Source organism: Pelobates fuscus, chromosome 2 (genome assembly GCF_036172605.1).
Source record: "Pelobates fuscus isolate aPelFus1 chromosome 2, aPelFus1.pri, whole genome shotgun sequence".
NCBI lineage: Eukaryota > Metazoa > Chordata > Amphibia > Anura > Pelobatidae > Pelobates > Pelobates fuscus.
In genome coordinates, this window is record NC_086318.1 from 346,535,534 (window position 1) to 346,823,891 (window position 288,358).

The 288,358-nt window shown below is 40.7% G+C and overlaps 1 protein-coding gene across 3 annotated transcripts; it reads right to left on the reverse strand.

Moving 5' to 3' along the window:
* Positions 1-54,693: 54,693 nt before the first annotated feature.
* RGS17 (regulator of G protein signaling 17) lies at positions 54,694-187,388 on the reverse strand. Of its 3 annotated transcripts, none has more exons than XM_063441345.1 (6): positions 187,277-187,363; positions 166,702-166,883; positions 103,258-103,396; positions 84,919-84,996; positions 56,930-57,164; positions 54,694-55,326 (listed from the first exon to the last, which is right to left on the reverse strand). In XM_063441345.1, the coding sequence occupies exons 2-6, from the start codon at positions 166,733-166,735 to the stop codon at positions 55,138-55,140; spliced, it is 675 nt and encodes a 224-aa protein (XP_063297415.1). In that variant the 5' UTR covers positions 166,736-166,883; positions 187,277-187,363; the 3' UTR covers positions 54,694-55,137. The 3 variants fall into 3 exon arrangements, with proteins under 3 accessions (XP_063297415.1, XP_063297414.1, XP_063297417.1); XM_063441344.1 differs by having other exon boundaries at positions 84,919-85,008; XM_063441347.1 differs by lacking the exon at positions 166,702-166,883 and having other exon boundaries at positions 84,919-85,008; positions 187,277-187,388.
* Positions 187,389-288,358: the final 100,970 nt, after the last annotated feature.

The window sequence follows — 288,358 nt, forward strand, 5'->3', positions numbered from 1 at the left end:
GAAACACCTGGACATGCGAACGGGAATTTCATCTATTCATTCATTCATCAGACAGACGAATAAATGAATAGAAAAAATCAGACGAACAAACTAACACTGAGTATCAGTGTTCGTTTGTTCGTTCAGTTTATTACAAGGAGGGAGCTACCGGCGTGCAGAGCTCCCCACCACTTCATAAGCCCCCCAGGTCCCCCCCTCACTCTATGGGGGTCAATATGACCCCCATAATAGCACAAGGGAGATTAAAAGCCTCCCTTGTGCCTGTGGCTGCTCACTGTTAAAAAAAAAAAATGGTAATAGGGGGGGGGACCTACGTCCTCCCCCCTGGCCCCCACCCCTGCGCGGTTGGTGGGGGCCCTAATAAAACAATAAGGGGGGGACCTACTGTCCTCCCTCCGGCCCCCACCCCTGCGCAGTGGGTGGGGGCACTGATAAAACAATAAGGGGGGGGGACCTACTGTCCTCCCCCCAGGCCCCCATCCCTGAGCGGTGGATGGGGGCCCTAATAAAACAATAAGGGGGACCTACTGTCCTCCCCCCCTGGCCCCCACCCCTGAGCGGTGGGTTGGGACCCTAATAAAACAATAAGGGGGGGACCTATTGTCCTCCCCCTGGCCCCCACCCCTGCACGCTGGGTGGGGGCCCTAATAAAACAATAAGAGGGGGAACTTGAACTTTCCCATGCTGTGTAAAATGACACAGAGCACTGTGATTGGATGGTTTGAAATCCATCCAATCACAGTGCTCTGTGTCATTTTACAAGCGTGGGAAAGTTATTTGGAATTTTCCCACGCTTGTAAAATGACACAGAGCACTGTGATTGGATGGCTTGAAAACCATCCAATCACAGTGATCTGTCATTTTACACAGCGTGGGAAAGTTCTGTTGAATTTTCCCACGCTGTGTAAAATGACACAGAGCACTCTGGCTTAAACCAACCAATCAGTGTGTTCTAAGCCTAATTGCACGGCGGGGCAAGGCTTTATAAGCCTTGACCCGCCCTGCGGAGCTCAGTACGCGGCGTGCCCTCCATGGGTGAACATGGATTAATTTTTGTTTGCGCTCGTTTTTTTTTGTTTTTTTTTTTAAAGTGCGACGGGTATGATGGATTTTTATTTGGCCTTTTGGGGGGCTGAAGAAAGAAGAATTTAGAAAAAAGAAGACGTCAAATGGTATTTATTTTTTTTAACAGGTTAGTTATTTTATTCCCCCCTCACTATTTTTAGGGTGAGGGGGGTAGGTAGGGGATAGAATGTTTTGGGTGGGGGGGTGACTAGGGGCTTGGGACCCCTAGTCACCTTGATGGGGGGCGGGGTTCATTTAGGGCCCCCACCCACCGCGCAAGGGTGGGGACCAGGGGGGGAGGACAGTAGGTCCCCCCCTTATTGTTTTATTAGGACCCCCACCCACCGCGCAAGGGTGGGGGCTGGGGGGGAGGACAATAGGTCCCCCCCTTATTGTTTTATCAGGGCCCCCACCCACCACTCAGGGGTGAGGGCCGGGGGGGAGGACAGTAGGTCCCCCCCTAATTGTTTTATTAGGGCCCCCACCCACCGCGCACGGGTGGGGGCCAGGGGGGAGGACAATAGGTCCCCCCTTATTTTTTTATTAGGGCCCTCACCCACCGCGCAGGGGTGGGGGCGAGGGGGGGAGGACAATAGGTCCTCCCCCCTTATTGTTTTATTAGGGCCCCCACCCTCCGCTCAGGGGTGGGGGATGGGGGGAGGACAGTAGGTCCCCCCCTTATTGTTTTATTAGGGCCCCCACCCACCGCTCAGGGGTAGGGGCCGGGGGGGGAGGACAGTAGGTCCCCCCCCTTATTGTTTTATTAGGGCCCCCACCCACCGCGCAGGGGTGGGGCCAGGGGGGAGGACAGTAGGCCCCCCCCCCATCTTTAACCCCCGCGCAGGGGGGGGGTTTATTAGTTTTTTTTTTTGTTTTTTACAGTGAGCAGACACAGGCTGCTCACTGCTTACTAGACATGCCCCTATTCACGGTATAGCGAGTAATGGCATATTATTTACTAATACTAAGTAATTTTTACTTAGTATTAGTAAAATTGGCTGAAAGACCAATTTAGGTCTTTCAGCCTTTTAGTAGATAGCTCCCTATTACCGTGGGAATTAGGGAGTTATCTACTAAGCGGCTGCAAGATGCAGCCGCGGCAATGAATAGGATCGGAGTTTCATTCATTAGAATGAAATTCCGATACGATCAAAGTACCGAATTGCATCCTAACACCAATGGAGAAACAGTGCTCATTCTGTTAGGATGCAATTCGGCAGTTTTGCCGGCGTTCTGTCTAAGTGACAGGACGTTCGGCAATACTGACAGGAAGCATTGTGGGAACAGGGAGGAAAGCTAGGAAAGATTGAGGAAAGGTAAGTTCGGCATGACAGTGCCGCTTTAATTGAGATTTAGGATGACAAGCACGCAACTGGTTAATGTGAACCCACTTTTCAATAAAGTCACCATTCTTAGGAATTTTTATCTTACACGCTACTGGGGAAATTATGTCAATGATGACATATGGCCCTTTCCAAGAAGGTAAAAATGTATTTTCCTTGACTTGATTTCTCGTCAAAGTTATACAGATAGACTTGATCTGTTATCTCCTATTCCTTTTTCGTGGTTTTTAAATCGTAATAGGTCTTAACCCCTGTCGCTGCTTTTTCTAGATTATTTTGGGCAAAGGCAAACGCATGCTGTAAATGCTTGCGCAAATCTTCGATATACTGATGCCTAGTGGCAGCATTGATCAAGTTATGATCCGAAGTACGATATAGTAAATGCTGTGGTAAAACCATCTTTCTTCCTGTCATCAATTCAAAAGGTGACAATTTGCCATTCATTCCAATGGGACAAATTTCGCCACAAGAACGACGATATTCCGAGAACCATTCGGCGAAACGTTCCACAAAGTAATAGCAATCTGATCGGGAACAATCTGCACGTTTTGGTATATTTTTGTCTATGTAGTGTAAAAACTGTGGGAGGAGTTAGGGTGACAAATTTGGCTATAATAATAATATATATGTGAGATAACATTAAGTGGTCTTGCTATGCAAGAACACTTAATAATAATATATATGTGAGATAACATTAAGTGGTCTTGCTATGCAAGAACACTTAATTAACTAGAAAAGCTACAATTTCTGGGGAAATTGTGTAAAGTGTTCTTGCCTCCACCAGTAGTCTACAACTGGAGTGGGCGGAGTAATTGTTATTAAGTGTTCTTGCATAGCAAGACCACTTAATGTTATCTCACATATATATTATTATTATTAAGTCTTCTTGCATAGCAAGACCACTTAATGTTATCTCACATATATATTATTAAGTGTTCTTGCATAGCAAGACCACTTAATGTTATCTCACATATATATTATTCTTATTCTTATTCTTATTATAGCCAAATTTGCCACCCTAACTCCTCCCACAGTTTTTACACTACATAGACAAAAATTTACCAAACCGTGCAGATTGTTCCCGATCGGATTGCTATTACTTTGTGGAACGTTTCGCCGAATGGTTCACGGAATATCGTCGTTCTTGTGGCGAAATTTGTCCCATAGGAATGAATGGCAAAGCTAGAGTGGGAGCTGGCAAAAGCTGAAAAATCAGGACATGATTTCTAAAATGCCACCACTCCCTCATTTTCAGGCCCACCTACACAAATCTTATATCAAAACGTTCAGCTATCCCTGCTGCCACTAAAAATGTCCATAGCTAAGCCATAGTCCTCATAGTGTTCACAATATGACCATTTGTTTGCAACTCACGCCGTCCATTGGCATTCATTGAAACTCCACTCTGCAAAGCTCACATTTGAAGGGCAATTTCTAAACTGCGACTGTACCTTCATTGTTAATATCTTAGAGACATGCTATGCATCAAAATATAGGTCTGGGTCTTGTGATTCTCACAATATAAAGCTCTTCACTGTAGGATTTATAGTTTTTAAAATACGACCGTTTGAAGATGGCAACCGCAAAAATACTCTGACCTGTGCTAGGCTGCAACAGCAAGTGATGTCATAGACAAAGTCTTTTACACCTGCTAATGTTTTTATAACTGTATGTTTTAATAAAACTATGAAGCACTTTGGGCAACAACGTTGCAATTAAATGTGCTATATAAATAACAGTTACTCTGCCCACTCCAGTTGTAGACTACTGGTGGAGGCAAGAACACTTCACACAATTTCCCCAGAACTTTTCTAGTTCTTATTATTCTTATTATAGCCAAATTTGCCACCCTAACTCCTCCCACAGTTTTTACACTACATAGACAAAAATATACCAAAACGTGCAGATTGTTCCCGATCGGATTGCTATTACTTTGTGGAACGTTTCGCCGAATGGTTCTCGGAATATCGTCGTTCTTCTGGCGAAATTTGTCCCATAGGAATGAATGGCAAAGCTAGAGTGGGAGCTGGCAAAAGCTGAAAAATCAGGACATGATTTCTAAACTGCCACCACTCCCTCATTTTCAGGCCCACCTACACAAATCTTATATCAAAACGTTCAGCTATCCCTGCTGCCACTAGAAATGTCCACGGCTAAGCCATAGTCCTGATAGTTTTCGCAATATGACCATTTGTTTGCAACTCACGCCTTCCATTGACATTCATTGAAACTCCACTCTGCAAAGCTCACATTTGAAGGGCAATTTCTAAACTGCGACTGTGCCTTCGTTGTTAATATCTCGGAGACATACTATACATCAAAATGTAGGTCTGGGTCTTGTGATTCTCACAATATAAAGCTCTTCACTGTAGGATTTATAGTTTTTAAAATACGACCGTTTGAAGATGGCAACCGCAAAAAATACTCTGACCTGTGCAAGGCTGCAGCAGCAAGTGATGTCATAGACAGGGCCTTTTGCACCTGCTAATGGTTTGTATAACTGTATGTTTTAATGTAACTGTGAAGCACTTTGGGCAACAACGTTGCAATTAAATGTGCTATATAAATGATAACAGTTACTCCGCCCACTCCAGTTGTAGACTACTGGTGGAGGCAAGAACACTTCACACAATTTCCCCAGAAATTGTAGCTTTTCTAGTTATTATTATTATTAAGTGTTCTTGCTAATACTTTGTGGAACGTTTCGCCGAATGGTTCACGAAATATCGTCATTCTTGTGGCAAAATTTGTCCCATAGGAATGAATGGCAAAGCTAGAGTGGGAGCTGGCAAAAGCTGAAAAATCAGGACATGATTTCTAAACTGCCACCACTCCCTCATTTTCAAGCCCACCTACACAAATCTTATATCAAAACGTTCAGCTATCCCTGCTGCCACTAGAAATGTCCATGGCTAAGCCATAGTCCTGATAGTTTTCACAATATGACCATTTGTTTGCAACTCACGCCTTCCATTGACATTCATTGAAACTTCACTCAAGCCAGCTCAATCTTGAAGGGCAATTTCTAAACTGCGACTGTGCCTTCATTTGTAATACTTCAGAGACATACTATACATCAAAATGTAGGTCTGGGTCTTGTGATTCTCACAATATAAAGCTCTTTGCTGTAGGATTTATAGTTTTTAAAATACGACTGTTTGAAGATGGCAACCGCAAAAATACTCTGACCTGTGCAAGGCTGCAGCAGCAAGTGATGTCATAGACAGGGCCATTTGCACCTGCTAATGTTTTTATAACTGTATGTTTTAATGTAACTGTGAAGCACTTTGGGCAACAACGTTGCAATTAAATGTGCTATATAAATAAATAATAACAGTTACTCCGCCCACTCCAGTTGTAGACTACTGGTGGAGGCAAGAACACTTCACACAATTTCCCCAGAAATTGCAGCTTGTCTAGTTAAGTGTTCTTGCATAGCAAGACCACTTAATGTTATCTCACATATATATTATTATTATTATTAAGTGTTCTTGCATAGCAAGACCACTTAATGTTATCTCACATATATATTATTATTATTATTCTTATTATTCTTATTATAGCCAAATTTGCCACCCTAACTCCTCCCACAGTTTTTACACTACATAGACAAAAATATACCAAAACGTGCAGATTGTTCCCAATCGGATTGCTATTACTTTGTGGAACGTTTTGGCGAATGGTTCACGGAATATCGTCGTTCTTCTGGCGAAATTTGTCCCATAGGAATGAATGGCAAAGCTAGAGTGGGAGCTGTCAAAAGCTGAAAAATCAGGACATGATTTCTAAACTGCCACCACTCCCTCATTTTCAGGCCCACCTACACAAATCTTATATCAAAACGTTCAGCTATCCGCGGTGTCACTAAAAATGTCCACGGCTAAGCCATAGTCCGACTAGTTTTCACAATATGACCATTTGTTGCAACTCATGCCGTCCATTGACATTCATTGAAACTCCACTCTGCAAAGCTCACATTTGAAGGGCAATTTCTAAACTGCGACTGTGCCTTCATTGTTAATATCTCAGAGACATACTATACATCAAAATGTAGGTATGGGTCTTGTGATTCTCACAATATAAAGCTCTTCGCTGTAGAATGTATAGTTTTAAAAATATGACCGTTTGAAGATGGCAACCGCAAAAATACTCTGACCTGTGCCAGGCTGCAGCAGCAAGTGATGTCATAGACAAAGCCTTTTACACCTGCTAGTGTTTTTATAACTGTATGTTTTAATGTAACTGTAAAGCACTTTGGGCAACAACATTGCAATTAAATGTGCTATATAAATAAATAATAACAGTTACTCCGCCCACTCCAGTTGTAGACTACTGGTGGAGGCAAGAACACTTCACAATTTCCCCAGAAATTGTAGCTTTTCTAGTTATTCTTATTATTCTTATTATAGCCAAATTTGCCACCCTAACTCCTCCCACAGTTTTTACACTACATAGACAAAAATATACCAAAACGTGCAGATTGTTCCCGATCGGATTGCTATTACTTTGTGGAACGTTTCGCCGAATGGTTCACGGAATATCGTCGTTCTTGTGGCGAAATTTGTCCCATAGGAATGAATGGCAAAGCTAGAGTGGGAGCTGGCAAAAGATGAAAAATCAGGACATGATTTCTAAACTGCCACCACTTGCTCATTTTCAGGCCCACCTACACAAATCTTATATCAAAACGTTCAGCTATCCCTGCTGCCACTAGAAATGTCCACGGCTAAGCCATAGTCCTGATAGTTTTCACAATATGACCATTTGTTTGCAACTCACGCCGTCCATTGACATTCATTGAAACTCCACTCTGCAAAGATCACATTTGAAGGGCAATTTCTAAACTGCGACTGTGCCTTCATTGTTAATATCTCAGAGACATACTATACATCAAAATGTAGGTCTGGGTCTTGTGATTCTCACAATATAAAGCTCTTCACTGTAGGATTTATAGTTTTTAAAATACGACCGTTTGAAGATGGCAACCGCCAAAATACTCTGACCTGTGCAAGGCTGCAGCAGCAAGTGATGTCATAGACAAAACCTTTTACACCTGCTAATTTTTTATAACTGTATGTTTTAATGTAACTGTGAAGCACTTTGGGCAACAACATTGCAATTAAATGTGCTATATAAATAAATACTAACAGTTACTCCGCCCACTCTAGTTGTAGACTACTGATGGAGGCAAGAACACTTCACACAATTTCCCCAGAAATTGTAGCTTTTCTAGTTCTTATTATTCTTATTATAGCCAAATTTGCCACCCTAACTCCTCCCACAGTTTTTACACTACATAAACAAAAATTTACCAAAACGTGCAGATTGTTCCCGATCGGATTGCTATTACTTTGTGGAACGTTTCGCCGAATGGTTCATGGAATATCTTTGTTCTTGTGGCGAAATTTGTCCCATAGGAATGAATGGCAAAGCTAGAGTGGGAGCTGGCAAAAGCTGAAAAATCAGGACATGATTTCTAAACTGCCACCACTGCCTCATTTTCAGGCCCACCTACACAAATCTTATATCAAAACGTTCAGCTATCCCTGCTGCCACTAAAAATGTCCACGGCTAAGTCATAGTCCTTATAGTTTTCACAATATGACCATTTGTTTGCAACTCACGCAGTCCATTGACATTCATTGAAACTCCACTCTGCAAAGCTCACATTTGAAGGGTAATTTCTAAACTGTGACTGTGCCTTCATTGTTAATATCTCAGAGACATACTATACATCAAAATGTAGGTCTGGGTCTTGTGATTCTCAGAATATAAAGCTCTTCACTGTAGGATTTATAGTTTTTAAAATATGACCGTTTCAAGATGGCAACCGCAAAAATACTCTGACCTGTGCAAGGCTGCAGCAGCAAGTGATGTCATAGACAGGGCCTTTTGCACTTGCTAATGGTTTGTATAACTGTATGTTTTAATGTAACTGTGAAGCACTATGGGCAACAACGTTGCAATTAAATGTGCTATATAAATGATAGCAGTTACTCCGCCCACTCCAGTTGTAGACTACTGGTGGAGGCAAGAACACTTCACGCAATTTCCCCAGAAATTGTATCTTTTCTATTTATTAAGTGTTCTTGCATAGCAAGACCACTTAATGTTATCTCACATATATATTAAGTGTTCTTGCATAGCAAAATTTACCAAAACGTGCAGATTGTTCCCGATCGGATTGCTATTACTTTGTGGAACGTTTCGCCGAATGGTTCACGGAATATCGTCGTTCTTGTGGCGAAATTTGTCCCATAGGAATGAATGGCAAAGCTAGAGTGGGAGCTGGCAAAAGCTGAAAAATCAGGACATGATTTCTAAACTGCCACCACTCCCTCATTTTCAAGCCCACCTACACAAATCGTATATCAAAACGTTCAGCTATCCCTGCTGCCACTAAAAATGTCCACAGCTAAGCCATAGTCCTGATAGTTTTCACAATATGACCATTTGTTTGCAACTCACGAAGTCCATTGACATTCATTGAAACTCCACTCTGCAAAGCTCACATTTGAAGGGCAATTTCTAAACTGCGACTGTGCCTTCATTGTTAATATCTCAGAGACATACTATACATCAAAATGTAGGTCTGGGTCTTGTGATTCTCACAATATAACGCTCTTCACTGTAGGATTTAGAGTTTTTAAAATACGACCGTTTGAAGATGGCAACCGCAAAAATACTCTGACCTGTGCAAGGCTGCAGCAGCAAGTGATGTCATAGACAGGGCCTTTTGCACCTGCTAATGGTTTGTATAACTATATGTTGTAATGTAACTGTGAAGCACTTTGGGCAACAACGTTGTAATTAAATGTGCTATATAAATAAATAATAACAGTTACTCCGCCCACTCCAATTGTAGAGTACTGGTGGAGGCAAGAACACTTCACACAATTTCCCCAGAAATTGTAGCTTTTCTAGTTATTAAGTGTTCTTGCATAGCAAGACCACTTAATGTTATCTCACATATATATTATTATTATTATTCTTATTATAGCCAAATTTGCCACCCTAACTCCTCCCACAGTTTTTACACTACATAGACAAAAATATACCAAAACGTGCAGATTGTTCCCGATCGGATTGCTATTACTTTGTGGAACGTTTCGCCGAATGGTTCACGAAATATCGTCATTCTTGTGGCAAAATTTGTCCCATAGGAATGAATGGCAAAGCTAGAGTGGGAGCTAGCAAAAGCTGAAAAATCAGGACATGATTTCTAAACTGCCACCACTCCCTCATTTTCAAGCCCACCTACACAAATCTTATATCAAAACGTTCAGCTATCCCTGCTGCCACTAGAAATGTCCATGGCTAAGCCATAGTCCTGATAGTTTTCACAATATGACCATTTGTTTGCAACTCACGCCTTCCATTGACATTCATTGAAACTTCACTCAAGCCAGCTCAATCTTGAAGGGCAATTTCTAAACTGCGACTGTGCCTTCATTTGTAATACTTCAGAGACATACTATACATCAAAATGTAGGTCTGGGTCTTGTGATTCTCACAATATAAAGCTCTTTGCTGTAGGATTTATAGTTTTTAAAATACGACTGTTTGAAGATGGCAACCGCAAAAATACTCTGACCTGTGCAAGGCTGCAGCAGCAAGTGATGTCATAGACAGGGCCATTTGCACCTGCTAATGTTTTTATAACTGTATGTTTTAATGTAACTGTGAAGCACTTTGGGCAACAACGTTGCAATTAAATGTGCTATATAAATAAATAATAACAGTTACTCCGCCCACTCCAGTTGTAGACTACTGGTGGAGGCAAGAACACTTCACACAATTTCCCCAGAAATTGCAGCTTTTCTAGTTAAGTGTTCTTGCATAGCAAGACCACTTAATGTTATCAAACATATATATTATTATTATTATTATTATTATTCTTATTATAGCCAAATTTGCCACCCTAACTCCTCCCACAGTTTTTACACTACATAGACAAAAATATACCAAAACGTGCAGATTGTTCCCGATCGGATTGCTATTACTTTGTGGAACATTTCGCCGAATGGTTCACGGAATATCGTCGTTCTTGTGGCGAAATTTGTCCCATAGGAATGAATGGCAAAGCTAGAGTGGGAGCTGGCAAAAGCTGAAAAATCAGGACATGATTTCTAAACTGCCACCACTCCCTCATTTTCAGGCCCACCTACACAAATCTTATATCAAAACGTTCAGCTATCCCTGCTGCCACTAGAAATGTCCACGGCTAAGCCATAGTCCTGATAGTTTTCGCAATATGACCATTTGTTTGCAACTCACGCCTTCCATTGACATTCATTGAAACTCCACTCTGCAAAGCTCACATTTGAAGGGCAATTTCTAAACTGCGACTGTGCCTTCATTGTTAATATCTCAGAGACATACTATACATCAAAATGTAGGTCTGGGTCTTGTGATTCTCACAATATAAAGCTCTTCACTGTAGGATTTATAGTTTTTAAAATACGACCGTTTGAAGATGGCAACTGCAAACTACTCTGACCTGTGCAAGGCTGCAGCAGCAAGTGATGTCATAGACAGGGCCATTTGCACCTGCTAATGTTTTTATAACTGTATGTTTTAATGTTACTGTGAAGCACTTTGGGCAACAACGTTGCAATTTAATGTGCTATATAAATAAATAATAACTAAGTAGACTACTGGTGGAGGCAAGAACACTTCACACAATTTCCCCAGAAATTGTAGCTTTTCTAGTTCTTATTATTCTTATTATAGCCAAATTTGCCACCCTAACTCCTCCCACAGTTTTTACACTACATAGACAAAAATATACCAAAACGTGCAGATTGTTCCCGATCGGATTGCTATTACTTCATGGAACGTTTCGCCGAATGGTTCACGGAATATCTTTGTTCTTGTGGCGAAATTTGTCCCATAGGAATGAATGGCAAAGCTAGAGTGGGAGCTGGCAAAAGCTGAAAAATCAGGACATGATTTCTAAACTGCCACCACTCCCTCATTTTCAGGCCCACCGACACAAATCTTATATCAAAACGTTCAGCTATCCCTGCTGCCACTAAAAATGTCCACAGCTAAGCCATAGTCCTTATAGTTTTCACAATATGACCATTTGTTTGCAACTCACGCAGTCCATTGACATTCATTGAAACTCCACTCTGCAAAGCTCACATTTGAAGGGCAATTTCTAAACTGCGACTGTGCCTTCATTGTTAATATCTCAGAGGCATACAATACATCAAAATGTAGGTCTGGGTCTTGTGATTCTCACAATATAAACATCTTCACTGTGGGATTTATATTTTTTAAAATACGACCGTTTGAAGATGGCAACCGCCAAAATACTCTGACCAGGGCCAGGCTGCAGCAGCAAGTGATGTCATAGACAAAGCCTTTTATACACCTGCTAGAGTTTTTATAAATGTATGGTTTAATGTAACTGTGCAACAAAGTTGCAATTAAATGTGCTATATAAATGATAACAGTTACTCCGCCCTTTCCAGTTGTAGACTACTGGTGGAGGCAAGAACACTTCACACAATTTCCCCAGAAATTGTACCTTTTCTAGTTAAGTGTTCTTGCATAGCAAGACCACTTACTGTTATCTCACATATATATTATTAAGTGTTCTTGCATAGCAAGACCACTTAATGTTATCTCACATATATATTATTATTATTAAGTGTTCTTGCATAGCAAGACCACTTAATGTTATCTCACATATATATTATTATTATTATTCTTATTATTCTTATTATAGCCAAATTTGCCACCCTAACTCCTCCCACAGTTTTTACACTACATAGACAAAAATATACCAAAACGTGCAGATTGTTCCCAATCGGATTGCTATTACTTTGTGGAACGTTTTGGCGAATGGTTCACGGAATATCGTCGTTCTTCTGGCGAAATTTGTCCCATAGGAATGAATGGCAAAGCTAGAGTGGGAGCTGTCAAAAGCTGAAAAATCAGGACATGATTTCTAAACTGCCACCACTCCCTCATTTTCAGGCCCACCTACACAAATCTTATATCAAAACGTTCAGCTATCCGCGGTGTCACTAAAAATGTCCACGGCTAAGCCATAGTCCGACTAGTTTTCACAATATGACCATTTGTTGCAACTCATGCCGTCCATTGACATTCATTGAAACTCCACTCTGCAAAGCTCACATTTGAAGGGCAATTTCTAAACTGCGACTGTGCCTTCATTGTTAATATCTCAGAGACATACTATACATCAAAATGTAGGTATGGGTCTTGTGATTCTCACAATATAAAGCTCTTCGCTGTAGAATGTATAGTTTTTAAAATACGACCGTTTGAAGATGGCAACCGCCAAAATACTCTGACCTGTGCAAGGCTGCAGCAGCAAGTGATGTCATAGACAAAACCTTTTACACCTGCTAATTTTTTATAACTGTATGTTTTAATGTAACTGTGAAGCACTTTGGGCAACAACATTGCAATTAAATGTGCTATATAAATAAATACTAACAGTTACTCCGCCCACTCTAGTTGTAGACTACTGATGGAGGCAAGAACACTTCACACAATTTCCCCAGAAATTGTAGCTTTTCTAGTTATTATTATTATTATTATAGCCAAATTTTCCACCATAACACCTCCCACAGTTTTTACACTACATAAACAAAAATTTACCAAAACGTGCAGATTGTTCCCGATCGGATTGCTATTACTTTGTGGAACGTTTCGCCGAATGGTTCATGGAATATCTTTGTTCTTGTGGCGAAATTTGTCCCATAGGAATGAATGGCAAAGCTAGAGTGGGAGCTGGCAAAAGCTGAAAAATCAGGACATGATTTCTAAACTGCCACCACTGCCTCATTTTCAGGCCCACCTACACAAATCTTATATCAAAACGTTCAGCTATCCCTGCTGCCACTAAAAATGTCCACGGCTAAGTCATAGTCCTTATAGTTTTCACAATATGACCATTTGTTTGCAACTCACGCAGTCCATTGACATTCATTGAAACTCCACTCTGCAAAGCTCACATTTGAAGGGTAATTTCTAAACTGTGACTGTGCCTTCATTGTTAATATCTCAGAGACATACTATACATCAAAATGTAGGTCTGGGTCTTGTGATTCTCAGAATATAAAGCTCTTCACTGTAGGATTTATAGTTTTTAAAATATGACCGTTTCAAGATGGCAACCGCAAAAATACTCTGACCTGTGCAAGGCTGCAGCAGCAAGTGATGTCATAGACAGGGCCTTTTGCACTTGCTAATGGTTTGTATAACTGTATGTTTTAATGTAACTGTGAAGCACTATGGGCAACAACGTTGCAATTAAATGTGCTATATAAATGATAGCAGTTACTCCGCCCACTCCAGTTGTAGACTACTGGTGGAGGCAAGAACACTTCACGCAATTTCCCCAGAAATTGTATCTTTTCTATTTATTAAGTGTTCTTGCATAGCAAGACCACTTAATGTTATCTCACATATATATTAAGTGTTCTTGCATAGCAAGACCACTTACTGTTATCTCACATATATATTATTATTATTATTATAGCCAAATTTGCCACCCTAACTCCTCCCACAGTTTTTACACTACATAGACAAAAATATACCAAAACGTGCAGATTGTTCCCGATCGGATTGCTATTACTTTGTGGAACGTTTCGCCGAATGGTTCACGGAATATCGTCGTTCTTGTGGCGAAATTTGTCCCATAGGAATGAATGGCAAAGCTAGAGTGGAAGCTGGCAAAAGCTGAAAAATCAGGACATGATTTCCAAACTGCCACCACTTCCTCATTTTCAGGCCCACCTACACAAATCTTATATCAAAACGTTCAGCTATCCCTGCTGCCACTAAAAATGTCCACAGCTAAGCCATAGTCCTGATAGTTTTCAAAGTATGACCATTTGTTTGCAACTCACGCCGTCCATTGACATTCATTGAAACTCCACTCTGCAAAGCTTACATTTGAAGGGCAATTTCTAAACTGCGACTGTGCCTTCATTGTTAATATCTCTGAGACATACTATACATCAAAATGTTGGTCTGGGTCTTGTGATTCTCACAATATAAAGCTCTTCACTGTAGGATTTATAGTTTTTAAAATACGACCGTTTGAAGATGGCAACCGCAAAAATACTCTGACCTGTGCCAGGCTGCAGCAGCAAGTGATGTCATAGATAAGGCCTTTTGCACCTGCTAATGTTTTTATAACTGTAAGTTTTAATGTAACTGTGAAGCACTTTGGGCAACAACGTTGCAATTAAATGTGCTATATAAATAAATAATAACAGTTACTCCGCCCACTCCAGTTGTAGACTACTGGTGGAGGCAAGAACACTTCACACAATTTCCCCAGAAATTGTAGCTTTTCTAGTTAAGTGTTCTTGCATAGCAAGACCACTTAATGTTATCTCACATATATATTATTATAGCCAAATTTGCCACCCTAACTCCTCCCACAGTTTTTACACTACATAGACAAAAATATACCAAAACGTGCAGATTGTTCCCGATCGGATTGCTATTACTTTGTGGAACGATTCGGCGAATGGTTCTCGGAATATCGTCGTTCTTGTGGCGAAATTTGTCCCATAGGAATGAATGGCAAAGCTAGAGTGGGAGCTGGCAAAAGCTGAAAAATCAGGACATGATTTCTAAACTGCCACCACTCCCTCATTTTCAGGCCCACCTACACAAATCTTATATCAAAACGTTCAGCTATCCCTGCTGCCACTAAAAATGTCCACAGCTAAGCCATAGTCCTTATAGTTTTCATATGACCATTTGTTGCAACTCACGCAGTCCATTGACATTCATTGAAACTCCACTCTGCAAAGCTGAAGGGCAATTTCTAAACTGCGACTGTGCCTTCATTGTTAATATTTCAGAGACATACTATGCATCAAAATGTAGGTCTTGGTCTTGTAATTCTCACAATATAAAGCTCTTCACTGTAGGATTTATAGTTTTTAAAATACGACCATTTGAAGATGGCAACAGCAAAAATACTCTGACCTGTGCCAGGCTGCAGGTTGCAGGTGGCCTTTTGCACCTGCTAATGTTTTTATAACTGTATGTTTTTTTCAATTTGACAATTTTTATTTTGTCAGCAATCAACGTTCAAAACGGTGGGGGGTACAGAAGAGAAGAAAGGGGGGGGAGGGAGACATAAACAACATTGTTTATACATTTATGTTGCGTTGCTTGCCATATTGAACACCTCTGGAACAATAGGTGTATTGTGTGGCTAGTTACAGTACATCACACTACAGTGCCATCATTTGTTGCGCAGTATTTTAGTTCCAAATATTCGGTGTAGTACAGCAGTGTATTACCCCAGCAACCAACTATAATTTCTCAACTGTCTACATTCTATATGGTGTGTTCGAGGACTTGGGAAGTCGTGCAAGGGACAACCGCTGGAATGTAATTCTCTCCCCTCTCGAGGGCCTTGCCCTCATCTACTTGGTTTCTGCTTCTGAGCGTGGCTTGGGGGGGTACTAAACAAAAAGTTGGTCTGGGAGGATGGGTAGTATATTAATGTTGATTGAATACAGAGGGGAGGGGGGGGAATGGGGTGCAAACTGTGCTTACATCTACGTAGCATTTAATAAAGGGTAAACTGTTCCACTCTGCCCACTCTTCCGGGCCAAGTTCCTTGGAGGGTAGTTCTGTCAGTCAGTCAACCTCCTGTGGCCTAGCGTTCTGTATAGTGGTCTGGGCTCTAAATCTGCACCATGGCCTTATTTGGCCTCTCAGGTACCTCTGCAACCTTAGGTTCCTTTTACCTCAATGTGGGTCACCGGACCGAGATCCGGGACTTTGTGTTAGTCTCTCCGTGTATGCAGCCCACTTAGATTGTGCCTCCTTGACTTTATGGTTTGCTATAATGTATTTGTTGGCCATATTCTCATAGTCCCAGTTCATAGTGATTTGCGTTATTAGATCATGTTTGCTGGGTGCGTGTGATTGCTTCCAATTTCTGGCAATCAACGTTGCTGCTGCTATAAGCACTTGGAATATCAGTAATCTTTCAGGCTTGTGCCATTGGGTGAGATGCATGAACAGTATACCTTGCTCTGGCGTTAAGTGGTACGGCTGGCCTATCGTGTCGGATATTACCTTCTCCACCATTTTCCAGTATGTGGTTATTGTAGGGCAAGTCCACCATATATGGTACATTGTCCCCCTGTCCCCACATCCCCTCCAGCACTCCCCTGCGGTTCCCGGGTAAATTTTAGCTAGTTTGTCTGGGACCATATATCATCTATACATAATTTTCCTCATTGTCTCTAGGTGTGTTGCGCATGTTGTATGCCCTTTATGAGCCTGAAATGCCAGTTTCCAGTCTTGGTCTGTAAGCAGGCATCCCATGTCTGCCTGCCAAGCTTCTCTGAAGTCCTCATGTACGTGTGTGATCTGGGTTGTCAGTAGTGCGTATATTTTGGACATGATTTTCTTGGGTATGCTGTGTGATAAGCAGAGTTGTTCCAGGGAATTAATTTGTGGTGACTCGGAGTTTACGTCTGTCAGGTGAGTGGCAGCGAAGGATTTCAATTGTAGATAAGGGAATATGTGTCTGGCGGATAATGAGAATTTGGTTTGCAGCACCGGGAATGGCAGCAGCACTCCCCCCTCGCAGGCCTGTCTAAGGTGAGTACAACCCCCTCTTTCCCACGGGGTGTGATCGAAGGTTGGGATACCCACCGATATGCTCGCTAATGGTATGTTCCCTATTTTTGGGCCGACCATGCCCATTGTAGCTCTCACCGATTCCCAAGTTTTGATCATCGCCGCCGTAGTCGGCAGCATATCTGCATATGCCGGGCGCATTTTGCGTGGTAGGTGGTACAAATGTCGTAGCCCCTGTCTACATGCCCAGTTTGTTTCTATGTGTACCTCCTGGGGGGGTTCCTCCACCGAGTTGGTTGTCGCTATGGCTACCAACAACGTGGCTCTATGATATGCTTTAATGTTGGGCATCCCCAGCCCCCCGTCCTTAATTGATTTTTGTAGTAGTCCGGTGGCCACTCGTACCTTGCGGTTTGCCCACACAAAGCGTATGATCATCTTTTGAATCGTGGTCAGGTACTGTCCTGGCAGACTAATGGGGATTGTGCGTAGAAGGTATTGGAATTTGGGGAGTATTGACATCTTAATCGCTGCCAGTCTACCCAGCCAAGAGAGATATTTGCCTTCCCATGTATGTAGTGTGTCAGTAAATGATCTGATTAATGTTGCAAAATTTAATTTGAACAGGTGGGGCAAGTGAGGGGGTATAAGAACCCCAAGAAAGGTGATGTGGTCTCTCCTCCAATCAAATGAGAATGTTTCGCTGAGGTGGTTCAGTCGGCAGTGTCGGACACCTATGCCCATGGCCTGGGATTTGGTCACGTTTAATTTATAGTAGGAATTAAGGCCGTACTCTTTAATGTTGTCCATGAGGTTTGGTAGTGAGATTTGTGGCTGTAAAGATATAACTGGTATGTGAGCGCTCCAATTAATTATGCAGATCTACATAAAAATCAAGATGAAAATATCAATAAACTTAAAAATGACCAATCTCGCCGAGATCACCACAATGACCACCATAAACCACAATTGAATGTACTGGGTGAGTCTTATCTGAATCAGAATACTCTACACATATATATAAGAGTATAACAAAATATCATTTATTGTATAGTAAACCAATCATAAAAAATGAAACAACATCTCAAAACGTCCAGTATCAGATGTAAACGTGATGAATAGTAAGGGGCCCCTTATTCATATTCTTGTCAACAAAGGACTGATGTAAAAAATCAGAGATGTGCACATTAGCATAAAAACTATATGTGAACTAAAAAAGTTCAAGCAGTAGGCTCCAGTCCAGTCCGTGAAAAAATATATAAGTGGATAAACGGATAATGCCCAGACGATCAAGCCGTCTTACGGAGTGGGAGCTCAAACACCAGCCAAACACCCTGGTCAAGACTAAGAGGGAAGCGATAGGGATGGCCCCAAAGGTGAAAAATCACATCCAGATATGGAAAACTATGGGGATATCACTTCAGCAACTTACCCTATCCGTCCGACCATCGGGTGAGAAACTGGGAGCACATAAACTCCAAACCGTGAGGGCTGCAGGAAAAAGGCCGTTCTCGCCAGGTCGCTTGCCGAAAATCAATGGCGGGTCGTAAAGGACGAATCGGCTGGGAAGTTCAAATCCGTCGGCGGTGTGGTGAGGTAGCAGACAGCACGTCTACGCGTTTCGTCCTAGCTGGAGGACTTTTTCAAGACCTTGAAACGCGTAGACGTGCTGTCTGCTACCTCACCACACCGCCGACGGATTTGAACTTCCCAGCCGATTCGTCCTTTACGACCCGCCATTGATTTTCGGCAAGCGACCTGGCGAGAACGGCCTTTTTCCTGCAGCCCTCACGGTTTGGAGTTTATGTGCTCCCAGTTTCTCACCCGATGGTCGGACGGATAGGGTAAGTTGCTGAAGTGATATCCCCATAGTTTTCCATATCTGGATGTGATTTTTCACCTTTGGGGCCATCCCTATCGCTTCCCTCTTAGTCTTGACCAGGGTGTTTGGCTGGTGTTTGAGCTCCCTCTCCGTAAGACGGCTTGGTCGTCTGGGCATTATCCGTTTATCCACTTATATATTTTTTCACGGACTGGACTGGAGCCTACTGCTTGAACTTTTTTAGTTCACATATAGTTTTTATGCTAATGTGCACATCTCTGATTTTTTACATCAGTCCTTTGTTGACAAGAATATGAATAAGGGGCCCCTTACTATTCATCACGTTTACATCTGATACTGGACGTTTTGAGATGTTGTTTCATTTTTTATGATTGGTTTACTATACAATAAATGATATTTTGTTATACTCTTATATATATGTGTAGAGTATTCTGATTCAGATAAGACTCACCCAGTACATTCAATTGTGGTTTATGGTGGTCATTGTGGTGATCTCGGCGAGATTGGTCATTTTTAAGTTTATTGATATTTTCATCTTGATTTTTATGTAGATCTGCATAATTAATTGGAGCGCTCACATACCAGTTATATCTTTTCGGTTTCATTTAATAAGTCGCTCCCTTGTATGTGACGCAGCCCTACTGTTATTTCATCCCATTGGGTATATTTATTTCTCACTGTCAGTCCATATTACATTTACATTTTGAGATTTGTGGCTGTGTCAGTGTCAGCAAGACATCGTCCGCAAACAGATTGATTTTGTATTCCCTATCTCCCACCATTACTCCATGTATGGAACTGTTAGCCCTAATTGTCTCCGCAAGTGGCTCTAGAGCCAGTACGTACAGCAGAGGGGAAAGCGGGCACCCCTGCCTTGTCCCGTTAGTGATGTTGAATGGTTCCGATGTAAAGCCCGCCGTAACCACCTGCGCCGATGGCCCACTGTACAAAGCTCCGACCGCTGAGCGGAAGACCTCCGGCATCCCAAACTTGCGGAGAACCGCCTCCAGAAACTTCCAGTTCAGCTGGTCAAAAGCCTTCTCCGCGTCTAACGAGAGTGTAACGCATTCTGTGTGTTGTCTGTGAACGCTATGTATGATGTCTAGGACCTTCCTCGTATTGTCTCCCCCTTGCCTTCCCTTCACGAATCCGACCTGGTCGTTTTTGATTAATTGCGGGAGGATGTCACCCAGCCTGGTGGCGTATATTTTCGCGAAGAGTTTTGTGTCTGTATTGAGTAATGAGATCGGGCGAAAGTTTTGTGGGTGAGTGGGTGGTTTGCCCGGTTTAGGCAGTGTGATGATATGGGCCTTCAAGGCTTCTGAAGGCAGTGATCGCTTTGTGACCGCGTCGTTGAAGGCGTTTGTGAGGTGGGGGGCAAGGATCAATTGAAACTGCTTGTAATAGCAGTTGGCGAACCCATCAGGGCCTGGGCTTTTTCCCGTGGGCAGGGAGTCAATTGCTCTCAAAACCTCTGCCTCCGTGATCAGGGCAGAGAGGCTGTCTTGTTGGGCTTGGGTGAGTGTAGGAAGATTAACTTTGTCTAAGAAGGAGGTTATGTTAGGTTCCCGGGGTTGGGGTGTGTTCGAGTCGTCCTTAAGGTTATATAGCGATTCGTAGTATTTGGCGAAGGTGTTGCTGATGTCTTTGGGTGCCACTATTTTCTGTCCGTTTGTAGATATCAGGTATGCTATTTTTTGTGCCGCCTGTTGTGTCCTCAGCCTTTGTGCTAGCAGTCTACCTGCTTTGTTTCCCTGTGTGTAGTTTTGTGCCTTGAGCTTTTTCAGATGGTATCCTACCTGTTCTAGGGATATCTGGTGTATGAGCCTTGTGAGTCGTGTGATTTGTTCCCTCAGCTGGTGTGTGGGGGTGAGTTGGTTCTGCGTCGTAACTCGCTGGAGGTCTGCTTGATGTGTACGGAGTTGTGTTTGGGATTTCCTTTTTAAAAACGATGCCCGTCTTATCAGCTGTCCCCGTATCACAGGTTTGTGGGCCTGCCACAGGGTACTGCGGCTCGTTTCCGCCCTGTCGTTATCCTGGAAGTAGTGTATTATTTCCTGACTTATTTCTGCGGTAAAAGCGCTATCTCTCAATAGTGTTGCGTTTATGCGCCACGGGCTTCTATGGGTCGGATCATAGAGGTTTTTAAGCGTTAGCTCAACTGGGGCATGGTCGGACCAAGTGATCTGTCCTATCTCGCACTGAGCCACCTGGTCTATCCCCGCTCCTGAAATGAGAAAGCCGTCAATACGGGAATATGTGTTATGAACGGCGGAGTGAAAGGTATATCCCTTTTCCCCTATGTGGGTGGCTCTCCATGCGTCATATAGATGGTAGCTGTGTATGAGCTTTCGTATTGCCCTGCCCTGCTTTCGAAGAGGTGCCGCTCATGTTTTGGCCGGGGCTAGTGTCGTGTCTATTGAGGGGTCGAACACGTGGTTGAAGTCTCCACATATGATTGTTGTTCCTTGTTGTATCGACTGTAGTTTAAGTACAATTTTGTGGAGAAAATTGCGTTGGTTGATGTTGGGGGCGTAGATGTTCGCTATAGTGTAAGGCATATCGTTAAGCGTGCCTATAATGATAACATATCTGCCGTCAGGGTCTATGTGTTGGGAGTGTGGGATGTATGCAAAATTTTTGCTGACCAGTATAGAGGTACCTTTAGTTTTGTTGGCAGAAGTTGCATGGAATTGTAGTGGGTAGTCACGTTGTAGGATGTTGGGGTGCGTGTTAGTTGTGAAGTGCTTCTCTTGGAGGCATAACACATCTACGCCTTTGTGTCTGATCTCTCTGTACAGGAGGTGTCTTTTAACTGGGATGTTAAGTCCCCTAACATTGTACGAATAGATTTTCACGGTGGCATGTAGTCATAGAATTGCGTGTATGCTTGTGCTTGAAGTCTATGTGTGCGGGGGCCCTCTTGTCCCAGTTCCTTCGAACTAAAGGGCTGTCCCCATGTGACCTGTCTGTGTCCTCGCGTGAATGTTGGCCTAAGATGGAAGAGTGGTGGGATCTCTACCCAGGTGATTCCCGGCGGGCGCCCAGCAGAGCGTACTCTAGTAGTGTAAAGCATAAGTAATACAAACATAAATATACGGATGATAACATACAAAGTAACAGAAACAAATAAACCAATATTTACAAACACTTTTGCCGGCTGTCCGGCCGTGCACCAAGTAGTGGTGCTCTGGGGGTGGGAGCGAACAGCTCCCGTCTTGGCTACGGTTCTGCAGCCGCGGCCTATGTGCGTGCTTGTCAGATTATGGTGACCCTGTTTGTGGAGGAGCAACTTATGTGGAAGGTCTGTACTTATACCCGCCCTGAAGATTGTTGCTTGTCACTAGGTCTGGTGTGGTATGCCTAGTTCCCCTATTGTAGGGGCCTGCTGTAAGGCCCCGACCTGCTAAGCCTCACTTGAATGTTTGCGTTGTCAGGCTGTTTCTTGGTGGAGCGTGGGGGGGGGGGGGGGGGGGCGAAGGGAGGCACCCACTGCCACTGCCACAAATAACTTTCTGTGGTCTAGCCCTGGAGTAGGCTCTTACTAGACAATGACGTCCCCCCTCCACCCCTATCTCCCTGCCCCTCCATGGGGGTCCGTGGTGCTTTGTCTTGTCTGTCCCGTTGCCCCTACAGAACCTGGTCCCCACCCCCCCCCGTGTTTAGCGCCCTTTATAAACCTATGCGTGCTTACTGCTTCAATACATTTATAGTATTTTAACAATAGCTAAATAAAACTTCAATGTGTTGTTTGCTATACAAGCCTGAGATCAAGCAGCGGGGTTGTCGTTTCCCTGGCTAAAACATACAGTTATAAAACATTAGCAGGTGCAAACGGCCCTGTCTATGACATCACTTGCTGCTTCAGCCTGGCACAGGTCAGAGTATATTGGCGGTTGCCATCTTCAAACGGTCATATTTTAAAAACTATAAGTCCTACAGCGAAGAGCTTTATATTGTGAGAATCACAAGACCCAGACCTACATTTTGATGCATAGTATGTCTCTGAAGTATTACAAATAAAGGCACAGTCGCAGTTTAGGACATTTTTAGTGGCAGCAGGGATAGCTGAACGTTTTGATATAAGATTTGTGTAGGTGGGCTTAAAAATGAGGGAGTGATGGCAGTTTAGAAATCATGTCCTGATTTTTCAGCTGCCACTCTAGTTTTGAACATTTTGCCATTCATTCCTATGGGACCAATTTCGCCACAAGAACGACGATATTCCGCGAACCATTCGGCGAAACGTTCCACAAAGTAATAGCACACCAATCGGGAACAATCCACACGTTTCGGTATATTACTGTCTATTTAGTGTAAAAACTGTGGGAGGAGTTAGGTTGGTAAATTTGGCTATAATAATAATAATAATAATAATATATATGTGAGATAACATTAAGTGGTCTTGCTATGCAAGAACACGTAATAATAATATATATGTGAGATAACATTAAGTGGTCTTGCTATGCAAGTAATCTCCCTAACTTTGAAATATTTACTTATTTAAGAGTCAAATCATTTGTTTCTAGAAATTTTGATTAGGGGAAAAGTAAAAATGCCATTTATATCAAATGGGAAAACTTAAAAACTTCTATCTAAGTGTTATATGTTGATCTGGACAATGTTTCAAACTACTTTAATAAAATCATTTAAAAATGGGAAACAGCTCAATATCAAAATTGATACCTGTGTTTGGGGTGATACATTTGTCAGAATAAATAAGAATGTTCACAATATATCTCTGATTGAAACTTTTTCTAAAGTATGTAATAGGTGGTACCTTGTACCAACTCAATTAAACTGAATCGACCCTAATGCTTTAAATATATGTTGGAGATGCTTGGAAGCGGTCGGAAGCTATCTGCATATATGGTGGAGCTGCCCCAAAAATCTAGAAATTATTGGATGAGGTTTATAGTACTTTATTAGTGATGTCCCGAACGGTCCGCTGGTGAATAGTTCCTGGCGAACATCGCATGTTCGCGTTCGCCACTGATGGCGAACATATGCAATGTTCGGTCCGCCCCTTATTCGTCATCATTGAGTAAACTTTGACCCTGTACCTCACAGTCAGCAGACACATTCCAGCCAATCAGCAGCAGACCCTCCCTCCCACACCCTCCCACCTCCTAGACAGCATACAATTTAGATTAATTCTGAAGCTGCATTCTTTTTTTTGTATTATTATTTTTTTTTGTGTGTGTTTGTGTTTATTAGACATTATCCTCCATAGCCAGTAACCTGTGTTTATTATACATTATCCCCCATAGCCAGTAACCTGTGTTTATTATACATTATCCCCCCATAGCCAGTAACCTGTGTTTATTATACATTATCCCCCCATAGCCAGTAACCTGTGTTTATTAAACATTATCCCCCATAGCCAGTAACCTGTGTTTATTATCCATTAGCCTCCCATAGCCAGTAACCTGTGTTTATTATACATTATCCTCCCCATAGCCAGTAACCTGTGTTTATTATACATTATCCTCCCATAGCCAGTAACCTGTGTTTATTATACATTATCCTCCCATAGCCAGTAACCTGTGTTTATTATACATTATCCTCCCCATAGCCAGTAACCTGTGCTTATTATACATTATCTCCCCATAGCCAGTAACCTGTGTTTATTATACATTATCCTCCCCATAGCCAGTAACCTGTGTTTATTATACATTATCCCTCCATAGCCAGTAACCTGTGTTTATTATACATTATCCTCCCATAGCCAGTAACCTGTGTTTATTATACATTATCCCTCCATAGCCAGCAACCTGTGTTTATTATACATTATCCCTCCATAGCCAGTAACCTGTGTTTATTATACATTATCCCTCCCATAGCCAGTAACCTGTGTTCATTATACATTATCCCTCCCATAGCCAGTAACCTGTGTTTATTATACATTATCCCCCATAGCCAGTAACCTGTGTTATATAGTTACATAGTTACATAGCTGAAAAGGGACTTGCGTCCATCAAGTTCAGCCTTCCTCACATATGTTTTTTGCTGTTGATCCAAAAGAAGGCAAAAAACCCAGTTTGAAGCACTTCCAATTTTGTAGACTGAGGATTTCCATCTGCCCAATCTTTTAATAATATGCACTGGAGTGTCAGTGTTGAAGGAGAACAACGCTGCCCCTATTCTAAATAAAAGACCCGAGACATGGATACAACCCAATCTTAGGAGTAGTGTTCTGATGTAGAAGATTAATTTAGCCGTAGTCAGAGGGATTCAGTGAGAGTAGTGGTGAAATGTGTGTGGCATGACTGGGTGTGGGTAAGTAAGAGTCAAGTATTGACTAGGTTGGATAAAGTCGTATAGCGGATGGATGAGTAGTTTGGTTCGTTTTAGAGGTTTACAGAGAAAGTATATAGTGATCGTGATTTTTAGCGATATCCAATATTTTTAAGGTGTTCCCAGTGCCACCACTCATATCTGGTGTCACAATAGCTTGCATTTAAAAAAAACAAAAACTTTTTTGACTGTAATATAATAGCAGTCATTTTCCTTCACATGTGTGCGTTTCAGAGCCTGCCAGGGCACAGTGTCACACCAGTGCAACTCATATATGGTGTAACAGTAGTGTACATTAAAAACAAAAATAGAAATTTGACTGTGAAATAATAGCAGTCAGTTTCCTTCACACGTGTGCGTTTCAGGGCCTGCCAGGGCACAGTGTCACACCAGTGCAACTCATATCTGGTGTAACAGTAGTGTACATTTAAAAAAAAATAAATACAGGGGGCTTGTTGTCACCTTTCGGGGACCCTTGGTGTTGTACGTGGCTGGGTGGAGGAAGAGACCTTCAATGACATCAGTGAGGACAAGGAACGGGACATGGCTAGCTTGGTATCCAACCTTGTGCAAATGGGGAGTTTGCGGTTGTGCAAATGGACTGTTTGAGGTTGTTTGCGGTGCGTTAAACGGGGAGTTTGGTCTGTCACTGTGAAGCGGGCGTAACCCTTACACTACATGATCGATACAACATCATACCTGATGTTTTAAAGCACGTTATTCCAAACAATTTAGGAATGTTAGGTGATGTAAGCCCTTTATGAATTAAAACCAGACTCTGCATCAACTATGTAATTTTCCATGGGAGTTTTGCCATGGATCCCCCTCCGGCATGCCACAGTCCAGGTGTTAGTCCCCTTGAAAAAACTTTTCCATCACTATTGTGGCCAGAAAGAGTCCCTGTGGGTTTTAAAATTCGCCTGCCTATTGAAGTCTATGGTGGTTCGCCAGGTTCGCCCGTTCGCGAACATTTGCGGAAGTTCGCCTCCCCTCTGCCTGTGATATGATTACTGAACACAATGGGTAATCTCATTATCACAGGCAGAGGAATACAGTTTTATAAAACATATAACAGGGACCCCAAAACATGCAATAACCCCATATAAAGTATATCCTCAGAACCGGGGGATCTGGGTGAACCACATATCCAAAATTCACCCAGATCCGTTCAGTACTTTGGAAGATACAGTTTAATGCAGATTCCGCAGAACATATACAGATTATAAAAAAAATAATTACTGTATAATGTGTCCCCTGTTGTATAGTTTAAAAGTACGGCACAATGTCTTTGTGCACCAAATACCGGCGAGATGGCACCGTGTAGAAAAGTCACAACAGTTTCTGTGAGTTAAAATGGCCGCCATCCATTGTTCTCACCATGTGCTTCTGATACATGAAATGGTGGCCACCCAGTAACTCCACAGTATGTCCCCAGATGGTTCTTAAAGGGCCAGTAGCAGCATAATACAATACAACATGCCCAAATCAGTTATTTCAAGGGCCAAACCTTCCCGGGCCATAGTCAGAAGACAAGAGGCGGGCAAGCAGCCCCCTCCAAGGGCACGTGGCAAGGTCGGTTTCGCCACACTACCTGTTGGAGACTTGGATACCACTTTGATGTGGAGGTATGCTGTTTGTCATCTGACAAATTGTAAGTGCAACTTGTAATAAGAAATCTATAATGTTAAAAAGTGGAGGGATATAAAACAATAATGAGCCCCTCTCCCACATGCATCAAAGCTTATAAAGGGAAAAAATATACTTATATTCCTCACTGGATAATGCTCCAATTCATATATGGCATGCAAAAGAAAAATGAAAGAAATAATAGTACAGATCTGTATGGATTGCTTGCACTCTTTAAATAGTGCTGATTATCACATACATTCTCTTGATCAGCTGGGTATAAAAAACAATTTATTACCAATATAGAAGAGAGGGTCTGTGCTTATATTGTGGCAAGAAAGGGCATATGAGAGATGTTTGTCATATACGTCCGGAAAACTTCTGCACCTAAGAACTGTAAGGGGACAGGTCTTAGGTTTAATGGATACGTCCTCTATTAATTCCCGAAGCAGATTTCTCATTTCTCATTTCAGATTTGACATTTCTGCCTTTTGCAACAAGGAGTACTTTTCATGCAAAGCCCTGGTTGATTCAGGTGCGGTTGGTAACTTTTGTGCTTGTATGCCTGGATGATATCCTTATTTATTCCCCCGACATCCAAACTCATCATGATCATGTCAAACAAGTTTTACAAACTTTGCTTAAAAATTGTCTTTATTGTAAACTTGAGAAATGCGTATTTGATCAACATGAGGTTCAGTTTTTGGGGTATAACATTTCTGCCTCTGGTTTCCAAATGGATCCTCACAAACTAGAGGCCGTTCTACAATGGCCATTACCCAGTGGGTTAAAAGCCATACAAAGGTTTATTGGTTTCTCTAACTATTACAGGATATTCATCAAAGGTTCTTTTCGGTAATAGCCCCCATCACCAATATGACACGCAAGTGGGCTAATTGTACTATATGGCCTAAAGAAGGTAAAGAGGCTTCTGAGCTTCTTAAACAAATGTTCGCATCTGCTAACATATTAAGACATCCTGACACTAGTAAATCTTTCCTACTTGAGGTTGACACCTCCGAGACAGGGGTTGGGGCTGTTCTTTCTCAGAGAGAGTCAAGATGCCCCTTTGCATCCTTGTGGTTACTTCTCCAGAAAGTTGTCTCCTGCCGAGCGTAACTATGACATTGGTAATAGAGAACTGTTAGCCATCATACTGGCGCTTAAGGAGTGGCGACATCTTTTGGAGGGTTCCAAGGATCCCATTCTGATTATTACTGATCACAAGGACCTGGCATATATTGGGGATGCCAAACAACTGTCTTCTAGACAAGATAGATGGTCATTATTTTTGTCTCACTTTAACTTAATTATAACCTACAGACCCAGTTCTAAGAACGTTAAAGCTGATGCCTTGTCTAGGCAATTTGACGTTGAATCGGATCTAGAACAAGAGACACCCCCTATTATTTCTCTTGAGTGTATTATTGCATCCACTGTCCTTTCTTTATCGTCCCCTTTGCTCCCTGCTATCATGGCGGCTCAGCCCCAGGCACCTTGCAACAAACCTCAAGATAAAATGTTTATTCCATTGCCTGACAGGAAAAAGGTGCTGAAAGTATTCCATGCCAATGTGACCACTGGGCATCTGGGTATTAATAAAACTGTTGAAAGGAGTAGAAAGGGTTAGCGCTTAAAAACAGAACAAAACAAGGCAGCAACTTTAAAAAGGAATCCCTCAAAACCCTTAAGACACAAATAGATAAAATTAAACAAAAAGCTGCGCCAAACAAATAAATAAATAAAATAAAATAAAATAAATAGTCCAAGTGAGAAAAAATCCAAATGGGAATAAAATAAAATAAAATAAGAAAAATTCAGTCTTAACTTGATGTATCTTCTTTAAGATAAATTCCAACAGTGGTATAATCCTTGTAATCCTTCCTCAGGTAGTCCAATAATTTGTGAAGATAAAACAGATATCCAAAATAGTGTAATAAGTTCGCAAAGGGATAAAATATAAAAAAGGAGAATGATATAGCACTAACATTTAGTAGAGCTATGACAAGCTCTAGCGTATAAAGCGTACAGCGGTACAAATCCCCGCTTGTTGGATACAATGCAGTTTTCTTTTTCTTCAGGGGTAAGTGTCCCTCAAAGAGAATATTAAATAAACCAATAGTGTTCTCTATATAAAAGCAATTGGAGAATAAAATAAAAAAAATGGTACTCACAAAGGTGGAGCAGGCTGACTGCTCCTTGGTGACAGCGTAGGTGGAATAATCCCCACCAATGATTTCTTGAAGTCCAGTAGAATAAAATGCCAGGTGAAAGAAATATATATAAAGATTCTTGGCACAAACAAAATAGTGACCAAAGAAGTCTTTAATAAATAGAATATACAATATTATATATATTATATTTAATATTGTATATTCTATTTATTTTATTCATTTATTTGGCGCAGCTTTTTGTTTTATTTTATCTATTAAAAAAACTGTATCTGCTATTTCCAGGTTATTTTGGTGGGAGTCACTCAGGAGGGATATTAAAGATTATGTAGAAGTCTGCTCTGTCTGTACAGTTTCGAAGGTTCCTCATAAACTTCCGTATGGATTGTTCCTATACCCAGTATCCCATGGTCTCATTTATCCTTGGATTTAATTGTTGAACTGTCTAGTTCCAATGGGTATACTACCATCCTCATGGTAGTTGCCATTTTTCAAAAATGGCACACTTCACTCCACTTAAAAAATTGCCATCGTCTCAGGACCTGGTGCACATATTTATACGTGATATTGTCAGGCTACATGGTATTCCTCAAAATATTGTTTCTGACAGGGGTTCCCAATTTGTGTCACGGTTCTGGAGGGCATTCAATAAACAGTTGGGCATTGAATTGTCATTTTCCTCTGCCTACCACCCCAAACTAATGGTACGGCTGAAAGAGCTAACCAATCACTTGAGCTGTATTTACGTTGCTTCGTGAAGAGTACACAGTCTAACTGGGCTGAATTATTTCCCTGGGCCGAACTTGCAAGGAATAACGCTACCCATGACTCATCTGGGCATAGTCCGTTTTTTTGTCAATACGGGTCGTCATCCTGCTGTTCTCCCTGTTGTGTTTTCTGATACGGCTATCCCTACTCTTGATGATCACCTTACCTCTATTTGTGATACCTGGACTAAGGTTCACTCCGTTCTTGAAACTGTGGCTGCTCGCTTTAAGTTTCATGTGGATAAACGGCGGAGTGCCAATCCAGTTTATCAGGTGAGGGAACGGTTATACTCACACGACCTCAGGTTGAAGGTTCCCAGTATGAAGTTTGCACCAAGGTTCCTTTGTCCTTTTGGTGTGGTTAGGAAAATCAACCCTGTTAATCATTCTCTGGCCCTTCCAGCGTCCTTACGTATACCTAATACTTTTCATGTGTCCTTGCTCAAACCGCTTGTTTGCAATTGGTACACAAGTCAGATTGTTCCCCCTCCACCTTTGGCTGTTTCTGGACAGGAGGAGTACGAAGTCTCCTCCATCATTGATTCCAGGTTTTATCGTGGTTCCTTTCTCGGTTGATTGGAGGGGGTATGGGCCTGCTGACCGTTCTTGGGTTTCGGCTTCTGATATCCATGCTGGCTGTTCTTTTCACGCCAAGTTTCCTCTCAAACCTGGTCCTGCCTGCCCCGTGGGCGTTCTTCCGGTGGGGGGTAATGTCACGTATTCATCCACACATAAAAATGTGGTTAATGGCATTTACTGTCCTAACAGGAAAAGTTGTGCCGAGCAACATTACTGTCCTGACAGGAAAAGTTGTGCCGAGCAACATTACTGTCCTGACAGGACAGCATTCAAATCCACAGGAGGGTGCTGAGCAGCAATCATGCACATTTAAACCTGGTAATTGCCTTTGAGGCCAGTTACAGCCAATCAGATCCACAGGAGGGGTATTTAGGCTCAGTTTTCCTCTTGCTCAGTGCCCTTGCGTATGGTTATCCGAGAGTGCGTTCCTGATCTTGATTTTATGGTATTTGATTTTGGCTTTGTTTTGACTTCCCTGATATCTGGTATCCTTGACTTTTGGCTTTCCCTCATCTTTGTGTCGGATTCTGTTTCCCTAACCTCGGCAAGTATTTTGACTATTTTTGGAGATGTTAAATCCGGCCATTCTAAGGTCCGGTTACACGTTATCCTTAGTCCTAGGTGTGACACAGTACTGTGTGCTGGATCAACTTGTTATCCTGACAGTTGCCACTTTTGGTGATTTATACACACTTTTCTCCTTTTGTGTCTCAATGGAACACTTTAACCTAAGGATTTCTGTGTGTCTCAGAGCATATAGTGATTACTTTTCTTTCTTTGTTTCACTCAGTGCCTGAGCCTGTCTCCACATCACCACTACACTCTGTGCCTGTGCCTGTCTCCGCAACACCACTAAACTCTGTGCCTGAGCCTGTCTCCACAAAACCACTACATTCAGTGCCTGAGCAAAAAAACATGATTACCTTCAAACGCACAAGCACTGCTCATAAATGCAACCCTGCAAGGATGGGCACATACAAAAAGATTTTGTGTTCACAAACCAAAGTGCATTCTGTGCAAATCGATAATAATAAACAGAAAACTTCTGTGTACCAGGCGAAGCTTAAAAAAATACCCCAAAGACTTCCTCTTGTCTTACACCATATATGTGTACAAAATAGGGGAGTATCTGCTAAACCAACAGAAAGTAAAATAACATAGCATATAACTGTGTGGATAATGTGCCAAATAGTGCAATCCCAATTGGCCACTCACAATTTCAATGGAGTAAGAATGCATTATATGAAGTTTCCCCTCAAAGGGTTTTGTCTTCTGGATGTTCAGATCACCATATGGGCAAATGTGGGGGAGGGGTGTGTTATAAAGATCACCTCTCATGTTTCTTTGTGTAAAAGGGTTGGGTAATACATTACTTTGGAAATAATGGATAAAGATTAACATATTTTTTTTTTGTTCAGTGACCCATTTAAATATTTAAAATGATATATAAACAGTTATCTGTATCCTTTTTTTCATTTGCTTTTTGTATTTAGAAAAAAACAAATATCGATTCTTCAACCATCTATTTTTTCAAATAAGAATTCTCTTTGTCTGTATGCAGAATACCATTTTCATTTTTCCCTAAGCAACTGAAGTAAAATAATGTGCATATTTTTCAAGCTTTCATCTAAACAATACGAATTTTATAAGACCTCTGCAAGGTGTTCTGCACAAGCATCTATCTGTGAAGCATTCATCATTAGTTTTCCATTTCGATTTCACATTTTCTCTGTACAGCTGTTATTTCTCTTTTCATCAGATATTCTAATTTTATATAGGACAATTCCTTAGTTATATTTTTCAGCTAATTCTATGAAGTTGAGGTGCCTACCCAGACAGATTAGTGAATACACTATAAATTATTAATTTTTTGTTTAAATTTTTTTTCCAGTTCAGTAGTTTTTTTTTTTTAATTCTTTATTTTTATTGTGCTTGAATCAACAATACAGGCTTGTCTAGCCACAACAGCGTCCACAAGCTTAGTTACAACAATTATTAGTGGTATTGTGGCATATCGGGTAGCATCACACATTTTATAATAACATGAGGCATTTAAACATGAGTTAAGTAGCTTATAAGTAAATAACATAGAATATCGGTCCTGCAAGCATATCAGGTGCATGCGGCTAGTCATACATTGGTAAGGCAAATAAGAGGCAGCGCTTGTTATACGGGAACTATGAAGCTGTAAAGAGAGCTACAACCAGTGCGCATGCCATGGATGGCATGGTAGACCTGGCTGTCAGGAGTTAGATGAGACAAATAGCAATATAACATAGGTAGCAGACTAGGCTAAGCAGGTAGGTTAGATAAGGTGGTACATGGATTGCCATTAGTTACTCTAGGTAGGGGAAAACATAGGGTATTATAGACAACTCTGTAGGGGGCAACCCTGTGGTGGCTAGGGGGCAACCAATATTCTGTGTGTTGGCCACTTGCTAAGAGTCATGAGAGTTGGAGTCATAGTTCGACCCAGCGTGTAGAGCTGGCAGGGTATTGTCTCGGGAGACCGGTAAGTCTGTGGAGTTCCTGCCGTCTGGCTGCCGGGTGCTTTAGCCGATTCCTACAGGAGGAGGCATGGTTACCCTTAGGTGTGGCGGTAGTAGGCAGTGGGAAGGGGTGTTGTTGACAGTCCCAGTGGTTCTTAGGTTATTCCATGTACTCTCACCCTTACCAGCCTGGGTCGTGTAGGGGTCCCGTGCTTGATGAGGAGGGGTCCGCCGGCTTGGCGCTGTAAGGTGGAAGTACCGTGATCTCGGGTGGCGGTAGTTCCTCCGCTTACGCGGTCTGTAGGCTTGTGTTTGGGGCCACTTGATCCTCCGTTTGGGAGTAGGTCGCCGCGCCAGAGCTCCACCTGTCGGGTGTGACTCCGGGGCGACTATGGTCGGCTGCTGTTTCTGTGCCTCCACTCTCCTCCAAAACCGCTGGCAGATGTCGTTGAACTTTTCCAGAAATCTGGTTTCCCAGTCTGGGGCGAGTACCCCTGTATCATGCTTCGTGACTGGGTAGTTGGCCGCCATCTTGAGCCGCGTGGGTGCTGCTTCAGCCAGGCTACTCTGTGCAGGGAGTTGAGGTTTGTATCTGCTTGGACCGGGATAACCCCCACCGGTCTGAGGGGAAGAACTGGTGCCCTTCTCGGGAGTCTACGTCAATTGAAGCTGCGGGGGAGCGGCCGCCTCTCCTGCGCTGATCAGGATTGTAGGCCGCAGGGGCCGCGTGGCATGGGTCAGCAAGGAATCAGCCTAGTTTGGTATGAGTCGGTAGCTTATGCCGTCACCTGGCTCCCGGTAGACGGTTTTGTGCTCGTGGGAGCGTATTTCAGTCGGTTGATGGGTAAAAATCACCCTCGGGAGCAGGAGCTGTGGAACCATGCAGCTGCTCTGCTCCGAGGTCAGGCCCCGCCCCCCCCAGTTCAGTAGTTTTTATCTGTTAAGCAAGTCCTATTGTATCATGATCATGATTAGACTGGAAGAAAGAAGATTTCGTCTAAGGCAAAGGAAAGTTTTTTTTTACTGTAAGAACAGGATGTGGAATTCTCTGCCTGAAGAAGTGGTTTTATCAGAGTCCATACAGATGTTCAAACATCTACTAGATGCATACTTGCAAAAACAGAATATTCAAGGATATGATCTTTCAATGTAGGGTAATAACTGCTTGATCCAAGGATAAATCTGACTACCATTTCTGGGGTCAAGAAGGAATTTTTTCCTAGCTTGTTGCTAAATTGTGCTTCAAACTGGGTTTTTTTGCCTTCTTTTGGATTAACAGCAAAAAAACAAAATGTGAGGAAGGCTGAACTTGATGGACGCAAGTCTCTTTTCAGCTATGTAACTATGTAACTATGATAGTATGGACATATCAATTGTTACCTTTTTAGGACCTAAAATTTCAAGTTCTATAAAACTAGTCAACCTTTAAATTTTACTTGCCAGTGCAAGCCTCTCTATATCACACTCTTCAGAGGTACGTTTCTGCTATGTGCCGCATTCAATATTTACCATTTGCCACTATAGTCATTGGACTCTTGGAAGCTCACGCGGTAGTCTAGCCTGTGCTGTTGCCGACTCAAGGCTACGGATTTACACTGGAGATCGATCTGAAAGATCAGAGGGAGCATCTCTGAGTGAGGTCTGAGGTGGAATGCACACCGACCTCACCGGCGACCATGACCCAGGACGGAGTACAACTCCCACATCCCATCCATCTACAGGGTCGGACTATCAGGTTACCCTATATGCTATTGAGCCCATGTTTTTTGCTGCTTGTGTTTTTGCTCACTCTAGTTCTGAGTGTTTTTAGATATTCTGGAATAAAATACTGATAATATATATGTTCCAGATATGTGTGGTGTATGACTGAGCAACAAATAACATATCATACCACCATACCATCAAAAAGTAACCTTGCAGCGTTCTACAACACATTAAAGGTGGAGACTATATTTAAAAGGAGAAAAACTACCACAACAAGAGGACATTGTCTTAAATTAGAGGGGCAAAGGATTAAAAATAATATCAGGAAGTATTACTTTACTGAGAGGGTAGTGGATGCATGTAATAGCCTTCCAGCAGATGTGGTAGATTTTAACACAGTAAATGAGTTTAAGCATGCGTGGGATAGGCATACGGCTATCCTAGCTGTAGCATAAGGCCAGGGACTAATGAAAGTATTCAGAAAATTGTCTAGACTAGATTAGCCAAAAGGTTCTTATCCGCTCGTCACATTCTATGTTTCTATGTTACCTGAAGAACTTTGGCTTTAGGTAGACTTCTGATTTAATTAATAGTATACTGTAACACATTTGTAATACTTGTTCGTAGTTTTATTTTTTAATATATAATGGAAAATATAAAAGTCAAGTTTTCAAGTTCTGTCTCCATATGATGTCTGTATACTTTAGCAAACTCTCTTCAGCCTAGACTTCAGTAAACAGTGAGTCATGGCAAACTGAAAACGGACTTGCAAAATTTATAACAAAATGAAAATGAGTTGTAAAGATTCTATTCACCAAAACCTAATTTGTTAACATATTATACAAATGAAATTAGGTTCACATAGTTGTATGTAGTGTATCAGTGTTCCTCACTTACAGAAGAGTTGTCTTCTTTCTGTATCTTTTGTACATAGAAGGGTTAACACTTTGTATTAGGTGTACGCAATCCCACTGAGAGACAGCTAGTGTCTTCCACTGTGTTTCTGATGTACAAGTACTTGTACAGCCATGAAGTAGCATAACCTTCTCTTGTAACATCAAGCTGTTGGGTGGTGTTATAGAATTGATTAATTTTGCAAACTGTAACGAATTACAGGGACAAGAGAACTAACTGCACCCTGAAATATAAAAGTATCAGAGGTTAGCATTGTGTTTGGAGCTTTCCCTAACCTCTTCTTGTTCAGATTATGTAATTTGTCCATCAGGCTCGTCTGAGACTGAACATTCAATGATAAAACAGTCCACAGTGCAGATTTTTCTTCATCAGGTGCTGATGGGACACAGATATCATATGAAATCGGAGGCTACACTCTATTAATGTGTGCCACTGCCAAAATGAACTATTCAGTTGTGTGGAGCACTCATAGGGGTAAAATAATAGAACTATTTGGTTCTACACTTGATTTAAAGGGAAACTATACAAAATTGTATTCCTAGCACTATAGCTCCCTATAGTGCCCCACTCGCAGCACAGAACCTTTTTGTCACTTACCTGAATCCAGCGTCAATGTTAATAACGACCCAGAAGTCCCTGACAGCCACTGGAGGTGGAGTTAAGCCTGGATAGTAATTATTGCAGTTTCTCAGGGTTAAATGGACAGGGACAGTGCACCTAAACCACTTAAATTAGTTGAAGTGGTCTGAGTGCCTATAGTGTCCCTTTAAGGCAGGAGAAATCACAAGTGTAATTTAATGATACTTACAGTGGCGTCACCGGGGGGTGGAGGGGGTAGGGGCATGCCCCCCCCCCCCCTAGATCAGGCTGTGCCACCCTTTGTGCCCCCCCAACTGGAAATGAAGTTACTGATCGCTGGGCTCCCTCCATGGTACTGAGAGCCAAGCCCCTGAGCAGATGGATCCTGCAGGCAGGAATTCCCCTGGGGGGAGGAGGGAGCAGGAAGCAGGCTGTGCTCACTGTGCACTGCTCTCCTGCTCCCCCAGCAGAAAGGAAGGGGAGACTTCCTGCACCCTGGAGTATGGTTCCTCCTCCACAGCACTAGCACAGGTATTGCCCACATGATTTTGTGTATGTTTGTGTGTTTGTGTATAACGTGTGACTGTAAACTGGTGTGAGTGACATTGTGTGTGTATACTTTAGTAAGATTGTTTGTTAGTGAGAGTGTGAGTGACATTGTGTGTGTATACATTAATAAGAGTGTGTGTTGAGTGTGTCAGTTTGTCAGTGACATTATGTGTGTATACTTAATTATAGTATGTGTTAGTGAGAGTGTGACATTGTGTGTGTATACATTAATAAGAGTGTGTGTTGAGTGTGTCAGTGTGTCAGTGACATTATGTGTGTATACTTAATTACATTATGTGTTAGTGAGAGTGTGACATTGTGTGTGTATAGTAAAAACAAAAGAAAAAGTTACCTGCGCTCTCTCCTTAATCCCTATGTATATTTAGACAAATGGAGGTCATTTAGTTGCTCCAATGGCCATTGGAGGGAATGCCCGCCTGCCAACGTCAAGGCAGTCCCCCATAAAGCGTGTCCTAACACTGACCCTTCAGCCTGCTTCCTTGAGCTTCTGGCAAAGAGATCTCTAATGAGACAGATGGGTATTTTTTTATATACACCCCTATATTATATATTATAGGGGTGTATAGAAAAAATACACCTCTGTCTCAAAAGAGATATCTTTGCCAGAAGCTCAAGGAAGCAGGCTGAAGGGTCAGTGTTAGGACCCGCTTTAGGGGGGTCTGCCTTGACGTTGGCAGGCGGGCATTCCCTCCAATGGCCATTGGAGCAACTAAATAACCTCCATTTGTCTAAATATACATAGGGATTAAGGAGAGAGCTCAGGTAACTTTTTCTTTGGTTTTTACTATATATTGGGGCTGATGTGTACTGTAGTCATTGCTGCCGGCCCAGTAGTGATGGGAGTGAGCGCAGGACTTATCTTTTTGGAATTGTGTGTGTATACTTCAGTAAGATTGTTTGTTAGTGAGAGTGTGAGTGACATTGTGTGTGTATACTTTAGTAAGAGTGTGTGTTATTGAGTGTGTCAGTGACATTGTGTGTATACTTAATAGTGTGTTTTAGTGAGAGTGTGTGACATTGTGTGTATACTTAATAATAGTGTGTGTTATTGAGAGTTTGTGACATTGTGTGTATACGTAATAGTGTGTGTCAGTGACGTTTTTGTATACTTAACAATGTGTGTTAGTGAGAGTGTGTCACTTTGTGTGTATACTTAATAATAGTGTGTATTAATGAGAGTTTGTGACATTGTGTGTATACATAATAGTGTGTGTCAGTGACGTTGTGTGTATACTTAATAATAGTGTGTGTTAGTGAGTGGCATTGTGTATACTTATAATAGTGTGTGTTAGTGACAGTGTGTCAGTGACATTGTGTGTATACTTAATAAGTGTGTTAGTGAGAGTGTGTGACATTGTGTGTATACTTCAGTTAGAGTGTCTGTTAGTGAGAGTGTGTAAGTCACATTGTGCACTTACTGAAGAGTGTGTGAGTGACCATGCAACCAATTGTATTCATAATACATTTTATAGATTATAATGAGATTTTTTTTTACTTACAGTGAACCTGTCAGAGAGTTTTACAATATTTTAATAGGTCTTTGTAAATCTGATTAGAAGACCAGTTTGTGAGGGTACATTTGACAAGAAAAATACTGAGTGCAGGTATCCACGCAGCTGGGGCTCTTTCTTGACCAATGGCAGGAGCTGAGAGTCCACGGATTTCTGATTTGCTTTGCGCTGTTGTGTGACTGCATATTTTTCCTTCTCTGTGTCAAAAATCTTTCCCTCCTGGTGCTTGGGTCTGCGCAGCCTATTCTTCTTGAAGTAAGTATCATTCAGATGCTTTGGAATCTTAACAGTTAAGATATCAACTTTGGTGGAAGTGGCAATTACAAACTTTTGGTGAGCCCTCAGATACACACACTGATGCATACACTCAGATACACCCACTGAAACACAGATACACACACTGAAATACACACACAGATACACATACTGGCACATACACTCATATTACACACACATATTGACATGCACACAAGTCATACTTTATAGAATTGCAGCCACCTTCCTGTTAGCTTACCTTTGTGTCCAGGGGGGTGGCTTGCTGAGAGTGTTGTTGCTGGCTGAGGCTGATGGGAGTGAGAATGCAACAGCAACTCACTCCAGCCCTTTGCTCTGCCTCCATGCTGCTGCCTCCTCCTGGGGCGGCAGCTCTGTGTGAAGCAGGGAGAAAGTGATAGGCTGTCATCACTTCCTCCCTGCCAGCTGATATTACAGGGGCCCGGCTCGTAATGGGCCAGCAAACCACGGGGCCCTTGTTTATTGAGTTATATGGGGGTGTTAGGGGGTGCAAATCATACGCAATATAATGGAAATCATGAATTCCGGTTTATTGTGTATGATCTGCGGGTGCCATGGAGCTACATTCAACATGTGGGAGTCTCCCAGGACTACTGGGAGACTTGGGATGTCTGGTATTAGGCAGTATTTGTGTGTGTGTGTATGGATGTATGTATTAGGCTGTGTGCGTGTATGGGTGTATGTATTAGGCAATATATGTGTATTGATGTGTGTACAGATTGATGTATTAGGCAGTATGTGTGTATGGATGTAGGTATTAGGCAGTATGTGTGTATAGATGTAAGTACTGGGTAGTATGTGTGTATGGATGGAAGTATTAATCAGTGTGCATGCATGGGTGTATGTATTAGGCAGTGTGCGTTTATGGATCTATGTATTAGGCAATATGTGTGTATGTATTGGGTAGTATGTGTGTATGGGTATATGTATTAGGCAGTGTGCATGTATAGGTGTATGTATTAGGCAATATGTGTGTATGGATGTAGGTATTAGGCAGTATGTGTGTATAGATGTATGTATTGGGTAGTATGTGTGTATGGATTGAAGTATTAATCAGTGTGCATGCATGGGTGTATGTATTAGGCAGTGTGCGTTTATGGGTCTATGTATTAGGTAATATGTGTGAAGGAGCAGAGAAAACAGAGAGGAGCAGAACAAGCAGAGAGGAGGCAGCGCAGAGCAAGTAGAGAGGAGCAGAGAGGAGGAGAGCCAGTAGAGAGGAGCGGAGCAGAGCAAGTAGAAGAGAATGGAGCAGATCAGAGAGAAGCAGAGCAAGTAGAGAAAAGCAGCGCAACTCGAGAGTAGCGGAGCAGAGCAAGTAAAGGGGAGCAAAGCAAGAGAGGAGCAAGAGCAGAGCACGCAGAGAGGAGCAAAAGCAGGGCATGCAAATAGAAGCACAGCATGCAGAGAGGAGGCAGAGCAAGCAGAGAGGAGCAGAGCAGAGCAAGTAGAGAGGAGCAGAGCAAGCAGAGAGGAAGCAGAGCAAAGCAAGTAGAGGAGCAGGCAGAGAGGAGCAGGTATTGTGGCCAGCGGCCTGTGCCACATCTAGGTTCTGATAAAAGTGAATTTAATGCAGTGACTACAGTGAGTGCTGTGAGTGTGACAAAAGTGACTTACCCCTGAATGCAGACAGTGAGTGGTATGACAGTGGCACTTACTCCTGAGATTGCAGACAGTGGTGTGACAGTGTCACCTTACTTAACAGAGATTTCAGACAGTTTGCAGTGCGGCCCCAAATAAGGTGTGAAACCATGCCTACCTGAGAGTTCAGTGTGCAGAAGGACTGAGTGAGCGGAGCAGACAGTCCAGACAGTGGCACTATTACTGTGAGTAACGGGAACTTTAATTAAAGCTTTTGAGTAAATGAAATGTATGTACCCAGGATTACATATTGTGAGCATGAGAATGAAACAAGTAATTTTAGTTTGTGTTGGTATAGTATTCACCAACTGTAGGTCAGGGCACAAACTTTAGTGCCAACCATTTTTAGTTGTTCATGGAAGTAGAGCTAAATCTGCTCTTCTTACAGGAAAAGTTCATTTGAGTTAACATTTCAAAATACAACTTTCTGTCACTTTAAAATGCTTAAACTCTTAGTGTAGAGAATACACTAAGTGACCATTTTCTATGTTTGTGAAATATTTATTTAAAAGTGTTAATTCAAATTCCATTTAAATTGCATGTTGTAAATTCTTTTAAAAAACAAAATTAAAAAACAAACAACAAAAAACCTATAGTTTTTTAACCATTCTGGCATCATGAGATATTGTTACCATGGCATATCTAAAGCACATAGACTTTAGCATATTTAACAAGGTGCTAGAAATCTGAATTTTGTTAACTTTTAAATGTTCTCCACGTTTGTGTGTGTGTGTGTGTATGTATATATATATATATATATATATATATATATATATGTATATACACATACACACATACATACGCACACACACACACACATTTTGTAATTGCCCCCCTACTTTTGTCACTGGCCCCCCATGTGCCCCCCTAAATATGAATGCTGGAGACGCCACTGGATACTTATATAAAAAAAAATGACAAACATTTGATAAAAGTGTTTATGAACAGTAATCAAAGTGATTGAGCTTTGGTTTCTCTTCTTGTTCATGATACATGTATATTATTCCAGTGACATGTATGCATCAGTTTCTTATTCTTGAGTTTTTGATATGCACTGTTTGGATAGCTTTTTTTCTTGTATTTGAATGAAACTCCATGGTTTCCATGCATGTATCCCTTATTTAGCACCAACTCAGTAATAATCTCTAAAATAGCAGTCACTATATTTAGTGGTTACTGGCAGTTTCTAAGCTACAAATGGTAACGTTTACCTAATGATAATTAGCAGCTGCCACAAGTTTTACAGGAGTTGCTAAACACTAAGTAGCTCTTGGTTTCTGTGCTAAATGGTAAAACGTACCATCTGTTGCTATCGCTTAAAACTGACACCTGCCCCATTTTGTGTAAAAAGTAACAACACGTTAGCAATTGCAACCTCTCAATACATCTTACATAAAAAAGACATAATTTATATATGTAATTACCCATAAGCACTAAAGCCTATCTATAAGCTTGATACATGCATGTAAGGATGTGATATAACTTAGGGAAACTTACCCAGGTAATCACAGTTGCTTTTAGCTATAAATATTTATCAGATGTTTGTGACCAAATTGGTGTTTTATCCAGAAAATAAAGGGAAACTATGGTGCTGGCATTATAACTCCCTAAGTCATGCCCTCCTAAGTCGTGCCCCACCTTTTTCCGTGGTGCAGATGCATTGCCTCCCTCCTCCCTCACCAACATCACCTGACGGGGGAGACCTAAAGCGCATGTGTGACAATGGCCATGCTCGCATTAGGTTTTCCCCCATAGGAAAGCATGTATAATGCTTTCCTCTCAGGTTTAACATGACGCTGGATGTCCTAATGCATAGCGTGAGGACGTCTAGCTTCAGTTAGGCGACCAAAAGTCGCCTAACGGTCGGAAGTCCCTCTGGTGGCTTTAAATGGCCTGGGACACTGCATCCAGACCGCATTAATGAGCTGAAGTGGTCTGGTTGTCTGTAGTGGTTTAACCCATTCTTATATTTACCTGTCATTTGCGGTATCAATCAATATCAAGAAAATATCTATAGTGGCTTAAAAAATATGTTCGACACTAGCGGGCTAAATCTTAATCTGGCAATTTAGAACAACCGTTTATGACAAAATAAATCAAGAATGCAGTTATGCCATTGATTTAAGCTTCTTGCAGTTACTATTTTAAAAATACCATCATTGAGTATTGAAAGTGTGTTTTCTTTGAGTAAATGTGTGTAACTGTGTCAATGCACACATAGTCTCTAAAACTCAAAACGTGAACAGTTTAAAGAAATATACTTTATTATTTTATAAAAGGTGCAAAACTTTTTAAGCATAACATATTTCCAGGACTCGGTATAATAGGGACTATATATATTTTATGCTTGTTTCACATCTTGAATTTTCAACAGTAGTGACATATTCACTTTTACAGCGCAAACAAATTACATCATTTGTGATAACATGATCAAAAAATTGTGATTAAGCGCTGGCATTAATAGCAGCAAAAATAGGATTGTTGAGATAATGCATATTGCCTTTACATACTTTTAAATACCTTATTCATCTCATTGCTCCTTGTTACATTGCAAAATTATAATGGACTACGTATTCATTCAAATTCCAGATAACCTCCATTGCAATGGTCCAAACTGTATGTGAAAACATAATGCCATGGAATTAGAAATGAAATAACACTTTATTTGGCTTCCAGATGCATTTTATTATATGCGATGAAGGTAGAAGGATTGTATATGCCAAATGCTAAAGTGACACAATTTCCAAGTATTATGCATTGCATTTTAATCCTACATGTTGTATTTGTTTATGTACAGGCTATTATAGAGGAACTGAAATATAGATTATATTGTTTTAAAGGTTTGAACACATGGGCAACATTTAAACTTAATGTAACAAAGAATATCAAAACAGTTTTTTTTTCTGTCTCTTACAGCAAAGACATTACACACATCATATCCCAACAAAGTTGGAACATAGTAAATATTTCACTAGATACCTCCACTTTAAAGTAAGAAAGTGTTCCGGGTGATGTTTGAAGACCAATTCAAGCAATCAAAATATAAATCTTACCATCTGTATAGATCAAGAGAAAAAAAACTTTTCAATGTGCCATATCTTTTTTGTTTGTGACATATAAATCTGACTTGATATGCAAATAAATAGTTCTCTGTTAACCTCATCACTACCAAGTTACTTTTTAAGTAACAACAAATGTATACATTTCTGTTAAGGGAATACCGAGAATATATTTTTATAATTACACACAAGTAAATCTAAATTTCAGGTCAAATTAGTCAAACTTGAAGCATAACTGATAAACTATTTTGGTTTAAAATTTAATTCATTCTGAATAAGCAGCAATCGCACTCTAGTAATTAATTTTGACAACTTAACTCTTTAATTACCAATTTATTTTAAATAAGAAAAAAAATATGCAATTTCGTGTACATAGTACACTCTTTAAATAAGGGGAAACAAGCATGGCTTTTCACTAAAGTATTACTTTCCGGGAATACAAAGGATATTCAAATTGAATGCTAAATTGATGGCATAAACAGTCAAAAACATTCTACAAGTCATCTGTTTTTTCACATATTAGCCATTTTGGCCTAAACTTTGAAATTTCATGTGAAATCAATTTGACGGCGTGAATGACAATGTAATATATAATTTGTTTACTCTTACATCAATATAGTGAAATACAGGTTTTAACGGTTATATGATATCCTTTAAAAGATTCCTTCGGGCACTATAATAATTTAATCTCAATAAAGTTGTTATGGTGCCTGGACTGCCCTGGCACAGTCTTTACTTTAAATGTTACACTGTTTTGAAATAGCTTTATATTGGGAAGATGATGGTATTTTTGAAAATGCAGTTTTCGAAAAATGCATCAAGAAACGAAGATAACACCAAATATACGTTAAAACAAGGGGATTACAATCTGTTATTTCAGGAGGGAGAACATCTCTTTAGTGTGCTCATAGCTCTATTCCTCTCTCTCTGAGTGCTAGAATGCAGCCATACCATTTTACTAACAAATGTTCCTGTAGATTGTGAGCAAAGGAAAGTGGCTGCTCTTTGCAGAGATTCTCAATTTAAACGTGGCCCTGGTTGAGAAATACAATTAATTCTCTGCATGTTGAAAAACAACACTGGAACGAATAGGGAGGTAACTGGGTCTTTAGGGATTACATTTAGTTTTTGCATTGTTTTGCAATGTGACATTAAAGCCATGTATATGTACGTTTTTAAGAGTTAAGAATTCAGTTATTTATTAGTAAATTTGATAGCAAATCTGCAATTGTATTGTACTATTACATACTCATTCGATGAAGGTTCTGATTACATTAGAGCAGGTAAATCTTTAATGTCTTACAGGGACACTCCACTGAATAACATTTTTTTTTTTTTGCTTAAATCTCACAATTTAGCAGATATATCGCCAATGAAAACATGTATGCATTTCATTATGCATTTTTTCATTGGGGGTAAAGCTAAAAAAAATCCTGCAGAAATCTTGAATGCAACCTTTGCAAGCGTTTCACTTCTTCCCAGCCAACTGAAAAGCCTTTGCAAGGCAGGTGCTCTGGGCAATTGCTGCCTCTTGAGTTCAGCTCCACTGAGCTAAACAAACTAGGAAGTAGCAGGACTAGTTGTCTGATTAACATATAGGGGTTGGAACAAGGTTCATTTATAGAAGTGCCAATTTCTACTGAAAAAAGCACTTCCGCAAGATAATGTGCTTTAGGCCTTTACAGTGTTTTTTTTTTTTTTTTTTAATTAATTTTAATTTTGTTAAATGAAGAAAAAGAAAAGTGGTTGCACAAATATTTATCTTCACATTTCGAAAAACAAACAGCAATACTTTTCAATAAAAGCAATTTTATTGATCCTGGAAATGGAAGTGAAACAGAGAAGAAAAAGGAGCAAGGTAGAATTTCTCATTTTGTTTATACTTTTTGATCTCATTCCTATGATTTAGTACTAGATACAAAAGTAACATATATGGCTGCATTACGCATCTGTGTATTTGTACTTCTGTACTGCTTGTCATTTTTATAAGGTCTATAAATTATCATATCCAACTAGTTTTATGAGTGGAGGAGCAATGCTTTGTGCTTTGTTTCTATTGGCAGAAAAAAAGTCCTATTAACCCCTTAAGGACCAAACTTCTGGAATAAAAGGGAATCATGACATGTCACACACGTCATGTGTCCTTAAGGGGTTAAAGGGAAGCTACCGTTAACAAAACAACTTTAGCTTAATGAAGCAGTTTTTGTGAATATATCATGCATCTAAAGTCTCACTGCTCAATTCTCTGCCATTTTGGAGTTAAATCACTTTTGTTTCTGTTTATACAGCGCTAACCACGACTCTCTTTTCTGTGACTGAAATCCTACATGAAAATAATGGTTTAATTTTCAACCAGATTTTTTTTTTATCTCTTGCTCTGTAAATTGAGCTTTCATTACACACAGGAGGCCCCTGCAGGACCTAGCAAACTATTAGCAGAGCAGGAGATAAGACATTCTAAATTAAACATAATTTGAAAAAAAGGAAGTATAAACATTAGATCTCAGTTTACAGGAAGTGTTTATGAAAGATATGGTGACAAGGGCTGCATAAACCAAATGATTTAACTCCTCAATGGCTGTGAATTGAGCAAAGAGACTACAGGGGCATGATCTGTACACCAAAACTGCATAATTACGCTGAAGTTGTTTTGGTGACTATAGTATCCCTTTAACATTAAAATTCAGGTTTATTTCCTGACATTTCCAAAACAGTATGATTCTCATTATAAGTTAATTAGACCTTACGTGATTATTGTCTTAAACAACAAGATCATCAATTCATACACCAACCACACCTTATCAGAAAGAAATGAATACTAAAGCTTGTGAATTGGTGTTGAAATAGACATCAACTGATAGCCCATGTGAACAATCCTTTGCTATTCCTTTTATGTAATTTTCTGAAGCATTTTGTTATGATTTGTATGCTAAATATACCATGTTAAAATTCATTACTAAGTGTTAATTACCCATAGTATCCAAAGGATCAGATGAGTTGGCACAATAACATTTTTCTTATCTATTATGTATTAAGAATATGCACATATATAAAAAGACAAAATATGTTAAATATTTAACCTAGGTTTTGAAAATGTTTTACCAACTTTCCTAACATGGGTGAAAATATGCTTTGTGAAAAAGTCCTTTCATTATGCCACCATAGAAGCTTGTTGCGTTGCATCAATGTAGCATCTTTGGCATACCTGTAATCTAGATAAGTGACTCACATAGTGTTGAGACATAAAATAGCCTTAGTGCACAAGCAATGGCTAGTACCTAGCACCATCTGGGTTTGGGTATCCCATTCTTTTTTGCTGACATAAAATGAGATTGTTGTCCTCAATTTTCAAATGACCTATGTAGATTTCAGCTAGAGAGTACATGATTAGTACCACTTGATTCACACACAAATTAATTTGTTGCAAGTAGTTGACACAATGAATGTGTGCCACTTTACTATTAGAAATGTTATGACATACGGAGGCACAAGGAAGTCCAGATTTTGTATTACTGACCTCATCGCCTCTCTACCAATGTTAAACTAACCTAAGTAGAATTTTGAGTTTCTGTAAATAGCATGTGTGTATAACTTAAAACCAAAATCATATCTCCAGATGAGCCATCAACACACACTTTGTATATAATCATGATTACAAAATGGGAAAAACATATAATGCAACTAGTAAAAAGATTGAGGACAACTGACATCTCATCTAAAAAGGTGCAGTCACACTTATAAACATACAAAGCATGCTATTAAAAGAAACAAGCATCAGACATCTAGTCAAATGGACAGGATATAAGTTTAACCCCATCATCATTTGAATTTCTACTCTTTACAATTTTTTTTTATAAATTACACCTTCTGCTTTATATATCAGAAAATGTATTCCTACTTAGCGTAATTTTCTTTTCCTGGTCATAAGCCATGGCAGCACAGCAATGGGTATCTCCTCACTATCCCTTATTAGACAGAAACCTAAAAACCCTTTCTTACCCTCACACCTTCAGTCTTGTTTCAGCAAAATCCCAGGTGGTATCTGACATATCCATGGCAGTACAACAATGGGCAATACCCAAGCAATAACCAAGGGAGGGAGAAAAATACATGGACTCCAAAATTAACAAATACAAGTATAGAAATAATCAAAGACATAATGCAATTATTAAAAACAATGTATATATATTGCCACTTGCTGAAGACCACTCCTACCATGATAACCAAATTGACCAGCTCTGACATCTAATTGGTCATGTCATGAGGGAGATAACAGAGGTCCAAGAAGCTGCTCTACAAATCAGAACTAAGGAAAACCTAGCTGCGGAAGCCCAAGAGGAATAAAAGAACCGGGAAAAGGAGCCATTAGTCCTTCAGGAACCAAAACTCTGGAGCCCTGATTATATAAAAAAAAAATGGCAACAACAATACATCTACTGATAGCTTACTTAGATGCTGGATGCTTTACCTGCCCCATTAGGGTAAACAAACAGACTTTATGACATAGTAAAATAAAAAGATCTATAAAAGTAGAACCAAAAGAGTTAACCAATGCAAATGTAGAACACCCCACTTCCTTGCCTAAATCAAAAAGAAACAATACAAGGATAGGAGCACATTTTCCTTGCTCAGTTGAAAAATGGAGACCCCATTGAGACAAGATCAGAAAAAGATCTGAGATCCTTAGAAGATAATACTCCAAGCTCTGATATACATCTGTCTGAAGCACTTAATAGAAATGAAGATGTTGAGTAATGCAGACAAAGAATTAAAAGATGAGAGATATGTCTTCACAGATATCTTCAAAGCTTATATTAAAAGCAGATCCTATGGGAAGCAATGGATAAATATTTAGAATTACAATAATAATTTAGTAATGTTGATATAAAAGTTCCACTTAATGTATAGAGGGTTGAAAGGGCTGAGATATATACTGTCAAAGAATTTAAACTCAGGCATAGAAAAGTCCAGATTGTAGGAATACCAGTGTGTCCTAAGTAGAAGGATAATGATTATCCACCTGATAAGGAAGAGACAAAGAAGAAAAAAAAAATAGAAGTGAAACACAACCTGGCTTAAAAAGAGTTATCTCTGGAGATAGCACATCTGGATGAAGAACTGGTCGTTGGTAGAGAAGGGCTGAAATTCTCTGCAGATCCCATGTAATTCTATGCCTAGATTAAGGAGAATAGGATGTAAAATTATTAGGATTATGGGCACATCTTCTTGGCCTTCCAGGACAGGAAACAGAAAAGAAGTGCTGGAAATGCATAATTCATAATAATCCCCATATGCATTATACGGCATCTCTATCATGTGGATCAAAATTCTAGAAAAGAACTTGTAGAGATATTTGTTGCTGTAAGTTGCCATAGATCCACACACTATCAATGCTATCATTTACCCCTATCATCTGGAAGGCTTCATCTGATAGGTAACATTTTTAGGTGCACTATCAGTGGACTAAGGGAATCTGTCATGGTGTACAATTATCTTGAATAGCTAACAGACTTGAAGGTTCTGTGGAGCCTATGTCACCCGTTTTATATGAAATTCATCATATTGTGAATCCAAGTGTTCCCTTGTTTATAAAATACATCAAACTGCAGCATAGATTACATGTACCTTCACCAGAGTGAAAAGATTGATGCTGAAAATGCTTCAAAGCTCCAAAGATGGCTAGTAGATCTAGGAAATTGCAAGATATTGGGCTGAGGAAACAGAGGCATATTGCTTGTGCACAATAGATATGAAGATGCAATCCTTAATCCAAATGACTGTAATATGCAGCAGAAGCAGACCAAGGAATCTCTCCCAGTGAAAAAAAATTCAGATTTCTTAGTAAGCACTATATCAGGACTATATTACAATGGATGTAATTCTGATTTGCTGTAGAAGAATACCTGAACTGGAGAAGGAAATGCCTTGAAATAACCTCATACTCCATTGTGCCCATATACCAGCCTTATGTTAGAAGACATGGATGCCAGGAGACACATCATTATTTTAAGGAAACCTAGACAACCGAAATTCTCCGAAATTATCTGCCTTTGCCTTCGGTCCTGAGAAAGTCAAACTACCTTTTTCAGTACTTAAAAGTGGCTCCCAGATAAGACATGGACTGGGAGGTGAGACATAACACCAATTGATTTTCAAGCCATGAGGAAGTAGAAACTAATACAAAGTAGTTAATGGTTAACAGAAAGCTCTCTCTGTCAGGATAAAGATGATGCCCTGGTAAAGGTAGATTGCTATACTATTATTTCCTTAATTGTGCTAAAAGGATCGACCGAACTTTGAAAAAGTTACCGTGGAAAAGTACTGAGACCTAAAGGATTTGTGAACTGAAAATGTATTTTCTCCACAACAAATCGCATGTGAAAAGGTACCTGGAAATAAGCTTTCTGCAAGACTATAAACATCCTCCATTGACCTGGATAAGCCACTTCCCAATGGACCACAGAACTTCCTTATTAATTAGTGTATACTCGAATATCTATAGAGCCTGTAAAATATCAAACAAGGCTACCATATTCCTGAAGCTTTCTCTATAAAAAGAGATGGGAATATATTCTGAATGGAACTTAGACAACAATGCCTTTTCATGAAGGGGTAAAAATAATGCTTGAAAAATGACTTTCATTTAGAAGAGACTAATTTTTGAATAGGCTCGTTGACCACTGCCTAAGCCAAAAAAACCTTCAAGTAGAAAGATAGGGACATGTTTCTATCTTGGGCATAAGTCATATCAACTGAAACCTCTGCGGTAAAGACAACTGCAACCTCAATACATCAAATTCTTGATGATGGAGGATCTGCTACTGCTCTCTCTGGTATCTTGCTACAACTTTTCTATCCATGATAAATATTCTGAAAAACAGAGGTTGTTGTCCCTGTAAGATGAAAGTTGTTAAATTTTGTTAAAAAAAAAAAAAAAAAAACATACTCCAGCAATTTTCACAGGTAAAGTGGTATGTTGGCTAAGCTTACCACTGAAGTATTCAGTTAGGGGCAGAATCCAAAATGAATATAAAAAAGTCTTAAATGATAAAGACTTGAAATTCTCCTTTGTGTTGAGAGCTTTTCCTCAGTCTTAGAGCATCTCTCTGGAATACGGTCTTTAATAGTGTTATGAACACTATTATCAGAGAAGTTGAAGGCTCCTTCTGTACAAAGAACTAAAAACGCTGACCTGTAGCAGAGATTAAATGATCCACACAAACAGGATCAAGAGAATCAGTGGTAGACTAAAAGTTCAAAATCTGAAAAAGAAACCAGTTCCCCGAATGCATCTTCTCATAGATCTTTATGATCTTGAGGACATACAAGTGGATCAGACTATCTTGGCCTCTGCAAACTTGCTGGTCTTCTTGATGCACTGAGAAACCACTTTCTAGAAATAACACATTATGTCTGAAGAATGGGAATAGGGGCCTGCTGCTCTCAAACAGACTGCGCAGAGATGCTTTCTTTCCAAGGCTCTCTTAACACATGAGCAGTTAGATCCTTCACAAAGTATCTCCTTAGAGATTTCCCTGTAGATGAATCAGATGATCTCTCCCATAGAGCTGTCATAATAGGGAATAATAAATACTTATGACTCTTATAGTGTGACTTTTTATTTAAAGCAGATTAATATAATTGATATCTGCACTCTTGATAATAAAACATTTAAGAATAAACTCAGCAGCCGTAAAAGGGTCCAAAATAAAAAAAAGAGAGTAAAAGGGAAATATGCCTTTAAATGCACTATACCTTTACACCTACAACTGACCAAGCCACCAGAAAAAAAAGAAAAAAAACTGCCACAAAATAGAACAAAACCCTTACCAAAACACATCAAAAAGCTTAAACTTTCCATTAGAAGGGGGAAATGTAATTTTGGTGCTTAATTAGTGTGCTAGTATGTTATAGATGACATCATCCTGCTTGGTGGGGAAAAACAAAACTGCATATACACGCAGCGGGACATTCGCACATGCGCAATATGGCACAACGCTCTCGTCCAGTCAGTGTCACGAATGCTGGCAACATGCCGGCTTTTGAAGCTCAGGGACACTTGGGGAAGCAGAAAATGCAGCAAAAATGCTGTTAATCTACCCAGAAACCCCAGGATGACCAGTGAAATAATAAATACTCCTATAAAGGTGTAAAAGAAAACAAAATAAATAAAAAATGCATTTTAAAATCACAAAGAAAAGTTGCCTGTAGTAGGAGGATGCCTGCAAAGATGAATGTTAAACATGTGTCACCTCTACTTAACTACAAGCCTGTCCTTGAGCACATAATTCAGTTAACTAACGCTCATTGTTTCTTCAGACAAATTGAGACTATAATATGCACTCTATCAACCTTTTACTATCGCCTAAATATGTGCAGTATTCTATCCTGATTCTTTATATATCATTACAAATTGTGCTGTTATATTAATGCCATTTTTATGTTTTGCTCTGTTGATATGATTGTGCCCGCACTTGCTGTCATGGCATCACAAGCTCTTCTGTTATTTTATGCACAGTAAAAATAAAGAATACTTTTTTTTTTTTTTTAAAGGGGGAATCTTTGCACAGGGCCGTGTTCTGAATCATCCCAAGGAAGAGAGGCTGAATTCCCGTGGGGCAGCGTGTAACAACCCTTAGGTAAGTAAAAAAGAAACATTTGAAATAATTAGAAAATAACAGTTTGTCCTATAGAATTTTACAGGAAAAGAAACGAGTGGGTATTTATACCTTTTGTATTTATTAGTTTCCTATATAATTAGGGATAGGGAGGAACAACCCATTGCTGTTATACATATGCGCTAGCAAGCTTGACATTTGCCGTGCACATATTAAGTATATGTCCACATAGTAAGACAGTGTTATACAATTTAAAAGTTTGCCAGTTATAGAAAATATACGACTTACACATTTTAATCTTTTCATAACATAAGGAACTCATTAATCTTCACCAACTGGAATTAGTTATCAAATACCAACCTGCACTGATCTAAAACACTAGCTAATTTTTGATGTTTAATGTCAACGTGAGACCAGCGTCAAAACACATGAGGTTATGTATAAAGAATAATTCTTAAATGTAACAATCAGTAAGAACACTCCTTTGGTTTCTCTGGTGACTGCTCCACACTTCGAGTTTTGCCCCATAAATGCTTTTTCTACATAGCCCTAAAAGTTCTAAAAATACTTTTCTCAGTAGATTTACGGTTTTATTAAGTTTGACTGCACCTTTAACAAATCTATTAAACGGAAACTACTTGACACTTTAGCCAAAGTTTACCAAGGTCTGATATACAGCTATGTAACACATGTGCATATTAAAATGAGTGAAGAAAAATCTACTACAAGCACAATCCATGCAGTTTTATTTTTTTCTGGCAGTAGCAATACTTACTGCTGCTTAATAAATATCATTGTCATGCATTCAAAGCTTTTAAAGTTCACTGGGAAAGTTATAGAAAGGATCAAGAACATGACAAATCATTAATAAAATTGTTATGTTTGTCAAAAAGAAAGGGAAATTCAAACCAAGAGCCAAACCCCTGTCTTTTGTTTTGGGACATAGGATTTAGGTTTACATTTCCATTAAAGTTGGAATTGTAGACTTGTGAAAATCTTCGCAATGTCCCTACATCAGAGGAGGGCTTTCCAAAATCTCAGAACTTTTCTCATGCAATAGAAGATCTGTTTTTCAAAGTATAACAGAGCAAACAAATGCTTCTGTACAACAGCTTATAAGTGATCAAGGACTAGCCGTAGATCTCTACTTCATGTCCATACAGATTCATCTCCAACGTGTACTGTGTTATTGCGCTTTAAGCACCATAACATCCAAAATGACACAAAAATAGAAAGACACAATACAATTTAAAGTAGGACAACACATCCTACTACATTTTAGTATTTCTCGGTATTCAAACCACAAAATGGAAATATCACTAGGAAAGATATTTTCTTTATTTAAGATTTTTTTTTCTAAAAACAAAATAAAAAAGTCATTTTTTTGCTACGCACAATATTTTTTTTTCTGATAAACATTACACTGTTACTCATACATCAGTATGTATGACCAGTTTGAACAGAGTAATGTTTTAGCACAGTAACATATTCAGTGAAAAGAATATTTTATGAAATTATTGTAATAAATATTCTTGAAGTTTATCTACAACTTTATAAATAATAATTTCTTAAAAGTGTTGAATATTACAGAATATTCAACAATATCAGTGTAAACAGAATCTGTTTTCTATTCAGAACTTTTTTTTATATATTTTTTTTAAATTCTATTCTGTCAAACACTAAACACAAGTAAAATATTTGCATAGGGAGCAGAGAATAGCCCTTAAAATCCATGTATCCTGAATTCTGTACAAATTACAAATGTATAACATCTTATAACACATGTTTTCATATATGTAAAATCATGCAAAAAGAAAAAAAAACATTTTCAAGTAAAATATTACTTATTTTGCAAAAACGAAAATTAAAAATGAATAAAAAATAGAGGTAGTAACAAGTAAATAACATTAAATTGCTAAACTAAATAAGGCCAGATTTGCCACTCAACAATAGTCATGCAATTAAAGTCGTATACAAGCATTTTTCTCTCTATGATTGACATAAGATTTTTAATATGTGGTAACATTATAATACTTCTCTACTATATTTTCTGTGAATGTTTAAAGCAAATGTCTGAAATCAGGAAGTTTTCTATGTGTGTGTATACATGCATGTAGGTATGTAAGTATGTGTGTATGTTTAGGTATAAAAAATATATATGCAGGTCAAGCAAACAGTAGTAAAACACAAACTAGACAGTACAAGTTGTTGTACCCGTTTACTGTCTGTGCATTCTGTTTAATAAAAAAATTTGGTTTAAACGCTGGTCTCCAAAGCTCCCTGCTTCAAGGAGATGTACAATTAGGTTAGAAGCTGAGAGATGTGTGTTGATTTTCAATGTAGCTATTGTAAAAAATAGCATTTGTAAAAACTTAAAAATCAAGCTTTCAAAGCATTTCTCATTCAGTAATACAATTGTCAGAAGACAGATACCTCTTTAAATGTTTTCTTGTATATGCTACATACAGTTAAAATTGTTTTTAAATTCAAATATTAAAGATCAATCTGTTTATTTTTTTAATGCATTGTGTTAGACAACAAATTTAGAACTGAATGACCAGCCCTACTAAATCAATTTATGGATGTGAAATATGAAGTGTACATAAATATGTTTCTTTTATTACATTAAACAATGTCAGCTCAAAGATTTGGTCATCTAACAAACATCCTTTAAATGGTTTGTGCTTATTTGACATTGTAAACTCTAAAACAATAAAAAAAATACAAAAAATTTAAAATGGAAAGGAGAGCTAAAAAGCTACAATTTGGCAATGAACTCTGGAATACTATATCATTTTATTTTATTAAGTATATATATATATATATATATATATATATATATATATATATATATATATATATATATATATATATATATATATACACTTAATAAAAAACAAATATATATATATATTGTTTAAAATAGTTTTTTTTTTTTAAATAAAAATAAAACAATATAAAGTAAAGTAATGGAAACCAAGCCAAGTTTGATTTCATTATTTCAATATAACACTGTATTGCACATAATGTGACTCTAAAAATATAGTTAATATAATTGGTTAGACAGCTGCGTGGTGAGTAATAGACAGTGTGTACTCTTGCACGCTCGTACATGCGATATTAGATAACAGTAGGAGTCTGTTCATAGTCCACCAAACATATTGTCATTGTATAGTCAAGTGAACTATGTACATGACAAATGTGTCAATTCCAGTGTTGATTCTTTTATCATAACTTAAACTCAAGCATGAAAGGCCTTGGGAAAATGGAGACAAAGAACAGAAGGTTCTGTTTTTAATTCTTCACAGTAGCCTGAGTAGTGCATGACTGGAGTTCTCCAGGAACTCAGTGTCTGATGTAATTAAACTACATATTTGTTCTATTTAACAAACAAGCAAAATAAAATGTTAAAAAATTATAATAAAACATCAACAAACAAATAAGTTGTGAATAAAAAATCAGCTAAGATTCAGTGGTTGATACTTCTGTACTTTCCAGAAGAGTCTTGTAAACTTGTGAGTTCAAAAACCTTGGAAAAGAGTCCCTGTGCATCAAGGTATAAATCTGAAGTTGGGCATCATCGTACATTTGAGGAGTAGGATCCAGCAAATTTCTGTTGATTACCTCCCGCACCCTCGAGTCAAGACTGACCTGTGGATATTGAACATATCAGTAATGTGCTGCAATATACATATTACTTGTGCTAAATATGTGGTCATACATAAAATACAACAAACCGATTGACAAAAACATAGATGTTAATTTATTTAATGGGTTTTAAATTTGAACATTGTTTAGCACTGAATGGATGGATAGTGCCAGGTGATGTCAGGCACTAAATCCAATTAAATTACATAAAATAGTTATGGTACCTAGAGTGTCTCACAAATATGTATTTGTGAGGTGTGAAAAATAATATTTAATGTAGGAATCTACCAATCTTTATCCTGAAACTGGGTATCTCCATCTTGACTCTTGATCAGTCATGAACCTACTATAAAAAAGGAGATAGGGTCGCACTCAATCACATCAATTTAAACACAGGGTGCTACTGGGCAAGGGTCAGCAAAAAAAAACCCAAGAAATGTATGCATATAGAAAGAATCCCAGGCACTCACTGTGATTGTTCTTCAAGCAGGTTTATTGCAACGTTTCGACCTCAATGAGGTCTTTTTCAAGCTGAAAAAGACCTCATTGAGGTCGAAACGTTGCAATAAACCTGCTTGAAGAACAATCACAGTGAGTGCCTGGGATTCTTTCTATATGAACCTACTATAAGACATATGTATAAGCTCTGTCCTCTGCACCTGGCAGTCAGCATACTGAAAGCATACAGAGCAGAAGAAAAAAATAAACACGTTTCTCTTTCTTCTGCATGTTATATATATTTGCCCTTTCTGAATTGGATTATTTTGTCATTTATTAATCTTTAAAATACATTTAAAAGTAAACAGAGCATCATAATATAAAGGTTAGTCCAACCAAAAAACAGTGTTTTAAGAAAAACAAAAAAAGCCACTGGGAACAAACGTCTACCAAACACCTTAAGATTTCTCCTATGCTGTCCTCCTCTAGAAACCATAATATCCTGATAAAACTATTTTCTCAACACTACACCACAGCAAAGCATAAATTACCTGTCTGTCTGAATGGTAGCAGAGAGTGACAAAGTACAGCATTAAAAAAAAAACTAAACACAAAATGCATAACTATGTCTTCAGGACCCTATATTAACTTGCAATTAGAGACCACTTCAAAGCACCCAGTGGGGTTGCCTAGGACCACCAAGTAAGCTGGAGAATAATGCATTTGGGTGTAATGTCCTCTCAACCCATGTACAGTGGACTGAAGTAGATTGGGGGGTTCCTCCCATTATACGAATTAATTGAGTTTATTTTACATTTTTATGTGTTGCCCATCGATGTAAAATGGAAAAGATGATGGGGCTATGCCCAATGGGGACCACCTACTGACATAGCATGGGGACCCAATTTTGGCTACTACTAATGAAGGCTAGACATAATTTAGATATTTAGGCTAAACATAATAAGATATTTTTTTTTCAACACTCAGTTGGCCACTGACCAGAATCCATTATTTACGGAGCTAATAAACCCTCAAATATATGCATCAATACCACATTTAAATTATCTTTTACTTGATATAAGTAGCTGGTGACTGTACAATATTTCTTGATCAGACAAAGAATATACATAAATAAGCAGACGTAAGTCATCACTATGGAGAAATGCACCTCTTTTGGTGATAGTATAGAGATGTAATCTTCATAAATATTCCTAGCTTTTTCTTCAACTACTTTCTTGTTCGGTTCATTCTTTAAATCTTCGCATGCAAGCCAGAAAAGAAGATTTTCTTCACTGTATTCTGTGCGTAAAAATTCTCTGAAAAAATTCCTTCCTGCTGGACTTTTCATCATCTTGTCAAAGTTGTGGGACCAAGACAGAATTTCCTCTGAAGCAGGATTTTGGCTGAAAATAATTAATAAATATTAATGAGGGGGTTTAACATTATTTTATCACCTGAGTGACAAAGGGTCATCGGAGCAGCTCACATGCTGATATTCAACACATACATAACATTTAAACATATCCACAGAGGGTTTTATGCATAAAAAAAAAATATCATATAACTCTAGACCCTGATAGAAAGGATATTTAGTTGATATGAGTTTTGATATGTACTACCTGATCCATACATTTATTAAAAGTCTGTATATAATATCTGGCAGCTTAACTACAAAAAATATGTCTCAAAACTGCCATAAACAAGAAAATAAGCACATCTGTTTTTATGCATTTATAATTTCAAAATATTTGCATTTTAGCCAAAAAAGAGCAATCTCTGTATTGCCATTAGTTTAGGGAAATTTGCTAAGGTATGTTTCACAAACAAATTTGAAAATACACTTTAGACATATGTAAAGTCCCTAAAAGAAGAAGAAAATCAAACTCACATGCATACATGCATCCCCGCATTAGGGTTCTTTTTTTTTTTTAATACACATCAGATATTGGAATTCAGTGTTTTGAGCTTACTTTTCCTTCAAAAATAAAAATGGAGTACCAAAATCATAATTTGTTATTCATATTCTTTTCTATCTGAATATACATTTTATTATTTTCCATTACATACATAGACACAAACCTATATAAAATTACGTAAGCTTAACACCAAAGAAGCATTCATAACCCATTCTACCATGCATCCTCTAGTAACGATTGTGTTCAACTGAGCACAGGAATACCTCCTCCTCTTCCTATATAAATAATTAATCTTTCCTTCATTAAAGAAAATAATAAATAAAAAAAAATAAAAATAAAATAAAAAGGAAAACGGAAAGAAGAGAGGGAGAGATACATTGTTGACAATATTAAGTCTCTATGTACCAAGGTTTAGGCACTCTCCCATCTTGGGTCTAAGTCTCTTTAATAATTTATTCTAGCCAAGGAGACCTTATAGGAAATAAGTTTCCTGTTTACCATATAAAGTAACTTTCCAAATGTACTTGATGTGTACCCTAATTAATTATTCTAGGCCATTCCGGGAGGGTCTGGTTTCCGACACTCTTTAGCTATGCATATCTTAACAGCCAGTAAAATATTTACCGCTAAGTATTTACAGTGCTTGTTTATCTCTGGTAAATCTAGGGTGGAAAAGCCACATTTGTGGCTTGAATGTAAACTCTACCTGAAAGATATCAGCTAATGTATCTTCTACTTTAACTTTAATCTTTTGTAATTTCTCGCAGTTCCACCAAATATGGTATATTGAGCCCTGCGCCTCAGAACATCACCAGCAGCAATCTCGAGTAGATTTACTGAACTTGCTAATACATAGAGGGTCAAGATACCAGCAGTTCATCAACAAGATATACTTCCTGTAAAGTAATAGAGTGTACACAATTTTTTTTAACCAGTTCCAGAACTTCTTTCCAATTTTTAATAGAATTATAGACTTTCATATCCCTTTCCCATTCCCTCATTGGTGAGGTTAGTATTATTTGCTGATTATTAATTCATTTTTTCAACCTTGAGATTAATTTATGCTGTGTTGGTCATTTTTAAAAACCTCTAGTTGGATTGCAGGGGAGACAAAGTTAGCCTTTAAGAAATTATTTATTCTAAGATAGAGAAAAATGATTTTCACAGTGAGAAGACGCCAGCATCCATAGGAAAGCATTGAGAATGCTTTCCTATGGACTGGCTCTTGCCGCGCATGCACATTCAGGCGATGACGGCGAAAAGGAGGAGGAGAGTTCCCCGCGCCGAGGGAGCCCGGAAGGGGAAAAAGGGTAATCTTTAACCCCTTCCACCCCCTAGAGCCCGGCGGGAGTGGGGCCCAGAGGGTGGGGGGACCTAGAGACCCTATAGTGCCAGGAAAACAAGTATGTTTTCCTGGCACTATAGTGGTCCTTTAATACAACCCCTAAGTAAGCCCAGCTCCTCTTGCAAGAAATATATACTTACCATAGTAGATTATGCCACTAGGTACCCTGAGACTGTGGCCCTCTCTAATATTCATTGCTTGAACAAGGAGCACAACCACAAAAGTATATAGAAAAAGATGTTTATTACATGGGTCAAAATAATAGGCTCTCATAAACAGTATCAATGCATAAAAAAGACAATAAATGTCCAATAAAGAATACAATGCAATATCTCTAAGTTCTTAAGTTGCATACAAGCAAACTACATAATGCATACAAAATATATATGAGTATACAAGACAGCTATATGAGATGCCAAATTCAATAACCCCCCAAAAAATAATAAATTACACAAAAATAAAGACAATATACCAGACCTAGTGAGAAGAAGGACAAGAGTCAACCAATACACCCCCAACGTTTCAGCAGAATTCCTTTATCAAGGGAGCCTGTACTGAAGGAGTGAACACCACCCTTATATACCCCTAGAAAAAAAATAAAACGGAAAACACCTGAAAGAATGGGTGGCCACCCATCAAGATTGAGATCCTCCCAACCATAAACAACTGTTACTTATGGTTACCAAGGAAATCAATTAACAAAACATAAACAGAAAAATAAATGAGAAGTTTGTAGATCCCTCTCAAAAAAAATTAGAAGTCCACAAAGCTGGATATCACATAAAGTGTCTGTATATGAATTAACATAAGTCTATATAATAAACACAAAGCCTCATCTAGCAGCAGAGGCATATGTGAGAACTTATAGTATATAATAAACCCCTAAAGAAAATATAGGGAGCTTACCCAACCATTTGTGTTCACCGATGCGGACAGTTAGGGGTCTTGCAGTTTGGCCGACATAGCCAAGACCACAGGGACATTTGCTGAAATAGATCACACAATCTGTTTGACAATTAAAAAAATCATTTATAGTGAAAGATTTGCCTGTTCTTGGATGTGTGAACACTGGGCCAACCGTCACATTGTTACAGTTGGCACAGTGTCCGCATCGGTGCATACCCTTAATTGGTGTCAACCAGGTAGTAGGAGGCTTAGTAGGTAGTCTGACTCTAGAAGGTGATACCAGACTTTTGATGTTGTTGGATCTCTTATATGCCATTAAAGGTCTCTCTCTGAAGAGATCACAAGTAAGTGGGTTACATTGTAAGACATGCCAGTTCCTATTGATGACATGTTTAACATAACCAGATTTAGTCGAGTAGGTAGTAATGCATGGAATGCGGTTGGCGGTCTTTCTCTTGTTCTTACCCTGGGGCTTCAATAAAGAATTTCTCTCCAGGCTTTTAACTCTATCAAATGTTTCCTGTAGTGAAATCTCACAGTAACCACGACAGCGAAAGTCTTCTATCATCTTACGTGCTTGAGTATCAAACCTTGATTCTTGCGACACAATCCGTCGAACCCGTAATAGTTGGCTGAAGGGAAGACTCCGAATCATATTGATGGGATGAAATGAGTTCGCCTGTTAGAATGCAACTTTGTCAGTTGGCTTGCGATACAAGTCAAAACACAAACCCTCTTCTGTTTTGCTTACCATGACATCCAAAAAGTGTATAATCTTGGCGTCATATTCCAAAGTAAATTTGATACTCGGCACATATTGATCCAAGTCGGCCTTAAATTGTAGCAGGTTGTTCTCTGAGCCATTCCAAAGAAAGAACACATTGTCAATGTAATGAAGCCAAACTGTCACATGTTTGAATAGAGGATGTGAATAAACAAAGTCTTCTTCAAACTTAGCCATGTAGAGGTTAGCGTACGAGGGAGCCATATTGGCCCCCATCGCAGTACCCTTTATCTGTAAAAAGAAATCATTGCCAAAGGTAAAGTAATTACATGACAAAACCAATTCCAACAGCCGTAGAACAAATTCTTTCAAATTTGGATCTAGTACAAGTTTATCCAAAGCCTGTGCGATGGCTTCCATGCCTCCCACATGTGGGATGGATGTATACAAACTGCATACATCCATAGTACATAACAATATATCTCCATGAAAGGATCTAAAGTCATCCAATTTCCCCAGGAAGTCACTGGTATCACGAATGTATGATCTCATCTGTAGCACCAACACTTGCAGAAAGGCATCAACATATGATGCCAGAGGCTGTAGCAATGAACCACAACCTGACACTATTGGCCTGCTGGGTGGGTTCATAAGATCCTTGTGGATCTTCGGAAGCAAATATAAAAATGGCACTTGAGGCACAGAAACATTCAGGAATTCAAAAATCCTCTTTTTAATTAAGCCCTGATTAAGGGCTCCCAGAGTAATGACACCAATTCTTTCCTGGAACATAACCGTTGGATCACCTGGTAATTTCTTATAATGAACAGGATTGGACAATTGTGCTATTGCTTCTGTGTTATATTTTTTTTTTTTTATTATTATTATATTATTTATAGAGCGCCGTCAAATTCCGCAGCGCTTTACAATGGGTGGACGAACAGACATGTAGTTGTAACCAGACAAGTTGGACACACAGGAACAGAGGGGTTGAGGGCCCTGCTCAATGAGCTTACCAATATCCATGACTACAATTGCCCCACCCTTATCCGCAGCACGGACAAGGATGGAGTCATCATGTCTCAGGGCATTGATGGCACCCCATTCCTCCTTTGTCTAATATTCAGGCAGAGACCGTAGTAGAGGCTCTAGTACAAGTCTTCACTAGAGTAGGATTTCCCTGGTAAATTGTGTCCGATCAACAGCTCTGGCAGAGCTGGGGGGTAAAACCTATACTAAGCTCCCCTAACCACCCTCAGACGAACAGACTCTGTGAACGATTTAATGGCACTCTTAAACAGATGTTGAAGACCTTCACAGTGTCTTGTCGCAACTGGGAAACCTTTCTCCCCCATTTATTGTTCACATACCGGGAAGTGCCCCAGGAGTCAACCGGCTTCTCTCCCTTTGAATTATTATATGGAATGAGAGTGCGGGGACCCCTGGACCTGGTACAGGAACACTGGGAGGGAGATATGGGAGAAGCATTAACCCCTATATATCATATGTTCTGGAGCTGAGGAACCGTTTGCGAGTTCAGAGTCGGTTTAAGAAAACTTGCCCAAAAGTGTCAGAAACATTGGTATGACCGGGGAGCTAGAGCTCATATCCTAGAGGGTCCCTTTAAGGTAGTAGCTAGGATTAGTGATACCACTTATGTAGTAGTGAGCTGTTCAAATGAACAGATCAGAAGGTCCTTTCATGTGAAAATTCTCAAACCGTACCTGGAATGGGAGGAAGAAGTATCAGCAGACTGCGCACCCGCCTTCGAAGACAGTGAAGGTATTCCATTGCCCGACATGCTCCCCGCCACCTCCGTTGGAGTAGAGCAGGTTAGTTTAGGAGCTGACTCAAGTCCTGAGAAAAGACAGCAAGCCTCCCAATTGCTAGTGGAATTTAGCGATATGTTTTCTGCCCTACCAGGATACACGACACTGGCAGTCCACAGTCAAGTACCCCTCAGGCAGCAACCATATCATATCCCTGAGGCAGTTAGAGAGAGCATGCACAAGAAAATCCAGAACATGCAGGAATTAAGTGCAGTAGAACCCTCCCAGAGTCCTTGGGCTTTGCTGGTGGTCCTGGTACCTAAGCGGGATGGTACGACCCACTTTTGCGTCAATTACCACAAGCTCAACGACCGATCAGTGACTGATGCCTACACCATGCCCAGAGTAGACAAACTATTAGACCGGATGGCAGGAGGGAATTATTTGGCCATTATAGATCTGTGCAAAGGGTATTGGCAAATCCCCTTGGAGCCTGAAGCCATACCCAAGTCGGCATTCGTCACCCCATTTGGCCTGTACCAAATCAAGGTCATGCCATTTGGAATGAAGAATGCCCCCGCTACCTTCGAGAGGATGACTGACCGGCTCTTAGAGGGATTTCAGAGCTTCATCTGTGCATACCTGGATGATATAGTTAAATTCAGTTGCACATGGGAAGCCCACCTGAAACACATATCTGTGGTGCTCAAAAGAATTCAAACTGCTGGTCTAACCTTGAAGCCTGACAAATGCCATGTAGGGGTGGCAGAGGTCCAATACTTAGGACACCGAGTGGGCTCCGGCAAGTAGCGACCTGAACCAGCCAAAATTAAAGCCATAACCCAGTGGCCCCAACCCTGTACCAAAACTCAAGTAACGGCTTTTTTAGGGACAGCCGGTTATTACTGGAGGTTTGTACAAGGCTATAGTGCCATAGCTAAGCTCCTTACTGACCTCACAAAAAATTCCCTGCCCAGACAAGTTTTATGGTCCCCAGAGTGTACGGACTCCTTCAAGAAGTTGAAGACGGCACTAAGCGAGGCACCTGTATTAGCATCCTAACTAACTAAAAGATTTCTCGTTCATACAGATGCCTCAATGTTTGGACTGGGAGCTGTATTAAGCCAGGTCGGAGAATATAGCATGGAGCGCCCGGTGGCATATCTGAGCAGAAAACTGATAACCAGAGAAGTCTGTTATGCCATCGTGGAAAATGAGTGCCTAGCCCTAGTTTGGGCCCTCAAGAAACTTCAGCTTTATTTGTATGGGCACTCCTTCACCGTCATGACTGATCACAACCTCCTGATTTGGATCAACAGAGTGGCAGGAGACAATCCAAGACTGTTAAGATGGAGCTTGGCGCTTCAGCCATATAACTTCACCATGCAGTACAGACTAGGAAAACAGAACACCAATGCAGATGGGTTGTCTCGACGAAATGCCCCGTATTTCCCGGACATCCCCAAGCCAACCCACTGGGTTGGAAGCTATGTGATAAAATCCCTATTTTGTGTGTGCCTTTGTGTACTGGCATGGCCATACTTAGAAATTCGAAGCGGCACTTTGAACTACAGAAGTCATCCGAAGTGCCTTTCGACCACGTAGCCGCAGCCATATTAAGCCCAAGTATAATGAGCAGTGTTTGGTCGTCGAGTTCATGGAACTCATATCGTACACTCGATGGCGCGAACACTGCTAAAACTTTGCGTTCCATGGAGGTTCAGCTATTCGAGTGGGAGTCGAGCGGCATTCGGTGAAGGGAAACCCACGGGCAAGAGACACAAGATGACATTATCTACGAATGGCTGCATTCCGCTTTTTGAATGGTATTTCGAATCTTCGAAGTAGACCACACAGCCTGATTCTCTGGAACTGTTTTGGGCATTAAACCATGCGTGCGGTCGATCAAAATGGGACTTCCATAGAATTCCTGATCCCCTCAACTGATCTGTGTGATTCTTGGATATGTTGGTCACTCAGTTCAGGGCTATCAGGGGATATCATAATTGTTGGGACTTTATGTGTTTTGGGGGTACTTTGGGGGTTTTGTAAATTGTGTTTTTTTCTGCCTGGAGATAATTGGGTTAATGCAGTATCTGCCTCAATTATCTCCCAGGCAGAGGGGAGGGATTATATGTTTGTATTGGGAGTGTCACACTTTGTAACCGTGTTGTTATTGGTTGTTACGTTTTGTGTCCCTGTCCCCAACAAGGGCGTACACCTTGCTTGGTGAGTTGCATAAAAGGCCAGCTGTGGCTTGCATTAAACAGAATGCTTTACCCCTTCATGAAGTCTTGGCTCATGTTTGGGGGATTGGGAGTTTGTTGCAGTCGCCGGCCCGCCGAGTCTCACGGCCGTGCCTGACCAGCACAGCCTCGCCGACAACACGAGCTTACCTGCTCGTCGGCGAGCTGGGAACCGCTCCCCCAGGTCTTCCGGGCATCACGCCCCAAATCCAAGATGGCGCCGACCGCGTGGTCGCGTCTATCGCTAGCCCCGCCCCCGGGAATTATACCAACGTGTGCGTGATGTCACGACGTCAACGCACACGCACATTTTGGGGTCAGAGGTCGCCCTCTGACCAATCAGAGCATAGAGAGGGATATTTAAATCCCTAACTCACCCCAGTACTTTTCCCTGTCGTGGTTTCCGTTTCCTGGTTTCCTGAGAGTGCTCATTTTTCGTGTTTCTGATTTCCTGGTATCCTGATCATGGCTTTTCCCTGGTTATTCTAAATTCTGGTTTCCCTGACTTGGCTTGTGTTTACAGTATTGTGTATTTTCTGGCTTCCCTGACCTCGGCTTTCCCTTTGACCATTCTCTGTCTCTAGCGTATTAGTCCGGCCATTCTAAGGTCCGGTTTACGCTCTGTCCTTTTATTTCCCTTTCCTTGTATATGTTTACATAGTTTCTGTGTGCTGGACCACACTAGTAGTCGTGACATTACGACAGGGCCATGGATCCTGCAGAACTATGCAAACATATGATTGCTTGTGAGAGTAGGGTGGAGGATATGGACCACAGGTTAGACCAATTTGCCCAGGCATTTCAGACCTTGCTCCAGAGGACTGATAATTTAGAGGTCCCTCCTGTACCACCTGTGGTTCCGCCACCTGTAGTGGTTCCCGTGCCACATAAACCACCGTCCATAACCCTTTCACCTCCCCCTCATTATGGAGGTGATTCCAAATAATTTAGAGTTTTTTTAAACCAAATTGAATACCACTTCGAAGCCTCCCCAGGTTTATTCCCTACAGATAGATCAAAAATTGCCTATCTGATGAACCAATTAACAGGAAAGGCCTTAACCTGGGCTAACCCCTTATGGGAGAGTGGAGACGCAGTAGCCCGTGATTACAGTGTCTTCCTCACAGCATTTAAGGCTACTTTTGAACCTAAAGGCAGGGAGAAGAACGCGGCCAAAGCCCTTATGAGAATAAAACAAGGCAGTCGCTCTGTAGCCGATTACGCCATAGAGTTCAGAACACTGGCATCCGAAGTTGACTGGACCAATAGTCGTTTGGTGGCTGCCTTCTCTGAAGGTCTAGCTGAGAGTATACAGGACGAGACCGCAGCTAGAGACCTTCCGGTTAATCTCAATGAGTTTATTGCGTACATGATAGATATCGATAACAGGCTCAGAGAAAGAGAGAAAAACAAACAACGTAATAGACGTCCTAACTTGTCCATAGCCCCTCGTTTCTCTAATCCAGTGGTGAGTAGCCAAGCTCCTCCTCCAGAACCTGAACCCATGCAATTGGGTAGTGCTAAACTCACTGAGGCAGAGAGACAACACAGACGTAACGAAGGGCTATGTATGTATTGTGGCAAGAAGGGGCATCAAAGATTGTCATGCCCGGTTCGGCCGGAATACTTGCACACCTAAGGCACGTACGGGGACCGACCTTAGGTGTGATGTATATGTCCCTTAAATTGACTAAGAACCGTTTCCTTGTCAGAGTTACCTTGTCTTTTAAGAAAATCACTGTACAGTGTGAGGCTATGATTGACTCTGGGCCAGCGGAGAATTCTCTGCAAAATATCTCCTGCCCTTAAGACTGAAAGAGAGACCTATAGCAGTCGAGGCCATTGATGGAAGGCCTCTTACCCAGCCTTTCATCACACACGAAACTCTGCCAATTACTGTCTCAGTGGGTATTCTTCACTCTGAAGAGATGGTCTTTCAAATCATATCTTCACCTACATGTACGATAATACTCTGTTTCCCTTGGCTCCTGAAACACAATCCACGTTTAGATTGGGTTGAAGGAGAGATTGTAAGTTGGGATGAGAGATGCAAAGGTGTTTGCTTAAAGCAGATACCACAACCTATTGGTACCATCAATATTCCTATTGCACCTCCCCTGACCACACAGATACCGCCGCAGTATTTGGATTTAAAGGAGGTGTTCAACAAATTCCAGTCAGAGGGGTTACCTCCACATAGACCCTATGACTGTGCCATACATTTATTACCAGGTACTATGCCTCCAAAGGGAGGAGTTTATGCTTTATCCCCCCAAGACAATCTTTGTTTAGAAGAGTATATAAAGGATGCTCTCAGAAAGGGTCATATCCGTAGGTCCTCCTCACCCGCCGGGGCTGGGTTCTTCTTTGTCTCTAAAAAAGAAGGAGACCTACGCCCCTGTATCGACTATAGGGGTTTGAATAGGATTACTATAAAAAACGCCTACCCTATTCCCCTTATATCAGAGCTATTTGACAGACTGAAAGGAGCTCGAGTCTTCACTAAGCTCGATTTCAGAAGTGCGTACAACCTAGTCAGGATTAAGGATGGTCACGAGTGGATGACCGCATTTAACACAAGAATGGGACATTACGAATACCTGGTTATACCGTTTGGATTATGCAACGCTCCAGCGGTATTCCAGGATTTTATTAACGATGTCCTAAGAGAGTACCTCCACATGTTCGTTCTAGTGTACCTGGACGACATTCTCATCTATTCCCCAGACCTAGAGACACACCACGAACATGTGAGAGTAGTACTCAAAACCCTGTTACAGAACGGTCTTTACTGTAAACTGGAGAAATGCCAGTTTGACCAAACGGAGATACAATTCCTTGGATATATTATATCTCCGTCCGGTTTCCAGATGGATCCCCGCAAGCTGGAGGCAGTCTTACAGTGGCCTTGGCCAAGGGCCTTAAAGCTACACAGCGCTTTATAGGTTTTGCGAATTACTACCGCAAATTTATTAAAGGGTTTTCTTCTGTAATTTCTCCTATAACCAATTTAACCAAAAAAGGAGCAAATTGCATATCTTGGCCCAAAGAAGCAAGAGAGGCATTTGAACAGTTAAAATCTTTATTTTCCTCAACACCTGTCCTGACCCATCCTGATCTAACCAAACCATTTATCCTAGAAGTGGATGCGTCAGAAACAGGAGTTGGAGCCATTCTGTCTCAGAGAGAAAATCCTGAGACGCCTTTACATCCCTGTGGATTTTACTCTCGCAAACTCACACCTGCAGAGAAGAACTATGACATAGGGAATAGGGAACTTTTGCCCATTGTACTTGCCCTTAAGGAATGAAGGCATCTCTTGGAAGGTTCCAAAGAGCCACTTTTGATCTTCACTGATCATAAGAATTTGGCTTATATTGGGGACGCTAAGAGATTGTCCTCTCGTCAGGCTAGATGGTCATTGTTCTTCTCCCGATACAATTTCGTAATTACTTATAGGCCTGGAACTAAGAACACAAAGGCAGATGCACTTTCTAGACAATTTGAGACAGATGAAGTTCCTGAACAAGAGATATTTGCTATCATACCTCCAGAATGCCTCATTGCCACCACAGTTTCCGAGGTGTCTTCTCCACTCTTCTTTGCCATAATAGCAGATCAAACTCAGGCACCCGTGGGGAAAACCTCAGGATAAACTGTATGTGTCACCTCCGTTAAGAAAAAAGGTACTTGATTTATTCCATGATAACCTCACAGCAGGTCATCCTGGAGTCCATAAAACCCTCTCTGCTATCTCCAGGAGGTTTTGGTGGTCTACTCTTAGCAATGATATCAAAGATTATGTGGGGGCATGTCAAATATGTGCCGTTTCTAAAGTTCCTCCTAGATCACCCCCTGGACTGTTACAACCACTGCCCGTACCTAATGCTCCATGGACCCATTTAGCCATGTATTTCATTGTGGATCTACCCTGTTCAAACGGGTTCAATACAGTCCTTATGGTCATCGATAGATTCTCGAAGATGGCACATTTTATTCCACTTAAAAAATTACCATCTGCTCAAGATCTAGTTCAAATATTCTTGAGAGAGATCTTTCGGTTGCACGGTGTACCCAAAAGCATAGTATCTGACAGAGGTACCCAATTTATTTCTAGGTTTTGGCGTTCCTTTTGTAAACAATTGGGCATCGAACTCTCCTTTTCGTCAGCTTATCATCCTCAAACAAATGGAGCAGCAGAGAGGGCTAATCAGTCTTTAGAAGCCTATTTACGTTGTTTTATCAATGCCAATCAGTCTAACTGGTATGAACTCTTACCCATGGCTGAGTTCGCCAGGAACAACGCGACTCATGAATCTTCTAATCATAGTCCATTCTTTGTAAATCGGGGTTATCACCCCACTATTTTCCCTTCTGAATTCTCAGACATGGACATTCCTGCTTTAAACACCCGTTTAGAATCTATTCATGATACTTGGGATTCCGTTCATTCAGCTCTGCAAAAGGCTTTGTTACGTGCAAAAGTCCAAGCTGACAAGAAACAGGGTGCCAATCCTGTCTATCATCCAGGTGACAAGGTGTGGCTCTCCACACGACATATCAAACTTAAGGTTCCGTCCATGAAATTTGTCCCTCGGTACATAGGTCCTTTTCGAGTCATCCGACGTATCAATCCAGTGACCTATTCCTTGGCGTTTCCTGCTCATATGAGGATCGCCAATACGTTTCATGTATCTTTGCTCAAACCCCTTACTTGCAATCTATACACCAGGATATCCACACCTCCTCCGCCCTTGGTAGTGGGTGACCAGGAGGAGTACGAAGTTCGTTCTATAATGGATTCCAAAATGTCCAGAGGTATCTTGTCCTATCTTGTTGACTGGAAGGGTTATGGTCCCGAGGAACGTTGTTGGGTTCCTGCTGACCGGGTTCATGCGCCCCGTCTTGTCCGGTCGTTTCACAACCGCTTTCCTCTTAAGCCGGGTCCTTCCCGCCCGGTGAGCGGTCTTCGAGTGGGGGGTACTGTTGCGGTCGCCGGCCCGCCGAGTCTCACGCCCGTGCCCGACCGGCACAGCCTCGACGACAACACGAGCTTACCTGCTCGTCGGCGAGCCGGGAACCGCTCCCCCAGGTCTTCCGGGCATCACGCCCAAATCCAAGATGGCGCCGACCGCATGGTCGCGTCTATCGCTAGCCCCGCCCCCGGGAATTATACCAACGTGTGCGTGACGTCACGACGTCAACGCACACGCACGTTTTGGGGTCAGAGGTCGCCCTCTGACCAATCAGAGCATAGAGAGGGATATTTAAATCCCTAACTCACCCCAGTACTTTGCCCTGTCGTGGTTTCCGTTTCCTGGTTTCCTGAGAGTGCTCATTTTTCGTGTTTCTGATTTCCTGGTATCCTGATCTTGGCTTTTCCCTGGTTATTCTAAATTCTGGTTTCCCTGACTTGGCTTGTGTTTACGGTATTGTGTATTTTCTGGCTTCCCTGACCTCGGCTTTCCCTTTGACCATTCTCTGTCTCTAGCGTATTAGTCCGGCCATTCAAAGGTCCGGCTTACGCTCTGTCCTTTTATTTCCCTTTCCTTGTATATGTATATGTTTACATAGTTTCTGCGTGCTGGACCACACTAGTAGTCGTGACAGAGTTATAATCACTACAACTTCTTCTATGCTTGGATGTCAGGAGATTCTACACGGATATACTCAGCCAGAGTATAGGGGATCCGGTACACTGGTGGCAAGCGGCAGGATCTTTCTCCCGAATGGATATCCCGAACTGAAAGAAGAAGTGAATGACCCACAGATACGAACGGCTTAAACGAACAACACTGAAGGAACTGTTGGAAGCTCGAGGCATAGTGGCAAGCAACAAACCAAAAGCCACGATAATAGCCGAATTAATGGAGAGCGACTGAACCAGCAATGTTCCAATGGAGAATACAGAGGAAACATACTTGGATGTCAGGAGATTCTACACAGATACACTCAGCTGGAGTATAGGGCATCCGTTACAGCAATATTTTCCCATCTTTCATAATATCGGCTAAGGTATTAATACCCATATGATCCCATCCAGATACATCTAAATCCTGCATATAATATTTGAGAATTTTAAGAGGTGTAGCCTGAGTGAGATAGTCTTTAATTCCAAATCTGGTCACTAACCTTTGCCCAGGTCTTAACTGCGTCTCTAAACAACGTGTTTTCTAACTTAATCATAGACGGCTTAATCCAAAAGAGATATGTTGGATTTGAGAATCCAAATGGAGAACTTTGACAATTAAACCAGCCTGCTTTTTTATTCTTCCCCAAACCCCAGGCCTTCCTGCATTAGGTTTCTTAAAGGAAATCGCTGGCATTAGAAATATATACATTTATTCTTAACACCGGAGTGTTCTAAAGTTTATTAGGATTTAGGGGAATCCCTGTTCCTGTGAAAAAAACAGATCATATAATTATAATCTAGTAGTGAGATATATCATCACTGCAGCTCTACTGTACCATGAGAGATTCTCACTAGCCAACAAGTCTAATCCAATGCTATGAGAAGCTCTCACACACGCTTTGCGTGAGTGCTCAAAACGAGTAAGCAAGAGTACCCTCAAAGCTGTCTGATTGTCTCTTAAAATCGGTACTTTAAAAAAAATAATACAAAAGGGACAGCCATTTTCCCATTAACCATGTAAAAGCACTGTGTTTGAAGTATACCTTTAAATATGGATCACCAAATCTCAGCAAATGATAAAGTCTTTATATGACACTCAATTTCTGTTTAGAATTCCCATGATGATACGCTTGTAAGTTTTGAAACATATATCTCCTTTGGTTTGTAACTGATGACATAAGTATTAGCCAATTAAATATCTAATTTCATACTTTTTGTCTATATCTCACATACATACGCCTATACGTACATATCCGATGGGCCAATGTTGGGTAGAGGACTGTTCTATCTTATTGTCTCTGGGACAATATATTGTTTATATATGGGATAGAGTAGAATTTAGCTTTCAAGAATTGAACTTCTTGGATGAGCTTTAGGTATTTTTTCTTTCAAAGCACACTACTAACATGACTTAAATTATTTGGATGTATTATAGGCAGGGTTTTTACTACCAGTGTTATTCCTTAAACTGGCACGTATGGTGAATTTAGTAAGGGGATGCAATTTTAGAAAAAAACTGAGCTAAAAATATCTGACCTGTTTAAATTTGGTTATTTCAGAATTATACATATTTTCTTAGGACAAGAAAATTAATATGCATGTGTGTGTGTGTGTGTGTGTGTATGTGTGTCTGTGTATGTATGAATCTGTGTGTCTATCTGACTTCCTGCCTGTCTGTCTTTCTGTCCATCCATCCATCCATCCATCCAGGTATCACAAATGTTTAAAATGTTTAAATATACTTTTCATATGATCAGTAAACAGTTTTAACAGCATTTTGCTCTGAGCCCACAATCCCACATCCTGACTCAGCCACACTCTATTATCTTGTTTTAATTTCTCGATAGCACTAGTGACACATCATTACTTTTACTTTTACAATTTTACTATTACAATGTAAACACACATTATTCCTTAAAGACATTTTAGTTAGGGTATTCAAAAAGCTTTTCTTCATTCTTTTGTAAACATATAGCTGATTCCCAAGACCTATTAAGTTTAAAATAGCTGCTTACAAACAGTCTGATCTCAAATTGTTGGCAGTCTTGCTGTGTGAGGTTAAACCATATTTTGGATGTTTGCCAAAACAAAGATGTGCCTTACCTTCCCAAGCTTATGAGGATTTCCCATATTTAGAATCTGTGGGAACATATTTTGATCCAAAAATGCATGAAGTATGTATTTTTACATTCCATTAAACATGTCCCATTTGCAGATAATGTCTTATATTCTATACACAGGCACGATCTATTCAACAATTTGAGTCAAAGAAAGGCATTAATTTCTATATTAATATTTTTAAATGTATGTATCAGAACTTAAAATATATTGACAATATAAGCACCAGTTATAATCCTAGAGGTTTGCAACCAGAATTTACAAAGAGACTACAATAAATGGTACTAAAATAATTACTTAAATTGACTATTCTTTATTATTCTGCTATTTTAAACCAGATTTTGATTTAAGTATCAATTCAGTGTTCATTAAATATTGCACTGATCAGCCACAACATTAAAACCACCTGCCTCATGTAGGTCCCCCTTGTACTGACTAAACCGCTCTGATGCATTTAGCATGGACTCCACAAGACCTCTGGATGTGTCCTGTGGTATCTGGCACCAAAACATTAGCAGCATATTAATGCCTGCGAGTTGCGAGGTGGGCCACCATTCCTTAAACTTTTTTGTTGTGTTGCAGAGTGCATTATCCTGCTGAAAGAGGCCACTGCCATCATGGAACATCATTGCCATGAAGGGGTGTACATGGTCTGCAACAATCTCTAGGTAGATGGTACATGTCAAAGTAACATCTACATGAATGCCAAAACCCAAGGTTTTCCAGCAGAATATTGCACAGAGCATAACATTGTTTCCGCTGGCTTGCCTTCTTCCCATCCTGTTGCCATCTCTATTCCAGGAAAACATAGGAAACGTACCATCCTCCTGACGTAAAAGAAAACAAACTCCTGACAAACTTCTTTTGTTGCTCCATGGTGCAGTTTATGATGCTCATGTCCCCATTGAAGGCTCTTTTGGCTATGGAGAGGAGTCATCTGACCGGTCTGCAGCTACACAGCCCCATACACAGCAAACAGTGATGCATTGTGTATTCTTACACCTTTCTATCATGGCCAGCATTATGGTTTTCAGCAATTTGAGCTACAGTATTATAGTATGTATCTGTACTGCCTCAAATACTGTTAGGAATTCAAAGTGAATTCAGAGTGAATTTCAAATTTGACACAAAAGTAGCCAACATGAAACATTTCTCCAAGCCAGATATATTTCACGACCAATATCAGGGTACTATGTAAAATTAAATGGGCTGAAATACAATGGCTATATGGTGTGACTAAAGCCGCTATTATGAACAAGAGATAAATCGATTTTTGAAAACAAGTTTTTTGGTATAATATGTTTCCACTTATTTTGGTATAAAAGAAAGGTGGCTGGAGGACTTTTTACATAACTTTAGCATTTTGGTTTTATATATTTTGCTCATTATTTATATATTTATTGTTTTTAACAATATTTAAGAAATGTTTTCTACAGTTGTTTAACCAGTTCATTTGCTCTATTTGGTTGCTTACCTGAAGAATATGAGGTTGCAAGTTTATGCCACAACAAAACATACATTTCCCTCTTTAATTTGTGAATGACCGGTTCACTTTAGTTTTGAGGAAGCCTCTCAGAGTGTGACATAGGAAATTAAATCCGTGCTAAAATGCAGAGATGCAACTCAAAAAAATAGTCTGATAGGTCATCATTGAAACCAGTCATACAACCTCTCATGGTACGGTATATTTGTCAAGCTTGATTAAATTACTACATTAAGGGATCGGGGCTACAAATCTCAAATCCAGGGTTTCAGTCTCTAAAGCTCTCCCCTAGCAACTCCAATGTATAGTTTAGAAATATCTTTAAGGTTCTTCATGACAGGGGTTAATCGAAGACTGATGTGAGGATAGTAGAAGTGGTGATGTATGTTTTGTGTATCATATTGGCTAATATTTATTACATTTCTTGATCTGTTAATTATAAAATCCCCTATTTATGCTCATAGGATAATTTGGTAACTTGAGAATTTGCCAAGAAAACAACTAACATAAGGTTTAACCAACTTAAGGGTTTATAACATATTAGAGTAATTCAGGAACAAATGATTTCTATTTAATCAGAATATACACTGAATATTTAACATTAGTGTAATTCCTTACTGAATATATAGTTTAATTTTCAGTTTCCCTTCCATGCTGCTGGCAACCATGTACATGTCAGGTTTGAAAAGGCTGAGTCTCTATACAAAAGCCTCCTAAAGCTTGTTCAACCAGAGAAGACAAAATATATCTTTCCCTGGAGAAAGTGAATTTGAAAAAAATCGGAATGGTTGTTTAGGGCATGCAGTGCTCCAGAGGAACAAACATATTTCAGATAAAACCAATGGTCCATTTAATGCCATCTGACATGCAAACAAAACAGCTGACAGAGGATTTTTGCATCTGTTTTGTTATTTCAACCACCCTGGCCCCTGAGCATTGAATAAAAAAAACACAAACAAAACAAAACAAAAAAAAAAGATCCCCAACAGCACTGAAAGAACACAATCACTAATAAATGTATAATAAGTGAGTGAGGGCTGCTGGTAAGTTCCATCTCATCCACCATCCCATGTGTAGTGACTATGAGAAACAAAAAAAAAAATGCATTGAGGGTTCTTCTCAACCAATCAAAATAAATCAGAAAATAACCATCACCCCCAGAAGCTACCAAATTCAGTCTTTAACTGTAGGGAATGGAAAGAACTGCCCTGCAGTATTTAGTATTCATATTGTGCAAAAGAGAAATCAATTATTTACACATCAAAAGTGGTCCCGAAGGAACTAAGTTAATTTCTGGTTTCTAGCTGAATATTGTTAATGCAATGTTGCTCAGCATAGGACTTTACATCTACTGAAGTGTAGTCAGCAACCTGAATTCCACATACCCATATGGTGTGGGAAAAGCTCCTCGTCAGCGGATTCCTTCTCCAAGAATAGCTGGTGTACGCTTCCTTTTCATGGGGATATGCTATTTGGCAAGAACCTAGATGACTGTATTAAGAGAGCAGTGGAAGGTAGAAAAGCATTTTTACAACAAGATCACAGAACTAAACCTCCTTTTCATCCTAAAAGATCCTCAGAAGGTTATTACTTTTGAGAAAAACAGAGCATACAGACTAGGGAAGAGAATATGGAAGATCCCAGACCTGGAGGAGTGGTAAACCTGGGTTCAGAGAATAAAAATCCGGAGGAATTATATCTTCCAAGAACACTAGACCCTTATGACTCCCAGTCAGGAGGAGTAGGGGCACATCTGTTCCTATTCCGAAGGGCATAGGAAGTCTCTACACAAGACAGGTGGGTCCTTGATATCATCAAAAGAGGATACTTTCTAGAGTTCAACCAAAAACCTCCAGTTCGATCATTCCAAATTACAAGATGGCCAGGGGACAAAGAAAAGTGATTGGCCTTACATGAATGTATTTGCTCCCTTCAAGAACAAGGAGTTATAGTACAAATTTCAAATCTGGAAAAGAGTCATGTATTTTACTCCCATCTCTTCCTTACAAAGAAAGCTTCAGTAGGATGGACATCCATTCTAGATTTACACAGACTGAATCTTCACCTAAAGATAAGGAAATTCAAGATGGAATCCTTTTGATCCATCATCAAGGCCGTATATCTGAGATTTGCGGTGGAGCAGGGTCATTTACAATTCAGAGCCCTCCCCTTTGAATTAAGCATGGCTCCAAGGACATTTATAAAGATCCTAGTGTTTCTGATCGCAAACCTGAGGTAGCAGGGTATCAGTCTAATTTCCTTCACCAATTTACATCAGGGAATCTTCATCAAGCCATCAAAGTCCCTTCAGAAGTTCATCAATACCTGATCTGGTGGTTAAAGAAGGACACTCATTCCAGATGTTTTCCATTAGGAGAAGTAACACAGGCAGTGATAATAACGGATGCCAGCCAGTGGGGATGGGAAGCCCATTGCCTAGACAACTATGCTCAAGAAAGATGGAGATTCAAAACAGCCAATACTCCAATCTACTGGAACTTCGGGTGGTGCTAGATCAGTGGGTCAAGATAAGGTCAGACAATACTGCAGTGGTCACATTTATCAATCATCAGGGTGGGACGAGGAGTCATCAGATGATGATAATAAATCAACGTATGTCTTGGATGCAGACACACCTGGCAGGTCTGAGAGCAGTCCACTTACTGGGAGTGGAAAACTCAGTAGCAGACTACCTCAGCAGCTTCCAGATGGACCTGGTAAAATGGAGCCTATCAAGCAGCATGTTCTGGTTAATTGTGAAGAGATGAGGTTTTCCTCTAGTGGATCTAATGGCCACTCGCAAAAACAGGGAGGTACATAGTTTAATGATGAAGCACAAAGACCCTCAAGCTCTAGGGAGAGATGCTCTGTCTTGTAGCTGGAGATTCAACCTGGGATATGTTTTCCCTCCTTTCCCTCTTAGCTTTCCAATTTTAAGGAGGCTGAGGCAAGAAAAGATATCCATCCTTCTAGTGACTCTGCTTTGGCCTCGCAGACCATGGTTACCACTTCTTATGAGTCTTTGCAAGGAACCCTCATTACAGCTCCCGATAGTCCCAGACCTTCTACATCAAGGTCCCGTTCTCCATCCAGACCCGGCATCCAACAGGTTGATGGCATGGAATTTGAAAGGGAAAGGCTAAAGGGTAAAGGTTTCTCCCAGTTGGTTATTAACACTCTTCTACAAGCAAGAAAATGCTCTACATCATCCACATTAATAAAGTTTTGGATGTGTTTTCTTCTAGGACCTTATCCATTCATGGCAATAGTGTTCCCAGATCTCAATCTAATTCAGTATCTATGGGATGTGCTAGAACAACAAATGCAAATTCCAGCAACACGCTATAATTCATAGACCTTCTACTAAGGACATTTTGGAATTCCTGCAAGTTGGCTTAGATAAAGGACTACGTTTTAACACTTTGAAGGTCAGCCTTATCAGCCCTCACGAACCACAAAAAGGCATTTGATGCAGATGTGGCCATATTTCTTGCAGCAGTATTGAAAATCCATCCTCTGACCAAGCCTTTGTCTCCTCCATGGGATCACCATTGGTTTTAAAGGCACTTAAATCATATCCATTCAAACCTCTAGAAACCGTATCTCCTCATTTGCTCACTATCAGACAGGAGAGTTATCATACATACAGTTCTGGAGTTCCGGCCTAAAGTAACCTCTTCTTTTCATATTAATGAGGAGATTGTTCTCCATGCTCTCCATTCAGATGAGGTTTTGGATCTATCTACAATAGACCTGGTGAGGTATCTTAGAATATATGTAGATAGGACTGCTTCCTGGCATTACTCTCAGAGGCTATTTGTCCTTCCTAATGGAATAAAAAAGGGGACTATGGCTTCTAAAGCTTCTATAAGCAGATGGATTGTTTTGGCTATTGTAAAGGTGTACCAGGCTTTGGGAGATCCAGTACCTGAGGGAATTAAAGCCCATTTCTCAGATCTTTTTCCTCATCTTGGGCAGCAGCAGTTAAAGTTTCTACAGAACTGATTTTTAGAGCAGCTAATTGGCCCTCATCCAATACATTTATCAGACATTACAAATTGGATGTTAAAGCAGGACATTTGGATAAGTTTTGGAAAGTGATCCAACCTCTAAGTGATCCAGCCTTTAACGGTTGAATTTCTTTGGTGTAAATTAAGTTCCATGTGTTTGGTTTTTGGTAACAATACACTTTGCATTAAATTTCATATGGTGTCTGTGTTTTTTCCCTCCCTTGGTTATTGCTAGGGTATTACCCATTGTTGTGCTGCCATGGATATGGCCAGTGTGGCAGACCGCCTGGCACCCCGACTGAGTGCCTCCACCAATCACTGCTTCCTAGTGCTTGCCGAGTACCACAAGCACTGCACCAGACACCATTAGCACTGTAGTCCCCACTTCCAGCGTTAGAGTTTGGTTGAGGTCTCACTGTCCTTTACCCACCCTGGACCCAAGACCAGGATCCAGCTTCCAGTGGGTAGACCTCTCCTCCAAGAGAGGGTAGCAATATGTTCTTAAAAGAGCAAGTGATTATAACCCAGATAGTATAGTGATATAGCAATCCACAGAGTAGATACAACTGTTCCCCCCCACACATGAGATGAGACTCTATGTTGAGGGTAGGCAGGAACCCGTTTATTGGCAGCCACAACTGGCCTTTTATGCAAGTCCCCATGCAAGGGGCACTCCCCCCTGGACCTGAGAGTAAACCACAGTAGAAACAAATACACAATCACATTGGCTCTCAGATCCAGGACACTCCCACACAGAATAGGTTAATCCCTCTTCTGTACCTGTGAGATAATTGAGTCAAGCACTGTTTTAACTCAATTATGTTAAGACACAAAAACACACATTTTTATAACATTATAAAAAATACCCCCAAAACACATGGAAACCCCAATATAGTCATATCTCCTGATAACCCCGATCTGGGGGACCAACATATCTAAAAATCACCCAGATCGGTTCAGGGGTTCAGGATTTCCATGGAATTCTTAGTTTGACCGACCGCACGCATGGGCCTATGCCCAAAACAGTCCCAGAGAATCAGAGCTTGCGGTCGCTCTAGTTCGGTAGTTCACAATATAACAGAAATACGAATGTAACCAGTTCGTATGAATACTTAGTCTGTGTCTCTTGTTAGGGAGTGTATTTCCAGGGCTGCAAAACATGGCGGCAGGTACCCGCTCGCAGGCGTCCGCAGCGACTGCGGTATTTATGCCACTGATCATGCCTCTAGTCACACCTCCCTGCATGTGACTTACACAGCCTTCCTAAACACTTCCTGTAAAGAGTCATCTAATGCTTACACTTCCTCTATTGCAAATTCTGTTTAATTTAGAATTTCTTTACACCTGCTCTTATAGCTTGCTAAACCTTGCAGGAGCCTCCTGTATGTAATTAAAGTTGAATTTACAGAGCAGGAGATAAAAAACATTTAAAGTAAATTAGGAAACCATTTTGTTTTCATACAGGCTGTGCCAGTCAAAGCCAGGGGAGGTGTGGCTAGATCTGTATAAACAGAAACAATAGTGATTTAACCCCTTCAGGGTGGAGTCAATAGTGCACGTTCTGATCAAAACAAAACGTAAACAAAAACTGCAATTTGCGCTATATGTCTGTTCACCCGTAGTTCCCCTCTTTCAAATTATATGCACCCACACTTATTATATATCATTTTGTTCAGGAGAAACAGGGCTTTAATCTATCATTAACTATTCATATATGGAACATAATTTATTATGAATAAAATAAAATAAATGTGAGAAAATAAGATTTTTTTTTAAATTTGCATTTCCGTCTGACATTTTAACTGTGAATGTCATAACACGGATGTTTTGGAAAGTTACAGGGTCAAATATAGAACATTCCATTTTCAAATTGAAATTTTCCAGATTAGTAATGTTATCTTTGAGACGGTGTGGTAGCCCAGGAATGAGAATTACCCCCATAATGGCATAGCATTTGAAAAAGTAGACAAGCCAAGGTATTGAAAGCGGGGTATGTTTAGTCTTTTTTAGTAGCCACTTAGTCACAAACACTGGCCAAAGTTAGCGTTCATATTTGTTTTTGTGTGAAAAAAGCAAAAAACTAATATTTGGCCAGTGTTTGTGACTAAGTGGCTACTAAGAAAGACTGGACATACCCCACTTGCAATACCTCGGGTTGTCTACTTTTGCAAATAGTATGCCATCATGGGGGTAATTCTCATTCCTGGGCTACCATACGCTCTCAAAGGCAACATAACCAATCTTGTAAATTTCAATGTGAAAAAATTGAAATGCAAGCCTTATATGTGACTCTCTAACTTTCCAATACACCATAAAATCTGTACATGGGGGGTACTGTTATTCTCGGGAGACTTCACTAAACACAAATATTAGTGTTTTAAAACAGTAAAAAATATTACAACAATAATATAGACCATAAAAGTGCCGTTTGCTTGTAAAAAATGCAAAAAACTTCACTTTTACTTAAAATATCATCGTTGTAATACAATTTACCAGTTTGAAACACTAATATTTGAGTTCAGCGAAGTCTCCCGAGTAAAACAGTACCCCCTATGTACAGGTTTTATGGTGTCTTGGAGAGTTACAGGGTCAAATATAATGCGTGCGAATTAAATTCTCTGCACTTTCTCCCTGTGTTGTCAGGCATGTCAATCAAATTTTAATTAATCAAATCACATAATTACGTTAAAAGATTATTTAAATATACACGTAGAATTTTAATATATATGCATTTATAGGTATTTAAATTCTACGTGTATACTAATGTAATATTTTATGTAATTATATGTATTTATCTATATATATATATATATATATATATATATATATATTTGCGGTTATTTGTATTTTATATATAGATAGATATATATATAGCATGTCATTCTAAGTGTATTTTGTTACCGATATATATATATATTAATAACAAAATACAGTTAGAATGAAATTACATATGCATATATAATTTATATTAAATTTTGTTTCAATATTTTATTTATTTATTTTATTATTTTATTTATTTATTATTTTAATTATACGTATTTATATATAATATATATATATGTACATCTATTATAGATATAATATATATACATATTATATATATGTAACGTCATTCTAAGTGTATTTTAATATTAATATATATACTTATATATTTAATTTATTTTTAAACATGTTTATTTTATTTTTTTTATTCTTCCTACCAACAGGGGGACTGTCTGATATTTTAGACAGTCCCCCTGCTGGCAGATCCATAGCCAGCTATATGCCTGGGCTCTCAGGCAGCCCCCCAGAAGAGGATCGCTAGCGGAGGTGAGTACACCTCTCCTCCTGGGGGCTTAAGCCGTTACCATGCCGTCGCAACGGCTTTAAAGCCCATTTAATGCAGGACGGCATGGTACGTCGTAACGGCGTTAAGGGGTAAACTCCTAAATGGCAGAGAATTGAGCAGTGAAACTTTAGAGGCATGATCTATACACGAAACCTCCACCAACCTCAAACCCTATCTCCTGGGCTCTACTGTACATCCAGCTAGTAGCCGGGATGGATTACATTGTTTCCACATACTGACCACAAGGCAAAACCACATCCCAAACTGGGAACACACACTACTTTCTAAGCAGATATATGTCACATACCTCAACACCAAACACCACACACATGACAACTATAGAGCCAAAATGCTGTTCCTTGTTACAGGGCTCCCACATAACTGTTAACATTACCCTTCGCATGTTAGCTCTGTACACTCATGTAATGATTAAGACATTTAAATTGCATGGTTTTAGCAGGTTTGTACATACAACAGTTTAACTCGGAACTCAACACCTCTGTGTTCCCGAGAATATAATAGCAAGAAATTGTGCACTACTACTTTGTTGGTGACTACTTTACATTATAACTTGATCAATGTTTTGAGTAAAGCAGTGAAGTATTCACCTGCAAAGACCCATACGTGCTCTCTTTTCTGCTACTATACATACTAGTCAGTCACAACATCAAAACCACTGACAGGTAAAGTGAATAACATTGATTAGATTGTTGCAATGGCACTTATTAAGGAGTGGGATATATTAGGCAGCAAGTGAACAGTTAGTACGTGAATTTCATGTGTTGGAAGCAGGAAAAATGTGCAAGCAAAAAGATCGGCGTGACTTTTACAAGGGCCAGATAGTGATGGCTGGATGAAAGGGTCAGATTAACTCCAAATCAGCGAGTCTTGTGGGGTGTTTCTGGTATGCAGTGGTTAGTACCCACCAAAAGTACAAGAAAGGTCAACCGGGTAACCGGTGTCAGGATTATGGGCGCCCAAGGCTCATTGATGCACGTGGGGAGTAAAGGCTAATCCATCTGGTCTGATCACATGGAAGAACTACTATAGCTCAAATGGCTGAAAAACCTAATTCTGGTCATGATAGAAAGGTGTCAGAACACACAGTGCATCACAATTTGTTGTGTATTGGGTCGTATTGTCGCAGACCTGTCAGAGTACCCACAATGACCTCTGTTCACCACTGAAAGCAGCTTCCATGAGGACATGAGTGTCAGAACTGCACCATGGAGAAATGTAACAAGGTTGCCTAGTCTGATGAATCACATTCTTTTTTAGATCAGGTTGATGGCCTAGGTGCGTTTCTGTCGTGTACCTGGAGAAGAGATGGCAGCATGATGCACAACGGGAAAAATGCAGGCCGGTGGACGCAGTGTTATGTTCTGGGCAATGTTCTGCCGGGAAACCTTGGTTTCTGGCATTCATGTGGATGTTACTTTGACACGTACCACCTACCTAAAGATTGTTGCAGACCAGGTACACCCATTCATGGCAATAGTGTTCCCTGATGGCAGTGGCCTCTTTCAGCAGGATAATGCACCATGCCACACTGAAAAAAATGTTCAGGAACTGTTTGAGGAACATGAAAAAGAGTTCAAGGTATTGACTTGGCCTCCAAATTCCCCAGATCTCAATCTAATTCAGTATCTATGGGATGTGCTAGAACAACAAATGCAAATTCCAGCAGCACGCTATAATGTATGCATGTTCAGTCCTCTTGGTGGTATAGATATAAGTTATGCACAAAATAAAAGCCCAGTCAATTTAGTAACAGCATGTGTAACATTTTCATACTTAGTGTAGTACGTAAATCCATTGAAACCATTATCCCCTGACAGCATTTAATAGAACAGTATAGAGTCAGGAACACAAATATGTATTCCTGACCCTATAGTGTTTAAACCACTATCTAGACCCCCAGGTCCCATCACTAAATATAGTAAAAGCTTACTTATTTCTAAGTATGTAGCTGCTGCCTCTGCCCCTGTCTTCCTTTGACATGGCTGCTGTCTGCTAAATTGGTGGTCTGAGCCAATCAGAATGCTTCCCGATAGGATTGGTTGAGACTGTCAAGGAGGCAGAGCCAGCACAAGTCAAACACAGCCCTAGCCAATCAACATATGCTCATAGGGATGAATTGAATCAATACATCTTTATGAGGAAAGTTTAGTGTCTGCATGCACTGTGCAGCACTTCCCCAGGAAGCACCTCTAGCAGCCATCTGAGGAGTGGCCAGTGGAGTTATCACTAGGCTGTAGTGTAAACACTGCATTTTCTCTGAAAAGACAGTGTTTACAGCAAAAAGTATGAAGGGGACAATTCTGCTCACTAGAACAAATGCAATAAGCTGTAGTCTTTCGGTTACTATAGTGTTCCTTTAATGTTGTAGAAATTAAAGAATATGGCTAGGAGCCATGTGTCCCTTTAAGAAGAGAAAATGATTTACAGACTTTCCTTGATTTGCTTGAAATACGTCAGTGCTCAATTTAGGGTTTTGGTAATATAGATTGCTCTTTCAAATGATTATGTTAAAGAACTTTAACATGAAATACATTTTTAAATCCATTAATATGCTCATGTAGAGCTATTTTTGTGATAAGATATTTTTTCTTGCCACTGTGGATATTTAGCACCCTTACAGGCTAAAATATAAACTTTATGATTGCAACATCTATACTGAGCAAGACTACACTGTTAGATGGATAAGTTCCATGTACACCTGGGGGTTTTACCCTAAAACAATACTCAATGATATATAAGGCTACACCAGAGGTTTCAAGTTATTTCTGAAAGTCCAACCCCTCAGCCAACATACGAATGTCCATATACACACATAAGCACTCACTGACATTCTCACTGACACACACAGACAGTTGCTATATCTGACTCACACATGCACACTCACTCTGATACAAGCATTCACATTCTCTCTTTGACATACACTGCACACTCACATTTATGTTCTTCCTTATTAGCAGTCACCTAGATCCCTTACTTGGCTGGGGCCAGGTGTAGTTTTGTTTGCAGCTGCTTAACTTTTTGCTCCATGTGTACACTGGGATATGATATCATATGATTTATTTGGCAGCCTTCAGCACAATAACGCTGTCTGCCTCTGCTCTTCAAACTTCCGTAGCTCAAGCAGCCACACATATTTTATTTTTAAATTATTAACTGACAGAAGCTAGCCCTGGGGCAGAGTGGCGCCATGGAAAATATCCACAAACTCCATTCATTTAACGTTCCCAACCTTTTCATCCAATTACCAAGTTTATGTGTGACCCATACCTTCAAAGTCTTTCCCTATAACCAGTAAACGACACCTAATGTTCCACCCCACATTCAGGAAACCCATAATATCCCCTTTCTCGGCGATAGAAGTTGATGATCTCCAATTTCCAATCATTTAGCCATTTTTATGTAACAATTAATACAAAATGTTTTTGAGAAGCAGGTTCATACTGTAAAATAAAAAAAATATATTCTCTTGAAGCCCAATCAAGAGTACTGGTACAGTCCATAAAGAGCCCCATATCCAGGGATTCAACCCCCGCAAATACCCTTGTAATGCTGCTGCATCAAATTACTGTAAAAAAAACTTTCAATAGACTTTATTTCATAGTTTTACAAAATGAACTTTTGTTAACTAGAATTATCTTGAAAATGAAATGAGCACTCACCATTCTTCTTCGACCTGTATGCTTTCCAATTTTGCTGTGTGCGTCGATCTTCCTGAATGCTCCCCTCTGTCTTCATTCCTAACAGTGAGGCTGCAATGTAGTACAACACTTTATTTTGTCTAGAAAAAGTTATGCAATTCAAACACAAAGAACTGACCAGCTAAAGTTTGAAGAAGAACAACTATACACATGACACAAACTTTACACGAAGCCATGTTGCAACTGTAAAATTTTGCAGTTGCAAAATAGATGTAAAACTAGTTGGATTGCACTAAGCTTTTTACGAGAAAGAAGACCTTGGAAATTATGTTTTATCATTAATGCATTCCTGATATTCTCTTAGCCAAACTTATTATCTAGTCAACTTACTAATTAAAATTCCATTCAGTGATATGATACAGATTGTCTAAATTTGAATAGATGCATATTTGTTTATGTTATAAATATATACTTTGAAACTTCCAAACAGAAGCTAAAATTCCTAGTGACACAGCAGGTTACTTCTGCATATCTAACAGCTATATCATTCATTCCCCTTGGCACAAGAAAGCTAGTGATATATGAACATGCAGATGCATACACACAGCAAGTATTAGCTTAGCAGCTCCAACACAGAAATAACTCTGCATTAATAAATGCATTATGTTAGAAATATCTCTTATATACAATTCTACTTTTCTATACTTCACCTAAACAATTGATTTCCCTTTGGACATTAGGTTTAACTGTCCATGTTGCTTCAAAAATGCAATGATTTTCTGTAGTGTTAGAAACAGTGTTATAAACAAGATTCTTTAATAAAGTGTGACGTTTTAGGAATTCTCTCGAAATTTCAAATTTAAGGCTAAAAGATCTGCACTGTAAACAATGAACAAGTTTTCCCAGTCAGAACATTTGGCTTAAAATAGCAATTTAACAATTTACACTTACAGTGAATAACCATGCTCTAGTTTATTTAGGATCCAGTTATTGAGTCCAGTTTACATCTCCATTAGATTTAGCACAATTTTTTTGGAGAAGATTTTGGTATGGCCGAACCATTTCTTTAAAAAATAAATAAATGTCGGTGTGGATGGGCAGAATTTTGGTAACAAAAATATGATTTGCAAAACTTTGCTAAAGTGAGAATTGTCAGGAATTGAAAGTGAATTCAAAGTGAATTTTAAAAGTAGCTGATCTGGAAGCATAGCTAGCTTACATAGTTTTCCAGTGTCGCTATTTTGACCATAAGTTGGAAATTCACTTTGAATTCCTGACAGTTTTATTTTTGGGGGGAAAACTCTAAACTCTATCAGAGTTATTTACTAAAGTTAAAATTCCAAGTAAATTTCAAAATAACCTAACTGTAAAAATCTATGATTTTCACCTTTTAGAAAAATTCTATGCTTTTGCATTCTCTTTCAATTCTTACTCATCATGATTCATGATTACTAAATCATGATTGACAGACTGAATTGGGGAATGTCTTTTTAGCTTAGTATAGAATATATATATTTACTACACGTTAAGTAGTAGTAGTAGAATAGTAGTAGTTGAGAGCAGTGTTAATTTGGTCGACTAACTTTTTTAGTTGACTAAAATGTTTGAAAGAGAAGGATAGAGGCTTTAATTAAAATGTTTGAAAGAGAGGGATAGAGGCTTTAACTATACCCCTGAGATTTTAGTCATGGAAACTAAAATTTACTGAAGATTTAGTCGACTAAAACTAGACTAAAGCTAAAACAATTCAAATGACTAAAACACAACTAAAACTATTGATTATGACTAGATTATGACTAAAACTAAATTGAAATTTGCCGCCAAAATTGCACACTGCACAGAGGGGTTGTGGAAGGGGCAAAAAAGACAGACCAAGGCTTGGGAGAGAGACACAGCGGTGTATATTCCGCAAGGCTGACAAGGCAATTGGCTTGGGTGGCACTTTCGGCAAAAAATCCACGCCCCAAACGCCTTGCCATCCTCTTGCCCTGGGGGACCAGAAATCTGGCCGGCTGGCTACCTCAGGGCCCCTGAGGCTGGCATCTCCTGATGTTGCGGGCGGCGAGGGAGCGCTCTCCCCTGAGCTCTTCCTGCTCAGCTCCCTCGCGCAACCCACGGTGATGCTGTATCCGAAATATGATGTCACTCTGGCTCCGGGATCACTGAGAGGTGTTCGAGGGAGCTGAGTAGGAGGATCAGGGCTCCCTCGCCGCCCGCCTGAACTGTGCGCCTGTCTCGCCGACCACCCGCCAGCCCAGCCAGCAGCAGCCCCACTGGACCACAGGGAAAATATCCACCAAAATGTAAGTTAGTGTGTGTTTGTTAGTGAGTGTGTTAGTGAGAGAGTGTTAGTGTGTGTCTGTTAGTGAGTGTGTGTGTCTGTTAGTGAGTGTTAGTGTGTGTCTGTTAGTGAGTGTTAGTGTGTGTCAGTGAGAGTGTGTGTGTCTGTTTGTGAGTGTTAGTGTGTGTCAGTGAGTGTGTGTGTCTGTTTGTGAGTGTTAGTGTGTGTCTGTTAGTGAGTGTGTGTGTGTGTGTGTTAGTGTGTGTCTGTTAGTGAGAGTGTGTGTCAAAGAGTGTATGTGTCTGTCACTGCGAGTGTATATGTGTTTGTCAGTAAGTGTGTATGTGTGTTTATCATTGAGAGTGTATATGTTTTTGTCAGTGTGTATTTGTGTGTGCTTGTCAGTGTGGGTATCCATGTCTGTATATGGTAGTGTGTGTGTCTGTCAGTGAAGGTGTGTGTGTGTGACACTGAGTGTATATATGCCTGTCAGTGAGTATGTGTATCTGTCAGTGAGTATATGTGTGTGTGTGTGTGTGTGTGTGTGTGAGACACTGAGTGACTGTGCATCTGTCAGTGAGTATGCATGTGTGTCTTGTCAGTGAGTGTGTATGTGTCTGTCCGTTAGTGTATATTTGTGCCTGTCGGTGAATGTGAATAAGTGAGTGTGTATGTCTGTGAATGTGTATGTTTCAGTGAAAGTATGTGTTGGTTAAACAGTGTGTGACAATGACTGTGTATCTGTAAGTGAGTGTATGTCAGTGTATGCATCAGTGAGGGCTTGTGTCTGTCAGGAAGAGAGATTTGGAAATGGAGGGGGGGAGTGGTGCCTGAGTTTTGTCATGCCTAGGGCAGCACAAAACCAGAAGAGTCATCTAGAGTGGCTGGGAGGACACAAAGAGACAGAGAGCGGCTTGGAAAGGCGCAAATATAGATAAATAGAGGCTTTAACTAAACCCATTGGATTTTAGTTGTGCGGACTAAAATCTACTGGAGATTTAGTCGACTAAAACTAGACTAAAACTAAAACAATTCAAATGACTAAAATACGACTAAAACTTAAATGCCTTTTTAGTCAAAAGACTATGACTAAAACTAAATTGACATTTTCTGTCAAAATTAACACTGGTTGAAAGGTAATATCTATTACATACATCACCAATATCAAGTTCATGGAATGGTGCACTTAGATTTTATGCATCCAATTAGACACAGTGCTCTCTCTGTTGATGGGGCTATCCAATAGGACACACATACGTAAGACAATGTTCAGTTTAACAAATGGCTCTGAAAATGTAAAGCTTTGAGGTTAAAATGATTTTTTTTTTTAATTTCCCTTCCAATGTTATTTTTATTTACAGATTAATATTACTATATTAAAATATATATAAAATACTTGTAGTATTAAAAACAGCTTACAAGTCCAATTGAACTGTAAGTACTTTAAGTCCATAATTTAAGTTTTCAAAATCAGTTAGATAAATTTTAAATCAGTATAAATTACATATCATCAAGCTCAACAGCTTCTAATCTGTTTATAATTAAACAAGTTTGAATAATTATGTCTGATTGATTTTAACTCACTATATTCTGTTATTTAGCAACTGTAAACACTACAAAAATGAACAAAGTAAATTTACAAAAATAGTATTAAAGATTGCATTTGTTACTGCATAAAATGTAGATACAGACCTTTCTTTATTACAATAAAGGAAATAAAAAATGTTACCAGTGCATTTACGTGCCAAACTTAAAGGAACACAATAGGCACCAATAATGAATCCCAATTTGTCTGTATGATGTCAGATGCACAATTTTTGCAAGAAGGAAAAAAATCCTGAAGTGCCCCATTACCTTTTTACATTCCATATGTGTGGAGAACGTAAACTTTAAATCTAGATATGTGATTAGGACTGCGTGCCACATGTTTTGGTGTCAGCAGGCTTAACCCTGTTCACTCAATAGAGATCAAGTTATCAATCAGTACTTGGGGCTTCCCTTTGTTAGTTGGGGCCATATTTAGTGGCTCCAGACTAGCATGCGCACTGTATGCAGCACTCAAAGTGAGCATTGTATACAGCCATTTAAAATTATTTTTTTTAAGGGTTTTGTACTTTTCTCTTTATGTACATTAATTTCTTAACCAATACTCCAGACAGAGGTATATCCCTTATAGTGATGTTAAAGGAACAGTATAGTCACCTAAATTACTTTAGCTAAATAAAGCAGTTTTAGTGTATAGATCATTCCCCTGCAATTTCACTGCTCAATTCACTGTCATTTAGGAGTTAAATCACTTTGTTTCTGTTTATGCAGCCCTAGCCACACCTCCCCTGGCTATGATTGACATGTATGTACGTAGTGGGGACTCGCGATGCAGCCTAGAACAAATTCTAACTTCTAACCCCATTAAACCCCCCAATAACGACAGACCACTTAGTATGGATGAAACAGGCCACAGCATTTATTATCACAACTAAATTACTGCATAACACATCCATAACTTTATTTATTGAATCTCTTCTTTTCTGTAACCAAAACATTAGACATAAATAAGCATAAATTAACATATATACATATATAACTCCACCCATAGTGTTATACAGTGACCCAACCGTCCTTGCCAATAAAAACATGGAGTGGTTCCTAATCACCACTCCCTCTCACCTCCCCCCTCGTCATAAAAAATCCTTCCAATGCCTGCCATCAGCCGACCTTATCCACGCTCGATGGGCACGAGACCTCAGGCAACCTAAAGTTAAACCTTTAGAGCAGGGGAGGTTTGAGACCTTAAAAAACTTGTTCATCTCATTCCATCTACTTAAACGTAACCTCAAACTCAATTGGCAAGGACATACCCCCGGCTAGCTGTGACAAAATATAGTATAGGGTGGGCGGGAGGGAAGCTGTTTGCTGGCCCGAATCCCAAGTGGCACTGAGGTAAGACCTCCCCCACACTGTCTTACACAGAACATAATCACACCTACAGACTCTTCCCAACCAATCCCATGCATCTATCCCCACACTCCTACATGTGCCCTTGTCCGCTTAGCTGCGCTATCTCCCCAGGGCCTTGTATGTACGTAGTGGGGACTCGCGATGCAGCCTAGAACAAATTCTAACCCCATTAAACCCCCCAATAACGACAGACCACTTAGTATGGATGAAACAGGCCACAGCATTTATTATCACAACTAAATTACTGCATAACACATCCATAACTTTATTTATTGAATCTCTTCTTTTCTGTAACCAAAACATTAGACATAAATAAGCATAAATTAACATATATACATATATAACTCCACCCATAGTGTTATACAGTGACCCAACCGTCCTTGCCAATAAAAACATGGAGTGGTTCCTAATCACCACTCCCTCTCACCTCCCCCCTCGTCATAAAAAATCCTTCCAATGCCTGCCATCAGCCGACCTTATCCACGCTCGATGGGCACGAGACCTCAGGCAACCTAAAGTTAAACCTTTAGAGCAGGGGAGGTTTGAGACCTTAAAAAACTTGTTCATCTCATTCCATCTACTTAAACATAACCTCAAACTCAATTGGCAAGGACATACCCCCGGCTACCTGTGACAAAATATAGTATAGGGTGGGCGGGAGGGAAGCTGTTTGCTGGCCCGAATCCCAAGTGGCACTGAGGTAAGACCTCCCCCACACTGTCTTACACAGAACATAATCACACCCACAGACTCTTCCCAACCAATCCCATGCATCTATCCCCACACTCCTACATGTGCCCTTGTCCGCTTAGCTGCGCTATCTCCCCAGGGCCTGAGCCTGCATGAAAAAAAAACTGGTTTCACTTTCAAACAGATGTAATTTACCTAGGAAAGCTTATGGCCTCCAAGACTAACCCCTACCTACCTGTCTCTTGCCCTCTCCTAAAGGGCAGCCCACCTTATTTGAGTGCAAATTCCTGTCCTAATGTGTTTTACACCCCACCTCCTATAGAATGTAAGCTCGATTGAGCAGGGTCCTCTTCAACCTATTGTTCCTGTAAGTTTATTTGTAATTGTCCTATATAGTTAAATCCCCTCTCATAATATTGTAAAGCGCTACAGAATCTGTTGGCGCTATATAAATGGCAATAATAATAATAATAATAATAATAATAATAATAATAATAATAATAATACCTTAAATAATAGTATCTCAATCTCTAAATTGAACTTTAATCACATACAGGAGGCTATTGCAGGGTCTAGCAAGCTATTAACATAGCTGGGGATAATAAAATCTTAATTAAACAGAACTTGCAATAAAAGCCTAAATAGGGCTCTTTTTACAGAAAGTGTTCATGGAAGGCTGTGCAAGTCACATGCAGGGAGGTGTGACTAGGGTTCATAAACAAAGGGATTTAACTCCTAAATGGCAGAGGATTGAGCAGGGAGGCTGCAGGGGCATGTTCTATACACCAAAACTGCTTCATTAAGCTAAAGTTGTTCAGGTGACTATAGTGTCCCTTTAAGAGCATTTTTAAAGGTTATTTCAACCATTATAACTACTATAGCCCTCTGTAGTGGTTATGGTAATAACAGTACCCTTGTATCATTCTCTGGTAATGGGAAAAACTGGTTTATAACAGTTTGCCCTCTTACCTGGTCCTGCCGTGTTCATGGACTCCTATGAAGTAAAGTTTATGACATTAAGCTTCTGCAGAACTGCAAAAGCCAGGTGTAGATCCTGTCGTCTGCCGATCATTCGTTGGCTGAGAGGATCATCTGACCAACCTCAGCCAATGAATGAGTATATGCGCATCTAAATTTGCACATTAGCAAGGCTAGAACTCTTGCTCTGGGCCGGTTGATGATGCCCCACCATGCTGCCAGGGGTGAAGTTACGCCTCCGGCAGCAATTTCACAGTGTTATGCTGCACATACGACTATAGGCATCACAACCACTTAAAATTACTGACGTGGTCATGGTGCCTGGAGTGGTTTATGTCATAAAATAGTGTCAATGTTTTTATTCTTATAATTGGGAATAATTTTTAATTCTATGCATTTAAAACTTACATGTAATCCAACAATCCGATCTCCACTCCAAATTCGACATCACTAGGGCCTCGTGGTCCAATCAAAGGCTTCTCACAAGCCTTTATGTCCTCAGCCAGTATCCCTCACTACTGACCTCAAGATGATGCCCATTCTGCCCACTACAGCCACTATCAACCACTATAGCTCCTATACCCACTACAGCCCCTATCCGCAACTAGAACCCCTTTACTATAGCACCTTTCACACTCACTGTAGCCACTATATCTCACTCAATGTAGCCACTATCCCCACCCACTGTAGTCATTATGCCTTAACTATAGCCCCTATCCTCCCGCTACAGCCACTATCCCCCAGCACATACACTCTGCAGCACCAAGTTTCTTCCCAAACACACACTATAGCTTATATTATTTCCCTCCAAACAAACCCTAATGCCCATATCCCCAAACACACACTACAGCCACTATCCCCATAAACACACACTACATCGCAAACAGCCCCACCCACGCAACAACAGCCTCCCTCCCACACATGCTACCCTACAAGCATATTTTCCTCCACACCTGCAGCCACACAAGCAGCCTCAACCCACACATGTAACCCTTCAGCCTCCCAGAAACAAGCAACACCACCAGCAGCATCCCCACACATGCACATACCCCACAAGCATAATCATCAGAAACAAACAACTCCACCAGCAGCATCCCCACAAACATACAACATCACAAGCAGCTTCCCCCCACAAACGCAAAACCACAAGCAGCCTCCATGCTCATATACACAGACATTTCCCCTCCCAGCACTTATCAACCAACTGTAGCGGAGAACTGATATCCCACAGCTATTCTCCACTAAAGATCCCAGGGAGGCTCAGGAACAAGGCAATAGTAAATCCACAGGCAGAGTTTCCAGCAGGCAAAATAACACAGCAGTATCCCCACAGCAATCCCAATAACTGGACGACACACAGTTTCAGGAGCAGAACTGACAATCTTTATTCCAGGGTTCCTTATAAAGCATGCTCCCATGCAAGGGAGGGGTTTACATAAATTAGGACAGTAACCAATACTGTAAATGTTACCTCCTACACATCTCCTCCCCTCTGGGTGACTCATAATCCCCTTAACTTACACAGTGTTTTGCCCCAAACATGGATGTACCCCTAAACCAACACATAACATTAATATTAGGGTACCACTAGGTAGCCCTGATCTGGGTGAACAATATATCCAAAATTCACCCAGATCGGACTAGGGGTTCGGTAGTTAGGTGGAGTGTGAAGTTTGACCGACCGCAGACGAGGTGGTAGCCGAAAAGGGTTCCATACGTTTGGGCCCTGCGGTCGGTCTCCGTTCGGCAAATGAAATACACAATATTCTTAGCCATCCAGACCTTAATTCCCCTGCATTACATTTCCCTTGTTTGGTACTTGGTTTCTACCGATTGGGGTGATGTTAGGTCCCTCCGTTCGGTAGTTACGGAGCTCTGGAGGTCTCAGCGGTGTTCGGTTGTTTGAGTGTCCGATTTGAGTTCCAGACACTCGACGACCGAACACCGCTGAGATTTTGATGCGTAAGATGGCCACCGCACGTGGTTCGTATACCGAACAGCGGCCACCCAGGCATCAGCAATAAAGACCTAAGTTGCGGTTTCTGTGAGAAGTGTGAACGCTTAACGAGGTGCACACTTCTCACTGGGGTGGTCTAATGGTTCGGTAGTTTCATTCTCATGGAACTACCGAACCCACATACGAAATTATACATAAAAACAGGAATACACAGCACGAATATAGTTACACAGGTAAATTACAGGACAGGCCTACTGCATTCCGCTACACTGCTCCCCCTTGCCCACAAGCCGGCATACACAGTCTGATCCTACACGGATCGGCTTGGGGATGTCCGGGGTGCTCACGGATCATTTCTCCAGATCAGATTGTCGTGGCAACCCGTCAGCGTTTCCATTTTGCTTACCCGGGCGGTACTGAATGTTAAAGTCAAAAGGCTGCAGCGCCAAACTCCAGCGCAGCAGCCTGGCATTGTCCCCAGCCACCCGGTTCAGCCAGACTAACGGGTTGTGATCCGTGAGCAGGGAAAAAGCCTGTCCATATAAATACGGTTGCAACTTCTTCAAGGCCCACACCACAGCCAGGCATTCCTTCTCGATGGCGGCGTAGCTTACTTCTCTGGGTAATAGTTTGCGACTGATGTAAGCCACTGGATGTTCTCCGCCATCGGCCCCGACTTGGCTCAGTACTGCCCCCAATCCAAACATAGAAGCGTCTGTGTGTACAAGAAAACGTTTAGTTGGATTGGGAGCGGCCAAGACAGGGGCATTAACAAGAGCATTTTTCAAATGTTGGAATGCCTGCTCACACTCCGGGGTCCAGGTTACTTGGCGGGGAAGGTTTTTACGGGTCAGGTCAGTGAGGTGTTTGGCCAGGGCACTATAATTGGGGACAAACTTCCTGTAGTATCCTGCTGTCCCTAGGAACCCTAATACCTGGGTTTTAGTCTTAGGGGTAGGCCACTGAGCTACAGCCTCTACTTTGGCTGGTTCCGGCTTCTGCTTGCCACAGCCCACTCGATGGCCCAGGTACTGTACCTCGGCCATCCCAATGCTACATTTAGCTGGTTTCAAGGTCAAACCGGCTTCCCTGATCCTGTCTAGAACCGCTCCTATATGGGCCAAGTGCTCCTGCCAGGTATTGCTAAATATGGCAATATCATCGAGATATGCGCAGGTATAGTCTTGGAATCCATCTAGGAGGCGGTCCACCATCCGCTGGAAGGTAGCCGGCGCATTTTTCATCCCAAACGGCATGACCTTGAATTGGTACAAGCAGAATGGGGTGACAAAGGCGGACTTAGGGATGGTGTCCGGGGCCAATGGGATTTGCCAATATCCTTTACACAGATCAATAGTGGTAAGGTATTGACCTCTGGCCATCCGGTCTAGTAACTCATCTATCCTAGGCATAGGGTAAGCGTCGGATACTGTCTTCTCATTCAATTTCCTTTAATCCACGCAAAAACGGGTCGTATCGTCCCGTTTTGGTACGAGGACCACTGGAGAAGCCCAGGGGCTATCCGAGGGTTCAATTACCCCTAGCTGAATCATCTCCTCAATCTCCTTGCGCATATTCTCCCGTACCGCTTTAGGGATGCGGTACGGGGTCTGACGCATGGGAAGTTGCCCTGGGGTTTCCACCCGGTGGGTGGCCAGAGGAGTGTATCCAGGTACGTTAGAGAAAGTTTCTTGCTTCTCTTGCAACAGCTGCTGTAACTCGATACGCTCCTGTGGACTCAGCCGGTCTCCCAGTGCAACTTCTCCTAAATCCCCAGACAGCCTCCCATCCCCCAGCAGGTCGGGGAGGGGAAGGCTGTCACACTCGTCGGAGTTGGGTGCACAAATTGCTGTCACCTCCTCTGAACGTTCCCGGTAGGGCTTTAGCATGTTCACATGGAGCATGCGTCGCCCTCCAGTCCCTGTGCAGGGGCCAATTATATAAGTGGTGTCACATCTCTGTTCCACGACTTTAAAAGGGCCTTGCCAGGCGGCCTGCAGCTTATCATGTCGGACAGGTTTTAAAATTAAAACTTTCTGTCCCACCTGGAAGCTACGGTCCCCAGCGCCCCGATCATACCACGTACGCTGACGCGTCTGGGCCGCCTGTTGGTTTTCTCCTACTGTCTTAGTTAGGGCCTCCAGTCGGTCCCGAAGTGCCAACACATATGGCATAATGGGGTACCGTCTGCACTCCGGTCTCCCTCCCAATGTTCTCGGATGAGATCGAGGGGCCCTCTTACCCTCCTACCAAATAATAACTCAAATGGGGAAAACCCACTTGATTCCTGAGGCACCTCCCTGTAAGCAAAGAGGAGGTGCGGCAGGAATCGCTTCCAATCCCTATGGGTCTCAGCAAAGGTTCGGAGCATTTGCTTTAAGGTGCCATTGAACCTTTCACAGAGCCAGTTGGTCTGGGGGTGGTATGGGGCACTAATAATGGACTTAACATTACACAGCCTCCATAGTTGTTGGGTGACCTCTGCAGTAACCTGAGTACCCTGATCCGAGATGATCTCCCTAGGTAACCCTACCTGGGAGAAGATCTGCATCAGGGCCTCGGCCACTGTCTCGGCGTGGATATTTGTCAGGGCCACTGCCTCGGGATATCGGGTAGCGTAGTCTACCACCGTGAGGATGTACCTCTTGCCGGAAGGGCTAGGTTTCTGGAGGGGGCCTATGATATCTACCGCTATTCGGTGGAAGGGTTCCTCAATTATCGGTAGCGGATGCAGTTTTGCTTTCCGCCGGTCTCCCCTCTTCCCCACCCTCTGGCACGTGTCACAGGTGTTACAATACTTCCGTACTTCCTGGCTAACCCCCGGCCAAAAGAAATTTTGTGTCAGTCGGTATCTGGTCCGACTAACCCCCAAATGCCCGGATAGCGGAATGTCGCGTGCTATCCGCAGCAATTCGGCTCGGTACCTCTGTGGTACCACTAATTGTCTTAACACAATCGGGTCTGACCCAGCTACTTGCTTGTCTGACTCCCGGTATAACAGCTGTCCCTCCCATACAAATCTTTCCCCCTCTGCCCCAGGGTGGTCAGAGGTGACTTTATCTCTATACACTTGCAAGGTGGGGTCAGTTATCACCTCTGCTGCAAATTCGTCAGGGGGGGACCTAGGGAACCAGGGGGGTTCTCTTACCTGGACCTCCGCCTGTGTGTTGTAGTCTTGGTTGCGGGCCTGTTGCCTGGTGACCACTGGGTGTGCTTCCTCAGTGGTTGTGGTTTGGGGCACAAAAGCTGATGTGAGCTTTCCCAAATCATTTCCCAGTACCACCTCTGCGGGTAACTGGGGCATCAACCCCACTTCCACATTCCCTGACCCCGCTCCCCAGTGTAAATGGACATTCGCAGTGTCCAGCCTGTAGATGGCTCCCCCAGCAACCCTGACTGCTATAGTCTGGTTAGTCTTAGCCTTGTCAGCGACCAAGTGGCTTTTGACCAGGGTTATAGTGGCACCGGAGTCTCGGAGCCCCTGTACTGCTTTTCCCTCCAGGTATACCGTCTGTCTGTGGTGCTGGCGATTATCGGCATGGGCTTGTAGTGGGTTAGCTTCGTGTAGTACCTCCCACTGTTCTATGGTGGTGACAGGAACCACGGAGCCATAAGCAACTGGTGGCTCCCCCTGGTAGTGATGGGCAGCGGCTCTCGGTGGTGGTGGTGGTCCCGGTCGGATCCATGAGGATCGGTCTCGGAGTTGTGGGCATTCTCTTTTGTAATGCCCCCACTTCTGGCAGTGATGACAGGGCCCGGAGCTAGGTTGACGGAAACGTGGTTGTACAGCAGGCGGTGGTGGTGGTAGCTGTCGGGGTGCTACAGGGGGGTAGTTTGTTCCCCCAAAGGATTTCATCGTTACTTTTGGGGCTACCGGTTTCTGTGACCTGCGCGCATCCAGGTACTCATCCGCCTTCCTAGCAGCCTCTGTGAGGGATGCAGGGTTGCGGTCTCTTACCCACTCCTGTACATCAGTTTTTTACCCCATCATAGAATTGTTCCATGAGCAACATTTGTATCACATCTTCCATGGATCGGGCCTTGCTGGCTTGCACCCATCCAAGGGCCTCCCGCTGCAACCTACAAGCCCACTCGGCATGTGAGTCTTTATCTGCTTTTTTCAACTCTCGAAACCGCCTTCGGTATGCCTCTGGTGTTATGGCATACCGGGCCAATATAATCTCCTTTACTCGGCTGTAGTTCCGGATCTCCTCATCTGGTACAGTTCTATAAGCCTCTGCTGCCCTCCCAGACAACCGCCCAGCCAAAATAGGTACCCGATCCTCAGTACTGATCTTATGCAAGGTACACAGTCTATCAAAATCTTGGAGGAAAGCATCTATGTCTTCCTCCGCCTCCACATAGTTTTTAAAAGCTTGGTAAGGAATTTTTGTCTTTCCCTCTGTACTGTTGGTATTTGCTGTGTCCCTTACTGTGGATGGTTGTGGCCTTTGGCGCAACATAAATTCCTGCACCTCGGTCATAGTCCTGGAAATAATGTCTGGCGTTGCAGTTCCTCCATAAAAGGCCAGTCTACATTGCACTTGCCTTTGAAATTCTTCTTGTCCTGACTCATCCGATGTGTTTTGCTGTTCAGGGATTGCCCTGCCCTCGGTTTGATATTCTGCCATGACTTCTGCAATGAGGGTTGCTTTCTTTTTGTTGCTTGCTGCAATCCCTCTTGCTTCCAGTAAGTCCTTTAGCGTGGTTCTTTTTAGCTTAGCATAGTCACTCTCCATCCGTATTCCATTAATCCTTGTTCCCTTGTGAGTCTGGATCCCAGCGCTGCCAACCAATGTAGCGGAGAACTGATATCCCACAGCTATTCTCCACTAAAGATCCCAGGGAGGCTCAGGAACAAGGCAATAGTAAATCCACAGGCAGAGTTTCCAGCAGGAAAAATAACACAGCAGTATCCCCACAGCAATCCCAATAACTGGACGACACACAGTTCCAGGAGCAGAACTGACAATCTTTATTCCAGGGTTCCTTATAAAGCATGCTCCCATGCAAGGGAGGGGTTTACATCCATTAGGACAGTAACCAATACTGTAACTGTTACCTCCCACACATCTCCTCCCCTCTGGGTGACTCATAATCCCCTTAACTTACACAGTGTTTTACCCCAAACATGGATGTACCCCTAAACCAACACATAACATTAATATTAGGGTACCGCTAGGTAGCCCTGATCTGGGTGAACAATATATCCAAAATTCACCCAGATCGGACCAGGTTCGGTAGTTAGGTGGAGGGTGAAGTTTGACCGACCGCACACGAGGTGGTAGCCGAAAAGGGTTCCATACGTTTGGGCCCTGCGGTCGGTCTCCGTTCGGCAGATGAAATACACAATATTCTTAGCCATCCAGACCTAAATTCCCCTGCATTACATTTCCCTCATTCGGTACTTGGTTTCTACCGAATGGGGTGGTGTTAGGTCCCTCCATTCGGTAGTTACGGAGCTCTGGAGGTCTCAACGGTGTTCGGTTGTTTGAGTGTCCGATTTGAGTTCCAGACACTCGACGACCGAACACCGCTGAGATTTTGATGCGTAAGATGGCCGCCGCACGTGGTTCGTATACCGAACAGCGGCCACCCAGGCATCAGCAATAAAGACCTAAGTTGCGGTTTCTGTGAGAAGTGTGAACGCTTAGCTTAACGTGGTGCACACTTCTCACTGGGGTGGTCTAATGGTTCGGTAGTTTCATTCTCATGGAACTACCGAACCCACATACGAAATTATACATAAAGACAGGAATACACAGCACGAATATAGTTACACAGGTAAATTACAGGACAGACTTACTGCATTCCGCTACACCAACCAACCACCTAGTCACATTCACCATCATACCCCAAACTAGTCATATTAATGCATCCTATCGAATACCCCAAGATTTGCATATATATAGGGAGGGTGTGCACTGAAGTACCTAGCCTTGGAGCAGCAACGGGGTAAATTTGGCCATTCTTACCACAATGACCACTTCAAATTATTGTAGTGGTTGGAGTAACCCTTTAAGATTTTCAGTAAACCTGTGCAAACATTAGTTAGAGATTATCTGTAACATGAACTAAACAATGTATTACAGAATATAGTTACTTATGTGCCATATATAACTCCACATGTCCCCGATATGACTGTCCTCATTCACAAAAATGGCCACTCACAAGAAGCAATCTCTCCCTCAGCAGCTTGTAACTTGTATCTGCAGCAAAACCAAATAGTCATGAGAGAGGGGAACCCTCTTAATATATTTCAATGTGATGTATCTGTGTTAGCATTGTGTATTTTATATTTAAGACTACTATAAATAGACCATGTGGATGTAAATCTTAGATATTTTTGCATCAAAAGCTGTAAAAGAACAGAAGCTTTTTGTGTATTTTTATCACATATTTCAATGATGGCAACACCAGTTTATCATGTGAGTACAATTTCATGGGTGACCCAACAAAACATAGCATGTCTGGGTTTCATTTACACAGGAAATACTATCTTGTAACCTTAATGCCTTAATGCGTTCCTTACAATCCGTTAAAAAAAACAGAGAAGGCATTGATAAAAAAAAAAAAAATAACTTCTCATGAATGATACTGACTTTTAAATACGGTACTCCTCACTATTTAAATGGATCGATTATGGTCTGTTACAATTTTTTTTTCATACAACTATTCACTAGTAAACACGTGTCAACCAGGTGCAATCATAGAATTTTGCCTTTTTGAGGAGAGCACTGCAAATTTCAGGTCAAAATTGCTCAATTAAAAAGTTTATCTAATTCAGTTATTTTGGCTTTTATTTTTAATTCTGTTTTCAATTCACTATAATTTCTATTTTGGGCTTAATTCTGTCTATCATGGCCATTATTTTGGATAAGGTATTATTGCAATCTCTTATTTAGCCACCAGTAACCCGTGTACTATGAATTTAAGGTGTTTGGTGTAGATATATTAATAAAATGGTATAATGGTATAGAAAAATGTGTATCATATATGCTTTGATGAATCCATTGAATTTGCCTCCAGAATGAGGAAATGAGGGTGCAACTCCACCATATGAGGATGAACGTTTCTTAGAGACTCAAGCACCTTCAAAAATTAGTGGAAGATAAAGGGTACATTTGTGAATTTTGTCTGTGATAAAATACTCATATAATAATGTGCAGTGAACCTCTATACGATTATGACAATTTGTGATTATTATGCATACATTTAAACCATTTTTAAATGGGTAGAGTAAAGCATTTGTGACCTAAGTGGGTAATAAAATATTATAAGATAATGAAAGCCACTTGGATTTTTCGGGGTTAACTGTACAGCTTGCCTATAGTTGTAAATATGACAAGAAAAAGGGTTAGGTGTAGATATAAATGAAGTGAAGAACCCATGATATTTGGAGATTTGAGAATATGAATGATTGGAATAGGAATAGGGCATTGGTGGATTGAAAGGATGCAAAGGGAATGAGTTTGTTGTATTTGATAGGATGAGATGCCAAACGTATAACAATTTGTGTCAATTTATCTATAGAACAAGAGGAGCAATTATTTGTAGTCTCCACAAAGGGGTATTGTGTAAAAGTTTATTACAATAACCTAATTTATACAGGATAACATTCCATATTGTTAAGATGTTCAAGGTAAAATAGATGACATTACTAATAGGAAGTGCTGTGTAAAAATATCTGGATAGATGAATTGGGAAATAATGCTTCTCAAATTCTATCAGTGGCTAGGGGTGGAGTCTGGTTTTATTTTTTTGTTTGTTTATTACTGAGCACTCAAAGGAGGGAATTCAAAAAATAAGAAACAGCTTACCTCTAGTATAACCACTACAACAAGCTGTTATGGTTATATGCATGGAGTATCCCTTTAATATATTGAAGGCAAGAGAATAACTGTTACATTCTCATCTGTGTCTCTTTAGTTAATTGGTTATTGATAGTGCTACACAGCTAGTATTGTCAGTGAAAATTATATCTACACAACAGAACACATCTGTTGTTGAGGGAACTTTTAAGGAGTTACTCATGGTAGCTCTATTTTTTACCACTAGAAAGGTTCTTTTAAAATAAGTGATATGATATATATATATATATATATATATATATATATATATATATATATATATATATATATACCTGTTAACTCTTTCTCTACTTCACAAAATTCTCTCCTTTATGAAATTATTTGTATTTAAAAATATTAACATAGCATTTAATGGAAATATGTGATGCATAGTATCTTCCATGTCATGCATAATGCATAAATATAGTTTTGTTACATACAGTAGATGTGCCAATAATTGTTATATATACATTTACAAATAATTCTGAGAGGTATTGTCTTTACAGACAACTGCCATATGAGGGGGGAGAAGCAGACGGGGGCCGAGCAGAGAAATTGGTTTTGTCTGCTGGGTGAAAACCAGTTCTGGTGAAAGTGAGCTTGTTATGGCTAATTGATTTTTGCATTGTTCTGCAATGCAGATCAAAAGTTAGCTCTTAGATGTTGTTGGAGGATAATGGGTTAATTTGTCAAATATATATGCAAGTGCTGAGTAGTTATGCACTGGATTAGGAATGTACCGTCAATTGCCTGGTAAAAAAGACTTTAAATACTAAAATCGCTTACATGGTTATTCCCTAATATCCAAATAGCCCTGTACCAAATGGGGCAAAACTATTAGCAACCGAACGGTGCCAATTGGACTGCAAAATCCAGACATTGTTCACAATCTCTGACAATGTCTTTTTTTTTGCAATTCAGACCCCAAATAGCCTGATTTCAGCCAGACTGAACACCACCGGATGGATTAAATCCAGACCTAATGCTTCAAATCTTGGCCTGTAGGATTCAAATCCCGGCCAAGATATTAATAAACATGTAAACAGGGAGTTATTTACTAAACACCTGAAAGATCAAAATTAAGAAAAGGCCTTTTCTTGATTTTGATCTTTCAGCAGTTTCGCAGATAACTTCTTACATTGTTACCATGTACTGATACCTTCACTCATTCCCCATGGGGAATAATGGGCTTCCAATTTTGGACAAACTAAAATTAACAAATCGAAATCGGTTAGATCATGTTTTACAAACTCCAGACATTGTTAAATAATGTTTGGATTTTGCAGTCTGAAATCCATGTACTGCAACATATGGTTTTGACAGCTTTAGTGGATAACCCTGTTAAATTAGTCCCATTTTTATTTATTTATCTTTATATGGCATTTTACAGGCTGCCCTGGGTTTTAAATACATATTAGAGCAGCATTCTATGGCTGGAAACAATTCCCTTATATGTGGCAGGTGAACTTACATACAATGGTACTACACACCTTACTTATTTCAATATACCTTACTGGTTGGCATAATGCTTAGCGAACATATTGTTTGTACACTATGGCTGAATACTGTAGTCCCAGGATTGATGGGAGTTGAGTGCAGGTCTCATATGTGTTTTAATATGTTACTAAACAGACAGCATAACATACCATGAACAGCTGCAACAACAGCACCAACAAAAGCAACACGTGTTTGGTCTTTGGTTCCCACTAGGAGCTGGAGATACAACAGAGGTTTCTTCATTTTGCGACTGCTGCCTTTTTCTCATTTCAGCAACGTCCTCAGTGGCTAAGAAATAACACGAGAAATGTATTTTAGGGACAATCAACAAGATGTGAGCCATATATATTGACAATCAGTATGGCTTTAATATATTAGCAATGCATCTAGTGCCGTCACATTTTACAGCTCTATACATATTGTGTGCTGGGTATAACCAGGGATCAAGCCGTACCAAAAAATAAAATATATAATATATAGCAATAACCCAAAAGATGGTCCGCACTCACGGTCTTCGTTTACAACTTAACTTTTATTGTTCACATAAAAGAACAAATTGTGATGCCTTCAAGTATCGACGTTTCAGTCCCAGGTCGGGACTTTCCTCAGGACAGCATCATCAAAAAAAATATATATATATAGGACGTCCTCAGGGTAACCCCTCTATATAACATCATCCACACATTTATTCAGTTGCTTACATGTGTCTACTAGGGTGTTTTATCAACATAACAAAATCTCTGACAATGAATCTTAATAGCAGTCATTTTTTAATTTTTTTATTTCTCGGACTCCTTGTGGCCTCACTGTCCCTACAATGTATTTGTTGTGTATAGTTTTCTCCCCTTTCCCCTTTTGTTTTCTAATTTATTTTGGTGCCACCATCTTCCTCAGCTTAGCAGTTACATCACACCTCTGCCTTCCTCTGTCCTTCCTCCTCCATGTGTCAGATTTTGCACATACCCACTTGTCCCTCTACTACAATGGTCATGGCAGACTCGACGTGAGCATGAGGGATGTGACGGGCAGATAAGTATTCTGGAAAAATTTGTCTTGACAAAGGAAGTGGAGTTAGCCTCGTCAACTTTTGTCAAGTGAAAGAAAATACTTAAGGAAAAGTATTCCGTATGTTTTGTTAAGAAAAATTAAAACGGAAAAGAAGAACAGATTGAGAGATAGGGAGACAAGAAGATTCAATTGAGAAAAGGTAGGTTTGAGGTGATAGAGCTGCTTTAACTTTTCTAATTATTGCTAGGCATGATTGGCACCCTAAGCAAACATTCCACTTTAATTTTTCATATGTTTGCTTTCTTTATATTTTGCCACCTCTCAGCTATGATGTGCATATAGCCTAAAAAATAAAACCTTTTTGTGTACATGAGAAGATAGAAGTAGTATGGAAAAAGTAAACCTATCGTAATAGTAAAATAATGAAAAATATGAATATGTGTCTGTTAAATGCCATCATTGAATCTGTCCTACAGGGGTTTTAATAATCAAATACCAAAATATGAACAATTAAAACCCATTTATAAAGAATTACCGTATATACTCGAGTATAAGTCGAGTTTTTCGGTACATTTTTTGTGCTGAAAAACCCCAACTCGACTTATACTCGAGTCACTGTCTGTATTATGGCAATTTACATTGCCATAATACAGACTGGGGGCTGGCAGGAAGCTGTTACTTACCTCTCCTGCAGCTCCTGTCAGCTCCCTTCTCCTCCGCGCCGGTCCGGTCAGCTCCCCTGTCAGCTCACAGTGTAAGTCTCGCAAGAGCCGCGGGTTTATAGCGCGGCTCTCGCAAGACTTACACTGGGACTTACACTGGGAGCTGACCGGACAAGCGCGGAGGAGAAGGGAGCTGATAGGAGCTGCAGGAGAGGTAAGCGCTCTCTGACAGCCCCCCTCCACTGAACTGTCAATGCCACTGGATCGCCAGCTAACAAGCAGGGAGGGGGGACAACATTTTTTTTTATAAAAAATTCAATATATATATAAAAAATATTATAATAAAACAAACAAAAATTAATATTATAATAATAATTTAAAAAATAATAATAAAAATGCCCACCCCCCACCAAGGCTCTCCATCACACTCTGCATCACATACACACTGCACTCATACACACACTGCATTCATACACACACTGCACTCATACACACACTGCATTCATACACACACTGCATTCATACACACACACTGCACTCATACACACACACTGCACTCATACACACACTGCATTCATACACACACTGCATTCATACACACACACTGCATTCATACACACACTGCATTCATACACACACTGCACTCATACACACACACACTGCACTCATACACACACACACACTGCATTCATACACACACACTGCACTCATGCACACACTGCACTCATACACACACACACTGCATTCATACACATACACACACACTGCATTCATACACACACACTGTAAATAAATATTCAATTAATATAATTTTTTTAGGATCTAATTTTATTTAGAAATGTACCAGTAGCTGCTGCATTTCCCACCCTAGTCTTATACTCAAGTCAATAAGTTTTCCCAGTTTTTTGGGGTAAAATTAGGGGCCTCGGCTTATACTCGAGTATATACGGTACATCCATTTAGTATACATAGAAAGTTGATACTCATTTTGAATTATTTTGATAATTTCCCATTCACTGGCTGCTGGGACTGCCTTTTGAAGTAACATGTTAAGTGTGTCCATCTGCCAAAAAAAGATGTTGGTCTTGTGCGAAGAGAAGCACATGATTATGTACAGGGAAATCAGGATTTAAAAGGTGAACAGGAAAAAGTAAAGTTAGAGAACTTGTTCACTCGCTTCTCTAAAATTTCTGAAATGGCAACTGCTAGTGCTATGTGCTTGACTGCTCCTGTATTAATGTAGTGCTTCTCCCTTCACATGAAGAAAGATGGATTCCTCTGTAAATATAGCATGGAAACTGAGTTCCCACTGCCCTAAATCCCTTGGCATAGCATGTATATAATGTCAGCAATTTCCAGAGCTCTAAATACATTCAGTAGCAGCTATAGGGCAACATAGTTTGATATATAGAAATAGAAACACAAGGATTAATTGAGAAAAACTAATACCATAAGTCAAGAAAAGAAAATGTGCTGTTTTTTGTGTTTGTATTATACTATTGTTGGACCAGCTTATAATATAGAGCAGTGCTTATCAAATAACTCCTCGAGGACTAATTCTGGTTCAGGTGTATATATGTGTGTGTATGTATGTGTGTGTGTGTGTGTGTATATATATATATATATATATATATATATATATATCTCCCTATTGGAACCCAACTGAATAATTCCTAAATTCTGCACAGTTGGTGTTTTTGACTACCAGTAAGCAAAATATATTGCATGCATCATGTTGACATATTAATCTCGCTCTGGATGTTTAATAATGTGCATTTCCTGCAATTTTCTTGTGAACGATTTTAATGGGAAGGGGATTTAAAAGCTTTCATGACAACTCACATCTGAGCCATTGTTTGGCATAATCAACACAGTGAGGTTTCAGGTTGAGGAGCTTTGGATGCTGATAATTGTCAGCTACTGGAGTCTGTGGTAATTGTACATAATGAACTAGACGTCTAGCTGCAATAATTGATGAACTATCAGTGCCTAGTTAAAATTTTAATATAATGATTGACCAAGCCTTGCATATTGGGGCTCTCCAGTCAGCTAACAGTATAATGTCCACTGTCACCAGTTGTGTAGAAGATGTATGCCAGATAATCTGAGCATTGTGTTAACTTTATAAACCATATACTACTAAGCCATATGCTTACTCAGTGTACCCACTAAAACTATTTTCCTCTTAAAAGTACACACATATGTTTATTTTTTTCCATTTCAAGCTTTGTTTATTGTAACTTAAATTTAAAGGCAGGACAGCGTATGTGACATTTTGAAAATTTTAAGTAGATTAATTGGGTAAGATGTGCAATGGAGAGAGTAAAAAAACATAAACAATGTTGCTCAATGATGCTCAATTAAATATATGAATAGATATCATAGCAAGCCTGATTTCAAAACTATCAAGCCCCAATACTGCTGTAAGAAAGTCTGTGCTCCATCAGCTCAACGTCTGCAATGAACAAGGTAGCCTTCTGGAAGACCACACTAAGACTCTATTCTGCACAGCATCATTTATATTTAATTTAACCACCTGTAGATTTATTTTATTTTATATATCCTGTGTGCATTGTATATATGTTTTGCCTTTATTCTTGTCTGTCATGCTAAAGTGTAGTTTTGCTAGCCCTGTATGTAATTGTTTTATTCACCTATATGCATTACTCTATTTCCCCTCTGATTTCTGACTGACCTCTGACCCCTCCCCTTTTTATTGATATGTTTGTTTTTATTTGAATAAACTAAACATCCCTTCATCTATGTGCCTGGGTATATATCCTCTTCCTAAGCTTTATTGCAAGCATATGTGACCCTCACATATCTTTATTCAACAGCCTGATTTCAAAACTATCAAGCCCCAATACTGCTGTAAGAAAGTCTGATACCCACCCTCCCTCACCACCTGACCCCATGCTCATTATTACATTTATAGATTGTCTGTCACCTACATTTTAGATAAGTAAAAATAACAGGTGTACACACTGACTCTTATTGGTACACACCTGCACTTTCTTAACCCATAAAACTTAATATTTACCCTACCTTCACCTGCTCTTGATATTCCAATTATTTCCAATTTACTTTTTCCCAGTTTAGAAATGATCTGTCTTCTCCTCCTCTTTATTTCCAACTTCTCCCTCAGTATAAAAATCTCTCCTTACACCCACTTCACTCATCCCCCAAACACTTTTACATATGCCCCTCTCTGTGACACTTCCCCCTTCTCTCATATCATGCATTGTACTCATTTTTCTACTCTCTCACTCCCACCTACAACCAAACTCATCCTAGACCCCATGCACACAAAACCCATTCACCCCTTCTGTCACTTTCTCTCCTCCTGCTTCTAGCAGCTGGTGATGTCTCTCCCAATCCAGGGCCCCTCACCTTCTCTACACACAAGAAAACCAGAAACCCCACAAACTTTATCACAATACCCTGCCCTTTACCCTCACTTACCAACATTCAGTGTGCACTCTGGAACGCCCGCTCCATCTGCAGTAATTTAAAATCAACAGCCATACACAACTTTTTTTTATCTCAAACTCACTCACACTACTTGCACTTACAGAGACCTGGCTGTCCCCCTCTGATAGCGCCACTCCTGCCTCTATTTTTAGTGGGCTACAATTCTCTCACACTCCCAGACTCAACTGTAAAGGAGGTGGAGTAAGCATCCTTCTCTCCATTTAATGTACCTTTCAACCAATCATAACTGCCCCTGCCCTATCATTTTCTTATTTTGAAGTTCACACTGTCTGCCTATTTAAACCCACTTCTTTAAGAATTGCTATCATATACAACTCCCCCTGGGCATCCTAGACTCTTCATTGAGCACTTTTCTTCCTGGCTTCCCCACTTCCTCTTATCTGGCACTCCTTCCCTTATACTTGGGGATTTCAATATCCTAATCAACAACCCCAACTGCACTGATGCCTCTTGTCGTCTCTCTGTAACCTCCTCCTTTGGCCACAAGCAATGGTCCAATTTAGCAACCCATACAGCAAGAAACGCTCTTGATCTCGCCTTCACCAATCTCTGCCTCTAATCTCTCCAATATTCCTTTTCCTCTGACCACCATCTGCTGACTTTTGACATTGGCATACCCAAGACCCAATTTACACCACTATCTGAACATCAATCTCATAGAAACCTCCAATGTCTTGACCTAGAGCATATCTCCACTAATCGCCAAACTCTCTGCAACCTCCTTCTACAATTCCACCCTCTCCTCTCAACTAGACATCATGGCACCTCTTGCATTTAAATGCAGCAAGTGCCCACAACAACAACCTTGGCACACCAAGTTGACTCAATACCTCCAAAAATGCTCCAGAACTGCGGAACGCTGTTGGAGAAAGTCTCACTGTGCGTCTGACTTTCTCCACTATAAATTTATGCTGCACTCATACAGCTTGGCTCTTTCCTCTTCAAAAGTAAATTACTTCAATACCCTCAGAACCACACTCTCCAGCGAACCCAAATGTCTATTTCACACATCTAACTCTCTACTTTGCCCTAGTGTTCTTCCTCCACCTACTATGTTGACCGCCTCAGACTTTGCAACTCAGTTCACTGACAAGATCTCTACAATCAGGGAAGAGATCTCTCATCTTTCTTCTTCCCCTTACAATACTTCCTTTAACCTCACTCCCTCTGCTGTTCTATGTTCATTCGCACCCGCTACAGCAGAAGAGGTTTCTGCTCTGCTCCAGTCCCCCGCCCCACCACCCGCTCCCTTGATACAAATCCCATCTCATCCATACTCTCCTTCTCTTTCTCTACCTCTCACTAAAATTCTCAATCTCTCTCTCTCCTCTGGCATATTTCCATCGCCCTTCAAATATGCCACTGTAACCCCAGTTCTAAAGAAGCCCAACCTTGACCCTAACTCCCGGTCCAACTACCGTCCTATCTCGCTACTGCCTTTTGCGTCCAAGATCCTTGAAAGAGTTGTGTATGCGAGATTGACAGACTTCCTCGAGTCCAACTCTCTGCTAGACCCACTTCAGTCTGGTTTCCACGCTAAGCACTCTGTGAAAATGGCACTGGCCAAAGTATCCAATGATCTACTCACTGCAAAATCTTGTGGTCACTACTCTATCCTAATTCTCCTTGTCCTTTCTGGGGCTTTTGACACTGTTGATCATCAACAGCTTCTTCTCATCCTCTGCAATATCGGTCTTCAAGATATTGCTCTCTCCTGGTGCTCCTCCAACCTCTCCCAGCGCTCTTTCAGTGTTTCTTTCTCTGGCTTTGCTTCTTCTCACCAACTCCTCTCTGTTGGTGTCCCCAAGGTTCAGACATTGGTCTCCTACTGTTCTCTATCTAGACTGCCTCCCTTGGTATACTCATTAGCTCCTTTGGCTTCAAATATCATTTCTCTGCGGATGACATGCAAATCCATCTGTCCTCTCCAGATCTCTCCCCATCCCTCTTGACTAGTCTGACTGCCTCTCTGCTATTTCTAACTGGATGGCTGCCTAATTTATTAAACTCAACTTGACCAAAACTGAAATTCTGGTCTTTCCTCCCTCAAGTGTTGCTACTCCTGTGTCTGTCTCCCTCCAAGTCAACGGTGCTACCATCAACTCCACCACGCAGGCTCACTGCCTGGGTGTTCTCTTTGACTCCGACCTCTCCTTCACGCCTCATGTTCAGTCTATCGCCAAATCCTGCCACTTCCATCTCAAAAGTATTGCACGCATCCGACCCTACTTAATGTCAGATGCAACTAAGGTGCTGGTCCATTCCACTGTCCTTTCTCGCCTTGACTATTGTAATCCACTTCTCAGTGATCTTACGTGCTCCCAACTTGCGCCATTACAGTCCATAAAGAATGCGGCGGCGAGGCTCATCTTCCGCTCCGCCCACACCTCCCACGCCTCACCCTTCTGTCAGTCCCTACATTGGCTTCCTGTAAGATATAGGGCTCAATTTAAAATTTTGGTTCTTGCTTTCAAATCTCTACATAATGCTGCTCCACCTATCGATCCTCCCTAATACACAAGTGTGTCCCGTCTAGGCCCTTAAGCTCTGCTGAAGACTTAAGTCTATCTTCTGTCTGTACTCCCCCCTTTGATGCTCGCCTTCAAGACTTCTTAAGGGGTGCACTTCCCTCCTCCGTTAGATGTTCACCCAGTCTCCACTCCTTCAAAAAATCATTAAAAACCCACTTCTTCATAAAAGCGTATCAATTAAACTGTTAATAGCTCCCGACTGATTTCTCTCTTGCAACTGTCATTAGTCTAATACTATCCTTACCTTTTTGTGTCACTTTACCCCACTCCCCCACTAGCATGTAAGCTCATTTAGCAGGGCCCTCAACCCCTCTGTTCCTGTGTGTCCAACTTGTCTGGTTACAACTACATTTTTTTTATCCACCCACTGTAAAGCGTTGCAGAATTTGTTGGCGCTATATAAATATTAACATAATAATAATAATCATCAGCATCTTTGGTGGTATTCACGCTCCCATTAAAAGCAAGGTCTACAAGCTTTTTGTTTGATTCTGGAAACGTTGTCAACATATCTCCTTTCTGATTGGATATTGGTTAATAATCCTGGTAAAACTGGCTAACAATTACAGTGTATCTTCATCATCCTCATTATATATTATATACAGGGTGCCTTATGGATGGCAGAAACATATTTTGTGGCAAAGTTACTGGAAATTTTTTTATCTTCACAAAGGCAAGCTGAACAACCTTCACAGAGTGTACTGTGGAGAGTTATTAATATTCTCTCATCTTGGAAGAAGCATACAAAGGTCTTCAAAGCTGTCCAGACAAATTACCTCTCCAAGATCATGATCACTTGTTACCCTCTAGAGATAAACCCGTATCTCACCTATTTATATCAGTTTGAGTATCTTCAAAGACTAGCATCTCAATAATAATAATACCAAGGATTTGTCTTTGTTCAGATTCAAACATTCATGGGTTTTATTCAACTATTTTTTTCATTATGATAGTATTGTTTATGTACCTCACATTCCTCTTGCACTTGCCAAGTTGATGGGTTAAATTATCTTAAAGCAGCAGTCCAGTATTGTTTTGTTTGTTTCCCTACACTGAATGAATTGCATTGCATATGGTAACACAGTATACAAAATGGTAGGATAATTTGTGAAAATCACATAATAAGATTGGTTAGCTATATGTGGAATAAATTTGTACGATGTAGAGATACAAAATTATACACAGACTATATGTAGCATGTGAAGCACTTACTCCATAGATTGTGACTGATAAGAATGAAGGAATGGTCACTGGTACAGTCAGGGATTTCTCTCATAAATTGATTGGTTCCTTGTCTCTATCTAAATAACAAATCTGAAGAAAGTATTGGTATCGTTATATCTGGGAATCTTTAGGTTCCTATTGCCTAGAAATCTCTCTACTCGTCTGAAGGAAATCAAGGGTGACATAGAGCTAAATAAAAATGCCAGCAACATAAACTGTAGATGTCTACAGAAAAAAAGATGAAATCACCCATGATATTGGGGAATACTAGACAATTGTGGATGGGCTTGTTGTGGACAAAAATGGACTCCACTTTCTTGGAAAATATCTGACTAGAAACCTCCAGGCTCCAGACAAATATGAAGTTCATAGGCATGTTGAACATTTCAGCACCTTGGAGACCCATTGGTTTATGTGTGCATTTGTGACAACTTTATTATGTATATGAATCGTCAAGTCTCATTTACGAGATCATACATTGGTCTGTATTTTACCAACTTCCAAATAACTCCCAAGAATAGTAAAACTAGCTTCTAAAATCCAAAGTCTAGATCTTTATCCTAGACATCCTAATTCTAATCACTGAAAAATAGTAAAGGTCAGGGGACGGCTGTACATATAGATGTACATTTTCCCTAGACTGTCATGATGCAAACTATGTTTAAATCAAAAATCTAGTCAACATATCCAATGCCTAATTTTATCTTACTTTCAGTGCTGGACAGCTTTCTCATCGTTTGAGATATGATATTTGTAGACATATATTAAATCTTGAGACAACATGGGACACACAGGAATATAATGTAAATCAGATAGCAAGAAGAAAAACAGTGAAGTTCAATGTTCGCTTATAATATTCTTCCCTCCAGAAAGAAATTTATTGCTTTGGCTGGCAAAAAATAAACACCAGTTTGTTCATGGTAAAATATTATTATAACCCTTAATTCTAATTTTAAACACTGAAAATTTTTAATTCATTGCCCCATACCTTGTAAGGGTGAGAATATATTATTTATAGGTGGGATATTATTATTACTGGGAGCTGAATTGTCAAATGGGAAGATGCACCTTTAAGAAAACTCTTCCATAAAAAGGCAAGTAGGTAAGTGATTACCAAAGAAAGTTTGCTGATATGGTATACTTACTACATCAATCAAATAATCTATGTTTAGAAAAGTACACTGTTATTTTATTCACAAATTCTAGATACTTGTATGTTACTATGTACACCTAATTATAGACATTTATTATTCTATCAGAGCTCATACGCATTCTGTCCAGAAAGTATCCAGCCATGTAAAATGAAAAATAGAGACATTTATTGAAGAAGATACAAGATACAAGAAACATTTTAAATAGGACAATGGCGCCTCATTCCCCTTCAAAGTCAGGACCTTGGGCCCTCACACAGTTCTCCCAACGTTTCTTCCACTGTTCAAAACACTCTGCAAAATCCTTTGGTGGAATTGCAATCAGCTACCGCTTCATATTTACCTGAATATCATTAATGGTCTGAAATCTCTTCCCTTTCAAAGGTGATTTTAGTTTTGAGAAAAGCCAGAAGTCGCGGGATGCCAAATCTTGCAACAGATTTTTGACCACGAAGCATTTGTGCCACACTTTTATTTGTGCTGTGCTCATTGCATTGTCCCTGAGAGCCTTCTGAATCATCCAAATGGTTTCCACGCAAAATCTGATGTAGATTTGTTGCTTTTCCTGCTCAGTCATTTTGAATGCCATGGCCACACAGTTCACATGCTCACTCAAAGGCATCTAGCACCTCCACCCACTAGTACTCGCATGAGCATTTCAGTTCACTCTCCTTGGCTACCACAATGTCGCCCAAACCATTCTTGTTATATTAACAATGTGTTTGGCTCGCACATGATACCATTCTACCTCATTTTGCTCTTGTACCTAGGACATACAGAAAGCACAGTGTGTGTAGCTATGAGGCCCAGATGGTTATGTCATCCACAACTGTCCCTCTCTACAATAAAAAAAAAAAAACTTAGCTGCTTCTATCATGATATGTGCTTTATTATAAAATTTATCAGTAGTATAACCTATAAAAAAACTTCCATTTATAAGTTCATAAATAAAAATTGCTACTGTAAACCTATTGGTTTTAAAAAATAATGAATAATTTACAAAAGCCCATATACTCCCAAGTATGTAAGCTTGTTTGGATAAATATTCAACAAATGGCCAGACTGCTTTATAATATTGTATATTTGACTGTGCCATCATAATTGATAATATCTTTATCCACACAAGGGCTACACCCACATATTAATTATCAGTGCAAAACAAGCAATTGTGACATAACAAGCAGCCAATTCAATGTGTCAAATTAAACAGTCAAAGAATTACTATAAAAATACAGCTTACTATTAGAAAACATAATATGTATTTAGATGGAATAACAGTATCTTGACAAATGGGATTATTCATAAAGTCCAAGTAAAATATGGGTTTGATTAAACACAGTGGGGGGAAGAAGGATCAGGGATTTGGTGAGGAAAGAATGTTTGATTGTTGAGCTGAGAAGAAAACTTGGTTTGAAAGGTTGAGAAGAATATGGCAATGATTTAAAGGATGACTATAGTTTCAGGAAAACAAACTCAGGATCCCACTCCCGTGGCGCTGAATAGGTTAAAACCCCTTCAGCTACTTGACCTCTCCTCGCCCGCTGACGTCAGCTCCCAAGTGGAGCAGAATGCGCATGCGCGGCAAGAGCCGCACACACATTCAAACAGTCCATAGGAAAGCATTTCTCAATGCTTTTCCATGGACATTCTGCACGCTGGATGCAAAATTCAGGAAGACAGCCACTAGAGGTTGGATTAATCCTGCAATGTAAACATAGCAGTTTCTCTGAAACTGCTATGTTTACATCTGCAGCAGGGTTAAAACCTGTGGAATCTGGTACCCAGACCACTTCATTGAGCTGAAGTGGTTTGGGTGACTATAGTGTCCCTTTAAGAACATATGCTTCTAAAAAGAAAAGAGAATTTAGAGAATAGCTTCTGGTAAAAATAAAAATAATGGGTTAGAGAAGAAAGTTAGAATCAATGGAAAAGAGAGGACTGGGGTCTGAGAGGGAAAAGGTTAAAGAAGTTAACAGAAGGAAGATATTACAAGGAAAGCAGAGCCTGATAATGACATGGTTCTGAAAAGTAAAAGAAGAACTTTTGGGAAATCTGAGAAGGGAGTGGGTATTTTATAGTGTATAGCAAGTAATACTGGGAGGATATATATATATATATATATATATATATATATATATATATATATATATATATAAGACAAGGGTGTATAAAGGCTTGAAAGGATGTTGGGTAAGTGAAGTTTAATGTAACTACATTCACCTGGGCCGATGATGACTTGTATAATAGGTAGAGTGAGGTTAATAACAGAAAAGTGTGAAAGAATGGCATTTTTCAGGTAGACTAGCAGATGATCCAGGCCCCCATGAAAAATAATGATGGTCCCTACTATCTTGCATAAGAGGCATGTTATCTTCAATGTATAGGCACCCAGATTGGCTCAATCACAACTCAGAAGTCATAAGGATTCCATTGTCAGTACATTTACACACACACACACACTATATGAACAATGAACATATTACATATAACATAAACTATTAAGTAATATGGCAGCACTTCCCAGAAGAGATGTCGCGAACATAAGATTTTCCGTTCGCGAACAGCGAACGCGAATTTCCGCAAATGTTCGCGAACTGGCGAACCGGGCGAACCGCCATAGACTTCAATGGGCAGGCGAATTTTAAAACCCACAGGGACTCTTTCTGGCCACAATAGTGATGGAAAAGTTGTTTCAAGGGGACTAACACCTGGACTGTGACATGCCGGAGGGGGATCCATGGCAAAACTCCCATGGAAAATTACATAGTTGATGCAGAGTCTGGTTTTAATCCATAAAGGGCATAAATCACCTAACATTCCTAAAGTGTTTGGAATAACGTGCTTTAAAACATCAGGTATGATTTTGTATCGATCAGGTAGTGTAAGGTTTACGCCCGCTTCACAGTGACAGACCAAACTCCCCGTTTAACGCACCGCAAACACCGCAAACTGTTGTCAGAGGCAGACGCACCAAAAAAATGCCACACTGCTGAGCTCTGCAATGACGGCATTCTGGTGGTGGCAACAGCATGCGTTGATTGGCGAAAAGTCTGGCTGACCCCGGGTGCCGATGTATGCTGTCTGACTGTGCCACTAGCTCCTTGCGACGACCTCCCCCTGCTTCCAACTCGTCTCCTCCTCCTCTCTGTCTCCCCATCTGAACTTTCCCCCTGTTCTTCTTCTCTTCTAGCGGGCACCCATGTGACATCCACGGACGCATCGTCATCATCAACCGCTTCACTTGTATCTGACAACTCAGTAAAGGAAGCAGCAGCGGGTACTACATCATCATCATCGCACTGTACGTCCATGTGTGTAATGCTGCTTGACTGAGACAAATCCCTGTTATCTAAATCCTCTGGCAATAATGGTTGTGCATCACTCATTTCTTCCAACTGATGTGTAAATAACTCCTCTGACAGATCAAGTGAAGCGGCTGTGGTGCTAGTGTTGGTGGTGGCGACAGGAGGGCGAGTGGTAACTTGAGAGGTGCCCGAAGCTAAGCTAGAGGAGGATGGTGCGTCAAGGTTCTGAGCGGAAGCTGTAGAAGATTAGGTGTCCTGTGTTAGCCAGTCAACTATGTCCTCAGAACTTTTCGAGTTCAGGGTACGTGGCCTCTGCACACTGGGCATTATTCTAGGGCCAAAGAGAAGCCCGACACGTTGGAATTCAACACTCCTAATGTTCGACCGCCTGCTCCAACAAGAAAAAGACGTTAATGAATATTTGTATGACCGGGGTGCAAGGACAGCCTCTGGGGAGCTGGGAATTTTTTTGCCACGTTACTGGACGCTCATGCGCAATGCCTGTAGGCTCATGCGTCCTTTTGTGGAGTTGACAAACCTAGTCAGTCGCACCGAAGGCACCATCAGCGTCATCATACCATTTGTTTTCTTCCTGGAGCGTGCCCTGCGAAGAGTGCTGGATCAGGCCATAGATGAGCGTGAAGAGGAAGAGTTGTGGTCACCATCACCACCAGAAACAGCCTTATCAGCATCGCTTGCTGGACCTGCGGCAATGCTGGAAGAGGATTGTGAGGAAGAGGAGTCAGAGGAGGAATGTGGCTTTAAGGAGGAGGAGGAAGACCAACCACAACAGGCATCCCAGGGTGTTCGTTGTCACCTATCTGGTACCCGTGGTGTTGTACGTGGCTGGTGGGAAGAACATACCTTCATTGAGATCACTGAGGAGGAGGAACGGGAAATGAGTAGCTCGGCATCCAACCTTGTGCAAATGGGGTCTTTCATGCTGTCGTGCCTGTTGAGGGACCCTCGTATAAAAAGGCTGAAGGAGAATGACCTGTACTGGGTGTCCACGCTACTAGATCCCCGGTATAAGCAGAAAGTGACTGAAATGTTACCAAATTACAACAAGTCGGAAAGGATGCAGCATTTGCAAAATCAATTAAAAAGTATGCTTTACACAGCGAGTAAGGGTGATGTCACAGCACAACGGGAATCTAACAGGGGAAGAGGTGAAAGTAATCCTCCTCCTCCCACGACCACGCCGGCAAGGACAGGACGCTTTAAAGACATGTTGTTGATGGAGGACATGCAGAGCTTTTTAAGTCCTACGCATCGCCACAGCTCTTTGGGATCCACCCTCAGAGAACGACTCGACCGACAGGTAGCAGACTACCTCGCCTTAACTGCAGATATCGACACTCTGAGGAGCGATGAACCCCTTGACTACTGGGTGTGCAGGCTTGACCTGTGGCCTGAGTTATCCCAATTTGCGATAGAACTTCTGGCCTGCCCCGCTTCAAGTGTCCTGTCAGAAAGGACCTTCAGTGCAGCAGGAGGTATTGTCACTGAGAAGAGAAGTCGCCTAGGTCAAAAAAGTCTAGATTACCTCACCTTTATTAAGATGAATGAGGGATGGATCCCAAAGGGACTGACAGTGGGCGATACATTCGACTAAAAAAGGCCTGATGAGATGAGCTGCCTTGGGCTAAAAATGGTGACCCTATGTAGGAGGAACAGTCCCTATTCTGCTCTGTGTCTGTGTGTATCAGGGTCCCTGAGGACAGGTGTCAATCCATATCTGCCAAGTGACCCTATGTAGGGGGAACAGTCCCTATTCTGCTCTGTGTCAGTGTGTATCAGGGTCTCTGAGGACAGGTGTCAATCCATTTCTGCCAAGTGACCCTATGAAGGAGGAACAGTCCCTATTCTGCTCTGTGTCAGTGTCTATCAGGGTCCCTGAGGACAGGTGTCAATCCATATCTGCCAAGTGACCCTATGTAGGGGGAACAGTCCCTATTCTGCTCTGTGTCAGTGTGTATCAGGGTCTCTGAGGACAGGTGCCAATCCATATCTGCCAAGTGACCCTATGTAGGAGGAACAGTCCCTATTCTGCTCTGTGTCAGTGTGTATCAGGGTCCCTGAGGACAGATGTCAATCCATATCTGCCAAGTGACCCCATGTAGGGGGAACAGTCCCCATTCTACTCTGTGACAGTGTCTATCAGGGTGCCTGAGGACAGGTGTCAATCCATATCTGCCAAGTGACCCTATGTAGGGGGAACAGTCCCTATTCTGCTCTGTGTCAGTGTGTATCAGGGATCCTTAGGATAGGTGTCAATCCATATCTGCCAAGTGACCCTATGTAGGAGGAACAGTCCCTATTCTGCTCTGTGTCAGTGTGTATCAGGGTCCCTGAGGACAGGTGTCAATCCATATCTGCCAAGTGACCCTATGTAGGGGGAACAGTCCCTATTCTGCTCTGTGTCAGTGTGTATTAGGATCTCTGAGGACAGGTATCAATCCATATGTCAAAGTGTCAATATGTCATATGTCAGGTGTCAATCCATATCCATTGTGATTTAGGAATGTTAGGTGATTTATGCCCTTTATGGATTAAAACCAGACTCTGCATCAGTTTTGCCATGGATCCCCCTCCGGCATGCCACAGTCTAGGTGTTAGTCCCCTTGAAACAACTTTTCCATCACTGTTGTGGCCAGAAAGAGTCCCTATGGTTTAAAAATTTGCCTGCCCATTGAAGTCAATGGTGATTCGCCCGGTTCGCGAACGTTTGATTAAGTTCGCGTTCGCCGTTCGCAAACCGAAAATTTTATGTTTGCGACATCACTATTGAGAGGTCTTCAGCAGCACTCTCTTTATGGTCTTCTGTTTGTTGGACTAGCCTTGAAGCGATCAGTCAGCCTTGCGTGCATTCTGAGGGTGGGCCCGTCAATGATGCATGTTGTGTCACTGGTATGCCCTCGAGGGCCCACTGACCCTGTCTTAAATTTCATACATCCAAATGGTCAGAGATATGTCATATTTTGATTTCCTGAAGAATAATAACACTCACACAATAATGCACAAGCAAACCAATTTACATAGATTTGTAATATATGAATGCCTCTAAATTTTTGGACTTTTCATCCATCGATTGATTCAAGGTTATTTTGGAACTGTTATGGAAATTTGACCCTTTTCTATAAATGTGGATGAAAATAAAATAAAATAACATTTTATTTGTATTTCATTATTAGAATATGGGTCATTAACCCCTTAGTGACCAGACCGTTTTTCTATTTTTTTACCCTTTAGGACCAGGGCTCTTTACATTTCTGCGGTGTTTGTGTTTAGCTGTTTAGATTTTCCTCTTACTCATTTACTGTACCCACACATATTATATAATATGATGAAAAATGATGAAAAATTTACAAAAAACACACCTTTTCTAACTTTGACACCTAAAATCTGTTGCGAATCTAAAACCGCCAAAAAACACCCATGCTAAATAGTTTCTAAATTTTGTTCTGAGTTTAGAAATGCCCAATGTTAACATGTTCTTAGCTTTTTTTGGACAGTTATAGAGCTATAAGTACAAGTAGCACTTTGCTATTTCCAAATCATTTTTATTTTCAAAATTAACGCGTTACATTGTAACACTGATATCTGTCAGGAATCCCAGTCAGTTTTCAAACTTGGAATTTTCACAGCTGGTCATCATGCACCCATGTCCCATTTGGGACATTTTTGAAGCCGGCCAATGTAATTTACGCCCATCAAACCATATATTTTTGAATAGTAGACACCCTATGGTATTTCAAATGGTGGTATTTTAACACTTTCCATGCACTAATTCTACCACAAGTCTTTGTTAACCTTTTGGGTAGTGTTGATACTTCATATCCTGGATTCATTATATACTGTATTGTATTCCATTTTAATGCAATCAATACCTGTTGCTAATGGGCACTTTTCATTTGAAGTCATTGCTATAATTTAAGGTGCAATACTAAAATGCCAAAAATGCTCAATACTATTATTACTAGTATTACTAAAAATAAAAAAGTGAGTAATTGTTTTGCTGTCTGTAAATCTGTAAATTCTATACCACTCACAAATACTTTTTTCTTAATACAAAGTTTAACAAGGCAATACAATAAAAGTAGACATGGGACATGGTTAAAATAATTCTACTCCTATGAGGCACTACAAGCAAGTTAGAGATTTTTAAAGAAAACAGTGAGCCATCACAATTCATTTTGGAAACATCAAATGTATCTTGACAAGCTGTAAACCATTGCCAAAGAGTTTCTCGTGTACAAATGGTCATAAAATAGATTACGTTTGTTTTTTGCTATGGAGTCAATATTCACTAATGATGTATGCACAGAACTCTACATTTCTATAAATAAATTGCTCTTATAAATTTTAAGCCACACTTATGCAATCTAATTTGATTTAAGTTTCACATTTTGTTAACGCTCATTAGAGAGTATTGTCCAGCATGCGTGCTACGAATGAAATGCCAACTGAATTTCATAGGTTTGTATTGCCAAATGGCAGGCACAGATATATTCTTAACCTTAAGTGGCATACTGGTATGCCTTCATTTGTTCTGATTGTTACATATGTTTTGGAATCTAGAGAAAATATAATTTTGTAAATGGACTTGTTTGAAGCCAATTGTTGTAAAATATTTCCTATCTACTAATGTAATTTGTCTGTCAAAACAGGAATTTATCAGAAATACAGAAATACATATTATTTTTCACAGGGTTTATGTGTAATGCCCATAGATTATTTTAGATATAATTTATTATTTCCGATGCCAACATTTCAATGCATTATTTGGTGCATTGATATTTGATATTGGTTCACATAGCTTGAATCAAACCCTCCATTAATTTTAAGTTATCCAAGTCATTTTAGATGTTAGTAAAAGAGTATAGATACATTATGAACTTGTTTGTGTTTGTCTCCAATATAAATTTCCTAATCATAATAACTTTTTTTTTTTTTTTTATGCTTACTCATGTTTTGTTATGGGTTTGAATAATGTATGGCATTTGTTTGTGTTTCTCCAAGGTCCACAGAAAATGGGTCAGGTCTCCTTTATGTAGATCGCAAACAAGTAAAATTTAGTTTTGAATACAGTAAAAAGTTGGGATTTTGCTCAAGTGCCGGTTTTACATTTTTTGCAAGTATATACTACAAGATTGTAACTGTCTCATCCAATCAATAAGGCCGGGCTCAAAATGTCCCATATTATTATTCAAGCCATAAGTTAGCTCGGAGCAACAAAGCTACTCCTACAATATGTTCATAGCAAATGGACATGGTAGCAGTTCACGCAACAGTGTCATACCCCCCAAGTGGGTTGCATACCTTTTTCAAGTCAGCTTTATGAATGGGGAGTCACTAATTAGCCGAGAGCTTCAGCTGACTGAGGTCAGGAAAGCAGAAGCACTACTGCCCAAAAGCAGCAAAGCAAATATGCATAGTACGGCACTGTTTTTAATTAAATACAATCACTCATAAGTTAGAAACCCTTACAGGACCAAATAGGGAGACTATCATGGCTAGCATTACATGTTTCAGAAATTTGAGCAACAGTAGCTATTCTGTATGATCGGACCAGTCGGGCTAGGCTTCACTCCCTAAGTTCATCATGACCCTGATTCCGTTTCACCAGTTGTATTTCCTTGTGCCACTTTTGGTAGCCACTAACCATTGAATACTGGAAACACCCCACAAGACTTGCCGTTTTGAAGATGCTCTGATCCAGTCATCTAACCATAACTATTTGACCCTTGTCAAAGTCATTTAGATTTTCACTTGCCCATTTTTCCTGCTTCCAACACATGAATATCACTTTCTGCCAAGTATATCCCACCCCTTGACAGGTGCCATTGTAACAGTATAAGCAATGCTAATCACATCATCAGTGGTTTTAATGTTGTGGCTAATCACTGTAAGTTTCTATACATAATTATTTGGCTGAGAGAGCATTTATACACAGGCAAACAATATTTCACAAATGCCGAAGTAGGACTTTACATTAGCAATTTCAGGATAGAATGCCAGACCAGAGGCATTGGGGAACTGTGGCAAGTGTTTTAAAGTGGTTGGAGTCTTAACTGAGGGATGATGCCAGAAAAATCCTGGTACCATAATTACTTCAGCTGGTAGCAGTGGTTATGGTGGTTAGACTATCCCTTTAAACATAAGGTTCTCTTACAGTACTGTAATCTGAAGAAAAAGAAAATCTAGTAATTTTAACACAGGTGAATAATAAAAGGAGACTGGACCAATGTTCCCTCTAAGGTGTGCTTGCATGTGCATGCACACTCCTTTTCAAGGGAGTGCACAGAGTGTATGAAGCTGCCACAGCTCCTTGCGGCACCTGCCAGAATGTGGGTCTATGGCCTGTCACAGGGAGCTGGCCATCTTAGGGCACAATTGAAGTAGGAAAAAAAGAGGAGGCAGGTGGCGGGGGCAGCGAGGGAGCACTGACATGTTTCCAGTTCCTCTCTGTTCACTCACGTGCCCTCTGTAGAGATGCCGGGAGACAGAATAAAATGTCACACTGGCCCCGACGTCATTACAGAGGGCGCACAAGGGAGCAGAGAGAAATGGAAGATCCCAGGGAGAATATCTCCACAGGACCCCAGAGAAAAAAATCCCTACTTGATCCCAGCGAGGCTGGATTGGCCTAAAAAATAAAATAAAACAAAAAATAAAATTAATTTGTGAGTGTGTGTGAAAGATTGTGTAAAAGTGTGTATGTGTCTGTCACTGAGTGTTTCAAATCAGTGAGACTGGGTGTCTGCCATTGAGAGTGTTTGTCAGTGTGTCCGTCAGTGAGTGTGTGTGTCAGTGAGTGTGTCTGTTAGTATATGTGTCTGTCAGTGAGTGTGTGTGTCTGTGTGTGAGTTTAAAATCAATGATATTGTGTGTCTGTCATTGAGAGTGTTTAAGAAGCATGAATCTATATGTCACCTCACCAAATTGGACGGGTTGAGTCTGATCAAGCCCCCTGTCAGTCTTCGCTCAACAACTGCTCCAAGTAGATCCCTTGTATTCTTACTAGATTGGCCTTTGGTAATACTGCAGGGGGAAGAAGTGTGTAATATTGGAAGTATCTTCCTTGTACCCAGGCTTGTGAACTCTAAACATCTGTCGTACCACATCCAAGAGGTATTGATACTTTTCTGGCTTGCGTCCCTGTTCTTACTGTGTGCATTGGTAGAGTGCTGGCCAGCAAGACTAGGCTATTTGTAGGGATTGTGCTGTGTGTGTGGTAGCTGACATTTTTTCGTACTGTTAGTATTGATTGATTTTAACATACAACTCGTTTTTTGAAGGGCGATATGTTGTTTTCCAATTTGTGGCTATTAGGTTTTAGTTGCCAAGATGACTATTGCCACCACCTTTCTATGTGTCTGGGACCAGGAGTGGGGAAATAACAAAAGCAGTGTTAGGGGAGGGTTGAATTTGGAGTCAGGAATCTGAAGAGAGTGAAGTACTTTTCGGGCATCTTTCCATAATGGTTGTATCAGTGGGCAGTCTAGCCAAATATGACTCATGTTACCCTCTTGTTGAGTGCACCGACAGCAAGTAATGGTACGTTTGGGTATATTTTGTGTAAGCGCCTCTATATGGGAATAACAGGATGTCAGCCCCTTGAGGGCCCCCAATGACCGGAGCCAATGGGCATCAGACGGAACCTGCAGCCCTTCCTTTTTCCACTGTTCTTATTTATTTATTACTGCGATTTATAAAGCGCCAACAGATTCCGCAGTGCTGTACAATTAGTGGAGAAACGTACAATATACACAGACAAATACAAGAGGTAGAGAGCCCTGCCCGTAAGCTGATATCTAGCCATTGGAGCTCTTTTATAGAAAGTGCTTGGCTAGATGGCCCGTGAGCTTACAATCTAAAGGAAACCATGGGGATTTGAGACAAGAGGTAGCAGGGGAAGTTTGGAGGTGATGGCTGAAAGAGTTAACAGAGAAGCAGCTATTGGTAACATTCAAAGGGAATGAAGAGGTAATTGAGTGAGAATCTCAAACAGCTGGAGGAGCATGCTATATATTTAGGAGGAGCCTGGGAGGAGAGGAGAGTGGGTGGGAAGTGGGGAGAAAAAAAATGCAGTCTTCACTGAGTTGAGTGTGAAGTGAGGCCTGAGGAATAGAGAATGAGATTGAACAGTTATATGAAGGTATTTACGACTGGGGAGGGGAAAAGGAGAGTGAGAGAGGGGGAGGGGAAAGGGGTAGAGTAGCCATGTGTTATATACTATTGAAAAGTTTAGCAGCCCAATTCTATCACCTAAAATATGAATAACTGTCTACATGAAATACTGGTCAGAAACAGCTAATGACAATAATATAAACTGCATGCACAGAAAATTACAGTGGCAAAATCCAGGTATAAATGCAATCCAGGAATACATGAGGTGGAGTATCTTCCAAGCTTCAGTCAATACCTGAGAGTGGTAGGTGTTTCACTGCAGGATGAAAAATGCAGTCTTCTCTATATTTTAGGGGTGTTACAGGTATAATTTCCATCAGAAGCTTATAGCATAGAGAGAGGGCCGTCGGCTTGCCTGGATTTTTATGACATCTATAATAGAATGTATGTAAAGACAGATGTTGTTGTGTACCTGCAGAGGGTAAGTGTACTTTGTCTGTTATGATGCTTTTAAGTTGCAGGTAGGGAAAAAAATAAATGAGTTGGGTAAGTCGTGGGAGTGTTGTAGCTCCGGAAAGGGTATGATATCTGAACCTGCACAAAGGTCACCAATATTTGAGACACCCCATTCCTTCCACTGTTGTAATGATAACCATGGGGAAAGCAATGCCAGCAATGAGATGGGAGCTTGGGGGAGAAGTTTAGTTCTCTCTTGTTGCGTAGAGGATAGAAAGTTATCCCATGTTCGTATTGCTCAGTTGGTAGTATAGTACAAGTTTGGTAGCTTGGGTCTATATGATTTTGGGGTCCAGAGGATGTCTGGGATTGATTTATTAAATGTTGCCCTATTTTCCATATCTACCCATTGAAATCTATTTGGGGTGAGTGAAGTCTTATTGCTGCCTCCATTTGGCAGGCTCTATAGTAGGGTAGTATCTTAGGAAATCCTAGTCCTCCGTTTTGTGTCGTTCATTGCAGGAGGGGAAGTGAGAGACGAGGTTTCAACCGACCCCATACAAACTTGGCTAGGATGGCTTGTAACTGTTTACAAAAAGCTGTTGGTATTGGCAGAGCCAACATACAAAAGACATATAGTATTTTGGGTAAGAGAGCCATCTTAATGGTGTTTAGTCTGCCCAGCCACGACAATTAAACATTTTTCCATTGCTGGAAAATGCGAATGCTTACTTGTCTAAGTGGTGTATAGTCAAGTTTCACCATTTTCTGCATGTAGGCTGCCAGTTTCACACCCAAGTAAGTTATAGAGGTATCTCTCAAGTCAAATGGATAGGTAGCCTTTAATGTGGCAGTAATCCTTTTTCGGGAGTCCGACTGTCATTGCCTCAGTTTTTTATCTGTTAAGTACTCGTCCAATAAGGATAATACATGAGGTAAAGTTTCAGACAGGTTGTGCAACATTAGCAATATGTCGTCTTCAAACATTGAGAAACAGTAAGTAGATCCATTAATGGGGATTCCTTCAATGTGAGGGTGGTTCCGTATTTTATGTGCAAAGAGCTCCAGTGACAAAATAAAAAGCAGGGGGGACAGGGGGCACGATTGTCTGGTGCCATTAGTAAGTTGAAATGGTTTAGAAAGAAATCCTGTATTTAGAACCTGAGCTGATGGGCCATTATATAAGGCCAGAATTCCCTGGATGAACTCCTGCGGGAACCCAAACCGTTGTAGAACGGTTTCCATATACCTCCATTTGAGCCGGTCGAAGGCCTTCTCTGCATCCAGTGCCATGAGAAGGCAACAATTTTGGTTGAAGACATATGTGTAAGAATGTTCAGAATTTTTATGGTGTTGTCCGATCCGTGTCTATCTTTGAGAAAACCGGATTGGTCAGTATGTACAAGCCTAGGTATAATATTAGTCAGTCTGTTAGCGATAATTATAGCGTATCATTTGGTGTCAGAATTCAGTAAAGATATTGGTCTAAAGTGAGGGCATGCTGTTGGTGGCTTTCCTGGTTTGGACAGTAAAAAGGTAAATCTACAATACAATAATAACAGAAAAAACATAGTATAATACTGTTAACTTAGAAAGGGGAGTGGAAATATGGATAGTAATTCACACTCACAAACCAAAATTGATTGTAGGCATATCTCATAAAACAATGAATATCTCAGGATAGGTGGAACATCATGGTGTACATAGAAGGGAACAAAAAAGCATAATAGTGCAGAGTATCTTGGTAAAAAGTACACTTTAATGATAAGGCACACTTACAATGATGTAGTGGCAAGCAGGCATATAAAATCAACCGGTCTCAGGATCACAGGATAAATCACAGGATCAGCATAACCAGAAAATTAAATAGAATAAAATAAAATAAAGAGCCTAATAAATAAACAAGAAAAACTCTGAAATAAATAAACAATAAAAACTCTGAAACACTATGAATCAGCCCTACGCGTTTCGTTCAAACGTCCTTGAACTTCCTCAGGGGCAAAAGCGTCCTTCTATGTGTTGCCTTTTATTTATTTTATTTATTTTATTTTATTCTATTTGATTTTCTGGTTATGCTGATCCTGTGATTCATCCTGTGATCCTGAGACCGGTTGATTTTATATGCCTGCTTGCCACTACATCATTGTAAGTGTGCCTTATCATTAAAGTGTACTTTTTACCAAGATACTCTGCACTATTATGCTTTTTTCTTCCCTTCTATGTACACCATGATGTTCCACCTATCCTGAGATATTCATCGTTTTATAAGATATGCCTACAATCAATTTTGGTTTGTGAGTGTGAATTACTATCCATATTTCCAATCCCCTTTCTAAGTTAACAGTATTATACTATGTTTTTTTCTGTTATTATTGTATTGTAGATTTACCTTTTTTCTATTTCTATTGAGGACCTGGAGGAGTCCTTATCTGCAATACATTTACTCCAAGGGTAACTGTTTAGTTTTTTAACTATTACCCACTAAGAGTGTGTTCTATCCACCAGTGGGTGAATCTGTACTTTCTATATCTGGTTTGGACAGTGTGGAAATGTGGGTTTGGAGCATAGCTGCTGAAGAGGTCAGTGATATGTGGTGTCAGCGTGTCTAGGAAAGTTTGGTAGTAGAGATTGGGAAACCCCTCAGGGCCTGGAGATTTGTTTTTCAGTAGTAGTCGGATTGCTTGTGAGATTTCGGCTGCCGTGAATGGCTGCGACAGTGTCGTAGTATCCTCCGGTGTCAGTGGTAAATAAATCCCCTCCAGAAAAACATTGACACTATCAGAAGTCGGGGTCAATGTAGCTGAGTCATTGTGTAGATTGTAGAGTGAGCTGTAATAGTTGGCGAATTTGTCAACTATTTGTTGGGGGTCTAGAAGTTTGCAGTTATCATTCGTATGAATGTGGGCAATCCTAGTGGAGGCAGTATGGGCTTTGAGTTGTGATGCTAATACTTTGCCCGCTCTATTAGCATTCGGGAAAAAAATGTACTTAAATTTATTAAGCATGTATGTAGTTTTTTTTTTTTAAATACTTCTTTATTCAGAAATTTTGTTTTTATATTACAACACAATTCAAAAAATACACACATACAGTCATACAAAATACATCCAGTTAATATAAATAAGTCATACTGTGTAAAAAGAATAAATTTGTTAGGATAAAACAATCCATCATCCATATTAAAAAAAAACAAAAAACCAGGAAGTCATTAATATGGCATAAACAATAGTCTGTGGAAATGTAATGGGAACTATATCCCTGGGAATAAGCACACATTTAGATATTTGTTGTCCATGTGGTAAATTCTACTGACCAATTAGAATTGTATCATCCATACCCCCATCACCTAAAAGATTTATGAGTTACCATAAAGTAGGGAACAGTTTTTTAGCCAAATTGAATACCAGTCTCTTTTTTTAGAGACCACTGACCAGCTTTTAACAATATCATTTTCCATTGTTAGTTGGAATTTAACTTGGTTAATTAGGGAAATCTTCTGAAAAGGCTCAGAAGATTTCCACTGTCTCGCTATGATAATTTTAGCTGCAATAAAGCAATGAATAGCTGAACAAATATATTTACTTGATTTAAAAGGCCAGTTCAGATGAAGGAGGGCCGAGGCTGGATTTTTATTTATATCCTTAAATGATGCCTCATTCAAAGATATTTCGGAGAAGATATTAAAAGTCCAGGCCCATAATGGCTTAAGTGCTGGACAAAACCACCATATATGGATATATGTACCTGAGTAGGTGCCACATCTCCAGCAAGTAGAGTCTTGAGAAGTGTACATTTTGGCCAATCTTGTCGGAGTGTAATACCATCTGTACAGTAACTTAAAGTGGCACTCAGTCAGGTTTGAGCCGTGGACAACTTTGTTTACAAGAATTAAAGAAGAAAACCAGTCATTTGGGGAAATCACTAAATTAAGTTCATTTTCCCATAGTTTAACCAGTTTATAGGGAAAGGTATCTAAACCTTTAAAAAGCGAGTTAGCAACCGAAATAATCTTGGGTACAGTTTGGAAAGAAAATAAAGTTTGCAGCTCTTTAGCCCATGGAAAAGAAGATTGGACAACATGTTTCTGAATATAGTGTTTGATATGGAAGTAAGTAAATAATTCTTTGGATGGTATATGAAGACTATCCGCAATCTGTTGGAAGGGTAGAATATTATCACCCTGCATAATGTCCGATAAATTTAGTGTGTCTTTGTTAGGCCAGTGTCTCAATGATAAATCCTCTACATTGCTTTCTAATATATTTAATTTACTTCTAGGGATTAAATTAGTTAAGCCCCAAATTTTCTTAATTTCAGCCCATGTTTCCAGAGACTGGGCCAATGATATTAAGCAGTTAGGCAAGTCCCTCGAGAGCTTCCCAGGATCTGACCAAATATAAGAATAGAGACTAGAAGCATGTAAAGCTTCAGATTCCATATTATACCAAGGTTCAGAAAAAAATGTGGTTCTTGTAAAATGTATATATGTCGTTCAGTATTCGCATAATAAAGATTAGTAATGCTCAGAAAGTTTAGCCCTCCCTGGGACAGTTTTTTAGAGATATTTTTTTGACTAAACTTTTTATTTTTCCAAATGAATTTATTAATGGCAGATTGGATCATTAATAGCCACACCTTAGGGATTTTAAGAGGGACCATTGAGAACAAATACAACCATTTTGGTAGAATATAAGAATTAATAATATTAATTCTACCTGTCCATAGGGCTTCTAAGTTTTTCCATTGTTTTAAGTTTTGATTCATATCTTTCATTAAATGCATAACGTTCCTCTCCATTATGTGGGAGGCGTTAGCGGGGAAACTAAGACCCAAATAATTGATTTCTGTGTCAGTCCAAATAAATTGATATTTTTGGGATAGCCTTTCGACCTGTGTCGAAGATAAATTGATGGTTAAAGCAGTGGATTTTGATACAGTTAGCTTAAAATTAGAGATATTAGAAAAATTATCAATTTCTTTCATTAGGACGGCTAGTGAATCCTCCGGAGATGTAAGAGTGACCAAAGCATCATCGGCATATAATGCAATCTTTATATCCTGAAATTTCGTGGGGACCCCCTTTATTAAGTGATTGTTTCTAATATTGACCGCGAGAGGTTCAAGAGATAAAATATAAAGAAGCGGTGACAAGGGACATCCCTGTCTTGTTCCGTTTTTAAGATCGAACCAAGTCGAAATAATATTGGGACCTACGTTCTAGCAGAAGGAGAAGAGTACAATACAATAATTGCAGTATATATGCAACCTTTAAAGCCATATGCCTTAAGGAGTTCTCTTAAATAGTCCCACCCGACCCTGTCGAACTCTTTTTCTGCGTCCAAAGACAGGGCCAGGAGGGGCTCCTTATGGACTTTAGCTAAGTCAATAATATCGATGAGCTTTCGAGTGTTATTTGATGCCCATCTTCCGGGGATGAACCCTATTTGATCTGGGTGAATCAGTTTAGTAATAACAGATTTCAATAATGGCGGAATATATTTTCATGTCAACATTGATTAGTGCAATCGGTCTATAGTTTCTTGGGTCCAAACTATCTTTTCCAGGTTTCAAAATTGGAACAATATTTGATTGTAATAATTATTTTGGTATGACCTAATTTTCTGCAGTTTGATTAAACATTTCAGTGAGGGGTTTTAAAAGATAAGATTTCATATATTTATAATATAAGTTTGTAAAGCCATCAGGGCCAGGAGTTTTATTTATAGCTAATCTATCAATTTGAAATTGCACTTCTTCAGGAGAATTTTTTTTATTCAAATTGGTCAGATCCTGGGAAGAAATTCTCGGAATTTGGGAACTTAATAAATATCCCTTGATGTCCTTGATTTCTGGGGACAGCCTTAGATTGTACAAGTCTTGATAGAACTGGTTAAACTTTTGTCCAATCTCAGATGGGGTGGAGTATACAATTTGGTCAACCACCAGTTTTTCTACCCTATTTTTAGCATAGTGATTACGCAATCTCCTAGTTAGATTTTTACTCGCTCTATTGCCCGAGATATAATGGTTTAATTTTAGTTTATTTATATTTAGCTTAATTTTTTCCTCTTCTTTTAAATTAATTTGAGTTTGTAAATCTTTTAACTCATTTTAGAGCATGAATAAAATTCAATATATAAATCAGGCAATTTTGTGCCGTTCTTTTTCTTAAGGAGATGGTCTATTTTAATTATATAACCCTCATTACGGATTTATGAGTGCACCAGTTTATTAAAGGGGAGGTATTTCCCGGATTATTCTCTGCCCAAAAATATTCTAATAATTTGGTCAAATCCTCCCTATTATTTGAGTCCTTTAAAATGGCATCATTCAATCTCCAAGTGTTGCAGGGGGAGAGGAGGAGAATTACCAAGTTCAAATAAGACAAAACTATGGTCTGACCATGTGTCTTCCTTAAGATTAATGTAATTAAAGAGCGGAATTGTATTGGCATTTGTTAAACAGAAGTCAATCCGGGAGTAAGTCCCATAGACACCAGATAAGTGGGAGAAATCTTTTTTGCGGGGGTGCAGTAATCTCCACATATCATACAAATTATATTGCTTACAGATATTATTTAGTTTTTTAGCTTGCTTAATAGGTCCTTTGTTATTAGACGAGGTGGATAAAGTAGTTCTATCCATGGATGGATCACTAACACAGTTAAAATCACCGGCAATGATCAAATATCCCTTATTAATTTGATCAACTTTATCCATTATCAAAGAAAATTTTGTCATTGGATCAACATTAGGAAAATACACATTGACCAATGTAAAGATTTTATCTTCGATCTTACAGACCACAATAATAAACCTCGCTTCTGGATCTAGTTCAATATGTAGAATATCTAATTTGATGTATTTTCTGACTAGAATTGCCACACCCCTTTTTTTATTATTTGTTAGTGATGCCTGGATCACAGTTGCAAAATTATCTCCACCCCATGTTTTTCTGGTATCTTTAAGCCAATGCGTTTCTTGTAGAAAAGCAAACTGTATATTTTGTTCTATCAAAGAGTCATACAATCTATGCCTTTTCTTGTTTGTATTAAGCCCCTGGACATTCAAGGATAGAAACTTCAACATAGAAATACATCAAAACAATATTTTTTGACTTCCTGAAAGAACAAAAAAAAGAAAAAAAAGAGAAAAACCCAACACATATACTAGCTGACGCAGGGCTCTGAGTAAGACCCACATCAGCAGTCATCCTACTATTAGGTAAAAAACTAATACTGTGATAATCATTGACAGCCATAGAGGCACAGTGAAAATAGAGTAGCAAGACTACACAAGAGTGGAAACCCCAAACCATGCCTGAGTTGAAATCCTGCCGCTGAAATGCCCTCTCTCTTTCATAATGTCAATCTCCCTTATATATGGAAGAGAGGAAAAAAAAATATCAATGATTTTTAATTAAATTTGTAAATACCTTCATTGGTCTATCATTACCTTAAAGATAGTGCATATAGTATAAATCTATTTTGTGCTAGCTATAATAGCAAATATATTAAACTTGTGAACAAATTAGTAAATTTGTGGTAAATAATAACACCTAAAGCAACAAATAAATGTTGCCTTTTGAAGTGTTAGTTAATTCGCAGAAATTTTACTTTAGTGCATATAAAGTGATAGTGACATTACTTAAACAAGAATATCCTTCTAATGGTACGACACAGGGAAGATACCTACAGTGACTGGTTAAACTAATTAGTAAAATTGTAGAGTATAAAAGCACCAAAAGTAACAAATAAGTATTGCTTTTTCAGGTATTAGTTACTTCGCAAGAGTTTTACCTTAGTGAATATAAAGTAAAAGTAAAATATTTCATAAATGATAATATTTCTTATGATGTGAAAAAAAAAAAAAAATGTCGGCTGCCGTGAATGGCTGCGACAGTGTCGTAGTATCCTCCGGTGTCAGTGGTAAATAAATCCCCTCCAGAAAAACATTGACACTATCAGAAGTTGGGGTCAATGTAGCTGAGTCATTGTGTAGATTGTAGAGTGAGCTGTAATAGTTGGTGAATTTGTCAACTATTTGTTGGGGGTCTAGAAGTTTGCAGTTATCATTCGTATGAATGTGGGCAATCCTAGTGGAGGCAGTATGGGCTTTGAGTTGTGATGCTAATACTTTGCCCGCTCTATTACCATTCGGGAAAAAAATTGTACTTAAATTTATTAAGCATTTATGTAGTTTTTTTTAATTCTAAATCTGTGAGCTTATTTTGGACGGTTTGAATGTCCCTTCGTATATCTAGTGAGGGATGCCCCATATTAAAGTGGGTGAGTTCTGCCAACTTTTGCATAATACCTGTACATTCTTGCATACGCTGCTTCTTTTTGTAGCTGGAGTATATAATAAAGAGTCCTCTGAAGTCCGCCTTAGGGGCCTGCCATACCATTTCTATGCTTGACTCTTTCATAGTGTTAATCTGGAAATATGCTTTCCGTTCCGTTTGGAACTGGGATACTACTTCTGGATCATTTAATATTGATTCGTTCAGGTACCATGCGTCCATACCTTTGTTGGGAAATCTTTCTGTAATAGACAATGTGATGGGTGCGTGATCTGACCATGAGATCATGCTGATCGGTTTTGTGTGGACTTTTTGAAGCAGGGTGCTGGGGAGGAGAAAGCAGTCAATTCTAGAGTAGGAATTATGTGATGAGGAATAGAATGTAAAAGTCCTTTTCAGTCGAATGTAAAATTATCCATGCATCTAGAAAATCATGTGTAAGGATGGTTCGCAGTATGTGTGTGGAGAACTGTCTTGTTTTGTGTGTCTGACGTGTAGTAGAGTCATTTGATGAGTCAATATCCGGGTCTAATAGAAATTTGTGTCTCCTCTCATAACAGTCTCCCCGTATCTGTGGGCCAGGATCAGGGCCAAGATTTTGTCCAGGAAAATATGTTGGTCGTTATGTGGGCCATAATAGTTAACCAGTGTGTATGGAGAGTTATTGGTCAAGCATTGAATAAGGAGATATCTCCTTTCTTTGTCTGCTTTGTTTGTTTTATCAGTTGGAATGAGACATCTTTGTGAATTAGAAAAGACACACCTCTTTTTTTCTTTTTATATGGCGAATGGTGGCCTATGGGGAATTGACTGGAGGAGAATTTCGGCATATGGCGTCTTTGGAAATGGGTTTCTTGATAAAACACTATTTGGGATTTAGCCAGCATAGTTTCTTGTAGGGCGAGTCTCCTCTCATTGGGAGTGTTTAACCCTTTGAGATTCAGGGAAATAAATGTAAGTGGCATGGTGGTGGTCGGTGATAATTTGTAGAATTTCTAAGTGTAATAATTTGTAGTGGTTTATCAATTATTTTTTTGCTGAGGATGGCAAGGCCCTTTCCGTTACTGATAGTTAGCACCCTGTGTTCTGCCTGGTTTATTAGTGAGGAAAGTTTACCATAAAATACATTTGTCCCTGGCGGTGTGTGGGACTCACTGTTATACATCAGATCATTGAAATTTAGATCTCTAGCAAGCGCTTTACCTCTGGTATGTGGAGAAAAGGGGAGAAAAAAACCTAAAACCTAAATAAAGAAATAGGTAGAACAGGGGCGGACTGACCGGTCGGGCACTTCGGACATGGTCCGAGGTCCCGGCCAGGAGGGGGGCCCGCCATCAGGGGGCCCGGCTGCCCCTTTAAATGCTGCAGCCGCCTGAGCGCTCTCTTGAGAGCGCTCAGGCGGCTGCAGCTTCTCACCTCCCCTTCCCTGTAGCGTGGTTGAGCTGCAGCTGCACTCCGGTCCGCGGTGCCGGCCGGAGTGATAGGAAGGTGTTTCTGTTTCCTGTACCCGGCAGGACTGACAGGAAGGTGCACACTCAGTGTGCACCTTCCTATCACTCCGGCCGGGCACCGCGGACCGGAGAGCAGCTCGGCCACGCTACAGGTGGGGGGGGGCAAAAAGAGAAGGGGAGGGGGGCAAAAAGAGAAGGGGAGGGGTGGGGGGGCAAAAAGGGGAGGGGAGGAGGGCAAAAAGGGGAGGGGGCAAAAAGGGGAGGGGAGAGGAGGGGGGGCAAAAAGAGAAGGGGAGGGGGGCAAAAAGAGAAGGGGAGGGGGGGCAAAAAGAGAAGGGGAGGGGGGCAAAAAGAGAAAGGGAGGGGAGGGGGGCACAAAGAGAAAGGGAGGGGGGCAAAAAGAGAAAAGGAGGGGAGGGGAGGGGGGGCAAAAAGAGAAAGGGAGGGGGGGCAAAAAGAGAAAGGGGAGGGGGCAAAAAGAGAAAGGGAGGGGAGGGGGGCAAAAAGAGAAAGGGGAGGGGAGGGGGGCAAAAAGAGAAAGGGGAGGGGAGGGGGGGCAAAAAGAGAAAGGGAGGGGAGGGGGGGCAAAAAGAGAAAAGGAGGGGAGGGGGGGCAAAAAGAGAAAAGGAGGGGAGGGGAGGGGAGGGGAGGGGGGGCAAAAAGAGAAAAGGAGGGGAGGGGGGCAAAAAGAGAAAGGGAGGGGAGGGGGCAAAAAGAGAAAAGGAGGGGAGGGGGGGCAAAAAGAGAAAATTAGGGGAGGGGAGGGGAGGGGAGGAGGGGCAAAAAGAGAAAGGGGGGCAAAAAGAGAAAGGGAGGGGAGGGGGGCAAAAAGAGAGAGGGAGGGGAGGGAGTAAATAGAAAGGGGGGTAAAAAGAGAGAGGGGTAAGAAGAGGGAGGGGGGTAAGAAGAGAGAGGGGGGTAAGAAGAGAGAGGGGGGTAAGAAGAGAGAGGGAGGGGGTAAGAAGAGGGGGTAAGAAGAGAGGGGGGGGTAAGAAGATAGGGGGTAAAAAGAAAAGGAGGGGGGTAAAAAGAGAGGGAGGGGGAGTAAGAAGAGAGAGAGGGGGGTAAGAAGAGGGGGAGGGGGGAGTAAGAAGGGGGTAAGAAGAGGGGAAGGGGGGAGTAAGAAGAGGGGGGAGGGAAGAGTAAGAAGAGGGGAGGGGGGTAAGAAGGGGGTAAGAAGAGGGGGAGGGGGGAGTAAGAAGAGGGGGAGGGGGTAAGAAGAGGGAGGAGTAAGAAGAGGTGGGAGTAAGAAGAGGGGGAGGGGGGTAAGAAGAGGGGGAGGGGGGAGTAAGAGGAGGGCAATTGCCCCCTCCCCTGTCCGCAGGCACCGTGCGGGCAGCCAGCAGGGGAGGGAGGAAGAGAGGGTCCTTCTTGCACGAGCACAGATCGTTGCAGCGGTTACCACGGCAACGTTACGGCTCTGGCGAAAGTAAACTCTAGCCCTGGAGCTACGGTTCTAGCCCTGGAGCTAGAGTTCACTTTCAACACTGTGACCACCAGGGATTCCTGGTGGTTGCAGTGGTGAGAGTGAACTCTAGCCCCATAAACACACTACCCTCACACACACATACACTGCCCACCCATACACACACTGCTCCTATACCCTACAACAGCCTCATATCCCAGCAGACCCCAGGTAAGTTGTCAAACTGTTCTTAAACGGTTTGACTACTTACTCTGGGAGGGGGGCCCGGCCCTCCTGGCACCATAACGACTACACAGAGCAGTAGTGGTTATTGTGCATGGATTATTTATTTAAATAATCTCCAAGTGCCCCAGTAGCCAGCAAGCCAGCCAGCCCACAGGCCAGTCAGCCAGCCCACAGGCCGGCCAGCCAGCCAGCCCACAGGCTGGCCAGTAGCCAGCCAGCCCACAGGCCACCAGTTAGGCTTACAGCCAGCAAGCCCACAGCCTGCCAACCGCAGCCAGCAAACCACAGCCTGCCAGCCAGCAAGCCACAGCCAGCAAGCCAACAGCCTGCTAGCCGCAGCCAGCAAGCCCACAGCCTGCCGGCAGTAGCCAGCAAGCCCACAGCCTGCCAGCAAGCCCACAGCCTGCCAGCCGCAACCAGTAAGCCCACAGCCTTCCAGCAAGCCCACAGACTGCCAGCCAACAACAGTAATTAAGGTAAGAGGAGCCAACTTGGCTTAGGTATCAGCGAGCTATGTTGTGTTGCTATATTGTGAATAGGAACCAGAGTGTTGGAGAGACCCCCCTCCAGGCCCCATTAGACTCCATTGTAGTCTCTAATGGGACCTGGAGGAAATTCTTTCGAACACACTCTCTAAAGGACACTGAGATAGCCTCTGTTAGAATACTCCCCCCTCCATGGCCCATTAGCCCTCAATTATAGTCTCTACTGGGGCCTGGAGGCGACTGTTTCCAGCAGGGACACTGAGATGGCCTCTGTTAGAAAGAACCCCTTCCAAGCCTATTAGACTCCATTGTAGTCTCTAATAGGGCCTGGAAGGGATTCTTTCTAACACACTCTCTAAAGGACACTGAGATAGCCTCTGCTAGAAAGACCCCCCTCCATGGCCCATTAGCCCTCAATTGTAGTCTCTACTGGGGCCTTGAAGGAATTATTGCACTTTTGTTCCTTGTGTCTAAAGATTGTGTAGGGTGTGGCTGGAGGCGGTGCATGGAGGCGGGACATGGGTGGCGCTTGCTGCGGAGTATGGGTGGGGCCTGTAAGGGGGCCCTTGATTTATTTTGCCCGGGGGCCCTGAGGGTTCTCAGTCTGCCCCTGAGGTAGAACTATATACATAGGACCCTATGTGCATAGGATACTTGGTCATATTAAGTAAACTTAGGCTTGATAGCCCATGTGGGGAGGGTTTATATTTTGTTTTACGCATTTAAAACCAACCTAACTCATACATTTCTATCAATCTTTCTACATGGGGGTATGCAACAGCTGCCTCCTTATGGCAGGATATATGTCCTGACGGACAGCCGCTCCCTTCGCTTTGGTGTGGTAACACATCACCTCCTAAGGAGGGGTGTGTCCGAGGGGAATCAGTTACATCTATATAAATCAAAACTTGGCAGCAAGTAAAACCAAGGTGTAGCCCAACTGGGACCACATAACCCCATAGTAGTGAAAATAAACTGCAATTAAAAATAACTTGCAACTGAAAATAAATTGCAACAGCCTCTAGGCCAGTAGAGGGTTTTCCCCTTTAGAGTCACTTAGCTGTCACTGTAGTCTTCCAATCCCGGTGTAGTTTCTTTGGTGAAGTTGTTGGTTGTCTTCACTTGGTTTTCAGCTTCTAACCCCATTCTTTCAAAGACTTTGCCCCATCTTCAGGTGTTGATATGCTGTGTTCCGTGCCATTTCTCCAGACTATAAGTTTGGTAGGATATCCCCACTTGTAAATAATGTTGGCGTTGTGCAGGGCTCTGGTAACTGTGGTGGATGCCTTTCTCTTAGCAAGTGTCTGGGATAGATCTGCGTATATTTGGATGTTGGTAAAGCGTTCTGGGAGAGCTGGTGTCATTCTTGATGCTCGCATTATTTGATCATTAGTAGTAAAGTGATGGATCCTAGTGATTACATCTCGTGGGGTGGTGACAGTTGGTGTTTAGGTCAAGGCAATTTATGGATCCTGTCGAGGTGTAGAGCTGAGGTTGAGAAGCCCGGCATTAGGGCTGTGAAGAGATCAGTGACATAAGCTTGGAGCTCCTGCTGTTGCACTTCTTCAGGGATGCCCCGGATCCTTACGTTATTCCGCCGATCCCGATCTTCATGATCCGCTAGTTTGGTGGTAATGGCTGTTAATTTGGCTTCTATGGATTCATATGCCTCTGCTAGTGTATTGTGTGCCAGTATTATTTTGTCTGTTTAATTTTCAGGTGTGCCGTGCAGTCGCCCAGTTCTTGTATATCTGAGCATATGTCTTTTGCTAGTTAGGCAAAGTATTGCTGTATGGTGGCTTGCATGTCCTTCAACATCTTTTTTATGGATGCGTCCGTCGCTGGGACTAGGGGTTTAGTGGAGACCGGGGTTAAATCGCTGCCATCAGAAAAAGAGGCCGGTGATTCAGGCCTATCGGGGACATCTTGCTAGCTCCGCCGCGTCTGTGATAAAGATGCAATTTGCAGTGAGGTCTGTTTGAGTTTCATTTTTTTCATCGGTTGTTGTGACATCTCGTCGGGTGCTCGGGTATGTAGCTTTTAGAGGAATGTTTTTGGGCTCTGCTGCACTTAATACTCATTTTGCGAAGCCCTCATGGAGAGCTCTTTTTTAAAAAAATCTATGGATGACCTTTCTCCTTATAATGTTTGCTATTGGTGTCTGCTGAATTGTGTTTGTTTCTTTTGTGTGCTTTGGACATATCCCATCATATTTTTGTTTTAAGAAGCATTAATGTATACCTCACCATCTATTGGACAAAGAGCTCCTTTTGAAAATTCTATACTTGACATGACATCTCTTCTCCTCTCTAAAAATGTTTTCCTAGAATTGTGACAGCTGAACTTAATTTATGTGTACGAAGCATTTATTATGAATATATATCCCCATGTATTGGACTACATTCACTGTTTCTGCCCAAATTTAAAAATTAACATGCTAGCCCAAATACGGTCAACAAGCTCAATTTGGTCAATTTGTTTTGGATAAAATCGTGTGTACCCTTGTTTGCGCAGTTGCCCCCTATTGCTTTCTATGGATTGTGTGAAAGACCTAAATGTCATTAGCAGAGAGGCTTGTCAGTGTAAATGACTGACATTACAGTAATACTGTTGGGTAACTACTAATACTACAATATCACATATTAATATAGTGTAATGTAATGTTATAAACCATGAGAGAGACTGCGCTGTAGCAAAATTATCCAGAAACAATTTAAGGTTTTCATTCACACAAACATTCAATGCGCACAAAATGTTGGATCGGGAAAAATTTTGCACACACTAACTAAGAAAAATTAGTAACAATGGACAAGACCTTTATTTGCCATTAAGCTATCTTTACACATAGATATAATCACTTCCTATGATACCTTTTTGATTTAGCTTGTCGAACAATGCTGTATTGCCCATATTTTGTATAGTGCTAAATTCAACCTGGAAATAAATACATTAATAAATACATTCCATGCATGTATTTCACAAGATGTCTAAAATGAATTGTATGAAAGCCAAATAATTATCCCTTGGGTAGTACTTGAGTACAGCTGCCATTTTTAATGAGGCTAAATAAATAGACTTGACATGTTAAAACCTTACAAACACACACTTTTTTTATATTGTTTCATTTAGCAGTGATGTAGTTCAGGTTGACTCATGTCTACTTACTAAAACGAGATTGTTATTATTGATGAGAAACTGGAATTCACCTAAAGTGGTTATTATTGATTTATAAAGGCAATTGTTCATGAATAAAGATTCCACTGGCATCCATTCTGTTACTATTATTTACAATCAGTCCTGGGTGACAAACAAACAGGATGCTAACACAATAGAGCTAGAAGTTTTATATTGCTTGTATGTTTGCAACAGTTTTGTAGCTCCAGCCTCCTATGGCACTAAGTGATGTCAACAGTAGAATGTCTATAGGCAACACAAGACATCAGTTACATCTGGGCAGTTAAAAAGTGTTCCATCTAAACTTATTCTTATTTGGCACAATGCAAAAATATTTTAGAAAATATTCACGTCCTGAAGTATATTTGTGGATATTGTGTTCTATATTGCTTTAAAAAAAATAAAAATATATATTTAAGTACTAGGACACAAGAGACCAATTATGTATTCTACTACTTGTTTATTTTGTGATAGTATAAGTAATATGCCTTTCTCCAATGTTACACATATTTTAATTCCTGTTCCTTTGCTGACATCATCTGGTAGTGTTCATTATTCAGAGCCCGGGAGGAGTGGAAGAAAGACTTGTGTGCCACTGGAGGCACATATCTATCTAGTCCATCACTCTAGACATCATAAAACCCTCTCCTATACAGGGAATAACAATGCAGATGGAAATCATATTCAGATGTGGTTCTCTGCCTTAACCATCTGCCAAACACATCTATATTTACATGTACACGTACATAAATATGGAAGAATAAAAACTAAAATGGGCACTAAATAACTACTGTTATTATGCACTTGTTTTGTCAATTGCATATTTTTTAGTCCTTGAATATTATCTTTTCTTGTTCTTATCATATCCAGGGCCAGATTTCCCATAAGGCCATCGAAGCCGTGACCTTGGGGTTATAGGCATTATAGGGGACACAGGGCCGGTGTGAGAACAAAGATGTGTGTGTAGAGTCCAGTCTATGCAAAAAAGAAAAGACTACTGATCTGCTTGTTAACCTTTCCGGTGAAGATGCACTGAGCTGCTGTGCCAATTGGAGGAGAGTGGGGCAATATGACATCACTTTTAGAACCTCCTCCATGCATGTAAGAATGGGACAAAAGAGAACAATTGTCCAAACTACTCCCTGGCAGCTATTAGACTGTGCAAGAGGAGACCTGTCAGGCCAGCAGTTGGCTGCCTTGCCAGCAACCAATGTCCTCCAAGGTCAGTGTGTCTGCGCATGGATCAGTGTGTGTGTGTCTGCATGGGTCAAAGTGAGTGTGTTTGTTAAGACAGTTTTGAGTGTGTCTGCATGTGTCAGTGCATGTGTGTCTGCAAGGGTCATTGAGTGTGCATTTGCATGTGTCACTGAGTGTGTGTGAGAGTGTGCAAGGATCTTCACATAGGCCCACATTTTTATTAAAAAATCAATACTTTTCAGTTGTGGGAGAGTGTCATGTATGTGTAAATATATAGACTATAGATTATGTGTGTATTATGTTAATATTTATATGTACTGTGTGTGTATATATATATATATATATATATATATATATATATATTATAATACAATGCATTAATATAGATGTATAAATGAAGGGACTGCAGGGTGTTGGAGGGGGTATATTTGGGTAAAAATCAGTGACATGCTGAATTTGAGTTAGAAGCATGCATTTATAGTCACAAATCCCTCATCAATTATTTATATTGTCCTTTGGGCTGTGACCTCTATATATGTTAGACTCACAGGGGTATGGGTAGGTAACCTGGACTACATCTCCCCTAATGCTGTGCCAGTAAGAGCATTATGAGAGATGTACAAAATACAACATCTGGAGTGCCACAGGTGGACTACTCCTGTTTAGAGTGATGGAATGAAGGGAAGCATTATTTATCTTTCCATACTGTGAGATATGGGAGATAATTAGGTTGTTTCATTTTTTTTTTTTTTTTTTAAGATTCAACATGTTGGAAACCATGCTTACAGCCATTGCTTGAATTATGATGCTTCATTTGCCTATTTAAGTAATGTTGAAGTCAAACTAATTCATGCTATGTTTATTTATTTATTTATAGATATCTAATCACATGTTGTGCATGATACATACACAGTATTTTGTGGTATGTGAAATTAAGAACGGATGCATTAGCAACAGAGTCAACACTTTAAAACACACATAAACACCCATAAAAGAAAACTATCATGACAAATTAACTATTGATAAATTGTAGCATAAATCATTGTGTATAAATTTGCAATGTTGAAATGGTGACCCATAAAACATTTTATGTGATATTGTTGAAATAAAAATAAAATTCAAATTTTATATAACTATAATACTTATAAAAACTCATTCAACTTCAACTCACAAATGAATAAAGTGATATTAATTAGATATGAGTTTTCCATCTACTCATTATACATCAGGATATCCTTAGAAACACACACACTTGTAATGACATTTCAAGGCATTCACAAAAAGGATGTTTAAAGAACAAAAAAAAACAAAAAACAATAATGTGAAAACACAGCTAATTATGGTGACATATACATATAATCAAAATTATATTGCCAGCCCTCCTCTTTTTCCAGGACACAGATGTTCAGACTTTTGAAAAGCTTTTGTGGTCAAGCTGTGAGCTTTTCATTCACAGACTTCTCAACATGGTATACTACAAACAACTGGCGGTGCGTGTATATGCATGATCAGAGAGTTACATTGCTGCACACAGCTTTTCACTTGTGCCTATCCACCAGTGTGCCTCATCTCCTGTTAGCTCAGTGGAACTAAAGGTGGCAAAAGAACACCTGTCACTTCAGAGTCCATGTCACAGCACTAATTTAGAAAAGTACTGAATTCCATTTATAAAAAATAAATAAATAAATGATAAAAAAATATATAAATATTTATACATACATATATTATTATTTTATTATTATTATTATTATTATTACTGGTATTTATATAGCACCAGCATATTCCATAGTGCTTTACAATATTATCAAAGGGGGAGATTTAACAATAAATGAGACCATTACAAAAACGTACAGGAACAATAGGTGGAAGAGGGCCCAGCTCAAACGAGCTTAGAGTCTACATATACATATATGACGCTTTCTACACATCAAGCACTTCAGTAAGCTGAAATGCTTTACATTGTAGTACTCAACAGTTTTTGAGCATACTTGTTCTCTTATGTACAAAATTGAGAATTATATTATGATGCCTTTTTTCTACCTTTTCTGTAGCACTCTAAAAACAGTCTGTCTGCCACCTTTTATTGTTCTTTCAAATTTTTTAATACAAAGTTAAGCAATAATCTCTAGATTGGTTGAGGAGTCAATGGAACAAATGATTGCAGAGCACTATAACATATAAGGTAATAACTTATAATTTGTTGAACAACTAAGTGACCAGCTGCACTCGATCAAGGTGGAGCAGGCGATCAGTGCTTTAGAAATCCGAGGACTGGGTCCACACAATAATAGCCAAGCTCGGTCTGTTCTGGCTATGATTCATCATATTACGGTTCTGGCATGGGTACACCACTCGGTGCTACAGTGTACAATGGGTCTAAGATATAGTCTCAGGTAGGAATGAGAGTGTATGAAGGCGGTTTATAAGCCTTCTGACATTGGCTATATATTGGTACCCTGGATAACATGGAGAGATCCTGTTTGTGGCCATGTCGATGGGGGAGGGGGCAAGATGAATTGATTATTCGTAATATGTATAGAATACCAAATCCTTAGAGCAATAGAACAATTTTATATTCAGCAGATAAAGTTGCCACATACCCAATACATTTTAGGGATTCTTATAGAGTTCCATTCCTTCTGTTGTGGGAAACCGGAGGAGTGGAAGTGAAAGTGAGGGGGTTGTTTTATTACTTAGTAGTGTAGTATTTAGACAAGGTAACTCATTAATGAACCTCATTTATTCACATATTCTGGGTAATCAACTCTGAGAGGTAGGCTAACATGGCCCAGTACAGTTTAAGTTGTGAAGGGTTGGTACTAGGACTGTGTTGATAAAACTTTCAGTATAGAGTGAGAGTAATACTCTACTGTTGTTTGTTGTGACCAGACTTCCCAGATGGAGAGAAAGGTGGGGAATTTGTGAGTTAGAGAGACTTGGATTTCCCCCATCACTCTGATCATTTCTACCTTTGTATGACTTTCCAGATTATAGTAATGAGTAAATTGGCAGCAGTTAGAAGGTGTATGGTTAGGAAATGTTGTGGTTAGGGGGGTTGTGGGTATAAAATAAAAATGAGGGCTTCTGGAGTAAGTGCTCGTTTAAGTCTTACTTTGTATCTTATCATTGTTGTGCTTCTTGTCCAGTAGGCTTGAATAACTAGGCAGGAACTTTCACATTTTTTGTTCCTTAATTTATCTGATATTTTTTTATTGTTTTGCAATTTATATTTTTCATTGAGATGTTATCATGTTACAAATGGTCAATTTTCCAGTGTGCACCTTCATAATAGTAAGAATTGAACATGTTAACTGACAAACTGATAGAAGTTGAGCTGGCTTATAGAAAAACATCTCATTTTGTAAATGAAAAATAACAATAGAGGAAGAACAGACGCTTATTACAGTGTGTAAATAATATATGTAACATCATAAATGCGGAAGTAGGTAGCCACTGGAGTAAATAGCCACATATGGATTGGCTGAAATACAAAATAAAGTAGAGAGTCACAATGTGAGCAGGAGTATAATGATCACAGGCATATAATGCTCACTGATTTGTCTGCTCCATGAGATCAAATCTGTATCTCTGAAGAGTTTGCCAGAGTCTACCCTCCTGCAGTGTGAGAAGCATCAAAGAGACCTTCTCTACAAGGTCAGTCACTGAACGTTGGCATTCTCTGGGCTCAGGACTTGCTGCGCTTTAAAAGAGAGGCCTGGTCTGTGGACTAGTCTATTTTTGTGTCAGAGGAGAGCTGAGCTAGCTGCTCTTATATCATCAAAAGCTTGATTGAAAGCCTCCATCTCTGTGGTCAGCAGTGGACGTGGTTGCTGGATAAGAGGCATGGCAGCCATGTTGTTTATTGTGGGCTTCATAAAACGATAGTCTTTGCCTTCCTGCTCACAGATTTGCTTATGATTTCAGACGTAATTTACTTTTCAGCACTCAAACTACCATAGAACTCATTATTTTTCATTACTTTCTTTTTTTTACCAGACATATCAGCTCAAGACATACACTAGGTCCACAGGCTACTGCAAGTCTCAAATACTAAACCGTAAATCTCGATTATTTCCCCTCTAGTGGCCAAATTTTCAGCGGTCAAGGTCGCTCTGAATGCATAGCCCATTCCTAATGTAATTATTTAATTAAGTCCTAGTTTTAACCCTACTTGATATTCAACATGTAACTTTGCAATTTATATTCCAAAAAGAGCAGCATCCATGACATGTTAAACCTCTCTTGTTTCACCCTTTATTTGCCCTACCTAACTTCGGTGAACTTAGAGCTTATTTTAACACCTAACAGTATTCACTGTTTTACTGCTGTGATATAAAAATGTATAGTTGAATCCTGTTTACTCCTTTTATACACAAAAAAGTGAAATGTTCTTGATGCCATACCAATGTTACAATATGTCTAAAATATGTTTGAACCAGCTGTTGTGGCAGTGCAAATCTGCTTGTTTAATCTCTGCACGAATAAAATAAAGAATTAAAAAAAAAAGTTAAAGGAGTACTATAGGGTCAGATACGCAAACCCCCCTGGTCCCCTATTGCCTTCTTAAATATTGTAAAATCTTACTTGTATTCAAGCCTGCAGCTCCTGGCTCTGCCCCTGTTTGCCTCTGAACTGCTTATATCTGCTGACATTATCAGAATGCTTCCCAATAGGATTGGCTGAGACTGTCAAGGAGGCAGATCAGGGGCAGAGCCAAAACAAGTCAAACGCAGCCCAGCCAATCAGCATCTCCTCATAGAGATGAATTGAGTCAATGGATCTCTATGAGGAAAGTTCAGTGTCTGCATGCAGAGGGTGAAGACACTGAATGGCATATGTTACAATAAGTCTAAAATATGTTTGAACCAGCTGTTGTGGCAGTGCAAATCTGCTTGTTTAATCTCTGCACGAATCAAATAAGGAATTTTAAAAAAAAAGTTAAAGGAGTACTATAGGGTCAGATACGCAAACCCCATTGTCCCCTATTGCCTCCTTAAATATTGTAAAATCTTACTTGTATTCAAGTCTGCAGCTCCTGGCTCTGCCCCTGTTTGCCTCTGAACTGCTTATATCTGCTGATATTATCAGAATGCTTCCCAATAGGATTGGCTGAGACTGTCAAGGAGGCAGATCAGGGGCAGAGCCAGAACAAGTCAAACGCAGCCCGGCCAATCAGCATCTCCTCATAGAGATGAATTGAGTCAATGGATCTCTATGAGGAAAGTTCAGTGTCTGCATGGAGAGGGTGAAGACACTGAATGGCAGTGCTGCTTACTCTGCAGCACTGCCCAGGGAAGCAGCTTCAACAGCCATCTGAGTAGTGGCCAATGGCGTTATCAAAAGGCTCTATTGTAAACACTGCAATTTCTCTGAAAAGACAGTGTTTACAGCAAAAAGCCTAAAAGGAATGATTCTACTCACCAAAACAAATACAATACGCTGTAGTTGATGCCTGCAAATGTCCTCAAAATAACTGCCTTCCCTTCTCCTTCTAAGAGTAAAAGATTTTTCAAAGATCATACTATTCCTATAGTCACTGAAGGGAGAGGGGTGAATGAGGTCCCTCAAGTGCCTTTTAACATTAAATAAGCGAGGTAACAATAAAACATTTTAAAGAGGAACAATCACATCCTGAGAAGTGACAGTTCGTTTTAGTTCACCCCAATAACAATAACACAGAGGAATTTAAAAAAAAATAGAAATATCTCCATTGTACTTCTGTGTTGTGGTTACTTCACTGCCCAGTAATGCCTTTGGTGTACCATGTGCATAGGCAATTAATAAAGAAATGCTGTACATGAGCATGTGCCCATGGCATTCTCTCTAGCAATACCATATTCGAGCATCTAAAGTTGCCTAGTAGTGAAGGAGTTAATGGATCTAACACAGGAGGCCACATTTCAGAAGTATGTTATTTTTCCAAATTCTCCATCAACTTTGAGAATAAAACATAAAAAGCATTTTTTTTTTTCTCCCTTCTTTCCCGGTCCTCCCTTGGTTTGTTAATTTCTTACATAATCTAACCATAATCTCATGTTTCACTGACTATAATTTTACTTCTCGGGAGACGGTGGTTATAACTCATACAATAAAGTACAAATAATATCATATAGTACGTGTGGTTTCATCTTGTGTTTTTTCATGATCTGTAAATCGTTATATAAGTTACTTAATACTGTCCTGATAAAAAAAAAAATATATATATATATATATATATATATATAAATATATATTCATTTAATGTGTAATTTCTATTTAGGTTTAGAACAATAAACATCACAAGTAATTAAATACATTCTAACAGTACACTAGAAAGATACGTAAATTATAAAAACAAAACAAAAAAAAAACCCAACATTTTTACAACCCCTTGTCAGGTATGAAGTAACCATCAAGAAATTCTCGGCAACTAGGTAAAATTCTTCATAGGCTTCTTCGCCTTAGTTGAGTGGTCCCACAAGGCCAACTCCCATCCTCACACTCAGAGGTACAAGCCCAATGGCCCAATGCATAGTTAGAGCCTTGCATTGTGTTATAGTCAGGGCCTCACCTGTCACGGCCAATCTATCTTAAACCTCGTAAATGTCAACGAGAGGCCAACAACCCCGTCATTTACGTCAGTGGCATCAAAAAAGTCCCCATGAGCCAAATCATAGATAGAGCCTCTCAAGTTGCTTGGCAATTATCAAGGGCCTCACTGGTCACCAAAGTAGTTAAAGTAAAATATTTTCGTCCCTTGGCACTAGACTAGTGAGCTGGTTTACTTCATATCTATCTCGATAATAACAATTAACCAATTTGTTTCCTTCACACCCATAGTATGTCTAATGCTTCGGTTCAAGGAGACTACCTATCGCTTACCAGCACTCCTATAATTACCAATATGAATACCGCACTCTCCGAGATTCCAGGGTGCACTGGGACTGGGGTTGGCCAATCCTCACAATGTGATTTGCAAAAAAGTAATGATGGTCCAGGCACTCAAGTTCAATCCAGGGGGTAGATTTTATTGGAGCAGAATCAAAACAATGTTTCGGCCCACAACAGGGCCTTTGTAAAGCTATTAAAGGCCCTGTTGTGGGCCAAAATGTTTTTTTTGAATCTGCTTCAATAAAATCTGACCATTGCTTACCAGCACCCCAACCAGATCTAATTTCCCTATGAGGCAGACTGTTGTTGCCGGCCCAGCTTCCATAGACAATAAGGAACTTTTCTTTTCCAGCTACTGCCAGGAAGGCTGAACTAAAAATACAAAACGATAACGAAAGTACTGAATGTAACATCCAAAATATCTTATCAGAACTTCATAACATAGTATCCTCTGGTGACTTCTATAGCTACTATTAACAATTATTTGGATAAATTGGAAACCACTAACTGTTCAATTATTCCGGATATCCAACATACCATAGCCCAGCCAGAACCAAGTCTATGAGATAACTCTAACACCTTACCTACTAAAAGTACAAACATTGTCAACCCGGTACATCTTATCCCACAAAATGTAAAACTTGACATATTAGAAGGTAAAGACATTAATCTGGCTTCTCTCCTCATCGCTTCACAGGATATAATCGAAAACCGATCTTACACATTTGGCGATTTATCCGTCATAATGAAGGCTAGAGAACCCAGACTTAATAAGAAATTAAATATTTCAGATTTTGTTTAAGCTTTTGGATTATTTAGAACGCTTCAAACATTGGAGATCTGCAGTGGGCTGGCAGCTGCGATTGGGAAAAACAAGAACAGTGGTAATGAATATGGCGGAGGCAGATCCATGAGTCTATATGCTGAAGTGAATGGGTGAATGTTTAATTACTATAAGCAATATCCCGCCAGAGGTCTGTTTAATGTAACTCACTGTAGGATATGGATATGTAGGATATGGAGAGTATGAAGAGTGAATTTTCTGTGAAAACTCTTATTTGAAGTGTAGAGAGAGAGAGACTTAAAAAAAAATAAAAAAAAAATGAATGTGTAGGTACACTGTAAACAGAGATGGGTTTGTTAGTTAATGAAGACTAGGAAAAGGCAGAAATTTTAAATAACTATTTTTCTTCAGTATATTTTTTTGAGTGTCCTATGACAAGAGATATGCAAATGATTGCTGCAAAAACTTGCAGATAACTTGTGATTGGATGACTCGAGACAAGGTGCTACAGCAGTTAAAGAAAATTAATGTAAATAAAGCTCCGGGGGCCTGACGTTTTCACCCACGAGTACTTAAGGATAGTGATGTCCCGAACAGTTCGCCGGAAACCGTTCGCCGGCGAACATAGCGTGTTCGCGACCGCGAACACGGGCGATGTTCGGTCCGCCCCTATTCGTCATCATTGAGTAAACTTTGACCCTGTACCTCACAGTCAGCAGACACATTCCAGCCAATCAGCAGCAGACCCTTCCTCCCAGACTCTCCCACCTCCATGACAAATAGGGGGCGGACCGAACATTGCGCGTGTTCGCGACTGCGAACACTCTATGTTCGCCGGCGAACGGTTCCCAGCGAACTGTTTGGGACATCACTACTTAAGGAGCTAAGTGGGGAAATAAGTGAACTTCTGTATTTAATCTTTCAATATTCTTTTGTTTCAGGTATTGTACCAGAGAATTGGAGGAAGGCAGATGTCGTTCCTCTTTTTAGAAAGGGTTCAAAATCCTTGACTGGAAATTATAGACCTGTGAGCTTAACTTCTGTGGGAAAATATTTGAAGGGCTGTTAAGGGATAATATTCAGGAATATATTGGGAAGAACTTTGTTATTAGCAATAATCAGCATGGTTTTATAAAACATAGGTCATGTCAAACTAACCTAATTGCATTCTACGAAGACGTAAGTAGAAGTATAGATCAGGGTGTTGCAGTGAATGTGATCTACTTGGATTTTGCCAAGGCATTTGATACGGTTTCTCACAATAGGTTAGTCTTCAAACTAAAAGAAATTGGTGTAGATGAATATTCTTGTTCTTGGGTAGAACATTGTCTGAAGGATAGAGTACAACGAGTTGTCATTAATGGTACATTTTCAAGCTGGACAAAATTGGCAAGTGGTGTTTCCCAGGGTTCTGTTTTGGGACTGCTTCTATTTAACATATTTATAAATGATCTTGCAATAGGCATTGAAAGCAATGTTTTAGTGTTTGCAGATGACACAAAACTTTGTAAAGTAATGAAATGTGAGCAGGATATTCCTTTGCTGTAGAGAGATTTAGATAGATTGGGGGACTGGGCACTAAAATGGCAGATTCAATTTAATGTAGAGAAATGCAAAGTTATGCACTTTGGGGTCAAGAATGCACAAGCAACTTACACCCTAAATGGTAGTGAATTAGGGATAACCACACACGAGAAGGATTTGGGAATTCTTATAGACAACAAGTTAGGCAGCAATGTGCAATGTCAATCTGCAGTTGCTAAGGCCAGTAAGACTTTGTCATGTATAAATAGGGGCATAAATTCTCAGGATGAAAATTTAATTTTGCCTGTTTATAAATCGCTGGTAAGACCACACCTTGAATATGCTGTGCAATTTTGGGCACCTGTTCTAAAGAAGGATATAATTGCACTAGAAAAAGTGCAGAGATGAGCTACAAAATTGATAAAAGGATGGAGCACTTAAGTTACAAAGAAAGGTTAAAAAATGTAAATCTTTTTTAGTTTGGAAAAACGGCGCCTCAGAGGGGATATGATAACATTATACAAATATATTCGGGGCCAGTACAAACCATTATATGTCTGCCTTTTCCTGGTCTTCATTTACTAACTCCACCATCTCAGTTTTTAGTGTACCTACACTTTCATTTTTTGATTTTTTTTTTAATTTATGTACTTAAAAAATTCTTGGATTTTATCTCTACGGCTAGCATTTTTTCATTTTGAAGTTTCGCGAATCTAATTGCCCTTTTGCACGCATTATTAGCTTCCTTATATCTTTTATAGGATGCCTCTGATTTATCAGATTTAATGGTTTTGAATACCCTTTTCTTATTTTTAATTTCTAGATTCACGTTCCCACTAAGCCACATTGGTTTCAATTTGTTTCTTTTATATTTATTACACAGTGGTACATACTAAGAAATGTACCTTTCTAATATTTGTTTTTGGAAAGATGTTCCATTTATCCTCAGTGATCTTTTCACTAAAAAGTTTATGCCAGTCAATATATTGTAAATCTGTCCTTAACTTATTGAAATTGACCTTTTTAAAATGATATGTTTTAGCATACCCCATGTGCTTTTGTTTTATTGAGTTTATTTTAAAGGACACTGTATTATGATTATCATTTCCCAAGTGCTCACCTACTTGAATGTTGGTCAAAAGATCAACGTTGTTTGTTAAAACCAGGTCGAGACAAGCGTCCTTTCTAGTTGGTACTTGTACAACTTGTGACATGAAGTTGTCATTTAACAAGTTCAAAAACATAATTCCTTTTGCTGAACTACTAGTTCCCCTGTCCCAATTAATGCAAGGGTAATTAAAATCTCCAATAATTAACGTGTTACCCAGATTTGCAGCTTTCTAAATTTGCTCAAACAGCTGTTGTTACTCAAACATACCTGCACTACAGACTCCCAACTCAGGTAAGAACCCTGACAGTCATATTGTTGTCACATGTTCATCCTCACCTCGTGGTGTCTGTGATGGTAACTGCTTTCCTGGCATTGGCGAAGGTGCCACTCAGCGGCCCTGCACCGGTGTATTGACAACATTTTAGAGCCCCACGTCTGCCCACGGTATTGACTATGTCAACGTGTATGTGACGTCACGCAAAGGATGCACACGCATATTCAGGGGTCAAAGGCCGGTTACAACCAATCCTATCTAAAGGAGTCTTATTTAAACTCATTTTTACTCACTCCTTACTTATTTACTCCTTGCCCTGTCGTGGTTTCTCTTATATGGTTATCTGAGAGTGCTTTCCTGATCGTGTGTTTCTGGTTATTGACATCGGCTTTGTTTTGACTTCCATGACTTCTGGTATCCTTGATTATTGGCTTTCCCTTATTGCTGTGTCCCTGACCTCGGCTAGTATATTGACTATTCTTCGGTAAGTTAAGTCCGGCCATTCTAAGGTCCGTTTAGACGTAACCCTTAGTCTTAGGTGTGACACAATTCTGTGTGCTGGATCAACTATAATCCTGACAATTGTTTAGTGTATGCTATAACCTCTAGTTCCCCCATTTTGTTACTTAGGCATTAGTAAGCATACATTAAATATCATGAGTCACTTGTACTTTTTGTGAATTTGTATCAATATTACATACCTTCTCTGTTCTGAGCTCCACCCATCTTATCCTGAGCTAAAACCCATCTACTTTCTGTCATATGTCCATTTTGTAGATTGCTATGACCATCCCCCCTTTCTACTAGTTTAATATCTCCTCCAACCTTTTAGCCATCCTATCCCCCAGCACTGCAGACCCTCTCCTGTTTATGTGCAACCCATCACTGCTAAAAAGATTGTACCCAAGCGCAAAGTTGGCCCAGTGGTCTAAAAACCTAAAACCCTCCTTCCTGCACCAAGACTTTAGCCACGCATTGACCTCTTTAATCTCCCGCTGCCTTTCCAGATGGATAAACAAATATAGAAACATGCTAGATCACTGTCAAATATTTTAAATGACAGCAACTTATTTGATATATGGCGTGTGCTACATCCCGATGAAAGAGAATATACAAATTTTTGGAAAGTTTACCTCTCCCATTCTAGGATAGATATGCTTTGGGGAGAGGCACAATTGATAGAAAATATAAGTAAAATTGAGATAAAAAATAATTGGTCAGACCATGAGTTTCTCATCTGGAATTTAAAGCATACAACAGGATATGGGAAAAACTCCACATGGCGTATAAATAATTATCTATTATATGACAGTTCAAATGTTGAACGAATCAAAGAAAAAATGTAGTATTACTTCATAGAAAAAGATCCAACGGAAACATCTCCTATGATTAACTGGTGTGCTTTTAAATCGGTATTGAGAGGACATCTGATCAAACTGAATGGTCAACTCAAAAAGAGGCGAAAGTTTAGCGCAATTATATAAAAAAATGAAATCAAATAGCTAAAATTAATAAATTAGATGTAACAAATAGTCATCACTTAGAATTGGCGGAGATTCAAAAACGTATCAATTAAAGATAAATTGAAAAAAAACGATCAAATGCATGGATAAACTTAAATTCAAGTACTATAGTAAAGGGAACAAAGCAGATAAAATACTGCACAATTAAAAAACAAAGAACAACTCAATCGAATTACAAAAATAATAAAAAACGATGAGATAGCATTCACACCAGAAAGAATAGGACAATGTTTTATAAATTATTATAGCTCTTCATATAATCTTAACCCCTTAAGCACCAAACTTCTGGAATAAAAGGGAATAATGACATGTCACACATGTCATGTGTCCTTAAGGGGTTAAAGAACTAAATCACAAACAAAAAATAGAGCGCTATCTATGAAGAGCTAACTTAAATAGAATATCAGTGTTATGATCTGCTCTGCTCTGTTCTGATGTCTGGACTTGGCTTCTGGTATCCAGTACTCTTTTTGCTATTCTTGCTTAGTTTTCCTTGTTTTTTTGGTTTTCTCTTCTATGTCTGGTTTTCTTTATGCTGGGATTTCTGGGTTCATTCCTATAGTTCGTCCCTGGATTTCCCAGTCTCCAGGTTTCCTTTAAATGTTTGTTTTATTTGCCACACCTGTATGTTTCCATCTTTCATTATGTTTCAGTGTTCCTGCAGGCAGCTGCTCACTGCTTCCGTCCTTTCTTGCAGGTAAGTGCTATATATGTGTTCTGAATCTTTGGTTGTTTTAGCATACATTAGGCAGTGTAGGGTCTGCCAGATATGGGGTACATTGGCGTTTTTGGCAGGCTTGTGCAATGTATGATCATATAGTGTGACTAAATCCCCATGATTTCCATATGTAGTACTTAGTTAGTTCTCCTCTTGTTTTGCCTATGTTATCTTGTTTTGTTTTAGTTTGTATACCCAGTCCATGTATAGTCCTGTCCAGTCATGCCCATGTTATGTTCATGTTTTCCTCATGTCTTGTGTATATGTTCTGGGTTTAGTTTACTATCCTTCTCTGGTTCTGGGTTCTACTAGTTCTGTCTTGTTTTCATGTTTGGTGTCTATCTCTAGTCTTGCCTTGTTTCAAGTACTGGATACAATCTTGCTGCAGAACCTCCCTATTCAGCTCCTGGGAGGTCTGCTTAATTTCCAAGCTCCTAGTTTCTGGTATCCGCTTAAGCTGATTCAGGGTCTTGGTATGTGGCTGCACAAACGCTGGTGCTCAACACCAGGGGGCGTGCGGTTACCCTGCACCAGATCCTGCTAATCCACCTCCACGCTGAAGACTCCCACTTAACATCAGGCATATTGGGTCCTGGTCCACGCACCGCCGCCTGGACAGTGTCTGGGTCCCGGGCACCGGACCGCCACCCTAACAATCAGAGTCCCAAAGAGATGAATTTAATCACCCCATATCTACATCAGAAATTGTAAATGAAATAAAGAAAATGGAAAAAGCTAAGACACCGGGCCCAGGCGGTCTTAGTAATCTGTTTATAAATTATTTAAAGATCAACTAGTAGAACAGCTAACAAATACTTTTTCCTATATTGTTTTGCATAGGACTTTCCCCAATGAAATGCTACAAGCAAATGTACTACCATTCATTAAACAAGGAAAAAAATCCAGCGGCAGTAGAAATCTACTGGCCGATCTCATTAATAAATGGAGACACTAAAATATTTTTAGCTAATAGACTAAAAGATATATATGGAATACAATAATACATTCAGATCCAGATCAAATTGGTTTTGTACCAAGAATAAGTTTTTCATATAACACGAGGAGAATATTTGATGTAATTGATTCTGTCACAAGGAAAAAACTCCTCCTACTGACCCTGTCAATTGATGCTGAGAAAGCATTCGGCAGGGTCAGTTGGCAATTTATGAGTCAATCATTACAACATTATGGGGTTTATGGCTGGATACATTTGGGCCATTATGACTATATACACAACCCCCTCAGCATGAGTAGTAGGCCCTAATTTGTGCTCAAAATGGTTTACACTCAGCAATGGGACTAGACAGGGATGCCCCATGTCTCCAATCCTTTACATCATGTCCATCAAGCTCTTCTCTACTATCATAAGAAATAATAGGGATATTGATGGCTATTGTTGTAGGGCAAAATAATTAAAAATTAAATTTGTATGCTAATGGTCTTTTGATAACAATATCGGACCCGATCACTTCATTAGATCATCTAATGAAGGAAATTAAAGAATATGGCCAAGTAGCACACTATAAAATTAGTATAGACAAAACTATAATTATGAATCTAAATCTGCACAATCAATCAAAAGAATACATCAAATTTAAATATAATTTTACCACCTGGATGAAAAAAAGAAGTGCCTTATCTGGGTATTAAACTTACAAAGGAGAGAAATTAACTTTTTGTCACTTCTACACCACACCAATCATTTGTTAAAGAATTGGAGAAATATAGAGACATTCTGTCCAGAAAGAATCAACATAATAAATTCATACATTCTCCCCCAAATGACAATATATGTTTAGGATGTTCCCCATAAAATATTTTTTTAGATTGGTTGCTATGTTTAATTCAGAAGAGTTTTACATGTTTTATATGGAGAGGGAAAAAAAAACGAGATTAACTCAAAACGTTTTAGCTCAAAATGCATCTAATGGAGGAGTCAAATTCCCTCTAATTAAAAACTATTTTTCGGCCAATTTGATATACCATATATAGAATACACAATTAAATAAACTAGAAGAAGAAGCATGGTATCAAATGGAGAGGAAATCTTGTCATGTAGCCGATTTGAGTTCTTTACGTTGGCAACCTAAAAACTCAAATATTCTATAATTTACTAGAAATTCTAATACTATCCTAAACAACCTTATGGGATTTTGGATGGGACTAAAAAACAAATGCAATATATCAACCACATCCCTGAACATATCTATTTTGCCTCGTTAGGACAATACATCATGGGCATAGACTTGAAGAAGTGGAGACGGAGGGGCATTTTGAGGGTAGATTAAATTACAATGGCCGGCTTACACAAATAAGACAAGAATATCAACTCTCAGGATCAGAGATATTTACTTATCTAAGGATAAAAAAATTATATAAAGGCCAACCTATTGAGAAAAAGGTCAAACATAATAGATACACTTTTTAATATGCTAAGATAAGATCCCATAGCCAAAGTGGCTTCCAGAAGTGTGGATCTGCTGATCTTTTTTTTTTTTTTTTATTGACAATTTTTATTGTTTTGTCAGCATATAAAATTGAGTAACATGGGGAAGGGGTTGACAGTTGAATGTTTGTTTTGATTTGGTTTGATACACATAGGATATCTGCATTTTGTTTGTTGCAGACATACATTTACAATTTTGTATAATAAGTTTTCCAGTATCTTATTTCACACCACATAAATTACCATATTGTATTTACCCTGAATTTTCAGATTTTTCAGATTGGGTGGGTTAGAGTGTGCAGCGTGTGCCGTCCCGTTTGTGGCTGCTATAGTTGTGTATTTGTGTGGCTTTCTCGGTTGTATTTCTCAGCTATCCCCTTACCAGGGATTCACTGGTGTGGCATAGTATTATATGACATGTGTCCCTAGAATTAATAACTGAATGCCGTCTTTAGTCATTCTATCCTGACTGTAACATTTGGGTGCAGGGGGGTACAGGCTGAAAGGTTAGGGATATCATTTAGGCAGTATCCCTATTATAACTTAAAGTTGTCCAGGTAGTCAAATGGATACCACGTCCCTAGGTGGGTAGGGCCATACCAGGGTTAGTATTTTGTAAGGTTTCGCATTTTTCCCAAGCTATTTCCTAGTATTGTCTATATTGTGGGTGCCTCTTGTTGGGAGGTGTATTGTATTGTCTCATAGTGGATTCGTAATGGCGTGACTGGTTTTACTTTTTGTATGCACAGTTCCACAGTTTTTGTGAGGACCAGTTTTGTGCAATTATATTGAGTGCCACTATGAGGATGTGGAATATCAGGTATTTATCTGGTTTCGGGACTAGAGTTGGGAAGTGGAATAGGATGTAGTGTTCTAGTCTGTGTGGTAAGTTGTTCCCTGTACTGTCTTTAATGAGGACACCTATTTGTTTCCAAAAGTTTGTCAGGTGTGGACAGTTCCACCAGATGTGCGACATGGTCCCCACCCCAGTTTTACATCTCAAGCAGTGGTTTGGTATATTTGGGCTAAATTTGTGTAGTCTTGCTGGTGTTAAGTACCACCTATATAGCAGTTTCTTTGCTAATTCAGTGTGTCTAGAGCAAAGTGTCAGTTTTTTGAGGGCTATGATCATTTGTTCCCACTCGGACTCGCTGAATGTTTAGTTTAACTCTTTTTCCCAAGCTTGAATGAAGTTATAGTCCTTCAGTGGTATTTTCTTTGGTATTGCGTTGTATATGGTGGAGATATTTTTCCGTGGGGGTTTAATGCCTACGTACATTTTCTCAAAGTCTGTGAGTCGCTGCTCATTAAGGGGTGCTGAGCATGATGTGGTATGTGCGTGTATCCATGAGGTTATTTGGCGGTAGGAGTAATGTGCTGTCAATGGTAGTGTGTGCGAGATTTGCAGGTCAGTGAAGGGTTTCACCTTTGAGTTCATGAATAGTTGATGTAAGAAGTATATGTTATGTCTTTCCCATATTTTGAAATTAAAGTCTGGGATAAGGGACGTCAGAGATTTGATTGGCATGGCTTTGGAGATATAAGCCATTAATGCTTGTCTGTGCACATCCCAAGTTGATAACGTCAGACTGGTGGTTGGGAGGCAATCTGGGGTTTGCGGTCTCTTGTTGGTCGGGAGCCACGCTAAGGTATCAACGCTTGCGTTGCATGTCCATTCCTATTCCCATTCCCTATTCCATTCCCATTCCTAAGTGTTTCCATTGGGGTTCATGAGGACTAGGCCTGGCCTGTATAATGCAGCTTAGTATGACTGCATGATAATAGTGTTTAAAGTTGGACAGGCTCATACCACCTTCCGAAACAGGTCTGTGCATAACTTTTAGTGCAATGCGTGCTCTCTTTCCGTTCCACACAAACCTTTTTACCCACCGCTGTAACGTGTTGAAGTAAACCTGAGAAATTTTAATTGGTAAGGATCGGAAAAGGTACTGTATTTTGGGGAGTATTATCATTTTTATGGTGGCGACTCGACCAGACCAAGATATAAAGGAGGATTTCCAGTCTTGTAGTTGTCGTTTTATGGTTGTTAGCATTTTGCCGTAATTTGAGTTGAAAAGTGCCGCTTGTGATTTTGTGTAGGCTATGCCCAGGAATGTAATGTAGTCATTTCTCCAGTTGTATGTGTATGTTTGTTTCAGTTGTTGTGTCACGTCCGCTGGTAGCCCCCTTCCCTGTGTTTTGGAGACATTCAGTTTATAGTATGAGAATTTGCTGTAAGTGTCTAGAATAGAGTGGGAATGTGGTAAGGAGTTTTCGGGGTCTTGGAGAGTCAGTAGTATGTCGTCTGCAAATAATGTTAATTTGTATTCCTTGTGTTGTGTTTTGATACATGAGATGAGTGGGTGGTTCCTAATAAGGGCTGTGAGGGGTTCCAGTGCCAGTACAGACAAGAGGGGCAAGAGAGGGCAGCCCTGTCTTGTTCCGTTCGTGATTTGGAATGGGTGGGAAAGGAAAACTGCATTGGTTATTTGAGCAGTGGATCTGCTGATCTTAATGGAAAAATTACAAACGTTTCCTGTCTTTCAAAGAGACCTAAATTACAACATAGATATGAAAGAATGGTGTGAAACATGGTCAAAGGTCAAAAAAGTAATGCATTGTATAAACTGGGCAGAAATACAATTTTATGGTACCACACAGATGATATTTAGCACCAACTGGACTGACAAAAATGTATCCTAACTACCCATCAATTTGCTGGAGATGTAATAAGGCCAATGGAACATATATACATATATGGTGGAGTTGCAAAACAATTAGTTACAGTATATACTCGTGTGTAAGTCGATCTCATGTATAAGTCGAGTGCAGTTTTGTGACCAACAATTGTGAAATATGCTATGCCTCGTGGATAAGTCGAGGGTAAAACTATGAAATTCTGTGATTTTTATAATTATATATACACACTCATACAAACACACACACTGCATTATATACACATACACACTCATACAAACACACACTGCACTATATACACACACACTCATACAAACACACACTCTGCATTATACACACACACTCATACAAACACACACTCTGCATTATATATGCACACTCTGTGTGTATATAATGCAGAGTGTGTGTGTTTGTGTGAATGCAGAGTGTGTGTGTGTTTGTGTGTGTATATAATAGAGTGTGTGTATGAGTGTTTATATAATGCAGAGTGTGTTTGTATGAGTGTGTGTGTTTGTATGAGTGCGTGTATATAATGCAGTGTGTGTTTGTATGAGTGTGTGTATATAATGCAGTGTGTGTGTATATAATGCAGAGTGTGTGTTTGTATGAGTGTGTGTTTGTATGTGTGTGGGTGTAGTGTGTGTGTGTGTGGGTGTGTAGTGTGTGTGAACTGGGTGGGGGGAAGGCATTTTAATATTAAAAATTTTCTATTTTAGTATTTTTTTATTTTAGTATTTAATTTTTTTTTTATTTTAATATTTAATTTTTTTTTTATTATTATTATTTAATTTTATTTTCGTCCTCCCTCCCTGCTTGATACATGGTCAGGGACGGGGCTCTCATTCCCAGGTGGTCCAGTGGATGGGCGGTGTAGGAGGGGGGCTGGCACAGAGCTGTTACTTACCTTTCCTGCAGCTCCTGTCAGCTCCCTTCTCCTCCGGTCCGGTCAGCTCCCCTGTCAGCTCCACTTTAAGTCTCGCGGTCCGAGTGCCGCGCAGAACGTTGCCACGGTAACCCGTGGCAATGCTCTGACCCCGCGGCTCTCGCGAGACTTACAGTGAAGGAGAAGGGAGCTGACCGGAACGGAGGAGAGAGAAGGGAGCTGACAGGAGCTGCAGGAAAGGTAAGTAACAGCTCGCTGCCAGCCCCCAACAGGACCGCCGGGCTTGAAATGAGCCCGGCGGTCCTGGTCTGTATTATGGCAATGTAAGTTGCCATAATACAGACATTAACTCGAGTATAAGTCGAGTGGGGTTTTTTCAGCACAAAAAATGTGCTGAAAAACTCGACTTATACTTGGGTATATATGGTAATATTTGAAAAAAGATTTTTCTTTTTATTAAAATTCATACTAATGTAGATTTGAACTTTACCCCAGAAATCATGCTTTTGCATTTAAATTGACCAAAAACAAACAATAACACTTGTTTCTTGATTATACACTGTCTTTTGGCCGTTAAGACTACAATTGCATGCAGCTGGAAAAATTATCAAGGCCCCTTTTGGGCGACTGTTTTGAAACAATTACTATTTCAAATTAAAATGGAGAAAAACATCAGTAAATCTCAAGGTTATTGCTTCAAAATGGCTAAAATATGGAAGGAGTGGCTAAATAGATTGGAATTACAGTAAAATAATTAGCCCTGTAACGTTGATCATTTAGAAAAGAATACAAATTCTAATGTGTGCACATTACTACCCGCAACCACCCCTGTTCGACAACGGATTGATTTTGTCTTAAATTAAATAAGTCCTATGAGGCTTACAGGACTTCTGTGTCCATATGTATGCCAATGTTAGTCTAGAGGCGGACATGAGTTTGACTGAAATTGAAAACTGATACAATTACAACTGATCTAGTATTTTTATGGAATTATGTACCATCTCATGTCTGTCAAATATTGGAAAAAACAATAAAACATGAGAAATAAAAAAAAGATACATTTTTCTGGGGAAAGCACAAATGTGTAATAATGTTAATGCAGGGGGCTGTAGTTACAGCGCCTGCAGACTCCTTCACGTATGCTCACTGTGTTTTAGAACTCTTGCGAAAACCATGTGTCCTAACTTCAATAAACGTACCCAATTTGCAACATTACTTGAATGATCATCCTTCCTCACTTCTTGTTTAACTTCTAATCTCTGGTTTCACTTCCGAGTTACACACTGGCTTTGCTGCACTCCCCAGAGGTATGCTAGAATGCCCCAACTTACAATCAGCAAGTCTCAGATCCTATTAGTTTACGGGCACTACTCAACAAAGAGATTAACAACGGATTTATGATAGGGCCCTTCATTACACCACCCTTCACCTCTTCCCCTAGGAATAGCCACAGGGCAGTTTAATAACAAAACAAAAAGACTCATTATTGATTTTTCAGCCCCTCACTCCTCCTCTACCCCTAGTTTAAATGCATTAATACCATCAGAAGACTCCTTATTACAATACGCTAAAATAGATGATGCTATACAAGCTATAATTAACATTGATAAGGCAGCTTGGTTTAGCAAAACTGACATCACAAATGCATTTAAACTACTCCCAATACATCAATCACTCTGGCATCTGCATGGTGTTGAGTGGATAGAACAATACTACCGTATTTATCGGCGTATAACACGCACTTTTTTCCCCTGAAAATAGGGGGAAAATCGTGGGTGCGTGTTATACGCCGATATCCCATAATTACTTACCTGTCTTGAAGCGCTGGCCGGTGTTCAGCGCGCACCGCGGTACTGGAACTTCAATTTCAGGTTCCGGTTTCCCGGCGGGACTGAAAGGAAGTGTGCACACTATTGTGTGCACACTTCCTTTCAGTCCCGCCGGAAACCGGAACCTGAAATTGAAGTTCCTGTACCGCGGTGCGCGCTGTGAAGCCGGCCCACGCTTCAAGACAGGTAAGTAATGATGGGACAAGAGAAAGTGCATGGGAGGGGAAGGGGTGAGAATACTATGGGAGGGGAAGGGGGGACAATACTATGGGAGGGGAAGGGGGAGAATACTATGGGAGGGGAAGGGGGGAGAATACTATGGGAGGGGAAGGGGGGAGAATACTATGGGAGGGGAAGGGGGAGAATACTATGGGAGGGGAAGGAGGGAGAATACTATGGGAAGGAAGGGGGGAGAATACTATGGGAGGGGAAGGGGGGGAGAATACTATGGGAGGGAAGGGGGGAGAATACTATGGGAGGGGGGGAGAATACTATGGAAAGGGGGGGAGAATACTGTGGAAAGGGGGGACACTATGGGATGAGAGGGGGGACACTATGGGATGAGGGGGGAACACTATGGGAGGGGGTGGAGAATACTATGGTAGGGGGGGAGAATACTATGGAAAGGGGGGAGAATACTATGGAAAGGGGGGAACGACACTATGGGATGAGGGGGGGGGATACTATGGGAGGGGGGGAAATTTCCTGGAATTTCCTTCTAAAAATTAGGTGCGTGTTATACGCCGGTGCGTGTTATACGCCGATAAATACGGTACTTTGCTACAAGACTGACCTTGGTTCCAAAAGTAGCCCAAAACTCTGATATTTTCACTTTGACGTGGCTCCTACTTAACAAACGCAATCCAGTTGTCATACACTACCTTGACGATTCGATTAAACCACACTACTCCACACGATCAACCTACAACACACTCTTTCTTTATTCAAGGATTTGGGAATTCTTGTAGCCGCAGACAAAACAGAAGGTCCCAACACTGAAATAACGTTTCAGAATCTATGCAACTGCTTGCCTCAGGAAAAAATACATAAGATCCTGACATATATTGAAGCCTGCACCACTTGTGGGTCTTGCACCAGAAGGGAGTTGCAGTCACTATTAGGTTCACTTAACTTCACAATGAGAATTTTTCCTCAAGGAAGATCTTTTATCTCTAGAATACTTTTACTTCTACAAGGACTACCAGATGACGACTATAAAACTGTTTTTGATGAACCAGCTAGGGCTGACTCTTTTTATGCTCATGGAACAGCAGGTCTTTATTTGTTACACCTATTTCGGATGACTCACCAGTAACATGGACTGATGCAGCAGGAGCCATAGGTCATGCTGCTATATTCGGGGACGATTGGGTACAAGGTACATGGCCACTAGAAACTTCCACTCTAGAAAATTTTAATAAAACCTCAGCACTGTTTGAAAATGTTCCCATTGTAGTAGCAGCTCACATATGGGCCAATGAATGGAAAGGAAAAGCAGTAAGGCGTTTTCCAGATAACTTGGCAGCTTGTAACATTATTAACAAAGGCCGGTCTCAATCCCTTATTATAATGAATTTAGTAAAAAAAACTGAACTGGTTAGCAGCTAAACTACAGTTCTTTGTATACTGCATCCATGTACCAGACGTTCTGAACAATGCAGCTGATGCTCTATCACGTTCTAATTTACAGGAATATTTCAGACTCCATCCTACAGTGAACATTCAGCCCAGAGACCCTCCGAATTTCAAAGACCTAATCATGCTTTAACTTTGTTGCTAAGTCACAGTATATCACTTGCACAGGCAGGATTGTCTACTAACACGAAAAAAGCTTATGCTAGGGCATATTGTTTGTTTAAGAAATTTGTGTGTGACTTCAATGTAATACGTGTATTTTTAGTTGAAACCGTGGTAGCTTTCACAATTTTTTGCCACATCTCTTTGAAATTAGCCTATAATACAATCAAACTATAGTTAACAGAAATACAGCATTACATTTTAACACTATACCCCAATAGAACACCAATGTTACTTCATATCCATTGTGCTGAAAGGTATTCAGAGACTAAAACTTAAAAAAAAAAACACATAAAAGACGCCCCATAGACAGTAACAGCTTTAGGAAAACCTCTGAACTAATCGATATAAGACCTTTCAATTACCCTACCAATATAGTAATTAATTCAACTGCTTATTTAGCATTCTACGGTTCTGTGAGACCAAAATAATTTTCTGTTAAAAAAGCATCCAACTGTAAATGCATTAAGCAAAAATGTTTAAAGAAAGTGAATGACCATTATATACTGTTGATCCCTTATACTAAAATAAGCCAGCAATTCCATATTATCATACTTTTTCTAAATGGTGCCCAGTACAAGTTTTGGAAACTTTAAATAAAAATCAGGTTATCAAAAACCCTGTTAACCCCGTACTTTCTTTACAAGGAAAACCACTTACCACAAAACAATTCATGTTGTATAATCACATGCTATTACTCCATTTAGGCCTCAATCCTGCCTCCTTCTCAGGTCATTCATTCAGTATTGGGGCAGCCACAGCAGCTTCTAGTAGCCATATTCCGATACACATATTTAAGAATATGGGACCCTGGAAATCCTCTGCATACAACATGTACATTCCAAACCCAGAGAAATAAATCAGACTTGCTTTCTATAATATGACTAACTAATTGTTATTTGTGGAAAGAATAAACTCGTCTTCATATTTTTGCCCTCTTTATTGCAGATCTAACCTCTCATCGTTTTCGGGACACACCTCAACCGACTTATGTTCTTATCAAATTACATAAATTTTTAATAATACAGCTTAATAATATCCTGGGCACAAGTGGAAGGCATAAGCCTGAAATTGTGGGAGAGCTTTGTTGGTATACCTAAGCCCTGGTAACCCCTACTTACCTGTCGTCGAATGTGGCGAAAGTAACCTTGCCACTTGTACTTGGAGGGGCCTGCTTGCCAGCCTCCTGCCCACAGACTATGGGCCCTGCAGGGAAACCTGTAAAAGACTACTGAACTTGACCGACTCTCAGCACTGATTTCCCTGGAACTGTTTTGGGCATAGGACCATGTGCACCGTCGGTCAAAACTATGACTTCCAGGAAATTCCTGAACCCTTGAAACGATCTGGGTGATTTTCGGATATGTTGTTCACCCAGATTGTGGCTATCAGGGGATGTAACTTGGGGTTTTATGTGTTTTAAGGTACTGTACTTTTTGTAATTGTATGTTTTTCTGTGCTTGGAGATAATTGGGTTAGATTAGTACAGTCCCTGATTCAATTATCTCCCAAGTACAGTGGAGGGATTCTATTGTTTGTGTATGGGAGTGTCTCACTGTATGACTCTGTTTTTATTGGTTTATTCACTTAGTGTCCCTGTGCCCAACAAGGTCCACCTTGGTGTCACCCTTGTTTGGAAACTTGCATAAAAGGCCAGTGTGCCTCCATTAAAATTATGTTCCTGCTTACCCTCAACATAGAGTCGCATTTCTTGTGTGGGGGAAATGGTTGTATCTATCCTGGGGATTGCTATATCACTATATACTCCCCAGGAATTATAATCACTAGCTCTTATAAGAGCTGTTCCTGCTACGCTCTCTGGGAGTAGGAGAGATCTGACCACTGGAAGCTGGATCCCAATCTTGGTTCCAGGGTGGGTGAAGGACGATGAGACCATGGCATAGCTGCATCGCTAGAAGTGAGGTCTGCAGTGCTTATGGTGTCTGGTAGTGTGCTTGAATTCCTTGGTGAGCACTAGGAGCATCGATTGGTGGAGGCACTCGGTCGGAGTGCCAGGCAGTCCGTCACAACGACTATTTCAGAAGTTCCCCTTTCACCTTACCCTTTATTATTCATATTAATATATGCAGATGGGCCCTTTTTATTGCAGGTCTAATATCTTGTCAGTTTGGGCACACCTCAACCGACTTATGTACTTATCGAATTACATACATTTTAATTATATGACTTAATAATATCCCAGACACAAATAAATATATATATATATATATATATATATATATATATATATATATATATATATATATATATATATATATATATATATATATATATTACAATATATACTGGACTTGCTTGAAGGGGGTTATCTAATGTGTTTTTTTTATTAATTTTTATTTAACACACTAAATGGTAACCACCAGTTGAGACTTTCACTTACAAACATAACTTGTTACGGATAAAAAAAAAATGCAACAGCTTTGTGATATATTCTAGCATGTGATAAATTGCATTACTGTATACAATCTTATTTTAGTTTCCCAAGTCACTGGGTCAATGTGATCAAAGTCTGAAAACACCACACATGGGCTAGTTTGCTTATACACTAAATCTGTAAACAGAATAAGCAATATACACAGCAGGATAGATGATAGATGTAAAACATGTGCCTATTTGATGTGGTCATAAACTGCTTGAAAGTTTACCAATGAACTCAGCATACAGATATAAAATGACAAAGGGGGTAATTTTCAATGAGAATTTATTTCCGCGTGGCAAAAATGTAAGTGACTTATTTATTCGTGTTGAAAAAATACAATATCAAATGAATGTGCCACCTAAACAGTATATCACAAACCACAAATAAATGTTTAAAGAAATGTGCATTTTTTAAATTTGTTATATTGCTAATAAATGAACATAAATATGCAGAAAATGTAAAATAAATATACTCACCTTTGAAATTTCTGCGTTTGCTGCAAATCCCCATGTTTTACGGCTTCTGCATTGAGTTCTTCCAACACCAAAAAGTAGCTGAAAAGTTTCAACTAAACCTGGTACTCAAAATGATGGAGAGTTTCTTGTTCTATAAGCCAATCCTGATATTTTCAATGATGAAGAGTTCCTTACACCATATCCTATGAAAGGAGCATAGATTGTTATGGTGACTGACATTTTCCTCTAATTTATGAGGAAAAAGGTTTTAGATGTTCGGATCTATAACTGTATACAGGGCTCTATGGAAATGCCACCTCAGAAATTTTTGAAATATGATTTATGGAGAGGATAGGGTTTGGTGACCATTTGATTCTTCCTCAGATGATTTTTCCCCATTATTTTGAAAATATCAGTAGGGTTCACACACTCCTAGTAGTATCAGTTCCTTCCACTGCATTAGAGCAAGCCTCAGTGGCAACGGAGGTAACGAGAGAAGAGGCAGTGCAAAGGCTAAAGACAAATTTATTTAGCAAGCAAACTCATTGTGAAAACTTAACTTTTCTCTAATATGCCTTGTAAATATCAAGATAATACACAAAACTAAAAAAAAAACATACAAACATTCCTTAAGTTTTAAATGACGAATTAACCCCTTAACCCCTTAAGGACACATGACATGTGTGACATGTCATGATTCCCTTTTATTCCAGAAGTTTGGTCCTTAAGGGGTTAATATAGTCTGCATATATTATTTAATGACTAGGAAGAGGAGTGGTTAAGAACAGGTAACAAGTTCTCTGTAACTTGTACTTTACCTGTTCTTAAGCTTCCCATTCTTCCCACGAACAAATTAAAAACAAAATTTCTGTAAATTTATAGACTTTTATCTTTAGGTATTATTTAACAGCCTTTTATACATAAAATTACTATTTTGCCATAAATGTATGAACTACACAACCCATATTTATATATATTTTTGTCGCAGAATGACATGCGAAGTGAAGAGGTTAAAGGAATCGATAATAAGCACTGAGAAGAGGTATCAAACAGATGATTATGCAAGAGTCATTCAAAATGGCTAAATTACAAATAAGAATATTCATTAATTAAGCAGAGAGAACACTAGGTGGCATCACACGTTAAAAACATTTCAGCTTTGAAATAACTATTCTATAATATTTGCATTATTCAAAAAATGTGGAATCTACTAAATTGTAATTATCAAATACTTGAAATCAGAAATAATAGAAAGTACATAATGTTGGTAAAGTAATGATCGAACCACCGTTTAATACCTTATGGAGATAATGTATTGAACCATTTAAAATGTTTTTATAGAAGTTTTACTTTATTTTTGCTTTGCGATGCAATTTTAAATTAAATTCTGTCTGAAAAGCTCCACTATATTTATTCATACTCAAATACTCAAACATATTTCTTAGCAGACTTCGTTCTGACCCTCTGAATTTTTGCATATGGTTTCAGTTGACAATCTCCCCATCATCATCAAAGTAAAGTAATTTGCAAAGAGCTAAACTTTATTGCTACATTCAATAACTGTTTAAAAAATATTATTACAGGGCAAGGTTGTGGAAAGTGCCTTGCTAGATTCAAATAATTTGATTATCCTGTTGTATTCAGCAATAAACAAACAAAAATAAATAATAAATACTGAATAGGAGTTTGCCACTGCCACGTTCCTGATCAGCCTTGGGCCAAGGACTTTCAAGATAATGCAATGACTGCCTACTGCTATGTCAGTAGAGGGGTTTCTATAGTGTTTTTTTTTTTTTATCAGTGTAACCAATTGAATATAGCTGCTAGTTTCTATCCTTCCTACTGAGTTGCCCTGATGCATTAATCTTATTACACTATTGTTCAGTTCCCTCCTTATCTATGACAGAAAGAAAAGATACAGTTCAACACACCTTGTACTGATCATTGTAATAGGTAAATAGACCATGTTTGGCCATGTGCAAGACTTGATCAAATTAACGTACTGTATTACAACTGAATTATCATCTTAGACTATTTAAGTAGTAAAAAAAACCAATCAAATATCCTGTTTTATGTAGGTTCCAGTTTACTTAACCCCTTCACTACAAAGATGCTTGTAAAAAAACAGACAAAAAAAAACCCCAAGAATCTTTTTGGATGTCCTGGAAAGTAATGTTTAAATGTATTTTTTGTAGTAGATAGTACATTATTTCATGGAAACAGAAACAAAAATTTTAATTGGACAGAAAGAGTTTTAAATATCACTTAGCAAATATTAACCCCTTAACACCGCAGCCAAATGTACAAGTTGTGAACGAAACAAAACGTAAACAAAACCTGGCATTTGCGCTATATGTCTGTCCAACCGTAATTCACCTCTTTCATATTAAATGCACCCCCCCTTATTATATATCATTTTATTCAGGGGAAACAGGGCTTTCATTTAATATCAAATATTTAGCTATGAAACATAATTTAATATGAAAAAAATGGGAGAAAATAAGATTTTTTTTTATTTTTTTCGTTCTTCATGACATTTTAACTGTCAATGTCATAATACGGTTTGCTTTTACTGCAATAAAATACACATATTTGTATTCAGCAAAGTCTCACGTGTAAAACAGTACCCCCTATGTACAGGTTTTATGGTGTTTTGGGAAGTTACAGGGTCAAATATAGCGTGTTACATTTGAAATTGAAATTCGCCAGATTGGTTACGTTGCCTTTGAGACTGTATAGTAGCCCAGGAAATAAATTTACACCCATAATGGCATACCATTTGCAATAGTAGACGACCCAAGGTATTGCAAATAAGCGATGTCCAGTCTTTTTTAGTAGCCATTTGGTCACAAACACTGGCCAAAGTTAGCGTTTGTATTTGTTTGTGTGTGAAAAATGCAAAAAACGCCAATTTTGGCCAGTGTTTGTGACTAAGTGGCTACTAAAAAATACTGGACATACCCCATTTGCAATACCTTTGGTTGTCTACTATTGCAAATGGTATGCCATCATAGGGGTAATTTTCATTCTTGGGCTACCATAGGGTCATAAAGGCAACGTAAGCAATCTGGCGAATTTTAATGTGAAAAAAATTAAACACAAGCCTTATATTTGACGCTGTAATTTTTGAAAACACCATAAAACCTGTACATGAGGGGTACTGTTGTACTCAGGAGACTTCGCTGAACACAAATATTTGTGTTTCAAAACAGTAAAAAGTATTGCAGCAATAATATCGTCCCTGTAAGTGCTGTTTGTGTGTGAAAAATGCAAAAAACGTCACTTTTACTGGCGATATCATGGTTGTAATACATTTTACTGTTTTGAAACACTAATATTTGTGTTCAGCGAAGTCTCCCGAGTAAAACAGTACCCCCCATGTACAGGTTTTATGGTGTCTTGGAAAGTTATAGGGTTAAATATAGTGCTAGCAAATTAAATTCCCTATACTTTCGGCATGGGTGGTCAGGCAGGTCCCGCTAATTGTAATTAATTAGGATACCTAATTATGTAAAATTATTACATAAATATATGTGTAGAATTAATATATGTATATATATACATATGTGTATATATACGTATATATATATATATATTTTTTTTTTAATATTTTTATTTATATATAGGTATATATAGTGATATATACGTATATATTTATGTATATAGATATATATATTATTTCGTTATAAGTGTATTTTGATATAAATATATATATATTAATATCAGAATACAGTTAGAACGAAATAAAACACATCTATATATTTTTTAATATTTTATTTTTAATTATTTTTTTTATTAAATTTTTTTACGTATTTACATATTATTTTTTTTTATATTATTTATAAATATATATATAACAATAATTATATATATATTTAATCAGTATCAGTCTACGTGTAATTTGATATTAATATATATATATAATTATATATATATTAATATTAAAATACACCTAGACGGTGTATGTGTATGTGTGTATATGTGTATATATATACTTAGATCATATATATATAATATATATATATGATCTAAGTATATAATTTATTTTTTTTTACACTGTTTTAAACATTTTTTATTTTATTTTCAGCCAGCAGGGGGACCAACTGTCATTACAGTTGGTCCCCCTGCTGGCAATGCAGCAGGCAGCTATACCGGCCATGTGATTGTGAGGTCCTCGCAAGGACCTCACTCTCACATGGCCGGGAGGGCTCCTGGAGGGCGGACATGCCGCGGGGGGCTCCCTGGGAGTCCCCCGAACCGCGATCGCCGGCGTGGGACCGCCAGCGACCGGGTAAGTTACTAAAAAACGGAGGGCGTACTATTACGTCCGGCGGCGTTTAGAGCCGCTTTTAAAAGGACGTAATAGTACGCCCTCCGGACTTAAGGGGTTAAATTTACAGAGATAAAACAGTGTTGTAAATAAATAGCATTCCTGAATATGTAATAAAGAAATTTCCCCACATATTCTACATATTACACATATATTATTTTATATTACTCATCTACCTATCTATCTATCTATCTATCTATCTATCCATCCATCCATCCATATAGTATATGTTGACAAATTACCATGATGCTGCCAATTGCAGATTCACCCTCACATTGCAACCATATTGCCATAAAGGGTTATACGTGTTTCCATGCATACTCATATACACTCTGATACATGCACACATACACACAGACAAATTGACCCAGACAGCAGGGCCATCTTTTCCCATGGGCAGCGTGCCCAGGCCGAAAGGGGAGATCCTTTGATCCCATGGAGAGCCGGCCCTGCTCTCTTGCCATGGGCTCTGTCCGCCGGTGGGGAGATCAAAGATCTCCCACACCGGCCCACGATAGTTCCAGAGAATCAGGGCTTGCGGTCGGTCTAGTTCGGTAGTTAAAAAATGAACAAACTACCAAACACAGTCAATAGTCTTTGTGACGAAAGTAACCTTGCCACTGGCTTTTGGAGGAGCCTGTTTGCCAGCCTCCTACCCTGTGACTATGACTCCTGCAATATATCTGGCTAAACTACTTCAAACAGGCTCTGTTCGTGCAATTGGTACTATATGGATCCTTTACCGAACAACCGCATGAACAGAGACCACCCTGGAGATTGTTAACACCTATTAACAACTTGGAACATTTTTAACCGCGATTCCTATAAACAACCATCATGGCGGCCATCTTGTTTGCATGAACGCAGGCAGCGGTGTTTGGGCATGAATGCCATGGAACTGAAATTGGATACAGAAACTCCCGAACACCGCTGGACTTCCTTCATCGCCTGCGTTCGTTTCTATCCAGCTTAGAAGGGCACTGTTCGGTGAGATCATTTGTCTGGATGAAAGGAACAAGCTCCAGGGTAAGACCATTGACTCCGTTCAGATGTTTGTTCGTTTGCAAACTACCGAACTAGACTGGCCGCAAACCCTGATTCTATGGAACTGTTTTGGGCATTGGACCATGCCTGCACCTGGGCAAAACTATGACTTCCATTAAATTTCTGAACCCCTGATCTGATCTGGGTGATTTTTGGATATGTTGTTCACCCAGATCAGGGCTATCAGGGGATGTAAGATGGGGATATGTTGTTGTAATGGACCGTTTCAGCAGACAAGGGGTTAAAATCCGTTTAGGCGATAATACCCTTTTCACAGACAGGCACAGCTACTGTAAAATCACAAAAACTCACAAATTGGATATAAGTGAATGCACCAAACTCCCGAACTGCATACAAGGGAATAAGGTAGCACTCCAAACTCCCGAACTGGAACCTCACGAATAGCTGCTAGCAGACGAACAGGAAAAGCTCCCAAGCGGCTTACACTCCTGGCAGTCAGTCCCTATAAGCATACAGTGAATCCCCAAGAACGAGACAAGGCTCCGTGTTGAGGGTCAAGCAGTGGTCTGTTTATTGAGGGCTACCTGCCCCTGTATTTATGCAGGTCTCCCACCTGGTGGACACTCCCCCAGGGCACCAGATGGAAGACTGTAACAATGGACAGACATTTAGCATTTCAGGACATACAGTAGTAAAACATCCCCACAATGCATCCTGGTTTCCTCCCCCCTGCCCTGGAGAAGTAATTCAATTATCTCCCAGGACAAAGGCAAAACTCCATTACACAGGTGGGGACACAAAACAGACTATCACTTTAAAATACATAAAGCCACATTTTATACATAAAACCCAGACATGTAACATATCCCCAGATAGCTCAGGTCTGAGTGCACATTATTAGGTGAATGGCACTCAGACCACACAAATACAGTTTAATTGCCATGGAGCCAAAGTCTTTAATTACACTAATATGCTCCATGGCATGGCTATCTGGGTTAAAACATTCTTCCAACATAAAATACCGAATTTCCATGCATTCACCAAATCCATACGAATTAGAACCAGGGGCTGGAGGTTCAGCGGTGCCTGCACGTAAAAGTGTCCGATTTTCGTGTATGAAAGCCGGGCAGAAAAGCGCTGGCTGCCCGGGGAGCTCCAGAACACCGCCACCAAGCAGCCGCTAAGTGTAACAGCGGCCACCCAGTAACAAGCAATTAAGCTGCGGTTAACCGCAGCTTCAGGGAGGTAAATTGGCAGCACACTCCAGCTTCTGGGTGGCCAATTAACAGCGCCGGTCGGCTTCCCACGGCTCTGGGGAGGTTGCAAACAGGCTGTTTGTTCGGTAGATATAATCTACCGAACGGCTGTGCAGAAAGGGAGAAATAAATCCTTCTGCACAGTAAAATTAACCCTTTAGCTGCCGGTCCATAATCCAAAGGCAGCAGGCGGGCGACTAGGCTCCTCCAATGCAATGTGGCGAGATTAGTCTCGTCACATCTCTCCCCCTTTCCAAACAGACTAACAGGGTACCTGAACTCCTGCCGGTCAGTGCCCTTGTTAGTCCAGCAGCCCACCCACAAAGCAGAAAAAACAGTACAGCCCACCCACAATAAATGGTTACTACACCTGGGTAGAGGAGAAACTTGTCCATGTCCAGGTGCCCCACCACGGCTGTGTGGGGGACTGGTAGGCTGCCTTGGTGGGTTGCTGAGTGGGCAGAGACCAGCGGTACTCTGTCCTGGTGCCAGTACTACCACCGGAGTAGTCTGGTTGGAGCCTGGTTGCTGGAGACTGACTGTCTCCCCCTTAGGTGCATAGCTCTGCTGCGGAAGGGGGAGACCGACTGTCTCCCCTTTGGCTAACCAGCCCTGTCGTGGGGGGGTAGGACCGACCGTCCCTACCCCCTGTGTGGTAAGTGCAGAGACCACGGTCCCATCTCCACATCTGTGGGGCTTACAGTCTCCCCCTGGTACATTAAGCTGTCGCTGGGGAGAGGGGGTAACAAGCTCCTCTCCCGATAGAACACTCTGCCGCTGGGGAATGGAGACTGAGCTCTCTATTCCCTGCCCATTAATGATCCGCCACTGGGGTGAGGTGGTAACAAGCTCCTCTCCCATACATACTTCCAGTCTTTGCGGAGGGAGAACGAGTCCTGCTGCTGGGGAAAGGAGACTGGGCTCTCTATTCCCTGCGATTGCAGAAGCGACTAGCCCTGCGGACGCTGTTTCTAACTGGATGGCTGTCCACTTCCTTAAACTAAACTTGACCAAAACTGAAATTCTGGTCTTTACTCCCTCAAGTGTTGTTACTCCTGTGTCTGTTTCCCTCCAAGTCAACGGTGCTACCATCAGCTCCACCACGCAGGCTCTCTGCCTAGGTGTTCTCTTTGACTCCGACCTCTCCTTCAATCCTCATGTTCAATCTATCGCCAAATCCTTTCATTTCCATCTCCAAAACATTGCGCGCATCCGCTCCTACTTAACGCCAGAAGCGACTAAGGTGTTGGTCCATTCCACTGTCCATTCTCGCCTTGACTACTGTAATCCGTTTCTCAGTGGTCTTACGTGCTCCCAACTTGCACCATTACAGTCCATAATGAATGCGGCGGCGAGGCTCATCTTCCTGTCCACCCGCACCTCCCATGCCTCACCCTTCTGTCAGTCCCTACATTGGCTTCCTATAAAATATAGAGCTCAATTTAAAATTCTGGTTCTTGCTTTCAAATCTCTACATAATGCTGCTCCCACCTATCTATCCTCCCTTATACACAAGTATGTCCCATCTAGGCCCTTACGATCTGCTGAAGACTTACGTCTATCTTCTGTCCGTACTCCCACCTGTGATGCTCGCCTTCAAGATTTCTCGAGGGCTGCACCGTTCCTGTGGAACTCGCTTCCCTCCTCCATTAGATGCTCACCCAGTCTCCACTCCTTCAAAAAAATCATTAAAAACCCACTTCTTCATAAAAGCGTATCAATTAAATTGTTAATAGCTCCCAACTGATTCCTCTTCTGCAACTGTCATTAGTCTAATACTATCCTTACCTTTTTGTGTCATTTTACCCCACTCCCTCTAGCATGTAAGCTCATTGAGCAAGGCCCTCAACCCCTCTGTTCATGTGTGTCCAACTTGTCTGGTTACAACTACATGTCTGTTATTCCACCCATTGTAAAGTGCTGCGGAATTTGACGGCGCTCTATAAATATCATAATAATAATAATAATTGCTAAACACAAATACACGTACCAGTCAATCCATAAGACTTGCTATTCCCACAGAAATCTCACTTTAACAGTGTTCTCACTATTGCAAGGGATTCTGGGTAGGCATATGCAAATGAGCTCGCAATGTATTAACTATCCACTTTCTTCAGGTGGAAGGAGTTTTCAATTCTTTTGGTATGTACTTTACAAGTAATGCCAAGCCTCTGGTCTTTGATGAAAGTTTTTCCTTATCAGCATTTATTTTTGTTCATTTCGATATATTCTTTTGCATGTTTTTGGAAGCAATATCTGAACAATGCAATAAAAATTGGGGTCATTAGATCTGTTAAAGGGACTTTAACTTTAAATCACTGCTTAGTATATATACCCGGAATGAAAACATGTACACATTTCTTCACTGGGGCTATATCTAAAGGAAGTTTGTAAAAGCTGCAGTTTTCTTCTCTGAAGCCTTTGCAAGCCCTCCCCTTTTAACCCCGCCCATACTTTCTTTGGCTGTCCAATCACAGACTTCTTAATGCAACTGAATGGCAAGTCTTTGCAAGGAAAGTGCCTGGATCAATTGCCTTCCTCTTGAGTTTAGCTGCACTGAGCTAAACAGCCAGGAGGTAACAGGGCTGGCAAGGTGATTGACAGCCAGGGTTGCGTCACAAGGTTAATTTATTAAAGTCTGGAGTGTCCCCTTAATGCAGGTTTTCTTCCCTAGTACTTGTTAAATTTTGATTGTCTCAACCAGTTTAAATTACACAATTTTTAAATATTTTTCATTGTAATGTTGTTTAAACTGAGCAAAACACACATTATTCGCTAAACTGGGAATTATGGAGAAAGGATAAGGGAATTTTAAGCTTTACTCCAGTATAGTTAAAATGGAAAAAATTATCTGACTCAGCTATTTTTACTCTCCAACATCCTTGACATGAAATTTATAATACTCTTGTAAGTTGCCCACAATATCCATTTGTAGGAAAAACCTTGTGATGCACAGAATTGAAAGATGCCAGGATACAGCATTACTTCATTTCCTGGAGGTTGACATTCTGTGCACGGAGGAGAGACCCAGTGACAGCATAGACCCCCAACCTGCAGACCTAATAATGACTTAGGAAGGGATCAGACAGCAGCTGCTTAGGGAAATAAGTAATGGTACAGTGTATGTGTGTGATTTGTGTGTTAGTGTGTGTGTCAAATTGTGTGTGTGTGTGTAGTTAAAATAATCAATAGTTTTACTAAATGTATGTGATTTTTGAGAGTACATTTATTATTGTATATAAAGGTATATTAAATCATGTTTCTTTGCATTTATATGTGTATATATTATAAGCACAATGTTATGTATAAAGTACTATGTTTATAATGCATACACTAATAGTAATATAATACATATGCCTTAATATACGTGTATATATATATATATATATATATATATATATATATATATATATATATGCAAGTTAACTTGATTTATGTGTATACATAAAATTTCTAAGTTATTAGATATAGCTATACAATTCTAAGACACTAAGATATTGAATATAAATATGCATGGCTGTACATGAAACATGGGGGGCATGCAGTTCACCCCTTAAGTACTTAAGCATGGTGAAGTGCTTTACATGTCTGGAGTATCCCTTTAAAAGAACACTTATTTTTTAAAATTTTGAAGTCCAGACCTTCATGTGGTAGAAGCAATGTTAATTTTTCTTTCCACCTGTATGACTGCACGCTATACTGACAATTCAAGATAGGGCTGGTATAAGCATTTATTCCACAGCAATTTTTTATTTCATGGTCCTGAGAGTAACTGAAAAAAACGGTTTGGTCAGTATAACAACTGGCTCACCTTCAGGGGTTAAACCATTACCGAATGGTTTAACCAGAAAGTCTGTGTTTGAGTGCGCTAAGTCAATCAGTAGCTCCCCATTAATAAAAAAGGAATGCGAGGATATTGATTGATTAAGAGCATCAGTTGATTGGCTAAGCCAACCAGCGGTGCCCTTGCCGCTGCCTGAGCCTAACGATATCTAGGATTTCAGATAGTGGAAAGAGAGGGGAGAAGAGCAATGAACACAGACTTTGGGGATAAAATGTTTGGGAATGGTGTGACACCCTAAAGGTTAGCCAGCACCAATAAACTCCTGGTACCAGAACAACTCAATTTTGATGAAGTCGTTATGATGCCTAGAGTGTTCCTTTAATAAGTAAAATAGTAGGCATATTACAGGTTTAATGCTGCATTATTTTTCCCAAAGTGAAAATTAGCTAGTTTGATTCCTTAACCTTTCACCTATCTTAAAGAAAATTGCTAAAAATTGCATATTAAACTAAGCTAAGAACAAATATAAAGCTACATTACGTAACGAGTGGAATGCCAAATTTGCTGCTATCTTTCATGTTTACTTATTTTCTATAGTAAAACTAGAAACATTCTCCATATAGAGTTCAGTTGGTATAAAAGGGGCATTCAAAGCAATTCAAATGTATATAAGACTTCCCTGTTCCATGAAGTCTGAATTATATAGTAGATTGGGGTCTGCCATTATTTGGCTATTCTATGTTCAATTTCAAGTCAGTGACCATGATTTAAACTAGCGATATTGTGGTCCAGTGAAACACCATGCACCATACAGCTTTTATATAAAGTGGATATATTCATTATCTATTACCTGCCGTTATCGTGACCAGCTTTCTCTAAAATGTGGAGAATCTTGCATTAGGAAAACTCAAAGAGGCAACTCACATAAATTTAACATAAATGTATGATTGTGCATCTGAGTGCTATATTATGTGAAATTCAACGCTGAAGAACTACTATTCCTTTAAAATTATCCACAAAGATTTAACTGTCCCTGCAATTGGTTCATGATTTTCCTTTAAAGGATTATTTTTTTAAAGACATTAGATTAAGCCTAAAAGCACTGGATCATGCCAGGAATACTCATTACATTTATTTCTAAAGTGGATATGCTTCCTTTTTTTCCCAAGGATTTTCTTTTGTTTTTATTTGATCATATTATAAAAGAACACTCCAGGCTAGAATTGACCCATTTTTTAACGAACATTATATGATGATGGGTTAATCCACCAAGCATGAAATAGTAAAATAACATGTAGCAGGAAATAAATACTGAAGGAAAATCTAAAAATCTAAAACTAAAAAAGTGACAGGTGACTGTTTATTACAAAAACATGTTGAGATCTAGAACCACAACACAAAGTAAAGTTGCAATAAATGAATTTATTCCACCAGAGTGTGGTCCTGGTTGTGTGCAGCATGCACAATATTGACATCATTGCTATCAGGCACCTGGAAATGAGTGTTCCAACTGCTTGACTAACAACTCTGAGAGTTTGACTAGAACTGCAGCAATTTTTACGAATTATTGCAGTTGTAACCACTCTGAAATGAGAGTTGGTGCAGGTTAGTCATTGTACCATAATGCAAAGTTGTGCTGGTGCTTAGACCAACACTTTATATTTCTTTTCATATGTTTTTCTGTTTACAAGAGTTTTTGTTTTTTAATGGCTCTGTCATTAGAACATTATTTCCCAGCATAACAGCATTTTAGAGACACATTTAGCATTGTTATTGGGGACACCACTGCAAAATGTCTGTGTTAAGCTTGTATACATTGGGAATGCCATATTAAGCAGATGTACTGTGATTTATGGAAAGTTTTCTCTGGTAACCACCGAATCAAGACATTCTGGGGGTATGACTGAAGTAACCTTTGCACTACAGCAAAACACTTTAAAAACTGTCTGCATCATGTATTATTCAGTTTGTCATAGGAATATTATTTTATTCCAAGATTTCCAATTTAGACCGGTGCTATCACAATGGTACCTATCGTGCTTTTATCAGGTATGTTCTGTATACTTGTTTAAACATGTATGGGTATGTTACCATTTTTATCCATATTATGTGTGCAGTCATATTGATAGTGTCTCCGCATATCCCATCATGTGATTGGTTGCTGCCATCAGATGCTCATACTGAGGGTTTTACTGAGGGTTTGAAATGATGATGCAAAATGGCTGCCTCCACACAGAATAAGCGTAAGACCTTGAAATGGTAATTCATTTACTTTAGCTTGGTTAAATAAAAATAATATGAATCTATTTGCAGTATTGTTGTAAAGGGTAACTGTTACGGTATCTAAAACTTATGATAATTTGAAAGAGCATAACATTTCATCTATGCTAGCAGATATTGTAGCAAATGTATAGATTGACAGAAAAACCTGTTTAAAAAATAGGTAATTCTCTCACCGATCAGACAATTCTTCAGCATAGGTTCTATGCAAAATAATTGACTGAGAAGAGAGAGCAGAAAAGACCTCTCATTATACTTTTTACAAATAGTAACCACAGCACATTCACTGTGGTTGCTATGGTATTTCCTATCCGATGCTGCTAGTGCTGGTGAGGGAATATAGGAATGGAGTGATGGACAAGTTAAACTTGTGTTTTGGCATCACAGGGGATGTTTGCCCTGCATGGGGAATTAGACCCAAAAAGACTGAGAGCGAAGCACATATGGACCAGAGATGGCTGTTTCAGAAGAGTAACACCCACAAAACTGAGGACATGGTAGCGCTGGATGAGGTGACTATCTTCATACTTTACAATGAATAAGCCATGCATCTCTGTGGTATATGATGTATTCAATACATTTGGGACAATGTATGTTAAAGTGAGTCATTGCAGGTTCACTTTAAAGTGATTTATGAAAGTAAATGTTCAGGTGACTAATGCAAGTTTAAAAAATAAATATGCAATTCTCAAATAAGTGGCGTTAATTTACAAATAAATATGTGCGTGTACGTGCATGCATATTATATATTCACATCTGTAAATATAAATCATACAGAGATTATATTAAATTTTAGTACATATTTAATACATGCCATTGTACAGAACACTGGTGAGACCTCACTTGGAGTATTGTACGCAGTACTGGAGACTGTATCTTCAGAAAGATATTGATACCTTAGAGAGAGTTCAGAGAAGGGAAACTAAACTGGTTCATGGATTGCAGGATAAAACTTACAAGGAAAAGTTAAAGGATCTAACATGTATAGCTTGGAGGAAAGACGATACGGGGGGATACAATAGAAACATTTAAATACATAGGGAATCGACATAATAAAGGAGGAGACTATATTTAGGCCGACTAGATGGGAAATGGTTCTTATCTGCTGCCACATTCTATGTTTCTATATGTATGTGGAATACATGAAATTGCAATTGTTTGCCAGCAGAATATAGCACCAACAAAGACAAACCATAATAAAATAATATAATAACATTTTCTGCACTTTAATATGTAATTATGGATGCAATCCCCTTTACCTGTTTTTATTTTATTTATATTGTTTTTATTTATTATTGTGGTATGTTATATTATAAGATATACATTGTTAATAATGTATTTTTCTAAAACTGCTCAATAAAGTTAATTTGAAAAGATTTTACTCACACACGTGCCCTATACATAATGTAACTGCTGCCATTTTTTAGTCAAATGTATTTCTCCAAAGATTTTTCAATTAAAAAGTTTGTTGTGTGTATTACAAATGCACAAAAACATTTCCAAAGCTTTTCTGCTGCTTAAAGGGACACTATAGTCACCAAGACCACTTCAGCTCAATGAAGGGGTCTGGGTGCCAGGTCCCCCAGGTTTTAACCCTTCAGATGCAAATATAGCAGTTTCAGAGAAACTGCTATGTTTACATTTAGGGTTAAACCAGTCTCTAGTGGCTGTCTTCCGGACAGCCACTAGAGGCGCATCTGCCACGCTGGAGGCATATTATGCCTCCATCGCGCAGAGCGTCCATAAGAAAGCATTGAGAAATGCTTTCCTATGGACACTTTGAATGCGCACGCGGCACTTGCCCGACGCTGCATTAAGGTAAGCTGCTGAAGGGGTTTTAACATTTGAATGCGCTAATTTGGCACTGAACTGTCACGAGGCAAATAATAAATACATAGTTAATTTTTGAGGAGGGCCACCATAATCAAAAATGAACCAAAAGGCAGTCTCCCTGTATGCCTGTCTCCCTGTATGCATAAAATGTGCAGTGATGAAAAACTATTGAGAACCCCGTAAAAAATCCCATACCAGCGCGACTAATTCTGTTCCTACACTTCTTGTGCAGAATAAAACAATGTGTACCTATAGACTAAGTGGTTTACTAAAATGTGTACAGTCCTTGTTCACTATGTGTTAACCGTAGGATCCTGCTAACTTCGCCATGTATGAGGGGTTGAGGTGTAATGTTTTGGTACAGGTGAGCTGGCAAATTTACACCTCCCTCTCTTTTAAGAAAAGTTTAATCCTGTCACTTTATGTGACAATTTTAATTTTTGTAATTATTAGGGCTTAGGAGGTGCAAACACCTGGCTCTAATTGTGTTCAGACAGCAACTAGTTAAATTGCCAAAAGACTAACCAGTCTCCCTGTCACCAGTAGTTGTTTTAAACAACGAGGGTAATCATTGGAAGCCCAAATATATATATAATCTATGCCACGCACAAAACACCTATATATCTGGTCCATGAAAGTTGTCTTCCCTAACCTTTCCCTGTGACTACATTCATTTGAAATAAAATATTTTAATACGTTATAATCCAGTTTACTCAATCAGTGTAATACTTTGAAATCCAGTCTACTCAATCAGTGTACTTTTATATTCCTTATTTCAATTAAAGCAGACCGTCACTTTCCAAAACACACACTAAAATATATATCTACACCTGGGGTGCCCAAAAAGTAGATCACCAGATGTTGTAGAACTACAACTCCCATGATGCTTTGCGTGCCTTTAGAATGCCATTAGAATGAGAAAGCATCATGGAAGATGAAGTTTTAAAACATCTGGGGATCTACCTTTTGGGCATCCCTGATCTATACAAACTGGTGCAATGATATAAATGTCTTTCTACTTTTTGCTAAATGACCGATTGATTGGGGTGTTTCAGTATATCATATAGATCATAGGTCTATATTAATTTATTATGCTCTCCATGGGAAAAGTGTTTTGCTGGAAGAGTTATATTGACCTGCTTCTGGCCAAACATTTGGTTTAGGCATCAGTTTCCCTTTACTTGGTACCCATGATTAGAACGGGTCTGGAAGATCCTGGTATATTTTTCCCAACTTCCATGACCACTGGTCATGATCAGGTAAATGAGAAGAAAGCCAAGTGCTTTTAACATATATCCCAAGTATCCCTACTTGTTTTCCTACTTATCCCAAGGCCAGTACATATTTTAATGGTACCGTAGTTCAAATCTTGACATTGGGTCCAACATGTTTGATTTCTGGAGTCATTTAAAATCCAGTGTATTGTGAATAGGTGGAATACCTACCTAACTAGTACCCACAATAGCACTGTGAGTTGGTTATAACACATATATTTAACCAACTAGAATTTCTCACACATATATGTATATATATATATGCTAGTTCATTTGATAAGCTGATAGATGCTTATTAAAATGCAAAGAGCATGACATAAGTAAGTGAGAGATCCACTTGCTTCAGATCCATAATCTACTAATATGAATGGCTCTTTCTATGAAAAACGTAAATGGGACATATCAAACATCAATGAATCATAGGTTTCTGTTTTTATAGTTCAACTAACAGCTTTCATGGATACATGTGATAACTACATTCTAACATCCAAAAACCTGAGCAGGGATTTATGGGTAACATCAACGCCTTGATAGGCCCCATAGAAAAGTATTAAAGTAGTCTGATTGACTTATTATTTTCTTGTCTATGCAATGTATACCCTAAGAATCAATTTCAAATGCAACCTAAAACATTATTAATCACAATTTATTTTATATATATATATATATATATATATATATATATATATATATATATATATATATATATATATATATATATACGCATTATCTATTCAATGCAGTAAAATTTTATGGATCCCTTCTATTCTCCATTGCCCCTTGTGCAGGCCTAGCAGAAACATTTTTTTTTTCTACATCATCATGATAAATTGACTACATTCCCAAACCGTGATATACATCTTTAACATTTCCTTAATACTATGAAATAATGTAACTAAATTGTTTACAGTCAATACACTTGGTAATTATGGCTATTTAAGACCCATTTTGTAATGAGTAGTCTCATGGAAACTGCTGAATTACTTTGGGAATTTGTTCATTTATAAAGCAACAGTGTATTAAGGAAAGACAGGCTCAAGGAAATATAAAGTGACTGACAAAAAAAACATGAATACAAAAAAAAAAAAAAAAAACTTTGTTTATGCTTGTTGTATAAAAGCCCAGAGAGGACATGTATTTTTAACATTTTTCTGACTTGTTTTCTCAAACTTTTCTCATGAAAACAACTTGTTACCTCGACATAACAAATTGTTTTCTGGAGAAAACAAGTTTATTTCTCAACTTAACAAGCTAGAAAAATATGACAAATGCATGACCTCTTTAGGTGTCCATACTATTGTGTTAACAAAATAATAACTATTTTATTGTAACATTAACAACACATCAGTTTGTTTTTTAGCTCAGTTAAAATAAACTATTATTCCTTTCTTGTTCTTTTAATTGTTTTTTTAAACCAAAACATCCATGGTGTTGAAAACTGCCAATTATTAAATTATGTCCAAAATCTAAACATTCCTAAAAACTAGTTGTTTGTAAATAATTTAACCCCTTAAGGACACATGAAGGAAATAATCCACCATGATTCACATTTATTTTTGAAGTTGTGTCCTTAAGGGGCTAATGCACTCCATATGTAAACACTAAGAAATGAATGCTTCGGTTTGTTAACAATAATATTTTTGCAGCATATTTAACAAGGGTTTAATATTTGTAGTTTCTCCCATAAATGAGTTTATTTGGCCCAATTGTAGTTTTCTGACATTATTTTATGTTGTGTAGCAACTTATTGAGGGCAGCCATCTTGTATTCAACTGAATGGAAATGGACTTTTTAAAATATTTTTGCCAGATTAAATAAAATGTACTGCTATCAATAGTTAAGAACAATGTAGAATAACACACACAAAAAAAAATTAAAATCACACAAGTGAAGGATATTTCACTAATTTTGCGCCATCCAAATTTAGTCAGTGAGAAAACCCCTCAGTCTGCTGTTCACTTTATACTGAAGAAGTTTTATTGTGATGTCTATTTTACAACCGATAATGCCTCTTGTGTATGTGGTGTCAGCAGTACCAAATGAATGATCAGAATTAAAAGGAAGTATCTGCCCTTCAGGGGTTATATTGGCCATATGAACTAAAATTTGTTATAATTAAATATATGAAAAAAAAAATTCAATAAGCTACAAACCATTTGAGAGATCCAGTCAACATTTCACAATGATAATAATTGAGATCTGTAGAGGAACACAATGGCTATAATCACTAATTCCATCATCATATTGCGACTAATTTTAAAATTCATATTTAGTTAGAATATTACCCTATATACCAGAGCATAAACACTAAAATTAAACAAGAATTCTTAAAAATATGTACCTGTGAATTACGCAAATACATATTATGCTTGATATGAGGAGATGGGATAAAACACACTATTGTTTATCCCTTCTGCAATACTCTACAAATACAACTTTTGCTGAGGATAATAGTGATGGTAGAAAAGAGTAGCTTGACTGGACCAACAGCAAAAACATATGTGAGGAAGGCTGAACTTGATGGACGCAAGTCTCTTTTCAGCTATGTAACTACGTAACTATATGAGTAACAAAAGTAAAAAAAAAAATAGCAAAAATGTTTTGGTATCTTTTATTGAAGGGTGAAAACCATATTGCTCATTCGAAAATGCTAATATTTGCTTTAGGACCAAATAAGCCTCATTTAAAAAGAAATATTTCCAAATGCCCAACAGCATCATGCCATACAGCACAGGAGAATTACATAATATTAACTAATTACTGAGAAGAGAAAACAAGACAAATGTCTTAAGAAATACACTTCTACATGCAATTTCCTCAGAGTATGCGTAATTTGAATGCATAAACGTTGAGAGAGTCATTACTATTAAATGTGCATGTAGCCAAAAAAGCACCACCAACTAAAACATCATGTGGTTTTCTTAACAGACTTGAGTTTGATAGTGGACTTCAAACTATTAGAGCAATATGCATGACGTCCCCCCGTCCCCTCCCATCATGCCCAGTGAGAGATTACTCTGTGGGGGAGTATACTGTATTTCGTTGTGCCTTTTTTTTGTTTAACATTGATTATACCTGGAATTTAACAAATAAGACATTTCTGATCATAAAAAAATCTGTAGAAATCTGACACAACATTTGCTATTTGTGCAATTCTGGACAATCAGTTTTAAGAGTTTTGTTCCACATCAGCTGAAATGTGCCAATGACTAATGCTACACCACTCCTAAAAGGTTTATTTACTAAACACTGGTTTGAGGCAAACTAAACCTTGATTTCCAAAATGTAGGCCAAATTATAGCAAAACGCTGGCCAAATTAGCAATATAGAGGTGCGTGCGTGTGTGTGTTATATGTGTTTAGAAAATGATTATTATGCAGTTTTATATACATATATATTATATATGTGTGAAGCAAATGATTAATGTGCAGGTTTTATATATTAGTTATATATTTACAGATATCTTTAAATATGTGTTTAGGGAATAAACTCCTGCATAACAAAATTCTGAGTAAAACTGCTCACAGGATGACTATTTGCCCATGTGGATAATAATCCATTACAATTTGTAGTTTAGAGAGCCCCCTAAAAAAACACTCAATTAATTCAGATGTGATAGTTTAAAAGAAGGCGATCAAACAGTGCACTAATTTGATGGGATGAAGCTGTGCACATGAAGACAAATAAGGCTTTGTAATAATTAGTAAACATCTCTCAATATTTACACAGTGCACACACAATGTGCAATGATCACACAGGCATTTGCCAACATAGGCAACAAGATCCAGTGGGCGTTCCTCTACTATAATTGCTGGCTTAAAAGCAATACATTATAATAAAAAAAAAAAAAAGTCTCAAACACGGTGCATTTCTCATCATCAGACTAGTCTCTGTGATACACTAGGAAATCGACAATGACCTTAATTCACCGTGAGAGGGGAATCTAAACAGCTGATTGATTATCTTAGATTACAATATTTGTTATTCACATCAAGGGGGTGGGTGGATCAACCAAATTGAATATAAAGTGAAAAGAAAATCATGTGCATAATTAGCAAAATTTTTCGTGCATTTTCCATCCTTAATCTACGCCTCTCTACTCCTTTTTCCCTCTCTCCTTCCCTCCTCCTCATCAGCCTCCAACGCCTCCAGCTCTCACGTTTTTGATAAGGTTTCCCCATTTTTTTCCCTTCTTCTCCCTCTTTTTTATTCTCCCCGTCTCTCTTTTTCTCCCCTTTCCCCTCCCATATATGTTGCAGCTGCCACTAACATGTACTCTCCAAATCTCCATCCCTCCGTAGCTGCCACTGCTGGTGTGATGGCCAACAGAGCAAATCCAGCTACTACTGCAGATCAGGCAAATGCACAATCCAAGTGTTAGAGGGGATACAATGTACACATAATGCATGGCAATGATCAAGAACGAGGAGGGAAAAAAAAAACACATGATGGGAATTATGAAAAATGGGTCTAGAATAAAATGGGGAACATAATAAATAGAGTACAAAGAGAGAGGAAATAAATATTAGTTCCATAAATCTGAAATTATGCTTCCTATCACCATGACTTCACCCTGTCATTATATATGCTTATATGCATTAAAACCCAGAAAGCAGTTTCTTTCTCTCTGCTCAATGCATTATTTATCTGACCATTCTTTTGTATGCCCTTTCTTTTTTACCCCCATGTAGAATGCAGACATTTTTTGGCATGGTGTAAATAATTCAACATGGGTAAAGATTCTAAGGATGAGGATGGAGGGGAGGGGGGGGGGGGGGGGTAGGGGGAGATAGGGATGAGGGGAGGGAGGAGGTAATTGCAGATATACTCTTACCCACTCGTATAGACGGGGGGCTGTTGCTGTCTGGTAAGGAGCTGTCCGGGAGAGACTTGTGCTGCTCTCTAGCCGAGGTGTATAGCTGCCATCCGCTCAACTTCAGCACCCAACCGGCAGAAAGAGGGAGAAAGAGAGAGAGCGAAGCATAGAAAATAGAAGGAGGGAGGGATAGAGTGTGAGAGACAAGGGAGGGGAGGAATGAGCGCCAGGAACAATCTGCACATGCGCAGCCAAACAGCAGGGGAGCAACAGAACATCATTTGGTAGAAGGTTACAACCATTTCTACACATACTTCTCCATTCAAAACGCTTTCTGCAGTGATGCCTGCTGCAGGTTTTAGTGGAAGGCTTCCTGGAGCTCGCTAGCCCGAAGTGGGTGGACTTCAGCGCATTAGTCTATTAACCCTTTCAGAGCCAGTGCGATTGTATCAGAAGCTCAGAGTTGCAGAGGATTTCCACTTTCAGCTTAATGATGATGAAGATTTCTCAAACGAGAGAGAAAATATATATATATATATATATATAAATATAAAAGATAAAAATGTATTTATATCTGTTACAAGGAGCTCACAAATGCATTTCTTTGCAATCATTTGAAACCATACCGATATGTTGTAGCATTTTGGCATATTCATTTAATGTCAGCTCAAATGTGAAATTCTGAATTGGTAGTAATGAAAAGAATTGATGCACGATTGCAAATATAATTCAGTGACTATATAAAAGCAGAAAATTCCCTTTGATAAACTTTATTTTACAAGGTTGAGTAAAAAAGGGGGTTCTGAAATAAGCAGGGTGTCACAATAATTATGCTGCGGTGATAGGATCACAGCCCTTTACCCTAGTAGTTTAACCCCTTAAGGACCAAACTTCTGGAATAAATGGGAATCATGACATGTCACACATGTCATTGGTCCTTAAGGGGTTAAGGTTAAGTTAGTTAGTTTAAGGGCACTTAGAATTGTGGACAGAGGGCTTATGGTTAAAAGAACCACCACCCTTAACTTTGGGACTATACTTACTTGTATGCCACCAAAATCGTTAATTGTTACCTTTCTTCACTGTTTGATTATACACCATACCTCTGTAGTAATATTGCTGGCTCCGTAAGCTTAAGATACATATAGGTCCACCTACCGATGAGCCTGGGTGCACTAGTACCCAACTTATAAAAAATTGAGTAGGTCCGGCTACGTGATGTAGGTATAACTGCACTGTCTAAATCTTATACCTGCTACTTACAAAATATGTGGTATTACATGCCATTACTCGCAAAAATAAAGAATTAAAAAAAAAGAACCTATGGTTGCGAGTACCTACCTTTTATGATTATAACTCAAATCTATCTGACAAGTCTCATGAGGTTACAGGTACCTGCAAACTATAAGTCACCCTTAACTCTGAGACCCTCTAATCCTCTAACCATAAATCCCCCTACAATTTTCATTCTCAACACAAATAAGTGGCAGCTTTTGCACTGACCTTTTAATCCCAAGACTATGATTCGGCAAAGAGTGGATTCCATGGGGTCAATTTTAAAAAGTGTTATTTACAGAATTGCAGGGGAGACTGGTCCATATGGGCAGATGGAACCCAGACCATATTTATATTGGGTTGAGAACCCTGCCCCTCCATTCTAGATACCCCTTTGGACACAAAAGGAATGTATATGTTGAGGAAAGTTTAGGCAGTAAGTATCGGAGTTAGCGTGTTTATCTCCCAATTAAAATTTGCGAGGTATCCACTGATATTAAGAGTACTTTGATGTAGATTTGGGCTTAACACGATATAGCCATATGGTATAGCTGAATCGTAACCTTTTAAGATTTAAAACTGTACTCTTTTATGTGTATTCTCTTCCTTAATTAACAGAACAAGTTCTAAAAAATACATGTACTTGGTATACCCCCGTTTGGGCATCACTGTCACGATTACTATATGACCCAACACGCAGAACTATGTAACATATAATAGAACAAACAATGAACAAGGACAACATATACTGGGCCTTAGAATGGCCGGACTTAGCGTAAATTAGAATGGTCAAAATACTAGCTGCCGTCAGGAACACAGAAAGAGACACAACGAGGAAGCAAGCCAAAGGTCAAGGATACCAGAATTAGGGTAGGTAAAAATATAAGCCAAAGTCAAATACCAAAAAGAACTGGAACAAGAACACACTTTCTGACAACCAACTACTGGAAACCACGACAGGGCACTGACCAGATGCTATTTTGGGTTTAAATAACCCTCCTAAGGTTATAATTGGTTGTACATTGCCATTGCCTTTGACCCCAAAACATGCATGCGCGTCATTTGTGTGACGTCGCACACATGTTGGCGCCAAATTTGTTGAGAATGGAGGCGGGGCAAAAATACTTTGTGGGACGCTCATTATCACACCGCACTGGCCGGGGATAGCTCCACGAGGGTGCTGGATGCTAAGCTGACTTGCCTCAGGTAATCAGATGCGACCATGCTGTATTGAGGCTAGGGGGAAATGACAATCACATCTTCAGTTTTTGCTGCATAAAAATAGAAACATAGAAACATAGAATGTGACGGCAGATAAGAACCATTCGGCCCATCTAGTCTGCCCAATTTTCTAAATACTTTCATTAGTCCCTGGCCTTATCTTATAATTAGGATAGCCTTATGCCTATCCCACGCATGCTTAAACTCCTTTACTGTGTTAACCTCTACCACTTCAGCTAGAAGGCTATTCCATGCATCCACTACCCTCTCAGTAAAGTAATACTTCCTGATATTATTTTTAAACCTTTGTCCCTCTAATTTAAGACTATGTCCTCTTGTTGTGGTAGTTTTTCTTCTTTTAAATATAGTCTCCTCCTTTACTGTGTTGATTCCCTTTATGTATTTAAATGTTTCTATCATATCCCCCCTGTCTCGTCTTTCCTCCAAGCTATACATGTTAAGATCCTTTAACCTTTCCTGGTAAGTTTTATCCTGCAATCCATGAACCAGTTTAGTAGCCCTTCTCTGAACTCTCTCTAAGGTATCAATATCCTTCTGAAGATACGGTCTCCAATATTGCGTACAATACTCTTAGTGAGGTCTCACTAGTGTTCTGTACAATGGCATGAGCACTTCCCTCTTTCTACTGCTAATGCCTCTCCCTATACAACCAAGCATTCTGCTAGCATTTCCTGCTGCTCTATTACATTGTCTGCCTACCTTTAAGTCATCAGCAATAATCACCCCTAAATCCCTTTCCTCAGATGTTGAGGTTAGGACTCTATCAAATATTCTGTACTCTGCCCTTGGGTTTTTACGTCCAAGATGCATTATCTTGCACTTATCCACATTAAATGTCAGTTGCCACAACTCTGACCCTTTTTCTAGTTTACCTAAATCATTTGCCATTTAGCTTATCCCTCCTGGAACATCAACCCTGTTACATATCATAGTATCATCAGCAAAAAGACATACCTTACCATCAAGACCTTCTGCAATATCACTAATAAAAATATTAAAGAGAATGGGTCCAAGAACAGATACCTGAGGTACCCCACTGGTGACAAGTCCAAGCTTCGAATATACTACAATGACTACAACCCTCTGTTGCCTGTCACTCAGCCACTGCCTTACCCATTCAGGGTAAATCTGTTGGCATGGTAATGACTAATAACTTGTGCACGGTGGGAAACTTTGGTTTAGTGGAACCAATTCATCAAAATTCACTAAACCATGTAAAATATTTTGAAAATATTAGGATGAGCATAAAAGTTGAAAAAAAGATGCATATTAGAAGGCTGCAATAAAAAAAATGGTTACAATATTGCCTAGTCCAATGGTTATGCAACATCAGGCATTTTTGCAATCCCAGTTCTGAATTGTCAACTTCTCATGATTATATTATTATATCTATATTTACATAGAAACATAGAAACATAGAATGTGACGGCAGATAAGAACCATTCGGCCCATCTAGTCTGCCCAGTTATCTAAATACTTTCATTAGTCCCTGGCCTTATCTTATAGTTAGGATAGCCTTATGCCTATCCCACGCATGCTTAAACTCCTTTACGGTGTTAACCTCTACCACTTCAGCTGGAAGGCTATTCCATGCATCCACTACCCTCTCAGTAAAGTAATACTTCCTGATATTATTTTTAAACCTTTGTCCCTCTAATTTAAGACTATGTCCTCTTGTTGTGGTAGTTTTTCTTCTTTTAAATATAGTCTCCTCCTTTACTGTGTTGATTCCCTTTATGTATTTAAATGTTTCTATCATATCCCCCCTGTCTCGTCTTTCCTCCAAGCTATACATGTTAAGATCCTTTAACCTTTCCTGGTAAGTTTTATCCTGCAATCCATGAACCAGTTTAGTAGCCCTTCTTTGAACTCTCTCTAAGGTATCAATATCCTTCTGAAGATAGGGTCTCCAGTACTGTGTACAGTACTCCAAGTGAGGTCTCACCAGTGTTCTGTACAATGGCATGAGCACTTCCCTCTTTCTACTGCTAATACCTCTCCCTATACAACCAAGCATTCTGCTAGCATTTCCTGCTGCTCTATTACATTGTCTGCCTACCTTTAAGTCATCAGAAATAATCACCCCTAAATCCCTTTCCTCAGATGTTGAGGTTAGGACTCTATCAAATATTCTGTACTCTGCCCTTGGGTTTTTACGTCCAAGATGCATTATCTTGCACTTATCCACATTAAATGTCAGTTGCCACAACTCTGACCATTTTTCTAGTCTACCTAAATCATTTTCCATTTGGCTTATCCCTCCTGGAACATCAACCCTGTTACATATCTTAGTATCATCCGCAAAAAGACACACCTTACCATCAAGACCTTCTGCAATATCACTAATAAAAATATTAAAGAGAATGGGTCCAAGTACAGATCCCTGAGGTACCCCACTGGTGACAAGCCCAAGCTTCGAATATACTCCATTGACTACAACCCTCTGTTGCCTGTCACTCAGCCACTGCCTTACCCATTCAACAATATTGGAATCCAAACTCAAAGATTGTAGTTTGTTGATAAGCCTTCTATGTGCAACAGTGTCAAAAGCCTTACTGAAATCGAGGTAAGCAATGTCTACTGCACCACCCTGATCTATAATTTTAGTTATCCAATCAAAAAAATCAATAAGATTAGTTTGGCATGATCTCCCTGAAGTAAACCCATGTTGTCTCTGATCTTGAAATCCGTGTGTTTTTAGATGTTCAACAATCCTATCCTTTAACATGGTTTCCATCACTTTCCCCACTACTGAAGTTAGGCTTACTGGCCTATAGTTGCCCGACTCCTCCCTATTACCTTTCTTGTGAATGGGCACAACATTCGCTAACTTCCAATCTTCTGGGACTACTCCTGTTATCAATGATTGGTTAAATAAATCTGTTAATGGTTTTGCTAGTACACCACTAAGCTCTTTTTGAAAAACTAAACGGATACTATGATCACTGAAACAACTTTAGTTTAATGAAGCAGTTTTGGTGTATAAATCATGCCCCTCTAGTCTCATTGCTCAATTCTCTGCCATTTAGGAGTAAGTTCACTTTGTATATGTAGCCCTAGGCACATCTCTTTGCATGTGACTTACACAGCCTTCCTAAACACTTCCTGTAGGGGAACGGGCCTGACTGCCTTGCACTATGCCTGAGCTCCTCGAGAAGATTTTAACTCTACTAAATCAATCGACTTTAGGCCCACTGTTTTTAAGCACAAAGCTACCACTGCAAGTCGGAATTAAATCATCCTCTTGCCTGAGAATCTAAGGTGGGGAGTCCTGCGGCCTACTTTGGGCCTTCCTGGCAGCGGGTACACAGAGATGCGGCCAATCACTCGGTCTCCTGTCTACCTGGAAATGGTATTGAGGAGGTTGAGCCCATCATCACCCACCGCCGGTGAGGGTCATCCCGGGGCCTATCAGCACAGGGTCCGGTTAGAAGCATAATTCGGAGCGTAGCTTGGAGAGCAGTACTGCCTCAAAATGGCGGATGTCACATGTCAACAGAGCTCACAACTTTCTAGCATGCCTAGGCTAGACAGAATCTTTGAAGTATTCTGGGTGAAGCCAGCCAGCAGAGCACAAAGTCAATTCACACAAGCAGTCACCTTCCGACTTACCTCGGCAAGCTCATCCTGGTCAAACATCCAGTGAGGTGGTAGGTTCACCACAGGAGAAAAACATGACACCGAGTCGCAGGGCTCTGCAGCTGGCTGACACTGATCCTCTCCCCCGTTTCATTAGGAAAGCATTGAAGCCTCAGTATAAGCCGCAAAAGCAAAGAAGCACCCGCAGTGGCGTGCATTGCAAGAGGACACAACGCATCATTCACTCTGAGGGCTATGTTCGACTGGGCCATGACATGAAAGTCTGGAGGATCAAGGGCTTAAATATTTTAAGCCGAAACCTGCTGATTGGGACTGTGCCTTGCCTACTGAGGGAGTTGGCTGACCAAATCTCGAGGCCTGGAACACTCTTTTAGGGTAAGCACCAATCTTGGGGGTTGCCTCCTTTCAACCTCCTACCCTACCCTTCAAAAGGAACCCAATGTCTTTCTTTCTTGCACTATATTCTGTGTTTTTTTTTTAAAATATAGATTTTTATTGTCAGCTTTTCGTTTTTTGGTTACAATAGTAGAACAGAGAAAGTAAGTGAAGAGCCAAGCAGGGCTTTGCCATGAAAATACCGATATCAATGACATAGAACAGAGCTTGTATACATAAACAGTTAACATCAACATTCTTAATCCGTGTATCTCACCATATCTATAGGTCCCCCATGACAGGAGTGAGTGTAGGCTTTGTTAGTTAAAAATAGGTTCTGAGTATCAGCAATTTCCCCCTAAGTCTTGTTTTGTAGACTACATCACTCGTGGGAAACAGAAGCAGACATTAAACCTTAGTTGCCATATTAGGGGTCATCCTCGCTGTGTGGAGAGCTATCATGTGTGGGTTGGGTGTGTCCTTTATCGTTTGTACTGTTTGACTCCTTGATGATTGTATGGCCTTACATGGCGTACCTTCTATCGCCCCATGTTTGACCAGCTTGGGTGGTAGTTTAGTGGAAGAAATGCAAGAATCGGTGGTGAGGTGTATGCCTATTTAGGTCATGAGAGGATTTCACATGTTTGTATTAGTTACCATGTGTCTACCATGGATTTTCTTACCCCGACCAATATTTTGTCTTTGAGGATATCCTCAGTCCAGACCACTTCTGACTCCCTCGCTACCGAGGGGTCATTGTTAGTGCATAGTGGATGTCTCCATCCCTCCCCTCACTCTCCTTCCCTCTCCTTACTTCCACTTTTGTGTTATCTCCCATCTTCCATGCATTCTGGTATTGACCCGCGTTCCGTATCAGAGCCTTTTGTCCGATGAGTTTCCCCCCCCCATCTGCTGTATTCCAGTTCCGTGTTCTCCATATCAGCGAGTATCTCCCCTGTCACTAGTGTCACTTGTCGTCTAACTGATGAGCTGTATTGAGGTTCCGTATCAGAGCCTTTTGTCCGATGAGTTTCCCCCCCCCCATCTGCTGTATTCCAGTTCCGTGTTCTCCATATCAGCGAGTATCTCCCCTGTCACTAGTGTCACTTGTCGTCTAACTGATGAGCTGTATTGAGGCGTCGATGTGTTGTGTACGTTGAAGTAATATAAGAATAAGAAGAGAGGAGAAGAGATAGTTAGTAATGTTAGGTGGAGTCATGAGGAATGGGGGAATGGGTTGCCAGTGTGAGTTTCCCCCCCATCCTGGCTGTGCCCTGTCGCATCCCCCACATCTCTTTTTGTCATGTATTCTATCCAGGGTTACAATCTCTCCACATATTTTATGATATTACCCATCATGGTAGCGTGTATCTCCTCCGCGGACCTAATTTCTCCTACTCTATCAAGTCATTGTGGGTGGCTGGGTTTGTTTCCAGAGGGTAGGTTTCAGTGCCTTGGCCCTGTAAAGGAAGTGTCATAGGATTGTTTTTTTTTTTGTATTTTGATATCGGTTCCGGCGTGGAATGTAACAGTGCTCGCTCCAACGATAACGGTGTTGTTTCTCCCAGAATGTCCTTGATGTGGGTGGTGATCATATTCCAAAATGGTTGGATGCGGGGGCAATCCCACCAGATATGTTTCACGGTTCCTGTCCCAGTCTCTAATCTCCAGCATGTTACTGGTGTGTTAGGATATATTTTATGGAGAAGTTCTGCGGTTCTATAAAAGAACAAAAGTAGTTTATAATTCGTCTGTAAAGGTCTTGGATGTAAGTCGTTCCCATTGTTGCTTATAAGTGTGGGCCCCAGTCTGGTTTCCCACAAGTAAATATTGGTATAAGGTAGATATTGTTTTCATGATGGCTGTTTTTCCATAACATATCTCCTCATACCATGTGAGGGTCTTGTGAACTGAGGCTTTGTTTGGCAGTGTGTTGTAGGAATGTTGCAGTTGCGAATATCGAAATGTTTGCATGTAAGTTGGTGCTTTCCCTGTGAGGAGATCTAGGGGTTTCATTCCAGTTGTGTCTAGTGCCTTGTGAAGCTGTATGAATTCCTCCCCGTCCAAGAAGTCCCACGCTTTGGGTGGTAATCCACCCCTTAGAAGATGGTTATCCATCAGTGTGATCATCAGGCTTGGTGTGGGGAGAGATAGATTAAGTATTTTGTATAGTAGACCATATCTTAAGGGTTTGTGTCGCCAGGAAGAGCTTGTTCAGTGCGCCTGGTGGTCTTTTCTCTGCGTTCTATAGGGAGGTGAAGATGGAGGATTCACTGGAATCTAGGGCAATTGGCTGAATGTTTTAATTATTACTCCAGATATACAATCCCCTAATATCCCAATTCCTGCTTCCTTCCAGCTTTTGACACTTATGTCCCTAATATTTCCTGGAATCAGTTCTATAGGCAGAAAGTCCAGTAATCTGTTTTCTATTTTAAGATATTGTTTAAGTCTTTGCCATGTACTTAAGATATTTCCTATGACCAGCGATTTTTTGGGGATCAGCCTTATTGCTATCCTTTTTGCCCGTTGTCCAGAACACTGTAAGCATGTTATCACATTCTGTAAATTCTGATTCCAACTGATGCCACGCCTCTTCTATTAAGTTCTCTCTCTGAGTAATAATAGCATGGAAAATCATACTGGCACTATGATATTCTTTTATATTTGGGATAGCTGGTCCCCCCTCTGTGACAAAACTACACACTTCGGTTCCTAAAATTTATTTTTCTGCATTCGGTAGATTAATAAAATTATTCCTGTTGTACCCTTCATCTAGTCTAGGCTGATGTTTGGGTATGTGACTGACAAACCGCTGTATTTTTTTTCATGCTGCACTTTTATTCTTGGGAACGTACAAATCAGCACTCCGAACGGGCTATAATCACTAAGTATCTAGCAGTTCGGGAGCATACGAGAGAACAGCCTTATTAGCCTATTCTTTCAAAATATTATTTGTATATTTTATGATTGGAAGAAAATTTGTCTCTACTATTTTGTTTGGGTTTCTTGGGATTTTAATACCTAAAAAGGTAGTATCATCCTTTGCCCATGCAAAACTAAATTTCATTCCCTATCCTCACTATTGACTCTATGTGTTCTTGCGATAGTCTTATTTATGTTGAATTTATAATTTGAATATTAACTATAACGATCTATTGTTTTAATTAATTCTGGTACCGATGTCCTAGGTCTCTCCAGAGTGATAAATACATTGTCAGCTTAAAGGTTTATTTTATGCTCTCATTTTTTCATCACCAAGCCTCATCTTCTGATTTTTTTCTTATATCTTCTGACAGGGGCTCTATTGCCAAGACATATAGCAGGGTAGACAGGGGGCACCCCTGCATTGTGCCATGGGCTATTATTGTAACCCATTCGGCTTCTATCCCAGGTCCCACTGTCCTTGCTGAAGGTACTGTATACATCTCCATGATAGCGTTGTGGACTACTCCTACGTTGCCATATGCCGTCAGAGTATTATCCAAAAAAAAAAATCTCATCTGACCCTGTCAAAGGCCTTCTCTGCATTGTGCTGCAACGCAGATATCCAAGACCATCCTTAGTCCACTAGTAGCAAGTCTACCTGGTACAAACCCAACTTGATCTTTTTGTATCAGACCTGGAATGCTTATCTTCAGGCTCTCAGCAAGAACAGTGGCATATATGTTAACATCTCCATTTTTAAGGGAGATGGGGCGGTAATTTGATAATATTTCGAGGTTTTTATCCAGTTTCAGAATAAGAACAATATTTGCCCGTAACATTTCTTTAGGAAAAGTGAGGTTGATGATAATCTCATTGAACAATCTGGAGAGACGTTCGGACTATAGGTCTCTAAATATTTGGGTAAATCTGTTTGTATATCCATCAGGTCCTGGTGCTTTATTTATTTTTAATTTATTTATTGCTGTTTTTATTTCTCCTTGTGATATAGGAGTGTTAAGAGCTTCCAGCTGTTCCTTAGATACTTTTGCCATTTTTCTATTTACATAATATTTTAATGACATAGGTTGCTTTTTTATCTGTGCTTAAATTATATAGTTGTTTGTATTAATCATTAAATGCTTCTCTGATATTTTTGGGGGTCATGCATAACTCCCTCTCAGTCTTAATCCTATAGATATTTTTCAATTTTTTCCTGCTCTTTAGTTAATTTGAGAGTAGCCCAGGGCTCGAGTCCTGCAGGAACGCATGGGAACGGCGTTCCTGCACTTTTTCCAAAGCAGGAACGCCGTTCCCGTTACCAGTCCTGCAGGACCTGCCCTGCTACCTGCACACAGGGACCATCACATGCTGTGTTCCTCTCCAGCACTAACTCTCGCGAGACCCGCAGCTGTAAGAGCGTTGCCACGGCTCCGCACAGGCGAGTCTCACGAGAGTTAGAGCTGGAGAAGAACACCGCGTGTGATGGGTCCCTGTGTGCAGCGGCTGCCTCCCTCCACCAGACCACCAGGCGATCTCCCCCCTCCCTGACAAGGTAAGAAGCAGGGAGGGGGGAATAAAGTAAAAAAAAAACATAAACACATAAAGGTTAAAAAGCAAATGCATCCCCCCCCCATCATCCAGCACACACACACACACACACACACACATCATCCAACACACACACACACATCATCCAACACACACACACACATCATCCAACACACACACACATCATCCAGCACACACACATCATCCAGCACACACACACACACACACATCATCCAGCACACACACATCATCCAGCACACACACACACATCATCCAGCACACACACACACATCATCCAGCACACACACACACACATCATCCAGCACACACACACATCATCCAGCACACACACACACATCATCCAGCACATACACACATCATCCAGCACACACACACACATCATCCAGCACACACACACACACATGCACACATCATCCAGCACGCACACACACACACACACATCATCCAGCGCGCACACACACACACTTCATTAAGCACACACACACACACACACTTCATCCAGCACACACACACACACAATCATCCAGCACACACACACTGCATTCATTATACACAATCTGCACTTACTACAAACACACTACATTCATTATACACATTCTGCACTCATTACAAACACACTACATTCACTACACACACTCTGCATTCATTATACAAACTCTGCACTCACTACAAACATACTATATTCACTACACACACTGCATTCATTATACACACTCTGCACTCACTACAAACACACTAGATTCACTGTACACACTGCACTCACTACACACACTGCATTCATTATACACACTCTGCATTCACTACACACACAACATACACTGCATTCATTATACACACTACATTCATTATACACACTCTGCACTCACTACAAACATACTACATTCATTATACACACTCTGCACTCACTACAAACACACTACATTCACTATACACACTTTGCACTCACTACACACTATATTCATTATACACACTGCACTCACTACACACACACTACATTCATTATACACATTCTGCACTCACTACAAACACTTCATTATACACACTCTGCTCTCACCACAAACACACTACATTTATTATACACAATCCACACTCACTACAAACACACTGCATTCATTATACACACTCTACACTTACTACAAACACACTACATTCATTATACACACTCTACACTTACTACAAACACACTACATTCATTATACACACACTGCACTCACTACACACACACTACATTCATTATACACATTCTGCACTCACTACAAACACTTCATTATACACACTCTGCTCTCACCACAAACACACTACATTTATTATACACAATCCGCACTCACTACAAACACACTGCATTCATTATACACACTCTACACTTACTACAAACACACTACATTCATTATACACACTCTACACTTACTACAAACACACTACATTCATTATACACACACTGCACTTACAACAAACACACTACACTCATTATACACACTCTGCACTCACTACAAACACACTAAATTTATTATACACACTGCACTCACTACAAACACACTACATTCATTATACACACTGCACTCACTACAAACACACTACATTCATTATCCATACTCTGCATTCACTACAAACACACTGCATTCATTATACACACCCTGCACTGCACTATATGCATAGGAGTGTAATTTTTTTTAAGGGGGGGGAGGCGAAATCTTGGGTGAGTTCCCACACTTTTTTCCCCAGGACTTGACCCCTGGAGTAGCCTATGTGCTCTATTGCTCTTATGATACCAGTTTATTTTTTAGATATTGGAGATTCCTATGTTTTTCTTCTATTAATAACTCATTTATTTTATTTTGTATTTATGCTAATTCCATACTTTTCTCCTTGGTGGGTAAATTTTTATTTTCATTAGAGAGCCTATAAAAATGTATATATAAATTGGAAAGTGAGGCACCTCCCAATTTAATAAGATATCCTCTTATTTTGAGTTTATAGGTGCTTCATACTACTGTCAGGGATACATCTTTACCTTCATTTTCTAGAAAATATTTTTCTGTCATCTCTGTTATATATTCTCTATTTTCTTTTTTAGAAATGATATTGTAATTTAAACGCCACTCTGTCCTTTTGCCTTTTTTTTTATTATCTGGTAAGAGATCCATAATTAAAGCATTATGGTCTGACCACGTGATTTAATCAATCAGCACTTTTTTAAGCCTATTTGCTATTATCTCATTTCCCAGAAATAAATCAATCCTTGAGTATGAAAAAAAAAGATCTAGAAAACATTTAATTGTTCATAACAAATGGCTAGCCTGCTCCATTCCTCCTCCTCCAGCTTTCCACTCCCAAATGCAAATTCATTTTAAGTAAGTGTCTGATCTCTCTTACTTAGGCCCAATCCCACATCCATCCCTGCAACAAGAAGGCCATTTAATTTTACTCGGTCCTACCCACCCGCCCACCCTGGGTCCTTCTAAATATATAGAATTTACCTCCAACTGTTGGGAACCACAGTCAATCACCTCTTCATTCCCTTCACATGTTATCAACTGCTGCAGTTATGCTATTAATTATCTCTGCATCACATACAAATTCCTCTGCTACCTCTTGTCTCATCTCCCCATTTTAACCTTTAGATTGTAAGCTTACAGGCACGGTCCTCTACCTGTTGTATCGGTCTGTACTTATTGTGTTTGTCTTTTTCCCAATTGTATAACGCTGCAGAATACGTTGGGGCTTTATAAATGCCAGTAATAAATGAAAATAAATAAATAAATAAATAAACATGTAAAATCCCTTTCCTTAGGATGAAATATTTGCCAAAGATCCAACAAACCAAATTTTCTAATAATTCTAGTTACAATAGTATTTTTGTTCTTAACCCCCTCTTCATATCATCAATAGTTTTCCAGTCTTAGCTTGCATCTAATATCTGATTCAAATCTCCAGCCAAAAGCACCTTACCTTGCTTTTTTTTTATCTATCTTATTAAATAGATGTAAAAAATATTTATTCGACGGGCTATTGGGAGCATACACTTTAACCAAAATAAACAGTTTGTTCTGTATCTCTTGGTGTTTAATCTTAACCTCTATATCATCACTTATCAAAATGGCTACTCCTCTTTTCCTTTCCTTTTCTACAGATGCACAAATCACTGTAGAAAACTTGCAAGGGATGAATCTTAAGCTATATACTTTCCTCCAATGAGTTTCCTGTAAGAAAATAATCTGTGCCTTCTCCTTCCTAATATTTATTTATTTATTTCTAATATTTTACCAGGATGGGTACATTGAGATTTCTCCCGTTTTTAAGTATGTCCTAGGTCCACAAAACATTGCATTGTTACAATAGGATACACATATATAAATAACATTGAACAATGACAGGTGCATTCTGTGCTGAGGTATATTGCCATAGATCTCTTAAAAGATTTTAGATTGAATGAAGGTTTGACTGTGTCCCTGAGGTTATTCCATAATTGCGGTGCTCTAAAGGAAAATGAGGATCAAGCCACTTAATTTTTGTATTGCGGTAGTTTAGCTCTTTTAACATGTCACAGTGGTGGGTAAAGTAATTCCATTCTAGTACAAAGCGGCAGAATGAATTACATAATGTATTACGTTTATTAAGGTGGGTTTGCGGTGCGGGTGCATACACTACATCCCCATAATCAATGACCGGCATTAACATTTGTTGCACTGTTTCCTTAGTGTAGGGCTTAGGCAGGATTTGTTTCTATACAGGGCACCTAGTTTTGGTTAAAGTTTTGAAGATATTTTTTCAATGTGAAGGCCAAAGGATAGATTGGGGTCTAGCAACATACCTAGCTCTTTAAAAGAGCAGAATGCTGTCAGTGTGCTATTGGAATTTGTTCTGATACACAGTTGTTAATTTTGTAGTTTACGTAATTTAGGTACAGTTCCAAAGATTATTGTAACAGTTTTGTCAGTGTTTAGGAAGAGCTTGTTATCTGCTATCCACTTTTCTACCTCTGTGAATTGGTTTTGGAGCACAGCCTCAAGCTGAGGTAGCTTGGGTTTACTAACGTAGATTACAGTGTCGTCTGCATACATGCGCACAGTTGAGGATTTGCAGACGTTCGGCAGATCATTTATAAATTATGTGAATAGCAGGGGGCTGAGTATGGAGCCTTGGGGAACACCACACATGACTGAAAGAGTAGGGAAGTGCTATCAGAAATGGTCACCCATATATTGCAATCAGTCTGAAACATACGATCAAAGCCAGGTTAGCAGACAATCACCAATGCCTGAGTTTTTAAGTTTTTGCAAAAGAATGCCAAGGTCTACTGTGTCAAAGGCATTGGCAAAATCAAGGAAAATAGCTCCAGTTAATATAATCAAAAACTGTGGCTCTTTTGCCAGGTGAATAAAGTGTTTATAGAAATAAATGTAACCATACTCAAAATATTGCTGTTTACTCTGATAGCTTGCGTTCCATGTCTCAGCTAAGCTTATTGGACTAACAACATTTAAATCATACGTACTAATATAAAACATAAAATAACATAAATGTATTTGTATCTGGACACCTGTCCCAGAGATCAATTCGCATGTGAACCACCCTTTCCACGGGTCTAAAGTTCCATCCATGTATATACTCAATGAAGCTGAAAAGAGCTGCGTCTTGGCTTCTCCCCACCTATTTGCTTTATACAAATTTTAGAGTTTGGGGAGGTGGGGGGGGGGGGGGGAAGGGTCAAAGATAAATAAATAAATTGATAACCTTCTTCTCTCTTCTACCTTATATATATATTAACTTCCATCTTGTAAGCTGTGTGAACGGAGGCTCATATTATGCATAACTCTTTCTTTATTTCCTCAGCAGCAAAGATAGAGGAATATAAATATTATCAAAATGAAAGAAAAAACTGTATAGGTACACAGGCAACTAATCACATAGTAGAGGCCTGTGTCTCCCACAATCCCCCTCTTTCTTTGCTGCTTTCTCAGACAGCTAAGTATTTTGCTCTTGGGCTCATGTTCATGGTTATTTGATTTACGATTGTTTTATTTTGTGCTTATTGCTGCTGCCTATTTGATCGTGCAGCAGACTTTATGTTTTTTCCTTCTCATGTTTTCCCTTGCGCTGGTGTCTAATCCCTGGTCTCTGTCCCCTGGGATTCCCCTTTCAGCTCTCCCCTGCGCCAGCCCTGCTTGCCCTGCGGGTGCCGTGCGGGACATAGGACCCGGTACCGGCTTTTAGCCGCGGCTATTTCATCTGCCTCGGCTGTTAGTGTCTCTGCCTGCTCGCTCGCGGGCTGCCCGCGTGGGTAGGGTGCACGCGCCCCTTCCCCCGTCGGGTTACAGTCCGCGAGCATTCTCTGCTCCCTCTGCACGTGCAGCGGCCATTTTAGGGGCGGTCCTTCCTGGTAGTCGGTCGCTCCCTCTGCTGCCGTGCGGTCTGCCCTGTCCCTGGGTCCCTTGGGTGCACCAGCATTAAGGTTCTTCTCTGTGCAGTTTTTCTGTGGGTTAATCAACCCTTTTCACTTTACTCTCTTAGTCTATCCTTTTCTCCTACTACTATTGCCATTATGCAGGATAGAGAGGAAGGGCCAGAGGGCCTCACTAATGATTTTAACATGGACAATCCTGAGGGTGCTAATGCCTCCCAGGAATTTCAGGCCCTATTAGATGCCACTATGGTATCTTCCTTACAAAAAGCATTTGCTTCAGCCATGGGTGCTGTATCTTCCTCCTTCTCTCAGTCCCTGCATACCATGCTATTACCTTCCCTAGCGGCCCCCGCCCTCCTTGGTGTGGAACCCCCTCACCTACCCCGACTGTGCCTGGGGCCCGTAAGGCTAGGGTGAAGTCAAAACACGTCGACTCCCACTCCTTGATGCAGGTTCTACCTGCCATGACTGACGCGCTAGAGGCGGTCACTGAAAGCGCGCCTCCCACGCGCAAAAGAGCCCCTGGCCGGGCTAAAAAGGCTAGATTGTGGAAACGGGCTAGGGCCCTAGATGATGGGTCGGATACCGACCGGAGTGTGGAGAATGAGTCTGACGCTATGGAGTATGACTCCTATGATGAGGGCGAGTCAGGTGAGGATCTAGCCCTTACGGATGTAACCCCTTCTGGGACCTCTGCCGCTAGCCGTAGTCACGTGCAAGGCCCCACTGGGGATGGTAAGGCACTGTTTGACCCTCAGGGCAACCCTCTATTCGACCCCGACGACCTCCGTCATCCCAGGTCAGCAGAATGGGCTCCCCCGGACCATATCGCCCAATACGTGGCACGGCATATGCGTACCCCCCTTTCCAAAGAGGGTCGCAATAAGTTGTGCACCAAATGCCCCAGGCCTTCCCTCCCGGGCTCGGCCTGCAAGACTCCTGACATTGACCCCCATGGCGTAGCAAGAACCGTCCACCCGGCCGTGGTTTTCGAAGCTTGTTCCGGGCCAACAGAGGTTTGTTCTTTCCATCCCGAGGATTTCAAGATCCAAGGACCCCTCCCTTCTTCCCAGCCAGAGGGAGATCTTGGGGCTCCAGATACCCCCGCGGTGCCACTTCGGGCAGACGTCCTTATGGTGCCCCTTTCTTCCCATCTCGCTCATGTTAGGGTGGCGGGAAGGCTGGCATTGTTCTACCGGGGGTGGGCAGATATGACTTCAGATGCTTGGGTACTGCAGTGCATACGGGGTTATTGCCTAGAGTTTGTTTCTCTGCCTGTCCAAATTTCTGTCCCCAGGGAATTGTCCCTCCCTCCGGATCAGGACGAAATGATTTCGGCAGAAGTCGAGGAGATGTTGTCAAAAGGTGCTATGGAAGAATTGCTGTTTGCCGCTCCGGGCTTTTTTTTTTTTTTTTTAAATAATCTTTATTAAAAGGTTTTACCCTTTTTCTTTTTCTTTCGACAAAGAACAATACAAAATGACAATTACATACGAAAGGTAAAGAAGCATTGCTTACATTTGAAAAATCCATCCATAAAAAGTTACTCTGAACACTTCTATTAACCAGGGACAATACTTTAACATACATATATGTATATATATATAGACAAAACAGAGCAGCAAAGGGAGGAAGGAAGAAACATGTCAAGTGGAAATGTATATCTTATGTCTTATATTGTCCAGGTTATAAAGAGTCGAACCCAGTTTATTTATACATTTGCATAGAGGTTAGTTTTTGACCTATGTACTAAAAGGAGAAGAAAAAAAAAAAAAAAAAACTCGCCGCTCCGGGCTTTACGAGCAATCACTTCCTGGTGCCAAAGAAAGGAGGCGGGGTCCGCCCGGTGATAAATCTCCGTCCTCTCAACGCGTTCCTCCGCTATCAACACTTTCAGATGGAAGGCATACATTGCCTCAGAGACCTCCTTCGACAGTCGGATTGGTTGGCCAAGTTGGATCTGAAGGATGCGTATTTTATGGTTCCCATCGCGGAGGACCACAGGGATTACCTCCACTTCACCTGGCACGGGAGGCGTTGGCGTTTTACCTGCCTGCCTTTCAGTCTATCCTCAGCTCCTTGGTGCTTCACCAAGATCATGAAACCAGTGGTAGCGTTCCTCCATACCCGTGGAGTACGCCTCATTATTTACCTGGACGACATTTTAATCATGTCCTAGTCCAGAGACCAGCTACTGTTACATTGGAACAGACGATTAACCTACTGCAAAACTTAGGTTTCCTGATCAACTGGGACAAGTCGGCCTTGATCCCTACCCAATCACTGGAATTCTTGCGTTTCCGGGTGGATTCCATCCAGCAATTCCTATACCTACCGGAATCCAAGATGAGGGCCATCCAAAAGGAGCTTTGACGAGCGCTTCGGGTATCGGAATTTTCCATCAGACAGCTAGCAAGGCTTATCGGCCTGCTTGCAGCTTCCATCCAGGCGATATTCCCGGGTCAGCTATGTAACGGATCACCTTCCGTTGACGGACGCTCCTAGCACTTCCTGAGGACTCCCAGCACTGCAGACAACACCACAACCACCGCAGACTCCACAACCGCCGTAGCTTAACTGGAGCCGCGCCGTCTTCCTTCCACCCTGAATGAACATCCAGCATTCAGGACCGTGTGGGAAAGACCTCTCCTCCAAGGAGAGTGTCACAGGAACAAGAACAAAGTGATTAAAGCTCAAGGGAGTATGCAGAGCATAGCAATCCCCAGTGTGATATAGCAGTTCCCTCCAATAACGAGACAAGGCTACGTATTGAGGGTCAGAAGAACTGAACTCGAGATTTATTCACACACTGTCTTATAAAGGATTCTCCCATGCAAGGGAGGGGTTTACAATACACCAATCACACAATGGTTACATCCCACAGATTCCCTCCCCTTAGCCTGAGAGGTAATCCAATTATACATACAGTTTAAAACATACTTTTTAACCAACATTCATAACTCTAAAACCATACATCCATGTTATTCACATAACAATTACATATTCACAATCAATCCAATCAGGTGAACAACATATCAAAAGATGGCATGAATCAGACCAGGGGTTCAGAAGTTAGTAAAATATATTTTGGGCCCTGGCTGGCACATGGCTATCTGGCCCAGACCAGTTTTCAGAGTCTTCTATCCTGGAGAAAATTGAGAAGTAATTCAATTATTTCCCAGGACAGAGACAAGACTCCATTATGCACATGGTGAGCACAAAGCATTAAATACTATAAAATACACAAAGTCACATTTTATACATAAAACACAGACATGTCACATATCCCCAGATAGCTGGGATCTAAGCGCACAAAACTACCGAATAGCGCTCAGATCCTATTCACACAGTTCAATTGCCATGGAGCCGAAGTCTTTAACTACACGAATGGGCTCCATGGCATAGCTATATGGGTTAACACATTCACATAAAGTCGGGTCCATAGTCCAAAGGCAAGAAGCGGGCAAGCAGCCCCCTCCAAGGACACATGGCGAGGTCGGTTTCGCCACATTTCTCCCCTTTACCATCCAGACTAACAGGGTATCTGATCTCCTGTCGGTCAGTGCCCTGGTTAGTCCAGCAACCCACCCACGAAGCACAAACAGTAGTACAGCCCACCCGCAATAAATGGTTACTACACCTGAGTAAGAGATAAACTTGTCCCGGTCCAGGTGCCTCACCACTGCTGTGCGGGAAACTGGTAGGCTGCCTTGGTGGGTTGCTGAGTGGGCAGAGACCAGCTGTACTCTGCCCTGGTGCCAGCGCTACCACGGAAGTAGCCTGGTTGGAGCCTGGTTGTGGGAGGGGGAGACCGACTGTCTCCCCTCTGGATACACCGCTCTGTGGCTGGGGGACAGGACCGACCGTCCTTACCCCTTGTGCTGCAAGTACAGAGACTACGGTCCCATCTGCACCGTTGGGGGGTGTAACATCTCCCCTTGGGGGGTTAGGCTGCCGCTGGAGAGAGGATGTAACAAGCTCCTCTCTCTGAACTGTAAACGGCCACTGGGGAGAGGGGGTAGCAGGCTTCTCTCCCTGACAATCTCTCTGCTGGTGGAGAGGGGGACCAACTTCTTCCTTCCACACTGCCGTCTTCCTTCCACACTGGATCGGCTTCTGTCCTCCAGGACCGTGTGGGAAAGACCTCTTCCTTCCACCCTGTATGAACCTCCAGCATCCAGGACTGTGTGGGGAAGAACTCTCCTCCAAGGAGAGTGTAACAGGAACAGCTCTTAAAAGAGCTAAGTGATTCAAGCTCAGGGGAGTACGCAGAGCATAGCAATCCCCAGTGTGATATAGCAGTTCCCTCCAATAACGAGACAAGGCTACATATTGAGGGTCAAGAAGAACTGAACTCAAGATTTATTCACACACTGTCTCATAAAGGATTCTCACATGCAAGGGAGGGATTTACAATACACCAATCACACAATGGTTACATCCCACAGATTCCCTCCCCTTAGCCTGAGAGGTAATCCAATTATACATACAGTTTAAAACATACTTTTTAACCAACATTCATAACTCTAAAACCATACATCCAATTCACATAATTACATATTCACAATCAATCAATCCATTCAGGGGAACAACATATCAAAAAATGGCATGAATCAGACCAGGGGTTCAGAAGTTAGTAAAATATCTTTTGGGCCCTGGCCGGCACATGGCTATCTGGCCCAGACCGAGTCTTCTATCCTGGAGATAAGAAAGTTCCACTTGTGAGGATGGGTCCAAAAGATCTGAACCGTCTCACTGGTGGAAAAAAACCTTAATGGACACTCCAGGGTTGTCCTGGGGCTTAACCCCTATAAGCAAAGAATGAACAGGATACTCAAAAAGCTGGAGTGATCCAGACTGGCTGAGTATAGTACTGGAAAGAAAATAAATAAATATAGAATATAAGTACAGTGTAATTGTGAACTAGATTGATAAGTGAGTAGATATTATAACGAAATATTGAAAAAAGGGCAATCTTGCCTTAATGGCTCACCTCTATAGATATCCAGTGGTACCTTAGTACCTACTAAGCTCAAAAGTCACAACTGGCTAGTGACTTTATTGGGCAATTATAAATGGTCAAGTCCAGTGTCTTGAGCGTATTAAGTAGGTAAATGTCAATCAGCTGACATAGGTATCTGGAATATGGTCACTAATAAAAGCTTGAATATTGGTGAATGCCATATGGCTAGTGATTAACACTAGTATATATATATAAAAGCCTACGATTGTGCGGCTACAAAAGACTGGTTAAATCAGAAACCAAACCGGCATTAGGGGTAGCACGTGGCCAATACCCTGTGGAGTAAACGTCTAGCATCTAGGTAGGATTCATAGTTTCCCCTAGAAGTTATTGCTAGATGACTGTAACACTAAACGTATAGTAGTTACAGTAAATACAGGGATGTATTCATCATGCATATCAGTATTCCCCAATGACATCAAAAAGGAATAACCCTCTGCAGACAAAAAATATATATAGTGACCCAAAAGAGAGAGAGGTGAAAAAACAAAGATTAGAGTGACTCTATGTGCAGAACCATACTTAGGATGTTGGTTACCTGCACATAGTGATAGATAGCCCTAGTGAGAAAATAAACGAAAATGAGCCCATAGAGCCCGACGCGCATTTCGGTGCTTGCTTAGATGCACCTTTGTCAGGGGCTGACATGTCACATATCCCCAGATAGCTGGGATCTAAGCGCACAAAACTACCGAATAGCGCTCAGATCCTATTCACAAAGTTCAATTGCCATGGAGCCGAAGTCTTTAACTACACGAATGGGCTCCATGGCATAGCTATATGGGTTAACACATTCACATAAAGTCGGGTCCATAGTCCAAAGGCAAGAGGCGGGCAAGGAGCCCCCTCCAAGGACACGTGGCGAGGTCGGTTTCGCCACATTTCTCCCCTTTACCATCCAGACTAACAGGGTATCTGATCTCCTGTCGGTCAGTGCCCTGGTTAGTCCAGCAACCCACCCACGAAGCACAAACAGTAGTACAGCCTACCCGCAATAAATGGTTACTACACCTGAGTAAGAGATAAACTTGTCCCGGTCCAGGTGCTTCACCACTGCTGTGCGGGAAACTGGTAGGCTGCCTTGGTGGGTTGCTGAGTGGGCAGAGACCAGCTGTACTCTGCCCTGGTGCCAGCGCTACCACGGAAGTAGCCTGGTTGGAGCCTGGTTGTGGGAGGGGGAGACCGACTGTCTCCCCTCTGGATACACCGCTCTGTGGCTGGGGGACAGGACCGACCGTCCTTACCCCTTGTGCTGCAAGTACAGAGACTACGGTCCCATCTGCACCGTTGGGGGGTGTAACATCTCCCCTTGGGGGGTTAGGCTGCTGCTGGAGAGAGGATGTAACAAGCTCCTCTCTCTGAACTGTAAACGGCCACTGGGGAGAGGGGGTAGCAGGCTTCTCTCCCTGACAATCTCTCTGCTGGTGGAGAGGGGGACCAACTGTCTCCCCTTTCAATATTTTGTCCTGCTGCTGGGGTGCGAGACTGACGGTCTCTGCTCCCTGCAGGACATTCTGCCGCTGGGGAGGATGGACGGCACCTTCAGCTCCCTGGGGTACACACTGATGCTGGGGAGGAAGGACGGCACCTTCAGCTCCCTGAGGTACACACTGCAGCTGGGGAGGAAGGACAGCACCTTCAGCTCCCTGGGGTACACACTGCCGCTGGGGAGGAAGGACGGCACCTTCAGCTCCCTGGGATACACACTGCCGCTGGGGAGGAAGGACGGCACCTTCAGCTCCCTGGGGTACACACTGCCGCTGGGGAGGAAAGACGGCACCTTCAGCTCCCTGGGGTACACACTGCCGCTGGGGAGGAAGGATGGCACCTTCAGCTCCCTGGGACACACACTGCTGCTGGGGAGGAAGGACGGCACAAGCTACATTACCGAGCCCTCCAACGACTCAAGGGGCACTCCTACGAATTCCTCCGTTCGGGGCACTCCTACGAATCCCGGATACGACTGGACGAGGAATCCAGGGACGAACTGGTCTGGTGGTTGGCACACATGGAGGCCTGGAACGGAAGGGCCATTTTCGGTTCCATCCCGGACGTAGTGATAGAGTCCGATGCCAGCTTACACCGCTGGGGTGCTCGTTGTGGCAATGGTCTGAAATAGAGAAATCCTTACACATCAACTGTCTGGAACTCTTGGCAGGGGAATTCGCGATTCGCAGCCTTACCCCGGGTCGGGCGAACTGCTGCATTCTCCTCAAGATGGACAACGTATCGGCAGTCCGCTATATAAATCACCTGGGGGGAACCAGGTCAAGGATGTTGGCTCTTCTGGCGAAAGATTTTGGGCAATTTTGCCTTTACAACAACGTCTGTGTGACGGCGGAACACATTCCAGGTCTGGACAATTCGGGAGCGGATTGGAATTCCAGACATTTAAGAGACTCGGGAGATTGGCACTTGCACGTTTCGGTTTTCCAAAGCCTAGACAGACTGTGGGGACAGTTCATGATGGATCTGTTCGCTTCACTTCTGAACACACGACTACCGAAGTTTTACAGTTGGAGACCGGACCCGGCAGTGGTGGCGACGGACGCTTTTCTCCAAGAGTGGCCGTCGGGCCGTCTGTATGCCTTTCCTCCATTCAACATGATTGCTCGCACGATATCGAAGTTGGTTCGTCACGACTGTTGCCTGGCGCTGATCACCCCACTTTGGAGATCCCGACCGTGGTTTCCACGCCTGATGGAGTTGTCGATAGATTGCCCCCGACTGATCCCGAGCTTCCAGGACCTACTTCTGGATCCGGATGGGAACTCGGATGGGAACCAATTGCCTCTGGTAGCGTGGCTCCTTTCAGGGGATCTTGGGTTGTCCCAAACGTTCCGCGATCAACTCTCCTGCTCCTCGATAACGCCTGGGCTCCGGGTACAAGATCAGCTTACCATGCTTCATGGAACTCATGGTCTGGTTGGTGCATGGAACGAGCAATGGATCCCGTATCTGCCCCTCTCCATCTGATCTTGGAGTTCCTCACATTCCTGTTTGATTCGGGCAAGGCGTACCGCACTATCAATCTTTTCCGCTCAGCTATTTCAGCTGGACATAGCGGTTTGGATGGTTCACCCGTCGGCAGACATCCTTTTGTATGTCGCCTCCTCAAGGGTATTCGCCTCGCCTGTCCTCCTAAGTCTCGTTTCTCTGCCGTCTGGGACGTCAACGTGATGCTGCAATTTCTATCATCATGGTACCCTAACCAGGAATTGACCCTCAAGCAATTGTCCTCCAAGCTAGTTATGTTACTCTGCTTGATCTCGTGTAGGAGGGTCTCCGACGTCAGAGCCCTTGATAGGGACGCCATTGTTTTCACTCCCGAAGGTGTTGATTTCAACATATCCAGGAGGACAAAATCAGCATCTAAGTCGTTTGTGTACCCTAGATTCTCGGGGTGTCCTGCACTCTGTCCAGTGGATTGTCTAAAGGCCTATCTGGAAGCTACACAGTCTCTGCGTTCGTCAGATTTACATTCCTTGTTCATTTCTTTTAGAGCACCTCACCGACCTGTTTCGACGCCGACTCTGGCACGTTGGGTGCGTTGGCTTTTGTCTTTGGCGGATATAGACACCTCTGTCTCCATGCCTCATTCTGTACGGGGCGCTATGGCTTCGAAAGCATCTGCAGTTGACTGTCGTCCGGAGGACATTATGCGAGCAGCGGATTGGTCTCGGGAATCGACATTCCGCAACTTCTATTTCAGACCAATTGAACACATCGCATCTCAGGTGATAGCGCAGCTTTGAACTTGCATAATATGAGCCTCCGTGTCTTTAATAAAATTCCCAGATTTTACCAGTAACATGACGTAAAGTCATGATTTTATTAAAGACACAGAGGCGAGTATTATTCCCTCCCACCCTCCCGGTGTGGGGTCTAGGGATGATATGCTGTTGGACTCTTCAGGTATGTCGCAATTTGGTCTGTTATATATGGATTGCGTATGATATTTGTACAATTTTATATTAATTATACTTTATATTTTCCAGATCTCAGTTTTTCCCTATGATCTACCGACAGTTTTGATTGGTAAGTCTACAGTTTGGAGTTTGGTTATTACCATATTTCTCTCTCTTTTTTAGCTTGAAGTTATCGACTTGTTCATGTTTTCTGTTCTGGCCAAGTGGGATATCGTTCATCTTACCTGGACTTCGGTTTTCGCAAGAAAAGGGGGATTGTGGGAGACACAGGCCTTATATAGCCACTTCCTCTACTATGTGATTGGTTGCCTGTTTACCTATACAGTTTTTTCTTTCATTTTGATAATATTTATATTCCTCTATCTTTGCTGCTGAGGAAATAAAGAAAGAGTTATGCATAATACTCGCCTCCATGTCTTTAATAAAATCATGACTTTACGTCATGTTACTAGTAAAATCTGGGAATTATATGTATATAATTCTAAAGTGCTGACTGTCCATTTTAATAAAAATATATATATTATATGTTAAAAACTTCCTCTCTCTTCTGCCATGTTTATTTTCACTAATTTGCTTACTACGTATACAGTGCAAAATAATTATATATTTACATCCGCCGTTCGCGAATCGAAAATTGTGTTCGCGACATCACTAGTAACAACCAGATATGAATGTGCATCCTACTCACTCTGTACTCCATTATTTTGTACTCATCACTATCTTATAACTTTGATTTCTACCATTATCACCTTGCTTAAAATCATTTGCTCCTAATAATTCATTATTTATAATAATAGTAAAAATTTGAAAAAAAATAAAATAAAGGTAAATCTTTGTAGCCTTCTTCTCTCCTCCACCGTGTACATATTAATTTCCATTCCATAGGCTTTCTTTGTGAACCTTACTATCTCTTCTATTGTGCTTATGTTAATCTCCATCTGGTTTCCTCATTGCGTGTACAATGCTAAATAATTATATATTAAATATTATTATCCCTTCACCTTAGATAATATTATCTAGTATAATTCCAAGACTTCAAAAATTCCTTAATAATAGTAAGAACCAAATATACAAATTCACTTCAAATATACTTCTTACTCGTTCTTAACTGCATACCCATTTTTAACTGCAGTCTTTTATACTTATTGTTATCTTGTAGCCTGATTATGTGAATTGTGCTAGGTGAGTTTATAAGTCAAAGAAGTAAATTATGTATATATATATTCATTTATATTCTAAATAATATGCCATCTTATCTGCCACTCTTGATCTCCCTCCCACCCACCTAGATCTCCCCCCAATTTTTCAATTATATGACCCTTGTTTTAGCCTATTCATTATTTCTTCCAATAAATCAAATATTTAATCTTCCCCTCCATCATTACTATTAGCCTGGTTGGGAAGCCCAATCTATATTTTACATTATTTTTCCTCAAGATAGCAGTTTCTGGCGTAAAGTGTTTTCTTGTTTATCTTGTCTGGAAAAAGAGGTCTGGAAATATTGTTATGTCTTTAAATTTTCCTTTTTTTTATCGTCCCTTGTCTTGCTGCACTGAATGACAGCATACAAGTACCTGTCTTGGGGCTTCTGGTATATTTCTAGGCTTAGACATTCTATGGCATCTTTAAAAAAAATCGGATTTCTCCTCAACAGTTACTCACATCTCCTTAAAGGGCTATATCAGAAATGTTTCTATCTTATCCTGCCTGGTGGATTCTTGGATACCTCAAGTTATTACGTCTGCCTCTACCCTCCATATCTACAAACCCTTCTTCCAGTATCTTTTTTTGTTGTTTATCAATTAACTACTTCTGTGTCGCTGTTATAAATGCCAGGTTTTCTATTTTTTTCCTAATTTATTTTGACTCTTTCTTCAATGCCCAATAGATCTTTTCTGAGATCCACATAATTGCCCTGTACCTCTTGTTTCATCTGCTCTATTTGTAACTCAGAGCATGCCTTCAGATATTCCAAGGTCACTGTTTGGTGTTCTCTTGTTCTGCTGTTCTGTTGTCCATTCATCTGTTTTTTTTTCTGTGTGTCTCCTTTTCCTTTCATTGACGGACTTCTATTTGGAGTTGCTATCCAAGAGCTTTCCATTGCACTCTTATCCGCATGTGTCGTGAAAAAGTTTGAAAGTCTCTTCTCTTGCTTTTATTTCTTTTCCTTCTCCTTTCTTGACTCTTGTCGTTTCCGTTCTTGTCGTTTTTAGTTGTTGCCATTTTGTCTGCTTTATGTGCTGTAACCCCTTATAGCAGAGAAAAACAAAACAAACAAATTCCCACTGTTTGTATCTAGATGCAGTAAATAGCTACTGATATAGGTTTTATCTTTCTTTTACTTTATCAGAAAGTTGATGACTTCTTAGCTAGTGTTCTCTTTATCTGTAAAACTCTTACGCGTTTTCTTTAAGAATACGTCAATAAAAATCAGTAAATTAGCAGTTCTTTTAGATTTAGTCTCTTATAGTAGGCATCAATTAACTAATGTTCTTTATATTCTAGAGTTCTCTTTATTTTTAGTAACTCTTATACTTTATAGACTTCAAGAGTATAACTATATAACAGTTTTTTTTTATAGTGAAAGTTTTTAATTCAGTCTCTTTCAGGATACAGCAGATATCTCCTGATCACATCCTTTATATTTTCATTTAGAGCACTTTCATTCTTAATATACATTCAATATATATTAAATTAGCCTCTGTTTTTAAAGTCTATGCAGACAATTTTACTGTTTCCTTCTCAGTACTCACAGCATCCAGGACCCGGTTGACCAGCTTTTGTCAGTTTATATTCAGGCTGTGGTCTCCTCTCTGCTGTTTGTATGTAAGAGCCCTCTCCTTTCAGCCCTTTCAGGCCTTTCATCCTTATGTAGTGCAATACAACACTTAATGTTTAGGTGATACTCCCCTAAAACATAACGTGCAAAGAGTGCAGCGCTTAAAAATATGGGACTTAACCCTCAAATACGTGGGGTGATGATAAAATGATACATAGAATAAAATACATATAGTGTGATATTGTAACTGAAATATGTGTATATTCGTGAAGGTGAGTGAGAATAAACTCACTTGATTTAGAGCCTTTTATAGATGTTTAGGCTCTAAACTCTGTCGCTTATGCGCCTTTAAGGTGGCCTACACACCCCTTTTACGCTGGATATTTAGATCAGCAACTCCCAATATGTCACATTTTATTAAATAAAAGCAAACAGACAATATCTCCTATGTGCAGTATAAACTTGTGCGGTGATACACAGGCTTCTGGTGTGAAGCCTTTAAGAACTGGCTCCAAGTTGTTTCGCTTTAGTGTCTATTTATAGGGTGACAATTCCCCTTTGATCGGAACGGCATGCATAATCCAGATTGAATTCCCAGATAGAGCATCTTGTCCTGCTGACAGAGATCTGGCTGAAGTGAGAAATATAGGGGAATATATGTATTTTTGATTGAGACCATCAAGTCAATCTGGGGTGTGCTCCACCATTCTATTGTTTGAAATACTTATTGATGTAACTTCCACTATCCTTGGTGAATCTCGAATTTGCTGAGATAATCTTCCCTTAAGTTGTCTGGACCTGGCAGATACAGTTGTGCTCAAACGTTTTCACACCCTGGCAGAAATTGTGACATTTTGGCATTGATTTTGAAAATATGACTGATCATGCAAAAAACGTATTTTATTGATCAAATTAATCCATTTGCTATAACATAAGTTGTTTGGCTCCTTTTTAAATCATAAGGATAACAGAAATCACCCAAATGGCCCTGATCAATAGTTTACATACCTTTGAATGTTTGGCCTTGTTACAGAAACAAGGTTACACACACAGTTTATAATGACAATTAAAGGTTGATTTCCCACACCTGTGGCTTTTTAAATTACAATTAGTGTCTGTGTATAAATAGTCAATGAGTTTGTTAGCTCTCACGTGTATGCACTGAGCAGGCTAGAGACTAATCCATGGGGAGCAGAAAAGAACTGTCAAGAGACCTATGTAACAAGGTAATGGAACATTAAAAAGATGGAAAAGGATATACAAAGATATCCTAAGCCTTGAAAATGTCAGTCAGTACTGATCAATCACTTATTAAGAAGCGGAATATTCGTTGATCTCTTGATACCAAGCCAAGGTCAGATAGACCAAGAAAGATTTCAGTCACAACTGCCAGAATAATTGTTTGGGATACAAAGAAAAACCCACAGGTAACATCAGGAGAAATACAGGCTGCTCTGGAAAAATATGGTGTGGTTGTTTGAAGGAGCACAATACGACGATACTTGAACAAAAATTAGCTGCATGTTTGAGTTGCCAGAAAAGCATTTACTGCACCAATGCCACAAAATAAGCCAGGTTACAATATGCCTGACAACACCTTGACATTAATCACAGCTTCTGGCACACTGTAACTGACCAAAATAGAGCTTTATGTTCACAACCATAAGTGCTATGTTTGGAGAAGGGTCAACAAGGCCTATAGTGAAAATAATACAATCACCACTGTGAAGCACGGTGGTGGCTCGCTGATGTTTTGGGGGGTGGAAGGGTGGATGAGCTCTAAAGGCACAGGGAATCTTGTGAAAATTGATGGCAAGATGAATGCAGCATGTTATCAGAAAATACTGGCAGTCAATTTGCATTCTTCTGCACAAAGGCTGCGCATGGAACGCTGTTGGACTTTCCAGCATGACAATGACCCTAAGCACAAGTCTAAGTTGATCCTCCAGTGGTTTAAGCAAAAAATGTGAAGGTTCTGGAGTGGCCATCACAGGCTTCTGACCTTAATATCATTGAGCCATTCTGGGGAGATCTCAAACATTTGGTACATGCAAGATGACCAAAGACTTTGCATGACCTGGAGGCATTTTGCCAAGACGAATAGGCAGCTATACCATCTGCAAGAATTAGGGGCCTCATAGACAACTATTACAAAAGATTGCATGCTGTCATTCCTGCAAAAGGGTGCAAAACACAGTATTAAGAACTAAGGGACATTTGAACACAACTGTATACCGCTTTTAGATCCTGAAGATTGATCTGTGAAAATTCCATTAGTGGAAACAATTCTTTTAAGATGTTCTTGCTTTTGGGTTGGCCTTGGTGGTTCACATAAGATGCCACTGCTCTGTTGCCCATTTGGATTAGCACCCATGAGTTTGCAAGCTTAAGTAGAAATACCTATAGAGCCTTGTAAATTGCTCTCAATTCTCAGAGACTGGTATATAACTTCCTCTCCTTGTGTGAGCATATCCCCTGATTCCATATTGTGCCAGAATGGATCCCTTATCCATTTAGGCTTGCATTCATAGTGATGGTGTGCCATATTGCTTCCTCTAATGGGAAGCCTCAAGATAGGTGCATCTCTTTGACCTACAATGTCAAGTGTTATCTTAACAAAGGAGGAAAAGTATTCTCTGTTCCTAGTTTCATACATTTTTGTTGAATTGCCATAAGAATTCCATCTGGATTGGATATATGCTCCACTGGGTCCATCTTTCTAGTCCTATGGTGTATTTGAGTGAGCCATAAGACTTAAAGTTTCTTGCTGTTGGGGATGACTTAATTTTTTTCTTGAATTCTCTTCATCCTCTCTGGAGAAAATATTTTTTTTTTCCTTGATAGTGTCTACTACTGCTCCTGAGAATATCATCTTTTGAGATATAATTAATGAGCTCTTCTCCATATTTATCTTCCATCCATAATCTAGAGCACAGTTGACAGCAGTCTGAGCGTGTAGCGATTATACATGATGGGATGAACCTATTATCAAAAATTGTCTAGGTATTGGTATGTTTGTATTTTTTTAATTTGTATTCTTCATTTATTTTCACAGTATGTATGCACTTTACATAATAAACATAGACAGAAAACATTAATCTAAATTGCACAGGGTCACAAAAAAGCAAAACACAAACAAACAAACAAGAAACAAAACACAAAACAACTCACAGGGAGTGAGAACATTTAGGAAGGGGAGTCCGGCTTTTAATATAAATCATATTCCGAAAGAGTTTCATAGGTTGCCATTCCAATCATAAGTATAAAAAACATCCTCTGAACATTAGGGTAAATCCTGGACAACCTGCTCGGGACTAAAGAGAAAAGGACAACGCTGGCTGAAAATGGAACAAGTCCATCCACCAGAGATGTAGTGGTTGATAGATACTGTGGGGCTTAACCCCTAAGCAAATGAAGAAACAAATGGACTAATAGGTGGCAGATGTAGAAAACAAACTGCCTACCAAAAAAGACCAAGTATCTAGATATAAAAAGCTCCTCTGTTAATGTCTAATATAGAACTGGTGCAGAGAGAGCTTAAAAACAAAAAAACTATTTAATAAACCCTCATAAGGGATAAACTCATAACAAAACAGACATAAATAGGTAAAATAGGATTTGATCGATGGTTGTAACAAGTCTAAGATAGTGAGTCACTGTAGTAGGTAAAAAGTAACATGCAAAGTTGCTAAATATTGTTATACTGCTAGTGATCAAACAAATTAGATACTGTAGTAATAGGGTACTAGATAGTCCTTAGATACACAATCTCTAAATATAACAGGACAAAGAACCCCCAAACGCAGAGAGAGTAGAAAAAAAGCCTGGAGAACTATACAATAAACCAAAAGGTGCAATAATGAAAAAATAAGTGCACCTAATCAGACCTATAAAACTATAGGAGATTTGGGGGAAAGGAGTCCCTAGTATAGTGGTAGTAATAGGCTAGTATCTAAACTTCTGTCTAGTATAAACGCCAACAATTCCTAAATAGAATTATCTACAAAAGATAAACGCTCAACGCGCGTTTCGGCGAGACAGGTCGCCTTTCTCAAGAGCAGTTTGCACCGTGGATAGGCGCCTCTTTTTAAATGTGCTGCAGCTCCACCCCTAGCCGTGACATAGATAAGTCTCGGCGAATCATCAGGCTCCATGAAAAAAAGAAGGCGGGGGAGCCAATACACCTCCGTGAATGTTGAGGGGATTTAACCCTCACACGCCCGGGATTTTACAGAGTAATTTCACTCGCATGTGAGCTAAAAGGGGCTGTGACCAAACGAAAAAAGGTACCAGGTATCGGCTGAAAGTCTAGCGAGAAATATATTTCGCACAGATAAATTGGGTATGATGGAGCTGTGACCAGAAGGAAATCGGTCATATATATATTAGTATCAGTACCAGAATGCCCAAATACAAATTAAATGATGAATACAAAATAAGTGTTAGTACATCTTAGTCGGTAACATATATAGTGAAACACATACTGTTAACCAAAATCACTTATTATCGAGTTACAGCCGGACAGGGGTAAAATTAACCCTGGGCATGCCAGTCAAAAAATCTGAATAGTGTATTAAGCACATTTGAGGAGGCAGCATATAATGGAGAAAGGTAAAAGTGAGTATAAACAAATAGATGGAACATATATAAATAAATAAAAATATGCCCCATCCTGCTACTCCAAACAAGGAGGGGAATTAAATATTAATTCTAAGAGGATTTTTGTAGAGAATTGTTATGACAGAGCCAGGAAATGAAGGAGTACTCCATTAAATGTAACAAGGCATAAAGGTAAAAATGAGGTGACAGTGGGCAGTAAATATTGCCATGTTATGAGGACTAGTATAGTCGTAAGCGGACAACAGGCTACTAGTGCCAGGTTGCTAATAAGCAGGAAGAAAGAATTAATTAAATTAAATAAATAAACCAAACTAAATAAAGGGGGCAAAGGAAAAGCCTTCATTGAGGCCCTTAGGTTGCAGCGTTTTTAATTGATAGACCCATGAGCTTTCCCTTTGTCTCAGGAATTTATCGTAGTTGCCCCTACGTTTGTCCCTTCTCACCAGTTCCAGTCCACAGAATCGGAGACCCTGTGGATTACCCGCATGGTATTCTTTTAGATGGCGGCCAATGGGAGTATCAATGGGCAGTTTAGGAGATCTTACATGCTCCTTGATGCGTTCCTTAAAGGGTCTAAAGGTTTTCCCCACATACAGTAGGTTGCAGGAGCATGTGAGAAGGTAAACTATGCCAGCGGTGTTACAGTTAAAGAAGGATTTTATCCTGAAGGTCTTTTTTCCTTCACTGTCCAAGACAGTCTTGGAATCCCGTCTGATGAATTTACATGCAACACAGCGGCCACATTGGTACGAACCCACCGTGGGAGTATGAAGCCAGGTTCGTGTAGGTGGGAGATGAAAGTGGCTGGGAACTAATAAATTCCTAAGGTTTTTGCCTCTGCATGCGGTCATATCCACCCATGGACCTAGAACCTTTTTAAGGTGAATGTCCTCCAGTAGGAAAGGCCAACATTTCTGAATCTCTGACTTAACAGCCTCCCAGCCTGAGTCGTATGTGGCAATCATCCGTGGAGTCTGAGTTTTGGTAGGGGTATCTAGTTGTTTTGGGGATAAAAGAGTGCCCCTATCTACCTCCAGGGCTCTCCTGTAGGCTTTTTTCAAGCATTTGTTGGGATAGCCCTTTGATTTAAACTGTTGTCGGAGTATATCTGCTTGAAATTTAAAGTCTTCAATATCACTGCAATTCCTCCGGGCTCTAAGATATTGCCCGGTCGGAATGCCACGTTTCAGGGGTGGAGGGTGGAAACTATCCCAGTGGAGGAGACTGTTGGAGGAAGTGGGCTTTTTATACAGAGTGGTGGTAATGGTATTGTCATGAACCGTGATGGTAAGGTCCAAAAAATGTAGTTTATTTCCCCCAAACTCTGAAGTGAAATGTAAATTGCACTCATTGACATTGAGTGCAGATACAAAATTCTCAAAAAGTTCCCTGGTGCCCGTCCATAGGATCAAAATGTCATCTATATAGTGAGCCCAGTGGTGAATAAATGGCCTATATAGTGACAGGGCATCAGACGCAACAACTACCTCCTCCCACCAACCCAAGTGAAGGTTGGCATACGATGGGGCACAAGCCGTCCCCATCGCAGTGCCTTGTACCTGATGATAAAATTTCTCACGGAAGAGGAAATAGTTGTGGTGGAGAATGAACTCTAGCAACTCTAAAACAAAAATAGAGTGATCATTAAAGTCAGGGCTCCTTTTGTCAAGGTAAAATTTAGTGTGTTGGATCCTCATGTGGTATGGAGGAATATAGTGCCTCCACGTCAAGGCTACACAATACCACTGATTCAGGCACTTTTAGGCCTGATAGCCGGACTAAGGTTTGCTTGGTGTCCTGTATGTAAGAGGGTAGAGATTCAACAAAGGGACGTAACACTTTGTCAAGATATATGCTACCGTTCTGGGTGAGGTTGTCAACCCCAGAAACAATAGGACGTCCGGGAGGGTTGGTCAGACTTTTGTGGACTTTGGGCAAGCAGTAGAAGGTAGCTATCCTGGGATGTCTATTGAGAATAAACTCATATTCACCCCCGGATAGCACCCCTCCACTGCGGCCCCTGTCCAGAATTACCTTATAGTCATATAGAAAGGTATTGGTAGGGTCTGTTTTAAGGAGGTGATATGTATCCCTGTCTTCCAGAATCTTTAGGGTCATTTTTATATAGTCAGATGAATCTAACATGACTATATTCCCTCCTTTGTCGGCTGGTTTGATTGTAATTTTAGTGTCCAGTTTCAAAGACTGGAGGGCTTCATTCTCAGATTTTGTCAAGTTCATGTTGGGAAAAAAAATCAAGATTCTTGTGGTCAATGTTCTCAATAGCAAATTTGACTGACTCTAAAAAGAACTCAATAGTTTTAAAACTCCCCAGGTTAGGTGTAAATCGACTCTGAGGTTTCAAATTAGTTTGGTAAGGAGTGAGATTAGTGTCACTCTCATCCAGGAGAGATATTAGGGTCATGAGACAATCATAGTCTTTGTCAAAGAGCCCCAAATCCTTCAATTTTTTGTCAGTTCTAATTTGATGGTATTTACACAACGCTAGTTTCCTAACGAATAGATGCAGATCTTTGACCCACATGAACTTGTTAAAAGCCGGAACCGGCACAAAGGACAGGCCCTTAGAAAGCACACTTGTCTCATGAATAGATAGGGAGTGAGTTGAAAGATTAATAATTTGTGGAGTTGTGTTTAGAATCGCCTTCTCCTTGTTGCACCTCTCCCGCGGCCCCTGTTGCGAGTGTGATAAGGTAATTGACGTGGTAGGGGGTCGTCCAGATGGCCTATTTCTAAAAAATTCACGCCCTTCTTTAGGATACCCCTGGAATTGCCTTGATTAGGTGTACCTGGGTCAGAACCTGAAGGACAGGTTTGTGTGGACAGTTGCCTATTATCTGAGTCGTTATCGGACGAATCATACTCTGAAGTTAAGGCATTCTCAGAGTTAGTCCTTAAGCGACGTTTAAAAGTACTATAGACACTGTCGGTTTCATAGTCCTTCAAATCTCTAATAAACTTTTGATGTTTTCTAGTTTTTATTGATTGTTGGTATCTGTCAAGGTTCTGTTTCAATTTTAATTCTAATTGATTAAACAAGGGGTCGGGACTACATACTACATAGTTACATAGGATTAAAAGAGACGTGTGCCCGTCAAGTTCAGATTTCCTCACATCTGTTTTTTGCTGTTAATCTAAAAGAAGGCAAAAACCACAGTTTTGAAGCACTCCCAATTTTGTAACAAACTAGGAAAAAAAATAATTCTTGACCCCAGAATGACAGTCAGATTTATCCTTGGACAAATAAGCTATTAACCTACAGTTGAAAAATTATATAATTGAATATGTTTTTGCAAGTATGCATCTAGTTGATGTCTAAGCATCTGTACAGACTCTGATAAAACCACTTCTTCAGGCAGGGAATTCCACATCCTTATTGTTCTTACTTTATATAAAAACATTTCCTTTGCCTAAGACTAAATCTTCTTTCTTCCAGTCTAAACGAATGACCTCATGTCCTATGTATAGATTTCCAAACATGTTTGTATACAGTTATCATATCCCCTTTGATGCGCCATTTTTCTAAACTAAAGAGCTTTAAATGTATTAACCTTTCTTCATAGCTAAACTACTTATTTTGTAGTACTACTACTACTACTTATTTAGAAGTTCATAATAAACTTCAGTTTATTTAAGAGAATGAACCTTCTTTTCAATGAATCAATCCATTCTTCACTACTAATGCTGATTTTTAGATTCTGCTCCCCCTTCCTTATCACTGGTAAGATACATTTATCAGGGTCTCTCCTAAAAAATTCCAGACAGCCAGAAACCAAATTTTTTATTTTCATGCTTTTAATCAATTTTTCTAGTTCAGTAAGAGTGTTGATTTATTCAAAACTAAACAATTATAGAGTTAACCTTTTATCCTTATAATATATAGTTACATAGTTACAAAGTTACATAGCTGAAAAGAGACTTGCGTCCATCAAGTTCAGCCTTCCTCACATATGCTTTTGCTGTTGATCCAAAAGAAGGCAAAAAACCCAGTCTGAAGCGCTTCCAATTTTGCAACAAACTAGTAAAAAATTCCTTCTTGACCCCAAAATAGCAGTCAGATGTCTCCTTGGATCAAGCAGCTATTACCCCACTAATTAGAAATTATATCCCTGTATGTTATGTTTTTGCAAGTATTTATCCAATTGCAGTTTAAACATCTGTATAGACTCTGACAAAACCACCTCTTCAGGCACAGAATTCCATATCCTTATTGCTCTTACTGTAAAAAAAACTTTTCTTTGCCTTAGATGAAATCTCCTTTCTTCAAGCCTAAATGTGTGACCTCGTGTCCTATGAATAGCCCTGTTTATGAATAGATTTCCAGATAATGGTTTGTACTGGCCCCGAATATATTTGTATAATGTTATCATATCCCCTCTCAGGCGAAGTTTTTCCAATCTGAAGAGATTTACATTTTTTTACCTTTCTTCAAAACTAAAATGCTCCATTCCTTTTATCAATTTTGTAGCTCGTCTCTGCACTTTTTCTAGTGCCATGATATCTTTCTTTAGAAAGGGTGCCCAAAATTGCACAGCATATTCAAGGTGTGGTCTTACAAGTGATTTATAAAGAGGCAAAGTTATATTTTCATCTCGAGAATTTATGCCCCTATTTATACATGACAAAACCTTACTGGCCTTAGCAACAGCAGATTGGCATTGCATAATGCTACCTAATTTGTTGCATTAATATATACTGAAGAAAAAATGTTATTTAACATTTCTGCCTTTTCCTGGTCTTCATTGACTAACAGACCCATCTCTGTTTTCAGTGTACCTACACTTTCATTTTTTGCTTTTTTAGAATTAATGTACTTGAAAAAGATTTTGGGGTTGGATTTGCATTCTTTGGCTATCAATTTCTCATTTTCTAGTTTAGCCACTTTAATTGCCTTTTTGTAAGTATTATTGGCTTCCTTATATCTTATATAGGATGCCTCTGATTTGTCCAATTTAAATGCTTTAAAAGCCCTTTTCTTATTTTTAATCTCTTTAATTTTTAAAAGTTTCAATTTTTCCTCATTGTTTTTATCACTAAGGAGTTTATGCCAGTCGATATGTTGTAGAGCTGCCCTAATCTTATTAAAATTGGCTTTTTTAAAATTATACGTTTTAATATACCCCACGTGCTTTTGCTTTTTTGAGTTGATTTCAAAAGTTACCATATTGTGATTACTATTTCCCAAATGCTCCCCTACTTTATTTTTTTTTTTTTTTTTTGGTTTTTAAAATTTTTATTAAATATTTGTATGCATTACAATATTTGCAAAATGAGAAAAAGCATAAAGATACAATTGGTATATCGCTTCAATAATGTAAAGTTGACTTTCATATATTTTTTTTTTTTTTGTACAAAAGATGAGTTAGCGGTTTACAGAGCATGTAAGCAAGTGCGAATACATGAACAGAGGGTTTTACATAATCTACTCAGAAATTGCAACTGTCAAAGTACATGTACAACGGGTATTTAAGTTGGTAGTATAAGTAAATCATTATGAGATGAAAAACCTGGTGATCTTCAGGAGCTTGCCTTATGGAAAGCTATGGACGTAGGGTTCTCCTATTGTGTCCCTGGCAATGGATGGTACCCTCAGTCAGAAATGTTTTCCAGTTTTCCCATATTTGTGTGTGTGTTGTCATGTTTTTGGAATAGGCAGAGGAGATTTCCTCCATCTGTCTGGTATTTTCTACTTTTTGGATCCATTCTCTGATGGTTGGTGCTTCAGCCTGTTTCCAGTGGATTGGGATTAGAAGATTTGCTGCTATCAGCAGGTGTGTGAGTAGGGTAAGATTCGGTTTCTTATTGACTAACGGGGGGGGTAGGAGGAATAGCATGTGTTCCGGTGCAAAAGGGTATTTCAAACCCGTTATTGTTTGTGTAAGTGAGTGAATGCGTTTCCAAAATTTAGAGACAATGGTGCACGACCACCACATATGTGATGAGTGAGCTTTGGGGGCCGAACAGCGCCAACATTTGTCTTTGATGTCCTTGTGGATATGACTAAGTTTGGTTGGAGTGTAATGCCACCTTGACAGTCTTTTATAGTTGCTTTCTTGTGTGTTTAGGTTAATGGATGTAGTGTGACTTCTGTTGATGATCTGTTGCCATTGTGTTGAGGAGAGTGAGATTGGCATCTCTGCAGACCATTTTTCTATAAAGATGGGGAGTGTATTAGGTTGGTGCGATTGGAGCAATTTATACATTGTTGACAAAGCTTTTTTCTTTAGGGGGTGATTTGTACATAATTGTTCAAATGGTGTGAGCGTTCTTGCTCCCCTGGGGAGTAGAGAGAGGTGTTTAGTAAAGTGACAGATTTGATTATAAAACAGGTGGTGTGTGCCTGTGTGAGGGGATTCTGGGAATAGATCCTGTATGTTCCCGATCTTGTCGTTTTGAGTGATGTCCTTGAGCGAGAGGTATGAGGATGTCTCGTTTATTTGTGGCAATTGCCGAGGTGTGTCTATCGGTAAGAGTGGGTTATGTGTTATTGGATATAATGGCGAAGGAAACGGAGCCACTTTGAGGCGATTGGTCATTGAGGCCCACACTTTGAGTGTGGCTGTTATAGTGGGATGCTGTTTGTGGGACAGTAGTAGTCGCCCATTTTCGTGCCATGAGATTGTGTTGATAGGAGTTTTTGTAGATGCCCCTTCCATGGAGACCCATTGGTGGGATGGCAGTTGTTTGGTCCACTCGTATATTCTTACTAGGTGGGTGGCTTTATGATATGTTTCTATGTTGGGTAAACCTATGCCCCCTTCTCTTCTAGTTTGTGTTAGGAGGGAATATGCTAGTCTGGGGTGGGCGTTTTTCCATAGGTATTGTGAGAAGGCGTGCTTGATGTCAATAAAAAACTTTTTCGGGATTATTATAGGAAGGGCTTGGAGGAGGTATAGAATACGAGGGAGAACATTCATCTTTAGAACATTTAATTTACCAAACCAGTTGTGTTGTAGCTTGTTCCATTTGGACAGATCTCTATTTATATTCGTCATTAGTGGTGGAAAGTTAAGGTTGTAGGTCTGAGACAAGTGTCGTGGAATTTGTATGCCCAGGTATTTAATTGAGACTGTTGCCCAAGAGAAGTGGAATTCGTTTTTAAGCTGATTCTCTATTTCTGGTGAAGTTTGAATCGGGAGTAACTCACATTTAGCAAGGTTGGCTTTAAAATTTGAGAGTTTTCCGTAATCCTGCATCTCTTGGAGAATATGAGGGATGGATTGTATGGGGTTTTGGACCGAGAATAAAATATCGTCGGCGAAGGCCGATACCTTGTACTCTGAGGTGCCTATTTTTATTCCTTGAATTAGGGGGTTGTCCCGTATACCCTGTAAGAATGGTTCTAGCGTTAGGATGAAAAGTAAGGGTGAAAGAGGGCATCCTTGACGGGTGCCGTTTGTTATTATAAACGGAGTGGAGAGTTGCCCATTGATGCGCAGTCTGGCAGTTGGTTTGGAGTATATGGCCGACATCCAGTCCAGCCACCTAGGTCCAAACCCCAATGCCCTCAGCGTTGTCAGCATAAAGGACCAATCAACTCTATCAAATGCCTTCTCGGCGTCTATAGCCAAGAGGGCGCTTTGACAGACCTCCTGTTTTGCCCAGTGAATCAGGTTTAGAATTTTTGTGGTATTATTTTTTGCCTCTCTGTTTGGTACAAAACCCGCTTGATCCAGATGGATCAAGTCTGGGAGTGGGTTTTTGAGTCTGGATGCAAGAATTTTGGTGAATATTTTAACATCCACGTTTATTAGGGATATGGGCCTGTAGCTGCCGCATTGAAGGAGGTCCTTCCCTGGTTTTGGTATGAGTGCAATTGTAGCTTCTAGAGTTTGAATGGGCGGTGGCACATTTTGAGAGATAGAGTTGTAGGCATTTAGAAAAGGAGAAGCTAATATTGGGGCTAGTTGTTTATAATATTTAATGGTAAAGCCGTCTGGGCCCGGACTCTTCCCTAGTGGGGTATTTTTGATTGCTAGAAAAAATTCATCTTGCGTGATCGGGTCATCTAGGAAAGATTTAAGGTTATTCGGCAAAGTGTGTTTTAGTCTCTTTTGTAGGTAATCCAGAACTTCGGCTGATGGGGGTGGTGTTTCCCTGAGATTGTAGAGCTTCGTGTAGAAGTGCCGAAAGCCTTCTGTGATTTCAGGTAACATGTGGGTTACTGTTCCGTCCTGTTTCTTGATGCCCTGTATAAAGGTCGTTTGTCTGTCTGGTTTGAGGGATTGTGCGAGCAGTCTGCCGCACTTGCCCCCTTGAGTGTAATATTTATGTCTTGTCAATTGGACCTTTTTTTTTGAGTATATGTGTAATAAAGTGGATAGTTCCGTTCTCTTGGCAATCAAGGTTTTATATGTGGTAAGCTTGTTGTCTGTGATGTGTTGATTCTCTAAATTTTTTATATCTGTGGTTAGGGTCTTAATTAAGGCATCTCTTTTCTTTTTTTGGAAAGACGCCAGTTTGATAAGTTCACCCCTTAGGACACATTTGTGTGCTTCCCAAATCGTCATGTGTGGTGTGTCCGGGGTTGTATTGGTAAGAAAGTATGTCTGAGCGGTCTCGGCAAGTTGTGTGTTTATTTCCGTCACATTAAGTAGGAGATCATTCAGTTTCCATTGCGATTTGGGCTGTGGTAGGGAGGGAACCTTCATCTCTAGGATTAGGGGGGCATGGTCAGACCATGTAATTGCGCCATAGGAGGCTGAGGTTATCAGTGGAAGGAATCTGTGGTGTGTAAATAGCATGTCTATTCTTGTGTATGTGCCTGTGGGGGGAGAGAAGAAGGAGAAATCCCTGCGGGATGGATGTAATGATCTCCAGCAGTCGAAAAGTTGGGCATCATACAGTGTTTGTCTAATTTTGTCTCTAGTGGCGGATAAATAGACACTGGACGGGGCGGTAGTGTCCAGGGAACCATCTAGTGATATATTCATGTCTCCTCCTACCAGGAGTTGACCCTCCTGGAAGTTAGAGAGTTTGTTTAGTATTTTGGTAAGTGTGCGATTCTGTTTTTTGTTGGGGAGATAGAGATTTGCCAGTGTGACTTTGGTGTTGCCTATGGTCCCTACTAGGAAGAGATATCTACCTGCATCGTCTATTTCTTTCTTGTGAAGTGTAAAGGGAACCTGGCTTCCTAACAAGATTCCCACTCCTCTGGCTTTCGCATCTGTGAAGTGGCTGAAGTAACCTGTTGGAAAGTGTCTGTTGCGTAACATAGGTGCTGTGTCTTTCCGGAAGTGGGTTTCTTGTAGAAACACAATTTCTGCTTTGTGTCTATGAAAATCCTGTAACGCCATGGTTCTTTTTTCAGGTGTATTGAGACCTTTTACATTTTGTGACAATATACGTATAGTGGTCATGTTGCTTGAAGTAAGACCGCTGTAGGTGTCAATGTAGTCAAGGTGTGATATAAATAATGTAACCTTGCAGTAGTGTTGTGTATACAATTGATGAAGCGGTGAATTGTCTGGTACCAAGTAGTATCTAAATAGCAGGTATTAGCATACAATAAACGTAAGTTGCATATAATAATTTGAAAAATCAAATGTTAAAACAGTATGTGTAAATATAAAAACAGTAAAACAATAAAGTACTGCTCGCTTCCCTTCCTCAACAGGAGGAAAGGTCTACAATGTGATTAAGGCCTCACCTAGGCCTTCCCCTTGTATGGGCCGCGTCTCGACCGGATGACACTCCGGGTCTCAATACGGTCGCTTTTCTGTAGGTCTACGTCCGTGAGCAGGACTTACAAACTATTAGGCCTGGCAGGGTTAAATAATGGGAGTTTAAGAACAAGTAGTGGTGGTATAAGATGGTTGTTGTGTCCCCTGCCACGGACCTTAACTAACACCTGAAAGGTGTAATAAATCTCCAATCTCTGTGCAGGAGATGGAGGTTGGTTTCTTGGGGTTATATGGGCTGGTAGCAATCCAGGTGGGCTTGTCTGTAGCGTATGGGCTTACAGGATTTGAAATCCTGTGTTAAGTTTTTGGTATATTGTTTTTGGGAAGGGAGTAGGAGGGGGGGGAGGGGTAGGAGGGTATACATGGGGGGGGGGTTATCGTTCTGAGGGAGGTACTACATAGGTATTAGTTAATAAGCAATAATAGTTAACATTTAATAGTGACGACCAACGTTAATGATTAACATCATTAATAGTGGGAGGCTATGTCTTGTATTAGAGACAATAATGTCGTTGGTACCGGTATATGAGTATTTCAGCTGTTTTCGTCTGACCAGTTGGTAACGTATTTAGATTTCGGTCAAAATATATATATACATCTTGTTTCTGCGCAAACCTTGCTTTTGCATTTCCATAAATGTATAATTAGTCTGCAACATTCAGGTATATGTACATGGATTGAGCCAGGTGGGGGTGGGGTTGTGGGTTAGCCAATTCGATAAGAGTAAACTGATGGTTAAATTTGTCGATGACTTCGGGTCTCGCCATTGGCTATCATCAGATTAAAATGTATTGACCTTTTCGAGTCTGGAGCAGTTTGAGAGAGATTAGCTTTTGGGCCTCTTGCTTGTGTTAGCTATTGCAACTCAGGACTTAGACATAGTTTATTTAACCCTATCCATTTCTGGGTCTCCTCTACTACACCTCTAAGGTGTGGGGGGGCCAATTGTGTGTATAATAACATAATAACAAAGATGCAAACATACATACAACCTGTCTATGCAATCAACGAAGAGTTCGTGTGGTGTCATGACCATACCCTCAAGGACTGTAAGTTCAGGGTGTAATTGTCTTTTAGTTCCTGTTGCAGTCCCCTGAGCATCTCCTCTGTCATTATGCAGTTTCCAGTTAGTCTTTGTGTTCAATGGTTCGGTATAACGGTGCCATTTGTGGACGACAGATTGAGGCTGTCAGAGTGAAGCGTGTTTCGTCGGAGGTCGTGGATTAGTGGAATTGAAAGAGAGTCCGCATAGGGGGGGGAGGGGAGGGAAATAGAGTGATCGGGTTTTGTGAGGTGCGGTAGTTCCGCTTTTCCCATGTCTCGTATGTTATCTTTTATCTTGTCTCGGCGTCCTCAGTGGGGAGGTGAGTCTTGGATCTGTTCTCCTTTTCTTCATCGGGGTGATACCCCTTGCGCGGTTCAAGGAGTCCTGGTGCGGATAGGGGCCGTACCAGTCCATAACTTGTGTTTCTGGGAGGTCTAATGCTCTTAGGAAGGGTGGAACATCTAGATGTGATGCAATTGAATACGTTGTGCCTTTATGGGTAACTATGAGGGCAAAGGGGAATCCCCATCTGTAGCGAATGTCGCGGTTGCGTAGATGTTCTGTGATCGGCTTCAAAGCTCGTCTCGCCTGCAGTGTGAGCCATGATAGGTCTGGGAAAATTTGCACTGCATGACCTCTATAAAGTAAGGGGGGGTTGGTGTCCCTCAGTGCCTTTAATACATTTTCTTTTTCATTATAATAGTGTAATTTACATATGACATCTCTTGGGAGATCTGTTGCAGGGCCCCTGGGTTTAAGGGATCTGTGTGCCCTGTCTATAATGAAAGAGTTGTTGGGTTCCTTTCCTAGTATTAGGTTAAATAGGTCAGTTAGTGTGTTCAGTAGGTTTTCCCCTTGAGATTCTGGGAGCCCTCTTACCCTTAGGTTGTTGCGTCTTCCTCTATTGTCGAGGTCGTCTAGCTGCCTTTGCATATCAGTCAGGTAAAGCAGTTGGGAGTCCATTAAAGAGGACATATGTGCCATTTGGGCTTGTTGTGCGTCTCTCTCCTCTTCTAAGTCGGTGACTCTGTGGTTAAACTGTTGCAGGCTTGAATTGATCGTGTCCAGCTTCTCCTGGAAGGAAGTCTCCATCTTGCTCATCATGGATGCGATGTCTGCCTTAGATGGTAAGTTTTTGATCAGTTCTTTAAGTTCCAGATCCCTGTGGTGATCGTTGGGTTTGTCAGATGTGTCCGATGTCGCAGGGCTTTGAGGTATGGAGTCTAGATAGTTATGAGTGTTGGGTGACGCCATTTTGTTGGTCGCGGCCTCCGTCTCGCGGTCCGCCGACTCCGTGAAATAGCCTGTTAAAGTTCCCAATTTGTGCCCGTTATGTTTCCCTGGGGTGCGCTGGGTGCCTTGATTCTTTTTTGGGTTTCCCATTTTTGTTTTTTGCCTCAGATTGATGTGGATTGCCCGATGGATTGCAGGGAGCCGAATCAGTGCACAGCCATTCAGCTCCGCGGTCAGGCCACGCCCCCCCGCTCCCCTACTTTAATGTTGGTTAAAAGATTAACATTGTTTGTTATAACAAGATCCAGACAAGCATCTGTTCTAGTTGGTGCTTGTACCAGTTGTGACATAAAGGTGTCATTTAACACATTCAAAAACCGGATTCTCCTAGCTGAAGTACTAGTCCCTCTATCACAATTTATGTCCGGGTAATTAAAATCTCCAATAATTAACGTGTTACCCCGATTTTCAGCTTTACCAATATGCTCTAACAGCAGTTCTTCCTCATTAATATTTACATTTGGTGGTTTATAACATATCCCAACCAATAACGTATTTCCCTTTGTTTGCCCCAAGCAGATATCTACCCATACAGCTTCCACATTTTCCTCGTCACACTCCACATGCCTAAGATTTGACTTTAACTCATGGCTGACATACAAACATACCCCACCACCCTTCTTGTTTTCCCTATCCTTCCTAAATAACGTGTACCCGTTTAAGTTAACTGCCCAGTCATGTGTCTCATCCCACCATGTTTCTGTTATGCCTATTATATCGTATGGTTTAGTGTATGCTATTGCCTCTAGTTCCCCCATTTTGTTATATAGGCTCCTTGCATTAGTAAGCATACATTTAATATTACCATGAGTCATTTGTACGTTTTGTGAATTATCAATATTACATACCTCCTCTGTTCTGAGCTTCCCCCTCCCCATCTCCACCCCCTTTATTCTGAGCTAAAGCCCATCTCATTTCTATCCTATCTCCATTTTCTAGATTGCTTTGACCCTCTCCCCCTACTACTAGTTTAAAATCTCCTCCAACCTTCTAGCCAGCAGACCCTCTTCCGTTTAGGTGCAATCCATCACGACTATACAGGTTGTACCCAAGCGCAAAATCGTCCCAGTGCTCTAAAAACCCCAAACCCTCTTTCCTGCACCAAGACTTCAGCCACGCATTGACCTCTCTAATCTCTCGCTGCCTTTCTGCTGTAGCGCGCGGCACAGGTAATATTTCAGAAAATATTACCTTGGAGGTCCTTTTCTTTAGCTTACTTCCTAGATCCCTGAAATCACTCTTTAGGACCTTCCATTTTCCTCTGACTTTGTCATTGGTACCAATATGGACCATGACAGCTGGGTCATCCCCAGCCCCTCCCAATAATCCCTTCACTCTGTCGGCAACATGCCGGACCCGAGCACCCGGGAGACAGCAAACTGTCCGGTTGAGTCGATCAGAGTGTCAGTTTACCCTATCTACTCTCTTAATAATAGAGTCCCCTACCACCACAACCTGTCTAGACTTACCCTCTCAACCCCACCCGAACTAGAGGGGCTGTTCCCACGGCTGTTAGAAAGAACAGCTTCCTGCAGTACAGCTACTCTGAGCTGATGCTCCCAACATCTTCACTCAAAGGGGCAAATCTGTTCGGCTGCACTAGATCAGGACTAGCTAAACCTTTCCTCTTCCCTCCCCCTCTGCTTCCTCGCCCCACTGTTACCCAGCTATGTGCCTGTTCTCCAACTGTCTCATCTCCTCCCACTCCACTACCTGCACCCCTCTCAAGATTATCAATCTCCCTCAGTGTTGCAATTTGCCTCTCCAGATCTCCAAGCTGAGCTTCCAGAAAAGCCACTTGCTCACATCCACCACAGAGGTATGGACCCTGGACACATTTATCCAGGCATGCATACATGCAGCAGGATGTACACTGAGTAAAACTTGTAATATTGCTGGCACTCATCCCCAGTTACAAAAAACACAAGTGAGCAAAAACAATATTTACCCTCTTGATTTAACCCCTTAAGACCGCAGCCAAATGTACAAGTTGTGAACAGATCAAAACGTAAACAAAACCTGGCATTTGCGCTATGTGTCTGTCCAACCGTAATTCACCTCTTTCATATTAAATGCACCCCCCTTATTATATATCACTTTATTCAGGGGAAACAGGGCTTTCATTTAACATCAAATATTTAGGTATGGAACATAATTTAATATTAAAAAAATATAAAAAAATGGGAGAATTTATTTTTTTTTGAATTTTTTTGTTCTATGTGACATTTTAACTGTGGATGTCAAAATACTGTTTGCTTTTACTGCAATACAATACACATATTTGTATTCAGCGATGTCTCACGGGTAAAACAGTACCCCCTATGTACAGGTTTTATGGTGTTTTGGGAAGTTACAGGGTCAAATATAGCGTGTTACATTTGAAATTGAAATTCGCCAGATTGGTTACGTTGCCTTTGAGACTGTATAGTAGCCCAGGAATTAAATTTACACCCATAATGGCATACCATTTGCAATAGTAGACAACCCAAGGTATTGCAAATGGGGTATGTCCAGTCTTTTTTAGTAGCCATTTGGTCACAAACACTGGCCAAAGTTAGCGTTAGTATTTGTTTGTGTGTGAAAAATGCAAAAAACGCCAATTTTGGCCAGTGTTTGTGACTAACTGGCTACTAAAAAAGTCTGGACATACCCCATTTGCAATACCTTGGGTTGTCTACTATTGCAAATGGTATGCCATCATAGGGGTAATTTTCATTCTTGGGCTACCATAGGGTCACAAAGGCAACGTAAGCAATCTGGCGAATTTTAATGTGAAAAAATGAAACACAAGCCTTATATTTGATGCTGTAACTTTTGAAAACACCATAAAACCTGTACATGTGGGGTACTGTTGTACTCGGGAGACTTCGCTCAAGACAAATATTTGTATATCAAAACAGTAAAAAGTATTGCAGCAATAATATCGTCCGTGTAAGTGCTGTTTGTGCGTGAAAAATGCAGAAAACGTCACTTTTACTGGCGATATCATCGTTGCAATACATTTTACTGTTTTGAAACACTAATATCTGTGTTCAGCGAAGTCTCCCGAGTAAAACAGTACCCCTCATGTACAAGTTTTATGGTGTCTTGGAAAGTTATAGGGTTAAATATAGTGCTAGCAAATTAAATTCCCTATTCTTTCGGCATGGGTTGTCAGGCAGTTCCCGCTAATTTAATTAATTAGGATACCTAATTATGTAAAATGATTACATAAATATAAGTGTAGAATTAATATATGTATATATATACATATGTGTATATATACGTATATATAAATATAATTTTTTTAAAATATTTTTATTTCTATATAGGTATATATAGTGATATATACGTATATATTTATGTATATAGATATATATATTATTTCGTTCTACGTGTATTTTGATATAAATATATATATATATATATATATATATATTAATATCACAATACAGTTAGAACGAAATAACACACATCTATATATTTTTTAATTATTTATTTTTAAATATTTTTTTAATTTTATTTTTATATATATTTAATCAGTATCAGTCTACGTGTAATTTGATATTAATATATATATATATATATATATATATATATATATATATATATATATTAATATTTAAAAACACGTCGTGTATGTATAAATGTGTGTGTGTGTGTGTGTGTGTGTGTGTGTATATATATATATATACTTAGATCATATATTTATAATATATATGATCTAAGAATGTTTTATTTGTAACTGTAATTTTTTTAATTTATTTTTTAACTAATATTTTATTTTTTTCACAGGAGAGGGGCAGAGACAGTGTCAGCCAGTGATTTCACATCACTGGCTGACACACAGGATCAGTGATCACAGTGACTGCCTGTCACTGTGATCACCTCCTGCAGATTGGGTAATTGACCACAGAGGGGAGTGCCTGGGTGGTACAAGCACTCCCCCCTTCCAATCTGCAGGGGGATCATTGTGCCAGTTACATGTGTCAGCCAATAGGCTGACACATGTAACACTGATCGCAGTGACAGGCTGTCATTGCGATCAGAGCGCTCTGAGATCGCAGTGACAGCCTGTCACTGCGATCTCAGACTTAGCAGATCGCGGTCACTGACCCCAGGGGGACTGCCTGGGGGGCCAGGTAAGTCCCCCGACCGCGATCTGCACAAGGGGAAAGCCGCCGGCCACATGTGTCAGCCGATTTGAAATCGGCTGACACATGCTGAATACTGATCGCAGTGACAGCCTGTCACTGCGATCAGAGACTGCAGATCGCGGTCACCGGCCACAGGGGGGGTTGCCTGGGGGGCCAGGCATCCCCCCCGACCGCGATCTGCAGCGGGTGATTAGCGCAGGCCACGTGGGCGGCCATTATAGCGAGGGCGTACTATTACGCCCGCCGGCGTTTAGAGCCGGCTCCTGCAGGGCGTAATAGTACGTCCTCCGGATTTAAAGGGTTAAACTCCCTTGTAGGTTTCAACTCCTGTTGTTTTAACTACTTAAAAGAGACTACTTTAAATAGCCTACTTTCAAGCAAACTCCAGTGAGCAAGCTCTGTGAGTCAGTAGTGGGTTTATATTGGCAATACAAATCCCACACAGGTGGAAATTAAGGGGCACTCCCCCTAATTAGCTCAGCAGCAGCAGCAGCAGCAGCACCCACAAGGAGGGGAATAGAAACAACAAGAGAGAAAAAAAAAAAGGAGAGAAAACGTTTTAAATAAAATGCAAACAATTCTATACACAAAGACATAAAGTACCTTATCCTCTTTTCCGTCACCAAATTTCCAATTTCAGTGAGACCAGAGTTAATGCAATTGTAAAGATTAAAATCAGGTATGCTAAACATCAATTGGATTAGGGGTAAACCTGGAATAATGTTATCTTGGAGGTGGTTTTCAGACCTGAATTTTTCCTTTTTCTTCAAAAGATTGTTAATTACTATGCTCTTATAATGTAGATAATCTCTCTACAATATCCCTTCTTTTTTTTTCTTTTGTCTGCCAAAATATTATCCATAGATATTCTTTTACATCACAAGTTTTAGTCATACATATTTTAGTTGTATACCATGTGTAATACTTGCTATGGGTGTGGAGTGGAACTCAACTGCAGAATTATAATTAGGAGAACCCTTAGGTTTTAATAGAATAATTAGGAGAGATGTAATTATTCTTAAAGAAGATTTATTTAATAATTGATTTATGAGAACAATCCCCAAAATTTGAAGAATATAATATGAAGATAATTTGAGTTTAATGAGAAGAGTTCCTGTAGCCTTAAGGAACACGATATGTAGAAAGTTTGAAGAGAATAGTTCCTTTAGCTTTAAGGAAACAATATGAAGATAGATTGATGAGAAGAGTTCATGTAGCTTTAAGAAATACAATATAGATGTAGTTTGGTGAGAAGAGTTCCTGCAGCTTTAAGGAACGAAACATGCAGATATTGGAATGTGATGAGTTCCTGTAGCTTTAAGGAATGCAATATGAAGAAAGTTTGATGAGAGAGTTCCTGTAGCTTTAAGGAACACAATATGAAGATAGTTTGCGGAGAGAGTTTCTCTAGCTTTAAGGAACACAATATGAAGATAGTATGCTTAAAGAGTTCCTATAGCTTTAAGGAACACAATATGAAGATAGTTTGCTGAGAGAGTTCCTGTAGCTTTAAGGAACACAATATGAAGATAGTTTGTTGAGAGAGTTTCTCTAGCTTTAAGGAACACAATACGAAGATAGTTTGCTGAGAGAGTTCCTATAGCTTTAAGGAACACAATATGAAGATAGTTTGCTGAGAGAGTTCCTATAGCTTTAAGGAACACAATATGAAGATAGTATGCTGAGAGAGTTCCTATAGCTTTAAGGAACACAATATGAAGATAGTTTGCTGAGAGAGTTCCTGTAGCTTTAAGGAACACAATATGAAGATAGTTTGTTGAGAGAGTTTCTGTAGCTTTAAGGAACACAATACGAAGATAGTTTGCTGAGAGAGTTCCTATAGCTTTAAGGAACACAATATGAAGATAGATTGATGAGAAGAGTTCCTGTAGCTTTAAGGAATACAATATAGATGTAGTTTGATGAGAAGAGTTCCTGCAGCTTTAAGGAACAAGACATGCAGATTTTGGAATGCGATGAGTTACTGTAGCTTTAAGGAATACAATATGAAGAAAGTTTGATGAGAGAGTTCCTGTTGCTTGAAGGAATACAATATAGATGTAGTTTGATTAGAAGAGTTCCTGTAGCTTTAAGGAACACTATATGAGGAAAGTTTGATGAGAGAGTTCCTGTAGCTTTAAGGAACACAATATGAAAATAGTTTGCTGAGAGAGTTCCTGTAGCTTTAAGGAACTCGAGTATAATTTTAGTGACTTATTTTTAAATGGAAAGTTCATAAGACGACACGTAGTGAAAACTGAAGTGCCAATGGAAGGTAATCATCCAACATATAATTTGCAGTAATGATGATAAGCTTTACGAAGCAGAGAGTATACAAAAAAGAATAAAGTGTAAACCTAGGACAAACGTCCAGGAAACACTAATGAGATACTGATCTGAGTGGCTTGTCACTTAAAATAAAAAATCATTTAATTGGTATACAGGACCATGAACTAAAGTAAATGAAAAAAGAATATAAAAAGTGAAAAATAATAAATAAACGCACTCTAAAAGGGAGAGAGGGTAAATAAGTAGCTCAGGGAGCTCAGGGGGGAGCTTGGGCAAAGGGTAGAAGGAGGTAAGAGTAGTGTATAGCTATATATGAGTCCACACAAGAGACAGAGAATGTCTAACTGCTCTCTAGAAGAATGGACATAGACTATAGTGACTACTGTAAAAAACACTCCAATACCCAAAACAGCAAAAGAAAAGAAAAAGTTTAACTCAAGGACACTGTTTAAACCAGTGTGAAATGTAGTAGTACACACAGGCTATAATAGTCAAATATGTCCTTGGTATGTATAATGCCCGCTAGAAATCCCCAGTGAATGGCTACATAAGAGGATTGTATCTTAGACCAGTGTTGCAAATTGATTCACAAAGGCTAGTATGATCAAATAGATCCTCAGTGAATTGTGCCATATCTGTGTTATTAGCTCATGCTATCCCTGAAAACAGCTCCAAACAGGCTTCCAACCCTCTTTCCCTAACTATACACCCCAAACAGTGTTAAATAAACAAAGTGCCGTGCTTAAAAAATCATATTCTGCCTAACGCGTTTCGGCGCTATGAAAAGCGCCTTTCTCAAAGGCTATCATAGCTATCATAGCGCCGAAACGCGTTAGGCAGAATATGATTTTATAAGCACGGCACTTTGTTTATTTAACACTGCTAGAACCCAGGGAGTGACCTCTAGTGGCTGTCTAGTAGACAGCCACTAGAGGTGGAGTTAACCCTGCAAGGTAATTATTGCAGTTTATGAAAAACTGCAATAATTACACTTGCAGGGTTAAGGGTAGTGGGAGTTGGCACCCAGACCACTCCAATGAGCAGAAGTGGTCTGGGTGCCTGGAGTGTCCCTTTAAAGCCTTAAGCCTCCTGAGCTCCGCCACCCCGCAGAAATAACGTCTTGGCCAAACCTTCTTGCACTCCTAAATTAAACCGGTCCCACCCCACATATGAGAGATGTACCTCATCAGGAGAGCAATAGCCCATTAACATGTCTACAAGCTCCTTGTGCCGGACCACCACTCCCCCCACCTTCCTGACAAAGCTAGAAATCAATCAGTTCACTTTTGCTCGTCAGTGACTGTAGCGGAGAGCTGATATCCCACAGCTATTCTCCACTGACGATCCCAGGAAGGCTCAGGAACAAGGCAATAGTAGATCCATAGGCAGAGTTTCCAGCAGGCAAAGTAACACAGCGATATCCCCACAGCAATCCCAATAACTGGACGACACACAGTTTCAGGAACAGAACTGCTGGCTGGTACATCCAGCCTGCCTTTTATTACAACTGTACACAGACAAGCCACACCCAGGGGGAGGCATAAAACAACCAATGGTATCTTGGGTACAACCCACACATCCCCTCCCCTTAGTGTGACACATAATCCCATTATTGTACAGTTTCAAACATAACTTTTACACCATATTCATAACTTCTATAATATTCATCACATTCGCATAAAAATACATATTCACAATCAATCCATTCAGGGGAATAACATATAAAAAAATGGCATGAATCAGACCAGGGGTTTAAAAGTTAGTAAAAGTATCTTTTGTTCCCCCTGGCTGATTGTATTTTAATCTGGCTCAAACAGTAAAAGTAAAACCATCCCCACAATGCATCCTGGCTTCCTCCCTTCTGCCCTGGAGATAATTGGAGAAGGAATCCAATTATCTCCAAAGACAGAGCCAAACTCCATTACCCACATGGCAGACAAAAAGACAGTAAAAGACATAAAATTACATACTGATACATTTAGTACATAAAACACACATTTCTACATATCCCCAGATAGCTTTGATCTGACTGCACATTATTAGATGAATGGCACTCAGATCACACGAATAAGCCTTTCTGCAGGGAAAATAAACAGTTTAACCTGCAGGGCCATAGTCCAAAGGCAAGAGGCGGGCAAGCAGCCCCCTCCAAGGACACGTGGCGAGGTCGGTTTCGCCACACTTCTCCCCTTTGCCCCCAGACTAACAGGGTAGATGAGGGCAATCCATAATACAGGGAGGACAGCCACAATAGGGTTCCGCTACACTGCTCCCCCTTGCCCACAAGCCGGCATACACAGTCTGATCCAACACGGATCGGCTTGGGGATGTCCGGGGCTCACGGATCATTTTTCTAGGTCAGTTTGTCTGGACAACCCGTCAGCATTTCCATTCTGCTTACCCGGTCGGTACTGGATATTAAAGTCAAAGGGCTGCAGCGCCAAACTCCAGCGCAGCAGCCTGGCATTGTCCCCAGCCACCCGGTTCAGCCATACTAACGGGTTGTGATCCGTGAGCAAGGAAAAGGGCTGTCCGTACAGATAGGGCTGCAGTTTCTTTAGGGCCCACACCACAGCCAGGCATTCTTTTTCGATGGCGGCGTAGCTTACTTCTCTAGGTAACAGCTTACGACTGATGTAAGCCACGGGATGTTCTCCGCCATCGGCCCCGACTTGGCTCAGTACTGCTCCCAATCCAAACATAGAAGCGTCTGTGTGAACAAGAAATTGTTTAGTTGGATTGGGAGCTGCCAAGACAGGGGCATTTATCAGTGCATTTTTCAGTTGTTGGAATGCCTGCTCACACTCCGGGGTCCAGTTTACTTGGCGGGGAAGGTTCTTACGGGTCAGGTCTGTGAGGGGTTTGGCCAGGGCGCTATAATTGGGGACAAACTTCCTGTAATACCCCGCGGTCCCTAGAAATGCTAACACCTGGGTCTTAGTCCCAGGGGTGGGCCACTGAGCTACGGCCTCTACTTTGGCAGGTTCGGGCTTCTGTTTACCGCACCCTACTCTATGTCCCAGGTACTGCACCTCAGCCATTCCGATACTACACTTAGCCGGCTTCAGGGTCAAACCAGCTTCCCTTATCCTGTCTAGTACAGCTCCTATATGAGCCAAGTGTTCTTGCCACGTATTGCTAAAAATAGCAATATCGTCCAGGTAGGCACAGGTATAGTCCTGGAATCCATCCAGAAGTCGATCTACCATCCTCTGGAAGGTAGCTGGGGCGTTTTTCATCCCAAATGGCATGACCTTAAACTGATACAAGCCAAATGGGGTGACAAAGGCCGACTTCGGGATGGCGTCTGGGGCCAGGGGGATTTGCCAATATCCTTTACACAAGTCAATAGTGGTGAGGTATTGGCCCCTGGCCATTCTGTCTAGTAACTCGTCTATCCGGGGCATAGGATAGGCGTCTGACACGGTTTTCTCATTTAATCTCCTATAGTCCACGCAGAAGCGAGTCGTACCGTCTCGCTTCGGCACGAGGACTACCGGAGAGGCCCATGGACTATCTGAGGGCTCTATCACCCCCAGTTGGAGCATCTCATCGATCTCCTTGCGCATGTTTTCTCTCACCGCTTCTGGGATGCGGTAGGGGGTCTGGCGCATGGGTAGTTGCCCTGGGGTCTCGACCCGGTGAGTTGCCAGAGGAGTGTACCCAGGTACATTAGAGAAAGTTTCTTGCTTCTCTCGCAACAGCTGCTGTACCTCGATACGCTCCTGTGGACTCAGCCGGTCTCCCAGTACAACTTCTCCTAAATCTCCAGACAGCTTCCCATCTTCCAGCAGATCTGGAAGGGGAAGGCTGTCACACTCGTCGGAGGTGGGTGCACAAATCGCTGTCACCTCCTCTGAACGTTCCCGGTAGGGCTTTAGCATGTTCACATGGAGCATGCGTCGCCCTCCAGTTCCTGTGCAGGGGCTAATTATGTAAGTGGTGTCACATCTCTGTTCCACGACTCTATAAGGGCCTTGCCATGCGGCCTGCAGCTTATCATGTCGTACAGGTTTTAAAATTAAAACTTTCTGTCCCACCTGGAAGCTACGGTCCCTGGCGCCCCGATCATACCATGTACGCTGACGCGTCTGGGCCGCCTGAAGGTTCTCTCCTACTGTCTTAGTTAGGGCCTCCAGTCGGTCCCGAAGTGCCAACACATAGGGTATGATGGGGGTACCGTCTGCACTCCGGTCTCCCTCCCAATGTTCTCGGATGAGATCTAGGGGTCCTCTTACCCTCCTCCCAAATAATAACTCAAATGGGGAAAATCCCGTTGATTCCTGAGGCACTTCCCTGTAAGCAAAGAGGAGGTGCGGCAGGAATCGCTCCCAGTCCTTATGGGTCTCAGCAAAGGTTCGGAGCATTTGCTTTAAGGTGCCATTGAACCTTTCACAGAGCCCGTTGGTCTGGGGGTGGTATGGGGCACTAATAATGGACTTAACATTGCACAGCCTCCAGAGTTGTTGGGTGATCTCGGCAGTAAACTGAGTACCCTGATCCGAGATGATCTCCCTAGGTAACCCTACCCGGGAGAAGATCTGCATCAGGGCCTCGGCCACTGTCTCAGCGTGGATATTTGTCAGGGCCACTGCCTCGGGGTATCGGGTAGCGTAGTCTACCACCGTGAGGATGTACCTCTTGCCGGAAGGGCTAGGTTTCTGGAGGGGGCCTATGATATCCACCGCTATTCGGTGGAAGGGTTCCTCAATTATCGGTAGCGGATGCAGTTTTGCTTTCCGCCGGTCTCCCCTCTTCCCCACCCTCTGGCACGTGTCACAGGTATTACAATACTTCCGTACTTCCTGGCTAACTCCCGGCCAAAAGAAATTTTGCGTCAGTCGGTATCTGGTCCGACTAACCCCTAAATGCCCGGATAGCGGAATGTCGTGTGCTATCCGCAGCAATTCGGCTCGGTACCTCTGTGGTACCACTAATTGCCTTAACACAATCGGGTCTGACCCCTCTGCTTTCTTGTCGGACTCCCGGTATAACAGCTGTCCCTCCCATACAAATCTTTCCCCCTCTGCCCCAGGGTGATCAGAGGTGACTTTATCTCTATATACTTGCAAGGTAGGGTCAGTTATCACCTCTGCTGCAAATTCGTTAGGGGGGGACCAGGGGACCCAGTCTAGGGAAGGGGAAGGTTCTCTTACCTGGACCTCCGGCAGTGTGTTGTAGTCCTGGGTGCGGGCCTGTTGTCGGGTGACCACTGGGTGTGCTTCCTCAGTGATGGTGGGTTGTGGCTCAAAAGCAGATGTGAGCTTTCCCAAATCATTTCCCAGTACCACCTCTGTGGGTAACTGGGGCATCAACCCCACCTCCACCCTCCCTACCCCCGCTCCCCAATGCAAATGGACGTTGGCAGTGTCCAGCCGGTAGACGGCTCCCCCAGCAACTCTGACGGCTATAGTCCGGTTAGTCTTGGCCTTGTCAGCGACCAAGTGGCTTTTGACCAGGGTTATAGTGGCACCAGAGTCTCGGAGCCCCTGTACTGCTTTTCCCTCCAGGTATACCGTCTGTCTGTGGTGCTGGCAGTTATCGGCATGGGCTTGTAGTGGGTTAGCTTCGTGTAGTACCTCCCACTGTTCTATGGTGGTGACAGGAACCGCGGAGCGATAAGCAACTGGTGGCTCCTCCTGGTAGTGATGGGCAGTGGCTCTCGGGGGTGGTGGGGGCCCTGGTCGGATCCATGAGGATCGGTCTCGGAGTTGTGGGCACTCTCTTTTGTAATGCCCCCACTTCTGGCAGTGATGACAGGGCCCAGAGCTAGGTTGGCGGAAACGTGGTTGCACAGCCGGTGGTGGTGGTGGTAGCTGTCGGGGTGGTACAGGGGGGTAGTTTGTTCCCCCAAAGGTTTTCATTGTGACTTTTGGGGCTATCGGTTTCTGTGACCTGCGTGCATCTAGGTATTCATCCGCCTTCCTAGCCGCCTCTGTGAGGGATACAGGGTTGCGGTCTCTTACCCACTCCTGTACATCCGTTGTTACCCCATCATAGAATTGTTCCATGAGCAACATTTGTATCACATCTTCCATGGATCGTGCCTTGCTGGCTTGCACCCAGCCAAGGGCCGCCCGCTGCAACCTACAAGCCCACTCGGCATGTGAGTCTTTATCTGCCTTTTTCAACTCTCGAAACCGCCTTCGGTATGCCTCTGGTGTTATGGCATACCGGGCCAATATAATCTCTTTTACTCGGCTGTAGTTCCGGATCTCCTCATCTGGTACAGTTCTATAAGCTTCTGCTGCCCTCCCAGACAACCGCCCAGCCAAAATAGGTACCCAATCCTCAGTATTGATTTTATGCAAGGCACACAGTCTTTCACAATCTTGGAGGAAAGCATCTATGTCTTCCTCCGCCTCCACATAGTTTTTAAACGCTTGGTAAGGAATTTTTATCTTACCCTCTGTATTGTTGGTATTTGCAGTGTCCCGTACTGTGGATGGTTGTGGCCTTTGGCGCCACATAAATTCTTGCACCTCGGTCATAGTCCTGGAAATAATGTCAAGCGTTTCTTTTCCTCCATAAAAGGCCAGTCTACATTTCACTTGTCTTTGAAATTCTTCTTGTTCTGACCCATCCGATGTGTTTTGCTGTTCAGGGATTGCCCTGTCCTCGGTTTGGTATTCTGCCATGACTTCTGCAATGAGAGTTGCTTTCTTTTTGTTGCTTGCTGCAATCCCTCTTGCTTCCAGTAAGTCCTTTAGCGTGGATCTTTTAAGCTTAGCATAGTCACTCTCCATCCGTATTCCATTAATCCTTGTTCCCTTGTGAGTCTGGATCCCAGCGCTGCCAACCAATGTAGCGGAGAGCTGATATCCCACAGCTATTCTCCACTGACGATCCCAGGAAGGCTCAGGAACAAGGCAATAGTAGATCCATAGGCAGAGTTTCCAGCAGGCAAAGTAACACAGCGATATCCCCACAGCAATCCCAATAACTGGACGACACACAGTTTCAGGAACAGAACTGCTGGCTGGTACATCCAGCCTGCCTTTTATTACAACTGTACACAGACAAGCCACACCCAGGGGGAGGCATAAAACAACCAATGGTATCTTGGGTACAACCCACACATCCCCTCCCCTTAGTGTGACACATAATCCCATTATTGTACAGTTTCAAACATAACTTTTACACCATATTCATAACTTCTATAATATTCATCACATTCGCATAAAAATACATATTCACAATCAATCCATTCAGGGGAATAACATATAAAAAAATGGCATGAATCAGACCAGGGGTTTAAAAGTTAGTAAAAGTATCTTTTGTTCCCCCTGGCTGATTGTATTTTAATCTGGCTCAAACAGTAAAAGTAAAACCATCCCCACAATGCATCCTGGCTTCCTCCCTTCTGCCCTGGAGATAATTGGAGAAGGAATCCAATTATCTCCAAAGACAGAGCCAAACTCCATTACCCACATGGCAGACAAAAAGACAGTAAAAGACATAAAATTACATACTGATACATTTAGTACATAAAACACACATTTCTACATATCCCCAGATAGCTTTGATCTGACTGCACATTATTAGATGAATGGCACTCAGATCACACGAATAAGCCTTTCTGCAGGGAAAATAAACAGTTTAACCTGCAGGGCCATAGTCCAAAGGCAAGAGGCGGGCAAGCAGCCCCCTCCAAGGACACGTGGCGAGGTCGGTTTCGCCACACTTCTCCCCTTTGCCCCCAGACTAACAGGGTAGATGAGGGCAATCCATAATACAGGGAGGACAGCCACAATAGGGTTCCGCTACAGTGACCAACCGCTGTTGGGTCCCGAGCATGCAGCCAACAGAGCCGGGGAACTCTTTCTGACCAGACCAGCTGCACCCCAGGGACCTTCGCCCTAATGATTAATATCTTTCTCCGCGCCGGTTGCCTGCTGAAAGGGCGATGCTTTTTGAGCCATCATGAGCTTCATCCACAACGGCACGTCCATTTAGTCACACCACATACTAGGATTAGCTGACAGTCACTGGCGAAATTGCTAGTCGTATTTCCACCATGTCATGCACCTCACAGATCCCATCCAGGTAGCAAAACAAAGAAGAGAAAATCCCTGGTGACGCCCGCAGCCAATTCCCGAAGGACTTTAGTATCTTGCGTTTCTTCTTCTCCTCCTCCTCCTTTGCATCTTTTTTGTCCTCCTCCTTGAGGTCAATATAGTCCTCCAGAGACAACAGGGCAAAAGCCTCCACAAACTCACCCTTCCATATTCGCTCCTTAATGTCCTGTTTCAAGTGCATCCCCAAGGGGCCTGCAAACGAGACATAAGCATTCTGCTGCATCAGGAATGCTGCCTACCAGCTCCGCTTGTTCACTCACAGCGCTGACCGCCGCCCCATCACCCTCAGCTACCGTCCCTGCCGAGTCGAGAGCCCACTTGGCTACTGTCCCTACTGTGCCCGGAGCCACCGACCCGGCACCCTTGTGCGCCGTCCCTTCCGGCACCAGGACCTGTCCTGCATCTGACCTATGAGTACCCCTTATCCCCAAGAGTCAATAAGGTGTTGTAAAGAGGATAGTAAGCCAAGTGAATGTGCCTTGGTAGACTCACTGACCAAGCCTGCGAAGGTCTGGGGGGACCCATGGAAACAGACGGAGAAACGATCAAACTCTTCACTCCAACTGGGGGAACCCCTTCCTTGGGGGGACTCACTGGTGGACCTGGAACAAGAAGGAGAATTCCTGGGCAGATTGCACTGTTCCGTACTCACCCTCCCCGTACCTCCCAGGGATCACTGGACCGAAGTCCTGGCATCCCGTCTGCGGTCACGCCGATGGCGGCCATGCAGAGACCTGGAAGCCCTGCTCACCCTCTCTCTGGGGCTACGACTACGGCTGTGCACGTGACTAGGCCTGTGCTGTGGACCCTGCCGGGGTCTAATCGAGCGCCCTCCAGAGGATGCCAACCACTGGGCACACTGCTTCCCGACTACGATGAGCAGTCTTCCCTACCAGCCAAAGTACTCCCTCCCTGCCCCCACTCGGTTCTAGAGGACCTGCTACTCCGAGACTTATGCCCGGCTGAGCACGACTGTCGCCGGCCCCCGGGGCACATCCTGCAATCCAACATCCTGTGGATTGCAAGCCAGAGATGAGTGCTGGGTGTGGACACTCATCTGAACCAGGGCAGCCCCTCCCGCACCCGAGAATGCTGCCGTACCAGGAGACCCCCCCAAGCACCCCAGGCGGCTCCGACACAAGTCTGCGGTCTCTCCTGGACAATACCAAAGACCCCTTGCCACTGGCTGCCAGGTGCCCCTGCTCGGGGTTAATGACACCCCCCAAACCAGATAAGCTCACTGCCTTCCTCACCCTTGGTGAACCAGAATGCACCATAGGTAAAGCCCTAGAAGGCGCGCCCTGCCATGGAGGGGCCCGCTGCTAACCCACCAGGGCCAGTACTTGTCTGAGAACTGCTGTTCTCTCCAGGGACCCGGTGCCGTCTAGACTTGGGACCCTCCTTCCGTCCGCCAGGCAGAACACCTCCAGAGGCCCCTTCTCCACCAGGGGGCCCTGCCGTCGCTGGAACGCCTAGGCCCTGCCTGCCACCCGTGGGATCCTTGGGTTGATGGGCTTGCGGTCCGTTAGTCCTTTGCCCAGAGTCCGTTGCAGGGGGCAGAGCCCCCGATGCCCATCTTGTGCCTGGTTGGGACACCTCACGGCCTGTGGGGGACTCCCCAGGCTAAGGCGTTGTGGCGAAACCCTCCTCCGTGGCCATCTTGCTTCACCGCCGACATCACCGCCGCCAGCCTCTCCTTGAGCCACACCATCCCTCTGCTCTGTGCAGCCTCCCGAACGCCGGACAGCTGCTCCTACACCGACCGCTCAGCCATCCTGAAAGACAGAGAAAAGACTACCAGGCCCAATCAGAGCACAACAAGCATGCACAAACTTTGCAAGGTAAGAAATTAGAATGAAGGATCCAAAATGGCCAACCCCTCATATCAGCCAACCCCCAAAGACTAACCCACCAATCCCTTGCTAACCCACTATTGCTCCCGTCCCTAGCCCGCCTCCTAGCCCTGTCAGGGCCCTATGCGCTTTCTCCATGGGCTTCAAACTCAAAGGCTAACACGGCCAAATAATAAAGGTTTATGTGGACTGCAAAAAAAAACAACTTCAGTTTTCATAGGAACATAGGTTTATTTAGAATAATACCATATAAAAAAGTTGCCTAAACTGACACTGGACTTCACGCTCTTAGGGCTTCAAAGTAAACAAAAGAGTGGATTTATTTTAAGCAGACATGCATTTGCATATAACCAATGTTTCAGTCCAACTACTTAAACATATGAAGAAAAGTTAGGTAATGGGACTGAAATGGTGAATGTATGCTGTTGCTGTAAAAAAACAACAAATTACGTTATTTTGTTGATTTTGAACTTGATCTCATCCAATCCAATGGGGAGTCTATTGTGGTTGTGTGGCAAAAATCTGTGCGGCAAACCAGCATCTCCATGGGAAGCGTTCAGCACTTCCTTGAAGACCCAATCTAATACACTGCCCCCTCCTCCCATTCGAATACACTGCCCACAATTCTAATACATTGCCTCCAAAATCAAATACACTGCCCCCTCCACCCAATCACATACACTGACCCTTAAGCTGACCCTCCTCCGTCAAATCTAATTGAATACACTGCCCCCACTCCCACCACTCTAATGTAATACACTGCCCCCTCCCTTCCCTAGTTATATATACTACCCATCCCCAATTGAACACAATGCCCCTTCCCACCAGTCTAATACACTGGCCCCCATCACCACTGTAATACACTGCTCCCTCCTTCCCCAAAATTAAATACACTGCCCCCTTCCTCCCCAAATTAATACACTTCCCCCAATTTAACACACTGCTCCCCCTCCCATCTCTAATACACACACCCCCACTCCCTCCCCCAATTTATTACACTGGCCCTCCCCATCCCCCAAATGAATACAGTTCGTCCTCCCTAAAATAAATACACTGACCCCTTCCCTCCCTCAAATTAATATAATGCCCTTCCCCAATTTAACACACTGCCCTCCCTTAATTCAACACACTGCCCCCCTCCCACCACTCTAATACACTCCCACTCCTTCCCCAATTTAATACACTGGCCCTCTCCCTTTCCCAAATTAATACACTGCCCACTCCCTTCCCCAATTTAATAAATTGGCCCCCTCACTCAAATTAATACAATGCCCCATCCCTCCCTCCCCCAAATTAATACACTGCCCTCTCCCCAATTTAACACACTACACAGGAAGGTCCCCCAAGCCCCTCTTCCCCAACCTTAGGATAAGCCACACGTCCATTCATTCCAGCCGTTCTCTTCTCTGCTCAAGTAGGCCAGATGCTCCACTGTGACTGTGAGCAGGAGGGAATGGAGAGTGGCTGACCTGCTCAGCAGACAGCCACTCTGCGCTCTTGCTGACGCGGGAGGGAATACAATAATCAGGCAGGAAATATGTTTCCTGTCTTGTGGCTGGTCGCAGCCACAGCACAAAGTGGCTCCAGGGCAGGCGGGCGCAAATATATTCATTGTGGGGCGCATGCGGCCCATGTGCCGCAAGTTTCACATGCTTGATGTGAAACATTGGTATACGTGGAAATTCATTCTTTAGAAATTTAAACTCATTTCTTTTTTTTTTTGTCAATCTTTTTTATTGAGGTAAGTGTAATAGTGTTACAGACAAAGAATTCAGGATTCATTGTACATGTGTAATCTTCTTAGAATGAAAACAATTTGGCAATACCTATTTTCTAGCTTAATAACAGGCTATAACATTAGGGTACATGGCAGGTAATCCACAGAAGCATAACACACACACTATCAATTCTGTAGCTTAGATATTACAAATCATACCACAGACTAGGAAACACCATGAGGCCGGGTCTTTCCCTTTATGGGTACAGCGGAAGGCCCTCATGTTCTGCTGCCGCCAGTGATGAGCAGTTCTCCAGCAATTTGGACGATGCTTCAGAGGTAATCTCTTTGTGACCCTTGACCCTGTTAGGCATTTAGCACGTGCATAGGGTGCAGAAAGGCATGCTTTTCCCCAAGACAGGCCTGCTCCACCTCAGATCCCCAATTCTCTCCGCCTTCCCTCCGTGGGTAGGAGGAAGCCGGGTAAGGTGTTGCTCCAGCACCTCCCAGAATTCCCAGAAGGTCCAGTGTTGTGGGCGAGGACTGCATGGGTACAGACATCGATGGTCGGGTATGCTCCTGGTCAAGCTGCCTAACCCCCATTTTTCCCCAAAGTCCTTTAAATAGGGCTATTCCCTTTCAGTCATTGGTGGTTCAATGGGTGTTGGTCTCCTTTTTGATAGGGTGGTGTCCCACCAATCATGATGTTTCTCAGGCTCACTCCTGTTTTCTATCATCTCCGAGTGTTCTGTGCCAGAATGCTGTCTTGCATTCCGAGTGACCATTTGGGTCAAAACACCTTTCCTTATATTATGAATATGTTCTAATACCTTTACTTTTAAAATCCTTTTGGTCCTACCTACATGTTGCTTGCCGTGCTGAAATCTACAGCAGATTTAGTAGGGAATTTCTCACCAGTGCTTTCAAAACATGTAGATGCATTTATCTTTACTGTTTTATGGGCAACCTCTGAAACCACTAGGATATCTAGTTTTCTTGATTTCTAACTTTTTTCCCCCTTTAAAGTAGCTAGGTCCTAACAAAATCTTTACATGTTGTGCTTTTCTATAAATAATTGGAGGCCTTTCAGGTAACTGTTCCTCTAAGACTGGATCTTCATGTAGGATTGGCCAAAACATATTTAGACTTATTTTTATTTAATTATAGTTTTTATTATATTTTGTCATAAAGTGGTATCTAAACATATCATTTTGAGTTTTTTCTACTTTATCTTTAAGTAGATTGCCTCTATTCTTCCTTTCCGCTAATCTAATTTATTTTTCGATATTATTTTTATGGTATCCTTTTTGAATAAGTTTATTTTTTACAATGTCTGCTTGTGCTTTTAAATCCTCTGTGTCTGAGCAATTACATTTAATTCTGGTCATCTGGCTTCTGGCTAAAATACCTCTGTTCCCTAGATCAGGGGTAGGCAACCTACGGCACTAGTGCCATGCACGGCACTCGAGGTGTCTTTGCACGGCACTCAAGGCTGCTAGAGACAAACAGGCTCTGGCCTATCAGGAGTCCCAGTAAAACTTCAGATATCTGCTAATCCGAAAAGGTGGTGAAGGAAAATCCTCAATTTATGCATTGCAGCACGTAGGGGAAGTGATCTCAGATCACTTCCTCCCAGCACTTGTGAATGGGAATCCACACAATAGTAGAACAGCTCGCAGTTGCAGCTCCTGTCCTTGACATGTACCTGGCCGGCCTGGTCCCCACTGGACCCCAGGGAAGACACCCACACTGGTAGATATACACAGAAATGCAGAATAACCCTCCCCTCATACAAATAATACGGACAGCCCACACACAAACATACACATAATCCGCACAAATGCAACACCACTAACAATCCACATACATGCACACAACCCCACATGCAGCCTCTCACATGCAATACCTAAAACAGCCCCCACAGACACTACCAAACACACAATGTGACATATCCATTCACACACACAATTCCACAAGCAGCCCCCATACACAACTCGCATTCATATGTATCATACACAATCCATAAACTACTCATGAACATATACAATATAATAGCTAATATACGCAGGGCCGTCTTTAACGCGGGGCAAACTGGGCAGCTGCACAGTGAGCCCCGCTGGGCTCAACTATTTCTAACATCTGGCTGGTAATCCGCACACTAAGGAGGCCCACTGGGTGGCCCGTGCACAAAGGGCCACCCGGTGGGCTTCTGTCAGCAGGGGCCCGGTCGCGCTGAGGCACTTAACAGCGCGAGTGGGTCCCTTGCTTTTTGGCAGCAGGCTGGGAGGAAGTGATGGACACGCATCACTTCCACCCACAAAGAGAGGAGCGCACGGGAAAGAAGAGTAGGCAGAGTGGAGGGGGGCTGGCCGAGAGAGCCAGACCCCAACTCCCAACACCTTCTGCCACCAGCAGGTTTTTAAAGTGTACATTTTGTGTGTGTCAGTATATCTGTGTGTGTGTGTGTGTGTATTAGTATGTCTGTGTGTGTGTCAGTATATCTGTGTGTGTCAGTATGTTTGTGTGTCAGTATATCTGTGTGTTTATGTGTGTCAGTATGTCTGTGTGTGTGTGTCTGTCAGTAAATCTGTGTCAGTATATCTGTATGTCTGTGTGTGTCAGTATGTCTGTGTATCTGTGTGTGTTTCAGTGTGTATATATCTCTGTGTGCGTGTATATGTGCATACATCTCAGCATTCACACACTAACACTACACACAAATACACCCCTGCATTCAAATTTCAACACTACGTACAAACACGTCTGTGTTACACACCAAAATCATATGTAAATACACCCCTGCATTCAAAAACCAACACTACACAAATACATGCTTGCAATCATGCCAACACCACACACAAACATATTCCATACAAAAACCTGTTTACATTCAAACACACAAAAACTGCTTAGTGCTTAATACAGACCTGGAAACATGGGTTAATGGTAGAGCCCCAGCTGTCAATGCATTTCTGGAGTTGCACGACAGATGGGGATCTACCTTTTAATCACCCGTGCAACAGGGAGGCCCAATAAAATTCTTGCACCTCTCTACTTTAGGTCTGCGTTGAGGTGGAGGACGTGATTGCACGCCTGGGGAGGGGGGACAGGGTCCAGGGGGCCCCAAGCAAATGCTTTGCCCAAGGTCCAGTCAATATTAAAGACGTCCCTGCATATTACGCACAAATACAACGATACAAAGCAATTACAGTAAAAATAACACAAGCAGAATACGGCAGCATACACACCTCAATTAAAAAAAATAGGACCGGCACGCTACGGGACATCACAATCTTATATTGGCACAGTGCTGCTAAAAGGTTGCCTACCCCTGCCCTAGATTGTCTGGATGACTCTCGAATGGGAGTTTTTCAGTTGTTTCTATTATTTTTCTTAGAAAAAGGGGAAGAGATTGATTGGGTTCTTTCACTGAGTGCTCCAAAACTTCTCTTTCTTAACATCTTATTTTGTGTAGAAAAAGAGTCTTGAATTTTGTCCTTTTTACGGTTGACCCAGGCTAGCTGAGGGTTGGACTACCTGGATGTCCTTGTCCCCGAGCTGGGAGAGCAGCAAAGAGTCCCACTACCGATATCCATGGAAGTGTAGAAGATTCTTGTAGCTCCGAACAGAGCTGGTGATTAGCATTTCCCTACAACACAAGTATAAAAACTTTATACAAGTTTTTCCAGGCCAGGGAACACCCACTTGACCTGGTGGGGCACTGAAACACAAGTAACATGAACCAATCATAACAAAGTGCATTTTTCTAACCCTCCCCTCCATCCTGGAGACAATTGGCTTAAGTGGCCGTAGTAACTTAATTATCTTCAGGTACAGAAAATATCTTTAAGTTCAGACTGTAACAAAAACCACATAAAAATACACAACTCCTATTATACATAATTCAACCCCTATGTTCAACATATCTCTGGATAGCTTGGATCTGAGCGCCCAATATATCCGAAAAGTGCTCAGATCTCACGAATACAGTTGGATCGCCATGGGGTCAAAGTTTTCTCAATGACCGTTCGGCATAATTCAACTCAGAATTAGTTCCATAATTTTTAGTTCTCAGGGTCAGTCTAGTTCGTGAGTATGAAAGTACCGAACGGCGCTGCGTTCGTATGTTTATAAACGAATGGATGAAGGTCTGGAGGTCCCAGCGCTGGGGTGTTCGGCAAGTCAAGATGGCCGCCACCATGTGTTTGTTCATACGATCAATGACCACCCAGCCGTTTGTCAATTAAGCTACGGTTAACCGCAAACCGCAGGTTCTGGGAGGCTAATAAGCGCACACTCCACCTGCACGCACGGTAGTTCGACATACGAAAAGATATAATGAGTTACTTTGTGGTTTCGTTAGATGACAGGAACAGACATATTGTAACAACTCGAACAATACGGCAGACAGAGGTAACAGTCCTCTTTATCTCTTTTATATTTTGTACTTTTAGTGGTTGCTATTTTTTCTTCCACAGTTTTTAGTCTTTTAGTTATCTCTTACTCTTTGTTTTTAAATTCTTTACTTTCCTCATCAAACTAGTGGTTTCCTTCTAGTCCTCTAATGTCATACTCAGACTTACTTTTAGCCTCTTAGTATTGTGTAAATAATTCCATTAACTGAAATGAACAGCCAATTAAAATTTCATCCCATTTTTTTTTATTCTTTATTTTTGCGGTGCGTATAAAGAGAAACATTTGGAATTACAGACATGACATTGAGGGTGTTGCGATGGTGTAAGAGTATCGGACATGTTGAGAAAATAAAAAAAAAACAAGCATTATGAACCAGATAACAAGCTTATGTAACAGTAGTAATCTTTTAGTTGTGTGCTGGATACCCGGTGTGGTGTGACCATATGTTCAAGTACAGTGATGGTGAACCTATGGCACGCGTGCCACAGGTGGCACGCTGGTCCCGTTCTGTGGGCACGCGGCCGTAGGTTTGGCATAAATGCAGAGGCAGGCGCCTACTCTGCTTCCATGTCGGGATGACCGGAACCTGGGTGGAGGCATCTAGGAAGCAGCTCTCCTGTCCTCCCGCGAGCTGTGTGGAGCGTTGCCGCTTTACCATGGCAACGCTCCACACATCATCGTGGGGGAGGACAGGAGAGCTGTAGGACCTATACTCCTGTCCTAGATACTTACCACCACCGAACCACCAGCGATGGCTCTGTCCCCCCCCCCTCCCCTTCACCAAAGGAAAGAAGAAGGGAGGGGGGGATATTTAAAAAAATAAACAAACTTTTTTAATGTACCCCCCAACAGAGCACCCCTACCCCCCCAACAGAGCATCCCTATCCCCCCAACAGAGCACCCCACGCTCCACAGAGCACCCCTACCCTCCACACACAGCACCCCCAACCAAACACCCCTACCCCACACACAGCACCCCTACACCCCCACACACAGCACCCCTACCCCCCACACACAGTACCCCTACCCCACACCCCCCACACAGCACCGCTACCCCCTCTCACACACAGCACCCCTACCCCCCACATACAGCACCCCTAACCCCACACACACACAGCACTCCTACCCCCCCACAGCACCACTATCCCCCACACACAGCATCCCGCACCCCTACCCCCCACACACAGCACCCCGCACCCTTACCCCCCACACAGAACCCCTACCCCCCCACACACAGCACCCCTACCCCCCCACCCCACCCCACCCCACATAGCACCGCTACCCCCTCTCACACACAGAACTCAATGCAGTATATGTGTGTGTATTCAGCAGTCTTTATGTATTCAGCAGTGTGTATGTTTGTGTGTGTGTGTGTGTGTGTGTGTATTTAGCGGACTGTGTGTGTATTTAGCAGTTTGTGTGTCTGTGTGTGTATGTATTAAGCAGTCAGTGTTTGAATGTGTTCAGCAGTCTGTGTGTATGCATTGCATTTGTTGGAGATACTAATAAATATAAGCTTAATTTTATCTATTAATATCATTATTTAAAATATTCTAAACTTAAATCATAGTAATCAGGTTTAATTGCCGTGTTGGCACTTTGAGGAAAAAAAAGTATGTATTGCGGTTTGGGCACTCAGGCTCAAAAAGGTTCGCCATCACTGTTCTAGTATGTGTGTTCGAGTTTAGTTGTCGCTTGACCTGGGCCTTCTTTTGGGGGTTGCTTGTCTTTCTGGCAAGTGCTGTTAGGGCATTCCTGTCGTGGCTATAGTCGTTACCGTTTGACTTGTGCTTATGGTTCTGTGGTGCCGGACTGAAGGCTAGCTAGGTGTGGTCGAGTGCTGCGTTGGGCAGGTCTGTGTTGGGCCCACTAGAGTTGCTGCTGTCAGATGGTTGTTGTGTGTGTATGAGTATGAAAACGTCTGTGGGTGTGGCAGTCTGTGGGTGCCTCTTGTCGTGGGTGGCTTTGGTGGTCCGTTTTGGGGCCTAGACAGTAGCGGTGTTGTGGTGGAAAATGGGTGGTCAGTTTGGTTTGTAGTGCCCCTAACCAAGGGGACTGCGGGGGGGGGGGGAGTCATGGTGGGCATGTGGCCCTATTCCTACCCTTCTGTCACCTGGGGGTTGCACTGGGGTTGGTAATCCCATCCAGCTTGGGAACAACATAAAACATAACAAACTATCAAAACAAGAATAAAGTTTTGCACGAGGAGTGCAGTTTGTCTCTGTCTGCTGCTCTTTGGAGTCAGGACCCAGTCATGTCACAATGCCCGTGGCCGAGTGGTTCTGTGGGGTAAAGGCAACTACTGTGGCTGGGTCCCAGGTCGTGTGTTGCCCTCCAGTCTCTTGGCTCCTTGTCAGGGGCTGTCAGTCCCAGTGCTCACAGTAATGTGGGCGCCTCTTCGGCCGAGGTGATCCTGTGGATAGTCCCGTTGTGGCTCACTGTGAGAGCTCGTGGGGTAGTCCATTGGTATGAGATTCCCGCTTGTCTTAGTTGGCTTGTGGCCTGCAGGAGAGATTTGCGCCATTGTAAGGTGGGCCTTGACAGGTCCTGGTAGAAAGATAGATCAGCTCCCTCGAATGTGTAGGGAGTTCGGTTTCGTAGTGCAGCAAGTAGTGCCTGTTTGTCTTGGGCTAATGTGCAGCGGACTATGACGTCACTCACTGAGTTTGTTGGGGCTTTTGGCAATTTTGGCAGGCGGAATATGCAATCAAAGGTGAGTTTTTTGGCTTTTGGAGGCGATAATAGCGAGGCCATTAGGCGCCTCATGTAGTGGGGTATCTCTGCCAGGGTGACAGACTCCGGCACCACTCTTATCTTCAGGTTGTTGCACCTGGAACGGTCCTCTAGCGAAGCAAGGTGTGCAGCAAAGGTTTGTTGCGTCTTTTGGACGGTTTGAATAGAGTCTTTCATTGTGGATACTTCTTGCCTTATATCTATGATGTCTTCTTCGCTTGCTCTGACTTTGTCAGTGACCATCTGTAGGTCAGCCTGAATGACTGCTATGTCTGTGGCTAGCGTCTGGCGGAATTCAGTCTGGTAGTTTTTAATGTCCTGCTTGGTGGCCAGGGCTGATAAGTCAGGGAGGCCTGTACTTGGTCCCCCTGCTGCTTGTGGTGGAGTGTGAACTGGTGGGTTGTGAAGTGCTTGGGCCTGGGGTTGGCCGGGAGCTCCTGATTCTCTGGGGCCGCCATTTTGGGCTGGGCCTGTCGCTGTAAAAGGGCCCTTGTCTTGGGATTCGGTTTGCATACCTGTTGTAGGTTTCTGGGAGCGTCTCCCCCTATTTGTGGGCTGCTGTGCCGATGATGGATTTTCTGTGCCCCAGTAAAGCTCTCCCTGGTGTGGGATGCGCCCGAGAAGATCCTCCAGGCGTGCAGGAAGATGGTAGACCGCAGCCTTTTTTTCCACCGCCTGTTTTGTCCGGTTTTTGCAATAAACGGCATGTGCCATCGTTGGTGTGGCTGGATGGGCTGTGAATGTGGAGGATTTCGGCGGATTGTACAGGGTGCCATCAGAGCTGTGGAAAATGGCGCCCGCTTCATTCTGCGGCTAAGTCCCGCCCCTCATCCCATTTTTTTTGTTGGAATTATTTATTTTCTAAACCAAATGCTGGAACCTTATCTACTCTGAGACCTCTAGGTACTAAACCTTCTGTCACATAGGTTTCAAAAAAAGCTATTTCCCACCACTTCTTAGTCTTAGATTACTCTTTAATTACTAAATAAATTCTCCTTCAATTTAAAACTACTCATTTAGACCTTTAATTGGTTGTGGTTTTTCCCAATCATCGAATAAAGCAACAAATGTGTCCATTTGTGCTTTCTGTATTCCATGTAAATAATTATACATTTTTGCTAAATCTTTAAAATTACTCAGACACCAGGATTAAGGGAAAAAGATTCTAAAACTAACACAAAATTTGATATAAAATGAAAAAATACTCAGCTTCAATCAGATGCAGCTTCCTAGCTGGTATTTCCCAATTTGCCACCTTTCTTATACAACACAACATAAAACGATATTTGGGAATCAGCTAAGCATCTAAGAAGAAAAAAAATAATAAACCAAACATAGCGTAATACAATTGGATACAATAAAACTGCGCTTCTTTAGAATGCACTCACAGTGTGTATGAGGAAACTGCACCTTGGGGTGCCCTGGTAAAGGCTCAGGGGCTATCACCTTCTTTGAGTTCCTCCTGCTGCAGATCCCGTCCACAATACATTTAGAAAGCCAGAATATTGAGCTCCATAAAAAATGGATTTATTTGATACAAAATAGTATTAAAAACAAATATATCACAAGATTAATACAAATAGGCTTTGTCCGACACGTTTCTTCCACTAGTGTGGACTTCTTCGGGGTCATAAATAATGCTAAAATGTGCAAACAAAAAACACCTTTAGGTGTCAAGCTGCCTAACCCCCCTTTTCTCTCAAAGTCCTTTAAATAGGGCTATTCCATTTCAGTCATTGGTGGTTTTATGAGAATTGATCTCCTCTGTGATTTTGATAGGGTGGTGTCCCACCAATCATGATGTTTCTCAGGCTCCCAGCTGTTTTCTGTCATCTCCAAGTGTTCCATGCTGAAACTCCGTTTTGCATTCTGGCGCCATTTTTGTTGCGTCCCACCACTCTCTTTCATAGTTTTATGTTGTATCATATAAATGGTGTGTTTGCATAAGCTCTGCCTTCTCAGGGGACGGAATCTAGCGTTTCTTTTGGGCAAAGTTGTGTCTATTAAGGGGTCAAAGATGTGGTTAAAATCTCCACATAGGATAGTGGTACCCTGTTGTAAGGGAGTTAAATGGTTTAGCAGTTTATGCAAGTAATTGCGTTGGTGCACATTGATAGTGTAAACGTTGACTATAGTGTACAAGAGGTTATTGAATGAGCCTATGAGAATAGCATGTCTGCCCTCCACATTCAGCTCCTGAGATTGGAGAGAGAAGGCTACCGTCTTGTTTATAAAAATGGACACCCCCTCGGATTTAGCTTCTGAGGTGGCGTGAAGTTGGTGCTGGTAGTCATTTGTCGCTATCTTTGGTGGTTGGCATCCCTAGCATGTGTCTCTTGGAGACAGACTATATCTGCCTTTTGGTTTTTAAGGTCCCTATGGAGAAATGTGATTTGATGGGGGTATTAAGACCTTGAACAATGTGGGAGTAAAGTTTCATGGAAGTTTATATGCAAAATTGTTCAATGCTTTCTGTTAGTCTAAATCTGTTGCGATGGGGTCTGCAATTCCCAGCTTAGGCAAGCAATGCAGGGAGCCCATCTGTGAAGTTTGCTCACTAGTGTCGGGTATTGACTTGTATCTGCTCATAAAAGAGTGTGTGCTCGTGTGTCTGTGTATGCATGAGGGAGATTCTTGTGATATCTTCTTGTGTTAGCATCATCCATCAACCTTGAATAACCATTGTATTAGCATCAACATTAAACCAAACAGAAAAGTATATATAAACAAAAAAGAACATTACCTGTGTTAAGGCTTGGCAACACAGCAGGGTGCGTGGGGGATGGAGGCTATGCGTCTCCACTAATAATGCCTAAGAAACATCTGGGGTCGGCTTAGAGCGGTTATGAAAAATGGCAGGAGACCCATTTTTGCACCACGAAAGGCTTAATCAGAGACTCTGCGTATTATATAGCAAGAAAACAAACGATTGTTGTTCTCAATAAAAAGTATAAAAGATAATTCTTTGTTCTTTTTTTGTTGTTCTGTTTTATGAATTTTCCATTCTGCCCTATATAGAGTGGTGTCCCTTAGCTTAAGGGGGTATTTATCGATAGTCATGAGCGTCTGCCTCTATATTAGTGCTCCCTTGTAACCGGAGCGGACCCCTCCTGCTATGACATATATTTATGGGGGGAGGGGTAAGAAAGGGCCTCTCTGATCATACCCATTCTCCCTTGGTCTGCACAAAAGACTCTATAAGGTGCTATCTTTATCTTGGCCCAGATACTTAACTGTGTGATTCTATTCCATGGAACCTAATTGGGCATATTTCATTAAACCTGCATCCAACATAAAACCAACTTAAAACAAGAGTAAGCTATTAAGGGTTGTAACATTAATGTCACAGAGCTCCTCGTGAGGCATTAAAAACCTGTAGACTCTTTTGTATGCTTTCATCTGCAGGCTCTTTTCCACTCTTGCAACAGTCTTTGCGGCTAGGGTGGGATTCAGGCCTGCGTCAATTCCCCAGCTGCGAAGCATCTGAACTCCATCCTCAAGAGAGAAAATGATGTGTGTTTTCCCCTTCCGTTGGACTATCAGTTTCACTGGGTATCCTCATCTGTATGGCAGGCGATGGCTGCGTAGCTGTAGCGTTATTGCCGAGAAGGCTCTCCGTTTTCTGAGGGTAAATGCTATGATATCGGCAAATATTAGGGTTCCATCGTATGGTGGTGGCAGGGTCTTCACTGCCTGCTCTCTCTCAAGATGGACTTCTTGATATGGTAATAGTGCAGTTTGACAGCACATCTCGTGGGACATCAGCGGCGATGGCTTTGGGTTTCAGGACCCTATGAATTCTGTCCATTAGCAGCATATCCTGTAGCAGGTCAGACATCAAGGCCCTGAACAGGCCTGTTACATGTGCTTGGAGATAAGTTTGAGTCACATCTTCCTTGATGCCCCTCAGGGGAAGGTTTTTGCGCCTTCCCCTGTCTTCCAGATCGACCATCATGCTGTCTTATGCCTCCATTTAGGAGATGAGACCTTCAACTTTCATGGTGAGGTTATTATGGACATCCGCTTGTTCCGCCATTTTTTCCTTGATTGCCGAGGTTCTTGTCCCCAACTCCTGGACGTCCGAGTGAAGTTCCCTTAAGGATCCAGCATCGTTTTCAGCACTCCCTGCGTTATAGGCAAGTCCACACCCATGGAGTCGAGAGTGCACAGCCTGTCTGCATTGGCGACCTCTTAGGCCTCTTCTTGCGGCCTGTTCTGCTTTTGTAAGCCGTATTTTACTCCAAAAAAAAAAAAAAGATTTTTCTCTGCTTTTTCTGTCTGCCTGCGACTCTTGTATTTAGACATGTTGTGAGTCTCGGCAGAATTTGTCTAATATTAAATTGCTTTATTAGACCGACTCAGCACAGAGCTAGCTAGACAGACGTCTGCTCCCCTTGAGGTCTTGGACACGCCCCTTACCAAAACAAATGCTTAATAAAGCAGCTTTGGTGTAAAGATCATGCCCCTACAGTCTCACTGCTCAATTCTCTGTCATTTAGGAGTTAAATCACTTTGTTTATACAGTCCTAGACACACCTCCCTGCATATGAGGCCTTCCTAAATGCTTCCTATAAAGAGCCATTTAATGTGTATACTTCCTTTATTGCAAATGCTGATTAATTTAGAGTTTCTCATCTCCTGCTCTACTAATAGCTTGCTAGACCCTACAGGAGCCACCTGTATGTCATTTAAGTTTAATTTACAGAGCAGGTGATGAAAAAAAGTTTCATGTAAGTTACATATGATTATAAATGAAACCATTTTTTGCCCCCATGCAGGTTGTTAGAGTCACAGCCAGGGGAGGTGTGGCTAGAGTTGAATGAACAGAAACAAAAGTGATTCAACTCCTAAATGTCAGAGAATCGAGCAGTGAGACTGCAGTGGCATGAGCTATACCCCCAAACTGCTTCATTAAGCTAAAGTTGTTTTGTCCCTTTAACTATTAAATATTGAAGTTCTTGCTCTAGCTCTCACAGTCCTTTCTTTCTCACTACCTCAAAAACAGCATGAGGCAAAGACAATGTTTACAAATATTGTCCTTGTCCTGTGGATGCTATGGTCTCTGTAAAGAATAGAAAGGCTTACTGTATCTAACAGGTTTTTGTCAAAAACAGGCAATACTGACTGTAAATATGAATTAAATTAATTAATTACTACATTAATTATTGAGGGATCTTTCCTTGGTATGTTAATAGGTAAAAGGACAAATTATTAATGGGCGAGTCCAAAGGAAGTAAGCAATTCAATATTACATGGCATGCAGTTAGGTCCAGAAATATTTGTACACTGACATAATTTTCAAAATTGTCTTTGTGCGCCACCACGATGGATTTGAAATGAAATGGAGATGCAATTGAAGTATAGACTTTTAGCTTTAATTCAAGGAGTTGAACAAAAATATTGTTTGAATCATTTCGTAATTGCAACCACTGACTTTCATACATAGTCCATGTGACGAAGTGCACTTCGCCACTTGGTCCTGGAGAGGCCTGCTTGCCAGCCTCCTGCCCTGCGACTATGGCCCCTGGGAGATTGTACCCATTGGGATCCTTGTTTGCCGATAGCACGGTCCTCTAGGGTAAACAACAGGCACAGTCCTTTTATTTTCATATAATCCAGGCACTTTATTTGTAAGTCCACACAGGAGACAGCAGCAAATGAAAACATAAATATAACACAAATCCCTATAAACAAAAACCTAGCTCATATGAGCACTAACTCACATCAGATTCCCTATTTCTCACGGGTTAAACTATAACAAAAATGATTGGTTTCACCAACCTAGTGTCTTTGTCAGCTCTCAGCACTCCAGTGTTTAGTCAGCCTGCTGCTCCCAGCCCTTCAAGAGAGAAAACAAACATTCTCCCCTTACCTGCCTAGCAGGGAGGGGTTTATTCCCACTGCTGCAGCTGATTACCTGCAGCTGAGCAGTGGGTTGGAGACAGTCCAAAAACCCTGGCCTGGATCTATGTCTCCCAAGAAAACCGCTAAACTGCGGAGTGGAGCACTGGCCCACCCTGCTCTCCAAATGCTTCACCCCAGGAGCCCATAACTAAATATTCATTTCGGTTATATACACACAGAGACACACACTCCCCCTTGGGTTAAAAAAATCATGTGCCTCTCTAAACAATCTAGTCGAAAAATAAAAACTCCCTCACAGACCACTCCATTCACCTTATCACACCGTTTAAACCAGCATTTGGGCTTATGGACTTTTATTGTACAGTGCTGGCCCTTTAAAAAACAGTGTATGGACATATTGAAACTTTTTGGACGACACTTTTTATTCCCCTTTGAATCCCTGGGAAGGTGTGGCTCTTCCCCTCCCACAGCTCCATTGTTCTCCAGCAGGGCAGTGGGAACTGGTTTGGGCAGGAAAAGCCATGATTGCAAGTGATAACAAAGGACTTCGACCTAATTTTTAACCCCTGAACCTATTCAAGTGAATTTTGGATATGTTTGTCCCCAAGTTATACTGGTTAAAATAGTATAAGTTTATGTATGCACGATGTAAACTCACAAAGTTATAAAAATGTATAAAAAGTGTAACTTTTCAGCTTGGAGATAATTGAGTAGATACAGCAATTGACTCAATTATCTCCTAAGCAGAGGGGAGGAATATGATGATTGTCCCATTGTGTCTGATTGGCTGCTCTACTTGCATTGTATGTGTTGTAATGTGTTTATTGGTTGTTCTGAAAAACTCTGTTGGTGGTACTATATGTGGAAAACCTGCATAAAAGAAGGCCCTTTGGTGCCAAGTAATACAGTTCTTCTTCACCCTCAATTTAGAGTCCTGTCTCTTATTGGGGGAATTGCTATATCACTACAATGGATTGCTATGCTCTGCATGCTCCCTTGGATAATCACTTCTAAGCTATTTTAAGAGCTTGTTCCTGTCTTGCTCTCGGAAGGAGTCTACAGTGGTTATGGTTTCGGCTGGAATGCTTAGAGCCCTCAGGAAGCGCTAGAAGCATCCAATAACGGAGGTACCCAGTCGGGGTGCCAAGCGGTCCGTTACAGTCCACTTATGAATGGTTTGGACCTTGTAGTGAAACCTTTGTATTTGCTCTTGTAAAGTCTTCTCTTTATGGTAGATTTGAATAATTATATGCCGACCTTCTGGAGATTGTTCTTCACTTGGATGGATGTTGTGAAGGGGTTTTCTTTATCATGGAAAGGACCCTACAATCATCCATCACTGATGTTTTCTGTGGACATCCTTGCCTTTTTGTGTTGCAGAGCTCACCAGTGTATTAGTTTGTTCTTAGAATGTACAAAACTGTTGATTGCTAATGTTTCTGCAATCTCTGTGATAAATTTTTTGCAGCCTAAGGGTGACCTGTTTCTCTTGCATTGAGAGCACCTTTGACTGCAATTGTGGGTTTCACAACAATTGCTTCTATATCCGAATGCCACAGCTTTTTAATTGATGAATAAATAATGAAGGAATGGCCCACATCTGACCATGAAACAGCTTTAAGTCAATTGTCCAGTTACTTTTTGTCCCTTGAAAAAAGAGGGGGCTGCAAATGAAAGAGCTGTAATTCTTAAAGGGATACTATAGTCACCCAGACCACTTCAGCTCAATGAACTGGTCTGGGTGCCAGGTCCCTCAGGTTTTAACCTATGTTTACATAGCAGGGTTAATCCAACCTCTAGTGGCTGTCTTCCTGACAGCCGCTAGAGGCGCATCTGCGATGCTGGATGCAAACGTCCATAGGAAACATTAAAAAAAAAAAAAAATATATATATATATATATATATATATATTATTTGAAGAACCTGCCTAACAACCTGTGAGGGTCTTACCTGTGGTGGGAGTATGTAGCGCAGATATGTTTGCTCGCCCTTGCAGATAGACACAGTCCTAGGTGACCAGGTAAGAAGCCATCTGGACTGTGAATCTGTGTGCGGGGGCTGTGCAGGAAAGGTGTTCCGAAGCAGTACTGACAAGGTCACAGGACAGCAGGATAGTCGAGGGATAGCCAAAGTCAAAGGATGCCAGAGGTCAGGATAAACGAAATGTAGCCAAAGTCAAGGGATGCCAGAGGTCAGGCTAAACGAAGTGTAGCCAAAGTCAGAAGCCAGGGTCAATATGGAATACAAGTTCAGGATACTAGAAAACAGGAACTGAACACATACACCAGGATCAAAGACTTGATAATATTCTTAGGGAGGGGCAGTTTATATACCCAGCAGATGAATGATTAGTCTCAGGTGAAGCACAGCAATGACCATAGAATAAGTCCAGCCCCAGCGCTGCAGACAGTGCCATGAATAATAGGGCTAAAACATATCAAAGGAATCGGAACTGCTGTGGCACCTGTAGGACGGCCATGTCAGGCCATCTGTATGGCACAGTGAGAACCATGACACAACCCAGAAAGTCCAGAGAATTCGGCTCCCAAGTCCTATATATAACATTGTAACTTTCCAGGAAACCATAAAACCTGTACATGGGGGGCATTGTTTTACTTGGGAGACTTTGCTGAACACAAATATTAGTGTTATAAAAAACAGTAAAACGTATCATAACGATGACAACGTCCATAAAAGTGCAATTTATTGCATTTTTCACACACAAATGGCATTTTCACTGATGATATCATTGTTGTGATACATTTTACTATTTAGAAACACTAATATTTGTTCAGCAAAGTCTCCCAAGTATAACAGTACCCCCCATGTACGGGTTTTATGGTGTTTTCAAAAGTTACTGAGTCAAATATAAGGATTGAATTTCCTTTTTTTTTTACATTGAAATTTTCCAGATTGGTTATGTTGTCTTTGAGACAGTATGGTAGCCCAGGAATGAGAATTACCCCCATTATGGCATACCATTTGCAAAAGTAGACAAACCAAGGTGTTGAAAGTCTTTTTTTGAAGCCACCTAGTCAGAAACACTGGACAAAATTAGAGTTCAAATTATTTTTGCATTTTTCACACACAAATATGAACGCTAACTTTGGCCAATGTTTTTGACTAACTGGCTACTAAAAAAGACTAGACATACCCCATTTGTAATACCTTGGGTTGTCTACTTTGCAAATGGTATGCTATCATGGGGGTAATTCTCTTTCCTGGGATACTATATGGTCTCAAAGGCATCATAACCAGTCTGGCAAATTTCAATGTGTATAAACTGAAAAATGTAACATGCTATGTTTGACCCTGTAACTTTCCAAAACACCATCAAAACTGTACTTGGAGGGTTCTGTTGTATTCGGTAGACATCACCTAATGTAAACATATGTACTTTACTGCAGTAACAGCTAACACTATTATGACATTCACAGTTAAAATGCCGTGCAGAACTAAAAAAAAATAGTTTCTTTACTTCTTACAGTTTTTTTTATATTTTATTCATATTAAAAGTTGTTTAATATATAAATATTTGATGTTACATGGAAGCTCTGTTTCTCCTAAGCAAATGATATATAATAAGTGTGGGTGCATTTAATATGAAAGAGGTGAATAAAGGTTGAACAGACATATAGCACAAATTCAAGGTTTTGTTTACGTTTTGTTTTGATCTGAACTTGTACAACTGCCTCAGTCCTTAAGGGGTTAAAGCAAGGTTTTGTTTCAGTTTCCAATCAAATTTACCCACAATCCAGCAGTAAATCAATGCCTTAGAGGGGAAATGGCAGACATTATGGAGAGTAGACAAAATAATGGCTACACTCAGATATTGAGTTTAGGTAAAAAATAAGAAAAAGTTAGTATTAATAAACATAGACAAATGTCAAGGGGGGGGGGAGGGGAGGGTAGTATAATCTGTAAGATAAATGGGGCATAAGAAAAATTTAAAATACAATACAGGGCCACTTTAAATACGTTGCCAGATTTAACACTGCTTGTTGAACACAATTTTTGTTGCCCTAAACAATACTCTTATACAAACATACATATAGGAAAAAAACAAGGCCGATAATTCTGTACCAGCTAACTAAATAGTATAAAAAAATCTTCCTAACGTAACTAACTAAATATGAGCTGAAATGATATATCTGTCTGAACCATATTTAGATATACTTCATGTTATGCTTACTCAATTTGTTACAAGTCAGCAGATGCAGAGTGAACCTCTCCATGATTCCAGGCTTCCCTCCAGCAGTTCAAACGCCAGCCACTGTGTCAGTGAGTGTGTGAGTGTTTGACTGTCAGTGTTTGTCTGCCTGTGTGTGTGTCTGTCAGTGAGTGAGTATGTATGTCAGTGAGTGTTTGTGTGTGTGCCTGTCAGTGAGTGAGTGTGTATGTCATTGCGCGAGTGTATGTATGTCAATGAGTGTGTGTGTGTGTGTGTGTGTGTGTATCTGTCAGTGAGTGAGTGGCTCTGTGTGTGTGTGTATGTGTGTGTGTGCCTGTCAGTGAGTGAGTGTATGTATGTCAGTGGGTATCTGTGTGTGTCTGTCTGTCAGTTAGTGAGTGAGTGAATGTCTATCTGTCAGTGAGTGAGTGAGTGGATGTCTGTCACTGAGTGTGTGTTTGAGTGTGTGTCTGTCAGCGAGAGTGTAAGTCTATCAGTGAATGAGTGTCTGTCAGTAAGTGTGTGTGTGTGTCTGTCAGTGAGTGAGTGTATGTCTGTCAGTGAGTTATTGTGTGTGTGTGTCAGTGAGTGTGTCTGTCAGTAAGTGAATTTGTGTGCCAGTGTGTTTCTGTCAGTGAGTGAGTCACATGAGGGGGGTGGCAAAATGGATCTTTGCCTAGGGCGGCAGAAATCCTTGCACCGGCCCTAATCATTCTGCAAGTCATTTCCTTTCCTGTATTTCCTGTTGTTCTATGGTTTTCTTGGTTAAAGAGACACAATCCTTCTATAGACTTGTATAGTGGTGAAGTGATATCATAGAGTAACAGTTGTATCCGAGACAGTGTGACTTAGGTTAAACTGGTTCTTCTGATTAATATTCCGATCATAACTCCTTTGCTGAAGTCTTACCACCTCATAGGACTTATGACTGTCCTATAGACCTGCTACCTGGTACTATGCCACCTAAAAGTACCGTATATCCTCTCTGTGTGAAGGAGAATGTAGTATTGGAAGAATGCATAAAGGAAAATTTGAAGAAAGGTTTTATTAGAAAATCCTCTTCACTGGCAGGGGCTGTGTTTTTCTTTGTTTCGAAAAAAGGATACCAAGGGTTAAACAAGATCATGGTTAGAAATGCCTACCCTATACCTCTAATAACAGGACTATTTGGTTGGCTAAAGGAGAGTATGATATTCACTAAGTTGAACCTAAGGGGCAGGGCCAGATTAACATAGGGGCTGATGGAGCTGCAGCTCCAGGCCCAGGCCCATGGAATAGGCCCACACTACTCTTAGGTTTGCCATCTGCCTGGTATTTTACTGGCACAGCTGGTATTTGAGGCTGCCTGGCCATGCCAGTATTGCAGTAATAACGGCAATACAAATGCAGATATTTTTCTTAGTATAAACGTAGATTACTCTGCAATACCAGCACCGGCCAAACTGTGTGTGGAGAGAGGCAGGAATAGGAAGTAACAGCATATCCCTCTCTACTACTCACAGATCCTTGGGGGAGCAGCTGCACAGCAACTCTACAGCTGAGGTAAGTGAGGGATGGGGGGGAAGGCAGCATGGAGACACTGAGACACTAGGGGACACATGGGGACACAGACACTAGGGGATACTGGGAGACCTGGGGACACTGGGAAAATATGGGGATACTGAGACACTAGGGGACACTGGGAGAAATGGGGACACTGAGAAACATGGAGACACTGTGAGACATAGAGACATTGGGAGACATCGGGAAATGGAGACACTAGGGACACAGTGTCCCCATGTCTCCTAGTTTCCCATAGTCTCCCAGTGTCTGTGTCCCCATGTCTCAATGTCCCTAGTGTCCCCTCGTCTCTCCAGTGTCTGTGTCCCCATGTCTCAGTGTCCCTAGTGACTTAGTGTATCCATGTCTCCCAGTGTCTCAGTGTCCCCAGGTCTCTCAGTGTCCCCTAGTATCCTAGTGACATGAGGACACACTGAGACATGGGGACACTGGGAGAAATGGGAACACTGAGACACTGGGAGACTAGGGGACTGGGCGACATGGTGACACTAACACTGTGATACATAGGGACACTGAGATACTGGGTGACTTGCGAGACTGAGACACTGGGACACCCTGGGGTCAATCCATCTATACAACAGAATAAAACTGTGAGTAGTTTGTTGGTGATTTTACAGAATTTCCTCTTATGTCACTCCTTGTGATTTACATCATGTGATGTCACGCCGAACTGATTAATACAATAATTATACAAATGAATAAGGCTGGTATTTTTTTTTCCAAGAAAGGTGACAACCCTAACTACTCTTCAGATACTCTTGCTTAAAGGAACACTATAGGGTCAGGAACACAATCATGTATTTCTGACCTTATTATGTTAAAACCACCATTTAGCCCCCCGTTCCCCTCTTGCCTCCCTAAATATAGTAAAATCTTACTTGTATTCAAGTCTGCAGCTGCTGGCTCTGTCCCTGTCTGCCTCTGAACTGACTCTGTCTGCTGACATCATCAGAAGTGGAAGTCTGAGCAAATTACAATGCAGATCAGGGGCAGAGCCAGCACAAGTCAAACATAGCCCTGGCCAATCAGCATCTCCTCATGAAGATACATTGATTCAATGCATCTCTATGAGGAATGTTCAGTGTCTGCATGCAGAGGGTGGATACACTGAATGGCTGTGCTGCACACTAGGCAGTACTGCCCCAGGAAGCACCTCTAGCAGCCATCTACATAGTGGCCATCAGAGTTATTTTCTCTGAAAAAACTGTGTTTACTGCAAAAAGCCTGGAGGTAATGATTCTACTTACCAGAACAAATACAGTAAGCTGTAGTTGTTCTGGTGACTATAGTGTCCCTTTAAGTTTGGAAGCTTAAGACGAATGCATGGGAACAAAACGTGTGTGGACTGACTGACAATAAAATTAGTTTAGATAATGCAGACTTTGGTCTCTCTAACACTGTGGCATGTCCCCTTTCTTCTACATTCACTACATACACATTTTTCTCTGTCCCAGGCTATATACCAGGAACTTCTGCCTGCTAGTAAGAAAGGTAAGGAGACAAGTGGACATGTGAGTGCTAGGGGACAGTCCTTAGAAAGCGTGGAGTAGGAGCATCATTAGATGCATTTATGTCAAGCTCAGGGTGCTGCCTGCATAGTATGCACTTAGTTGGACAGCCTGCATTATTGTCAGGCAGCCTGACATGTATTCATGCCAGGCTGGCCTTCCAATTCTTTGGACAAACATGCCCCCTTTTTGGGCATGTTCACCCCTTTTGGCTGGTTTGGTCACGTGATTTGTGCCAGTGGCACACTCTTTTACCCTGCCCATTGACTTCCTGCTTCACTGGACACTGCTGTTACGGGGTATGGATTTACTTGAAAGATGAAAGCATAAATTAGAGAGAGATTAGCATAGAGTATGTGTTTTCGTATAGCTGCATCCTTTGAGTTTCCCTCCAACACCATCTCCATCAGCTACATGATGCTTGGGAGGTATGATTGTTTAAGTGTTTTTAGTCGATAAGATTCTGTAAATAGGCCCATCATAATTGTCAGCACCAGGCCCACTGGGCTCTTAATGTGGCCCTGATGATACTAACTGATCATAAAAACATAGCTTACCTGGTGGAGGCCAAGAGATTATCTGCTAGACAAGCCGGCTGGTCTCTTTTCCTGGTGAATTCAATAGAATTCTTGTACTAACTTAATTATTAGTATTTGTTTATTTGTTCATATGAGATTCACAAAATGAAAAGTGTATAATAGTAAACATTATATTTAAATATTTATAATAATAATGATATATATATATATATATATATATATATATATATATATAATTAGATTTATTTGAAAAATGAATTAGTTTATCCATTTATGTGGAATAAAAAGGACAGTGAATATAAAAAATGTTATACTATATTTATATGTGTTGAACTTCACAAAAATTAGAGTTATATTGGTGGAACAAGTATGGTTCCCATTGTGTTGCCATCTTTTAATTCAGTTAAAAAAAAGAATATTGTACTCTAGCAATAATAAAGTAATAATATGTTTGTGTATGGCATATTAACACTGAATATGGTGGTAACAAAAGGATCATTGCCATCTTGAAAAGCCCAAAATAAAAAGTGTCAGTGTATGGGTTAGGATTTAGAGAAGAGAAGTTAGCAGCAGTTATGGTGTTGCAGAAGTTCTAAGGTATTAAGGACCTATCTACACTGTTACAGTATTGGTGGTAGTTTCCCCTATTTGAGACTGATATCTCTCTATTTCTTACTAAATACAGGGTTTGTTTTTTCTGTTTTATTCCTCCTGAAGGTTCCTAGTATATAAAAAGAGGAAGACCCACATAATTGAAACCAAGGGTGTTGTTTTAAATCCATAAGAATGACATTGTGGCCTATCATGTTAATGGTACAGTATTTTTTTCCTATAGATTGTAATCTCGTTTCAGCAGAGTCCTCATCAATCTATCGTTCCTGTAACATTTTGTAATCTTGTCTCAATGTTAAATGTCCCCCTTTATAATATTGTAAAGCGCTGCGGAATAAGTTGGCGCTATATAAATTCCAAAAATAATGATAATTAGAGTGCCCTCCACTAATATTTCCACTCTTGGTGAGCAAATAAGGCTGTGAAAAAAAAATGTCTTTATTGTTTACCTTTTGATATTTTGTTAAAAAATACACAATATACTCTGCTCTCATGGGTATCAAACAATTGCAAACACAACACAGGTTATACAAAAAAAAAAAAAAAGAACGTGTAAAATATATGTGTGGCACAATTATTGGCACCCCTATGAATTTATATGAGGAAAACATATTTGAAGCATATGCCCATTTACAATTTACATATTTTAGTGCACCTGGGTTAATAGGAACAGAAAATTGTTCAACCTGACTTACAGGTTCACATGAATATAAATATGAAGTAAAACATAGGCTAAATTATCTTAGTCATTTCTCACAATGGGTAAACAATTAAGAAATTCCAGTTAATTGGAAATGTTATGAATTAACCTGACCTGTCTCAATGCACTGTGAAGAGGATGGTTCGAGTGGCCAAAAAATCTCCAAGGATCAGACCTCGAGAATTGCAGAAGTTAATTGCATCTTATAAAGTCTCTTGTTCTTATAAAGTCAAACTGTTCTTGAGCCTGAATGAATGAACAAACTGCCAGCTTGAGAGGCTATTCACAAAAAGTTGCACTTTTTATGGTAGTTAGTCAGGACAGAGAAAACTTGTCAATTTACCAAATTATGAGACCTCTGTGAAGTGGAGAATATGTAAGTGATTAATAGAATCTGTAGGATGGCTAGAAACCATTATCACAAGGGTGTAAAATAATGGGTGTGAGAAACACTTAAACTATTCCTACAAATGCAACACAGACTATGGAAATGCAGATAAAAGTAGAAGGAAAGGGAAAACGAAAAATGAAGAAAAATGCTCTAAATCACCAAGTGTGTATCACTCCAAAATCACACAAATAAAATCAACAATAAAATATACAATATGGTGAGAGCAAAATATATGGTGAATGAACCAATAGGTGAGGTAGAAAACATGCAATATTACCATGTATATCTTTATCCTAAAAATATAAAACACAAGACATAGTATAGCCTGTATGATAAATAAAACAAGATAAGAGAAAAAATACTCTCACTCACAATTTGCTGAGCCTATGGAAGTGGCTCAGACTTAAAGCGCCTTTTTGATAATGAATGGGACCAAAAGTGCTGGATGTAGTATAGAAGTTTCTCTGCAAATCCTCAATTTCCCTCCTGGATGGTTTAACATACGCCAAGGAGAAGGTATAGGTGCAGGAACAAAATCTTTATTTGTACAAAGCAGCATAAAATGGATCTCCAGTAAATAAAGTGCACAACGCGTTTCGACCGATGGTCTTTTTCAAAGTGCTAAATTCTGTGACTACTTTTCAGGCTTAAATATCAAAAAAAGGTGCGTTTTCTATCTCCGTTTACGTCACTTCCGGTTTTCAATTACGTCATTTCCTTTTGGAGTGTTTCCGGGTCAGCGGTCATTCTTTCCTCTAGTAGTGAACTTCCAGTATTACGGGGATTTTTCTTCACGTGAACCCATTCAAAATGCGCATGTGCATTGTAGCAAAGTCCATGAAACTTTTCTGAGTCCGAAAAATATCGGGCTTGTATTACATATGCATAAAACAAGGTTCATAAAAAACTTCTATGTCTAAACATATATCAAACTTATATAACATAGAAAAAAATACAATACAAATACAATATTATTCATTCTGCCTTAAAATTATATGCTGAGAAAAACTCTAAACCATATATTTTATAAAAATACTGTACATCTAACAATAATACATGTTAAAAATTAGAGTTTAAAATAGATAAAAACTCGACATCATATTTAGGAGAAGAGAACGAAGAGAGGAGAAAAAAAGGGGGAACAAATGGTTATATAAAAATGAATAAAAATATATGAGTGTAAATACAGACATCATAATATTACTAAAAAAATAAATATAGACATATTTATAAAAAGGAGGTAATCTCGAAGTCAACATTTAAACCCTCTGGTGTTAATGTATGTAAATTAAACATCCACTTCATCTCTGCCCTACTTAAAATATTATCTTTGCTTCCTCCTCTCCAGTGGACTTTTATTTGTTCTATGCCTATAAATGAAAGACCTTCAGGACTCCCTCCATGGTGTTCAGAAAAATGTTTAGACACACTATGGTTGGTAAATCTCTTTTTTATGTTATTAATATGTTCGCCTATTCTTATCTTTAATTTTCTAGTGGTCTTTCCGACATATTGATATCCACATGGACAGGTTAGGAGATATATAACATTAGTTGAATTGCAAGTAATTAATGTATGTATCTTATATTCTTCTTCCGGGTTTTTCCTCGATGAAAACTTTTTAACACTTCTACTCAAATTACCTTTTACTCTACATCCTGTGCAGTCTTTACAATAATAAAAACCTTTTTGTCCATCTAAAAAAGTGTTATCTCTTTTGTTTTTATCTAAAAAACTGGTAGTTAAAATCTGTCTAAAATTCTTTACCCCTCTGAAAATAAATTTTGGCTGTTCATTTAAAAAAGGTAAAATGTCCAAATCTTCCTTTAAAACATGCCAATGCTTTTTAAAAATGTTGCAAACTGACTTACTATTAGTACTAAAATTCAGAATGAGGGGGATAGATTCATTATTTTTCTCTTTTTTATTATTGTTCTTATATTCCAGAAGTTGATTTCTATCTTTTCTACCTATTTCTTCTATAGTGTTTTCAATAGAAATTGGGTCATATCCCTTATCTGTAAACTGCTGAGCTAAATCTTTTGCTTGATTCTGATAATCTTTAAAATCAGTGCAGTTTCTTCTTAGTCTAAGAAATTGACCTTTTGGTACGTTTACAAGCCACGGTTTAAAATGACAACTTTGTAACTCAATAAAACTATTAACATCCACTTTCTTAAAATGGGTTTTACTTTTAATTTGATTCGATTCAATAAAAATATCCAGGTCTAAAAACGTAATACTTTGATCACTAATCTGGTGGGTAAGTTTTATGTTCCAATCATTAGAATTCAGGTTTTCTAAAAAGCTTGTTAGGGAGCCTTTACTGCCTTTCCATATGATAAAAATGTCATCTATATAACGCTTGAAGAGGACCAGGTTTGCTCCCAGCTCTGCACTGGGCTGAATAAATGATTCCTCCCAGTGTGACATAAATAAATTTGCGTAACTGGGAGCAAACCTGGTCCCCATTGTTGTTCCCTGGATCTGTAAATAATACTGATTTTCATACCAAAAAATAATTATTTTTTAAAATAATTTCAATACCTCTTAAAATAAACTCAATTTGTAGTTGGTTAAAATTGCCAAATTTGTGTAAAAAATGTTCAGCAGCTTCACAGCCTCTATTATGGGCTATATTTGTATATAGGCTGCTAACATCACATGTGGCCATAATGTATCCTTTTTCCCACTTAAAATCGTTTAAAATTTTTAGTAAACTTATTGTGTCTTTGAGATAAGTTGGACATTGCTTAACTATATTTTGTAAGAATCTGTCAATATACTGTGACAGATTCGATAAGAGGGATCCTATACCGGATACTATTGGCCTCCCCGGAGGGTTGGACATATTTTGGGTATTTTTGGCAATATATAAATTACTGGAATTTTTGGATAATCAATAGTTAAAAATTTTTGTTCTTTTTTATTTAAAATACCCTTTTCTGAACCTTCTTTAATAAAACTTTCATATTCTATCTTTATCCGACTCATAGGGTTATTCTCCAATTTAAGGTAGGTGTGGTCATCATCTAATTGATTTTGTATTTCCTCTAAGTATTTGTTTTTTTGCCAGACGACCACACCCCCCCCCCCCCCCTTGTCCGCCGGTTTAATTACAATGGATGTATCTTCTTTTAGTTCTTTTAAGGCTTGTCTTTCCTTAAATGATAAATTATTTTGATATTTGTTCAAAGGTTTTAATTTTTTCAAATCTTTTAAACATAATCTTTCAAAAACTTTCATTTCCTCAGATTTTTTGTTTAACGGGTAAAATAAAGATTTCCTTTTTAAATCAGTATGGTTATAAATATTATCAACTTCTTCCTCTCTTGGTTTAAAATCTTAAAACAAATTTTTTAAACATAGTTTACGTAAAAACCTATTTAAATCTAAAAAACTGTCAAATTTGTTTGCTTCGCAACTGGGTGCGAATTTAAATCCTTTTCTTAGTACAGATATATGTATATCTGTCAAGGTTTTATCAGATAGATTAAAAATAGGTTTCGGTTTCTCCTCTAATCCCTCCTCATTCTCTCCCTTCTTTTCCTTTCTCCTTCTTCCTCTATTTCCCCCTCTTCTGTCTCTCTTGATCTTTTTAATGGGGTATTGGTCCTCCTCTTGTTCAGATATGCTGGTCCTAAAAAAAACATCTTGATTTTCTTCTCTTAATTCCCTCAACCTATCAAATCTGTTAAAAGTATTGATAGGTTGTGGGGAATATCTTATGGGTTTTCTTTTATTAGTATATTTTCTTGGAGTTACTTTGATCCACTCTTCCTCTCTTCTAAGTGGTTTTTGTTTATTGAAATGTCTCCCTTTATTTATTTCTTCCCTATTTTGATAGTTTTTCATATTACCCCTTTGGTAATTTGTTGAGACATCTCTACCATTTTTTGTTGTTCTTATTGTATCTTGTTTCCTATTTCTTCTATAGGGTTCTGTTTTATATTTAGATTGGTTAGTTTTACTTCGGTCAATTTTGCCAAAATTTCTTACTTTACCTTGTGAATAATCCTCTAAATCTCGTTTAATTTTTTTCCTTTTTGTCTCAATAATCTTATTTTCTAATTTACTAATTTTCTCGATCATTATTCTATTGATACTCTCAAATTCCTCCATTTGTATAAATGGGGTCAATTTAATTTGGATTTCTTTAATCTGTTCCTCTAATTGATGCAGAGTCTGACCCCTCTGTTCAATTATAATACCCATCATATGGAACGAAAAAGATTCAAGGGAATTGTCCCAAATTTTCATAAAGATCTCATGATCCTGATCAAAGGTTGGGAGTTTTTGAAATCTCAAACCTCTTGGGGTAATTTTCTTTGAGACATATCACTCTAATGTGAACACCTCCCATTTTATTTTCATTTCCCTGATCAACAGTTTTTCAAGTTGTTCACATATAACATCAAGATTATCATTAACAAAAGTTTTGTTTCTCTGATCTATTTCTTGATTTTCAAACCTCTTATTCATATCTTTTTGCCATGTTTTTCTCATATTAAAAATTTACATGGTAAAGTAAACTTCAACATTTCACTATCCCTTTATAGAGTGATAAATAACAGTAGATAAAAGTAGAAGGAAAGGGAAAACGAAAAATGAAGAAAAATGCTCTAAATCACCAAGTGTGTATCACTCCAAAATCACACAAATAAAATCAACAATAAAATATACAATATGGTGAGAGCAAAATATATGGTGAATGAACCAATAGGTGAGGTAGAAAACATGCAATATTACCATGTATATCTTTATCCTAAAAATATAAAACACAAGACATAGTATAGCCTGTATGATAAATAAAACAAGATAAGAGAAAAAATACTCTCACTCACAATTTGCTGAGCCTATGGAAGTGGCTCAGACTTAAAGCGCCTTTTTGATAATGAATGGGACCAAAAGTGCTGGATGTAGTATAGAAGTTTCTCTGCAAATCCTCAATTTCCCTCCTGGATGGAGGGAATGCATATGTAATACAAGCCCGATATTTTTCGGACTCAGAAAAGTTTCATGGACTTTGCTACTATGCACATGCGCATTTTGAACGGGTTCACGTGAAGAAAAATCCCCATAATACCGGAAGTTCACTACTAGAGGAAAGAATGACCGCTGACCCGGAAACACTCCAAAAGGAAATGACGTAATTGAAAACCGGAAGTGACGTAAACGGAGATAGAAAACGCGCCTTTTTTTTTATATTTAAGCCTGACAAGTAGTCACAGAATTTAGCACTTTGAAAAAGACCATCGGTCGAAACGCGTTGTGCACTTTATTTACTGGAGATCCATTTTATGCTGCTTTGTACAAATAAAAATTTTGTTCCTGCACCTATACCTTCTCCTTGGCGTATGTTAAACCATCCAGGAGGGAAATTGAGTCGACAAGTAGCCCCATGCTTCAAACCAACGTAGTAGACTACATTTCAGAACAATATTTGGTTCACTTCCAGTAACCCTGCACACCACATTGGGACAAGTATCATTACAGAAAGGTATTGCAATATGTTAGAGAATGGAGGAATTCTAAACTATGAAAGTGGAGAAGGGAGTAAGACATGAGGAGCAAAAAGACACTGTAGTCCACAGAGTTTGTACAGTTTATTTCAGCTAAGCATTTCCAGAAAGCCTATGGTCCTTTGAAAGTGGAAAACATATGACTAGTTAGATCATTTTTCAAATTCAACATGATAATGATATAGTTTGCAGTTTGGTTTTCAATTCACAGAGTTTGGCATTTAGTGAATACATTTCTATATTTACTGTGTAATAACAGTAATGTGTAGCCTCCCAACCATGCTGCTTCTCTCAAGGAAAGGTCAGCAGCAAAAATACATTATACTCCATGGATCTTCCTTGGGACATACCACTTGGCAATAATTTGATGTATCTTGGTTAGATACTGTACCAATAATGCAAGCATAAAATGCATACTGAAATCTGCAGTATATCAAGCCTATCAATTTTACCAGCAGATGTGGAACAATATAATTTTTAACGTAAGTTAGGAGCAGAAGAAATCTATAGTCAATACTGGAGAAATCATTCTCAAGAATACAAGGAAGAAAAATAAATAATAATAATAATAATAATAATAATAATAGTTTACATGGCATAGTTTAAAAAAAATATTGAATAAAATACTTAAATTAATAAAAATGATAAATCTTGCCATAAGCTCTACTCGTTTTTTAAATAAAGTTATTTTATGACTGGACACTTACCGTATATACTCGAGTATAAGCCGACCCGAATATAAGCCGAGGCCCCTAATTTTACCCCAAAAAACTGGGAAAACTTATTGACTCGAGTATAAGACTAGGGTGGAAAATGCAGCAGCTACTGGTAAATTTCTAAATAAAATTAGATCCTAAAAAAGTTATATTAACTGAATATTTATTTACAGTGTGTGTATATAATGAATGCAGTGTGTGTGTATGAATGCAGTGTGTGTATGCAGTGTGTGTATGAATGCAGTGTGTATATAATGAATGGAGTGCAGTGCGTGTATATGAGTGCAGTGTGTGTATGAGTGCAGTGTGTGTATAATGAATGCAGTGCAGTGTGTGTATGAGTGCAGTGTGTATATAATGAATGCAGTGCAGTCTGTCTATATGAGTGCAGTGTGTGAGTGCAGTGTGTATATAATGAATGCAGTGTGTATGTATGAGTGCAGTGTGTATGTATGAATGCAGTGTGTGTAGGAATGCAGTGTGTATATAATGAATGGAGTGCAGTGTGTGTATATGAGTGCAGTGTGTGTGTATGAGTGCAGTGTGTGTGTATGAGTGCAGTGTGTGAGTGCAGTGTGTATATAATGAATGCAGTGCAGTGTGTGTATGAGTGCAGTGTGAGTGCAGTGTGTGTATGTGTGTATGTATGAATGCAGTGTGTGTATATAATGAATGCAGTGCAGTGTGTGTATGAGTGCAGTGTGAATGCAGTGTGTGTATGTATGAATGCAGTGTGTATGCAGTGTGTGTATGAATGCAGTGTGTATGCAGTGTGTGTATGAATGCAGTGTGTGTATATAATGAATGCAGTGCAGTGTGTGTATGAGTGTGTGTATGAATGCAGTGTGTGTGAGTGCAGAGCATTGGTGGGGGTGGGCATTTTATTAATTATTATTATTTAACCCCTTAAGGACCAAACTTCTGGAATAAAAGGGAATTATGACGTGTCAGACATGTCATGTGTTCTTAAGGGGTTAAATTATTATTGTAATATATATTTTTTTTAATGTTGTTATTATTTTTTTTATTATTATTATTTTTTTAATTTATTTTTTCGTCCCCCCTCCCTGCTTGTTAGCTGGCCAGGGAGGGGGGCTCTCACTCCCTGGTGGTCCAGTGGATGGGCTGTAGGAGGGGGGCTGTCAGGAAGCTGTAACTTACCTTCACCGCAGCTCCTGTCAGCTCCCTTCTCTCTCCTCCGTCCGTGCAGCTCCCAGGTCAGCTTCCTCTGCAACTCTCGCGGCCGCGCGGAGCGTTGCCACGGTAAACCGTGGCAACGCTCTGACCCCGCGGCTCTCGCGAGAGTTGCAGAGGAAGCTGACCTGGGAGCTGCACGAACGGAGGAGAGAGAAGGGAGCTGACAGGAGCTGCGGTGAAGGTAAGTTACAGCTTCCTGACAGCCCCCGGTCCTTGTCTGTATTATGGCAATGAAAATTGCCATAATACAGACAACTGACTCGAGTATAAGACGAGTGAGTGTTTTTCAGCACAAAAAATGTGCTGAAAAACTCGTCTTATACTCGAGTATATACGGTACTTGGTTTCTCAATGTTCTTGCACCTCATTATATATATAATAGTAGTTTATAGTAGATATCCCAAAATATCCTAAATTAAATGGACGGTAATGATTTTGAGCTTTTGTCCCACCTGTGCCTATTATCTTGTGTCCCCCTTTTGGAGCCAATATAGATATGTACTAATATATATCTTTTTTAATTTAATGAAATGCTTTATATAAAAAAAAAAAACAGAATGTAAAGCTTTGCTATGAGAAGAACTGGATTTAAAGAGCATGGAGATTTCCATGATTGCATCTTATGTCCACATTGGATTGGATAAAAGTCATCATCATTGGAAGTAGAGTAACTGCAAAGAGGAGACTGTCCAAGTACTGGCTTAAAGATAAGTATTATTTATTTATTTTACTTTTTTGTAACAAGGTGAGCCTTTAGTAACCTATACTAAAAAAGGAACACTATAGTGTTAAAAAAAGGAACACATTTGATTGGTTTGTAGTTCCAGTTAGTCATGTTTCTCCATTCATGCATTATAGAGCCATTTACTAAATTTTCATGTGTGGCTCAGACATCTCCTCTATGTATAAAAGTTTTGAAAACATTATTTAAAAATTGCACTACAATAATTATAATATTACATATGAGTATTTTCAACAACACTGTAACATCAGAGTATTTCTCAGAACATTAGAACACGTTAGGTATTTCTTCGAAGAACAAAACATTTCCAGTAAAGTGATTTTTGTTTCTCTGATGATTGGAAACTGCATTGACTCATCAATAGCAAATGGATGCTCAAAAGATTTCCAAGAATTATACAAATGCTAGAAAGCTTTTATAACAGATGATCATATATGTTCAACATCAAGCATCAATGAAATGACAACCAATGACTTTTGTTATGAAGAACAGCTTTTGTCTACTTTCCATTATTAAAATGGATCGGCAGTCTAGGAGATTTTCCTTTGTGTAGAAATCTAGTATTGCTGAACACATACTATACTCTCCTTAAGTAAACTAACTGGAAAATTCAGAAAATATAAGAAGGTTGTGGCTCACTATGGACTTAGAAAGGGTTATCCTTATGAAATACTAATTTTTTACCAAATCAGAAAGTGATAAGCCATATGCAATGTGTAAACAATATGAATGTATGCATTTAAAAGGATTTATACAATATAAAATGTACATTGAATAACTAAAGCTTTTAATTGCAGCCAATGATATAATGGTAGAATTAACATTTCATAATTAACCACTTCATGACAAGTGTATTGTATACCTTAGAAAAACATGTTGACATTTATGTTGTGTTTTTGTGCAAAGGTAATTTCCTATTCTAAATTAAATGCACAAATAATGACCATACAATATTTTTTAAAGAACACTTAGGTCTTTCATTTCATGTTATATATATATATATATATATATATATATATATATATATATATATATATATATATATAAAAACAAAAACGGGATGCACTCAAAGGTCTTCCTATAGGTGAAAAATAGTGCTTTATTAATACATAGGATGTATACAGAAATCGACCGACGTTTCGACCCTTCCGGGTCTTTTTCAAGATCACTTAATACTGAAGACCCGGCAGGGTCGAAACATTGGTCGATTTCTGTATACATCCTAAGAGCTCTAGCATTATAAAAATGCCCTGTATTTGATCTGCACAGTGCACAATTTAATAACATGCTTGCGCTGTGTTTGCTTGAAACTTGTCTCTAGTGTCTCCATACAGGGCCGGTGCTAGGATTTTTGACTACACAGACGAAGATGCATTTTGACACCCCCCCCCAAAAAATAAAATAAAAATAAACAATGCATCTTCACCTCTGTGTCTTGTAGCCCCCTTTTGAATTTCTTACCCCCATTAGTGTTGCATATCCACTCTCTTGAATGTCTTACCCCTTTGGCCCCTTTGTGCCTTACACCCCCCTTTAGTGTATCTCCTACAACCCCTCTTATGTATTTCTTACTTCCCCGCCAGCCCCTTTCTGTTTCTTTCTTCCCCCCCAGCCCCAATCTATCTCTCTTTTTCTCCCACATAGACATAGATACAGGCAAAAATACATACATGCACAAATACACAAACATACAGACACACAACCATACAAGCACACAGACATAATTATTCAGGCACACAGTCACAAAGATATACAGACACACAGTCATAAAAGGCACACAATCAAACAAACACAGTCATACAATCTACACATACAGGTACATTTACGTACAAACACAGACATACATTCATACAGACACTGGCACACACAGAAATACAGACACAGACATAAAGAAACATAGAGATAGGCATATAGAGAGATACATACACAATGATACAGAGACATACATACACAGACAGTCATAAAGAGACATACAGACAAGGCATACAGAGACATACATACACAGCCAAAAAAAGAACCCTGCACACTGATGTAAAAAACGTGTAAATGCTCCGGCCATCCACAGTGGTGGATGCTCCGTGTCAGGCGGACATCGCTGGATCCACCAGCAAAGTCTTCAAAAGGAATAAACGCAGGCAACACTCCAATAGTAAGGATGGTATATTTATTGGTAGGTGAACCACCCCATAGAAAGTGTGACGTTTCAGCTCATGCAATAAGGCTCTGCTGAGCCAAAACATTGCACTTTCTTTGGGGTGGTTCACCTATCAATAAATATACCATCCTTACTATTGGAGTGTTGCCTGCATTTATTCCTTTTGAATACATACACAGACAGTCATACAGAGACATACAGACTGTATGTCTCTGTATGACGGTCTGTGTATCTACACAGGATGGATAAAAGATAGATCCCCATCTGTTGTGCAACTTCAACAATGCTTTGAAAGCTGGGGCTCTACCGATTCCCCATGCTTGCAGGATTGTATTTAGCATGGAGCAGTATTTGTGTTTTTGACTGTAAGCATGTGTTTGTATGGAGTATGTTTGTATGATTGTAGGGGTGTGTTTGTATGTAGTGTTTGCGTTTGAATTCAAGCATGCATTTATGTGTAGTGGTTTTTGAACGCAGGTGTGTGTTTATATATAATTTTGGTGTCTGATACAGAGGTGTGTTTGTATGTAGTGTTGACATTTGAATGCAGGGGTGTGTTTGTATGTTGTGTTGACCTTTGCATGCAGGTGTTTATTTGTGTGTAGTGTTGGTGTTTGAATGCTGAGATATATGCACATATACACATACACTGCCACACACGCACACACTGTGATACACATTCACAAAGATACACACACTGACACACATGCAGATACACATATACACAAACTGATACACATTCAGATAGACAGACACACAGATACACACACATATACAGATACACACAAACACTGACAGACATACAGATAAACACACACTGACATACAGACACACTGACAGACACATAGATACACACTGACAGACATACAGATACACACATACACAATGATAGACATACACAAACACACAAAGACACACTAACAGACAGACATACACACACTGACAGACATATAGATACACACAGACACACTGACAGACATATACACACAGACACACTGACAGACAGACATATACACACACACACACACTGACAGACAGAAATATACACACACAGACACACACACTGACAGACATACACACACACACACACACACACACACACTGACAGACAGACATATACCCACACAGACACACTGACCACTGACATCCTGACAGACAGACATATACACACACAGACACACACACTGACAGGCAGACATATACACACACAGACACACACTGACAGACATACACACACACACACACACACACACACTGACAGACAGACATATACACACAGCCACACAGACACACTGACAGACAGACATATACACACACAGACACACTGACAGAGACATATACACACACAGACACACTGACAGACAGACATATACACACACACAGACACACTGACAGACAGGTTCAGGAGGGTGGCTTACCTGGGATCCAAAGTGCTGCCTGAGGTAGTTGGGAGTTGGAGGAGCTGGTCCTGCCCAGCCCCCCTCCTCTCTGCCTTCTCCTGCTCTCGTGCTCCAGTCTTCTTGGGAGGAAGTCCTCCCATGCTGACGAGAAGGGGGGCGGTGGTAGCTCCTCCCCTGCTGGGCGCCAGCCGTGCTGTGTGCTACAGAGGGAGCAGGGATATGACGTGTTCATATCCCCGCCCCCTCCACACAGTCCGCGGCACTGCAGGTTGGCGCTCGGCCACGCTACTAGAAGTGACCGTCAGGAGAGGGGCGCTGTGCGCTTCCCTCCTGCCGGTCACCCGGACATTTGCGCCCTCCATAAATGAGATATTAGGAGACAAAAATGCCAGGAAAAATGTTGCATGTGTTTGGAGCATGCTTGTGGGATTGCATGTGTGTAGAGTGAGCTGATTGTGGTGTGGTATTGTGGTAATAGATTGGTTTAAGTCGTGTTGTGTTTGTGGTGTAATGTATTGTAAGTGTGTCTAGGTGCTGTAGAGAGTGTGTGTATAGGGGGCATAGTGTGTATAGGTTATGTACCGAGTGTGTGCATACGGATTGTAGTGTGTGTGTATACAGGTGAGGGCTGGCAGCCTTAGGCCTGGGGGAAAATCTAGTCAAGTGGCCCATTGCCTTACCGAATCAGCTCACCATCCATGCCCACCTTTTTCTAGTTTATATAATGGATATTGATGTTATGCTAATTAGTAGCTCTTTGCCATACCCAATCTGCAGCACCATTACTAGCGGCACTCTGACATTTCTGAAACTCAGTTTCAGAAGCTGGTTCCTGCTGGTGGACCTGAAGATCTAGGATAGGTTTTAACCCATTAACTTATAGAGCGCCCGGGGGCCTACTGGCACCATAACAACTTCATTTAAATTAAATTAAATTGTTATGGAAAACAGTGTTCCTTTAAATATAACCAATATGTCTACATCTCACATAATCAAATTAATTTTATCTGGTATGATAAGGGGGTCCAAAGTCTGCCTGTCAGGTACCAAAGCCTCAGCCCAGTGTCAAGGATGAAGTGGATGGATCACTTGTCTTCCACGTTGTCCTTCCTGCTCCAATCTCCTTTTCTTTGCCTTCTTCTGACACTGTCTTTTCCTCCTTGACTCCTGCTCTTCCCTCATTTCCTTTTGCTCTCCTCCTGCTCTGCTTTATCCTTCTTTCCTTTTGCTTGACTTCTGCTTTTCCCTCCTTTCCTTCTTATTTCCTTTGGCTCTCCTTCTGCTTTCCCCTTTTTCCTTTTGCTCACCTTCTGCTATCCCCTCCTTTCCTTTTGCTCTATTTCTGCTTTCCCCTCCTTTCCTTTTAGAGGTCGCCAGCACACCCAGATGTCTGCCTGGCCCAAGATGCCAATGGCCCACCGGGAAATTTCCCGGTATCCCGGTGGGCCAGTCCAGCCCTGAATGAAGATGCCAAAATGAGGACCCACCCCGGGTGCCAAATGCTCTAGGTACGCCCCTGTCGCAACCTGCATATTTGTATACTGCAAACTGTTCAGAATTACATTCCAAAACAGTCATTCTCTTATAAAGTAATAAAAGTAATATATAATAAAAAGGAATGGAAAACCCTAGTATAATGTATAGAAATATATTCCACAAATGTGAACCTGGCAACATTTGTTCTTACATGGGGTCTTTGTCTATTGTCGGGCGGGTGGACAAATAAGGTGCAGCCTCATGAGGTTTGATGGAGCAGGTGAGTAAGTATCGGCAGGCTGTAGTTATGAGCAACGCGGGTTTGGGGCAGGGCAGCTCGAGAAGTTAGTTGAGCGATACGCTCGCGTGCAGGTCTGATGCATTTAGCGGTGGGAATTTCGGGGGGTGGGGAGGTAAATATAAAGGTGCAAAAAATGGTTTACCTCAACTTGTGCCAGACAATTAAAAAGGTTGGCTGCTTGTAAGGATTTTTGAGCTGATGCTCTTACTTTATGAAATGTATGGTACAGTTTAGGCTCTGTTAGAACAGCTAAAACAAAAAACTATAAGCTGAGCTGTGGTAATGCATGACATATGCATCGTTGCCATTCCGGCATATTCCGGCATATGCCGTATAAAAAAACCAAAAACAAAAACAAGGATACTTAGACACCTTATGTTTGGGAAAATTATCACAGCTTTATTAATAAATAAAAACATATGAATTATTAAAGGTCATTGTCAACATATTTAACATAACATGTCAGCCCCAACTCTTTTAGCAATTCCACCCTGACAATGACCCCATAAACAAACAATATTAACATATATTCACATGAAAAACATCTAAACACTTAAACCATTGCCACCAAGGGCATGATTTACCATGTTCCGCCATGTAAGGGTATACCAAGATACACCCTACACACACCAGGTTCTGAGCTACCGACAAGCTTGAACCAACCAAAATCTATCCAAACCTAACAGTTTTGCGAACTAAACTATGTTACATCTGGACAAACAACCTAACTGGTTTATCCACCGCCCCCCCCTCCCCCCCCCCCGCCGTGACCAAACGGAATCCAGAACCTAAGTAAAGGGAGGGATGGTGGGACAAAACAGGTAAGTGAGGAATATTTAAGTTGGCCCTTGATCTAAAATGACCGCTATAAATACTCCCCTAATCCAAAACTCCAGCCTCACTTCATATAGCCAAACCCCCACATTAACACCTCCTATGCCTGTCTCCTAGTCATGTCAAGGCCCATTCCACTTAGCTGCGCTGCTCCATGGGCTAAAGAATGGCTGCAGGCTTGTTTAAACTAGTCTAATTGAGTACTGGTACTTCTGGTCTAATTGAGGTGGAAGAGGAAGGGGGTGAACTACAAGAGGAGCTTGTAATTGAGGAGGGTACAAGCTGCTATCCTGTAAAAATTAAAGGGCTGGTACAAGCAGAGAATTTTTGTTAGAGTGACCCATGCAGGATTTGTGAGGTGAGAACAAAGAGATCCAGGGAGATTTTTTCACCATCTCCAATAAGAAGCAAGAAGAGGTTGTGGAAACAAAGCAGAAAGTGTGAAGAAGAAGGACAAGATGGCTGAGGGGAGACCTAGGCTGACATAGGAGATTGAAGCTGCCCAGGATGTCATGGGTCACAGCCATGAGCTGGGTGAGTCAAAAAAAGCTGTGAATCTTTAAGTTACAAGGTATTTTGAGAAAATTATTAAGTTATTACAGACAACTAGACTAGAAAGGTTACCAGGGTACCAAGGACCAGGTTAAGGATGTGAGTGCAGTTAGTCCAAATGGTCAGAGTTAAGGAAACATGTATGAGGAAACTGTAGGTGATGTAATTTTTCCATTAGGTTTTCATTTGAATAAATCCATAAAAGATAGAATATGGAAAGGGGGATTACATTGACATCCTATTACTATTGCAATGATTTCACTAAGTCAAAAGAGGTGAGGAGAAAAAATAGTGTATCCCTAGGTCATTCATATTGGCTTCAAACCTTTTAGATTTATGCTAGTGTGCCAGGTAAAAATTCTTCACAGAATGTGGATTATAATTAGGGGTAAGGAAATAGGTTGCTAGAAAAGTATTCACTGAGAACTTAAGTTATTTTTGTCAGTTGCAGGAGAGAAGTCATGGGGGGAGGGGGTGAATATAAACCTGCTAACAATTTAAATGATATGTTTTCCTGAAGAAGTGTGTTTTCAAAGATTTTTTGAAAAAGTGGAGACTGGGTGAAAGTCTAACGGAGAAGGGAAGGAAGTTCCACAGAAAAGGTGAAGCCCTGGAGAAGTCTTGGAGGCGAGCATCAGATGTGGGTGAGTACAGACAGAGGATAGACTTAGGATTGAAGGTTCTTTCTGATATTAAAAAGAAAAAAAAAGAGCCATGGTCATACAGAATGATTTTATTAAAGACACGGAGGCTCATATTATGCATAACTCTTTCTTTATTTCCTCAGCAGCAAAGAGGAATATAAATATTATCAAACTGAAAGGAAAAAACTGTATAGGTACACAGGCAAC

What these genes read in the sequence shown, in the direction of transcription:
- RGS17 (XM_063441344.1), bottom strand. Translation starts at nt 166,735, where the DNA reads ATGGGGATTTGCAGCAAACGCAGAAATTTCAAAG. An exon ending in CAAACGCAGAAATTTCAAAG is followed by an intron (nt 103,397 to 166,701) that starts GTGAGTATATTT and finishes GTTATTTCTTAG; the next exon opens with CCACTGAGGACGTTGCTGAA. An exon ending in ATACAGGTCGAAGAAGAATG is followed by an intron (nt 57,165 to 84,918) that starts GTGAGTGCTCAT and finishes AATTATTTTCAG; the next exon opens with CCAAAATCCTGCTTCAGAGG.